We start from the raw sequence: 288,358 nt of genomic DNA, 5'->3' as shown, positions 1-288,358 counted from the left end.
GTCCATCAACAGATAGATGGATAAAGAAAATGTGGTATATACATATAATGGAATATTGTTCAGCCTTAAAAAGAAAGGAAATCCTGTCACATGCTACAACATGGATGAACACTGAGGACATTATGCTAAATGAAATAAACCAGTCACAAAAAGACAAATACCATATGATTCCTTTTATACGAGGTAGCTAAAGTAGTCAAATTCATAAGAAACAGAAAGTACAATGGTGGTTACCAGCATTAGGCGGAGGGGAAAAAAAGAGTTGCTGTTCAATGGGTACAGACTTTCAGTTTTGCAAGAAAAAGTTCTGGAGATTTGTTTCACAAAAATGTCTATATACATAACTCTACTGAACTATACAATTTAAAATGGTTAAGATGGTAAATATTATGTTATGTGTTTTTTACCATAGTAAAAGACAAAACCATAAAATAAACTAAGTGGGATTAAAAAAATTTTGATTTGTATATATCTCTTTATAGCCCCTCCCAGAACTTTATCCCTGTATCTATATACTGTAATAATAATAGTTCTAATCATTATTTGTGATACAATTAACAGTTAATACAGCCAAGATAGATTAGAACCTAGATTTGCATAACTTCACATTTTTGTACACTTTACTATGTGAAAATAATTTTTTCTTTGCTTTTAGTTTGTTTTGATTTCTTAATACACAGTTCAAATGAAAAAAAGGAGCTTCGTGAGGAGAATGTAAGTCTGAGAGAATCCTCAAAAGGTTTGTATTTTTACTTAAGGAAAAGGAAAAGGAAGAAAGTATGTCACTCTTCTGTTCCATAGAAAACCAGGGAGAAGTCCTGTGAGTAAGCAACAGATGGATAGAAAAGCAGGCAAGACAAGCAAGGAGGGGAAAAATAACAGAAGGTAACCAGAGAATCAGAAAGTCATTCTCTAGTTCCTCACTAGTACCCAAAAGTCACTATTATCTGGCTCCCCAAAGATTTTCACCTTTCTGTTATCTTCCTTCTTGGACATTCTGTGCCAAGATACTGGAGCTACCATCATGACTTGTAGCTTACAGAGTCCCTATTTCTCTCTCTAGCAGTTGGGAAGTGTGGAGAAAGTTACTCCAGCCACAGGAGAGAGACAACTGTGGCAAGTATTCAAAGTATGAGGTCTAAATGCATATTCTTGAATAAACACTATTATTCTTAGAAATTAAATTTCATAGTATTGAAAATACCCTTTGCACTTCAGGGAGCTTATGGGATGTAGAAAGTTGTTGCTGATGTCCTGCCCAGATCCATGTGAGAGGGCACCCATCCTGCAAGTACTGTGAACTGACTGGAAAGCGCTCACAACTACACCTTTCTCTCAGAATTGCCAAACAGGAACTACCTTGTATGGAAATGCCTGGAAAGTTATAACTTCCCTCTTTAGGGGTAGCCTGTGGCCACTTGTTGACTAATTCATGGGTAGAAAAGCCCAGCCCCCTTACCTAAATTTGGGACAATTGTGTGGCACATTTTTAACTCTAGAGTTCTCCAAGAGATAGGTGAATCCAGACTTTAGCTGAAGCCCATTTTCGCTTGGCTTTTTCTCTTGTCCTCTCCTGCTTCCCTCAGTTTTTCACAGGTTTTTCTTCTGAGAGCACACCCTTAATAAACAACCTTCAAAAGAATTCCAGGATCTGGCTCTGCTTCTAGGGAACAAAACCCAAGACATAGGGAAAATAGATTTTTTTATAAATTGACCTGAGAACCTAATTAGAATATAGGTTTTTATAGAAAATGCATTTCAGATTCAAATAAAGTCACTCACACATGTTTTTTGAAATAAGCCCATTATGCACCTAAGACTAAATATATATTAAAATACAGGGTTTGGGGCTTCCCTGGTGGTGCAGTGGTTGAGAGTCCACCTGCCGATGCAGGGGACATGGGTTCGTGCCCTGGTCTGGGAAGATCCCACATGCTGCAGAGCGGCTAGGCCCGTGAGCCATGGCCACTGAGCCTGGGCATCCAGAGCCTGTGCTTCTCAACGGGAGAGGCCACAACAGTGAGAGGCCCACATACAGCAAAAAAAAAAAAAAAAAACAGGTGGTTTTTTTTTTCAGATTGCTTTATAAACAAAACCAGATAAACATATATGCAGAGAAATAACTATTTTTCTGCTTCTGGGTAATCACAGAGTAAATAGTTCAGGACTACCTTCTTGCTGAGAAGAAAATTTGGAAGCTATTTTTAAAATTTTGTTTGAAAGCAACATAGAGTTAATAAGGTAGTAAAGAATGATGAGAAAAAGTCCATAGAAAGATAAAGGTTTAAGAAGGTGATCTAGAATTTAGGACCACTTTTCCCCTGCAGGAATTTGCAAATTCTGTGCAGGTGAAGATAAAGTGATGACACACCAGGAGATAAGATAACATGAATAAACCAGCAGAAACAACATACAGTAGAAATAGACCCACAAAAACTCCAGATATTGGAGTTACCTCAGAGGTGCTTTAAACCAACAATACTCATTAGGTTCAAGGCAATGATGAAATTAAAAATTTTAGCAGGGAATTGGAAATGAAATATATATATATATATAATAGATTAGAACTCAGTATAGCAGCAGGTGAAAAAGAGTGAGGAGATAATTACTGAACTGAAAGATAAAAATCATAAATCCATAATGAAGCATGAAGAGACAAATGGGTGGAAAACCTAAAAGAGAAAGTAAAACAATTAACAACACTTGTGTTTGAAGTCCCAGAGAGAGAGGGAGAGAGAAAAGAAAATGATCAAAAGCGATGTTTGAAGAGATAATGGCTGAGAGCATCTCAAAATTAATAAAACCACAGATTCTAGAATCCCTTACCTATTCAACAAGAGAAGTAATATATCAACTTTCCAAGGATAAATTTGTGAAATGTAAACATATTTTTGGAAATATTATCTGTAGAACTGAAGTAATATCACTTCACAGGATTATTGTAGGATCAAATGTGGTAACATATATAGTTATTTCAATGATTTTATCTTAATGATAATTCTAAATTCTTTCTTTCATTTACTGAGCTAAAATCCTCTAAATACTTTTATTTCATACAAGTCATGAAAACATTAGGTTAAAAACCCATATAATTTATAGATTTGACTCATGTAACAACACTTGTTACAATATGTGAGTTATAACGTTAACTATAGTAAGTCCCCTACATACGAACCTTCAATTTGCGAACTTTCAAAGGTGCAAACGTGTGTTCCATCAACATCAGGCGTGAGTGAAATTGCAGCTTGCCCTCCGTCTCCTATTGCTGACGATCCTTCCATCCTACCATCTCCCACCTCCCACCTCCTCTCCCTTCTCCAGTCAGTAACTCTTCCTGCCTGTTCACTTGATGCCAGCCCCTGTATGCCAGCTGTTGTACTGTACTACTGTACTTTCCAAGGTACCATACCGTAAGATTTTAAATGTTTTCTTTACTTTTTGTATTTGTTTGTTTTTTATGTATTATTTGGGTGAAAAGTATTATGAACCTGTTACAGTACAGTAACTATATAGCCGATTGTGTTAGTTGGGTACCTAGGCTAACTTTGTTGGACTTACGAACAAATTGGACTTACGAACGCACTCTCAGAAAGGAACTTGTTCGTATGTAGGGGACTTACTGTATTCTCCCTCTTAGCCTTTATAAGTTTTAAGTGTAATATTTATCAGTCTTAAAAAGTTGCTGGAATGATTTGGAAGTACTAGAGCCAAGTGGGGTTTTTCTGGCATTAAGGAAGGAACGTGGAAGAAAACCAGCAAAGTAAACCAACAACTGAAATTAAATAGTCCTCCAATGACTGTGGTATGGGATCAATATTTATTTATATGCTTGTGAAGATAAAGATCATGAAAATTCCAGGGTTTGTTTGATGTCCAAGTACATTTTTTTTTAAAATCCTTATCCAATTCTTAAAAGCCACTATTAGATAATTACTAAACATTGATAATGCCAGGAAGTTGGGAAAGCAGAAAACTTGAAACTAGCTCATAAACATTTTAGTGACCTAATAAGAGTTATTTTCACCTACAGATATTGATCAAACTCCAGAAGAAGAGAGATCTTTCAGCCAACTTTACTGTCCTCACATGACCTATCTTGGCTGTTTATCTTTTTTGTCCTCTCTTGAGGTTCAAATCAAGACTTTCATGTTATAAAAGAAGGATAATTTACGGAGTGAATTAAAGGAACTGACTTCCAGAGCCAAATGAACAAGGAAGCTTTACAAACGTTTGGTTTTTTTCTGGGATGTTTACTCTCAAAATCATAAATGTATGTACTCTAATAAATTATTTAACCAGTAGAAAATAGTCTGCCCAGAGTTTCACTGTCATAACAGCTTCTATTCAATACAGTAAGACACACTTTTCTTTCCACATCAGATTTCATGACAATGTTTTCAGTTGGGGCCAGATTTTCAAAGAGGAAGTACAACAACCAGGAAAGCATACAACTATAACTACAGAAAATTAATAAACTTTAATTGGAGTCAAATGAATTTTGAATTAATTTGTGTACTAAATATGTATTCAGTGATCAACGATAGAGAGACAAGGACCAGAGGCAAAAAGATGAGAAGATATAGAGCTAACTTGAAGGAGGTTGTACTCTAGAGGTGGGCACCCATGCGATCCACAATTGCAGAGCTGTTCAATAACTTAGATGCAAAAAAGTTTGCATGAGATATTATGGAACCATAGATACAGGTATTTCTAAGTATTCTTGGGGAAATCCAAAGAGGCTTCAGAGAGGTCTGCCAAAAAGTTGAGAGAGAAGAAAAGGGGCAGCATTCTAGTCTGTAAGAATAGTCTGTGCAAGTGAATTACATTAAATGCTGAAGCATAAAACAACAAGGGAGAAGTAGGGAATGAGATTATTTAGATAGACAGGGACTAGGCAATGAAGGAGTTGAGACTTCCACCAACAGGCCGGTTGTTTTTAAAAGAAACCAGTGGGTCCCCAAACTCCCCTGATGGGGTCCAAGGGAAGACTGAGTAGATGGGGCTGCAGGCCAGGCCTCTGGGAGTAAAATGGTGCCATTTGGTATACAGCAAATTCAAGCAACATTTTGATTGAGAGTCACTGCTGAAAGTAATGGGCTCTACAAAGGAATGTTATTCAGGTTTTCTCAAGAGATGAATTAATCAGAATATATTTCACAAAATTAGCTTTAGTATATTCCTATTTTGAAAGCCACATCATCCATTTTTAAAAGACCAGGAAAAATGACAAGAAACAGAGACAGGGACCCAGAAGATGACTGAGGGCAGCAGCTGAAGTCTAATAACTGTATTTTGCTGTGTTAGATCATCTTTAAGTGATTGGCAGCATACTTGATATGGCATGCAGCATACTTGATATGGCATGCAGCATACTTGATATGGCATGCATCATCTGTTCCATTGAAAGTTGCCATGTCTTGTTTGACAATTACAGATATAAATGATAGTTCTGTTTAATGATGATATCTTTACATCTCACAGTTCTTCAATATCCTTCAACATATAGGAAGAATAAAGAAGTTATTAGCAGCAGAGTGTCCTACCTTTGGGAATAGGATACAATAATTCTGAATTCCAAAGATCGTGTAAAACGGATCGGCATGACCTTTAACGACACTGGATTCTCACTTAAACAACAGAAGCTCCATTACTTGGGGGTATCCCAGGCGTTAATCATTAAACAGAATCAATAGGGAGAGATAGCAAATGCTCATCCCCAGATAAGCAGTAGTTGGTAAAAAGTAGCTGGTATGAAAGTGACTCTTGAAACCCTTCAAACCAAATAGAGTATCTCCCAAGTGTTCTCTGTTATAGAACATGGTTGCCAGAATGTTTCTCACTTGGTGATTTCAAGAAGCTGTGATTTGTTTTAAAAATCTGCCTATAAATCTCAAAATTCATTCTGTTATTATTGATGAAAATATGGAAACAAGAACAACCACACCACATGGAAGTGTCTAGACAAGGATGTTGGGGATTATGACTGAAATAAATTATGATTTGCTGAGAGCCAACAGTATGCTTGGCATTAAGCAAGGCAGCCAGAGAGCAGGACCCCAGCCTTTGGACGCACAGTTTAAGCCAGACACACAAACAACCAAATCATAAATCACAACAGCTAAAAAAAAAATATGGTGTAAATTTCACAGGCGTGAATTTTGGTGCTGATTTACTTTCTTGGCAATAATAAATTAAGAGATACCAGAAATAATCATCATAAAGACTGTCAATGAATGTTATTAATCCAGTCCCCTAATTAGCTACCTGACTGAATTTTAAAAGCAGAATTTTGACATTTAGCAAACATGGGAATGCATAATTTTTGCAGCAGCACTTGTAAAACATTTTATTGTATGATGTTATGAAAAGCAAGTCATGCTTCATGTCGTTAACTTCTTCTTGTGTGTACATTCACGAATTTCCACTTTGCAATCTTTCTTGCCTTCGTGATCCCTGGTCTTATTTGATGATGAATAGGAATAGTAAGCCAATGAGAGTAATTTTTCCCTGCTTTTTTTCCTCTTAGGGTATATTTTCATATGCAGTCATATGTATATAAATGTCACTCTGGCTCAGGACATCAGAAAAGCAAGAACCTCAAATATTTTTCCTGTTGTCACCTTTCCAAAGAGTGCCAAAGGTCTTGATAAATAGTCAGCTTTGAGGTTAGAAACCTATACTCGGTACAATTCACAAATTTTCTGTCTTTACCCTGCTGTAGAAATTAGGTGGTATTTAGGTTTTGACTAACATAGAACATCTATGGACCTCTGTTTCCTCACCTGTAAAATGGGGGTAACATGCAAAAAACAGAAGCCCTTAGTAACACTCAGTAACAGTGAGTATTAGTATTATTTAACACCATATTTATTTAAATAATTATTGTTTCTACATCGTCCAAGTTTATCACGGTAGAAAAATATAATTTTAAAAAGAGCTAACAGATGACATATTTTAGAATTATCTATACTGAAACCCCAAGGAAAGGAACGTATTTGCTTTTTTAATGTTTTTGGAGAGATAAAGCATGAGAATTGGGGGAACTCCATGACAGGTAATTCTTCCATTTAGGAGCCACTCAAAAAGAATGGCCTAGCTGTTGTATAGGGGTGGATGCAGGTTTTGTGAGTCTTGAAGTTTATACAATTTGAGATCCTTTTTAAGGTCATATACATATTTAATACAAAATTCAGTATTGTGGTTTTGATGGGGTCCATGTACGTAAGGATCACAGAAACTTAAATTTTATTAGCTTCCTGGTGGATCTGCCCCTCAGGGTGAGATAAGGTGGGCTTCAGATCCTTCCAATACCAGAGGGTAGAAATGAGAAATAGGAAGAACGTTAGTGCTTTGAAATTTGTCGAAACCAATGAACATGAAATCTTATTTACCTAGGTCAGTGCAGGAACCAAGAAGGCCCATCTTTATATCCAGAGAGTGTAATGTGGATACACTCACATGGTTAGAATAAGGTCTTGCTGAGCTCATATTCTATAGAAAGTGCTATTCACCTGGTTCCACCCACCAAAGGACCCAGTGTCAGAACTACGGTCAAAGTAGGAGGTACGTAGTCCAGATACACAGAATGATCCCTACGCAGGCTGTTAAACATTGAAGTTTGTGTGGGTGACAAAGGGGTTTGTTTGGAGTATATTCTTTCATTCAGCAAATCCTTTGGGGGGGATTTACTACGTGCCAGGCTCTCTCCTAGGCAGCAGGGATGCAATAGTAAGAAAACCGATTTTTTAGAAATAGGGCAAAAAAATCCATTTCCATGCCTACCTTCTATTCAGAGAGTACAGAAGATAAACAACACACAAAAGTCAATCTCATAGGGTATTTGAAGGCGGTGTGTGCTGTGGAATATGAAGTAGGGAAGAGGGAGGAGGGCTGGGGAGGGGAGAGGTACGATTGAAAAGATCTAGGCCAGGAAAGGCTCCCTGTGAAAGTGATATTTGAGTAAAAGACTTGAAGGAGGAAAGCCTAAAAGCAGCAAGTCGTGTGGTTATCTGAGGAACAGGGCTTCCAGGACAAGGGAACAGCAAGTCCACATTGCCTAGAACAGTGCCTGGCACACAGCAGGGGTTCAACAACATGTATTCCATAAAAAGGAAAAGTGTGTTAGGCTCATCAAGATGAGTTTGGGGAGGTGATGCAGGAAGCAGAGCCATTTTTTTTTTCCTTTTGGCAACAGGGACCCTCAACAAAGGACAGCAGAGCAGATGCCTCTGCTGTGGAGGTTGCGTGGTTCCGTGGCACCTGGTGTCACCATGGCCACTCAAGACCACTGTAGCATTTACTTGAGATGGCTCCCCCTCAGTCCTGTCCTGCCCACTTAGCATGGCTTTAATTTTGTCCTCTTTGGTACCAAACTCTGGGCCTCAGCAAGGCACTCCATTACTTCCCTGACTCTTAGCATCTCTCCTGTCAGCCATTTTGTTTCGATCTGTTGCAGGTACCTCAACTTACATCACTTCACATGACTAGTTGGAGATCCACAGTAATGGCACTGCTATCTTATTGTGGCTATTGGCACAGATCAATCTACATTACCAGTCTACTACCAGGACAAAAACAGCATTTCTTTTTTCATAATGCCAAGCAAAATCATAATGTAGACTCTACCGTCAGTTACGTGAATTGAATCAGGAGGAGAAAGTTGTTTATAATCATCTAAAAATCACCTTCTGTATTTCACAAGGAATAGAACAGAATTCAGAGAAAAATCCAATGCACATTACAATAATGCACTAAATCTCTTCTACTTACATTTCCCGACTTAAACAGTTCATTTTCATTAGCTCATATAAACACTCAAGTCTGTAAAAGTTAGCAGTGTGACGAGTGCCAGGTTAAAAAGTTAGAATTAGGGCTTCCCTGGTGGCGCAGTGGTTGGGAGTCCGCCTGCCGATGCAGGGGACGCGGGTTCCTGCCCCGGTCCGGGAAGATCCCACGTGCCGTGGAGCGGCTGGGCCCGTGAGCCATGGCCACTGAGCCTGCGCGTCCGGAGCCTGTGCTCCGCAACGGGAGAGGCCACAACAGTGAAAGGCCCGCGTACAACAACAACAACAACAAAAATGTAGACTGGAAAGAATTTGCTTATATACCCAACTATAATAAGTTGAGAAACTGTAGTGAGCTATGTCTTAGCCTCTCATTTATTCCTGCATCCCACCATAACCATTTCCTGCAGCCATTCTGGAGAGATTCATTCTTTTGCTTCCCTGGGACAGATCTCAGCAACTAAAACTCCAGGTATCTCATTTATTGAGCACTCACTCTGGGCCAGGCCCTGACACAAGGGGGCCACATACAGTGCCTCTTTTAAAATCACCAGTACCCTGGGTAAGAAGGTATAAAAAGTTTAAGCTCAGATCAGGCAAGTAACTTGATCAAGGTCACACAGTTTATGAGAGCCTAAACCTGGATTAAATCAGAGAGCTGGAGGATGCTAGAGCTTGAGATTTTAACTATATTCTCCACACTCTCAAGTGTTAATCCTGATAGGAGAGCAGGATCAGGCAGAGAGAAGATAGTATCTTCCTGACAGTAATAAACGGCTTCCCAAGATACCTCCCTGAGGCCGACATTGTTACTTGTCTATTTTTCCCCTCGGTCATGGAAGCCTGATTTTGTCTGGGGTGGGAAACAGTAAGCAAAAAAGTAGCTAAATACTTTTTCATCTTCCTTGCAACTAGAGCTGGCCGCATGACACACGGCCAATAATATGTAAATTAAATTCTGCTAGGCAGTTCTGGGAAAGATTGTGTTTCCAACCTTTCCCAGAAGGAAACAAAGAACAAGCTTTACCAGAATCTTCCCTCCTCCTTTCTTCCGGCAGTTGCCATCTCAAAACTATAAGGGAAAATCTAAAACAAAACAAAACAAAGACAAAAAAACTCATGGAGATGTTAGCAATGAAATTGGAAGATGGGAACCTACATCAGACTACCTCCTCCCAGACAACTTGCTATAAAAGGAAAAGATATTCTTCACTTCCTCTATCATTGGCTGGGTGTTCTGTTACTTGTAGGTAGACACTGGTAGCTGACACAGGCCGTTAGAGACCAGAGTAACCCTGGGTCAGTGCTTCTCTGTGTTACTCTTCCACCCCAAACACATACCACCAACCAAAGATTTAAATGTTGTACAAGCTATAGAATCAAGTTGAGCTATGTACTTTGAGGTCAGCTATTTCCTTATTCCGCATAGATGTAATGTTCTTCCTTTCTATCATCTTTTTTTGTTCACTCTTTTGTTCTCTGTGCAAAAAAAAGTACACATAAGGGCTTCCCTGGTGGCGTAGTGGTTGAGAATCCGCCTGCCGATGCAGGGGACACGGGTTCGTGCCCCGGTCTGGGAAGATCCCACATGCCGCGGAGCAACTAAGCCCGTGAGCCATGGCCGCTAGGCCTGCGCGTCCGGAGCCTGTGCTCCGCAACGGGAGAGGCCACAACAGTGAGACACCCGTGTACCACACACACAAAAAAAGTACACATAAGAGTTATGTGAAATACTAGTCAGTGTTATCAAGTGGCAGACTAATATTAGAAAGCATGTGATGATCTCGTCTCTGTCTTCCTTTGATTTTTGTGTAATGAACTGAACTGAGAAATATGTTGTGATTTGGCTTTATTTGTATTTATTTGGTTTAACTCAAAGAAGGACCATGCCCTGATGCAATTTTTTCAGGATGGCCACGGTACAGGACAAATCCAATCTACTGAAAGAGACATTCTTTCCCAAAGTTACTAGAGCTGCCTTTCTGAAATTCATCTACATCTGCTCTGTGATATCAATAGAGAAATAAAATCCGAAAGTGAGAACGGTCTTCAGAGGTGAGTTGTGTTATAGCTTAAAACCGTGGTACTCCGACCAGCAACATCAGCATGATCTAGGAACTTGTTAGAAATTAAAATTCTCAAACTCCAGAAATCTTGTGGGGTTTGTTTATTTGTTTGTTTGTTTATTTACTTTTGGCTGTGTTGGGTCTTTGTTTTTGTGCGAGGGCTTCCTCTAGTTGTGGCAAGCAGGGGCCACTCGTCATCATGGTGTGCGGGCCTCTCACTATCGCGGCCTCTCTTGTTGGGGAGCGCAGGCTCCAGACGCGCAGGCTCAGTAGTTGTGGCTCACGGGCCCAGTTGCTCCGCGGCATGTGGGATCTTCCCAGATCAGGGCTCGAACCCGTGTCCCCTGCATTGGTAGGCAGATTCTCAACCACTGCGCCACCAGGGAAGCCCCGAGAAATCTGTGTTATAACCAGCCCTCTAGGTGATTGTGGTAATGCTAAAGTTTGAAAACCACTACTTTTTTTTTTCTAGATTAATAATAAGAGAAGGAAATAATTGAAGTGCCTGGGAAGAATTTGGAAGGAGAAAAAGAAGTGAGGAAGAGGGAGAGAGAAAAAGGTTAGCATGATGGCTGATTGCTGTGGGACACGTTTTCATAATTATCCCCCATACTACCTTAGCAAATGTTTTTGGTAAAAGCTATAAAACATATGACAATGGCTTTCTTGGGAAACTGATGTGATTGCATGTGTTCGTACATGTAGAAACTGGTTAAGGTGGAGGCTGAGTTTCGGGGATATGTTGACATGGGGGGATAAAGAGAAATTGCACAATCAAACAGAAGGGACAGGGGAGGCCCCACTGGCATCTGAATTACACGTGGAATTTCCCTGAAGAAGTTCTCCTGATGACATTTGACACAGAATCTACATTTGTTGCAAACGCTTCCCTTCCTGTCCTTCTTCCATCCTGGCACCCCTGCATACGTGCTCCACCACCCTACACCCTACACATAAACACACAGACCTTCCTAGATCGAGGAAAATATCCGTATTGCTTCAGCACTTTTTTAATTGGACACTTTTATCAACTTTTATCAACTCCTTGCTATCAAGTCTTGACGTAACATCCTGATATTGTTTTTCCTCCCTACTCACTCATTGGATTCAAGGTTCTTCCTGGAAGTGGATTTCCTGTTATCTTTAGGGAATCTTTGGAGGAAAACATCCTCTTAAAAACAGTTGCAGAAATCTTTCTTTGAAAGTTTTGTCATTTATTTGGAATTTTAACCTTCCACGTATACGTAATTTTCACTCTACCATTGACTTGTGACCCCCTGCATCTAGCCTGTGAACTCCTTTATTTCTGGGACTTGGTGTTATTCATCTTTGTGTTCCCAATGACTAGTAACAGTGCCTGACACATAGTGAATACTCAGTAAATGTTTGATGAATAAATGAATGATGTTATCAATAGATGCTAAACTTGTTAAGGCCTCAGCTTTTCCCATTGGACTCCTATGCTCCATACCTGCCCTCTACCCCCTCCACTCTCTTGTACTCTGATGCCTTGATGGTTTTGGCCAGTGGAGAGACATGACAGGAGATTGGAGGGAGAGAGGAGACTGAGGTCATAGTATACATTCCCCTGCTGTCTCCTTCCCTGTGGAGCCACCTTGAATTGGTTCTGTCCCTTGACCTAAGGGCACTGCTCCTTTCAAGGTAGCCTTCTCCATGCTCTTCTTCCCCATTCTAGTAACTTCTTCCTGTCACTCCTTTGGGATAAAGAATGGTAATAGCTCTCCTGGCCCTAACCAGGTCGACTGGCTTTTGTGGTTCCTCTATACCCTGCCCGCATTCCTGTAAATAGACCCATTATTAAACCATCCTCAAATTATCCTGTTCTGAATGAGCCATCTGTTTACTGTTGGAACACTGATTCATATAACTGTCAAATATAAAAATATTGGAAAACCTTCCATATCTTTAAATATTCACCAACAACTGGGTTGTTCTCAATACATGTTGTTTCTGCATAAATATGCTATTTTAGATATTTCATAAGTATAGTACACTGGGGGGGTTAGAAAACTTACGCCCCCTCTAGTCTCCTGTAGAGGCAGGGAGAGGGGCCCTGAGCCAAGCTGGATCTGTCTGTAAAATACTCTAGCAGAGCCAGGATTCCTGCAAATAACTTCACGCAAGCAAAGGATTTCAGAGAATGCATAAATATACATGTAAAAGATATTCCATTTGGTTTTCACATGCATAATACAAGTTTTCCTGTGGGTATAATATCTTTGATTTATTACTTTTGCTTTTTGATTTGTTAGGATATTTACATCTTAAACCTTCTTTGCAGCAACAAAATCACTTATGAAACTTGAAAAAATGTACTTTGAAATCTATACTTCAAAATTTTTTAAACTTCTAAAAGCCCATCAGCTGGTTCTGATTGGAACCCAAGGTAGAACCCCAGTATATATTATAGTGGTACAGGGTTGGTATTAAATATTTTACCTCTGATTTTTTAATATCCTTTTGTAAATGTAGTGCCACAGTATGGGATTGCAGATGACCCACATTCTTGTGTTTGCATCCAAGAGAAATGAAGGAGGAAGTATCTGGGGAATCAGAGGTCCTCGCTTGGACTACTACATAGCTGCTATGAACACGTCATTAATTTCTCTGCACTTTGCTCCTCTCACTTATAAAATAGAAGAGTTGCAGTAAATGATCTCTAGCATCATTTCCAAATCTGTAGATTTTTATCCTGATGTCTTTAGGAAAAAAGGGAATATGTTCCTTTTCAAAACTCAATCTTCATAGCTGTGTCCTAGCTGGATAGAACCCCAAATGACTTGAAGCCCTATATCCGTCATTTTCCAATGAAGAAAAATTCAACTATGCTGCTCAACAAATTCTTGAAATTCTTCCTGCTCATAACTTCTGCTTCATTCACTGTCATTACTACAGCTAATTTAATCGTTTCATATAACTATTGGAACAACACCTTCCCCAAATCTCACCCTCCAGCACTCCTGACCTCATACCATCTTTTTGGAGAATGAACACAACGGCCCATACCACCTCTGTGTGCCTTACTTGGTCTATGATACCCAGATATGTTCCTTAAAATCTTGTGATCAAAGTACTCCACCAGGTCTCTCCCCACAGCTTCCCTTCTTTTGTGATTTAAATTTACAGAAGACCTTCCTTGATCTATTCAATCTAGTCCTCTTGAAAACCTTTATGTTTCTTATTTTGAACTTCTGTATCCGAAAACGTACCCAAGGTTAGCGCATGTTCCTGTGATTGCTGCTTCCTCCATGAAGCCTCCCTGGGCCGGAAGACCAATGAACTCCTCACTGTCACCTTCAGTGACAGCAGGACCTCAGCAACTCCGCCCTCTTCCTCATCCAACAATCGTGTCGAGCACCTCTTCAGTGGGAGTGCTCCGTACATCACCCACAAATGCTTGATGTCCTCTCACACATGAATATGAAATCTTGTCTATTTCACCACCATTCATTGCTCAAATGGATAAGTATCTGCTTGTGCTAGCTTGCATCAGCATAAAGCTGTGTGAATAAGGAGCCACATCTGCTCACTGCAGTATAGTCATGGCACCAGTGGTCAGGGTCACACTGCTGAAGGCATTCCAGGCTTTGGGAACCCTCCAGGCCCAGGCTCTAGTGAACACCAAGGTATGCTGCTCAGATCCTCTAGCTGCAATGACGAACTTACTACCCCAGGAACGCTGCCTGCAGACAGCCCCTAGGGTCAGCTCCCTTCCAATATTGCCTCAACTGTCCAATTTTTGTCCAAGTCAGTTTCTCTTTGAAGATGGCCTATATCTAAAAACTGTTTGGCCTGGGACTAGAAAAGTCCATCTCTCTCCTCTCAACTCAGGGTGGCTGTGAAGTGTCCTTTAGAACTTCCCATAGGGCTGGCTGAGGCTTCTGCTGAAACTGCCTTGAAGGTTGACTTTTTCTTCCACCCCGTTCTGCTTCCTTACCTTCTCTTTCACAAGCATTGATCCTCAGAGCCCTCTGTAAAGTCCCTCCTGCATCCTGATCTCTGTCTTAGAGTTTATTTCTCAGGGACTTCAGCCTGCAACACACATAATAGATGAGAAAAATTTCCCACCCCTAGAGGAGTAGGAATTTAGATGGAGAGCCCACCTACAGCAGATAAGGTCTCAGTTTCCCACCTTCATTTTAGCTTTTTTAAAAAAGAATGAGATGTGGAGACCATATGTTAAATAAACTGATTCAGCAAAATGCCTGTACTTTTCAGGTCATGATAAGTCCTAAATTTAGTGAGTAGAAATAAACGTTTAGTAAGTAGAAATAAACGTTTAGTGAGAAACTATTTTTTTCCTCATAAAGTATTTTATATGCATTTAAGTAGTAAGACTTAAAAATGTATAACCACCTGAACATTGTTATATCCCCAAAATAACAATAATATCTTAGATATTCTAATGCCCACTCTATATTCAAATGTCCCCAGTTGTCTCAAATTTTTCTTTTGCAGTTGATCTGTTCAGATAATAAGAATCCATAAAGTTCATTAACTGCATGGTTGCAATATCTCTTAACTACTTTATTTATTTATTTGTTGCTTTTTTAAAACATCTTTATTGGAGTAAAATTGCTTTACAATGGTATGTTAATTTCTGCTTTATAACAAAGTGAATCAGCTATACATATACATATATACCCATATCTCCTCCCTCCTGCATTTCCCTCCCACCCTTTCTATCCCACCCCGCTATGTGGTCACAAAGCACCGAGCTGATCTCCCTGTGCTATGCGGCTGCTTCCCACTAGCTATCTATTTTATGTTTGGTAGTGTATATATGTCCATGCCACTCTCTCACTTTGTCACAGCTTACCCTTCCCCCTCCACATATCCTCAAGTCCATTCTCTAGTAGGTCTGTGTCTTTATTGCCATCTTACCCCTAGGTTCTTCATGACATTTTTTTCCCTTAGATTCCATATATATGTGTTAGCATACAGTATTTGTCTTTCTCTTTCTGACTTACTTCACTCTGTATGACAAACTCTAGGTCCATCCACCTCACTACAAATAACTCAATTTCATTTCTTTTTATGGCTGAGTAATATTCCATTGTATATATGTGCCACATCTTCTTTATCCATTCATCTGATGATGGACACTTAGGATTGTAGAGTTTTTGATGATGGCCATTCTGACCAGTGTGAGATGATATCTCATTTTGATTTGCATTTCTCTAATGATTAATGATGTTGAGCATTCTTTCATGGGTTTGTTGGCCATCTGTATATCTTCCTTAGAGAAATGTCTACTAGAGCTAATCAATGAATTTGGTAAAGTAGGAGGATACAAAATTAATGCACAGAAATCTCTTGCATTCCTATACACTAATGATGAAAAATATGAAAGTGAAATTAAGAAAACACTCCCATTTACCATTGCAAAAAAAGAATAAAATACCTAGGAATAAACCTACCTAAGGAGACAAAAGACCTGTATGAAGAAAATTATAAGACACTGATGAAAGAAATTAAAGGTGATACAAATAGATGGAGAAAAATACCATGTTCTTGGATTGGAAGAATCAACATTGTGAAAATGACTATACTACCCAAAGCAATCTACAGATTCAATGCAATCCTCATCAAACTACCACTGGCATTTTTCACAGAACTAGAACAAAACATTTCACAGTTCCTATGGAAACAGAAAAGACCCTGAATAGCCAAAGCAATCTTGAGGAAGAAAAACGGAGCTGGAGGAATCAGGCTCCCTGACTTCAGACTATGCTACAAAGCGACAGTAATCAAGACAGTATGATACTGGCACAGAAACAGAAATATAGATCAATGGAGCAGGATAGAAAGCCCAGAGATAAACCCACACACATATGGTCACCTTATCTTTGATAAAGGAGGCAAGAATATACAGTGGAGAAAAGACAGCCTCTTCGATAAGTGGTGCTGGGAAAACTGGACAGCTACATGTAAAAGTATGAAATTAGAACACTCCCTAACACCATACACAAAAAAACTCAAAATGGATTAAAGACCTAAATATAAGGGCAGACACTATAAAACTCTTAGAGGAAAACATAGGCAGAACACTCTATGACATAAATCACAGCAAGATCCTTTTTGACCCACCTCCCAGAAAAATGGAAATAAAAACAAAAATAAACAAATGGGACCTAATGAAACTTCAAAGCTTTTGCACAGCAAAGGAGACCATAAACAAGACGAAAAGACAACCCTCAGAATGGGAGAAAATATTTGCAAATGAAGCAACTGACAAAGGATTAATCTCCAAAATTTACAAGCAGCTCATGCAGCTCAATATCAAGAAAACAACCCAATCCAAGAATGGGCAGAAGATCTCTTAACTACTTTAGTCTATGTAGTTCCCCCTCCCTCCTCATGCTATTGAATATGCTGGAGAAATCAGATTCCTTTATAGAATTATACTCTATAATTGTAAATATTCTAAAATTGTATGATTGTTTTTCTGTGATGTTTTTAATCAATATTTTTCATTGGAGTTTAGTTGATTTACAATGTTGTCTTAAATTTCTGCTGTACAACAAAGTGATTCAGTTATACCTATACATACAATTTTTTATATTCTATTCCATTATGGTTTATCATAGGATATTGAATATAGTTCTCTGTGCTATACAGTAGGACCTTGTTGTTTATCCATTCTATATATAAAAGCTACATCTGCTAACCCCAACCTCCCACTCCATCCCTCCCCTAACACCCTCCCCCCTTGGCAACCACAAGTCTGTTCTCTATGTCCGTGATCCTGTTTCTGTTTCATACATAGGTTAATTTATGTCATATTTTAGATTCCACATACAAGTGATATCATATGGTATTTGTCTTTCTCTTTCTGACTTTCTTCACTTAGTATGATAATCTCTAGTTGCATCCATGTTGCTGCAAGTGGCATTATTTCATTCTTTATTATGGCTGAGTAGTATTCCATTGTGTATATACACCACATCTTTTTTATCCATTCATCTGTCGATGGACATTTAGGTTGTTTCCATGTCTTGGCTATTGTAAATAGTGCTACTATGAACACAGGGGTTCATGTATCTTTTTGAATTATAGTTTTGTCTAGATATATGCCCATGATATATGATTGCTGGATCATATGGTAATTCTATTTTTAGTTTTCTGAGGAACCTCCACACTCTTTTCCACAGTGGCTGCACCAAGTTACATTCCTACAGTGTGAGAAGGTTCCCTTTTCTCCACACCCTCTCCAGCATTTGTTATTTGTAGATTTTTTAATGATGGCCATTCTGACCAATGTGAAGTGGTACCTCACTGTAGTTGTGATTTGCATTTCAGTAAGAAACTATTAAGTTTCTTAATATGTAGGCATTTTACCTACATTAGTTCATTCAGTCTTTATGGTTACTCCAAAAAGGATAACATGCTCAAAGAGTTAAGGTAATTTGCCAGATATCACACCATTAATAAGTTAGTTAAAAACAATAGGACTCGGGCTTCCCTGGTGGCGCAGTGGTTGAGAATCCGCCTGCCGATGCAGGGGTCACGGGTTCGTGCCCTGGTCCGGGAAGATCCCACATGCCGCGGAGCAACTAAGCCCGTGAGCCATGGCCGCTAGGCCTGCGCGTCCGGAGCCTGTGCTCCGCAACGGGAGAGGCCACAGCAGTGAGAGGCCCGCATACCGCAAAAAAAAAAAAAAAAAAAAAAAAAAAAAACAATAGGACTTTCAACACTGCAAAAGATAAATGGACGTAAGTTTTCAGCTCTTAAAAAAAGAGGCACTAACTTAGATGTCTCCTTTCTGCCTGGCTCTTTAATACATGGTTTTAAAAAGATTTATACTCTGATTAAAGTGGAGACCACGTTGCTGAGTTTGCCTTTCAAAGTGCCACGTTGGAAACTTCCGCCAACTTGGTTAGATGTAGAGGAAAAGGAACCCGTCTTGTTCTTTGTCATCTATATACTCAACAGAACAAGAGCTTTACAATTCAGCATTATCACTTTCTGATGATGGCAATACATTAATCTACCAAGAACACGCTAGTGTTTGTACATATCAAGTACTTTTGTGAAATACAAGGTTTGGGGAATTTAAGAAGAAAATAAAAGGCATTAAATTATACTTTCCCCCAGATCAACATCTCCCTTCTCTGGTTTTTTTTGTCAAAGACCATCCCCCAAATGAGCTATTTAAACTCCTGGGAGGGCCTGTTTATTTTATGGCCCAGCGAAACGTGTTAAGTATTAGAGAATTGTGCTGAGAGACTGCTTAACGGGGTTTTTGTTAACTGACCTGAAATTTTCTGGGCCTTTTACAAGACTCGAAAATTTCAAACTGGATTTACGCATGTTTAGAATAGCCAGAAAAATCAAAGTGAAAGGGACCAAAGAGACCTCTGGAGTGAAGGTCTCTTTCTCATGTAGACAGTTTAATAGTTGCGTGTGAAATAACAGCATGCTGTTAAAGATACTTTGGGAGGGCCGGTCTCACCCATAAAGCAGTGGATTTCCTGCGAGCATTGCAGAATGTTGCCATTGGCTCCTCACTGCTGGAAGGCTGCTCTTGGAATCCTCCAAAACTGGCTCTCCGTGATTCTTCTTGAGCAAAGATCACATTCAGCAAATCGTAAGAAGGGACAATAGGTCACTGGCTCTTGAAAAAAAACAACAACACTACCATTTCCCTAGATAGGTCTCTAACCTAGTGGTGTTCATGTATTAAATAACTTTGAGCCCTTAAGGAAAAATCCACCTTGTCAGTTTTCTTCAACTTCCTGCCAGGCTCTTTATCAAAAGAAATTAAATACCTGTCCTTGCAATCTTTATGTCCTGAGTAAACAGTGTCAGGAAAATTGTCTGAAATACCAATTTTTCTGATATTAGGAATTTTTATATTTTTTCACACATGACTATTTTTGCATTTCAGCGTTTTTTTAATTGAAGTATTGTTGTTTTACAACATTGTGTTAATTTCTGCTATACAGCAAAGTGACTCAGTGTTTTATATACATATATATATATATATATATATATATATATATATATACTCTTATTTATTTATTTAATTTTTGGCTGCGTTGGGTCTTCATTGTTGTGCTTAGGCTTTCTCCAGTTGCAGCGAGCGGGGGCTACTCTGTTGTGGTGCGCGGGCTTCTCATTGTGGTGGCTTCTCTTGTTGTGGAGCACGGGCTCGAGGCACATGGGCTTCAGTAGTTGCAACACGTGGGCTCAGTAGTTGTGGCTCATGGGCTCTAGAGAGCAGGCTCAGTAGTTGTGGTGCACAGGCTTTGTTGTTCTGCAGAATGTGGGATCTTCCCGGACCAGGGCTTGAACCCATGTCCCCTTCATTGGCAGGCAGATTCTTAACCACTGCGCCACCAGGGAAGCCCTTTACTCTTTTTCATGTTCTTTTCCATTATGGTTTGTCACAGGATATTGAATATAGTTCCCTGTGCTATACAATAGAACCTTGTTCTTTATCCAGTCTATATGCAATAGTTTGCCTCTGCTAACCCCAAACTCCCACTCCATCCCTCTCCCTCCCTCCCTCCCCCTTGGCAACCACAAGTCTATTCTCTATGTCACACATTACTTTTAATTCTTCTAATAGTAATATTGACTTGTAAAACAGTAAAGGGTCCTGGTTAAAGTGGCTATAAATGATGAATATGGATAGTGACCATTTATTAAACACATACTAATCCTCACTATGGGCCAGGTACTAATTATGCAATGGGGACACACATAATCTCAACAGGCCTCAAAGAAGAGTTAAAGAGGTTAGATAAAAAGCAATACAATAAAACTCAGTCCCATATATGACTCACTCCAGATTGTGATTCTAAACCACTGAACTGTGCAGCATCTCCAAAGTGAAGCTAGAAAACAAAGGGTGACCTCTTTCCTCCTTCCCTTCTCCAGAAATACTATTTACAATCCTCTCACAAGGCAAAAGAAGATAGGAGCTTGATGCAGTCATATTTTATCATACAGTGACTTTGAGTGAAGAGTAATGAAACTTACTTCAGCCCCTGGCAAAATTCTTGCACATACCAAGCATATTGCTTGCTGTCTTTTGATCTTATTTGATAGTTAGACAGATAGATAAATAAATACACACATATATTACAAATTATGTATAACATATAAAGTATACATGAAAAAGTATAAAAAAAAATTCTATAATGAAGGAACATTACATAAACATTTATGGAGAAGATACAAAAATGTTTTCAATGGAGGAAATTATATTTATTAAGGGAACCCTGCCAAGGACATTCATGTTCTATCAATAGTTGAAAGGTATATATTTTGATTCCATTTTATAAATGAGTCACCTGAGGATAAAGTTTGTGGCACAAGGTCACATGGATATTAAAGCTAATCACCTAAAGCACCCTCTCAAATTGTCAACTTTCTTATCGTAATAACCTCACCATTTCCGGCTGATTTCCAACAGCTGTTTCTGTTATTGTTCTCGATGTTGTTTTCATTTCCTGCTCCCCATTTTCGTAGAGATATTTTCAGAATAAAACTGCCTTTCAGCCAAGATCAATTTGTCCTACTTTAATTCTCACCAAATGATGTAACCTAAGGTTGACTCTATTGTAGTAGTTGCCAAATTTTGCTGACATTGAAATAATCTAGGAATCTGGAAAGACACACTCGTATTGTATGCCTATCTGCAGACATTCTGATGTAACTAGTATGGCTTTTGCCACTGGGGAATCTGGGTGTTTTAAAGCAGTGGTCCTCAACCTTTTTGTCACCAGGGACTGGTTTCGCGGAAGACAGTTTTTCCACGGACAGGGGTGTGGGTTGGGGGATGGTTCAGGCAGTCATGTGAGTGATGGGGAGCGGTGGGGAGCTGCAGATGAAGCTTCGTTTGCTTGCCCGCCTCTCACCTCCCGCTGTGCGGCCCGGTTCCTAACAGGCTGTGGACTGGTACCAGTCCCTGGCCCGGGGGTTGGGGACCCCTGTTTTAAAGCTCCCCAATGTAACTGGTGCATCCACTATGGAAAACAGTATGGAGCTTCCTCAAAGAACTAAAAATAGAGTTGCCATATGATCCAGCAATCCCACTCTTGGGCATATATTTGGACAAAACTATAATTCGAAAAGATACATGCACCCCAATGCTCACAGCAGCACTATTTACAATAGTTTAAGACATGGAATCAAGCTAAATCTCTATCAAAAGATGAATGGTTAAAGAAGATGTGTTACATATATAAAATGGGATATTACTCAGCCATGAAAAAGAATGAAATGAAATAATGCCATTTGCAGCAACATGAATGGACCTAGAGATGATCATACTAAGTGAAGTAAATCAAAAAGAGAAAGACAGGGCTTCCCTGGTGGCACAGTGGTTGAGAGTCCGCCTGCCGATGCAGGGGACACGGGTCCGTGCCCCGGTCCGGGAAGATCCCACATGCCGCGGAGCGGCTGGGCCCGTGAGCCGTGGCTGCTGGGCCTGCACGTCCGGAGCCTGTGCTCCGCAACGGGAGAGGCCACAACAGTGAGAGGCCCACGTACCGCAAAAAAAATAAAATAAAATAATAAAATAAAATAAAATACGACACAAATGAACATATCTGTGAAACAGAAGCAGACTCAAGACATAGAGAACAGATTCGTGGTTGCCAAGAGGGAGGAGGGTGGAGGAGGGATGGATTGGGAGTTTGGGATTAGCAGATGCAAACTATTATATTTAGAATGGGTAAACAACAAGGTCCTACTGTATAGCACAGGGAATTACATTCAATATCCCGTAGTAAACTGTATCGGAAAAGAAAAAAATACGGCATAGGGAATTTTCACCATATATTGTAAAGCAAACAAAGTTTACAAAATAATATATTAAAAATATTCAGCTTAATCATAAAAAATAAAGCTCCCCAAGTGATTATAATGTGCAGCAAAATTTGAGAACCTTGTTCTTTGAGTTATTTTAGTCTTCTCGGGCTGAATCGCCAAAACTCCCAGCTAATGCCATTGAGCTATATTACTCGCTCTCCCTGTGTATTCCAGTCATCTGTGGACCTCCAGGACCCTCCCTTTATTCCTTGAAGATATTAGCAGTGGTCACTCCAAAACAATTACTGCCATAATTTTTGGTGGTTTCCATACCCAGGTAGACCGTCCTTCCACTATCTTGTCCTTTCAGATTCTTGCCTCCTTCCTTGAATTGTGGTTGTCCTTAACACTGCCTAAGTCACCTCTGGCACAATCATACCCTCCTTATGCTTTGCCGATGATTGCATCATTCCCCAAGCTCAATTTCAAACCACCACACTCTACCTTTCAGTGTTTGAGACAGTACATCACTCCTTCCATCGTCAACCATCTTCTCCACTCGGCTTCCAGAACTCCCCATTCTTTTGGTTCCCTTCCTACCTTTCCAGTTGCACCTTCTCAGTATCATTATTGCTTCCTCATCACCATCTTACACATGAAATTTGGGAATCCTTGGATTTTGACACTATTTTTCTTTCTCTTCATACACTTATTCCCAGGTCATCTCAATCAGTCTCATGGTTTATAATCTCTGTGGCAAAATGATTTGCAAATTTTTTGTCTCCAGCTTGGGCTACTTCCCTGAACTCATCTCAGATATCTCACTGCTGATTCAACACAATCACTTGGATGCTCACAGTTGGATGCTAATATTCATCTCAGAATTTGTGTGTTCAAAAACAAACTCTTGGCAGCTGTGGGTGTATGCCCATGAGGCCCACCTTGCTGCACCTGGACTCAGAAGGGGAAGGGACAGAAGAAGTGGAAGCATTGGGCTAAAATGAAAGAGATAAAGGATGAGCTAGAGATGCAAGTAAAGTGTCTCAAAACTGACTAGAAACCATGGAGTGAGATATGAGTTAATTGTCAGCCTCTGCTCTAGGAATTGCTTCTGATGTCTTCACCTATTCAGAGGGTTTTTTCCCTCTTTTTTTTTTTTTTTTTTTTTGGTAAATCTCTATTCTTGATTTATTAAACTAAAAATAAAAGCTATGAAAAGATAATCAATCAATCAATCAATGTTGATTCCTTCCAACACCACCTACTCTTCCTCTAGTCCCATCTCAGTAACTTGCATCTTATTTCTTTTGGTTGCTTGGAACCAAAACGTTAGAGTCATTCTTGTCTGTCTTTTTCTCCCACGCATCACATAAAGTCCATCAGCAAGTTCTGTTGGCTACTCTTTTAATATGTATTTTAAATCCAAATACGTATTACTTCCTCTATCACCCCCAGACTGGTCTAAGCTGCCATGGAGTGCTGCCATTAGCCTCCTAACTGAGCTTACTGCTCCCACCACTTTTCCCTTCCAGTTTAGTCTCCTCCTGTGTATGGAGGTCTCCTTTAAAAATAGAAGACACATCATGTCACTCCTCAGCGCTGCATCACCTAGTGATTCAGTCTCACTTAGAATCATGCTGGGTGAGCTAAGATGTGGCACAAATGAACTTATCTATGAAGCAGAGGCAGACTTGCAGATATGGAGAGTGGACTTGTGGTTACTAGCGGGGAGTAGGGGTTGGGGGACAGATGGATTGGGAGTTTGGGATTAGCAGATGCAAACGTGATGTATAGGATAGATGGACAACAGTGTCCTGCTGTATAGCACAGGGAACTATATTCATTATCTTGTGATGGGCCATGGTGGAAAAGAATATGAAGAAGAATATATATATGTGTGTGTGTGTGTGTGTGTGTGTGTGTATGGCTGACTCACTTTGCTTTACAGCAGAAATTGATACAACATTGTTAATCAACTATACTTCAATAAAATTTTTAAAAATAAAAAAGCAAGGTCACTATAGGGATGGACAGGCCCTCTATTATCTGCCCCTTTGTGATCTCTGACACCCCTCTTATCACTCTCCCCCTCCCCCAATACACTCCAGCCTCCCTGGCCTCCTTGCTGTTCCTCAGATGTGACAAGTACTCTCCCACTTCGTTTCACTTCCTCTTCTCTTTGTCTGGATTCTTTTCTCTCAAACCTGCAGGGCTTTCTTCCTCACTGTCTTCCAGTCTACTCAGATGTTACCTCCTTGGAAAACACTTCCCTGATTATTCGACATGAAAATTTACCCTGCCTTTTAAAAATCACTTATGGTCACCAACACATTACACCAGAAGTCAACCAATTTTTCTGTAAGAGCCAGCTTGTAAATATTTTAGGCTTTGGGAACCAAAGTTCTCAAGTCTGCCATAACTACTTAACTTTGCTATTGTAGTGCAAAAGCAGCCATAGATAATATGCAAAGGAATGGGCATTGCTGTATTCTAATGAAATGATAATTACACAAATAGGTGGTGGGCCAAATTTGGTCTATGAGCCATAATTTGTCAACACCTGCCTTATATAGTACCTGTTTCTTACCTACACTCACCTTTTAGAATGTAAACTCTTTGTTGGCAAAGACTTCTCCATTTAATAGTAGATGGTCAATTAACATTTTAAAATAAATATCGAATGTTGCATAAATCTACTTTTTTTTTTGTAATTGTTGCATCTCTTTCTGTGATATTCTGCCATGGGTTGATCAGTACCGAAGGACAATATTTTCATCATTCAAGAAGTAACGGTGGGGCTTCCCTGGTGGCACAGTGGTTGAGAATCCGCCTGCCAATGCAGGGGACACGGGTTCGTGCCCCGGTCCGGGAAGATCCCACATGCCACGGAGCGGCTGGGCCCGTGAGCCGTGGCCGCTGAGCCTGCGCGTCCAGAGCCTGTGCTCCGCAACGGGAGAGGCCACAACAGTGAGAGGCCGGGTACCGCAAAAAAAAAAAAAAAAAAAAAAGAAGTAACGGTGTATGTTTGGGCAGAAATTTTGACAGTTTCTACCATGGAAATGTACTGTTCAAAAAAGAAAAATCCAGTTAGTGTTCATTGGTAGATTTTTTTTTTTTAACATCTTCATTGGAGTAAAATTGCTTTACAATGTTGTGTTAGTTTCTGCTGTGTAACAAGGTGCATCAGCTATATGTACACATATATCCCCATATCTCCTCCCTCTTGGGCCTCCCTCCCACCCCTCTAGGTGGTCGCAAAGCAATTGGTAGATTATTTAATGAAAATATAAAATCAATGATTTGCATGTTCTGTGGTTAAGCACTCTATTATTGTTTGGCATCTTTGAACTGCATTTTCTTAAAAAACAAAAATTGAATTGAATCTGAATCAAATTGGATAAAGACCTAATCTATGTTTAATGTTTTAAAATAATGTAAAATTATAATTAAATATTTGCAATAGAATCTTTTTTTCTGAGAAAAGTTTTCCCTCTAAGGAAAATGGTCATTATTTTCAGTTTCACAAACCACAGAAGACATACAAGCTCAGACTGTCAAATATACATTGTGCCTGGAAATCCACATCAATCCTTATATAGATGTTTCCAATGGAAGATTGCTCCAAATACCATCAGAATCCCACTGCCATGAAATACCAAGTTGTTAATTCAAAAACAGAGTAAAAGCTTATGATTCTCAGCAATCCATCCTACTGGCTTGTTTCTGTGATAACTGTTTGATGGTCAGGATTGCTTCCAAAGATATGTTCAGACTAAAGTATCAGTGTCTATAATTTACTCAAGTTGAATTTTTCACTAACATAAAAATTTTCAATTTTGCACCTTGTCCTGAAACTAAAGCAAAATGTTTTCTTCCTGAAGTTATTTGATCTTATCTCCTATGTGTTCCTAAATTATGTCTTAAAAGCATCCTCCTGGTGTTCCTGACAGAAGCTGTTATGAGAAAATGTCAAGATTTCTTATTTCCCTGATTGTCAGAGAAAATGCGAGAAATTTTCAGACTATGAGTTCCCGAAACACAAAATGCTTCTGCACTTAATACTTTCCAAGTATCCGCAGCGATCAGATATTTTTGATTTGCTACTAGATCATTATTCTGATAAGAACATAAAATAAGAATTAAGAAAAAGTATCCTTTTTGATAATAAGCTGTCTTTGCTTCAAAATTGTTGCTCAAAAGTGAAATAAATAAATACATAGAAGTATCCACACTAATTGAATTGCTTTCTCATCTCAAGATGCTGTTCCTTACAGTCAGTTTTGGAAGATAAGGCAACTCCTCTTGCACTGACTCTGAGAATTAAAATTTTCTGTCTATCTAGGCCTTGAATTATCACCTTACACTTTTCTAAAAACAGAAGTCCACTCACTCAGTTTATAATACATATTTCTAAAGGAAAATAAACACATTTCACTCAGATGTTTGTGAAACCAAACACGGACACTGTCATCCAAAGAGCAGAATTTATGGGAAAAAAAAAAGAGAAAAGATGGTCCTGGGATCATTCAAATCCCAAAGGAAGAGAAAGACACATATCACTTAGCAAAAATTCCCACCAGAAACAAGTACACATGTATTTGAGACAACGAAAAGCTGAATGGAACCCAAAAACAATAGACAGATAAGGAGGTTTAGATGAGTGAAAACTACTTTTTGTTGTTTATATTACAGTGTTACAACTAGATCCAGGGGTAATTTTCCAGTGATAAATTTTTAAACCTTATCCAAATATGAAAGTTGTTTAAGATATTTACTTTAATATTTTAGTAAATGTTGGCTTAATGGGGGCCACCAATGTGTTAAAAAGTCTCAGGATTAAAATATTTGCTTGAAGTTTTTTTGTTGTTTTTTGGGGGGTTTTTTGCTTGAGATTTATTGATGAAAAAACACTCAAGTAAGTATTCTAATGAAAGATAGCAGATGAATAAAATAGGGGCTGGGAGAACTACCTTGGAAAGTCTCTTGTTAAAGTGTTCTTTGTAAATGTAAGTCACCACCAGTTGGACAAGAAACTTCTTGCACCATTGGACTAGGGTGCAGCCTGGCAGTCCAGCAGGCAAGGAGTGTTAGTCTAGCTTGAAAGAAAGAACATACTGAATGTTTACAAACATTTTGTTGGTGCATCTCAAATAAACTTAAAGCTTAGTGCAATTCTATGCAAAATTCTAAACAAATACTTTTAACTTGGCAAATAATTCTAAACTTCTGTAAAGCTGAAATGGGCAAAAAAAAAAAAATGAATTTTTGTAAAGAACAGAATAGTAACATGAGGAATTTATCTTAGCAAGTGTTAAAATTTACTATAAAGCTATACAATCAAAACTGTGGAGCTAGAACAAGGATGGACAGATCAGTGAAATACAATAGAGAGCCCAAGAATACACATAATTATATAAAAAATTGGTGTATGATATATGTATGATGAGTAAGAAAATATGTGATCAGTAAAACAAAAATGCAATAGATAAGAAAACGTAGGACAAGTAGGAAAAAAAGATTATTCAATAAATGATTCTGGAAAATTGATCAATGATTTGAGAGAAAAAAATAAATAATTCTAAGTGCATTATAAAGTTAAATAATAAAATTCCAAAGCATAAAAATCAAAGGAGAAAATGTAAATACATATTTTTAATGCTTTATATGGAAAATCTCACGAAGAAAAAATTATTAAATTCAGTTATTTACAAGTATCAATACTATCAAAAATTTACAAGTATGGATTCAGGCAATGACCTTAATATATAATGAGTTCTTATGAACCTGACAGCAACACATCACACACCAAATTAAAATAGAGAAGAATCACAAATGGGCAGTTTACAAAAGAAAGAATTTAAATGTCTATTAAACATAGGAAATCGATATTCTCTCTAATAAGCAAAGAATGTAATTAAAAATAATAAGAAAACCTTTGCCTATAAAAATTTTTAAATATGTATGTATACTCAGTGACAATACCCAGAGCTGCAAAAATGGAGTGAAAGAGCACTGGTAAGTTTTTGGAATTATAAGTTGGTAAATATTTTCTGAAAGAAGGATACACAGATAAAATATTTTTTAAAATAAAATCAAAACTGATATAAATGTCCAGCAAAAGGTAAATGGTTAAATAAACAATGGTTAGCAAGATTGTGCATTTGAATAATATTTCATAACAGAATATTCATGATGGGTTATTAAAAAAACAAGTATCAAAGTCATATATAATATGATCCCAATTTGTTAACACACATTTTCACAGAAAAAAACAGAAAAATAGATAAAAAATATTACTTACAATTTTTTGATCATTTCAGATTTGCCTTATTATCTTGATATTTCCCAGACTACCCCAAAGGGATATGTATTGTTGTTTTTAGAAATTACTATGTAAAGTAACATGTGTTTGCAGCCACCAGGTATCTGTCTGAAATTTAGTTGTATTATATGAGATGGTCCCTGTCCTTAAGGTGCTTACAGTTTCACTCCACACAAGCTCATTCATAAAAGAAAATTCAACTATATATGACAGGGTATGTTCAAATATCAAAATAGGAGAAATTCAGAGGCTTTGTGGATTTCAGTGGCCATGGAAGGGTGTCAGGGCTGGGTCTTGAAGGAAGATAATAATTTGTCAAATGAGAAAAGATAGGTTATAAAGACTTGAGAAGGGACAGTCAGGACAGGATGTGATTTTTCTAAGGGATGAAGTTAGAACATGCCTGACAATATACTGTACTTCATATTCTCTATCTTTTCCACAGTCATTTAAAAGTTGTAAGGTATCTGGAAAGCTAACATAAATATGCTACTAACGTATCAAATACAGCATTTGAAAAGTTTCATTTTTTTAACAGAGATTCTAGAATAGCCTGTCTTTTTTGAGAAAGAGGAAAAACTCACGTTAAAAATGGACAATAACAGAAAGAGGAAGACAAATACCGTATGATATCACTTATATGTGGAATCTAAAATATGGCACAAATGAACTTATCTACAGAGACAGAAAACAGACTCACAGACATAGAGAACAGACTTGTGGTTACCAAGTGGGGGGTGGGAAGGGATGGGTTAGGAGTTTGGGGTTAGCAGATGTCAACTGGTGTATAAAGAATGGATAAACAGCAAGGTCTTACTGTATAGCACAGGGGACTATATTCAATATCCTGTGATAAACCGTAATGGAAAAGAATATAAAAAAGAATTTTAAAAGACAACAAATGAAATATTTAAATGTGAGCGTTGTAAAAATTTTTTCACAATTACAGGCAGGCAACAAGTTAGGCATTGTGACTCCATCTAAATTCCTTAGAGGCACATGGAACTATCCATTACTAACAAGTGGCTGTGGTGAGCAAGACTCGTAGATGTGCTATGTAGGAAAGAGAGAACTTTCCCATGACCTAAAGAGACTCTGCAAAGTGACCACAGATGGTTTATACCAGAAAAGTTGGAAAAATTATATGAAGTCCTGTGAAAAATCTTAGCTTGGAAAAATATAAGAGGGAACAAATAAATAAGAGGTCACCAGCAACCTCCAAATTAAAGGAGGTCTCTCTGAATCTGCCTCTCTGAAATTTTAACATATGGACTTTCTAAATCACAAAGGTCTGGAGAGAGGAGAACCAAAGTGAGTTCCAAATCCCTGAGTTTTATTATCCCATTGTTACACACTAGGGAGATTTATGGGAGCCTCTTCCATAAATGTTCTGACTGTGGCAAAGAAATGACTCGTTCTCACTAGACCTTTTTATAAAGAAGCGATACATTAGGCCAGGAAGAGTACTGAGTAAATGGTGGGTGACCAAAACTCTAGCTGTCCTGATATTCATCATAGGGAAATGCCGTCGAATACTTGACCTCACAGGGTTTTCACTTTCAGAACCTGCACTTTAGGGCTTCCCTGGTGGCGCAGCGGTTGAGAGTCCGCCTGCCGATGCAGGGGACGCAGGTTCGTGCCCCGGTCCGGGAGGATCTCACATGCCGCGGAGCGGCTGGGCCCGTGAGCCACGGCCGCTGAGCCTGCGCGTCCGGAGCCTGTGCTCCGCCACGGGAGAGGCCACGACAGTGAGAGGCCCGCGTACCGCAAAGAAACAAAACAAAAACCCTGCAGTTTGAAGACAGTGTTTGAAACTGGAATAACACAACCAGTCCTAAGCAGGCTGTGAAGATCTTGTTCAGTAGTTATAAGTCAGAATGTTCAAAAGTAGGAGATTCCAGTTGAATTCATAAAAATCTGGATAGTGGGAAATAGCCTAATAGACCACCAGGAAAAACCGAATAGTCTCTGGGGTCATAGAAACCTCCTGGCCTGCCCCCTTTATTTTATAATAACAATACCAGCCTTGGATCGAATGCAATCTAAGGTCAGGCTTGACGTAAAGAGTAGTTTATTTATAAGGTAAATAATAATTTGAGGTAAATGATATCTCTATGAGATATATAATATTTTCCAGATGAAAAAACTTGAGGCATAAGAGAAACTAAAAGTTGCTTGTCAGAGATGAGACATCTATGTGTCAGAGCTGGGAGCCTTGCTCTTAGAAGGCTGTGCCCCGCCTCCTATCAGAAAGAGCTGGGACCCAGTTGGGGCAAAGAACAAGCAAGCACCTTCCAAATAAATGCTGGAAAGATCTATCCAATGTCATAAAAATAAAGAATAAGTACATTGAATTGCCCCTCAGAAAGAATGGGAACTGAGACATAACCAAGTAACAACTTATTAGAAAAATCTACATTTCGAAATTACTTTAGAATTCCATGGAGATGTTTTGTGTAATTGAAGATACAACCTCAAGATTTCAATGTTTGTTCCTTTTATGCTAAATGTTGGTGTGGAAACAATGCCACAATTTTCTTCACTCCCTGTTAATGAAAAAACAATTTAAAAAATGTTTTGCATACAGGAAGATTTTGAGAGGTTGTGGTCGAGAGCATACTCTGCAGTGAGCTGGGCTGCGTTGAATCTTGGTCCCAAGACTTACTGTCTATTACAAGTTATCTTAGTCATTGCTGTATCCTGAATGCCTAGAAAAGGGGCTGACACCTAATAAACTGGTAATAAAGATTTATTGAATTTTTAGCATTTAATTCATTTTTTCCAGAAAATGGGAATTTGGTCCCTCTCTCTCTCTCTCTCTCTCTCTCTCTCTCTCTCTCTCTCTCACACACACACACACACACACACACACAATCAAGACTTTCTTTTAAGTATAGTGCAGCATACCATTTCTGTTCTTTTCTTTCTCTTTCTAGGTCATTTTTGAGAATAACCGCTTCTCCTGGAACAGTGGTATTTGTAGAACAACATTAAAGCTATGTTGTGAATATTTTAACCATAGGTTCAATGGGCACAGATGAGAAGTTCATATTTTGAAGTCTAAAGTAACAGCTTTGTCTACTTTGATCCCATTAAATGAAACACATATTTCACTCCTGTCTGATTAAAAGGTCTTTAACTAACATTTATTTTTCTGAAAAAAAGCAAAAGAAGTTGAGGGGCTACTTGGAAGACATCTCAGACTACCTAAGAAACTCACAGTTCCTTAGCCAAGCTCTGATATTGCTCCTCTGAGAACTTGCAGCAATGAATAAAAATTTTTAAATCATACAAAGAAACTAAATATTTCAAAGTATCCATAACCACCAAAATGAATACCTAATATAATGCCCCACTGGTATGGAAGACAGGAAATGGAGAACAAAGTGGAAAGTTCTATTTAGTGGAACATACATTACCCTTAAGGCTTTTGACTGCTTATTTAAATTTGCATTTTCTTTTGATTGTAATTCCAATTGTAATTAGACTCATCAATTCCCCTTAGACAATAAGACTAAGAGACTTCGCTTCTATCCTCACTTTATTACTAATGAGCTGAACAACTTAGCACAAATAATTTGATCTTTCTCAACCTTACTTTCTTCATATTTAACTAAGACAGTTGGAATAGAATATTCCTAAAGGCCTTTTTAGTTCTAAAACACTGAATTTTCAGGTTAATGACAAAAATGAGATCTAGAAGATGAACGGTGTTATAAATACTCATTCAATGTTTTAATTTGTTTATTCAGTAATGACGGTCAATATGTATTGAGCCAAGCACTTTTCTAACGCTTCACGTGTATAAACACTTCTAATCCTTCCAGCATCCCCATGAGATAAGCACTGTTATTATCGCAATTTTATAAACGAAAAAAGAAAAGCACAGTGATCACCATGCTACTGGTCAGGCAATGTAGCTGGGATTCAAACCCAGGCCAGCTGGCTCAGACCCCAGGTGTTGAAGCACTCTGCAATTCTGCTAGAGCAAATTTCAAAACACTCATCCTGATCCGGGGGGGGAAATACCCCACCCCTGACCATCCCAGCAGTTGGTAAGGATTCCATTAATGCAGAATATCATGGCTTCTGAAAAACGTTGTTCTCGGTAGAGAAAAGTAGTTTTAAGGTTAAAGTTGATTTTTCCCCCAGAGAGTTATGTACATATCTCTAGCCCCTCCGACATTTTAAATATTTTTCTCTAGTTTTTAAATTACATAGTCTGATTGCTGGGATTGAAAAGTAATGCTAAGATAACAATAATTTGTTGTGTCAAGACGTGTAGAAATGAGTGTCACAAAATTACCTCAATACTACAAAGACACCTTTAGGAGATGCATTTGAAAATATGAGTATTGGTTTCTCGAAATGTAATTGCTATTTGTTCTGGCCAAGGCTATTATAAAATATGGAATAGATGAAGGAGAAAAATTGTGCAAACAGTAACTTGGGTATGCCTGTAAGTGTTGTATGATTGTGTACATGTGCATGTTTATAAATATGAATTACTAAAGATAGCAGAAGTCAGCTAAAGTTACAGCCTATTATTAGCAAGTCCTAAAGAAAAAATAGATAAGTTAAGATTTTAGGTATATATGTATGTTGGCAAACTTGTATGTACTTACTAAGGCAGGTTCATAAGGTCTAATTAAGACTAAGTCAGAAATATATGTTGAACTTACAAAGTTAATAAACTCTATTTGGGAATAAACGTAATACAAAGCTATGGTAACTCATACTGAATATTGGTGCAGTCCTAAATAAATAGGCCAGTAGAGCAGTACAGTAAGATCTCACATATACAAATGAATTATGAGAGAATGTGATTGCATATCAGAGGAGAAAGTGTAGACTTTCAATAAATGATGTAAGGACAATAAATTTGTATCATTACTAGTCAGATAACCAAAGGACAGACAAAATTACTTTGTAAAAGAAGAATAAAGTTAGAGGACTAAACCACCTGACTTCAAGACTTACTTAAAGCTACAATAATCAAGAGCATGTTGTATTGGTGTCGAGATAGACAAATAAATCAATGGAACAAAATGGAGTTCAGAAATAGATGCACACACATCTATGGTCAATTGATTTATAACAAAGCTACAAAGGCATTTAATGGAGAAAGGCCAAAGGGTCTTTTCAACAAAGGGTGCAGGAACAATAGGATTTCCATATGTAAAAAAAGGATGAACTTCCATCCATAATTTTGCATCATAAACAAAAATTAACTCAAAATGGATAATAGACCTAAATTTTAAACCTACTTGAAACTATAAAACTTCTAGAAAAAAAATTGTAGCAGAGAACATTTGTGACCTTGGGTTAGGCTATAATTTATTAGCTATGACACCAAATGCACAGTACATAGGACAAAATGACACATTGGACTTCATCAAAATTAAAAATGCCTTCTTTGAAAGAGTCTCTTAACAGAATGAAAAGACAAGCCATGGACTAAGAGAAAATATTTGCAAATCACATAAAATACTTGTATCCAGACATTTACAATTCTCAAAACTCGATAATAAGAATATAAATATCCCAGTTAAAAAGGTGAACAGAAATTTGAACAGACACTTTATGAAATAAGATATACAGATGACACATTAAAGGATGCTCAACATTACTGTCCATTAGGGATGTGGAGATTAGAGATGTAGCGATACCAATACACATCTATTAAAATATTTTTTAAAATCTTAAAACTGACTATGTCAAGTGTTGACAAAGTTGTGGAGCAACTGGAACTCTCATATACTACTGCTGTGAATGTAAAGTGACACAACCACTTAGGAAAAGAGCTTAGCATTTTTTTTAAAAAAAAGTTAAAAACATATCTATCATATGATCAAAGCATTCCACTCCTAGGTATTTATCCAAGAGAAATAAAAGCATATATCCAAACAAAAATGTATATACAAATGTTCATAGTATCTTTATATGTAATAGCTAAAACCTAGAAACAACTCAAAAGTTCATCAACTGTTGAATGAATGAATAAATTGTAGTAAATACATACAATTGAATATTACTCTGCCAAAGAAAGGAATGAACTTGTTATACACAATAACATAGATAAATCTCAAAATAATTATGCTAAATGAAACAAGCTAAACATAAAAGAGTATATGGTGTATGGTTCCATCTTTATAAAAGCCTAGAAAATACAAATTACTCTACACTGACAGAAAGCAGTTCAGTGCTTGCCTAGGAATAGGGGAGGTTGGGATGGGATGGGAGGGGTAGAATTAAAAAGGGCACAAGGGAATTTAAGGGGGTTCTAAGTATGTTTATTATCTTGATTTTGTTTATGATTTCCCATTTGTGCATATGTTAAAACTTATCAATTTGTACTCTGTGTTAGTTTTCTATTGCTGCATAATAAATTATCACAAACTTAGTGGCTTAAAACAACGTAAGTTTATTATACCACTATTTCTGTGGGTCAGGAGTCCTAGTCAAATTATGGTTTACCTGGGTCAGGATCTCATCAGGCTGAAATCAAGTTGTCAGCCATAGCTTTATCTCATTGGAAAATCAAGGTCTCAGAATTCAGTGCCTTGTGGTTATAGGATTAAGATCCCTGTTTTCTTACTAGATGTCAACCAGGGATTCTCTTAGCTCCTAGAAGCTGAGGGTTCTAGTCATATGGCCCTTTCACAACATAGGGCTTACTTCTTCAAAGCAATCAGGAGAATCTCCCTCCAGTCTGTCCTGATGTTTTCTTCCATAACATAACCTAATCACAGAGTTATGATCTCATGGTTTTCACAGGTCCCATCCAAACTCAAGGGAGGTTATCCTAGTCAGATGAGCTGCCATAACTAAATGCCATGGATGTGATGGCTTAAACCACAGAAATTTATCTTCTCATAGTTCCAGAGGCTGGGAAGTCCAAGATCAAGGCTGATTTGGTTCCTGGTGAGCTTTCTTCCTGGCTTGCTGATAGCTTTTTCACTATGTCCTCTCTTAACTTTCCTTCTCTCTCTCTCTCTCTCTCTCTCTTCCTTTTCTTATAAGGCCACTAATCCCATCATGAGTGCCCCATCCTTATGACCTAATTGAATCTTAATTACTCCCAAAGGCCCCATCTCCAATTTAGGGGTTAGAACTTCAACATATGAATTTTGTGGGGACATGTTCAGGCCATAATGGAGGGGATTATATAGGGTGTGTACAATAAGAGGTGGAAATCTTGAAGCCATCAGAGAGGGCTGCCTACCACCTATACTTTAAACATGTGCAGTTTATTTTATGTTAACAGAAAACATCAACACAAAAGAAGAGGAAATGATAAAAGGGAAAGAAATTAGGTTATTGTCAGACCTTTTGAAGTAATAAAAAAAATAGAGTAATATTTTAGATACTGAAAGAAAGATTATGTGAGCCATTGATTTTATATCCAATAAAACTCATTTTTAAATATAAAGGGCACAGGAAAATTCAGGAAATGTTGTTTCTATTTTCTTCATTAGGAATCTACTACAGAATGTACTTTAGACAACCAAAATGAGTAGAGAATTATCAGCATGAGAACAGATGATGAATATTAAACATATAGTTACTTGTAGAACTGACACTAAATGAGGAATAAAAGAAGACAGTAAAATATATAATGTCTTTATTTTATTTTTTATTATTTATTTATTTGCGTTATGTGGGCCTCTCACTGTTGTGGCCTCTCCCGTTGTGGAGCACAGGCTCCAGACGCGCAGGCTCAGCGGCCATGGCTCATGGGCCCAGCCACTCCACGGCATGTGGGATCTTCCCAGACTGGGGCACGAACCCATGTCCCCTGCATCGTCAGGCAGACTCTCAACCACTGCACCACCAGGGAAGCCCTATAATGTCTTTATTTTTAAGCATAGTAGTGAAGTTATAAAAGTTGGGTTTAATGTACAGAACATATTCAAAAAATAGTTTTAAAGTCCTCAGAAATTTTTAATTACGGTGGTTTTAGTATGATTATTTTAAGACTAACCTGTTTGTAACATGGGATAAAGTCATAGAGCAATTATGGGAAATTCTAACTATACTCTCTCCTGTATTCATGAGAACTGGGATTCTTGATGTGGAAGAAAGTGGTTACAGTTAAGTAAAAACAAAAATAACCCGCACTTATATGGTCAATCAATTTATGACAAAGGGGCCAAGAATATGCAATGGGAAAAAATAGTCTCTTCAATAAATGGTGTTGGGAAAACTGGACATCACTGGACATCACTATCTTACACTAAACACAAAAATCAACTCAAAACGGATTAAAGACTTGAACATAAGACCTGTAATCATAAGACTCCTAGAAGAAAATGTAGTGGGTAAGCTCTTTGACATGGGTCTTGGTAATAATTTTTTCAATCTGATTTTGATACCAAAAACAAAGGTAACAAAAGAACAAATAGACAAATGGGACTACATCAAGTTAACAAGCTTCTGCATGCAGCAAAAACCCATCAACATGAAAGGGAACCTACAGAATGGGAGAAAATATTTGCAAATCACATATCTGACAAGGGGTTAACATCTAAAACATCAAAAGAACTCATACAACTCTATAGAAAAATTTAAAAACTAATTCAAAAATGAGTGGAGGATCTGAATAGACATTTTCCCAAAGAAGACATACAGATGGACAAAAGGACATGAAAGTATGTTCAAAATCACTACTTGTCAAGGAAATGCAAAAAGCAATGATAAATCACCTCACACCTGTTATCAAAAAAGACAAGAAATAACCAGTGTTGGTGAAGATGTGGAGAAAAGGGAGAAAATCCTTGCACACTGTTGGTGGGAATGTAAGGTACCGCCACTATGGAAAAGAGTATGGAGTTTCCTCAAAAAATTAAAAATAAAAACTACATATGATCCAGCAATTACACTTTTGGGCATGTATTGGAAGGAAATGAAAACATACTTGAAAAGATATCTGCATTCCCATGTTCACTGCAGCATAATTTATAATAGCCAAGACATGGAGACAACCTAAGTGTCTATCTTTGAATGAATGGATTTTTTTTAAAAGTGTGGTGTATACATACAATGGAATGTTACTCAGCCATATAAAAAGAAGGAAACCCTGCCATTTGCAACAATATGATTTGAACTTGAGGACATTATGCTAAGTGAAATAAGTCAGAGAAAGACAAACACTGTATGATGTCACTTACATTGGAATTTAAAAAACAAAATCAAATAAACAAAGGAAAAAAAAAACTCAACTCAGATACTGAAAACAGATGGGTGGTTGCCAGAGAAGGGGTGTGGTGGGTGTGTGAAATGGGTGAAGATGGTCAAAAGGTGCAAACTTCCAGTTATAAAATAAATAAGTCCTGGGGATGTAATATACAGCATGGTGACTATAGTTAATAATACTGTAGTGTATATTTGAAAGTTGATAAGAGAGTAAATCTTAAAAGTCTTCATCACAAGAAAAAAATTGGGGGTAACTATTTACGAAAAAAGATGCTCCCTAGACATTACAGCGATCATTTCACGGTATATACAAATATTGAATCATTACATTTTATACCTGAAATTCATATAATATTATGTCGATTATATCTCAATAAAAATACATTTAAAAGGTAAATATAGGGCTTCCCTGGTGGCGCAGTTGTTGAGAGTCCGCCTGCCGATGCAGGGGATATGGGTTCGTGCCCCAGTCTGGGAAGATTCCACATGCCATGGAGCGGCTGGGCCCGTGAGCCACGGCCGCTGAGCCTGCGCGTCCGGAGCCTGTGCTCCGCAACGGGAGAGGTCACGACAGTGAGAGGCCCGTGTACCACCAAAAAAAAGAAGGTAAGTATAAATAAATCCATTGTGTCAGTTAGTGTATGGGCTAAGCTGCTATAACAAGAAGACCCCCAAATGCAAAGTCCTAAACAAGAGACGTTATTTTTTTTTCATGGTAATAGTGGAGGTAGGGAGTCAAGGGCTGTTGCAGTGGTTCTGCCATCCCCAAGCATCTGGTTTCTGTTTCTAGGTCTAAGGACATTGCTCCAATCTTCCTAAACTCCTAGCCTGGAGGAAAGGAAAGGACCAGAGGAGGGCATGTACCTTTTTTTAAAGGCATGGTCTAGAATAGAATTTCTCAACCTTGACACTGTTGACATTTGGGACCAGATAATTCTTTGTTGGGGGCAAGGGGCTGTTTCGTGCATTGTAGGATATTTAGCAGCATCCCTGGCCTCTACCCACTAGATGCCAGTAATACCACCAAGTTCTGACAACCAGAAATTTCTAAAGGGAGGGGAGAGGCAAGAATCACTCTCATCGAGGAATCACTGATCTAGAAAAAGCACACATTACTTCTGATGTTTTCCTATTGCCTAGAACTTAGCTATATGGTCATAACGAGCTGGGCAGCCATACCCATCTAAAACTTGGGAGTTCTATTATTTAAAAAAGAGAGAGAGAGAGAGAGAGAGAGAGAAAATGAATGTTTGGGGATGACTAGTAGTCTTTGTATCCATTTCAGGCATGTGGACGGCCAAATTTCTGAAGTTCCACCTCAAGTCTGAGATACCTGCCCAGAATACACAATGAGGCTGGCTGTGGAGGGGAGGGAACAAAGGTGGTCAACAGGAGGAACTTCTAGGGTCCTTGACAAGAACTCTAAAAATATATATAATGTATGGTTTAAAACAGAGGAAAGAAAAAAGAGAAAGCTGGTTACAGATCTGAGGGAATCTAGGAAAAGGGGAAAATCCCAGTTTCCCACTAATAGCCCAACCCTTGGAGTGAAGAATTAGATCAGTTTTGTACAAGAATTTGTAAAAAATCAAACTGCAGCAAAGCTGGCCTGGCTTCTCTTTGAGCCTCCAGGAACAAAAATGAAACAAAAACAGAAACAGCACACCCTCACACCCCCCAATACTAGAATTTTAATTGGAAATATACTGATATGATCTTACAAACTATTATATGTGTGTGTGCGTGCACACATGTGTATATGCATATATGTGTATATGCATATGTGTATATACACTCATATACAAAGATTTCCTCCCTTTTCCACTCCTTTCCACAGGGGTCTTCTGGCTACATGGTCCTGTCAAGACAATCACAAGAGTCAACTGTACATAATTTCTTGTGAAGGACAGATATTCAGGTCCCTTTCCGCTAAGCTCAGTTATCTCCTCATATGAAGTGACAATTAGGCTCTACATCCCTCAGTGATCACACAGTCTTGGCTTCACATCTCCTGTAAGGAAATTCTTGGGGGCAAAAGCATCTATACACCTCCTTAAAACAGTATTTCTCAAGCTTGAGGCAGTCTAAATCTAAATTTAGACAGAATAGAATTCTAACTTTGCAAAGACGGAATTCAGCCAATACATACAATTTCTATTCCTAAAGAAAATGCTTAACACCTCAATCTGAAAGGTACTGCATTTTGGCTCCCTCACTGGATTTCAGAGCTTCTCTAAGAGTAAAGGTAGGTGATTGATCATCCTTTATCTGCATGGAGAAGAGCTGCCACACAGGCAAATTCCTGCATCACCACTGGGAGATGAACAAGAATCACTACTCCCCAAATGGAAAGTTTTCCCACCACCACGTTGAGGTCCAGAAGCTATCGAGCACTCAACATTTTAGAATAAGGCAACAAAGTCTTCTATCAAACAAATACAGTTTGGTCACATAGGTTTGCCAAAATGCCATGTGGTTTTTTATTTCCTAATACCTCAAATGTCCCCAAGCAAATTTTTAAACACACAAGTTATTCCTTCAAAATGCCAAGATTCCATGGGAACATTGTACTTTGTTTTAAAAATAAAGTTTAAGGCTATTTGAGAATAAAGTATTAATCAGTCAATGCTGAGTAGCCAGATTCACGGCACACAGAAATATGTGATATGGATTGAAGCTCTTCAGTGGAGACAGATATTAGAGACCCCTAGAAGACATAGGCTTTTAGAAAACCTTCTATATGAAAGCATGCCCCTAAGTCTCTTTGTCCTTTTAACAGAACAGAACATTTCAAAGCACTGAATTACCTTATTTAATCATCACTAAATTGTTCCAATTGTAACCAAGCAGGATACTATGGGGCATTCATGGACAGACCCCTCCCCCCACGTCATCTGCCTGCCTCTTGTTTGTAGAAAAGCTGTAGTCGCTCAGCCCTCCCCCGAGTCACAAAAGCCTGGCTCAAGAATTAATGATTAAAAGGAGGTGAACATGTAATGACAAAAAAAGGAGTTGGGCCAGGAGAACTAGTAACAATTTAAACAGTAAATGAGCCATATGGCAGTCACAGAATCTTTAGTTCCTCCCTGAAATACATAGATAACAGTATCTGGTGCACATTCCTGAGTTGTTTTACAGATACTAAAGCCTCCACCAAATGGAAGAAGTTGACTACATGATGACCTTGGACACATAGCCCCCAGACCTACTGGAGCCTGAGAATTAATAATGTTAACCCTTGTGACACTATCCAGTTACCTCACCATCAACCAGTCAAAGAACTGTGCATGAGCTGATCACATACCCTGCAACTCCCCTCCCTCACCTTGCCTTTAAAAATGCTACCCTGAAACCTATCAGAGAGAGCTTGGGCTTTATAAGCATTAGCTGCCCCTTGCTCCTTATATGGCACCTGCAATAAATGCTGCACTTTCTTTCACCACAACCTGGTGTCAGTAGATTGGCTTTACTTTCTGCTTCCAGCCCGTGGACCCAAGTTTGGTTGGGTAATGACTAAATTATTCAATTGAGTAGCACTGTTTTTTGTTCAAAGGAAAAAAATATAATTTCTTTAGTCCTGTTTGCTTCTCCTTTTCCCTCCTCCTGCCTCACAAATTCAGGCCATTTCTGGCACTCATGGAGGTATTTCAAAATGCTGAAATAGGCATAAGAACTACATGCATCTGTCCAGTTTTCCCAGCACCACTTATTATTTCTCCATTGTATATTCTTGCCTCCTTTGTCAAAGATAAGGAGACCATATGTGCACGGGTTTATTTCTGGGCTTTCTATCCTGTTCCATTTATCTATATTTCTGTTTTTGTGCCAGTACCATACTGTCTTGATTACTGTAGGTTTGTAGTATAGTCTGAAGTCAGGGAGCCTGATTCCTCCAGCTACATGTAAAAGAATGAAATTAAAACACTTCCTAGCATGATACACAAAAATAAAATCAAAATGGATTAAAGACCTAAATGTAAGGCCAGACACTGTAAAACTGTTAGAGGAAAACATAGGCAGAACACTCTATGACATAAATCACATCAAGATCCTTTTAGACCCACCTCCTAGAGTAATGAAGAAAACCAAAAATGAACAAATGAGACCTAATGAAACTTAAAATCTTTTGCACAGCAAAGGAAACCATAAACAAGACGAAAAGACAACCCTCAGAATGAGAGAAAATATTTGCAAATGAAGCAACTGACAAAGGATTAATCTCCAAAATATACAAGCAGCTCATGAGCTTAATATCAAAAAAAAAACCAATCCAAAAATGGGCAGAAGACTTAAATAGACATTTCTCCAAAGAAAACATACAGATGGCCAACAAACACATGAAAAGATGCTCAACATTGCTAATCATTAGAGAACTGCAAATCAAAACCATAATAAGGTATCACCTCACACTGGTCAGAATGGCCATCATTAAAAAATCTAGAAACAATAAATGCTGGAGAGGGTGTGGAGAAAAGGGAACTTTCCTGCACTGTTGGTGGGAATGTAAATTGATAGAGCCACTATGGAGAACAGTATGGAGAGTCCTTAAAAAACTAAAACTAAAACTACCATATGACCCAGCAATCTCACTACTGGGTATACACCCAGAAAAAAACATAATTCAAAAAGAGTCATGGGGGCTGAGTTCTGAGGAGAGCTGCTGTTTCACTTCCACTCTGAAGTCATGTGGCTGACAGTGTGTTGGTGCTCCACCCAGGTGTCAGGCCTGTGCCTCTGAGGTGGGAGAGCTGAATTCAGGACACTGGTCCACCAGAGACCTCCCGGCTCCACGTAATATCAAATGGCAAAAACTCTCCCAGAGATCTCCATCTCAATGCTGAGACCAAGCTCCACTAAACGACCAGCAAGCTACAGTGCTGGACACCCTATGCCAAACAACTAGCAAGACAGGAACAAAAACCTACCTATTAGCAGAGAGGCTATGTAAAATAATAATAAACTCAGAGGCAACCCTGAACACCCCACCAGACTCAGTCCTGCCCCCCAGAAATACAAGATCCAGGCTCATCCACCAGAACACAGGCACTAGTCCCATCCACCAGGAAGCCTACACAACCCACTGAACCTACCTTAGCCACTGGGGGCTGATACCAAAAAAAAACAGGAACTGCAAACCTGCAGCCTACAAAAAGGAGACCCCAAACACAGTAAGTTAAGCAAAATAAGAAGACAGAAAAACACGCAACAGATGCAGGAGCAAGGTAAAAAACCACCAGACCAAACAAATGAAGAGGAAATAGGTAGTCTACCTGAAAAAGAATTCAGAGTAATGATAGTAAAGATGGTCCAAAATCTTGGAAATAGAATGGAGAAAATACAAGAAACGTTTTACAAGGACGTAGGAGAACTAAAGAGCAAACAGACAATGATGAACAACACAATAAATGAAATTTAAAATTCCCTAGAAGGAATCAACAGCAGAATAACTGAGGCAGAAGAATGGATAAGTGACCTGGAAGATAAAATAGTAGAAATAACTACAACAGAGCAGAATAAAGAAAAAAGAATGAAAAGAATTGAGGGCAGTCTTAGAGACCTCTGGGACAACATTAAATGCATCAACATTTGAATTATAAGGGTCCCAGAAGAAAAAGAGAAAAAGAAAGGAACTGAGAATATATTTGAAGAGACTATAGATGAAAACTTCCCTAACATGTGAAAGGAAATAGTCAATCAAGTCCAGGAAGCTCAGAGAGCCCCATACAGGATAAATCCAAGGAGAAACATGCCAAGACACATATTAATCAAACTATCAAAAATTAAATACAGGGCTTCCCTGGTGGCACAGTGGTTAAGAATCTGCCTGCCAGTGCAAGGGACACTTCTCTGGCCTGGGAAGATCCCACATGCCAAGGAGCAACTAAGCCTCGTGTACCACATCTACTGAGCCTGCACTCTAGAGCCCACAAGCCACAACTACTGAGCCCACGTGCCACAACAACGGAAGCCTGTGCACCTAGAGTCCATGCTTCACAACAAGAGAAGCCACAAAAATGAGAAGCCCACGCACCAAAACAAAGAGTAGCCCCCACTCACTGCAACTAGAGAAAGCCCATGCACAGCAACAAAGACCCAACAAGCCAAAAATTAATTAATTAATTAATTAATTAATTTTAAAAATGACTAAATACAAAGAAAAAATATTCAAAGCAGCAAGGGAAAAACAACAAATAACATACAAGGGAATCCCCATAAGTTTAACAGCTGATCTTTCAGCAGAAACTCTGCAAGCCAGAAGGGAGTGGCAGGACATATTTAAAGTGATGAAAGGGAAAAACCTACAACCAAGATTACTCTACCCAGCAAGGGTCTTATTCAGATTAGACAGAGAAATTAAAAACTTTACAGACAAGCAAAAGCTAAGAGAATTCAGCTCCACCAAACCAGTTTTACAACAAATGCTAAAGGAACTTCTCTAGGCAGGAAAAAGAAGAGGAGGAAAAGACCTACAATAACAAACCCAAAACAATTAAGAAAATGGTAATAGGAACATACATATAGATAATTACCTTAGCTCCCACCAAAAGACATAGATCAGCTGAATGGATGCAAAAACAATACCCACATATATGCTGTCTATGAGAGACCCACTTCAGACCTAGGGAAACATACAGACTGAAAGTAAAAGGATGGAAAAAGATATTCCATGCAAATGGAAATCAAAAGAAAGCTGGAGTAGCAATTCTCATAAAAGACAAAACAGACTTTGAAATAAAGACTATTACAAGAGACAAAGAAGGACACTACATAATGATCAAGGGATCAATTCAAGAAGAAGATATAACAATTGTAATTATTTAGGCACCCAACACAGGAGCACCTCAATACATAAGGCAAATGCTAACAGCCATAAAAGGGAAAATCGAAAGTAACACAATCATAGTAGGGGACTTTAACACCCCACTTTCACCAATGGACAGATCATCCAAAATGAAAATAAATAAGGAAACACAAGCTTTAAATGATACATTATACAAGATGGACTTAATTGATATTTATAGGACATTCCATCCAAAAACAACAGAATACACATTCTTCTCAAGTGCTCATGGACCATTCTCCAGGATAGATCATATCTTGGGTCACAAATCAAGCCTTAGTAAATTTAAGAAAATTGAAATCGTATCAAGTATCTTTTCTGACCACAATGCTATGAGACTAGATATTAATTACAGTAAAAGATCTTTAAAAAATACAAACATATGGAGGCTAAACAATACACTACTTAATAACCAAGAGATCACTGAAGAAATCAAAGAGGAAATCAAAAAATACCGAGAAATAAATGACAATGAAAACATGACGACCCAAATCCTATAGAATGCAGCAAAAGCAGTTCTAAGAGGGAAGTTTATAGCATACAATCCTACCTCAAGAAACAAGAAATATCTCAAGTAAATAACTTAACCTTATACCTAAAGCAATTAGAGAAAGAAGAACAAAAAAAACCCAAAGTTAGGAGAAGGAAAGAAATCATAAACATCAGATCAGAAATAAATGAAAAAGAAATGAAGGAAACAGTAGCAAAGACTAATAAAACTAAAGGCTGGTTGTTTGAGAGGATAAACAAAATTGATAAACCATTAGCCAGACTCATCAAGAAAAAAAGAGAGAAGACTCAAATTAATAGAATTAGAAATGAAAAAAAAGAGGTAACAACTGACACTGCAGAAATACAAAGGATCATGAGAGATTACTACAAGCAACTATATACCAATAAAATGGACAACCTGGAAGAAATGGACAAGTGCTTAGAAAAGCATAACCTTCTGAGACTAAACCAGGAAGAAATAGAAAATATAAACAGACAAATCACAAGCACTGAAATTGAGACTATGATTAAAAATCTTCCAACAAACAAAAGCCCAGGACCAGATGGCTTCACAGGTGAATTCTATCAAACATTTAGAGAACAGATAACACCTCTCCTTCTCAAAATCTTCCAAAATACAGCAGACGGAGGAATACTCCCAAACTCATTCTATGAGGCCACCATCATCCTGATTTCAAAACCAGACAAAGACGTCACAATGAAAGAAAACTACAGGCCAATATCACTGATGAACAGAGATGCAAAAATCCTCAACAAAATACCAGCAAACAGAATCCAACAGCACATTAAAAGGATCATGCACCATGATCAAATGGGGTTTATTCCAGGAATGCAAGGATTCTTCAATATACGCAAATCAATCAATGTGATACACCATATTAACAAACTGAAGGAGAAAAACCATATGATAATCTCAATAGATGCAGAAAAAGCTTTTGACAAAATTCAACACCTATTTATGATAAAAACTCTCCAGAAAGTAGGCATAGAGGGAACTTTCCTCAACATAAAAAGGCCATATATGACAAACCGACAGCCAACATTGTTCTCAGTGGTGAAAAACTGAAACCATTTCCAGTAAGATCAGGAACAAGACAAGGTTGTCCACTCTCACCACTATTTTTCAACATAGTTTTGGAAGTTTTAACAACAGCAATCAAAGATGAAAAAGAAATAAAAGGAATCCAAATCAGAAAAGAAGAAGTAAAGCTATCACTGTTTGCAAATGACATTATACTATACATAGAGAATCCTAAAGATGCTACCAGAAAACTACTAGAGCTAATCAATGAATTTGGTAAAGTAGCTATAGATACAAAACTAATGCACAGAAATCTCTTGCATTCCTATACACTAATGATGAAAAATCTGAAAGAGAAATTAAGGAAACACTCCCATTTACCATTGCAACAAAAAGAATAAAATACCTAGGAATAAACCTACATAAGGAGACAAAAGACCTGTATGCAGAAAATTATAAGACACTGATGAAAGAAATTAAAGATGATACAAACAGATGGAAATATATACCATGTTTCTTGGATTGGACGAATCAACACTGTGAAAATGACTCTACTACCCAAAGCAATCTACAGATTCAATGAAATCCCTATCAAACTACCACTGGCATTTTTCACAGAACTAGAACAAAAAAATACACAATTTGTATGGAAACACAAAAGACCCCAAATAGCCAAAGCAATCTTAAGAAAGAAAAGTGGAGCTGGAGGAATCAGGCTCCCTGACTTCAGACTATACTACGAAGCTACAATAATCAAGACATTATGGTATTGGCACAAAAACAGAAATATAGACCAATGGAACAGGATAGAAAGCCCAGAGATAAACCCACGCACATATGGTCACCTTATTTTTGATAAAGGAGGCAAAAATATACAATGGAGAAAACATAGTCTCTTCAATAAGTGGTGTTGGGATAACTGGACAGTTACATGTAGAAGAATGAAAGTAGAACATTCCCAACACCATACCCCAAAATAAACTCAAAATAGATTAAAGACCTAAATGTAAGGCCAGACACTGTAAAACTCTTAGGAAAACATAGGCAGAACACTCTATGACATAAATCACAGCAAGATCCTTTTCGACCCACATCTTAGAGAAATGGAAATAAAAACAAAAATAAACAAATGGGACCTAATGAAACTTAAAAGCTTTTGCACAGCAAAGGAAACCATAAACAAGATGAAAAGACAACCCTCAGGATGGGAGAAAATATTTGCAAGTGAAGCAACTGACAAAGAATTAATCTCCAAAATTTACAAGCAGCTCATGCAGCTCAATATCAAAAAAACAAACAACCCAATCCAAAAATGGGCAGAAGACCTAAATAGACGTTTATCCAAAGAAGATATACAGATTGCCAACAAACACATGAAAGGATGCTCAACACCATTAATCATTAGAGAAATGCAAATCAAAACTACAATGAGGTATCACCTCACACAGGTCAGAATCGCCATCATCAAAAAACTCTAGAAACAATAAATGCTGGAGAGGGTGTGGAGAAAAGGGAACCCTCTTGCACTGTTGGTGGGAATGTAAGTTGATACAGCCGCTATGGAGAACAGTATGGAGGTTCCTTAAAAAACTAAAACTAGAACTACCATACGACCCAGCAATCCCACTACTGGGCATATACCCTGAGAAAACCATAATTCAGAAAGAGTCATGTACCGCATTGTTCACTGCAGCTCTATTTACAATAGCCAGGACATGGAAGCAACCTAAGTGTCCATCAACAGACGAATGGCTAAAGAAGATGTGGCACATATATACAATGGAATATTACTCAGCCATAAAAAGAAACGAAATTGAGTTATTTGTAGTGAGGTGGATGGACCTAGAGTCTGTCATACAGAGTGAAGTAAGTCAGAAAGAGAAAAATACCATATGCTAACACATATATATGGAATCTAGGAAATCTGATGAACCTAGTGGTAGGGCAGGAATACACAGTCCGTAGAGAACGGACTTGAGGACACAGAGGGGGCGGGGCGGAGAGGGGAAGCTGGGACGAAGTGAGAGAGTAGCACTGACATATATATATATATATACACTGCCAAATATAAAATAGATAGCTAGTCGGAAGCAGCCGCATAGCACAGGGAGATCAGATCGGTGCTTTGTGACCACCTACAGGGGTGGGATAGGGAGGGTGGGAGGGAGACGCATGAAGGAGGGGATATGGGGATATGTGTATACATATAGCTGATTCACTTTGTTGTACAGCAGAAACTAAAGTAAAGCAATTGTACTCCAATAAAGATGTATATTTTAAAAAATAACTAAAAATTATTTTCCCCAGTAGATGCCATTAGGAAGATTCCAAACCAAAGGGAGACAGGGAAGTGAATGTTTATAGAGTGCAACCAGTGTGGAAGATAGAGCTTTGCTCCTTTGTAAATTAAGTTAGAATCAGCCTACTTTTCTCCTGGGCGTAAGTTGAGAAAGAGAGAAAGTGAACTCCCCTTTGTTTGAATATCGTCTGCATGGCTGCACTTCCTAGGCTGTGTCTCAGTGAATCCCCATGTGGGCATCATTACCCCGATTTTATATACGAGGATAGAAACATGCTCACATCTGTGTATCTGACATGCAAAAGTGCACAAATCACACCCAGGCCTATGGATTGTAATTGTAGAGATAATTGTATCTGACTGATAAAACTTGTGTTCCCTGGTCTGTAGCCACATCCTCGGTAGCAGAAGAAGCCCTGAAAATTACCCTCTCTGCTGAAGCTAAAATCAGATCAACTCATCACTCCAAGCTATTGAAAATGGTCCAGGTAAACCTCACAATCTAAAAATACAATGGACAAAAACCCCCACCGATTTCTAGCTCTTTTTCCATGTCTCTTGAATTTTGAGTGTGAATGTTCGGTTTAAAAACACTTCATCAAGCCAAGTTTAAAGAAGAATGTCCAAGCAGCCTTTTGGTTCAGCACAATTATAGGGTGTTTTTGTTCAATCGTTAGAAGGTTTTCATAGATATTTTTAAGAAATGGGAAAAAAACCAAGTTACACACAAAAAGTTTGCTTCCCAAGCTGAAACATGGACTTGTGAATCCAGGATAGTTGAACAAGAAAATTATTCTTGGAGAAAATATCTGGGAAAGAAAATATGCCATATTAAGGCAAACTGAGTAAGGAAGGTGATGATTAACTGCAATAGAGACCAGGGTCATGTCAGGTCCCACTTCACCTTTGGATAACTTCACTCCCTCGTACTTAAGGGGGTCGCGCCTAGGATGTGACAAGGATTGCTTATGACAGGTAATTCTTTTTTTTTTCTTCACATCTTTATTGGAGTATAATTGCTTTACAATGTTGTGTTAGTTTCTGCTGTATAACAAAGTGGATCAGCTATACATATACACATATCCCCATATCCCCTCCCTCTTGCTTCTCCCTCCCACCCTCCCTATCCCACCCCTCTAGGTGGTCACAAAGCACCGATCTGATCTCCCTGTGCTATGCGACTGCTTCCCACTAGCTATCTATTTTACATTTGGTAGTGTATATATGTCCATGCCACTTTCTCACTACATCCCAGCTTACCCTTCTCCCGCTGTATCCTCAAGTCCGTTCTTTACGTCTGCGTCTCTATTTCTGCACTGCCACTAGGTTCATAAGTACCATTTTTTTAGATTCCATATATATGACTTAGCATGTGGCATTTTTTTTCTCTTTCTGACTTACTTCACTCGACAGGTGATTCTTGAAGTCACATATATGCAACCACAAACCCCAAAGAGACTTCCCCCACGCCCAATACATGGTTTTACATACACTTTTATGCATAGAATCCAAGATAATATTTTATTGTTTATTAAAGGCATTTCTTACTTAAGGGATTTCCAGCTCCCGCCCGCGTAAGGTCACTTTATTTCCTGCGCTTGCCACAATGCACATATTTCCACACTTTTTTTTTGCACCGGGAAACTGACTCTAGCATGCTGACTTGTCATAGGAAACCCAGTGGGAACTTTTAGCCATCAGTTTTAACTGACAGCTGTTGATTCCTTTGTAGAATAACATCAAGCAGGAGAACAGTAACAAAGTTCCCCGGGGGGTCGGGGGTGGGGGTGGGAGGTGGGTCGAAATGGATGGATGGGTTATTACCGCCATCTGGTGGCAAGGATGCAAAACTACAGGCAATACATTGGCGAGTTCAGAATGACTCATTCATCTGGGAAATGCATTGTTTTACAAACTGTTAAGAAAATATTTAATTCCAAGTTGATTACCAGATGTTTTGTTTCACTTACTTGATCCAGACAAGTTGGAATTTCAACTTTTCTAACTCACTTTTTTTCTCAATATCCAGGAACATAAAGGTGTTGTGAGTTTTCAGGCCTGAAGACCACAGAAAAGATTTAATGATCGTTCCATCCATTTCACCTTTCTGTGGAATTCAGCCTCCAAAGCTTTTAATCGAAAACCGAAAGTTGACAGACATTCTATTAAGGGGGTGTAGCTTTCAAATGAGGACACCTCATCATTTGTTTGCATCTATCAGGTTCTTATGCTATGTTTCCTAGGCAGTTGTCAACATGATAAAATCAGGTAAAATTCAGGATGCCACTGCTTCAACAGGGCAGACTTGTAAAGTGTCTGATTATGACTGTGCAGGGGAATTCCACTCCTACGATATCGAGACGTCCTTTTATGCCAAAGCCTCTATCATACGCTAAGCAATATCATCCCCAACTACGCATCATGTAATTTCTGTACAGGAAACCAAGCCTTCTTTCACTGCACACTTGCACAACTTGTTTGTTTCTGCCTTCAAGTCTTCACACTTTCTTTTCTTTCCACCTCTATTTCCTTCCACACTCTCCTAGACAACTACCTGGGTCTTGGCCAAACTTCAAAATGGACCAAAGATCCAAAATGCTTCAAGGATTATCTGCATGTAGTTCTGGTCATTACAATTATCATTGGGGGAGATGCTTGCTATGGGTTAGGCACTCTTTTAAACACGTTACAAATATATTATTTACAAACTGTCAGAAAAACTTGAGGAATTATTATCCCTATTTAAGAGTTGACAAATCTTGGCTCAGAGCAGTCAAGAACTGACCCACGCCTACAGAGGGAGTGGGTTAGAGAAAGAGTAGAAAAACCAGGTTTGGAAGCAAAGCTCAGTTTAGTTTAGAGAGTTAACTCATTCCTTCCCTCATAATCACACTATCAGCTCTTCAGCATGCATACACGCGCACACGCACGCGCACACACAAACGTGCATACGCGCACAGAGTTTGGTATAACTGCTACAATATACATTTGCATATAATACTAACAGTACATATATATTCTCATTATCACTTGCCCGTGCAATTGCATCCATTTACCTCAACAGAGTCTGAATGGTCTGAAATTAGAAATAATACCTGACATTTCTTTTTAGCAGCTCCAGAGAGACCACATTAGCAAGTCATATGGTCTTTTGATTCAGAGCGTGGATTCTGAAGTCAGACTACATTCTACCACCATCTGTACCATCTGGATGGGATTGAAAAATGTGCTTTCAGGGAACTCTACTCATTACTCCGTAATGGCCTATATGGGGCAAGAATCTAAAAAAGAGTGGATATATGTATATGTGTAACTGATTCACTTCACTGTACAGCAGAAACTAACACAACATTGTAAATCAACTCTACTCCAATAAATTTTTTTTTTTAAAAAGAGAAAGGTGCTTGACATCAAACACTAGGTTTGGTAACTTTGAAATATTCATAAGGCTTTTTGAAAATTAGATGAGATAATCCAGGAAAAGAGTTTAACTAACATAATGCTTGTTACATATCTCTCATATATGAAGGGTGAGTTTTTATTTTTGCCCCTTCTACACACTGGCTATTCCGTTCATATGGTTGATTAACTGTTTTTAGTGATACAGCCAGGCTTTCACAACAGAAAAAGAAAAGAGCTCTTATACAATATTGGATGACTTGAATGGTAACGCTGGAATAACAAGACAAGGCTCCTTGTATGGGCTGTAAATACTGTAAGGTCTGGAGAGAGCATCTTTAGATATTGGAAAAAGCAGAGGGTACCAGACTCCTGAATTATTTAGCCTGGCAGTGGCCTTATGGAAAATTCTAAATGTGAAAATGACAGCTTTGTCACTTTTCTCCTAGAGGCATTCCAAAGACTGTCATCCTCCCTGTTCATCTCCAATAAAACATAGTGACTAATACAGCTCCTCTAAATTTTGCCTTTTTCTAGGACTTTTCCCTAATATACAAACACAAAAAGGAATTGCAGCACAAAAACTGTTAAACTACGTAAATCCCAGAAATTATATTTGAAATAAACTTTATACTTTCTGCTTTCTAGTTTTGTAAGGGAAGTAAAATAGCAATCACTGGGAGAGAATTTTTATATTCCTGGGAAAATAATTTAAAGTGTTACTTTTAAGGAAAAGCGCGATCATCTCTCATCCTAGAAAATGAGAAGAATTTTTTTCAAATTACTGTTTAAAGGGTGGCAGTTTTACAAAAGTTGTATGTAGTGGCGTGTGTGTGTGTGTGTGAACATGTATATATCATGTATTTATATTCTAAGTTCATATCATTTCTTAAACCACTGTCCCACTGCCATGGGCACCGATGCCTTAAGAATCCCCGTTTCTGCCATGATCGTGGCAAGTGTTATACACCTCAGGGACCATCCATTAAGATGAGAAAAAAAGTACAAAATCCTTTAGCCTTTATCCAGCAAACCACTTCTAAGAATCAATCCCAACCATACACTAGCAAGATCAAAAAATACATTTGCTCAAGATTATTCATTGCAAAAACAAAAAACAAAGAGAACAAACAAAAAAAGAAAGAAAGGGACTTCCTTGGTGGCCCAGTGGTTAAGAATCTGCCTTCCAACGCAGGGGACTCGGGTTCAATCCCTGGTGGGGGAACTAAGATCCCACGTGCCGTGGGGCAACTGAGCCCTCACGCCACAACTACTGAGCTCACCAGCCACAACTAGAGAGAGAAGCTGGCGCGCCGCAAGGAAGGGCCCTCGTGCTGCAACTAAGACCCAACACAGCCAAAAATATAAATAGAAAAATAAATAGAAAAAAAGAAAGAAAAAAGATTATTCATTGCAGCATTATTTACCATATCAAAAGACTAAAAACAACTCAGATGCCCATCAAAATGGGACTAGTTAGTTAAATAATACATCTTTATGCAATCAAATACTCTGCAGAGTTTAAAAAGAGATGAGAACTATCTCCATGCATTTCTGTGGGTTATGAGGGATATTTTATTAAGTAAGAACAATCAAAGTAGAGAAAACCTTTTATAGTATGCTGTTATTTATCAAAAAACAGGAGCTATTGTGTTTATTTACACACATACATACTTTTTAATTTTTTTATTGACGTATTTACAATGTTGTGTTAGTTTCAGGTGTACGTAAAGTGATTCGGTTATACATATATATGTATGTATTCTTCTTCAGATTCCTTTCCTTATAGGTTATTACAAAATATTGAGTAGAGTTCCCTGTGCTGTACAGTAGGCCCTTGTTGGTTAGCTATTTTATATATAGTCATGCATATATATTACACACATCTATATATACACATATAAAACATCAATAGGACAAATCACAGAAATTTTTAAATATTTACCAATAGGCTAAGAGGGAATATAGAGTGGAAGAAAAGAGATAGAAGCTAGTCTTCTTTAAATATAGCTTGTTTTATAAATTTGAGTTGGAAACCATGTGAATTTTTAAATTTGAATATGTTATCATACGTAAAAAGTTTCTATATTAGTTATGTACAAGTATATTAGTTATGTACAAGTAACTCTCAAACGGTCATCCTTCTTCACATCCTTAATGGCATATAGTCTAAGGACCAAAAAAAAACCTTTAAAAAAACACTTCGTTTCAGTAATTTGTATTTTTGGTGATAGTGATGCTATTGTCATTCTGATACTGTTGAGTGACTCACGTAGGATAAAGTAAGTGAATAAGTATGTCTGTATCACTGACAAACAGGAATTTTAGCGTGAAAGAGGGAAAATACAATGGTAAGGTTAAAGAAATGAAATTGAAGTCTGTCTTCTTGAGTATTAATTGAAAATATCAGTGTGAACTCATGAGGAATTTTATCTTTAAAAAAAAAAAAAAGGATTTGAAGGATTGCCTAACTCTGCCCTCTGAAAAGATCTAGAAATAATGACTAGCCCAGTAGTAAATGTACCCTGCGTGCCTAGATTGTGGTCTCTAAATATTTTTTATTTTCCACTTAGATGGAACCTGGGCTTCTTGAAGAAAGCTTGAACTTTCTTGTTGGGTCAAAAAGCAAGAAACACTGCCCAGATCATTTCCAAAGGACTCATGGTTCAACCCGAAAAGATTCCCACCATCCCAAAGTTAGACAATTAGAACACCAATAAGAGTAATAAATGCAATCACATAAAATATGTATAGCCCATGGTTTGTAATAATTTCAAGCAAGCAAACAAGCAAACTCATTGGCCATCCTTGGAAAATGATAGGGAACATAGTCATTTTGAAAACTAATAAATAAAAGGAAAGAATCAAACTTTATCCTGCTTTTTCTATATAAATTATACTTCAGAGTAATTCAGTGGTTAATGAGGCTAGAGTTCTCTATTTAGAAATATTCCAGCTAATAAAAATGGGAATTGTAGAATAGTGATATTCTAATGCATATTGCTCTTTTGCAAACTCTAATGAGTTATAGATTTTGACAATGATCATTAACAACTTCAAAAATCACACAAAGAGAATCAACTAGGCAATAGGTGCCTCTCGATATAAGTTCACTATCAACTATTCTTGCCCAAAAAATTAAACCTAAATTTTATCAAGACTAAATCTAACTACCAGTTTACTGAAATTACATAAACATATAAAATGATACCACAGATGCAGTCGACAGAATCCAGTTTCTTCAACAAAAAAATGACAAGTGGGAAAAATAAAATGATGGAGAGATGCCCTCTGGACTAAAACATATTTGAGAGACAGATTAGCCAATTGCAGTTCATGAGTCTTATTTAGAACCTTAATTAAACAAAAACGAACTTGGACTAAATTGAGACAATGGGGAAAATTGAACACTGACGGGATACTTAATGTTATTGAGGAATAATTGTTAATATTTGTGTTGTGACAATGGTACTGTGGTTATGCTCAAAAGAGTTCCTATCTTTCAATGATATAGAAATATTTATAAAGAAAACTGTGTCTGGATGTTGCTATAAAATGATCTGGTGTGTCAGGGGAGGTAAGTAGGGACATAAAGAAAAAGCATTTGAGCTTGAATTGGTAATTGTTTGAAACTAGCAATGAGTATATGGGAGATAGTTACACAATTCTCTCTAGTTTTGTATATACTTGAAATTGTCCGTAATAGAAAAGTAAAAATAAAAGCTGGATTCTTACCATTAGCCAACAAGGACTTGCATAACCTGATCCATGCTCACCTTTCCAATCCCCTCTCGCTCATTTTGTGTCAGCGACTCCAACCTTATTTCTTTTCTGTGACCACATCCAGCTCTTTGTCTAGAGAGAATGGAGAAGTATTTGAAGAGATAACAACAGGAAATTTCCCCCAAATTACGAAAGACATTAAACATACACACAAGAAACTAAAGGAAGCAATAAGTTTATATCTACTTGTCCTTTTTCTACTAATTCTAGTATTCTTAGCCGGTTAACAGACTTTCTATTCTATGGATATCTTGCACCCCAAAGCCATCCTAAATCCACCATTGACCACCTAGGTGGGTTTCAACTGAGAAAATCTAGGTTCCATTCTTATTGATATCTGCATCCTCTGAATGACCCAGATACCAATATTAACAAGCCTCGCGGTTGAGGCTTACAGCGATTATAGATTCCATGCGATGCCTTTAAAGCCAAGGTGTACCAGGAGGGAGGAAGAATAATAGCTCTTTCTCATTTAATTTGATGCAGTAATGAAAAGGGAATAGAATGCTATCAACACAATTTTTGAGGTCTTCTGAAAGCACTGTCTCCCCCGACAGTTATTAGGGCAAGGAAACTGATCTAAGGTAGATTGAAGGAGGAGGCTGGCTTCAGAAACAGGGACTAAACAGTGGGAGATCTGAGATAAATCAGGGCAAAGGACTAGAAAATGGGGTTGGAGGAGAAAGCAACTGCAAATGTGGGATGTTGTTTGACCCCGAGGATGTCTTTAGAATGACACAAAACAAATTCTGCTTTCGTGTTTAGGGCCAGTTGTAGAAATCTGGTCATAAAAGAAACAGGAGAAGACAAAGGGCATATTGCAGCAGGAAGATGGACGAATGCAGATGGTTACGTAATTTTGCAGCAGCTCCACACCCCTTGGCAAGAGGTGATGGTTCCAAACCCCAAGAATAGCTCCCCATGTGATCTCAGACTAACTGGGAACGAGGAAGTACCTGGCATGGCAAGGGGAGAGCTCTCCCAGAAAAGTGATGAGTGAGGAAATCATTTTCCCTGATAGACTTAGGTCAGCAACCTCAGAGAGAAGAGATTCGAAGATTCAGAAGCCAACGATGGCCACCATTGTGCTGTTTTTAAAGAGGCAGGAGGCTGTTAACACCATATGCCATTCATCTCATTTATCCCCCAAATGACATTCTTTGAACATACGCTGTTTGCCAAGTCCTGAACTAGACCTGGGGAATGCAACGCTGAGCAAAGCAGGCCTGGTGTCTGAAGATAGATTGTGTATCACGTCCTTGTGTATCAGGAAGTCGGTTGACCAGGGACATTCAGTGAGAAGCCAGGCAAAGGGCTTTCCTAGGCTCACCCCTCTTGGCTTCTTTTGCCAATAATCCTTCCCTTCAAACCCCCGTGAGCCCCATTTTAAAGTTGACAGAGTCCATAAGAGATTAGTACACGGAACAAAGGATAGGAGACAAAGACCTCCAGAGGCCAGAACTCTTTGCAGAATTTTTGCTGTACAGCAATGAAAAAAACAAAATCCTCAAAAATTTAGTTGTCTAAAAAGGACAAAATAGCTCAATAAAACTACACCCACTTCACCATCACTATTGTAGGCACTTTGTATAGACAAGTCAAGGTTGGCCTTGCCTGTTTCTATTTTGTCTGGTGTAGTAGATAATTCATATTATGACAAATGGCAGCATCGAAGAAGAACTGAATGGAGTCTGCTTTATTCCATACATAGAAATTAATGCATCTAAAGTAAGTTGGCTTATAGAAACTGAAAAGCTTTGATCTGTGCAAAAGTGGCATCAAAATTAAAGGAACTTAGGGACTTCCCTGGTGGTGCAGTGGATAAGAATCCCTGCTCGCAATGCAGAGGACCCGGGTTCGATCCCTGGTCAGGGAAATGGATCGTATGCTGCAACTAAGTGTTCACATGCCACAACTAAGGAGCCCACATACCACAACTAAGGAGTCCACGAACCGCAGCTAAGGAGCCTGCCTGCCACAACTAAGACCTGGTGTAGCCAAATGAATAAATAAATATTTTAAAAGATGAAAGGAACTTAGACAAAATGGCCCCACTTAAAAGCAAAGGAACAGGGGGAGCGAGAAGATGGCGGAAGAGTAAGACGCGGGGATCACCTTCCTCCTCACAGATACATCAGAAATACATCTACACATGGAACTTCTCCTATAGAACACCCACCGAACGCTGGCAGAAGACCTCAGACCTCCCAAAAGGCATGAAACTCCCCACGTAGCTGGGTACGGCAAAAGAAAAAAGAATAAACAGAGACAAAGAACAGGGACGGGACCTGCACCAGTGGGAGGGAGCCGTGAAGGAGGAAAGGTTCCCACACACTAGAAGCCACTTCGCGGGCGGAGACTGCGGGTGGCGGAGGGGGGAAGCTTCGGAGCCGCGGAGGAGAGCGCAGTAACAGGGGTGCGGAGGGCAAAGCGGAGAGATTCCCGCAGAGGACCGCTGCCGACCGGCACTCACCAGTCCGAGAGGCTTGTCTGCTCACCCGCCGGGGCAGGTGGGGTCTGGGAGCTGAGCCTCGGGCTTCAGTCGGATCCCAGGGAAAGGTCTGGAGTTGGCAGAGTGAAAACAGCCTGAAGGGGTTAGTGCGCCACGGCTGGCCGGGAGGGAGTTCGGTTGAAGTCCGGAGCTGCCGAAGAGGCAAGAGACCTTTTCTTCCCTCTTTGCTTCCTGGGCGCGAGGAGAGGCGTTTAAGCGCGCCGCTTAAAGGAGCTCCAGAAACGGGCGCGAGCCGCGGCTGTCGGCACGGACAACAGAGACGGCTGTGAGACGCTAGGGTTGCTACTGCCGCCACCAAGAGGCCTGTGTGCGAGCGCAGGTCGCTCTCCAAACCGCCCCTCCCGGGAGCCCGTGCAGCCCGCCACTGCCAGGGTCCCGGGATCCAGGGACAGCTTCCCCGAGAGAACGAGACGCGCGCCTCGGGCCGGTGCAGCGTCACGCCGGCCTCTGACGTCGCAGGCTCGCCCCGCCTCCGTGCCCCTCCCTCCCCCCTCCCCCGGCCTGTGCCAGAGCCCCCGAATCAGCTGCTCCTTTAACCCCTTCCTGTCTGAGCGAAGGGCAGACGCCCTCGGAAGACCTACATGCAGAGACGGGGCCAAGTCGAAAACTGAACCCCAGGAGCTGTGCGAACAAAGAGGAGAGGGGGAGGTCTCTCCCAGCAGGCTCAGAAGCAGCGGATTAAAGCTCCACAGTCAACTTGAAGTGCCCTGCATCTGTGGAAAACCTGAATAGACAGCAAATCATCCCAAGTTGAGGAGGTGGACTTTGGGAGCAAGATATACTATTATTTTCCCCCTTTTTTTTTTGCTAGTGTGTATGCGTGTGCTGCTGTGTGAGATTTTGTCTGTATAGCTTTGTTTTCACCATTTGTCCTAGTGTTAGACCGACCCGTTTTTTTTTTCTTTAATAGAAATTTTTCTTCTTAATAATTATTATTATTATTTTTTTTTTTGCGGTATGCGGGCCTCTCACTGTTGTGGCCTCTCCCGTTGCGGAGCACAGGCTCCGGACGCACAGGCCCAGCGGCCATGGCTCACGGGCTTAGTCGCTCCGCGGCATGTGGGATCTTCCCGGACCAGGGCACGAACCCATGTCTCCTGCATCGGCAGGCGGACTCTCAACCACTGCGCCACCAGGGAAGCCCAATAATTATTTTTTATTTTAATAACTATATTTTATCCTACTTTATTTTGTCTTCTCCCTTTCTTTCTTCCTTTCTTCCCTCCTTTCCTCCTTTCTTTCCTACATCCCTCCTTCCTCCCTTCCTTCCTTTCTTCCTTCCTCCCTTCCTGTCTTCCTCCCTCCCTTCCTTTCTTCCTTCCTTCCTTCCCTCCCTCCCTCCTTCCTTCCTCTTTCCTTTCTATTTTTTTCTCCCTTTTATTTTGAGCTGTGTGGATTAAAGGCTCTTGACGCTCCAGCCAGGTGTCAAGGCTGTGTCTCTGAGGTGGGAGAACCAACCTCAGGACACTGGTCCACAAGAGACCTCCCAGCTCCACGTAATATCAAATGGCGAAAATCTCCCAGAGATCTCCATCTCAACACCAAGACCCAGCTTCACTCAAGGACCAGCAACAACCCTATGCCCAACAAAGAGCAAGACAGGTCTACAGCCCCATCCATTAGCAGAGAGGCTGCCTAAAATCATAATAAGGCTACCAACATCCCCATACACATCACCAGACGTGGACCTGCCCACCAGAAAGACAAGATCCAGCCTCATCCACCAGAACAGAGACACTAGTCCCCCCAACCAGGAAACCTGCTCAACCCACTGAACCAACCTCAGCCACTGGAGACAGCCACCAAAAACAGAGGGAACTACGAACCTGCAGCCTGCGAAAAGGAGACCCCAAACACAGTAAGATAAGCAAAATGAAAAAACAGAAAAACACACAGCAGATGAAGGAGCAAGATAAAAACACACCAGACCTAACAAATGAAGAGGTAATAGGCAGTCTACCTGAAAAAAATTCAGATAGTAAAGATTCAGATAGTAAAGATGATTTAGAATAGACAAATTGCAAGAAACAGTTAACAAGGACCTAGAAGAAATAAAGAGGAAGCAAGCAACGATGAGCAACACAATAAATGAAATGAAAAATAATCTAGATGGAATCAATAGCAGAATAACTGAGGCAGAAGGATGGATAAGTGACCTGGAAGATAAAATAGTGGAAATAACTACTGCAGAGCAGAATAAAGAAAAAAGAATGAAAAGAACTGAGGACAGTCTCAGAGACCTCTGGGACAACATTAAACGCACCAACATTCGAATTATAGGGGTCCCAGAAGAAGAAGAGAAAAAGAAAGGGACTGAGAAAATATTTGAAGAGATTATAATTGAAAACTTCCCTAATATAGGAAAGGAAATAGTCAATCAAGTCCAGGAAGTACAGAGAGTCCCATACAGGATAAACACACCAAGACACATAATAATCAAACTGTCAAAAATTAAATACAAAGAAAACATATTAAAAGCAGCAAGGGAAAAACAACAAATAACACACAAGGGAATCCCCATATGGTTAACATCTGATCTTTCAGCAGAAACTCTACAAGCCAGAAGGGAGTGGCAGGACATATTTAAAGTGATGAAGGAAAAAAACCTACAACCAAGATTACTCTACCCAGCAAGGATCTCATTCAGATTTGATGGAGAAGTTAAAACCTTTACAGACAAGCAAAAGCTGAGAGAGTTCAACACCACCAAACCAGCTTTACAACAAATGCTAAAGGAACTTCTCTAAGCAAGAAACACAAGAGAAGGAAAAGACCTACAAGAACAACCCGAAACAATTAAGTAAATGGTAATAGGAACACACATATCAATAATTACTTTAAATGTACATGGATTAAATGCTCCCACCAAAAGACACAGACTGGCTGAATGGATACAAAAACAGGACCCATATATATGCTGTCTACAAGAGACCCACTTCAGACCTAGGGACACTTACAGACTGAAAGGAGGGGATGGAAAAAGATATTCCATGCAAATGGAAATCAGAAGAAAGCTGGAGTAGCAATTCTCATATCAGACAAAATAGACTTTTTTTTTTTTTTTTTTGCAGTACACGGGCCTCTCACTGTTGTGGCCTCTCCCGTTGCGGAGCACAGGCTCCGGATGTGCAGGCTCAGCGGCCATGGCTCACGGGCCCAGCCGCTCCGCAGCATGTGGGATCTTCCCGGACCGGGGCACGAACCCACGTCCCCTGCATCGGCAGGCGGATTCTCAACCACTGCGCCACCAGGGAAGCCCCCAAATAGACTTTAAAATAAAGACTATTACAAGAGACAAAGAAGGACACTACATAATGATCAAGGGATCGATCCATGAAGAAAATATAACAATTGTAAATATTTATGCACCCAACATAGGAGCACCTCAAAACATAAGGCAAATGCTAACAGCCATAAAAGGGGAAATCGACAGTAACACAATCATAGCAGGGGACTTTAACACCCCACTGTCACCAATGGACAGATCATCCAAAATGAAAATAAATAAGGAAACACAAGCTTTAAATGATACATTACACAGGATGGATTTACTTGATATTTGTAGGACATTCCATCCAAAAACAACAGAATACACATTTTTCTCAAGTGCTCATGGAATATTCTCCAGGATAGATCATATCTTGGGTCACAAATCTAGCCTTGGCAAATTTAAGAAAATTGAAATCGTATCAAGTATCTTTTCTGACCACAATGCTATGAGACTAGATATCAATTACAGGAAAGATCTGTAAAAACTACAAACACATGGAGGCTAAACAATACACTACTTAATAACGAAGTGATCACTGAAGAAATCAAAGAGGAAATTAAAAACTACTTAGAAACAAATGACAATGGAGACACGACGACCTAAAACCTATGGGATACAGCAAAAGCAGTTCTAAGAGGGAAGTTTATAGCAATACAATCATACCTTAAGCAACAGGAAACATCTTGAATAAACAACCTAACTTTGCACCTAAAGTAATTAGAGAAAGAAGAACAAAAAAACCCCAAATTTAGCAGAAGAAAGAAATCATAAAGATCAGATCAGAAATAAATGAAAAAGAAATGAAGGAAACAATAACAAAGATCAACAAAAGTAAAAGCTGGTTCTTTGAGAAGATAAATAAAATTGATAAACCATTAGCCAAACTCATCAAGAGAAAACAGGAGAACACTCAAATCAATAGAATTAGAAATGATAAAGGAGATGTAACAACTGACACTGCAGAAATACAAAAGATTATTAGAGTTTACTACAAGCAACTCTATGCCAATAAAATGGACATCCTGGAAGAAATGGACAAATTCTTAGAAATGCACAAGCTGCCAAGACTGAACCAGGAAGAAATAGAAAATATGAACAGACCAATCACAAGCACTGAAATTGAAACTGTGATTAAAAATCTTCCAACAAACAAAAGCCCAGGACCAGATGGCTTCACAGGCAAATTCTATCAAACATTTAGAGAAGAGCTAACACCTATCCTTCTCAAACTCTTCCAAAATATAGCAGAGGGAGGAACACTCCCAAACTCATTTTATGAGGCCACCATCACCCTGATACCAAAAACAGACAAAGACGTCACAATGAAAGAAAACTACAGGCCAGTATCACTGATGAACATAGATGCAAAAATCCTCAACAAAATACTAGCAAACAGAATCCAACAGCACATTAAAAGGATCATACAACATGATCAAGTGGGATTTATTCCAGGAATGCAAGGATTCTTCAATATATGCAAATCGATCAACGTGATACACCATATCAACAAACTGAAGGAGAAAAACCATATGATCATCTCAATAGATGCAGAAAAAGCTTTTGACAAAATTCAACACCCATTTATGATAAAAACCCTGCAGAAAGTAGGCATAGAGGGAACTTTCCTCAACATAATAAAGCCCATATATAACAAACCCACAGCCAGCATTGTTCTCAATGGTGAAAAACTGAAACCATTTCCACTAAGATCAGGAACAAGACAAGTTTGCCCACTCTCACCACTCTTATTCAACCTAGTTTTGGAAGTTCTCGCCACAGCAATCAGAGAAAAAAAAGAAATAAAAGGAGTCCAAATAGGAAAAGAAGAAGTAAAGCTGTCACTGTTTGCAGATGACATGATACTGTACATAGAGAATACTAAGGATGCTACCAGAAAACTACTAGAGCTAATCAATGAATTTGGTAAAGAAGCAGGATACAAAATTAATGCACAGAAATCTCTGGCATTCTTATACACTAATGATGAAAAATCTGAGAGTGAAATTAAGAAAACACTCCCATTTACCATTGCAACATAAAGAATAAAATATCTAGGAATAAACCTACTTAAGGAGACAAAAGACTTTTATGCAGAAAACTATAAGACACTGATGAAAGAAATTAAAGATGATACAAATAGGTGGAGAAATATACCATGTTCTTGGATTGGAAGAATCACCATTGTGAAAATGACTCTATTACCCAAAGCAATCTACAGATTCAATGCAATCCCTATCAAATTACCACTGGCATTTTTTACAGAACTAGAACAAAAAATTTCACAATTTGTATGGAAACACAAAAGACCCCGAATAGCCAAAGCAATCTTGAGAAGGAAAAATGGAGCTGGAGGAATCAGGCTCCCTGACTTCAGACTATACTACAAGGCTACAGTAATCAGGACAGTATGATACTGGCACAAAAACAAATATAGATCAATGGAACAGGATAGAAAGCCCAGAGATAAACCCACACACATATGGTCACTTTATCTTTGATAAAGGAGGGAAGGATATACAGTGGAGAAAAGACAGCCTCTTCAATAAGTGGTGCTGGGAAAACTGGACAGCTACCTGTAAAAGTGTGAAATTAGAACACTCCCTAACACCACACATAAAAATAAACTCAAAATGGGTTAAAGACCTAAGTGTAAGGCCAGACACTATCAAACTCTTAGAGGAAAACATAGGCAGAACACTCTATGACATAAATCAAAGCAAGATCCTTTTTGACCCATCTCCTAGAGAAATGGAAATAAAAACAAAAATAAACAAATGGGATCTAATGAAACTTAAAAGCTTTTGCACAGCAAAGGATACCATAAACAAGACGAAAAGACAACCCTCAGAATGGGAGAAAATATTTGCAAAGGAAGCAACTGACAAATGATTAATATCCAAAATTTATAAGCAACTCAGGCAGCTCAATAACAAAAAAACAAACAACCCAATCCAAAAATGGGCAGAAGAACTAAATAGACATTTCTCCAAAGAAGATATACAGATTGCCAACAAACACATGAAAGAATGCTCAACATCATTAATCATTAGAGAAATGCAAATCAAAACTACAATGAGATATCATCTCACACCGGTCAGATTGGCCATCATCAAAAACTCTAGAAACAATAAATGCTGGAGAGGGTGTGGAGAAAAGGGAACACTCTTGCACTGCTGGTGGGAATGTAAATTGATACAGCCACTATGGAGAACAGTATGGAGGTTCCTTAAAAAACTACAAATAGAACTACCATATGACCCCGCAATCCCACTACTAGGCATATACCCTGAGAAAACCATAATTCAAAAAGAGTCATGTACCAAAATGTTCATTGCAGCTCTATTTACAATAGCCAGGACATGGAAACAACCTAAGTGTCCATCAAGAGATGAATGGATAAAGAAGATGTGGTACATATATACAATGGAATATTACTCAGCCATAAAAAGAAATGAAACTGAGTTATTTGTAATGAGGAGGATAGACCTGGAGTCTGTCATACAGAGTGAAGTAAGTCAGAAGGAGAAAAACAAATACCGTATGCTAACACATATATATGGAATCTAAGAAAAAAAATGTCATGAAGAGATTAGTGGTAGGACGGGAATAAAACACAGACCTACTAGAGCATGGACTTGAGGATATGGGGAGGGGGAAGGGTAAGCTGTGACGAAGTGAGAGAGTGGCAGGGACATATACACACTACCAAATGTAAATTAGATAGCTAGTGGGAAGCAGCTGCATAGCACAGGGAGTTCACCTCTGTACTTTGTGACCACCTAGAGGGGTGGGATAGGGAGGGTGATGCAAAAGGGAAGAGATATGGGAACATATGTATATGTATAACAGATTCACTTTGTTGTAAAGGAGAAACTAACACACTATTGTAAAACAGTTATACTCAAAATAAAGAAAAATAAAAAAAATAAAAAATAAAATAAAATTAAATTAAAAAATAAATAAATAAAAAATTTTTTAAAGAAAAGAAACATATACAGGTGCCATAAAATGATCAGATTAGGAATATTATATCAGAACACTTATAAAACTCCTCATCTTTTTAAAATTCATGAGTAATTAAAATACTAAAATAAATGGAAAAGAGACTTAAAATATCATTTTAATTCTTCTGTCATAAAAACACTTTCTTGTATAAGGTAACAATTTTAATTCCTTTTTGAATAGGTAACAAATGTTTTTGGTTAAAAAACAGTAAACAGTAAGAAAGTGGGTCTCCTTTCCACTCCTTGTCACCTAGGTCTCACTCCCAGAGGAAACCACTGGAACCAGCTGCTTGAGTGTCCTTGGGAAATAAGCAGTGCACGGACAGGTATTGGACAGGTAGTGCTGGTATCAGCGTATGTATTCATATTCCTGCTCTATTGGCTGTTTAAGGCCAACCCCTGTTCTGATTGGTCAGTCAGCATCCCCCTGAGTACAAACATGTGCAGTACGAGTATAACCTTGTTCTACAAATGTAGCACACTGTTGTATCAATTACTCTGTTTATTTAATTTATGTGTGATTTTCCACATGCATTCATATAGAGAGCTATTGATACCTTGTCCTTTCAATGTATTAGCTCTAATCTTCAGAATGTTCTAATTTATAGATGAGTAAACCGCAGTTTAGAAAGATTAAGCAATTTACCTAAAACCACAAAATTGGCAAGTGGTAGAGTCCTGGTTGAACCAGATCTCTCTCAGTCCAAAAACTCTTATCAACTCTTCCAATTTTAAATTCACTAAGAACAAAAATAAAGAAAACATAAGTTAACAGAAAAATACAAGTTGTCAGCATTCCTTCTGCATTTTCCTGTTCCCTTAGCTTCTAGTCATGATTGACTTGATGAGAATGTCAGAAAGAGATGACTGAGGTCAGACTGCAATATACAAAATGTTGGGAATTCACGCAGCAGTTCTAGCAATCTTCCACTAGGTGGCAGTATTTAAAAATATTACTGAAAGCCACAATGACTGCAGCTAATTGCTGCAATGAGATTGGATGTCAAACAAAAAAGTCTTTAAACTTTGGGCCACCCTTGCATTTCCAGTTTTGTTTCTTTTTTTTTCGTTGTCCTTGGAAAAGTTCAGGAGCTGAAGCTTTACCATTTCCAGTAAATCTGTCTAATTTGGGGTTCACCCTTTGCCGCCAGCCGCGGTGGGTCCTCAAAGTGCAGCAACAATCGACGAGAGGGGGTACGGAACTGAACGCACCAAGGTATGGGATCAGAAGGGCACAAGCAACTGATGGTTGCAAGGCAAGTTTAATAACAAAGCATAGCCATATCTATACCCCTAAAGCAGGGAATTTGCTTAGTCATCATCTTATCGGCATCAGCTGGTTGATTGGCTTCTCGGCTTAGTCACGCCTTATCGGCATCAGCTGGTTGATTGGCTTCTCGGCTTCTCCCTCAAAGGCACCAATTTCCCCTCCAGGGTTGCTTTTCCTAGCTTTAGGGAACAACCAGGGACTCCCAGGAACTGAGCAGGTCCCTGGAGCGATTTGGCCAAAGGCCATCTCCTTTTTTACGGTCATACCATAAAGTCCAGGATGCATACCAAGGAGAGTACAATCGGGCCCTGAGGCTTATGAGGGTCTTAATGGTGCCTTCCTCAGAGGGCAATGCTCGCCACAACCCTTCAACTTGCTAATATAGAACTTCAGCTTTAATAAATTACAGTAAATTTGTTTAACCTTATTTTGGGAATTCTGTGTAAGGTCCTTGAAATTGTTCCAAATACCAATTCCAATTTTGTGGGCTATGCTACAGAGTGGAATTTAAATGGCTGTTCATCTTTATCGAGTTTCAAATGTCTGGGCAATGTGTGAAGTACAAGGTCAGGAACTGCTGACATGGCATAGGAATCCGGAAAGAACTCTTCCTGGAAATAAGACTAATATTTCCCTAACAGTTAACGTCTTTTACAAATCACTCCACATTTGACATTTCTCATCACTTTGCAACACTGGACCTTCAATCCAGTCTAACAAACCATTTGCCTTCCTGTGTACACCTCTCTTGTTCCCACCTCCATACTTTACACACACTCTCCCTGTTAAAAAAATGCCTTGCTGGGACTTCCCTGGCAGTCCCAGTGGTTAAGACTCCACACTTCCATTGACAAGGGCGCGGTTTTGATCCCGGGTGAGGGAACTAAGATCCTGCAAGCCGCATGGCATGGCCAAAAAAAAAAAAAATCTTGCTTCATTCTTTCTCAATCCAGGTACTCACCGAGAGGGGAAAAAAAAAATTGTCTCCATCAAGCCATCAGGCTCTGCAGCCCACCTCCCCCACTCTGTGCACCCTGAGGGGAATTCAGGTTGGACAAAAGAAGGATACTGGCCCTAGGTAGTTAAGATGCATATCTAAGGAATCATTTCAATGAGCCCAGACTTTTGTCTCTTCCCATATATAGTAAAGCACTAAGATCATTAATTTGAGATTTCTGGGTTTTGCAATTAGCAGTAATCTTTCGAGGTTCAACTACATGTTTTTGTTTTGTTTTGTTTTGTTTTTTCAGCAAAAACTCCTGTGTATCGTGGCTCTCCTGTTACCTCTTCAGAACAGTTCCTCAGAGCTATCTGAGAGGCTGTCAACCAGGTTATAGCCCTCAGGAAGGTCCCCAAATAAAGCATAACTCACAACTTTTAGGTTGTACATTTTTCTTCAGTCAACACTACCTGGCTTCAAAAAGTCTCTTCAAAAAACATACTCTAGGCGTTTTCTTGACTAATTTTATGTTCCTCTTTTGCATCTTCGCTCAGAACTTATGAAACCAATTTTCCATAATAACTTACATTTTCATATATGTTTATCCTACACTTTTTCAAGTCAACCTTTATTTCATATACGTTAAAAGCTGTTCTGAGGTTTTTAAACTTCCAAAGAGTCATCTGTGGCCAATTTGATTTCTCATATTAAATATTTTTAGAATACACATTCCTTCAGAGTTGGGGTTTCTTCCCAAGAGAGGAATTTATGTTTGCAAGGCACTTTGAATCAAATGTGCATAATATTCACATTTTCCTTTTTTCTTCCTTTGCTATTTTTTTGTGCAAATTATTACTGCAGTATAATATACATACAGAAACGTGTGTAAATCACAGGCATACAGATGATAAGTTCTCAAAGTAAACATACCTACATAGCAAAATTTAAATCTAGAGGCTGAACATTCTCAGAACCAGAAGCTCCATCAAGGCCTAGTGGACAAAATATGTCACCTGCCACATCAGTAAACAGAGAATGTTGGCAGCTGTCAAGCTATCCGCCACTGCAGCCATTCCCACTGTGTGCTCTGAGGGGACTCAGGAAGGAGAAAAGCAGGACACTGGCCCTAGATAGTCAAGGTGCATGTCAAAGGAATGATTTCAAGGAACCTAGAGTCTTGCATCTTCCTATGCATAGAAAAGGGCTAAATTCATTAACTCGAGATGTCTGATTTTCTTTAATTAACAGTAATCTTTTGATGTTTGAGTATCTGGGCTTTTTTGCAAAAACAGCTGTATGTCCTGGCTCCTCTTTTACCTCTTTGAAACAGTCCCTCAGAGCTGTCTGAGAGCCTGTCTCCTGGGTTTAAGTCCTCAGTATGTCCGCCAAATAAAGCATAATTTTCAACTTTTAAGTTGTGCACTTTTTTTTTAGTCGACAGCGTCTTGCAGTCACAACTCTCTCTAACCATTATCCTGACTTCTAACACCATAAATTCACATCTAACTTTAGGAAGCATAAATAATCTGGCACACTTGTAAAAGGTGGAATAAATATAACTAACTAGTGGTTGTACTTCATCTCCATTTATTTATGTCATCCTCACAATAACCCTATGAGTTATGTCCTCCCTTTTTTGTAATTTTCAGATAAAGAAACTAAATATTAGAGCAAAAACAGCATTTTCTTAAGGTTACCCAGCCAGTTAATGGCAAAATTGTGATTCAAAATATGCTTTTTCCTACTCCAGAGATCCCATTCTTAATCACAGTGCTCTACTTTCCACGTATAAGAAAATACATTTCAAAAACAAATATAACCAATGACATGATCATTTACTCTTGGAGTGTTTCAGAAGAGGAAAGAAAAATAAATTGATAATAAGGTACATATCATAAATACAGGCAAGCAGGGAGGGAAAGAAGTTTCTACCAAAGAGAAAGTGTCGATTCATTAAGATAAAGTCCATTTATATACTCCCTTCCTTATGGTATCTTTTAAAATTAAATCCTTCCGTTGTATTATTTCCTTTCTGTCAATTTCGTTTCAGATAAGTAGAGTCATGGTAAACCTGACGTGCTCAGACCTGATTGATTAGCTGAGTAAAGGGAAAAAAAAATAAGAATTAATTAATTTAGGAAATGACCATCCTTACTATTTCTCTCCCATAATGCACTTGTATCTCATATACATTCTTCTCTTCTTTGCCCTTCCCTCTAGATGCACCATCACCATGTCAGGCAGAAAAATCCAATCTTCTGTTAGAAAGGGTCAGTAACTATTTTCAAACAAACAAAAAGACCTTTAAAAAATATCATTGAGGGCTTCCCTGGTGGCGCAGTGGTTGGAAGTCCGCCTGCCGATGCAGGAGACACGGGTTCGTGCCCTGGTCCGGGAAGATCCCACATGCCGCAGAGCAACTAAGCCCGTGAGCCATGGCCGCTAGGCCTGTGCGTCCGGAGCCTGTGCTCCGCAACGGGAGAGGCCACAACAGTGAGAGGCCCGCATACCGCAAAAAAAAAAAAAAATCATTGAAAGAAACTGAGTGTGGTCTAGGCAGGAAAAAATACATTTCTGACCTAATTCATATAGTACAGTTTTCCCCAAGATCATCTATTTACTCTTAAATACATGCTAACAGGCTGAGTGTGTACAGAGCACATATAACGAAGCGTGAAATAGTTACATAGGAAACTCCCAGGCAGCTGGGAAGACTTGTGACCCAGTAAAAATGAAAGAGGTGCTCCATGGAACTGTATAGCTCTACACCCTAAACACCTTTAGATTTAAGAGTTTACGTGGATTTGTGTAGTGGCTGCTAGGTACAAAAAGAGTATAGTCTGTGCACCCTGGAAGTCCTAATCACCCAATATGGAGCCACCAGAAATTTACTTGGCTGGAGACTTCAGATGAGTGAAGTGGTTTTCACTCATTGACAGTGGGTTTCCCAACGTTTGGGAATTGCTGGAATAAATGTCCCAGAGATCCTTTAACCCTTTCAGAGTTATCTGCATTTTGAAAGTTTATAACTAAAGAAATATCCATCCACATTTTAAGTACTGAGAGACAGAGAGAGAGAGAGACCTTTTTGGAAACTGCTGATGAAGATATCTGGATTGTCTCCCTTAGAAAAATGCACATGTGCTTATATAGACAATTTTATATAAAAATTCAAAGCCCTGATGCTTTTACTGAAAGGTTAGGAAGAATTCCATCTATAGATATGATTTTTTTTTTTTTTTTTTTTTTGTGGTACGTGGGCCTCTCACTGTTGTGGCCTCTCCCGTTGCGGGTCACAGGCTCCGGACGCGCAGGCTCAGCGGCCATGGCTCACGGGCCCAGCCGCTCCGCGGCATGTGGGATCTTCCCGGACAGGGGCACGAACCCGTGTCCCCTGAATCGGCAGGCGGATTCTCAACCACTGCGCCACCAGGGAAGCCCTAGATATGATTTTAAGCAGTGTAAAAAGGTAAACTAAAACTTTTCAGGAAATATGGAACTTTAGGAACAGAGGACATTCCCTGGTTTAAACACACAAGCAGCCTGGGTTTCTGGGTTAAAGAAGATGTGTCTTTTGAGTTTTCCTCGGCTCCCTTGCACTTCATGCTCCGGCAATTCAAAATCTCCCGTCACCCCCCAGCTTACAGTCCACCCCACGTCTCAGTGCCTCTGCTCTCGTTTGCCCCTCCTTCTCTCCTCTCTTCTTCTCCTCTCCTAAGCTCCATCTTAGGAGTGAGTACGAACCTCCATTTTCCAGGAAGGCTTCCCTGACTTGCCTAAGCCCTCTGTGCTCATAGGCTAAACCAGATGCCACAAGGATCTCCTGCTCGTGAACACATCATTTCATACCATCTCTGAATCTAAGCAATTTGAGTGCAGGAACTCTGAGTGATTTAACTTTGTGTCCTCAGGTCTTAACACGGTGCCTGGAACTTAGAAATGTTTCTGAATGAACGAATAAGTGCATATATACAGATGATACGTACACTCAGTGTTTGCATCCAGGTGGCTGAAAGTTCAGACTCCTTTGAACCTATTTTCAGAACTTGAAACAATATCAATATCACTGCCTTTGGGGCTTCCCTGGTGGCACAGTGTTTGGGGGTCCGCCTGCCGATGCAGGGGACACGGGTTTGTGCCCCGGTCCGGGAGGATCCCACATGCCGTAGAGCGGCTGGGCCCGTGAGCCATGGCCGCTGAGCCCGCGCGTCCGGAGCCTGTGCTCCGCAGCGGGAGAGGCCACAACAGTGAGAGGCCGGCGTACCACAAAAAAAGAAAAAAAAAAAAAAAAATCACTGCCTTTGAATGGACTTGCTTAAAAGGACTATGTACTCATTAATAAATAATCCCATCTTCTCTCTCGAGGTCAGCAAAGCAGCTCCTTCTGACGAGTTCCTGAGTGATCAGCGTTTGATAAATAAATTTTTACAGCAAACATTTCCCATTTCCTTTTCTTACACTTTTCATTATTATTGTTTAAATCGATATACATGTGTATGGTATAAAATGTAAAAAGCTACCAAAAGATATACAGTGAAATGTAAATTTCTTCCCAACACACTCCCAGTTCCTCAATTCCCTCCCCCAAAGCAACCACCATTAGCAGTATTCATCGTCTAGGCGTATGACAATATTTTTCATTACATTTTTGGATGTACGTTCAAGAGAAGGAATTTGCTTATGGCCCAAATATTCTCGATCTTGGACAGCCGCTGAAAGGACCAGCATGCTCTAGAGCTGCTTCCTCATCGGCAGGCTGTAAGGGTTCCAGGCAAATCTATCCAGGAAATAGCTAGAAATATAGGTCTGAGGCTTAGAGAGAGTTCTGAGCAGGAGGTAGAAATCACTAGTAAGAAATTGTTGATACCATTGGGATGATGCCATATCCCAAGAAGCATAGAGAAAGGGGAGAGCCTGGCATCACACCAGAATCAAGGACTGGTCCAATACTGAGGACAGATGCAAGATGAGCTAATAGTCAAACCCAGGCAGGATCAGATAAGGATTGTCTTAGTTTGAGCTGCTACAACAGAATGCCATAGACTGGGTGGCTAAAGTTTTTTTCTCACAGTTCTGGAGTCTGGGAAGTCCAAGATCAGACTGCCTGCAGATCCAGTGCCTGGCGAGAGCCCACTTCCTGGTTAATACATGGCTGCCATCTTCTCTGTGAGTCCTCACACAGCAGAAGGGGCAGGGAGCTCTCTGGGGTGTCTTTTATAAGACACAAATCTGGGCTTCTCTGGTGGTGCAGTGGTTGAGAATCCGCCTGCCGATGCAGGGGACACGGGTTCGTGCCCCGGTCCGGGAAGATCCCACATACCGCGGAGCGGCTGGGCCCGTGAGCCATGGCCGCTGAGCCTGTGCGTCCGGAGCCTGCGCTCCGCAATGGGAGAGGCCACAACAGTGAGAGGCCCGCGTACCACACACACACACACAAAAGACACAAATCCCATTCATGAGGGGTTCCGCACTCAGGCTCGTCATTTTTCAATGGCCCTCTTTCCAAATACCATCACACTGGGGGTTAAGTTTCAACACGAATTTTGGAGGGACTCAAACATTCAGTCTATAAGAGGGGTGAATTAATAATGATCGTTTTTGAAACATTAAAGTAAGAGCAAATTTTGTACTCTGGCCACTTTAAATTACACTGAGAGGCACTATCAAATGCTGAAAGGTCAGCACTGTAGGATACTGAAAACAGAGGGAGTCAAAGTGGTAGTAGCACAAGGAGAGATGTGAACAAATTTTATCCATCAAATATTTATTGAATGGTTACCATGCACCAGGAGTGTGGGAATGCAACAACGAACAGTACAGGTTTTTGTTCTGTCCTCTTGCAGGTTCGCGTCTTGGTGCAACTGTAACTCTGAGAGAATGCCCTAAGATAACCTTCCCTCCTCACGCTGGTGGAATATTTAAAGTAGAGACACTAGTCTCAGGTTGCCCTGATACACATAAATCATCCACTTGAGTTTAAGAGGATTTTGAAAGCCTTGTAAACATTCATCACCCAACCTGCTCGAAACCTGTGCCTAGAAGGAGAAGTTAGGACGACAATAGGGAAGGTATGTTAAAGCACATCAAAGAAAAAGACAGAGACAAAGATGAAAATGAAGGAGGACAAGGTAGAGGAGAAAAAAAGTACTAGCGAGAACAGCAAAAGTGTCTGAGGCTTCCATGTTTTCATATAATCTTCATTCATCCAACCATTTAAAAGTAAAAATAAATCATTAAATGATTTTTTTACCATATGCCTTACATTGTTTTAGCACTGAAAATGCAGAGATTCAAGATAAGCTTCTAGAAGTTTGCGTTCACAGATAAATTAACAGACTCCTCGAATGTTGGTGAGTCACTATAGAGCATCACACCTTTTCAGAAAGCCTTTCCACAGGCTCAGATACACCAATGTTGCGGCCATATGGATATATGTACAAGGTGCAAAGGAAGCAGTAAGAGAGATGCTCCCCCCCTGTTGGGGTTAAGAAAAGATTCCTGGAATTTCAGACCAGGAATTATTAGTTCTCTCTTGGTTGCAGTTTTCGGGCATATCCTGCACATATTTTATCTACTTTGAGCTTCACCAACAAGCCAATGCCATTCTTGTGCCCATTTTACAGATGAGAAGTGTTCAGAAAGATTACCTCGTCCAATCACTTTGACATAGCTAACAGTTGGAAAGCCTGGATTCAAGCCCAGAGTGTCTAGTTGAGAATGTACATTTGTGATCACCACCCTCAGTGCCTCCTTTATTTGCTTATCACCTTGATCCAAGTATTTGGCATGGAACTATATATGCCTTCTTTCAGGAGTGGGGTAAAGGAGATGAGATTAGGGAGTCAAAGGTAAGTGTTTAGACTCTTTGGAGGTTTAGAACAGTTTTCCACAAAATGTGTGTTTTGGAAACTTGTATCAGAGTCACATGGGTATTTATGAAATACACAGACTCTTGAACTCTACCCCTTACCCACTGAAATGGAATTTTCCTGTATGGGACGTTTGAAAAACATTGGCTTCAAGTGTGACACTGGAATGCTTTAAATATTCCCACTACTATAATTCCAAAATGATGAATGTGGTACAGTTTTAAAGGAAAATTCAAAATCCTCCAAAATCCTTCTAAATATATGATGCCAGGAATGTCAGCCTGGATCTTAACCATTTGAAGCACCTATTTTATTCTGACATAGTAGAAAATTGAGAATTTTCCTCAATGCTTGCTTATGAAAAGAGGATCTCAAGCCACAGTAGAGTAAATGATACTGACAAGACTTGCAAATGTAAATAACTGGAAACTAACCAAAATAGGAGAAACGACAGTTTTTAGACATTGAAAAGCAGGCATGACAAGACCATGATCCCTGAAAAAAAAAAAAGAAAGAAAAGAAGAAAAGAAGATGAGCCTTATAGTTGACATTACTTTCTTCCTGGAAGCATCTTTTGGATCACAGTGTTAGTAGAAGGAGTCCAAGCAGAGCATTAACATCTCACTGGGTTGAAGAGACAGGGATTGGTATTCCAGAAAGTCAAGGCAGCTGGAATATGTGGGACACACATAAGATATGAAGTCAGCAAAGAACAACTGCCAAGAAATGTAACTGGGTGACTCCCAGAACCCAGGTGAGATTTGGTGATATTCAAATTCTAATCAGCCATTGTGTAGAAATCTTGTTGAAGACCCAGGGTCTCAGTACATACCCTATAAGTCTAACACCTTGTTAAGACATGTAAACCAGCCATAGAGTAAAACTACTCTAGAACTGCTCTAACAGAGCTTAAAACAAGCCTCGGTAGGATCAAGCTGATCCACAAGTAACTTAAATGCCCTCTAAACAGACTTCAACACCCTTTGTAGAACGCAGCAAAATCTAGAGTCTTTAACATGGTAGCATTCACAATGACAACATCCAGCATCCAATAAAAAATTGCTTGATATGGGAAGAAGCAGGGAAAAACTCAGTCAGTACAAACAGAAAGCATAAATGACAAAATGGTTGAATTTTACACACACCTACACACACATGCACACACTCAAAGACATAAAGGAAAATATGAATATAAATAAAAGAGCAATTGAAACTATGAAAAGAACCAAATGGAATTTCCCAAGATGAATATATAATTTCTAAAATTTAAAATATACTGGATGGACTTGAAGCAGATTAGAAACTACAGAAGAAAATTTCAGTGAACTGGAAAAAGTAACTATACAACACTACAAACTGAGGCATAAAGAGAACAAAAAAGCTGACTTGTGGGCCTGTATCAAGCAGACTAACACAGATGATTTCATGACCTCCTGGGCTTAATTCTTACCATCACCATATGTACATTTTGGGCCAATTGATTTGACCTCTCTGTGCCCCAAATTCCCCCAACTTTCAAACAGGGAGAGTAATAGCACCTGGATTAAAGGGTTTTCATGAGGATTAAACATGCTGATATATGTTAATATAGGTAAGGTAATCACACAGTAACAATTTTGATTAAATTCCAAAATAAGAAGAGAAAAAAATTGATCATGGGAAGTTATTCCTAAATGGTGATCTAAGGTTTTCAAAATCTGAAACTAAAAGATATAATTTGCCAAAAATAAAACAATTATTATGAAAGAAAAATAATTTACTTCTGAAAAGGAATAGGATTTATTGGAATCTTATTGAATATTAACAAAGTTTTAACTATTGCTTAATTTTAAGATGTGGAGACAGAAAGGATGTACAATAAATGGTTAACAGTGATTACTTCTAAGGAGAAGAATTGGGAGATGGGGAAACTAAGGACTTTGGCTTTCTCCTTTGTACATTTTTACACATTTTCAATTCTTTTTAAAATCATGGAGTATTTATAGAATAAAGTTAGAAGAATTGAAATGAGATGACCTGATAGTATGTTATCAATTAGCCAGAAATTAGCTGATGTGTTTTCTTCCGCCTCTGGCTTTACTATGATTCTGTTGCCTCCTAAGATTGTCACCCTTTTTCATTAAATACTATTAGACAATTGTCTCAAGGTCAATAGCATCAGTACACTATTGGCTATATTGCCAAGATTATATTGGGCCATTCAAAGCACTCAGTATTGCCTCTAACACATAGCAAGTCTCAATAAATACTAGTTCCCTTATGTCACACTCCCAAATCACACTCATTTTTTTCATTTAATGAGCAACATCAAGATTCTGGATTTTAGAGATTGCTTTTGGTACACCTACTTTTCTGTAATCTTTTTTTTTCAGTTGAGTTTTGTTTGTTGTTTTCCTTCTTTTCTTTCTTTTTTTCCCTATCCGCTAAGATCAGAGAAAACAAAATGAGACAATTTTTTTAAAGACTTTTTAATTTAAAGGCAGATGAGAAAAGTATTTTTTATCCTATTTTTGCTAAAGAAGTATCAGTGAGCATTTGGAGTGGAGGGTAAACACAGCTGCAGGGAAATTGCTTTCAGAAACCCATTAAGCGAAACGATTTCAGCCACTAGGGATGGATGAGTGGTAGAAATAATTTCCTTTGTGGTGCACAAGAGCACTGCAGAAAGTTGCATTTTAACCTGCCTTAAATAATCAGCAAGACATAATACCTAACTTAAATACTCAGTCTACAGCCAAAATGCCTGAGGCATATGTTCTTTGCAACATTTCTACTCTAAAAGTGAAAGAATATTCCTTGAGTCTATCGACGCTGCCTAAAAACCTGGGTAATGCTTGATATATTTTAAAGTTTTTATGTTTATTTTCTAGTTAAATTATCTGTGGACATTGCACAAATTGTTCAATATAAATAAATGTATATTTTATAAAAGCACTCAGATGCATATAAAAAGCGGAGAAACCTGAATGAGGTCCATAGTTTAATTTATGGTAGTGTACCAATCTCAATGTCTTGGTTTAAATAATATGCAAAAGTTAAATAAGATGTTACTTTGGAGGAAGCTGAGTGATGGATACATAGGAACTTTCCAAATGATTTTGTAACTTTTTGTGAGTCTAAAATAATTTCAAAATAAGAAGGTTTTAAAAATCACCTATACTTTTAATATTTTGGTGTTGAAACAAATAAGGTCAGCATGCTTTTAAAATGGACAAAAGAATGTGTCAGTGAGAACCCTGCCTTTGGTCCGTGATTTGTTTACCTGAAAAATTCCAGGGAAGGGGTTCAAATGCCATCACCTGGTTTTTCTCTTGTCTGCTGTCCCCCAATTCTTATTTCCCTTAGTTGGTTCCAGTAACCGGACAGAAAACTCTGGACTGGTTTCACAAGGTGAATAGTTGCTAAGTGGAAAAAAACAAAACACATATCCACTGCAGCAGATGAGCAGAGATATGGAAAGTTTAAAAACAAAATAAAACAAAAAATGAACCAAACCCTTAAAGAAACCATCTGTTCCGTAAATATTCAAAAGATATATATCTTTACCAATAATCAAAATTACATAAATTTAGAACAAAATTCCATTTTCATCTGACAAACTGGAAAAACTAAAACATTAAGTAGGACATACAGAGGCTGGGAAGCATGAGAAGGTACAAGCCTTCTAGAAAACAATTTGTTCACATCCTTTGGCCCAGTAATTTCACTTTCAGTGATTCTAAGGAAGGAATTAAAAATACAGATAATGACTATGTACAGGGATATTTATGCAATTTGTTTTATCATAGTGAAAAGCATAATGTCTCAAAATTTGGGGATAATTGAATAAACATAGTGTTTCTGAATGACTGAATATTTGTAAACTTCCGGATTTCTTGTAATATTTAAAGTAATATTTTTAAGAAGGAAACAAATATGTATAAATCCATATTTTAAGAATTATTCTCAAATTTTAAACCAGTTTTCTTACTAGCTGTGTGGCCTTGGGCAGAATATTAACCTTCTGTGTCTCAGTCTCCTCATCTGTAGAATGCGGATAATTAGAGTGACTTATAGGCTTGAAATGAGGATGAAATGAGTTACCACAAGTAAAATAAATATTGCATGTTGTTAACTCATGTAATTGCATATATTACATGCTTTTTGATGTATTATATGCCTGGCATATAGTATTACTTTTTACAATAAATGAAAGCTTTTTTATTATATAAACCAAATTCTTTGGTGTGTATTGCTTTATAAAACTCTTAGAAAACTTTAGTGAAGTAGACCGCAGGATTTTCCAGTTAAAAATCTCAGTGATAACACTCTCCACATTACAAACAGACATGCTTTAAAGGACTACGTACTCATCCATAGTTTAAATGAGTACAAGGAAAGAAGGGAAAGAGCAGGTGAGCTTCAGAGGAATTCAAGAATTGAGGAAGAAGAGGCAATTGCATCCAGACTGGGTGTGAGAGGGAAGGGGCAGGGGGCCATTTATTTTATCACAAACATTTTCATTCTATTTAATTCTTTATTTTTATTTGCTAAGAATAAAAAAAATAATATTTTGAAATGTGTAGGGCCAGAACACAGAAAAACTACTCATCTTCTTCAGGGTCTCTAAAATAAGAAAAGAAACTATAGAAGAAAACCCTTGGCAGCACAAAGAGTAAGAGGCCATGATTCCAGGAATGGGAAATGTCGATGGAGAACTTCACACAATGAAGACCTTGGCAATGCCCTGAGGGGGTGTAGGATGAACTCTTCCCAGAAAGCATCACCCAGGGAACTCAAGGGCACCTCCTTGGAAGCAGTAGGAAAGTTCTGCTTTCTGACTGGCTCTGCTGGAGCTGGCCAGCCTAAAAGATCACCTTCAGGCAAAAATTGTGAGCTCTAATTTGGTGTATAATTCACTCTTCGTGAATATTTTCTTCTCAATATCACCTTAACTGGAGCAAACTCTTACCAAGGCAAAAGTTACCAGAGGTGCTTTTCAAGATTTATCCCCTCTCCCAGCAGAGGAGCATTTTTCCATGAGTGGGACATGGTTCGTCAAAGAGTTCTCCACTGATATTTTTCAGACACCCAGAGAAAACAACCTCCAAGGACAAGAGAAGTAAAGATGCATGCATGCTCTTTGGTTGGAACCCAGGAGTCTGTTACCAACAACATCACTTCTAAACATCTGTCATTCAGGGACTTCCCTGGTGGCATAGTGGTTAACAATCTGCCTGCCAATGCAGGGGACACAGGTTCGATCCCTGGTCCCGGAAGATCCCACATGCCACGGAGCCACTAAGCCCGTGCCCCACCACCCCTGAAGCATGCGCACCCTAGAGCCTGCGCTCCACAACTACTGAGCCCATGCGCCTCAATTACTGAAGCCCGTGTGCCCTAGGGCCCGTGTATCACAATTACTGAACCTGCATGCCACAACTACTGAAGCCTGCACACCTAGAGCCCGTGCTCCGCAACAAAGAGAAGCCACCGCAATGAGAAGCCCGCGCACCACAATGAAAAATAACCCCTGCTCACCGCAACTAGAGAAAGCCTGCGCGCAGCAATGAAGACCCAACACAGGCAAAAATAAATAATAAAAACAAAATGAAACATCTATCATTCAGGTACACTAAGGGGCCCCATGCTTCTTAGGACAAACTAGTCCATACCCAACTAGATTCCAACATAGGTCATTTCAAAACTACTTGTATAACTCAGAATACCATTACCTCCCTTTGAAAAGGAACAGCTGATATGTACACAGACAAGGCACTCCAAGTTACAACTATCCAGTGAATGCCTGGACAATTAAACCTTCCATTTTCTTCTTTCCCCACTGTCATGGTGTCTCTCCCTGGCCACATTTGTTTCTTGTAGTTAGAGATACCCACCGACATCGGTTCTTCATTTTATAAGCAAATATTGCTATTATAGTATCAACTTGAGTGACAACCCACCAAGCAGAAACTCAGCTTCAAGGAGCCTAACTATCTTAAACATGCCTAAGAATTGGGAAATAAAGAAGCATGGCAAAAATCATATATATACATATATGTATATATATATATATATATATATATATATATATATATATATGCCTGTGTGTGTGTGTGTAAAAGAGTCTGAATCCAGGGATGTTCCTTAAATCCTTGCTCATATTGTGCCCCACGGTTAATAAATATCTAGCTGAGAGAAACACAAGTATCTTGTCAGATACTATGTTACTTGGAGATAAAAAGATGAATAAAATACTCTAAAGGAATTTATAGTTCTAATAAGATTAATCTGGTTTCATGAACACAGAAGAACAAAAGCAGAAAAATAGAATTAAAAGAATTCCCACAGGCAGACGCACAGATAGCAGCAAGACCAAAGCTGTTTCTGGTTCTATTCTTAACTCACAGAGTAATTTGAGGCCAGTCACTCAAACTCTGGGTATTCATTTGGGTTAGATTATGTCAAAACTCCTATTCCATTCTAACATTCTATGAATTTGGTTTTTAAAATAGTCGATAGTCTGACAACAGGAGTGTTTTTTTTTTTTTTTTAAGGCACAAGATGTGAACAAAACAAAACAAAACAGCAGTTTGGGGTGATTTACTATAGAAGCAAAGCACTCTACCCTCAGAAGCAGGCTTTATCATGGCACATAAATCATTCACAAAGGTCCACAGGCAGGAAAAGTCCAGATAAAGCAATTGTATATTAATGGGCTTATATTCTTTATCCTATTATTTTTTATTAACTTGTTTATTATCTATGATCTTGTCCATGCCTGTCATATATTTGTTTCAATAAATATTTTTGAAAGAAATAATCATAATTTTTGAATTATATGTGTTTCAATAAATATTTTTTGAAAGAAATAATCTCTTTTGATGATTTTTTTACTCACATTCAGTTTTGTAACCAGATTTCTGGCAATTTTTAAGCTGTATCTCTAAATGGACTGGTTTAGCATTCACTGCCTGTAAGGCTTTTGCCATGACACCAAGCAGTTCTTCAATTTTCAGGCTGCAGTGACTGGGTGTCCCAAAAATTTAACACAGTTCTCAGACTGTCTACCTGGAGATAGCATCAGATCCCATGGGTTAAGGGCTCAGTCCCACAAGACTACCGCACTTCAGACACCAACCCACAAGTCCAGGTTGCTACTGTGCTTCTGACTGACTGGCTAAAGATCAGTGGTTTCTACAACCCCCTTCTTGGGTTGGATTAATTTGCTAGAGCGGCTCACAGAACTCAGAGAAAACACTTACACATATTCCAGTTTATCATAAAAGATATTATGAACAATACAGATGAATGGGGGAGGTTTGGAAGGGTCCTGAGCACACAAGCTTCTGTTCTAGTGGAACTCGGGTGTCCCACCCTCCAAGGCATATTTACCAACCCAGAATGATTTCTTAAAGAATGGAATGCTATAGGGTGTAAGGAAGAAAACACTTTTTCTCCATCCTTTAAGGGTCCCTGGCTGGGTCTGAAAAGCAAACTGACAAAGACAGATTAACAAGAGAAAAGCGTACAAATTTTATTAAACTTTTATATGTATATGGGAGCCCTCACAAAAGAATGAAGCCCTAAAGAAGTGACCAGAGGAGGGAACTTTTATATCTTTTAGACAAAGAAACAATAAATTTGTGAAGAATTTGACAGGACGGGGGTGGGGGTGGGGGTTGGGGCTAGGGGTAGTAAATGGTAAAGAAGTAGCTGGAAAGATAAAGGTTATTTTTATTTTTATTTTTTTTTGTGGTACGCGGGCCTCTCACTGTTGTGGCCTCTCCCGTTGCGGAGCGCAGGCTCCGGACGCACAGGCTCAGCGGCCATGGCTCACGGGCCCAGCCGCTCCGTGGCATGTGGGATCTTCCCGGACCGGGGCACGAACCCGTATCCCCTGCATCGGCAGGCGGACTCTCAACCACTGCGCCACCAGGGAAGCCCGATAAAGGTTATTTTTAACAAAGTTTGCTTATACAGACTTCCCTTCCTCCTGGTACAGGGAGGGTACATTTCACATGGGAAATTTATCTCCTGCTCTCAGGGAAGAAGGGTGAAGTAGGGGGAAGGGAGATCAGAATAAGCTTCCTGCTCCTGCTGTTTCCTCAAACCCCTTCAGCTTAAGATATTCAATATGCCAAGGTACCATATTTTGGGGTAGCATGTCATGAACCCCATCAGGGGAGTATATTGTATGAATCGTATATAAAATTGTCTTTCACACTTCATACTGAAAAAAATAACTCCCCTGGTTATACAATTCTCAAAAATCTTTGAGGCAAGTAGTACGTGCTGTCCTGGCATCCAGAGCTGCAGGTGGAGAACTCAGTTCGATCAATCAGATTAGTAACTGACTGTGGAGTGGATGGAAATGAGGGTGGAGGAAAGAAATATTTTTTCTTCTTTTATTTTCCTGTCCTCTCTCCCTCCCAAAGATACACAGTAGCAGGGGTGGCAAGAAGGAAAAACTGCAGAGACATTTAGAAGTCTACAGGAGATGTAGAGTGATTGTTTTGGAAAGCAGGTGAGAAAGATCTAGGGTGGCTTCTACATTTCTTGCTAGAGTGACTTGCTCATCTTGCTTCGAACTTGGATTCAAGATGAATGTAATAATACATTTGAGGTTATCCACCAAGCCCTTCCTCCCCCGATCATCATGTTTCAATTTGTAACTAGACTGTGCCTTTAGGGTCATTGAAGTCCCCACTAACTGGCTTCTGTAATTCTGGAGTTTGAGGTTTATCAATTCCTCTAGACACCCCTTTTCTCAGTGGCTGTCACTCCCCTTTTTTTTTGGCTGTGTTGGGTCTTTGTTGCTGCACGCGGGCTTTCTCTAGTTGTGGTGAGTGGGGGCTGCTCTTTGTTGCAGTGCGCGGGCTTCTCATTGCAGTGGCTTCTCTTGTTGCAGAGCACAGGCTGTAGGCGTGCGGGCTTCAGTAGTTGTGGCTCACGGGCTCAGTTGCTTCGGCATGTGGGATCTTCCTGGACCAGGGATCGAACCATGTTCGCTGCATTGGCAGGTGGATTCTTAACCACTGCACCACCAGGGAAGTCCAGTGGCTGTTCTCTTTGAAATTTTATTGTATTTTAGCCAAATCTCTGTTACCAGATCACATTGTATTGTAATTGAAAGAGTTTGCCTGCTTGTCTATCTCCTAGGGACTGGGAGCATCTCAATAGACATAAGTGATATATCCATTTTTTGTACCTTCCATGCTTGACACTGAGATGAAATTAAGGCATAGGATTGATGGCCATTTACCAAAAATAAATAAATAAATACACTAGCAAAAAAAATCCCTTTCAAATACAGGGGGGTTGTGAGATTGCTATACCTGAAAGCATTTTAATAAAGACACACACAACTGAAGCAGAATCTTTAAGATACCTTCACCTGCTTAGTCATTCATTCATCATTCATTTATTCATTCACTCATTCATCGACACCGTATTGAGGTACGAGGCACGGGGCTGGGTGCTGGAGACACAGAGACAAATGGCAACATGCAGCTTTGGAGTCGCTCAGGGACTAAAAGAGAAACTGCATTTTACTGGTGGCCCCATTATCTGCCCCTGAGACCGTACAGATTGGTAGAGAACTTCTGAAGGCAGGCCCTAGACCTCACTGGTAGGTAGTTGTTGCATATTTGCTGAGTTAAGGTGGGAAAAATGCTTGCATCAAATAAACCTTATATCGAAGATGACAAGAAATGAAAATCTAATTTTATTTTTAAAAAACATCCAGAAGCAGCAGTTTTATTCCAGGGGAACGAACACACACCACCAGCATCTCAGCTCAGAACAGTGGTCCCCTGAAGTTGATGTGGAATGCAAAACAGAAATTTACTTCTATTGGGACTAAACTTATCCAAACTAGAGCGTAAGAGTCCGAAGGGTCAAAGGTGGTCACGGTTTAGAAATAACGCAGCCTCTGTGTGGAAAAGTCTGTAAGCCGCCGTGAGACTGGCTGACAGCGAGGCCGCCTTAGCCGCCAGAAGGTGACCCTCTCAATTGGGCCGAGGGAGGGCGTGGGCACATTTGAGCCCTTGTCCTTGAAGGGCACTGAGCGAGTCGAGGGGAGGGGTGGGCGGGGCTCGGGTTTCCAATCACAATAGAGGAAGCTCAGAGGCGGCCGAGGGGCGGGCCCCGCCTCCTCCTCCCTCCTTGCGGATCCTGCGCTGAAGGAGACGCACGCTGCCGACTTTGTCTTCTCCGTGCGACCCTTACCGCCGTCTCGAGAACTTTCTCTCCCCTGGTAGGTTTCTGCTCGGGACCCTGAATCCTGGCTCTCGAGCAGACCGGGTGGGACGTGGAAGGGAATCCTTGTGTAGCAAGACTGGGGGAAGGGCCAGGAAGGACATCTGCGCTCCCGGGCCTGTAGCCCTGAGCATCCGGACTCGGGTTGGGGCGGGGGCCGTGCCCTGGGCTGGGGAGCAGGGCGGGGCGGAGGGGCTGCGACCGAGCGCCCGGGCTTTGTCCGCCACGCTTCGGGGCTCGCCGCCAGCCCGTGCTCCCCCGGGGGACAGACTTGTTGCATCTGCAGGTAATCCCGGGCCCTGCGTGTCCTTGATGGGTTCATGGCCGCCGCATCACCCTCGGTGCCTGCTGGCGGGAGCCCGGACACGTGCTTGAGGAGCTGGGGGAGGGAGAAGGGGCCAGGTGACCCGTGAGGCTGGCGGATCGTGAGCCTGGGAATTGGCGTCCATTACCACGGGAATGGAGAAATGCCCGGCTTTTCGGGGTTGAGGGTGAAGGACGATCTTGGCCCTGCCCTCCAGCCTCTCCCAGGCTGCGGCACACGCAGCCCTTCCCGGAGCGATGGGCCGGCTCGTTTCTGGCCTCTTTTCTTGGTGCTTCGGGTGCTTTGTTTATTTGCCCGCTTTGGGTGTTGAGCGTGAGGAAGGCCTAGACTTTTCGCCCTAGAAACCTTGTCCGGGGAGATCCGTGGTTGCTGCCTCCCCTTGTGACCTGCGCTCTGCGCTGCGGGCGACAAGAGGAAGAGGTGGCCCGTGGGTGGCCTGCACAGCCGCTGCAGCTGGGGCCTGAGGGGGTAGGAGGAGGGGAAGAGCCAGCACTTACTAGTGAAGGTATCGCACGGCAAAACTGGGCTCTTTAAAAGGTTAGTCTGCAAAGTGGAGCTTTGTCGCTGAACTTAAGGCCCGGGTTCATTGCTAATGATTTATATCTACAGAAGGGGTCAGGAGCGTGGGGATGTAAAGGACCAAACATCGGAGGTAATTTTTACCCTGTTTATCATTCTTTTCCCTTACAAGCCACCACTCTGATCTTGAGGCAGGCCTGTGTATAATATAAAACATTTTCTTCTAATTTCTTACAACTCCTGTTAGAACCCCTGTTAAGCGGGGAAAAAAGAAAATTAAATCACTTTTTCTCTAGAAAGATCTGAGAGAAAATCTGTACTTTTCAAGCTTATACACTGTCATTTCTGAAATTCCCCAAATAGCTTAAAAGGTCTTTCTGGACATCTAATCTGTATTTCTATAGCAGTCTTTCTGGATTTTTGTTTTCCACTGCTTTACTGGATCCTCTGTATACCTAAAGGATCTTAAACAAACCAACTAGTGAAAATAACATAATAAAGAAAATCTGTGCGTTTGTATCTGTTCACCAAGAGAGGCGGCATTCTTCTGATTCTGCGCAATATGCAGGACATGTGTGAGCTTCATTGTTAAGGTCATCTATTTGTGGAGACAGTTGTACATCATTGTATATTTCTTTTTTCTCTAGCATCCAGGAGAAAACTGCAAATAGGCTTTGTAAAGGCAAAATAATCTTTGAGTTTAGTCCCTCATGTTTGGGGGAAAATAGTTTTTGGGGAAAAAAATAGCTATAGAATGAAAGAGTTGTTAAACAGTTATCTCCAAATCAAGTACTTTATTCCAACTTGGAGCCTTACCAACTCTTACTTAACATATACAATTACTAAACTAGGTTTTGTTACTTAGTCCTTTGCAGAGGAGAAACAAAAAACGGGACGGAAGCAGGGGTACAGTTTGAAACAGGGACATTGTCCTATAAGTTAACAGCATTAAAAGTAAAAGGCAAACACAAATACTAGACATTATAACGGGTTACAATTATAAATGATACTTAATTCCGAAGAAAGGGCTTTTCAAATGATCTGTACCCTCTTTGTTTAAGAAAGCAGGTTGATACAATAAATTTTGCCTTTTGTTTTAGTTATCCAGAACACTCAGCTGATAATCTGATGGCACAGATAAAATTGGTGCTACTGTATAAATGTTCTCTAACAGTTGACATTTTTTTAACAACTTTTTTGGCTTTTTCTTTAATGGCTGGAAGGAAACTCACTCAAAGGCTGATATTCTCCTAATGTCCATGCCACTCTCTCATTTCGTCCCAGCTTACCCTTCCCCCTCCCTGTGTCCTCAAGTCCATTCTCTACATCTGCGTCTTTATTCCTGTCCTGCCCCTAGGTTCTTTAAAATCTTTTTTTTTTTTTTTTTTTTTAGATTTCCATATATATATATATATATATATATATGTTAGCATATGGTATTTGTTTTTCTCTGACTTACTTCACCTCACTACAAATAACTCAGTTTTGTTTCTTTTTATGGCTGAGTAATATTCCATTGTATATATGTGCCACATCTTTATCCATTCATCTGTTGATGGACACTTAGGTTGCTTCCATATCCTGGCTATTGTAAATAGAGCTGCAGTGAACATTGTGGTACATGACACTTTTTGAATTATGGTTTTCTCAGGGTATATGCCCAGTAGTGGGATTGCTGGGTCGTTTGGTAGTTCCATTTTTAGTTTTTTAAGGAACCTACATACTGTTCTCCATAGTGGCTGTATCAATTTACATTCCCACCAGCAGTGCAAGAGTGTTCCCTTTTCTCCACACCCACTCCAACATTATTGTTTCTAGAGTTTTTGATGATGGCCAATCTGACCAGTGTGAGATGATATCTCATTGTAGTTTTGATTTGCATTTCTCTAATGATTAATGATGTTGAGCATTCTTTCATGTGTTTGTTGGCAATCTGTATATCTTCTTTGGAGAAATGTCTATTTAGTTCTTCTGCCCATTTTTGGATTGGGTTGTTTGTTTTTTTGTTATTGAGCTGCCTGAGTTGCTTATAAATTTTGGATATTAATCCTTTGTCAGTTGCTTCCTTTGCAAATATTTTCTCCCATTCTGAGGGTTGTCTTTTCGTCTTGTTTATGGTTTCCTTTGCTGTACAAAAGCTTTTAAGTTTCATTAGGTCCCATTTGTTTATTTTTGTTTTTATTTCCATTTCTCTAGGAGGTGGGTCAAAAAGGAACTTGCTGTGATTTATGTCATAGAGTGTTCTGCCTATGTTTTCCTCTAAGAGTTTTATAGTGTCTGGGCTTACATTTAGGGCTTTAATCCATTTTGAGTTTATTTTTGTGTATGTTGTTACAGAGTGTTCTAATTTCATTCTTTTACATGTGGCTGTCCAGTTTTCCCAGCACCACTTATTGAAGAGGCTGTCTTTTCTCCATTTTATATTCTTGCCTCCTTTATCAAAAATAAGGTGACCATATGTGTGTGGGTTTATCTCTGGGCTTTCTATCCTGTTCCATTGATCTATATTTCTGTTTTTGTTCCAGTACCATACTGTCTTGATTACTGTAGCTTTGTAGTATAGTCTGAAGTCAGGGAGCCTGATTCCTCCAGCTCCATTTTTCTTTCTCAAGATTGCTTTGGCTATATTTGGGGTGTTTTGTGTTTCCATACAATTTGTGAATTTTTTTGTGCTAGTTCTGTGAAAAATGCCATTGGTAGTTTGATAGGGATTGCATTGAATCTGTAGATTGCTTTGGGTAGTATAGTCGTTTTCACAATGTTGATTCTTCCAATCCAATAACATGGTATATCTCTCCACCTATTTATATCATTTTTAATTTCTTTCATCAGTGTCTTATAGTTTTCTGCATACAGGTCTTTTGTCTCCCTAGGTAGGTTTATTCCTAGGTATTTTATTCTTTTTGTTTCAGTGGCAAATGGGAGTGTTTCCTTAATTTCTCTTTCAGATTTTTCATCATCAGAGTATAGGTATGCAAGAAATTTCTGTGCATTAATTTTGTGTCTTGCTACTTTCCCACATTCATTGATTAGCTCTAGTAGTTTTCTGGTAGCATGTTTAGGATTCTCTATGTATAGTATCATGTCATCTGCAAACAGTGACAGCTTTACTTCTTTTCTGTTTTGGATTCCTTTTATTTTGTTTTCTTCTCTGATTGCTGTGGCTAAAACTTCCAAAACTATGTTGAATAGTAGTGGTGAGGGTGGACAACCTTGTCTTGTTCCTGATCTTAGAGGAAACGGTTTCATTTTTTCACCATTGAGAACGATTTTGGCTGTGTGTTTGTCTTATATGGCCCTTATTATGTTGAGGTAAGTTCTCTCTATGCCTACTTTCTTGAGGGTTTTTATCATAAATGGGTGTTGAATTTTGTTGAAACCTTTTTCTGCATCTATTGAGATTATCATATGGTTTTTCTCCTTCAATTTGTTAATATGGTTTATCACATTGTTTTTTTAAAATATATTCTGTGCTCTAGAATACCATTATGCTCCTTTTAAAATGTATTTTAGTTCAAACTTGCAACAGTAACATTACACATTCCCACGCAGGTTTCTCATGTGGACACATGTATAATATTTTGATTATTTTCTTTCAGGGCACAATGGCAACTCTTAAAGAAAAACTGATTGCACCAGTTGCGGAAGAAGAGGCAATGGTCCCAAACAATAAAATCACTGTAGTGGGTGTTGGACAAGTTGGTATGGCATGTGCCATCAGCATTCTGGGAAAGGTACGTACTTTCAAGAACACCATACATACTAATGAGAACCTATTGTGTATAGCACAGGGAACTGTACTCAGTGCTCTGTGGTGACCTAAATGGGAAGGAAATCCAAAAAAGAGGGGATATATGTATAGCTGATTCACTTTGTTGTACAGCAGAAACTAACAACATTGTAAAGCAACTATACTCCAATAAAAATTAATTAAAAAACAAAAAGAAAAAAACACCATACATGATAGATAATTTCAGCATGTGTATACAGTCTCTTTAGGTATCTGAGAATTTGATTGTATCTTTAAAAGATTTTTTTTTCCTGAATAATTTGAAATAAGTTGTAGTCATCGTGATACTTCACCTTTAAACACATTAGCATGTATTTGCTGAGAGAATGACATTCTTCCTATCTGACACAACAGAGTTACTGTGCTCAGGAAATTTAATACTGATAAAATGCTATTATCTAATATACAGTACCCAGATTAAAAGTTCTCCAACTATCAAAATCCTGCCTTTTCTCCCCTAATTCAAGGTCATATTTTTGTATACTTGTCATGTCTCTTTCTTCTTTAATCTGGAACTGAGTCTTTCTTTGTCTGTCATGTCATTGATATGTTTGTAGAATCCCCATCGGTTCTGTCTGTAGGATGCCCCCCAATTTATGTTGGTCTGATGTTTCCTTGTAATTGGGTTCAGGTTAGATTTGGGAGGTGGGGTGGTGGCACGTCCTTCACAATGCATCACAATTTTGTCTCATGACTGGTGGTGCCCGAGAGTCCTCTGGTTGAAGTGGTAACTGTCAGATTTCTCCACTGCAAAGGTCCCTTAACCCTCTATAGGTAATAAATAATCTTCACAGTCACTTTTTGAGGTCATGGAAATATCCTATTACTCCCCTCAGACCCCCACCCAGTATTTTATTTTGAAATAATTTCAAGTTTACAGAAAAATTTGCAAGAATATAAAAAAAATAAAACTTCCATATTCACTTCACCCATGTTTACCAATTCTTGACATATTTGTGTGTGTGTGTGTGTGTAGGTGTGGGTGCACGCACGTGCGCACACTTGTATGGACTTTTTTCTGAACCATTAGAGAATAAATGCAAACGTGCCCTTCCTTTCCTTCTGTCTGTCAGAGTACGTTTCCTCAAAATAGGACATATTCTCACATAGTTCAATTATCAACATCAGATTTAACACTGACAACATGCTACTAGCACCCTCTACTCCTCCAGATTATATTTTCCCCAGATACCTCCTTAGACTTTTAGTTTGCTTCCTGTATTCTTACTTACCTCATTGAATTGATCCTTGTTCTTTCTGAAGGCTGTCGTAAATGTTTTTTAGGGGAACCCCTCCCCGCAATGCTGCCTGGCCTTCCGTAGAGAACACTGTCCATTTGTATTGTATGTGAAGGCTGCTTGAATAACTCCTAGCCAAGCATATTTCTATTTACAAAAGTTAAATTCTAAAGCAACAAATTCTGAATCTTCACTGAGGAAAAAGTCATCAAAGAAATCAACTAAAAATATGTAGTGCACACCAATGAAAGTTTTGTTCTTTTGCATTTTTTTCTTGCTAGTTTTCATTGGCTAGGTTCCCCTGATTTAGGAGAGCTGCTTCCCAAATTACAGGGAATTTAAATAATCACAATTTAGTGTTCATCCTTCATACCGGTAAAAATGAAAAGTATTCCAGCTTACCTTTCTTTTAAAATATATGCCATGTTTGAAGTGGTTTGACTAAAATGCTTCATTTTAAACAACAATCTCAAGCAATGTGAAGTGTTCATATCCTGTTTCCAGATGAGGTAGCTGAGGCTTCAGTAAGTGGCCTGCCTGTTGTCACACAGCTGGTAATGGTAGAGCTGTATTTTGAGCCCAGGGCTCTGAACTCTTAACCATAGTGACTCTGCAGTTTCTTTTCATTCTGTGCTAGTATGGGGCAATTAAAGAAGGGTATTTTTTTTTTAATTGAAGTATAGTTGATTTACAGTGTTGTGTTAGTTTCAAGTGTACAGCAAAGTGATTCAGTTATATCTTTTTCAGATTCTTTTCCATTATAGGTTATTACAAAACATTGAGTATAGTTCCCTGTATAATACAGTAGGTCCGGGGCTTCCCTGGTGGCGCAGTGGTTGAGAGTCCGCCTGCCGATGCAGGGGACACGGGTTCGTGCCCCGGTCCGGGAGGATCCCACGTGCCGCGGAGCGGCTGGGCCCGTGAGCCATGGCCGCTGAGCCTGCGCGTCCGGAGCCTGTGCTCCGCAACAGGAGACGCCACAACAGTGAGAGGCCCACGTACCACAGGGAAAAAAAAAAAAAATACAGTAGGTCCTTGTTTACCTATTTTATATATAGTAGTGTGTATACGTTAATCCCAAGCTCCTATTTTCTCTCTCCCATCCCCCCAGACATAAATGTATTACTAACACACTAGCTAAAGATTTTTCATTCCTCCTGCTAATCTCAAAATTTGGATTTTCAGGAAACCATATCTGAGCTGTCATGATTCTACAAGGAGTACCTCGCTGATTGTTTTTTTTTTTTTTTTTTTAATTTTTTTATTTTTTTATTTTTTTATTTTTTATTTTTTATTTTTTTTAACATCTTTATTGGAGTATAATTGTTTTACAATAGTGTGTTAGTTTTTCCTTTACAACAAACTGAATCAGTTATACATATACATATGTTCCCATATCTCTTCCCTCTTGCATCACCCTCTCTCCCACCCTCCCTATCGCTGATTGTTTTAACTGTAAATTTAAAATCCTCTTGGGTAAATAATTTAGTTGAGGCTCTCCTCTCTGCAGTTATATAATACTTTGGCCCAATTCTAGTGCTGGAGAGAACAGACTGGGCCCCTAACACAGCAGGGATCTTCCAACGGAGCTGCTGGGAAGGAAGGGCTGCCTTGTTGAAAGACCATTTTATTACTCAAGTGTTGAAATCTTCTTTTAATGGGGAAGAATTAGAGTCAAGGTCATTACTCTTTTGTAAGGATTATAAACCCCACTGGTTTAATAAGAAAGGGAACTAACAGTGCTGTTTTGTCAGGTGTCTGCATGTTACCTTATTCCTCTAGAAAAGTTCTAGGGGATATTGTCATCTCTATATTACCGTTGGCAAAGGACAGACTCAGAAAGAGTAAGCCCCTTGATTAAGATCTCAGAGATCCTGAGTGCCAGATCCAGTCTCTGAGTCCATCACCAGTGTGCTTTTCAGAGGACACACGCTGCTCTGGCCCAGAAAGTGAGCAAAGCTGGGGCACCAGGGACAGAGGTTGAGAAGGCCCCCGCCTTAAGCGGGCCCGTGGAGGCAGCCGAGGCTCCTGAGTACAACGTCCGCCACCTACAAAGACACCGGTGTTTTCTGCTTCTCTTGACCACTCTCCCCAGCCTCAGTGCCAACATGGAAACCATAGTGAGCTTCTATAAAAACAGCTTCCCTACTTAGAACTTTCTGATAGTGTAACAGTGCACGTCAGCTACACGCATACATCGTATGCAATGAGGCGTCAAGGATCTTTCCCTGCCTGTCTCTCAGAGCAAGGCGGGGTGCACACCTCCAGGGGGCACCATTCAGAGGGTCAGGAGTGCCTTTCCAGTGCAATGTGGTACTGACTCCGACTTCATCTCTTACCTTCTGCCCTCTTTCTTCAGAACACCAGGCTCATGGCTGCTTAAACCCTTTCAGTACTTGATTTCCCTTCCCCTGGAATGAATGTCTCCCTCCCATCATTCACGGCACGCTTTTTGGGCAGGCCTTCCCTGACTGTCCAATAGCAAGTAAGCGTCCTTCCCTAACCTTTAACTTCACCCTGCCTTGCACTGTTTATAGCACTTCCATTATCAGAGTCACCTTAAAGTGTTTGCTTCACTCTCCTGTTCCCTTCCTGGTACATTCCACGAGGGCAGGAACCTTTGCCAGATTTGTTCATTACTGTGTTCCTCATTAGTAGAATAACGCCTGGCACATTCAGTAGGAAATATCTATTAAATAAATGGATATTCCCGCTATTACGAAGAAACCGCACTTAACATCTGGTCAGATTTTGATCATAGCTTTTCCTTTTTCATGGCTTCTCCTGCCACCCCCACCAATCACAAGCTCTGTTTTGGCTTCCAAGATCCCATCATGTTGTCAAGGTCATACAGAGGTTCCATTCAGTTATTCCACCCTTAGCCTCTGTGCAGCTGTTTTTGGTTTGAGTGTCTGTTCTTGATTCAGTCAACTGTAGCTACCTTCTCGTGGTACAAACCCAGCATAAGGAGTCTCTTAGAAGGAGCAATGTAATTACATACTGCAAAGTACTTTTTGCAGTGCAAGACTTGGCCTAAAAGTGAGACTTAATTAGAATTTGGTGTCTGTACAAGAATAGACAGGTTAATGTAACAGACTCAAAGCCCAGAAACAGGACCAAAGAGTATTTAATGAAAAGTGGGATTCCAGAGGAGAAGAAAAACAAATTATTGAATAAATGGTGCTTGTCCATTTAGCTAATTATTTGGAAAAAGTTATACCTTTTCCTCCCACAAAATGTCATGCAAACTGAACACTCGAATATAAAAATGCAGCCATCAAATATTAAGCCACTGGCAGCAATAATTTACTAGCTAAGAGGGCCAAGAGGTAGACTATGGCTGTGTCTTGTCCACATGGAACTTTAGATTCATCTAAAGAGACAGTTTTTGTAGTATGTTAACAAGGTTTCAGCGGCAACGTCCTTGGCCTCTAACTGATCTTGTTCCTTAATAAGTTACTGCTTTTGCGATGAATCCAACCGTTGAGGTATCAAACATTTTAAAATATATTTACAGCGTAAGTGGAATATACATATGGCTAATATACACTGTGTGAATGCAGAAGATTTCTTTAAGCCAAAGTGTCAGTACTTAGTCACACATCTTCTATTTGCCTGCCTCCCACTGGGAGGATATTTAGTCCCACTGATGCAGCTAAATTCAGCGCTGCAGTTATTTTCTCAAAGTGTTGGATCTCTTCCTTCCTTGCCAGCTGACTATGCACTTCGCAGACAATTCTCTACCCACTGATACAAAACACAGGATCTGAGATCCTGTGACATCCTTTTCCACTTCAGCCCCAAATTGTTGTGCCCCTTTGACTTTCACAGCGCCCATGTGATGTTCCCAAAATAAGAGTGACGTTTGTGGGCCTCGGGACCTTGACGGCACGGTTATTACGTTCTCTTGTATGGTTTTAGGGCTTCAGAAACACAAATGAGGGTTTTGTGTGGTCTTGTCGGAGGCTGCAGAGGCACGAAACCATTTTTACAGTGTTGAAACATGAGTTTAAGTGAAAATGGGTGAACATTAATGCCAGTATTTGACATACATGGAAATGAGAAAATATTTACCAAGTACCTCCCAGCTCATAAAAGGGTCATTTCAGAAGCTTGCAAGTGAATCAACTGCTTGGAACTAAGAACACATTCAGTCACAGGGAGGCTTGAGTCTCAGGGGAACCCTCACAAGCAGGCCTGTTGTGGCTCACTGCTTGAGGCCAGCTGCCACTGGCCTTCTAGAAACGGGGCAGTGTTCATTCCTTGGCTCCTACGGGGAGCGGGACCTGCTTCGTTGGCAGCTTAACTGGGCCCAGTTTTCTTCCTGGCTGCTCACCTCTGCTTTCCCTCCGCTGCTGAATGCCTTACCGACCCCTCCAGTTCCACCCTGGATTCTTCTATTGTAGCCTTCAAAGTGCTTCCTGAACCCCAGTTACTTAACGCTTTTTTCCCCATCAGCACCCTTTACCCTTTACCTAGCTGATCTCACTATCCTTCAAAGAGGTATTTGCATTGTTAAGTGTGATATAGCATATTAAGCTAATTATTTTGCTAACAGCCCATTTTTTTTGCTAAAACCAGTAAAGGCCAGGATTCGGGTGATGTTTCAATGGGAAGGATAACGACTGTGAATTATGTATGAGTTTTCGCAAGACAACCAGCTTTAAAAGCTGAAAAGTTATTTAGATGCAATTAGATTGATACCCTCCCCCCTTCATTTTTCTGAGAGGAAAAGGTTGACTTGCTGAAGAATGGACATGATTATTGATTTACGGTTTTTTTTTTTTTTTTTTTTTTTTTTTTTGCGTTACTTGGGCCTCTCACTGTTGTGGCCTTTCCCGTAGCGGAGCACAGGCTCCGGACGCGCAGGCTCAACGGCCATGGCTCACGGGCCCAGCCGCTCCGTGACATGTGGGACCTTCCCGGACCGGGGCACGAACCCGCGTCCTCTGCATCGGCAGGCGGACTCTCAACCACTGCGCCACCAGGGAAGCCCTGATTTACGGTTTTGCTTCAGATGGATGGCACAGGTGACGGTTGGAATAGAAAATAAGAGAACTCTTGAGACTGGGCAAGTTTGGGTTGATCATGCATAGAGAATTCACTAGCCCTGGACCCCTGTGTCCACGACTCCTTCCTTTCCCCACCAGGATATTCGAGTTGGGCAGAGCCCACCTGAGGATTCCTAGCTTCAACCAGGGCTTCAAAGCCAGCTCTAAAGTGAACTCAACCTCTTGATGGTTTTAAACTAAATCTGCCCTCTCCAAAACCCCTCCAAACTGGGGGGTGACCTTCGGGATGGACACACTGCCCCAGGTTGTTTCTATGTCTTTGTCTCTTTTTTCACCACCAACCCCCATGAATATGAAGACTTGTGCACCCTGAGGCCACTGTTGAGCCACGTTGGTTTCATGTCTGCAGATTCTTAAAGCAGTTGGTATCATGCTCATCGAATGCCGGTTGGGTACCAGAAGGTGAAATTCTGAAAAATTGGTATCTTAAATAGTAATAGTTTGTTATTTAAGGCATTTTATCATGAAATTGTTTAAAGAGCACACCTAACTCCATGGTAAAATTCTTCTCTAGGTTTTTAGACATTGGTTACTTTGCCCTTTCAACAGTCTCTGGCGTGTACTGACAGCTGAGGTATCCTGCAGTGGCTTCGGGTCCTAACAGCTGTTTTTTGTGTTTGTAGTCTCTGACTGATGAGCTTGCTCTTGTGGATGTTTTGGAAGATAAACTCAAAGGAGAAATGATGGACCTGCAGCATGGGAGCTTATTCCTTCAGACACCAAAAATTGTGGCAGACAAAGGTAGCCTCATTTCATGCCCAAAGTGAGCAAATAATAAATTGATATCCTCACTCCTTTATAGAAGATCGGCTTTCCCATCCTGGTGAATCTAGTGTTGTTGGTTTCTCCTTTCCTTCTGGGTCCAATTCATCTTCAAAAACAACCATAATTGTTACCTCTGTCGTCCCTCCCCCACTGCCTTCCACACATCTGGTACATGACATTTTAGGAAATTGGATCCTAATGCTTGTTTACACGTACCTGAGAACAGGGATGTTTTCGATCTGAAAAAAATATTGCACAAAGTAATTTGAGTGCCTTGAGGAAACTAACTAAATTCATATTCTAGCCATCTTTGTCCTGGATTAATGGGTTTATGCTGTGACACTGTCACCACAGCACAGCTGTGCCTACAGATGTAGAAATGTGGGCCCCAAATAATTCCTAGCAATACTACTAATAACAGCTGTTATTCATTGAATTATTAGCGTTCTGGGTATGCTAATGTGAAACTCTGCATATCTCATCTTCACAGCAACCCTATGAGACATGGATACTATTACCTCCATTTTACGGAAGAGGAAGCTGATAAAGTATTAGTAACTAAAAAGTCACATAGGGACATGGTTTAATTATATGAATCATCCACAGCTATTGAATCTAATGACCACATCAAATCAAAATGTCTATAATTTGGGAAAAGGGTGCACTTCCTTGAGGAAAAAAATAAAATATTTTCTAGAGAGACTCACTGCTAAAAATGAATAAGCTTCTTTAAAATATTGAGTATTAGAAATTAAATTCTAGCCAAGAACACTGGCGTGCCTTCCTTCCCTTCATAGATTGAATTAACATTACGAGTCTGCAGTTACCTTTAAATTGCTTTTTTGTTGGAGGGCTGCCTGTTGAACTTTGGACTCACTGTGTTTATGCTTTGTATTATTAACTGACAATCCAATCTTCTCTAAAACCAATAGCATTTTGCATTTGTTAGCCGGAAACATAATTTAGGGCCATGTTTACTTCCTGGGTCCATTTTCTGAGTCAGTGTTATGGTTGGAATGTTTCCACATCACTCAAGGAGGAAAAAGCCACAGAACATTGGTGTTGCAACTCGACACCTTATACAGAAAATGTAATTCTCACGTACGTTCTGGGAGCTTATGTATAGATTCCTAGAGCATATTATACGACATGTTTTGATGAAGAGTTGTGTGTAAAGTACTTTTTCCCCCTCTCCTTCAAGATTACTCTGTGACCGCCAATTCCAAGATCGTGGTGGTAACTGCAGGAGTTCGCCAACAAGAGGGAGAAAGTCGCCTGAATCTGGTGCAGAGGAATGTTAATGTCTTCAAGTTCATCATTCCTCAGATCGTCAAGTACAGTCCTGACTGCATCATAATTGTGGTTTCTAACCCAGGTATTACTATGATGCCTTAAGGTTCAGTTCTGTTAAATTCAATGTTTTGGATTTTTTTTTTTTTTTTTTAACTTAAAAAAGTCTGTTCTGGTGTCTGCTGGCAGGAGCAATTCATGTGTCTTCTGTCTTTGGCCACAAAAGAGTGGTGTTTGCAAAACCAATGACACCGTCCCAGGCCACATGCTTAAGAATGTGAGAAGAGTTTTATGTAAAGCAATTTCGTCTGCTTGTTTTATCTGGCTTTGTTTTAAAGTCTAAAAGCTTTTAAACTTTTCTATCAAGATTACCCTGGGATGTGTAATGAAGCATTTGAATGTGACTCCAATTTGGATGAAATATTTTAGCATATTTGACCTTCTGTTTTCCAGAAAATGCTTTCTAGTCTTCTTCTTTATTTCTAAAATTCTTGAAAATTGAGTTGATTGAATTTGAAGAGTTTAAGCAAGCCATTAATTAGTCTAGGTTAAAAATAGAAATAGACTGTATTGATGGACAGATACATGCTTAACATTAAATGTTGTAACTTGAAAACTTCTGGTTAGAAAGAATTGCATTTTTTTCAACCCAAACAGTCAAAATTCACTCTCTGTTTCACACTTCTTTTGCCTATAATTTGTCATCAAGCTTACTATTTACTGGTGAGCACAGTAGATACAGTGATAAAATGGTAAAGCTAATTATCTCTCACACTTCACATTGAGAAAGATTGTGAATAAGAGCCAAGAAAATCCTTATAATTTATGGGGGTTTTGTTGTTGTTTGTTTGTTTGTTTTAGCCGCACCGTGTGGCTTGTGGTATCTTAGTCCCAGACCAGGGATTGAACCCCGGCCCTCAGCAATGAAAGCACAGAGTCCTAGCCATTGGACCACCAGGGAATTCCCTAATTTATGGGATATTGAGAGTTGGGAGGCAGCAAGACCAGATATTATTTTAGTATTATTCTCTGTAATCCTGGATTAAGAGTTTCCTAAATAGTTCAACCTTGCGTCTAAAACTTCTCATAAATAGAGGGCGGCAGATAGATGTAGAACATGAATGACAAACAGGAGGCACATATGAAGTTGTACCACATCCTGTGCTTAAGGCACACAGTATTAACTGGTTATACAGCTTTTCCAGGTATAGCTTCAAAGTCTTAACCCTCCAGGGAGTCACTCCTACTGAGTCAAAGTTGCCAAGGAAGAGTTTATAATATCCAGGCCAAAATGAACCTTAAAATATCTCAGCCGGTGTCTATATATGAGAGTGGAGGTGGAGACTTGCCTTCCTGTGTGCACGTTTTCCTGCTTTTTACAGCTTAGGCTGTAAGTGCTGTGATCTTCTCTAGCCCAGCAGGTTTTAGCTTTGCAGTCTCTGTGCCACACAAGAATAAAGGTTGTGTCATAGAATTCCTTTCATTAAATAGTAGAAAATGTTAATACCCTGTATTATCACAGTTGTTTACTGAATAGTATCTTGTTCCCAGGGAAATTTATAGCAGCATGCCTTGGTAGTTTAGTCACTGATAGCTTTTGGTTTCTGATGACAGTTGTTATAATCATGGAATGTTAGCATTGGAAGAAACTTAAGTGATGAACTAACTCAACCCCTTTTCTCTTTCTTTCCATATATAGTAAATTAATCTGCAAGACTCTTACGTATTCTTGTTTCAAGTAATAATGTAAATAAAAACCGCAATATTGCATTTCCCATGTTTTACAATCTCTCTTACTATAAAACTTAAGTTTTTTTCCTGTCTTTCTAACTCCCATTATCTCTCATTATGAAAAGTCAAGTATTTATATCTTTCTGGCCACATCTTACTTGGAGGATGGGGCAGTGTGAGAGGAGTAAACCAGGGAACCCATTAATTGACATAGCAGTTGAAATCAGTTTTGATGTACTTACGTATATTATATTTTAAATTTTTAGTGGACATTCTCACATATGTTACCTGGAAACTAAGTGGATTACCCAAGCACCGTGTGATTGGAAGTGGATGTAATCTGGATTCTGCTAGATTTCGCTATCTTATGGCTGAAAAACTTGGCATTCATCCCAGCAGCTGCCATGGATGGATTTTGGGAGAACATGGCGACTCAAGTGGTAAAAAAAAAAAAAAAGACAATATTTACTGTGTACTTATGTGGTGTTCTTGCCATTCTGACTGTTTTGTTTGTTTTTACATTATATTTTCTATATTTTCACGTACTTCACATTACTAATAAGTAATTGTGGGAGGTTACTTTGATACTGACTAGGTAAATACCTGATTCCTCATCAACTTTTTGCCTGCTAAGTTTAGTATCCACTTATGATTCTTGCCTAAATACATTATGATGGTTGTCAAACATGATATTCTAATTCCAACATTTTGTCTTAAACATTGAATTGTATACATTTAATGGGCTTATGGTATAAAATTGTCATAATCCAAAGCATAATGATAATCTTTGTTTTACTAAATTCACTTTTGCCTGATACGCAAGGGGCTGTTTTCTCCCTAAAAGGTTAAGGTGTAAATTTTCCTTTGAATTTAGTGAGAGTTAGTAATGTGATTTTGGTAGAGTTTACTTTGGGTACTGTAAGAATTTGGTCTTAAAATGATTGCATTGGTGCTTTCTTATATGATGGTGCTGACTTTTTTTTTTTCTGGCACATTGTACCACTTCATTCACGAGTTTCTCATGTCCAAGGATTTTCCTGAATTTATATGCTGTATAAAGTAGTACAATGTCTGGTGTACAGTAAAAACTCAGTGCTAGTTATCACAATTGCTAGAAACAGATCTGGAAGTGACCTTACATGTTGAAGATCCTTTAGCTGGCTAGTGGCATAACTGCAGCTAGAATCATGTCTTCTGATTCCTATCCAATGTTTTATTTACTCATTACTGTGTCATTTTTTCCAAAACATCTCCCCCCCATTTCCGTATTGATCTATACTGTGTACATAAAATGAAAGAGAATTAAAGTATGACCACTTAGGCATGATTATGTAGATTTCAGTCTTCAACAAAAACCAGGAAAATGCTGTAGTTTCTCAACAGTTACCCTGAATTAGCAAAAGTTGTGGACTGAAACATGGTCTTGTTTGGCCATGGGCAGCTTTGCCCTTCACAGTTGATTCTAGCCTTTGCCTCAGGGCTCTGATCTTATTTTCTGAATCTAAGTGTTTTCCTTCAAAGGTCCCTAAGGAACACATACCTACTTTTCAAGGTCCGGTTCAAAGGCATATTTTTTTGTAGTGCTTTCTGACATTTGATTTTCCCCTACATTAAGTAGACCCTTATTTATGTTTTATTACACTTTCTTCATCCCTCGGTAAGAGCATATCCCATTGCTTTAGTGTCCTTTACTAACTGTTTCTCCTAGTAAATTCTAAACTTGTCCATGGTACAGAGCATATTTTAATCCATCTTTATTTGCCTAGATCTTCAAAATATACTTTTGCATGGGCAAGAGGTGTTCAGAATAGGTAACAGGCTTGGTGCATCAAAGCCTCCAAAAGATATAGTCAATGATAACACCTTTGTCTGCTATGCCTTTGGGGGCATTCCTGGAAGGAAATATTTGGTGCAATTAAGACCAGAGCAATTCATTGTGGTTACATGGAGTTTCTTTCCAGAAATGGACTGAACTTAGAGCATGATAAGATAAAATTAGACGATACTTGGGTTTTTCTCCAAGAATTCTTTTGTTTTTTACTTCACTCTAGGAATAAAGGGGGCTTTTATTTGAAAAATAAGCAGGCAAAAAGTTAAGAATTCCTCAAACCCAAAGTTTAGAATTGTCCCAAACTAGAATCCCTTAGGATTTCACAAACCTTGGGAAAGGCAAGAATTTCATAATGTCTTTAAGCTTTACCCAGCAATTCTGTTTGCACCAAAATGGTTGAAAGTTAAAAGGTCAGATTTGAAGGCAAATGTCGGCCTTTGCAGGGAAGTATATTGGAGTCAGTTGTCATTGGAGCAGTAAGTGGGTAACTTGCAACAGGGGTGAAATCTGAACTAAGAGAAGAAAAGATTTTTAAAAAATTAGGTCAGAGATAGATAAAATGTTTGTGTATTTATTTTTTCCCCCACAGTGGCTGTGTGGAGTGGGGTGAATGTGGCAGGTGTTTCTCTCCAGGAACTGAATCCAGAAATGGGAACGGACAATGATAGTGAAAATTGGAAGGAAGTGCACAAGATGGTGGTTGAAAGGTACGCAGGAGGGAGCTTGACAATTAGTATCATGTTAGACAAAATTGTGAACACTTCCCATGGCTGCCTGTTCAGATAAACTTAAAAGTTTTTTTTGTTGTTGTTGCTTTTTTTCCCGTTTTTTTCTTTTTTAAAATTACTCTTTGTTTGGGGGGGGGGTTCTTCTTTTTATTATTTTTTCTTTCTTTCTATTTTTTGTTATATTTTTCTTTCTATTTTTTCTTATCTTTTAGATAAACTCAATATATAATAGTAAATATGTGGCTATTATCTTCTGAAACAGGCAAGGCTAACTTATACTGGTCAAATTTGCTATGCTGGTCCCCCTAGGGAAAGCAAATATTTTTCTAGAGAAATTCTATTGCAGGAGTAACAGGAGTGGGACATGGAATTAACAAGTGAGAAAGGCTTTCAAAATACCGACTGTTGACACGTAAGGTTGGCTTATTTAGAAAAGTAAACCTAGACGCTATGAGTGTCATAATTGCGTTAAATAATACTTATGATTGATTGCTGATAGTGTTTAAGCTGTGCTGTATTTATCTTTCCACACCCAACCAAGGATGTCCTCCTCTCTCTCTTTGAAATTGCCTTTTGTTACTGTCTTCTCTTTCTATGACCTTCATGTTTATCCTAAAATAAGGTGTCATTTTGGACCAGAGTAAAGAAGGTGGGCTTAGATTGAAATTATAGCACTGACACTAACTGTATAGTCTTGGGAAGCCATTTAACCCCTAAGCTGAATCTCAGTTTTCTCCTCTGTAAAGTCATAAGGCATATAAATTATTGTAACAATTGAGTTAAATCACATATACTTATCATTGATAAGCATTCAAGAAACGTTAGCTTCTATTTTCAGAGAATTGTTATAAGACTAACTAACGTCTCAAATATGGAATCATTTTGTTTAGTTCAACTTTATTTTATTTTATTTTTGGCTGTGTTGGGTCTTCGTTGCTGTGTGCAGGCTTTCTCTGTTTGTGGTGAGCAGGGGCTACTCTTCGTTGCGGTGTGCAGGCTTCTCACTGTGGTGTCTTCTCTTGTTGTGGAGCTCAGGCTCTAGGCTCGCGGGCTTCAGTAGCTGTGGCTCATGGGCTCTAGAGCGCAGGCTCAGTATTTGCGGCACACGGGCTTAGTTACTTCGTGGCATATGGGATCTTCTCGGACCAGGGCTCGAACCCATGTCCCCTGCATTGGCAGGTGGATTCTTAACCACTGCGCCACCAGGGAAGTCCAACCCTTTATTTTATAAACGAGAAAACTAGGGCTCACCCAGGTAATATAACTTGCCCAGGTTCTTTTAATTGGTGATAGATTGCATTAAATCCCAATTTTTTTTAATACCCAGTTAACTCCTGCTACCTAATTCTCAAGTACAAGTGCCTTTGTGGGTTTCAAAGGGTATAATTTGTGCTCAGAAAGTTGCCGGGCAAGGTGTTGCCACTACTTTTCTCTTAAGTTAGTTGGTCATAGTATTTTATTTTATTTTTTTATTTTATTTTATTTTTTTTTGCGTCATGCGGGCCTCTCACTGTTGTGGCCTCTCCCGTTGCGGAGCACAGGCTCCGGACGCGCAGGCTCAGCAGCCATGGCTCACAGGCCCAGCCGCTCCGCGGCATGTGGGATCTTCCCGGACCGGGGCACGAACCCGTGTCCCCTGCATCGGCAGGCGGATTCTCAACCACTGCGCCACCAGGGAAGCCCCCGGTCATAGTATTTTAGGTGACAATGGTTAGTGGCCTCAAATGGACCTGAAAATCAAAGTATATTTTGTCCTTTGAATGTGAAGCCTCTTTTACTTTCATTGTTCCCTGATTTCATTAATATCTTTGGAAATATTGATGTTTATGAATAAGAAGATTGGTTGGAAAATGTATATTTTACCTCTGTGACTTTATAGTCATTTATACAATAAACTACTTAAATTTGTCAAAGCGTTTACATAGCACCTACCATGTAGTTTTAAAATTTTAAACATTTTACATATATATTAACTCATTTAACAAACTTATGAAGTAGATACCACTGTTATCCTTATTTTACAGAAGCGGACACTGAGACGGGTAGATTAATTTACTCAAGATTACACAGTTAAGAGACAGTAGGAGTCAAACCCAAAGAGTCTGGTGTCAATTATCTCTTTTATGAATTTTTTTTTTCCCTTAGTGCCTATGAAGTCATCAAGCTAAAAGGATACACCAACTGGGCTATTGGATTAAGTGTGGCTGATCTTATTGAATCTATGTTGAAAAATCTATCCAGGATTCACCCAGTGTCAACAATGGTGAAGGTAAACTGTTATAAAATATTATGATTTCTAGTCGAGTATTCTATACGTAGATTCATTTTAAGGATGAGATAATGTCTCAGTCCACAGTTATTTTTTCATCTCAAAGATTTATGGAAACCTTTCTCCTTTCCAACAGAAGTTTAGGACAATAAGAGCAAAAATTTGTAGAGACATTGAATGCATTTTTACATTTCTCCCTTATATGATGTGGCAAATTAAATATTAACTCTGAATCTTATTCAGCATATTCTCAGATGATCATTTGAATAAGTTTAATAGTTTCATTTCAAGTTGGTATATTAAACTATAGATTAGCGTTGATGTATGTAGCATTTGATACCTTAACAAATTTAGTTTAATTCAAAAGCTATGGAACAGTTAAATAGAAATTGATTATTTTTAAATAAAACTAAAATTGTATTAAAACATTGTCTAAGATAATGGACTCATTTTCTACAAGTCAACAGCAGGGGTGAAAAAGTAAGGGGGGAACTGCAGTAGATTCAAAGAAACTAAGAGGTAAATATAGAAATGTTGGGGGGATAGAACACAGTGTCAGATGTTTGGGGGGTTTTTTGATACTATGGCAAAAAAGTTAAAAGCAAGTATGGCAAAAATTGGATAATTGCTGAGTCTTAGAGTGCATATATATAGGAGTTTGTTTATTCCCTACACTTTGGTGTATATACAAAAACTTTTGAAGTTAATTTAAAAAAATATTAAACTGACTTGATGAATATACTAAAATAGTTTAATTAATTATGTAGTTAAATTGACCCTCTGAGTAATTTACTTAATATAAACTGGTAAAGTGTTTTGGGAATTGTATGATTTTTTTTTTTTCAGCAACTCTTGGGTGTTGCAAGAATCTTGCCTCTGAATGGCATCCAACTACTTTCCTGGACCTTGTAGGTTGGCTACTACCTGAAATTCTCTCCTTAACTAAAGAATTTTAAGAAACTTAAAATTTATGAAAAGAAGCCCAGTGAGAACCACATTTGAATGTAATTTGAATTTGAAGACATAATCAAATTCTATTAAAGTGTATTGAAGCAGAGAGGTATCAATAAGCTCAATAAAATACATAAAATTCTAGTTTTATCATAGTGTGTATTTGTATATTCTGTATATAAAATCTAATTAGAAACACAAGTATTAGGGATATATAGGCCTGTAAGTGATAAAAACTGAAGAATGAGTTTATGCTTATCAAATTTCCTACAGTTCTTCCTGTTCAAACTTCGTACCTGTGATCATTCTTAACCTGTGGTTTCATTTCCTCATCTCATTGCTTTTCTTGTTCTGGCAGGGGATGTATGGCATTGAGAATGAAGTCTTCTTGAGCCTTCCATGTATCCTGAATGCTCGGGGGTTAACCAGTGTTATCAGCCAGAAGCTGAAGGATGATGAGGTTGCACAGCTCAAGAAAAGTGCAGACACCCTCTGGGACATCCAGAAGGACCTGAAGGACCTGTGACTTCTGGCTGCTAGGCTCTAGAAACTTAAAACTACAGTGTGATTAACCACGAGCCTTTAGTTTTCATCCCTGTACGTGGAACACAGTCTGCTCTTATCTTCCCAAGTATGTGAATCTGGGCTCCCAGAATCAAAGCCCAAGCTTGGTTTAATGCTTGCAAGATGAGTCCTTGAACAAATAAAATTAATTATCGTAGTGTGCTTCTGTCTCTGGAATTCCTTCTTTAATGGTTTCTGAAAGATTTCAGTCTGTTTTTCAAATAATTCTTCCCCCCCTACATCATAAATTTCCCTAAATTCTATCATCTACATTCCATCGTCTACTTCTTTCGCCAAACAGCACTACAATTCTTTGTCACAACATGTACTATGATTTTGTTGTTGTTCTGAGAATATGGTTACCATTTTTTTTTTTTGAGGACTTTATTTTTGGGGGAGCAGGTTTAGTTTCACAGCCAAATTGAGAGGAAGGTACAGAGATTTCCCATAAACACTTGCTTCCATACATGCAGAGTTACCTGATATCGACATCACTCACTGGAGTGGTATGTTTGTTATAGTCAATGAACCAACATTGACACGACATCGTCCAAAGCCCGTCATTTACTTTACAGTTCACTCTTGGTGTTGTGCATCCTATGGGCTTGGACAAACATGTATCCATTGTTAAAATATCACGGTGTTTTCACTGCCCTAAAAATCCTAAGGTTACCATGTTAAGGTTATCACTGAAGAAAGAACTAGAACCAATGGATGACATTTACAAGGAAGTCCATTTCATTTGTCTAAAAGGAAGAACCTCTAAAACAGCTTTATAAAGTAGGATTAACTTTGTTAGGGTTGGTTCTATTTGATAAGGAAGAAAAACGAAAGTTTGGACTGAATTATCTAGATCCAGGCTACTGGGAGACAGCATAATGGGAGGTTAAGAGGGGGACTTACAGCAGACTTCCTTTAACAAAGAGTTTCTACTTTACGTGTAACATCTAAGGGTCAGTTTTTTAGGTAGTGTAAAAAACATGGACTTTGTTATCACGTAAACCTGGATTTCATTGATTAACTGCAATTTGGGGCAAGTTACACATGGACTTTGTTATCACGTAAACCTGGATTTCATTGATTAACTGCAATTTGGGGCAAGTTACGTACTTAAGCACGCCTAAGCCTCAATTTTCTTAACCTATGCAGTAGTGGTAATAATGGTACCTCTTCAATATGGTGTATGAATTAAATGAGAAAATGTAAAAACTCAGCACAAGGCTTGGTTCTAATAGTAAGCAGGTAGTGCTTACTGTTCTAAGTGATTTACATATACATTAACTCATCTAAGTCATCCTAACTATAAGGTAGTGTTTCTCCACCTCGGCACTGTTATTTGGGGCTGGAACATTCTGTGCTGTGGGGACTGCATGGCCAGTCACATCCCTCTCCCCAGCTGTGTCAACCCCAAATTGCGTCCTGGGGAGCAAAATCACCCCTGGTTGAGAATCACTGCTCTATAAGGTATTTGAATCCTCACTTTGCAGATGAAACTGAAACACACAGAGGTCACACACCTACTAAGTAGCAGATTTGGGGTTCAACCCAAGCACTGTAGCTCCTTAACCTGTGCTCTGAAGCACAGTGTGCTACTATTGCTGTAAATATGAGTTATCGTTACATTTCTGTATCTTTAGCATTTATAAAATAATATCAAAATCATTCTCTCATTTAATGCTCCAGCATATTATGAGGATATTATTGTATTACAGAAAGGGAGACTAAAGCAGAAATACTAAATACGTTTCTCAGGACACATTTCCAAAATGACTCAATCTTACCTACTGCATAGCACAGAGAACTATACTCAATATTTTGTAATATCCTATATGGGAAAGAATCTGAAAAAGAATATATACCTGAATCACTGTGTTATATATTGGGTTGGTCAAAAAGTTTGTTCGGGTTTTTCTGTAAGATCTTATGGAAAACCCAAACGAAGTTTTTGGCCAACCCAATACATGAAACTAACAATACTGTAAATCAATTATACTTCAATTTTAAAAAATGACAATCTGGGCTTCCCTGGTGAAGCAGTGGTTGAGAGTCTGCCTGCCGATGCAGGAGACGCCGGTTCGTGCCCCGGTCCGGGAAGATCCCACGTGCCGCGGAGCGGCTGGGTCCGTGAGCCATGGCCACTGAGCCTGCGCGTCCGGAGCCTGTGCTCCGCAACGGGAGACGCCACAACAGTGAGGCCCGCGTACCGCCAAAAAAAAAAAAAAAAAAAAAGACAGTCTTTTGGGATGATAATCATACATCTAGCTAGATGTAAGGAGAAAGGTTATTTTAATTTATGTCTGTAATTCATTGTTCTAATTTATTTGTGAATACTGAATTTACAACAAGCCAGTGATTTCCAAGCTTGAATTTCATACACCAGTTTAAAATTTTTTAAACTTTGTCAGGGATAGGGAATGAGTCCTTGTGTGGAAAGAGGTAGGGGGCCTCAACATAGCCTTGCCATCTTTTAATTTTGCCAAACAAAGACATGGAGGGAAAAAAGAACATATATTCTTACCATTATACAGAAGAACAGATATTTTAATGCCAAAAGGAGGAGAACACCATAATTTCAAATTTATCAGCTGTCCTGGACCAAGAGCAGAACAGCTCTCCCTTGTTCTGGAAGAGCCAAGAGCTGGAAGCAGTCTGGGTTCTTGGTTTTCATGGAGCTGCTCTCCCAGCTGCCTACGTTCAAGCTGCTTTTGCATCAGGAGGAAATAAATGCCTATTGCTGTTATTGTGGGTATGTGTCTCAGCAGCCAAATTTAGTAACATATTCTGTAAGACTTTATTGGGAAAACCAACCATAAGGCAAAACACCTGTTAGCAAAGCACTTTTCATCTAATCAAGGAGACAGACATGAACGCTAAATCGCAAAATAAGGTGCTGTAAAATCAAGAAAAAAAAGAAAACTGAGTCTTCACATATTCAGTTGGAGCATGTCGGTTGTCTTTTTGTTCTCTGGGGAAACATGAAAAATGGAACTGCTAAGATTCCCTAGGAATAGAGGAGATGACCAGTAACACCTAACTAGTTAATACATGGATTCAGATATTCCATAGATCAGTATCCAAAATACAACACTCATGGACTGTTTGGGACTGACATAGATAGTTTATCCATAAAGCTAATTTTGTCTCATATAATTTTAACGTTGAAAATGACCTCGGCTCAAGCTATTCTACGAAAGAGCCACTAAGACCTAAGTGCTAATCTGATTTACCTAAATGCAACCAAGCTAGTTTACGGAGCTGATCTATTGGTTAGTAGTCCTTCAAATTAGCTAAAACAAAACAAAAAGGAGGGAGGATTTATTGGTGCACCTAACTGAAAAGCCTAGAAGTGGAACTGACATTAAGCAAGATTGTATTCAGGAACAAAAAATGTTACCAGAATTATCAAGATTTTCTCCAACTCTCTAACTTTTCTCTCCTTAGTATATTTATTTGATTTTCAGGTTCTGTGTGGTGGTAAAACTCCACTCTCACATCCTCTCATACTCAGGTCTAGTAGAAAACTGCCTTCCACTTTCCTAGAAACTCCAGAAAATATCTCATTGCATCCTATGGGCTCTCACTGAGTCAAAGGCACATCCATGGACCTATCTCCATGGTCTGGGAGACACTGTGCTCACATTGGCTGACTTGGTTTTTCTGGAGCCAAAACCCGTGAACTGAGAGTGGTTAGAGGGATGTGTCTCAGAAGAAATTTAAGGTATTCTTATCAAATGTTGGGGAAAAATAGACAGCAGGTGATAAAAACAATAGATGTCCTCAAATCTCAACACCCAATCTGTGACCCTTTCCATCACCCCATTTTACTGCCTGGTATTACTCTCCCCCAATAGATAATGTAATAAATGCTTTCAGTTATATCTAGATTCCACCTTAGTGAAGGTTTTGTTTTTTTATTTTTGTTTTTGTTTGGGTCAAATGCAGATCTTATAAGGGGAAACCATTACATTTTCCATTGTAATGTCTGACTCACCTTGGTTCCTGTTATTATTGGAGCTCCCACATAGAAACACTAGTCATTACTTTAGAAAACTGAGAGATCAAACAAAAGTAGGAATCCTGTATCCAGTTTTTTTTAATATAGATCTTTATTGGAGTATAATTGCTTCACAATACCGTTAGTTTCTGTTGTACAACAAAGTGAATCAACCACATGCATACACATGTCCCCATATCCCCTCCCTGTTGAGTCTCCCTCCCATCCTCCCTATCCCACCCCTCTAGGTCATCTCAAAGTACCGAGCTGATCTCCCTGTGCTATGTGGCTGCTTTCCACTAGCTATCTACTTTACACTTTGTAGTGTACATATGTCACTGCTACCCTCACTTCACCTCACTTTCCCTCTCGCCCCCCGTGTCTTCAAGTCCATTCTTTATGTCTACGTCTTTTTCCTGCCCTGCCACTGGGTTTATCAGTACCATTTTTTCTATTGGATTCCATATCTATGCATTAGCATACAGTATTTGTTTTTCTCTTTCTGACTTACTTCACTCTGTATGACAGACTCTAGGTCCATCCACCTCACTACAAATAACTCAATTTTGTTTCTTTTTATGGCTAAGTAATATTCCATTGTATATATGTGCCACAACTTCTTTATCCATTCATCTGTTGATGGACATTTAGGTTGCTTCCATGTCCTGGCTATTGTAAATAGAGCTGCAATGAACATTGTGGTACATGACTCTTTTTGAATTATGGTTTTCTCAGGGTATATGCCCAGTAGTGGGATTGCTGGGCCATATGGTAGTTCTATTTTTAGTTTTTAAAGGAACTTACATACTGTTCTCCATTGTGGCTGTGTCAATTTACATTCCCACCAGCAATGCAAGAGGGTTCCCTTTGCTCCACACCCTCTCCAGCATTTATTGTTTGTAGATTTTTTGATGGTGGCCATTCTGACTGGTGTGAGGTGATACTTCATTGTAGTTTTGATTTGCATTTCTCTTATAATTAGTGATGTTGAGCAGCTTTCCTGTGCTTCTTGGACATCCGTATGTCCTCTTTGGAGAAAGGTCTATTTAGGTCTTCTGCCCATTTTTTTTTTTTTTTTTTTTTTTTGCGGTATGCTGGCCTCTCACTGCTGTGGCCTCTCCCTTTGTGGAGCACAGGCTCCGGACGCGCAGGCTCAGAAGCCACGGCTCACGGGCCCAACCGCTCCGCGGCATGTGGGATCTTCCCGGACCGGGGCACGAACCCATGTCCCCTGCATCGGCAGGTGGATTCTCAACCACTGCGCCACCAGGGAAGCCCTCATTTGAATTTTAATAATAAAAGTGTGGACTTCTCTGGCAGTCCAGTGGTTTAGACTCCACACTTCCAATGCAGGGGGTACGAGTTCGATACCTGGTTAGGAACTAAGATCCCACATGCTGTGCAGTGTGGCCAAAAATTTTTAAAAAAAATAATGATAATAAAAATATATTTGGTTATCCTAAGCCCATTTAAAGATTAAAAACGAGGGCTTCCCTGGTGGTACAGTGGTTGAGAGTCCGCCTGCCGATGCAGGGGACGCGGATTCGCGCCCCGGTCCGGGAAGATCCCACATGCCGCCTAGCGGCTGGGCCCGTGAGCCACGGTCGCTGCGCCTGCGCGTCTGGAGCCTGTGCTCCTCAACGGGAGAGGCCGCGGCAGTGAGAGGCCCGCGTACCGCAAAGAAAAAAAAAAAAAAAGGTGGTGAGTTTAGGGTTTTCCCTGGTGGCCCAGTGGTTGAGAGTCCGCCTGCCAATACAGGGGACGCGGGTTCGTGCCCCGTTCCGGGAAGATCCCACATGCCGCCTAGCGGCTGGGCCCGTGAGCCACGGTCGCTGCGCCTGCGCGTCCGGAGCCTGTGCTCCGCAGCGGGAGAGGCCGCAGCAGTGAGAGGCCCGCGTACCGCAAAGAAAAAAAAAAAGTGAGTTTAGGGTTTTCCCTGGTGGCCCAGTGGTTGAGAGTCCGCCTGCCAATGCAGGGGACGCGGGTTCGTGCCCCGTTCCGGGAAGATTCCACGTGCCGCGGAGCGGCTGGGCCCGTGAGCCACGGTCGCTGAGCCTGCGCGTCTGGAGCCTGTGCTCCGCAACGGGAGAGGCCACAGCAGTGAGAGGCCCGCGTACCGCAAAGAAAAAAAAAAAAAAGGTGAGTTTAGGGGCTTCCCTGGTGGCGCAGGGGTTGAGAGACCGCCTGCCAGTGCAGGGGACGCGGTTTCGTGCCCCGGTCCGGGAAGATCCCACATGCCGCGGAGCGGCTGGGCCCGTGAGCCATGGCCGCTGAGCCTGCGCGTCCGGAGCCTGTGCTCCGCGACGGGAGAGGCCACAGCAGTGAGAGGCCCGCGTACCACACACACAAAAAAACAAAACAAAAAATGAAATCTCCTGAGAAGTTGATTTTGGTTTTTATTTTGTGAGCATCAAGAATGGAATAAGAGAGATGATATCTTGTTGTGTGTGGATAGATTTGAGGGTAATTTATACTATAAGGAATTTTGCCTATGATGGTGTCCAGTTTTAACTTTATTCCTGAATATCTTTTATCCCCATTCTTGTTTTTTTTTTAATCCTACTTCAAGATTGTGCTACCTTCACACTATTACATGGATCATTGTAAGCCATGTGAAATATTGTCTAAAAAATGTATACTTTTAAGTAACTGAAACTATACAAGAAGAGTAACAAGCTAAATCTTCAGAGTTTTATTGACTGTCATGTTCCAGACATTGTGGTAGGGGCTGAGATTCAAAGGTGAAGACAACATAATTCCACCTTCAATAGCCTTATAGAGAAGAAATAGCGGCAAAAAGAAAATTACTCTGAAATAGAATATGACAAAAGTAGCCAGGGATACACAGAGGGCATTAAAGAAAACTTCCTTAAGAAGGAATATCGAAGGTAACCTTGGGAGCGTGGAGCTTAAGAACACCTTGGTCCAGGTGTCACTTAGGGGAGCTGGCCCGGGGCTCAGAATGAGAAGCCTGCAGACTGTTCCTGGCAAAGGGGACAATGACTGCCCAGGAAGAGAATCAGGTCACAGCACTGTGTGGGAGATTTGAAATGCAGCCTGATGGCCCTGGAGCATCAAATTCCTGGTTCTGCGTGTTAGATGGTGAGGCTGGGGCAGGTGGAGGGCCTATTCCACAGCGATTCCACTAGAGAAAGTGGCCACAAAATACAGGGTATCACTGAATCAGCAGTGGTGTCGACACTATTTAGACTCTTCGAATAATTGTTGACTTTCAGGGTTATCGTGTTTATGAATAATGTACCCATTAAACACTAAATAAAAATATTCATTGACTTACATGTATTTTATAAAAGAAAAATGATCTCTTTCCTCATCTTCCTCCATTCCTTAATCTGAGCATGGATTGCTAGTATGCATGGAGACTCCAGACTCAAGCAAGAAACGCATCATTTCCAAAGAAGCATTTTCCCTGGGAAAGCAGAACTCCTGGTCCTCACCAAGTACTTCCAATTCACTTGCATGCTAGCTGTGGCTAGAAAAGCTGGGGTGTATCTCTGCATTGTCCTTTTTTCCCCTCTTTTTTCTGTTTTTTTTTTTTTTTTTTTGCAGTACGCGGGCCTCTCACTGTTGTGGCCTCTCCCGTTGCGGAGCACAGGCTCCGGACGCACAGGCTCAGCGGCCATGGCTCACAGGCCCAGCCGCTCCGCGGCACGTGGGATCTTCCCGGACCGGGGCACGAACCCGTGTCCCCTGCATCGGCAGGCGGACTCTCAACCACTGCGCCACCAGGGAAGCCCTCCCCTCTTTTTCTTGTTCCCTTAATCCATTCCACATCTTCTATCTTTTCCCTATTATTTTTTAAACTGTGCTATTTCAACATTTTACTCATACTTGATAACTGAAACTTTCCTGATTTTGCTTTTAGAAAGTGCCTAAATATGAAGAAATATGCCTGTGCCTCCAGAAACAGATTTATACATTCATGAATCTAGCCATGAATTTTGACTGAGTACCAGGCAATGTGATAGGCCCGGAAAAAAGAGTGGAAAGCCACAGATGTGAGCCTAGTGGGGAAAAAGACACCGATCAAATACTTACACAACTATATATATATATATAATTACAAACTGTAATAAGTATTATGAGAAAAATGTCCCTATTTCAGGGAACCATAGAGGGCTTCCGTCTGGGACAGTTACACTTGATCTGAAGGGGAAAGATTTGAGGAGCATTTTAGTCAGAGAGCACAGCATGTACAAAGGCTCTGGGGCAGAAAGAACCATGGCCTATTTAAGAAACTGAAAGAAAGCCAGTGGGGTCAGGGCTCAGAGGGAAAAAAAAAAAAGAGAGAGTGTTAAAGAAAGAAGAAGCTAAGAAGTACGCAGGAACTGGATTCTGCAACATCTTGTAAGCCAGGTTTCGAATTTGAATCCTTAGCCTAAGAATTTGAAGGCAATTGAGTGTTCTGAATTTCAGTATGACTTGATCCAATTTGCATTTTTCATTAAAAAAACACACTTTAGTTGTCAAGTGGCAAGAGTGAATCCTAGAAACCACTACAAGAGATGAATGTAATTTAGACTAGGGTGATCATGGCAGAGAAATAGAGAAGCTGGGGAATTCTGGAAATATTTATGAGGCTCCAATGACAAGGGCTTAAAAGAAGCAAGCAGGGGCAATGCCACAGTCATTAGCAGAGCAGATTCTAAAGCCAGACCTCCTGATGTAATCATGGCTCTGACATGTGTTAGCTGGGTGACATCGAACCAATCCATTAACCTTGGCCTCATTTTCCATATCTGTAAAATGGGCAAACTATTGGTCCTTCCCACCCAGGGCTGTTGTGAGAACTAAATACTTAAGAGACATAAAGCACCTAGTCCATTGCTTGGCACGAGTGCTCTAGAAATGTGTGATGCTCTCAGCCTGGTTACAGAGAATGTCGATGGAGAAGAAATAGGTGCTGAGGAGGATGGTCAGAAATGCATTCATTGCACTCAAACATGACTTCGGTTGGGTTAGGAGGAATCACGTAGGAACATGAAATTGTTAAGCTCTGAACTGGTAACCACCTGTAAGAAATGATTGTGCTTTTGCTCAACGAGAGAATCTTTTCTTCAGGTCAGACCCCAAAGAGGAAGTTACTCCCCCTTCTAAAAGTGATTTAAAACAAAAGAACACCATTTTTGCCCAGGAATGCTGAACACCAAAGAGAAAAATCACAAGTGGGTGCCCAGATATCACAGAGCACTAATATTAAACTGAAATAGAAGTTGTTCCTCGGGCAATAAGGAATTAGCAGCAACTTCCTTAGGAAGCTATTGATACACTCAATCATCCACCCTTTCAGCAAATACTTCCGGAGTGTGTATAACATGTCAGGCAATTTGATAGGTGCAGGATACAAAGGTGACCACAACAGACAGGGTTCCCGACTGCCTAAAGATTAGTGTGGAAGCATTAAGCAAACCCAAGAAATTATTTTAAATAAAACTCTATATCTGAAATTAACAAATTAAAAAAGGAAATAAAATCGATAAAGGAAAAATAAGAAAAGTTACTAAACATGATAAGGGCTATATTTCAGAGTTCAAGAGCAAACATTCTATTAAAATATTAACACTAAAAGCAGTCTCATAAGTGTCACTTGTAGACACATTATTATTTGGCAATGTTTAGTATATTCTAGCTCTTGCAATCAAATAAAAATGAGACGTGCTATAAATATTAGGAAAGAATTACTCTCTTTAGATGATTGCCTACCTAAAAAAAATCGAAGAAACACCATTAAAATCCTATCAGTGCTAATAAGACAGTGTAATATGACAGATACAAGAGAACCGTAAACATCAACCACTTTCCTTTATACTAGAAGAAATTTAAACTTGAAATGGAAAACCTATCTCATTTCACATATCGCACTAATGATAAAGGATTTAAAATACCTTGAATAAATTAAAGTAAAATGAAGTAAAATCTTACATGAAGAAAATTACAAAACAACTAATGATAAATCATAAAATAATTTTATATATTATGAAATTTACTAACAAAAGCATTTATATACAGAGATATTTTAATTTCTGAGTGGGAAAACAATATCATAAAGATATACATTCTTCCCAATATAAAATTACTTGAATTCCAAGCAGAATCCGAATGAATTGATGCTTTTGTTTTTGACTGTTTTGGTGGTGGTGGATTTATCCAAGTGCAATGGAATCAGATGAGATATTTAAAGTATGATAGTAATATGGTCATAGTTTTATATTTAAATGCTCACTCTAACTGCTGCATGGAAAATGGACTATTTGTGTCTGTGGCGGGAAGGAGAGCTAAGGAAATGTGGAGAGCCTAGTTAGCAGGAGTAAGGAGGCTACGGCAGTTACAGGGTTACAGCTGAGGGCGACCTGGACCATGGTGGTGGCAGAGGCAGAGGAGAGAAATGGACTCCTTTGAGATATAATTAAGAGAAAAAAAAGTGATAGGACTCAGGGCTTAAACTATGAACATTTCCAGTTGCAGAGTGAAAAATTTGGAAGTATTAATAAGGACCCTGACATGAGATAGTGATTTCTAGTAGGGAGTGACAGGAAACAGACAGATTGCTAGGAAGTATTAGGGAAAGCTTCAAGAAACCCTGGGGCATCTCAAAAAGAAGATTCAGAAATGATGAGAAGAAAGACTTTGCTCTCATGCACATCTAGCTAAAAGCTTTCAGCAGCTCCTTGCAAAGAAGAAACTAGAAGTTAGTGTCGGAATTTTCATTTGTGTTTTGCTGCATAGATTACACTTAAGTGTTTAAACATTGTTCCTGTTACACATGACATAATGTGAGTTCAGTCATGCTTACCTAACCCTATGTCTTCATAAAATCCTAAATAATGAAATCCTCCAGAAACCGATATGCATTAAATATCTCAACCAGGTGAATGCTACCTGAATTGCACTTAAGCTTCTGCTATCCAGAGTAAGGAAACTAGGTGAGCGGTATTTCTCATAGAGTTTTATTTTATCAGGTCCAACTTCTGTATGCTGTATTGACTCCAGAGAAGGAATTATTTGCCCCAGAGGAGGATCAATCCCTTTCTCCTGACTTCTCAGGCAGGTTTAAGGAGGTGATTCTCCATGAGGATGTTTTTCAAAAGTATCATTTTGGCAAATAATTACCATCACTAAGGAGAGTAAAATCCCCATAACAATCTTCTGAATCTCTAAAAAAAAAAAAAAAAAATCAAAGGAGAAAGAAATTGATGCTTAGAAGAGATAATAACTTTCTCTTCCTGTTATTCTGCAAACAGCTCTGGCTCCTTACTGAAAGAGACAAAATTTTCATTTTAAATGATGTATTTCCATAGAGGTGAATTTCTAAAATTTTACACAATTAAGATAAAAATTCTTAATTTCATATGTACACTCACAGACTGGTACACATGTCCCAGCCTGTCCCAAAAGCTCCTGTGAGGTGATGAACTATGCCAGTTATGAAGCAATAGTTCACACAAACTTAAAAAGCCATTCTTTGTTATTTGTAGGATTCACTCAGTTTTCAAACATAGATTTTGTTCTCTTCTAGAAGTATTTGGATATCTTACAGTTCCTAATTAAGACTTGTATGATTTGAGATGAAACAAACTTTAATAACAACTTTCAAGGTCTTTTTCTATTTTTCCACAAGTGACCTTGTGAAAGTTGTATGCTGTATTCCCGAATCAAGGCCTAAATTTAAGGAGGTGCAAAGGTGAGATAATAAATGCTTTCTGAACAAACAGTATCTTTGGACTTCCATCCAGAAGTTGATTTGGTCTAAGATTGAAGGACTCAACATCAGTTTTTAATAGCAAACCTCTAACCTAGGGTCCCCATTTATTTACCCATCTCTCCCCTGAAGGTAAGAACTGCTAGGCTAATAGCCAAAGAGACCATAAATTGCTTTTAATTTTAACTCTTCCTTGGTTATTTTAGAAGACATTGCATGCTTATATTCTGATTATTCATTTTCTGAACCTACCTGAGCAGTATCTGTTTGTACTGCAGTTAGTTTATCTTCTCTGACTGGTTCACCCTCAGAAGTATGCAGTCCCTTACAAAAGAAGTACTATTTAGCTAATTATGATGTTATATGATATATTTCCAAGAATAAATATTTTCATGAATTATGGGATTTTCTGAAGTCAGGGGCATAAATCAATTCTGTTCACATTCGTTTGGTGGAAAATTAGTTCCATGTCTACATCTGGTCTCCAGAAAACTGGGAAATGTGTTTCAACCAGGTGGCCATATACCCAAGATGAATGGGAAAACCAGTTTGGTACACAATCTAAAAAGTAAGCATGCTTAAAGTTTTCTTTTATCCAAGAAATAAACATTTGGTTTTGCAAACCAAGCTAAAGTTCCAAGCTAAAGCTAGGTATTGTCTCAAAAAAAAAGAAAGAAAAAGAAAGAAAGAAAGAAAGAAAGATAGGAAGAAAGAAATAAAGAGAGAAAGAAAGAAAGAAAGAAAGAAAGAGGGAAAGGCTTTTAAAAAAAATCATAATAATGTTAACATGTCCTATGGATAGTACAGAGAGCATCATTATCTTTATCATTCACTTTCTTATTCATCTTTGATTTATTTATTCATGTGTGGTTTTAACTAGGCAGCTATACACATGTTTGGTGAAATACTGACTTCATTTAAAACACTTGCCTGGGATCACACATCCAAGAAAAGAACAACACCAAGAGCCAAGCCCATGCTCTTAATCACTAACAAATCAATATACTGAAGTATATATTTGCCTCCTACAATACTTACCTTCATTGCACTGTGTTAGAAAGACCTCTGAAAACAAATAACAGGACATATTTGCCTTGCATTGGCCAGCACATGGACTTAGAAAAAAAATCTCTTGGCATTTTCTTATACCGCTTTCCTCTTAACCTTCCAATCTAAATCAACACTAAAGAGTATTATCATATCAAGAGAGCAATTCCACAGTATTCCTTGGGAGCCATTCCCATGTTACAAGAACAACTTGTTTTCTAGTCCAAGTGCACATGGAATTGCCAGTCACATAAAGTAATACGACTTCTCCTCCAAGTGCAGTAATTGAGAAATAGCCTGGCACTGATCTTGGGAGAAATATGATGAAAAAGATACCTTTCAATATGAATATAATCTAACATTAAATTTTAAAATCCGATTTTCCTACAAAATTGCGTTTAAATAGGGCTGAGTGATGTCTATGACGGTGATGACTTTTCCTTATGATCTGAGACCACGGCCCCAGGATTTGTGTTTAATGAGAGCTTGTTTTTATGCCTGCTGCCCACAAAAATGGAGATTTATTAGGTTGACGAATATAGGTAAACCCAAAAATATGTGTTCTCAAGGGGACATCTGGTGAAACTTCTTGGTGTTAGAGTTAATTGGGGTCCCATGTGTGGCTGGTCTCATCAAGGTTGGGTGGGACTGATTCCCTGCTTCACCTAACTGCCCTGAGCATTGACTTAGAAGGTAAAATAGGCAACTACCGACAGCCACCCCTCCTGGCAGAAATCACTGTAGTACAACGGCCGTACTCATGTCCTTTTATTCAACAAAGAAATAAATATGACTACATCGACTGTTTTCATAACACTGTTTTGGAAGAAAATTAGTTTAACATCACATATGTAACTTGTTCTCCTTGTATAGATATGTATTTTATAAGTGTCTGCATATATATATATATATATATATATATATAAATAACTATACATACATATATATTTAGTATAAAATCACTGTGTAAAAAGATTTGGCCACATCTTACATCCTGATTTTGTTGGAGAATGTCATAAAAGTAAGCCTGTAACTCGATATTTCTAACCTCCACACCAGTGTCCCTTCATCCAAGTAGAGCTCTGAGAAAAGGGAGTCTCGGTGGCAACGAACCAATGGTTTCCTGAGTGGAGACCAGGGCAGAGGCGGATTCATAGCTCGAGCTGGCCTGACACGAGTCAACTTCATGCATCCTGATTGCAATCCCTGGAGTCGGAGCCAAATCAGGATTTGGCAGACACTGTACCAGGGACGTGCATGCATTCTCTTAACCAATCCTCGCAACAACCTCATGAGATCAGGATTATCACCCCCGTGTCACAGGCTAGTGAGTAGTTCAATTCTAACTGAGCCTGGCTCCAAAGCCCTTTTCTGAAACAATTTCACTATGCTACCTCTCCAGCAGTCTGCTAAACACACAGTATCATCAGGCTTTGGCTTCTGCTCTTGGCAGATTTTGTTCTCAACTCCACACACCTTTGCTCTGGATTCTGATTATTTTTTTAAATGATACGTTTTTTAAAAGTGGTCATATTGATTCTATTGAAGTATTTTTTTAAAATAAATTTATTTATTTATTTATTTATTTTTGGCTGTGCTGGGTCTTCGTTGCTGTGCGAGGGCTTTCTCCAGTTGCGGCGAGCGGGGGCCACTCTCCATCGCGGTGCGCGGGCCTCTCTTGTTGCGGAGCGCAGGCTCAGTAGTTGTGGCTCATGGGCTTAGTTGCTCCGCAGCACGTGGGACCTTCCCAGACCAGGGCTCGAACCCATGTCCCCTGCATTGGCAGGCAGATTCCCAACCACTGCGCCACCAGGGAAGCCCCTATTGAAGTTTTAATGAGAAAAAGGAGGAGGAGTATACATTGACGAAAGCATCACACAATTTGATTGAACTTCTCAGAGTGACTTCCTCTCTCCCCAGAGAGATATCATCTCTCTGCCTTCTCTCTTCCCCCAAATCCCATTCTTTCAGCTCTTCATCCACAGGGGCTAAAGCTACTCTTTTTAAAATAAAGCCAGGGAAGAGAGCGCAGCAAAACAGAAGCTCTATTCCAAAAACAAGTCCTGGGTGTCTGAGCAAGACTCCATTTATGCTGCCACTAAAATAATCTCAATGGTCAAAGTCAAAAATCTTCCTCATTATCATCAATGCAATGGGTGGGACTTGTCAACTTAGCTTACAAGGTTAATTTTAGAATAACTACTTCTTTCTTTGGCCATTTCCTGATCAGGAACTCCAAATGTGCACAGTAAAAAATTAAATCAGAAGCTTAAGATTCCTGTGTTTTTAGGGAGTCATTTACAGTTAACCTAAATGAGTAAAATAGCCCTGCAGAGAGTAAGGTAACTATGGTGACTGTTAAGAAGACAGATTTCTCCAGCTTCAGCTGATTGTTATTGTGAAGGTATGCAAATAGGATCTAGATTTTTCAGGAAAAAATAGAAACCCAAAGTTTTATATGAAATCTCCCTTTTTTGAGAAATCATTGCACCTCTTGTAAATATTAAGCACTATATGTACCAAGTAAAATTCAGCTGACCATATTGTGACCTCTGCTATCAAAGCTGAATTTTCTGGAGCTCTGTTTCTGCACCCTGCACTCCCTCTTCTTGGGAATCTTACTACTCCTGTGGCCTCAGTTACCAGCTATGTCTCAGATCTCTCCTCTGAGGTTCTGAGTAGGGAGAATATCTAACCTTCTACTGGACATCTGGCTGGTATCTCAAACTCACCATGTCTAAAATTGATGTTGTTACCTAACCTCTCAAGTAAATCTATTCTTCCACGCAGTGTTTCTGATTTTAGTACACTGCATGAACATCTGCCTAGGTGCCCAAACTAGGTACCAAACTACTCTTCTCCACACCCAATCAACTCCAAATTCTCCACACCCAATCAACTCCAGGTCCTGTAAAGTCTTTTTTTTTGCCAATTGTATTTATTTATTTATTTATATTGAAGTATAGTTGATTTGCAATGTTGTGTTAGTTTCTGGTATACAACACAGTGATTCAGTTATATATATATGTATATATTCTTTCCCAGATTCTTTTCCTCTATATATTATTACAAAATATTAATTATACAATACAATAGGTCCTTGTTGGTTATCTATTTTACATATAGTAGTATGTATATGTTAATCCCAAACTCCCAATTTATCCCTCCCCCAACTTTTCCCCCACTTTCCCCTTTGGTAACGGTATATTTGTTTTCTATGTCTGTGGGTCTGTTTCTGTTTTGTAAATAAATTCATTTGTATCTTTTTGTTTTTTTAGATTCCATATATAAGCCATATCATATGATATCTGTCTCTCTCTCTCTGGCTTACTTCACTTAGTGTGATAATCTCCAGTTTTATCCATATTGCTGTAAACGGCATTATTTCATTCTTTTTTATGGATGAGTAATACTCCATTGTATATATGTACCACATCTTCTTTGTCAACTCTTAAACACGTCTCACTACCCACTTCTCTCTAATCCCATTGCTATCACTCTAATGCAAATTGACACCATCTCTTGCATAGATTACATCAGAGTCACTTTTTTTTTTTTAACTGAGGTTGGGTTTTATAGCCAGCATGTAAGTGGAAAAATCTTGGTCAAAATGTATGTGTCAACCCTCAGGCACATTCACAGTGAGATACTCAGACTATGGAAAGACCAATTGTAGAAAATGCAGTCCTCTAGTTCCTTCTCATTCTAAGGCATCCTCTCTTCTCACTGAGTGGATCCTCTCAAGCTATTTAAATTGTTCTCTCTTGTTCTAGCTTCTCTTTGTCTAGCAGATATAATTTAATTTTCAGAACTTAAATGTTCATATGAGGCATATCCAAAAACTGTAAACACATCATCTTTAGTCTCATCCCTTCTTTCTCATGGTTGAGTAATATTCCATTGGGCCTATGTATACCACATTTTCTTTATCTATTCATCCATCAGTGGATACTAAGGTTGTTTCCACAACTTGGCTCTTGTAAATAATGTTCCAATGAACATGGAGGTACAGTTATCTTTTCCATTTAGCATTGCTATTTCCTTCAGATAAATACCCAGAAGTGCAATTGCTGAATCATATGGTAGTTTTATTTTTAACTTTTTAGATTGTTTTCCATAGTGACTGCATCAATTTAGTGTACAAAGATTCTCTTTTCTCCACATCCTCACCAACACTGGTTATCACCACTTGTTTATTTTTGCTTTTGCTGCTTTTGCTTTTGTTGTTAAATCCAAAAAAAAACGTTGCCAAGACTGATGTCAAGAAGTTTGTTTCCTATATTTTCTTCTAGGAGTTTTATGGTTTCAGATCTTACGTTTAATCTTTAATCCTTTTTGAGTTAATTTTTGTGTATGATATGAGAGTGGCTTCGTTTCATTCTTTTGCATGTGGCTGTCCAGTTTTCTCAACACAATTCATTAACAAAACTGTCCTATCCCCATTGTATATTCTTGGTTTCTTTGTCATAAATTAATTGACCATATCAGTGTGCATTTATTTCTGGGCTCTCTATTCTGTTCCATTGATCTATGTGTCTGTTTTATGCCAATACCATACGTTTTTATTACTATAGCTTTGTAACATAGTTTGAAATCAAAACGTGTGAGCCTCCTGGTTTGCTCTTTCTCAAGATTTCTTTGGCTGTTTGGGGTCTTTTGTGGTTCCATTCAAATTTTAGGATTGTTTGTTCTATTTCTGTGAAAATGCCATTAGAGTTTTGATAGGGATTACATTGAATCTGTAGATTGCTTTGGATAGTATGGACATTTTAACAATTTTAATTCTTCCAATCCATGAACACAGACTATTTTTCCATTTCTTTGCATCTTCTTCAATTTCTTTCATTAATATCTTACAGTTTTCAGTGTATATGTCTCTTACCTCCTTGGTTAAATTGGTTCCTAGTATTTTATTCTTTATATTGATTTTTTTATCCTTTAGCTTTACTGAATTCATTTATTAGTTCTAACAGTCTTTTGGTGGGGATTTTAGGATTTTCTATATATAATGTCATGTCATCTGCAAATAGTGACAGTTTTACTTCTTTTCTGATTTCCTCTTATTTCTTTTTCTTGGGAGATCATTCTCTATATCTAGTTGTGTTAATTCTATCATTACATGTATTTAATTCATCACTCTCAAAGTCCTGTACTTACTTGTTTCATAGTGACTTTCCCTGCTAGAATGTAAACTTCACGAAGTCAAGAATTCTGATCACAGTACCTGACATACTGCATTTAATTCTCCATTTTAATCTTGTTTCTGTAGTCACAACAACAACCCATGCATAATACACTACAGACAATGGACAAGTGAGAGCATAGAAATGAACTATATAGGGAAAGGCATTCTCTTTACCTTAAGAAGAAAAAGATCAAATGTTAATAACATGTTCATTGCTGCTCTTATGGCATTGAGAAGAAAACCAGAGATTATCTATGGAAGGGATAAAGTCTTACATTCTAGAATTTGTGACTGATAGGCAGGCTTCAAAACCTCAGATTCCATTCCTCCTCTCTTGCCCTTCTCAATATTCCATTTTCCATAGAACAAACTGAGAAATCTTTTCAGAGCATAAATAAGGTCACATGACTACCCTGCATAAACCCATTCAATGACTTTCCAATGTAACCAGGATAAAATGCAAGTTCTCAAACAGCTTTTCTATGATTTGTTCTCTGCTTTTGTCTCTGACTTTCTCCCCTCCAGACTTCTTATTCATTTTGCTCTGGGCCCTAAGCACATTGGTCTTTCTGTTCCTGTGTGAGTTAAAGGCATTTCTCTCTCCTCTCCCAGATCTTCAAGTGTTGCCTCTTTTTCATTATTTCTGTCTCAGTTCAAATAATACTTCCTCAGAGTCATCTTTCTTACCCTCCCCAGCTAAAGCACCCATTTCTGTCAAGTAGCTTTCTCTACCAATGTGGTTTTTCTTCTTCAGAAACTTAGCTGCTCCGGAAATAATATAATTTTGTTTATTGGCTTACATGGTTAATGTCTACCTGTTCACACAAGGGCAGCAACTTGTCTACTGATTATTGAAAATAACTTCACCTCCTATAATGATAGTACACAGTAGGTGCTCCATATATATGTTAACAGAATCTTTCTGGATATGCAGGTGCAGGCTAATCAAGCCTTTGAAATCCTAAAGACCTCCAAGAAGATTGCCAAATAGTAAAGCAAATATGTGGTTTTCTAAATGTATCTGGTGACCTCTGCTGGAATATTTACCAAGGAAAACAAATATGAATTTTCATTTTTTTCTTAATTGCCCTCTCACTATTTTTTTTATTATACTCACAGTTATGGCTTATTACAGGAAAAAGATAGAGGTTAAAATCTGCCAAGAAAAGAAGAGCATAAGGCAGAGTCCAGGAAAAGTACTAAATACAGAGCTCCCATTGTCCTCTCCCCACGGAGTCTTGTATGTGTTTTTTTCCTGGGATCCGTGTACAACACAGGGAGTATTGTCTCTAGGGAAGCCCACCTGAACCTTGTGGTTCAGAGTTCTTTTTTTTTAAACCATTTTTTAAATCAAAGTATAGTTAATTTACAATGTTTTGTTAGTTTCAGGTGAATGGCAAAGTGATTCAGTTTTATATATATACATATATATATGAATATATATATTCTTCTTCAGATTCTTTTCCATTATAGGTTATTACAAGATACAGAATATAGTTCTCTGTGCTATACAATAGGCTTTTGTTGTTTATCTATTTTATAGATAGCAGCGTGCATATGTTAATCCCAAACTCCTAATATATCTCCCCTCGCTTCCATCCTGCTATCTCCTCTGGTAACCATAAGTTTGTTTTCCATGTCTGTGAGTCTATTTTTTTTTGTAAATAAGTTCATTTATATCATTTTTTAGATCCCACATATAAGTGATATCATATGATATTTGTCTTTGTCTGACTTACTTCACTTAATATTATATTCTTTAGGTCCATCCATGTTGCTGCAAATGGCATTATTTCATTCTTTTTTAGGGCTGAGTAATATTCCACTGTGTATATATCCTACATCTTCTTTATCCATTCATCTAGCAATGGACACTTAGGTTGCTTCCATGTCTTGGCTATTGTAAATAGTGTTGCTATGAACATGGGGGTGCATGTATCTTTTTTGAATTAGAGTTTTCTCAGGATATATGCCCAGGGGAGGAATTACAGAATCTTATGGTAACTCTATTTTTAGTTTTTAAAGGAACCTCCATACTGTTCTCCACAGTGGCTGCACCAATTTACATTCCCACCAACAGTGTAGGAGGGTTCCTTTTTCTCCACACCCTCTCCAGCATTTGTTATTTGTAGACTTTTTAATGATGGCCATTCTGACTGGTGTGAGGTGATACTTCATTGTAGTTTTGATTTACATTTCTCTAATAATTAGCGGCAGAACATTCTTTTCATGTGTCTGTTGGCCGTCTGTACATCTTCTTTGGAGAAATGTCTATTTAGATCTTCTGCTCATTTTCTGATTGGGTTGTTTGTTTTTTAGATATTAAGGTATATGTTACTTCTTTTTACTGAATGTTAAAATGTTGGTGTGAGTGTAAAATTAGAGCTCAGGGCCTTCTGAGAGTCTTTCTCCCATCTTGGAGAGAAACCCCACACCCCCTTCTGTCTAGATAACTGTTCTCTTTCGTCTCCCAGCTAATCAATTTGTGCTTTTAGCATAAATCTTAAAGGACAGTATTCAGGGATATAGGAAATAGAGAACATTCTCTGATTCCCTTCCAAATCTTATTGCATAAATGTCTGTCCTTCTTTGCACATATATCTGAAGGAAGCAGATTCATCCAGGTAATATGGATCGATAAACATATATCCCATGGACATCTTTCAAATGGTTCCATTATTTCACTTCTGTTGACTCAGGGAGCAGTATTGAAAAAGGGATTAACTGCTAAAAAGCAAAGAATTGGCAAAATATGTTCTCATGTCAGGAATGATAGGTTCAAGAGTTATATTCATCTACTTTGAGGGGTCATTAGGAGATAATGTGTTGTTGAGAGTGCTTGTCCTTGAGGCAAAAACCCAGGTGAGAGCCAAGAATTTCAGAAATTCAAAGTAATGAGAGTGGGAATGAGTGAAACAATCAAGAGGTGATCTGATGACACTTTAAGAAACTGTTTACTTGTCCTGTGTATGGTATGACTATATGTACACGTTTATAGCAGAAAATTTGTGGAACACAAATAAACAGAAAGATCACATAAATATTCATCTTAATCACTACAACCTAAAGAAAACCATTGTAAGAAATTTGTTTATATCTATTCCAGTCTTCTGTTTGTATATACTTCATGAGTAGAAGTGTATGTATACTTTTTTTTACAAATCGAATCAGTCATACTATTTTATTTATGACTAGTCATACTGTTTACATACTATTTATTTTTATTTAATATGTCATGAAATATTTTCATTGATCTAAGTTCATCCCCCCAAATTTTTATGTAATTAATTATTTGAACAGATAATATATGCATGTGGCACAATGTTTTAAAAATTCAAGAAAAGTAAGCTTCCTTTTTACTCCTCTTCTCTCTAATAGTAACCACTGCTATTAGGGGAAGCTTTTAGTTGACCACTATATGTCTTATAAATAGGCTGGAAGTTATTAAAGAGGTCAGTATAGTGCCAGACACTATACTAAGTCCCTTACACAAATGATCTCATCCTCACTTTAGTAAGAAATCAAAACTTATTTAAGCAATTGGCTTGAGGTTACATAGCTGATAAGTGGCAGATTGGACTTGCCCTCACAAGTGATGAACTTACAACCAAGCACGTGATACCTGGCACATACTATGAATGAATAAATTCTCACAGTGTAATTTGGATAATGTGGATCAGCTATCCTGGGGCTTGTTCAATCCTGGAAGAACCAATCTCAGGGTTGCTGAGACTAGACACTGCAAACTTCAAGCTCTATCACAACCCTGTCACCCTGTTCTCACTTCTTGTCAACATGTCCTTCTGTTTGGTTTTATTGGAATTTTTATTTGCAGGACTCACAGGGGTTATGTCAACACAAGCAAGTCATTTTGTGAAGTAGAAAGTCATTTTTGATAATTTGGGCTCCTATTTTTATTATTCTAGTACTTGAATTTTTTGATTAGCCGTTTAACTTTTTTTCCACTACTTGAATGAATGGATAATAAACTATATACTTTAATTTACAGACAAAGATAAGAATCAAATACGTCACTGAATCATGGAAGAGATTTTTAATCTACTTGATTCACATTGATTTATTAATATCAGATAATGAAATATGGTTTTCTCTATCTTGAGTCATTAAAATATGCTTAAGTAGGTAAGGCCACCTGTACAGAAAATGGCTAAAGACATAATTAAAGATTCTAACCTTTCTAACTAAAAAGTTAGAATATTTCATTAGGTTTTAGTACTAAGAAGTAACAAATAAGATTAGTTATAATAAATAGTAAAAAATTAAAATAGTAAAAGTACTAACAAGTAACAAACTATCCTATGAGAATTCTGCTCATAATTCTAACATGAAGGATATTTTGTGTGAATTTCAATTCTGCTGCTCTATGGAATAATAATGTAAACATATTTATTGTAGGCTAAAACTGTAAAGTAAGAGGTTTCAAAACATTCATTTTGTGAATGTCTTTACTCCCTTTAGGAACAATATAGAGTGTAGCTGTGTGTGTAAATAAATTAGCACATACATGCTTATATACATACAAACACATGGGAAAAAATATATAGTTATAGCATTTATTGACAGGCTGATCCTGATCATATTTCAGAACCTAATGTCTTTTGCAATTTTCTTCCCATATTTGAATACTTTTACATCCATTGAATTATTTTTTTATCAACTTGATAATATTTAAGGTAATTGTACAAATATGACTAAAATTAATTTCTACAACCTCATTAAAATGATGGTCTGATGATCATGGGTCAGTCAAAATTACATTCTTTGTATGTTATACTCAAAGACATCCTGGCATTTTCATAGGGAAATTTTTAAGAAAAGTAATTAAGGAAAGGGGAACCAAGATCAATGCCTATCATCAAAATTAGATTTGTCAATGTAGAATAAAAGAAGTAGAAATAATTTTTCTTAGTGATCTAGAAATGGGAGTCAAGAGAAAAAAGTAATACTTACTTAGGAAATCTAAAGGGATTTAGAGCTTAGAAATACATCCCAGCCAATTCTACGTGTAATGTACAATGGTCTGCAAAATTTATAAGGGGAACTGCTACTCCTGGATCACTTTGGAGGTGATGAAATAAGTACTGGTGACTGTGTGAGTCTAGGAGTTTGGCCAAGAGGACAAGGGCTAAATGTCCGGACTCATGTCATGATCAGCCTGTAAAGATTCCATTATCCCGAGGGGTGCTTACCTAAGCCCCAAATTGGAGGGTTTACTTGTGATTGCTCTGGGTTGTTTGGGTAGATATTGATCGGAGATAGTGTCCTCACTGGACCTTCCCAGAAAGACTGTGAAAGGAGCTGAGAATTCTGCCTTCCACTGGAAATTCTCTGGGAAGGCCATGAGATTTCTTTCTGCTGGTTTATTCCTATGAGAAGCTACCAAAGGCTGTGATCTACCAGCTCTGAACCTCTGAGTCCCTAACGTGCACCACTCCTAGGATTACAGTTCATTGAAAGAGGGATTCAAAAGTGCCAGAGAACTGAAGGAAGAATGCTCCGAGGCCGATCCCTATCTGTGACATCCCTGGGTGGGCTTCCTCGGTGGGAAGCCGGCCTCCCTGTGGAGGATTTACTGCTCTTTGAAGTCGCTTGGGAAGTGACCAATAAAGGTTTGTACTGCCCCTGAGGTGTTTATTTGCCAGATTGCCGAAGAATGTAGATTAGGATTTCACAGAATGCTCTGTAGTAAGAATGAATCGCCAGTGAGTGAGGAAAGTATTCAAACCGAATACGTTTAGATTACGTTTAACCTTGTCTATTTCGACAAGGTTGAAATGAAAGGCAATGAAAACTTAAACTGGTGTATGTGTTGAAGGAAGAGAAAATTGAAAATATTAGTCATGGCCAGAGAATGTGCATTTAAATTAAAATTTGAAATCCGTGTTATGACAAAACAGGAATATAGAGTTAATATTTACCTTTCTGGTCTTACGATTTTTCTCAGCAAAGAAAAGCACAATTTTGTACTTTATTTTAGGAAGAACTGTGCCTGATCAGGACCAATTAGAAACTTTAACCTCACACTCCATTAGCGATTATATGAAATATTTAACAGCATTTCTAATAATTCAAGATTAGCTTGGAATTAAAGTTTTAACTTAGAACCAGTTCAGACGGCATAATATTGAGCTCCTATTAAGAAGAATGCACGTAATTTTTTCTTCAATACTATATAAACATAGAAATTATAAAATAAGAAAGAAAATCAAATTGCCAAAACTAAAACAATTTCCTAATAAGGTATAGTATCACTTATGCTGGATTGGAGATGGCAAGGCAGAGGACTGTGACCTAAATGATTTTTATGATAAAGGTATCTGTAAAATTATTAAAAAACAATTCCTCGTGGATTGATATTGTCTAGCTTAAGAGTGTCAAGACTATTACCACTAATATTGAAGGAATATTGGTAAAGAAAAAGGAACCGTTCTGAAGGTTGAGTTCTTCAAGGTCATGAAAAACCAGGCCCAAAGATTGATGGGTAAGGCAGTGATAACTTGTGGACTTGAAAGGATCTGAAATGATAACATGTGATGTGATCTATTACATGTTCTTTTTTTGAAATTTATTTTTTTTGTCTTTATTTTTTATGACATGTTTATTTCAGTAGTCTAAAGGATCTGAAATAAACATGCATGTGATACATTACTTCTTCCTTTTAGCTAATCAGAGCCAGCAAAACCATAAAATCAGAGAAATTGTATTTAGAATCTGATTTTTACCTTATGCTCAAAGCTCCCATGTGTATGCATCCATAAAATTCATAAACTCATAAAATAAAAATTAAAAATGAATTCTTTCTATTTAGAAATGCACGGAATGAATGTCAGAGAACAAATCACAGTCTTCCTCTTTGTAGTTTAGTGAGGAAGAAGGAAAGGGGACAGAAACCTTAGGAAGTGTGAAGTATTATACCAATAGCCGTTCCTAATGTCCTTTTTTCAGTCCAAGGTTTTTAAATATGCGCAAAGCTCCTGGGAACAGAGCCATCTCTACTGCATATAAATCCCAGACCGTGACTTGAAATAGAGGTTGTTTTCTACCGAGTAGGCAGGAACTCAAGGATATATATAGCTTATTGGTGGAAAAAACTGGGGGGCACTCTTTTGCACCAAGAATCAGTTCAGAAGACCTCTGTGTGGGTTCTCCTGAGCAGAGCCCCTCTCCTTCCTTCTAGCAAACATTGCTGGGGCATTGTCTCCCGATGCTGGGCACACACCGGTGAAACTGTTTATCCCACAGGTCTTATATCCTGACTACATGCATGCAGCTCTCAGGGCCTAAAACAGTGCCTGGCGCATAGGAAATTCTCAATGGGTTTCTTTCTTTTGTATGAAGGAATGAATACATTTCTTTTTCAACCTCTTAGTTGCCTTCGATACTTATTTTCTTTCATTTCCCATGCAAGAGGAAGGGAATTTTCTTGTCAAGATGGGACCCACAGAGTGATTAACACAAATCGATATCACTTCCAACATACCTTTAATATTTATCATTGTCATATTTTTAAGAAATTTTTATACAAATGGACAATTAGTGTGTCCATCCCTGACAAGACATTGACACTACAGTTTCTTTGAAACAATTTCCTTTGAACTTTTACTTCCCTGCAGTTCATAGCAGTGATGGGAGGCATCTCTGACATCGTGACTCCAACTCCTCCTCCACTTCAGAGATGAAAAGGATGCCTACCAGGCATGAAATGATCAAGCAAATGGCAGGGCTGGGACTAGCATTTAGGTCTCCTCCGAGTCCACTTCTCTTTTTTATTACCACACAAGCATTAAAAATTAAAATGTCCAGTTTCGAAGGAAGCGCCCTGTCGGTGAAAGGACACAGGACTTTAGTCAAAAAGGTCAGGGTTTTCTAAGACTTAGAAAAAAAGCCCTTAAACTATCTGAATATCAGTTTCTTGATGATAAAATGAATGTAGTATGCTCCAGCCATCTTACAATGTTTTGTGGAAACAAGAAAATGTATTCATATCCAAGAAGACAAAAGATGTCTTAGGGGAAAAAAATTCCTTACTGCCAGAATTTTGCCCATGAACAATGGAAATGTGTAAAATATAACAAACAAGAGAGTCATAGTTAAATTATTGGGTGTTAATTCTCAGACGTCAAAATAACCTTTTCTCCTTGTTCACATTAACCTTGAAATTTATTGCTCTTATTCAATAAAGCTTCATCAAGTGTCTATGGGGTATCAGACACTGGAAAATAAGGGGCTTCGAATTTAAGAATACAGAATTCATTCCCGATCTTCCAGAATTCACGAACTTGTAGGAAGATGGACATTGAACATGCAATTGTAGTCAAATGTAATGAGTGTAAGAATGAGAACAGGTGCTCTAGGACTATAGAGGCAGACCTCATTTTATTGCTTCGCCTTATTGTACCTAGCCAATGTTGCATTTTTTCTTACAAATTGAAGGTTTGTGGCACCCCTGCATCAAACTTGGTGTCTCTGTGTCACAGTCTAATAATCCTCACAATATATCAAACTTTTTCATTATTAATGTATTTGTTATGGTGATCAGTGGTCTTTGATGTTATTACTGCAAAAAGATTACAACTCGCTGAAGGCTGAGATGATAGGCAGCCCTTTTTAGCAATAAGATATTTTTTAATTAAGGTATGTACATTGTTGTATTAGACAAATGCTATTGCACGCTTAACAGATTGTCGTATAGTGTAAACATACCTTTTATAGGCACTGGGAAACCCCCAAATTCATGATTCTCTTTATTGCACTGCTCGCTCTATTGGAGTGGTCTGGAGCACAGCCTACAATTATCTCTGAGGTCTGTCTGTAATTTGGTGGGGATCGGGGAGGTTTTTACCTAGTTGGAGGCTTGGGAAGAACCTCTGACGAAAAGACATTTGAGCTGACACCTGAAGGATGAAGAGCTGTTGGGTAGAGATGAGGAGGTGGTGATAAAGAGGGGACAGAGTTCTATGCATGGGAACTGTACATGCCAAGGTGCAGAGGTGAGGAAGTATACTCTGTTCAATGATCTGAGGGAAGCTCAGAGGCGGAAAAGGAGTGAAGCATGAGAGGAGACAAGAGAGACCAGCAAGGGCTGGACTGTGGAGTGTATGGTGAGTTAATAGCCTTAAGGAGTTACATTTCCAATCCACGAAGGGTGGGAAACCATTGAAGTTCTAGATAATGGAAAGTGTTAAGGAGTCAGATGTGGTTTCTTTAAATTTTTTTTTTTTTTTTTTTTTTTTTTTACTGAATGAAAAATTCTTTAAATTCTATAGTGCTTTACAGTTTGCAAATTTCACACACATGATTTCATATAATCCTATAATAGCTTTCCCCCCCCACCCCTACATTGCTCCTCCTCCCTTCCATCTCCCCACTGGTAACCACTAATTTGTCCTCTATGTCTGTGAGTCTGCTTCTTTTTGGTTTTATTCACTAGTTTGTTGTATTTTTTAGATTCCACACATAAGTGATATCATACAGTATTTGTCTATCCCTCTCTGACGAATTTCACTTAACATAATGCCTTCCAAGTCTATCCATGTTGCTGCAAATGGCAAACATTTCATTCTTTTTTCATGGTTGAGTAGCATTCCATCGTATATATACACCACAAAAAGCACTATTATGAGCGTGGGACAGGCTAGCAGGAAGGTAACTGTGCCGTGGTCTAAGATGGAGAGTCTTGTCCCAATATTGCAAATAAGCTTTACTTTCAACTTCTTTGCTGCAATCATCTCTTCTATACAAACTTGCCCAAATCATTGTAGATTGTGGACCAATGACCATGTTGAGGATATTTAGGGTCATTAAAGAGAGTTTAATGAATGTTGTAAAAAATAATGTATGTTAATCTAATAAATGTGAACACTTCTGAAATTTAGTCACTAAATGGATGCTTCCCTCTAAAAGTTGACTAAAAACAATTTGTTTTAGCACCAAGCCAGTGTCAACTGAAAAAAAAGATTGCACAACCTAAAAGTTGAGAACTGTGTTTTCTTCAGCAGACTTTCTGAGGACTATAGCCTCTCAGTTCACTCTGAGGGACTGTTCCAAAGAGGTAAGGCAAGAGCCAGGATATATAGCAACTTCTGCTGAAGAAAAAAATAAAAAACGTGAACATGTAGTCAGACATCAAAAGGTTACTGCTAATTACAAAGACAGACATCTCAAGTTAATGACTTTAAGTATTTTCTATGTTTGGAAAGATGCAAAAGTCTGGGCTCATTGAAATCATTCCTTTGATATGCTTCTTAACTACCTAGGGCCAGGATCCTGTTTTTCTCCATCCTGAATTCCCCTCAGGGTGTACCATTGGGGCAGGTGCAGTGGCTGATGACTTTATGCACAAAACATCCTTTGTTTACTGAAATGGCAGGTGACATTCTTTGTCCACACCAGCTTATTACCTGACATAATATTTCTCCATGCTCCCTCCCTGGGTTACATGGTACAAAAGGCACATAGAATAACTCAGAAAACTACAGTCCAAAAGATGTGGTAGAAACTGATTAGGATCAAGTCCACTACTGCAATCTGAGGCAGGAGTTCTAAAGGTGGAGACCTTGATGAAAGTGAACTTCCTGGAATTTGCAAACCTTCCAAAATGGTATGTGAAAATTGTGTGCTCATACATGTACGTGCTTTGTCAGAGAAAAGGACTGGATGATTTCATCAGATTTCCAAAGGCCCCTATGATTGATGTGAGAACCACGGCTCTGAAGTTCCCTTCACCTTGGGTTCCTTTTTATTAACCCAGAATGTTTAGAGCCCAAATAAAAAAGCTATTTCCGCTAAGTGCTGTTTTCCAAATGGCCTTTCTCTAGAGCAGAGTAGAAAGGATTCCACCCTCCCCAAGACTTAAAGATGCTTATCTTCATGCAATTCCGCTCACTTTCTTCCTCTGCCCCTCCCACCACCATTTTCAAAGATTCATCAGTATGTTGTTCCATAGAGTTACAGTCGGCCATCCATATCCACCGTTCCACACCTGCGGACTCAACCAACTCTGGATGAAAAATTGTTGAAATTGGGCTTCCCTGGTGGCGCAGTGGTTGAGAGTCCGCCTGCCGATGCGGGGGACGCGGGTTCGTGCCCCGGTCCGGGAGGATCCCACGTGCCGCGGAGCGGCTGGGCCCGTGAGCCATGGCCGCTGAGCCTTATCACACACATACCTTCAAGATGAGCACTGGTCTCTCCACTTCCCTTTCATCCAGCTTGCCCTGACTAAGCCCTTCCTGTATAAAATATTCAGAGCTGCCGTTGTGGGTGTAATCGGGGCAGGGGGGCGAGCTTGTGGGCATCCTTTTAGTGTATCATCTCCCACTGCCCTGGACTGCGGCTGCTTTGATTGGAACCACAGACCCAGCTGACTGCTAGGCACACAAACATTTGGTGGCAGTCGTCACCAGTAGCATTTAATCTCTTTCCTACCAAGACCTGCTGCCTCAGAGAATGATGTCTAACTGTGCAATGACTATCCCTGCTTCTGTAACTATGTCTTGGGACAGGAGGGTCAGATTAGTAGCTATGCACTCTGAAATCATAGACTTCTAAATTCTCTGACTTTTAACCATTTAAAAATAGTGAAGAGTCTATATATATATATACTTATATTTATATATTATAACATATATCTCCTTTTTTTTGGCTGGTGCCCACCTTCCATACTGCCTTGGAATTCTGCTTTTAACAATATCAGCAGTGTTTCTAGATAAAAACTTGAGGTTTTAGCTACTTCATTGACATATATGCTATGATAGCTCATCTTTTCTTTCTGATGAAAGGCTTGATACTTTGCCCTCACACTAAAGACAGCTTCTATGTTGTTTCAGGAAAGTATAGATCAATAAAAGACAAAGTACATGTTTGAAAGTGAAGGGTAAGTCCAAATTCAATGACCTACGCTGTGGTAAAACAATAATTCATTAAAAAATATGTGTTGGTGAACCTTTGGTTTGTACTCCAGATCTGAAAACAGGAGTGACCCTGTTTCTCAGCTATCATACTCATCTTTAATGAGCATGCCGAGAGAGGAGTTTGGGGTATAAGGTGGTAAATAGAGTGAAAATTAAGGACAGTCGTTGGCATATAAATCTGGGAAGGACAGAGAGGGCCTGAAATGGAGCTTGAACATGTGAAATAGCAGTAAGAGGACCTCCCCACAGAAAGACTGTATGGGGAGAAGCCTGGGGTTGTGGGGGGGAAGATTTATTTACAATCAAGCCTCAACCAATATGGGATGAAATTTTAAAAAATTTTATGTTTTTATTCCTAATAGACTGAAAGAACATAGCCATAGTATTTGTAAACACTCTAAGGCTATTTGGGGACTATTTTTCTCAAGGTTGAAGGCCTCAAATGGGAAAAAGAAGCAGCAAATTAATTGTGTTTATCTTTGCATTTCAATTCTCAAATCTAACCATTTATTTTTTTTGAAATAAATAATTTCTCTTCTCCCTTACATCCTTTAGCAAATCAAAATGTGTTTGCATTAACCCGAGTGTATTTTAATTTGCAACACATAATCTAACAAACAAGGATGTTCGAAGGTCTCTGGGCAAGGTACACAGTTGCAAATAAAAGAGTTTTCAAGACTAGAAATGTGAATAAGACGTTTAATGAGTGTATGCCATCAGAACCCGATAACATAGTCCCCTGGATAATATAAAGATGAAGGAAAATAGTCTACAAAGAGGAGGAATTATTTGGAGATTTTCAATTTTTATTGACAGTGCGCTTGAATAAAGCTTATATAAATATATATACTTATTTTATATATGTTGCTAAGATGTGACTCCAAGACTTTAGAGAAAAGTTCTTCCTTTTAGCTGCTCTTGCAAACTATTTCTCTAATTTTTTTTCCTCAACAAGTGTTTTTATTTTTTTTTTTATTTTTATTTTTATTTTTTTTTATTTATTTATTTATTTATTTATTTTTTTTTGCGGTATGCGGGCCTCTCACTGTTGTGGCCTCTCCCATCGCGGAGCACAGGCTCCGGACGCGCAGGCTCAGCGGCCATGGCTCACGGGCCCAGCTGCTCCGCGGCACGTGGGATCTTCCCGGACCAGGGCACGAACCCGTGTCCCCTGCATCGGCAGGCGGATTCTCAACCACTGCGCCACCAGGGAAGCCCCTCAACAAGTGTTTTTGATGGTTCCTAAATTTTTCTGGAAGTTGGGGAAATATTTAGGCATCCTTGATGTTGGCATCAATTTATGTAGACTCAGATTTGTGGTTGAATGGTTAAGTGAATCCACCTGAGCTGAGATTGATAGTGTCCTTATTATCAGATTCTGCTCAAGTGACAGTTTAAATTTCTTGTAGGTATGGTCAAAAAGTTTTTTCTTAAAGATCAAGTTTCTAAGGACAATTAAATTTATGTAGGCTTATACGAAAATTACATGTAATATTTACATTTTGGGAGTTACATTAGCTCTTTTCTTTTATAAATTAATGAACCCGGTTGTATCATGTAATAGTATTAACATTTGCCTTTTGTGTCTCACCTCTCAAAAGGCAATTTGCCAAAATGTGTATCTTGAGTGATTCAGACTTTAAAAAAAATATGCAAATGGCAATTCTACCTTTTGGCTCTCAGTTATGACTATCAGTAAGATTTATTATTTAAGGTCTAATTCATTGAAATAAGAAATTTGAGAGATGCAGTAGCTATCAAACCCTACATCCTGAAGATTTGAAACACCTTACGAAAAACCATGATGAAAAATAAGACTTTTTCTTCTTAATATACAAGTAACAAAATTGTCCTTGGAAGTGGGGTTGATGATTGGTGCCAGAATCTGTATTGGCTTGGGAATTTTATACAGGATTTCTTGAGTCTTTCCTTTGCCCGTGGTTTGTGGACAAAGTATCGCTCAAGAAATTGATTCACATTATTTTCATATTCTCATACGAGGTGATTGCTTTGAGCTGGCACGGGAAACAGCCTGTCCAGTTTACTGAAGGTCTTTTTCTCCTTGGTCCTCTCTATTCCTCCTACCTGTTTACTGAACCCCTCCTTCTGAATGCCTAGGACTCTCTGCTTGTACCCTCTGCTCCCAAAATACAGCCTTGGCTCTGACTGTTCTTTCTGCCTAAAAAATTCTTCCCCATGATATCCACTTGCCTGATTTCCTTACCCTTTTAAGTACTTACTCCAAATATCACCTTTTCGATGAGGCCTAATTTTCAATACTGCTGCTCCAACCCTCCCTTCCTCCCCAAGTGATGTACTGTTTTAGCCCCCTTGAACAGGTGAGCTAATTGAGCCTTAGACAGGTTACGTGAGTTAACTAGTTCAATTTAAGTTGGTTACAATTTTTCACCACCATAATTCTTTAATAAATATCCTTATACACACATCTTCTTATTTTTCCCCCAGGACAGTTTTCCAGATGTAACCATGCTGGGTATAACAGTATGCATATTTTCCAAGAGTATACATATATTTTTGGCTTTGTGTTTTAATAGTGGTAGCAGCAATGCCAGAGAGGCAAAATGAAATACCATATGAAAACTTGTATTTGTGTCATTGGGTTTGACATGAGGATTGGGCCAAGCATCCCCCCTCAAAATCCATCAGCTTCTCCTTTTCAAAAGGTACTTGCTTGGTCCCTAGAAGGGAAGAGGCTTTTTATCCTGGGAGACTTATAATTTGAGCAATGGCTGTTACTTGGCCATATTTGATCCCCTTGGACCACTGTTGGAGAAGGGGTAAAGGCGGTTCCTACTGCTGAGGGCATGTGTCATGACAATAGCTGTTTGTCTCACCTTTGACACTTCCATGTGGATAGAGGTTTAAGCCAAGTACTGCTTTATTCCAATTGTCTCTTCAGATTTCCTTGAAATATTTGTACTTCTCTGCTGCTGCCAACCTGCTGCTTTCTGACAAGCACCCAGCATGAAACTGAACAAAATAGTAACTCTTTGATAGTGTCCCTCAAAAAATTTCTTTTAGAAAGTTAAATAAACCCTTGTGCTTGATGGATCCCAAATGCTAACTTAAAAATGAGTACTAGCCCAATATTGTATATCAACTATGCTTCAATAAAAAAATGTTAGCTTAAGTAACATAGAAAAAAATGAAGACTCATGTCCATCCCTTCATCACTGAAAATGAACTACTAACCTGAATGATAATGGGACCTTTTCTTTTCAACAGTTGGTGGCATCTATACTGTGATTCAGACAAAGGCCAAAACAACAGCAGATGAATGGGGAGACAATTACTTTCTGCTTGGTCCATATTTTGAGCATAATATGAAGACTCAGGTGGAACAATGTGAACCTGTAAATGCTGCTGTGAGAAGAGCAGTGGACGCGATGAACAAACATGGATGCCAGGTAAAGGATACTGTCCGACACTTCATTAAGCAAGCCTTAGTAAACTGTTGTGGGAAAACACCACAATTTACATGAACTCACAAGAAAAGACCACTCATCTTCTTAGGGGAAAGGAGTCGGTTTAGAGAAAGATGATGAGCTTGATTTTAAATAGGTTACATTTGAGGCACTTTGTGAAAACCATAATATATCCATCTAGAAGTATACTAGATTGGGAACTCAGCAGAGGGTATAGAATAGAGATGTTTGGGGAAAAGTGATTTGTGCCTAAGTTGTGGTTGACATTATGGGTGTTGATAACATTTTTCAGTGGAAGATCATAGACTAAGAGCAAAGGTTTTGAGCCAAATCTTGGGCAATGTGAACATGTTAGAATATCTACACAAAAAGAAGTCAGAGACCGCAAAAGTAGAAGTTCGGCTGGTGATTAGAACCAAGGATGTCCAAGCGTTAATCCTCAGAACCTGTGAATATGTTACCTTATAAAGCAGAAGGACTTTGTAGTTGTGACTATGTTAAGGTTCTTGAGATGGGGAGATTATCCTGGATTATCTGGGTGGGTCCAATGTAATTACAAGGGTCCTTATACGAAGGAAGAAGTAGAATTAGAATCAGAGATGAGATGTGACAATGGAAGCAGAAATTGGAGTTATGATAGCTTTGAGACGGAGGAAGGAAGGGGCTACAAGCCAAGGAATGCCGGTGGCCTATAGAAGTTGGGAAGGGCTAGAGAACAGGCTCTCCCCTAGGAACTGCAAGTGGAATGCAACTCTGCTGACATGTAGGTTTTAACCCATAAGACCCATTTCAGAGGACTTGCTCTGTCAGATAACAGATTTGCGTTGTTTTAAACTACTAGGAAGGCAGTAGTTTGTTGCCATCACAACAGGAATAGAGATGTCAAGACAAAGAAGGAGAGAGTTTCAAGTACAGAGGAGGGACTGAATCAACAAAGGATTGAACCAGGGTCAGCTTGGTTTAGCAATATTCAGGCCATTTGTGGTCAGCTTGCTAACTACAGCTTCGGGGGAAAAGGAGGGTTAAATCAGATTGCAGTAGCTTGAGGAATGAATGAGTGGTGAGATAAAGGTTACAGAAATGTGGCTATGAGATTTTTCTCTGAAGAGGAAAGATAATTAAGTTGTTTCAGAGTGACATGGTTTTGAGAATTGGTATTTTCTTAAATATGAGTGAGCACATTTATATGACAAAAGGAAATATCTAGGGGGGGCAGAGAGAAACTGAAAGTTCAGGAGGAATGGATGATTGAAGAGAGTAAGGTCACTGAGGACAGGAGAGGAAACGAGATCCAAAGCACTGCTAAAAGGATGTTTTTCACTCCTCTCACTCAAACTGGAAACAAAGGTTGAATGCAAACAGGGATAAACTGATGAAGAATTGAGGATGGTCTCACTCAGTGTTTCTGATGATCTTAAGAGCTAAAGGTCATCTTCTGAGAGTCAGGAGGCAAGTGTTAAAATAAGAGAATATGACAGAAAACGTTCAGAAAGTGTTCAAGGAATAGGGAAAAGAATTTCTGGACATTTTTAAGGTACAGTCGTGACTTTTTAATGGCACAAATATACACGACTGTGACTTTCTCCAGCAGCTAGAGTGAAAGTGAAGGAAGTAAAACAGTTGGAGATTTGGTGTTGTTTAATTTCAGCAGTTGTGCAACGGGGCAAGGTGGCACAAGTCTTACTGTATGATTGACTGACTTAATTGTTGAGTTGATGAATTGTTAGGTCTGAAATGGATAGGAAAGGAAGGATGAAAGGAGAAAGATGGGGATGATGTAGGAGAAAATGGAAGGTTCCAGAAACTGAACGTCTTGAAGGGAGGCATACACTGGGAGAAATATAGTGAGAGAAGTAGAAGTATGGTAGTTGTGGTCAAGGGATACAATGCTAAGGCTGAACATTTCAGAAGAGGGACAGTTTGGATTTTGACAAGGATAAGATTGCCACGAAGTTCTTTGAAGTCAGCAACATCAAACAGCTATGCTGTAAGTGTGTAGGATACAATCCTGGATTTTAAAGTTGCCCAGAACAAGGTAGAAAAGTAACCAAGAGATTTGTAGAACAAGGAAAGTAACATATTTGCATAACGAAAATTTCAGAGATGTCTTTATATACGAATAACGAATAAGGTTTTATAAGTATCAGTGTAATTTAAAAAATCCTAACTTTCCTTCCTACTCACCCCAGGAATATAGTTTCTGGGGGTGAAGAAATGAGAAGTTCTTACTGAGATGTCCATGTGAGTGGTGATGTCTAGGAGATATAAACAAGGTTTAAGGTGCAGAATATTTAGTTTAAAAGGGAACTTGAGGTCCCAGAGGGCATCATGGAGAGAGTAAGTGTCACCATGAGAGTAACATCAAGAATTAGGAGAGTAGGGAAGGTTGCATGTTGTACTGTTGGGATGAAATGAGTGAGATGTTAGAAGGGGTTCGCATCTGAAACACTTGCAAAAGAAGAGGGAGGTGAAAGCCGTGGTGGAACTGACTGGTCTCAAGATTCTAAATGGATTTCTGATGTAAGGATGTTTCCATGTCAGGGCTGAGAATGCACTGTAAGTCAAGACAAGCTAGCTTACATTCTCTGTTCAGCACTTCACTTTGTCTTAGCTCACTGTATCATATGTCACATATTAGGCAGCCAGTAGCTATTTGTTAACTGAATACATAAATCAATGAGTGTCCCAAAGAGAAAACTATTGAAAGGTTGTTTGGGGCTCAGGAAAACTCAATCTGAAAGAGTGATAAATACTGAATTACAGTGGAAGCTACTGACACATAATGAGGGTCTTTCAATGTTGACTGAGGCATGGATGGGAAAGAGACATCACTATACATTCCTGAGTCCCAAGCAAGGGACTGATGATCAAAGAGGCTTTCACACTCTGTAAAATTCAGCCTTGGGTGGAGTCATAATGTCAATGTAAGCAGTGTAGACACATTCAGTTTACTAGAGGGGTCTGGATACCCAATGAGAGAAGCTCTTAGCTTCTGCCAACTTCAAAAAGGGTTTGAAGTGATTTATGGAATTGCCTTGCATGTAATAGGAGAATAAACATAAAATAAAGAGCATGAGTAAATTACTATAGAAAGATAGAGACCAAAGGGGAAGTTAAAACTTGGATACACACGTGACAAATAATTACAATTGGAAAAAATTTGAAATAGCTACTGCATTAAAACTTGCACAAGGTAAAACATTTAGGAACAAAAGAATCAATTTGATGAATGTAATAGAATTAGACCCTGAGCTGCTAGATTAAAGAGAAAATGCATCTTGGGCAATACATTTAGCTATGACCTCTGGCAGCAGCCATATTGGGAAACACTTGGTGTCACATTTGCTTCGATAGGAGGAATAAGGGAAATTATACACTTTTGTCCAGAGAAACAACATTTTTTTCTGGCAGGAAATATTGTAAGTCCTGTTGCGTAAAGGAAAATAAGTGACATGGTAGACATATCCAACTACAGGTTGTTAAAGATACAGAGCAGTTCACCTTATGACTCTATCATAAAAACATACACCATAATATTAAATCCTAAAACTATGGGCTCAGGCTCACAGGAGGATAATGAGGGACAGAAGAACAGAGATTACATGATCTAAATACTTCATTTTAAAATAACCAAATTTAATGAAGAGCAGGAAGTTGGAGATTCTAGATGAATGGGTGGCAGTCCATTCCCTCTTCGGGCTCAAACATCGGATGCTCTGTGTTACCACTAGGGTTTCCTGTATGGCTTGTGTAATCTGCCTTTGAGTTCTAAATACAGTTTATAGCTTCTAAACCCAAATCCATTGTTATCCCTTGCATTGCCTAATATTACTCCATGGCTGTGTGTTCTCTTATGGCAGGTGTACTTTGGAAGATGGCTGATAGAAGGGAGTCCTTACGTGGTGCTCTTTGACATAGGCTATTCGGCTTGGAACCTGGACAAGTGGAAAGGTGACCTCTGGGAAGCATGCAATGTTGGTATCCCTTATCACGACCAGGAAGCCAATGAAATGCTGATATTTGGATCGTTAACTGCCTGGTTCCTGAAAGAGGTACTGTTTACCGTAGAGTCGTACAACAGAGGAGAAGCACAGTTGCTCTCTGTGCCCAGCAACGATCCTCTAAACTTTAAGCCAATTTTGAGATGATGCTATTATTAATTGTCCTAAATCATTTCAAAGGAATCTGAGAAAACACTTAACCTTCCCGTAACTAAATACCAGCTTTTGGAACAGGGTGATAATAATGCTTATTAATATTTACCTCATGTCAGGTTCACCTAGAATGATGTGGATAAAACATCCAATTATATTCCCTGTTACATAGATAATATTCAACATATATGCAAGAAAAAACAGTATACATCATGCACTATGTACTTGAGTTCTAGGATCATGGGAGTAGAAAATGGCCTGAAATCTTTGATTTTGTTTATGTGTGAGTGCTTGTGTGTGACTTCAGTGGCTCTTAGATCTTTTAATCATTTGCTAAAGGCTGAAGTGATCTCAGCAGTTGCTAAGGAGTCCAGAGCAGTGAAATAGTCCATAGATGTTAAAAAAAAAAAAAAAAACCAAGAGCATTGGAAATCAGTCCTTGTTAAATGAGCCAAGACTGTACTCAATTCCTGAAAGCATGGCGGTAGGATTTCTTCATATTCCTTTCATTACCTCAAGATGATTATGCCTCACTTAAAAATCGGAGAATGAAGAGCATCCCTAGCAGAGTGGGACTTTGGTCTAAGGACAAATCACAGAACTGTATGTTGGGAGTGTGTCCCCTTGACCAGTACAACTTCTTTCTGATGAAGTCAGTCCAACAGCCATAAAGGGCTGCTTTGAGGTGAAGGGGAAGTTAAGGGGTGGTCCGATTGCTTTGTCTTGGTGACACCATAGGAGAAGAAGAGTGGGGCTGCTGACAGTATCTGGCCTAATGACAGAGAGATGCAAGCTTGTTTAGCATCAGTTGCTGAAACCAACTCTTCCTCTGCCACCTGCTCCAGGGCTGAGGCCAGCCTCCACGAGCACCCACACATGCGTGCATGTCAAGCCTTCCAGGTGATTCTGTTGTACCCTAGGTATGAGAACTGCTGTCTTAGTTTAACTCTCCAGACTTCCCAATTCTCTGGGCAGACTCCTTGAGCACAGGTGTTTTTCATTATCGATGCTACTCCCCCACTAGGGAAACAGTCATTAAGGGGAGTGGAATATAAATATTAATTTTTTGTAAGGGTGAAACAGAGTAACATTTTTTATTGAAGTGCAGTTGATTTAAATATTGTGTTAGTTTCAGGTGTACAGCAAAGTGATTCAGTTACATATATATATATTTTTTTCCATTATAGGTTATTATATGATACTAATATAGTTCCCTGTGCTACACAGTAAATCCTTGTTGTTTATGCATTTTATATATGGTAGTGTGTATCTGTTAATTCCATACTCCTAATTTATCCCTCCTTCCAACACTTTGGTTAGCATAAGTTTGTTTTCTATGTCTATGAGTCTTTTTCTGTTTTGTAAATAAATTCATTTGTATTATTTCTCAGATTCCACTATAAGTGATATATAATATTTGTCTTTCTCTCTTTGACTTACTTCACTTAGTATGATATTCTCTAGGTCCATCCATGTTGCTGCAAATGGAAATATTTCATTCTTTTTTTATAACTGAGTAATATTCCATTGTATATGTATACCACATCTTCTTTATCCATTCCTCTGTCGATGGACGTTTAGATTGCTTCCATGTCTTGGCTACTGTAAATAGTGCTGCAATGAACATTGGGGTGCGTGTATCTTTTTGAATTATGGTTTTCTCTGGATATATGCCCAGGAGTGGGATTGCTGGATCATATAGTAGCTATATTTTTAGTGAAACAAAATAACTTTAACGTTAAGAAACTGGTGCCCTGCCTAGTGTTAGAATTAGACCTGGAATTATACCTGGGTCCTCAGTGTGTTATTAAATTTCTATTTGATTCTAAGCAAGTTATTAATCTCTTTCCCTAGTTCCAAATTCTTAAAATAATAATATATCATTTAAAATGTTTTTGGCTTCAAGGAACAGAAAGTCCAAATGAGACTGGCTTAAAACATGAAGTCATTTATTATTAAAAAGAGGCTTGTAAGTGGGTGGCCCCAACTAATTCAGCAGCTCAGTGAATCTTCAAGGATAATATTGCTATTATTCATTCATCCATTTAATGAATATTTATTGAGTGCCTACTGTGCATTTATTCAGGAGTCCCCTCTGTGGATACAAACATAAATTTGATCCATATTGGGCTTCCCTGGTGGTGCAGTGGTTGAGAATCCGCCTGCCGATGCAGGGGACACGGGTTCGTGCCCCGGTGCAGGAAGATCCCACATGCCGCGGAGCGGCTGGGCCGGTGAGCCATGGCTGCTGAGCCTGCGTGTCCGGAGCCCATGCTCCGCAACGGGAGAGGCCCAAGTACCATAAAAAAAAAAAAAAAAAAAAAAAAAAAAAAAAAAAAGATTGATCCATATTGAAAGAGAGGATTATGCCATAAACATATATGGGGCTTCATGAACATGCAGGTAAATTCTATAAAACCGTTATATTTGCTAAATCTGCCTGCTTTATCTTTAGATCCCTTTAAATTGTGCTAAAATTTACAGGCATGATAACTTTCCTTATGCTGTGGGCCATGAGCAAGATCAAGCTACACCACCAACTTTTCTAAAAGCTTCTTTTCTGGTGTAGGTGACAGATCATGCCGATGGGAAACACGTCATTGTCCAGTTCCATGAATGGCAGGCTGGGACTGGACTGATTCTTTCTCGAGCTCGGAAACTTCCGATCGCTACAGTCTTTACCACTCACGCCACACTGCTTGGGAGGTATCTCTGTGCGGCAAACATCGATTTCTACAACCATCTTGATAAGGTAATTAGTCCTTCCACCTTCCCCCCTCACCACCTTTCTTTCTGATCCTTGAAGCTGAAGGATGGGAAATATTGACCTTCCTCTTTCATCTGTCATCCAGGTGGCAGAAATGCCCTTTTAACCAATCAATATTCTTGACAAAGCCTTCCCTGTGGTGACTGAGAGCTCATATAGTTTAACTGTGTTCAGAGTACAGTAGAGTGTAGCAGGGAGAGGCCAGATGGCTGTCCACTTTGGAGCAATAGACCCAAGATCCAAAGGGATCTGGTGGGAGTCAGACACTGAGGATGTGAGGTCGGGCTGCTGTCTACTCTGAAGCTTGGGAAATGCTGTGAGGACCCTGGATCCGCACGCGGATCTAAGTGGCAGGTGCATGGCAGGGAATCTAGCCATCAACTTGTACTGTGAGCCTTACTTCTTCCACCCTTCAAGTGAGCAAAGGTCAGATTTCTGCTGTGACTCTGTTATAGGTGGAGCTTTGTGGGGGTCTAGTAAAACAGAGTTATCAAAGACAGGGATGTGGGTCTTCCTTGGTGGCGCCGTGGTTAAGAATCTGCCTGCCAATGCAGGCGGCACAGGTTCGAGCCCTGGTCTGGGAAGATCCCACATGCCGCGGAGCAACTAAGCCCATGCGCCACAACTACTGAGCCTGCGTGCTACAACTACTGAAGCCTGCTGGCCTAGAGCCCGTGCCCCGCAACAAGCGAAGCCACCGCAATAAGTCCGCACACCGCAACAAAGTGTACCCCCGCTTGCCGCAACTAGAGAAAGCCCGCGCGCAGCAACAAAGACCCAACACAGCCAAAAATAAATAAACAAATTAATTAAAAAAAATTTTTTTTAAAAGAAAATAAAAGAGTAAAATGAAACAAAATAAATTCGGAGAGTATTAAGATGAAATTAGTACAAGATAATGAAAAAAGATGAATGAAAGGATCTACGAGTAAGAAATATATCTCTCAAGAAAAGAAAAAACAGGGATGTGGATCCTTGGTGACTAAACAGTTGGGTTTGCTTGTCTTAGAAGACTGCCTTATTCTATGACCCAAAGTCATTCAGTTTTGACTTCTTTCTTCTATTTTCCATCAGTTCAATCAGATTAATAAAAATATGTTTCTCACATCATCCTGTCAGTCAGTAATAGTGATCAAGCATTTGAGTACCATAAAGTCAGGAGTTTTGCAGATTTGTTATCTATGTTGCCAATTATGTCAATTTAGTATTTTAGAGTTCTAAGGAACATTAGGAAGTTGGAAAGTTGATTTCTAAAGACTTCCCCAGTTTAAGAAAGTTCTAGAATTCTATGAAACAGAATGTATGCTTCTGTGAGTGTGTGTATGTGTGTGTGTGTGTTTGTAACATATGAATAATACTACTCAGATAATGAGAGCAGAAAATTATACTACCATCTCAGAGACATTTTGAGCGCAGGAAAGTTCTTTCAGACAAACTTTAACATTTGCAAAGCAATGAATGGTCCTAAGAAGAGCTTGCCTATAAAAAGGTCAGCTGAACCTGAAGGTCAAATTGTAAACATTAGATGTATATTTAAAATAAAGTCACCAAGGAATTCAAAAAGTCAGGAGATCAGGGAGATTTCTTAATGGTAGACTAATAAGGGCAAACCAGTGATCTGTGATAAAGATCTTTCCAACCAGTGATCTGTGATAAACTCAACCACCAAGTTTCCTGGAGAAGAGCAGACTTTGATTTTTGTGAAAGAGAAAATATTACAGAGGCATATCAAATATTTCAGGCATATCAAATATTTCACAACAGAATACTTAAGAGCATTGTACAATTAATAAAAACAACTAATAATATTCATCAGATTTTATTCATCATTTTTAAGGAACCATTTTAAGGAACCATTATAATATATAGTTATATATTATAACTGTATCTGTTCAGTAAAAGGTCAGTGTTTATATCACACTATCTTCAAATATGATTATATATCTCCCTAGCTTAAACCCCTCACTTGTTGAAATATGGAAGCTTAGTCAGACCCCAGCCCATCTCTCTAGTAAAAAGTCCTGCTCAGCAGAGTGATTAGTAAATAAATAACAAGTAATTAAGAACTAGGTTTTAAGTTCAAAACTCATAATCATTATTCACAGGAAAGGCCCCCATATCAATTTCCACAGCAGACCTTCCAATGCTCACAGTAGGCTTAGAAATTCAGTGAAACAGCAAAACACCAAATTATATATATGAAAAGTTTTTAAAAGTTCAACATAAGAAATGAGTCATAAATTAGTCTTTGGTACAGGATCCACCGTCAGTTTCAGTGAGCTCTGATTCAGGCAAGTAGACATCGGGGGAAAATGAGAACAAGGAAAAAAGCATTTAACTTTGATAAAAGCAGAAAGATTAGAACTATTTTACTCAAAGACATTAACTGAAAACATTTTTGGTTAATAGCCGATTCATAAGGACCTTGATGTTTGTTTATGTTTTGGCTTAAATGTATTAGTTAAAATAGCATTGCAACTATTTTCAGCCAGCATATAAATTTTCTGAGACTCTCCATGAAGATGTTTCAAAATTCATTCTTATCGGTCCTGCCATTGGTCGATCGTCTCCTCAATGATAATGACTAGATACCTAATGCTTTAAATAAAAGGGGGATGGGCATTAGTTTTCTTACGTTTAGACCTCGCTTTTCTTGATAGCAATGGGATTTCCTAGATGGGAATGTGAGGACAGGCCTGTTTGGGATTAGAAAATGGTGAAGGAAGCCATAGACAATTGTTGGTGGATTTTAACTCTTTCCTCTGACCAAGTTTTGAGCTGGTCACCTTCAATTATAGGGGATCGCAAGGCCTCTGCTCTCCTCTCCCTGTATTTTTGCATACTTGGTTTCCTCATTTAGGAATCCTATCTTCTCTCCTCTAAATAGTACTCAAATGTTACGTGCTACCCCTATGTGAAATCTTAACTATTCTCTACAATAACAACAACACTATTACTAAATAATAACAATAGCTGAAATTATTGAGCCCTTTCCATATGCCAGATACTTTTCTAAACATTCGATATGTGTTAGCTCATTTAATTTTCCCAAAACTTAATGAAATAGGAAACATTTCATTCCAGAGTTATTTTTCTCAAACATAGACTATGTCTTTACCATACCTCCAACTGAGTCCTTTCAGTGCTTTGCCATCGTATTCAGGACAAAGGCTGAATTTCTAGCCTTGTCTTCAGGGACTTCTGGGATCTGGTCCTCTTACCAGGATGTCTCTCTATTACGTGTCCTACATTCTACACCCAATGCTATAGTCACATCAGATGTCCTACTATTTTCTGCACATACAGTTTGACTTTATATATTTGTTCTTTGGGGCAACTAAATTTTTTAGTCCAAAATAACCTTTCCCCAAATTAAACTTTCATGCCTCAGTCCAAATGTCATTTTATTTATCTAATCAACTTAGAAATACAAAGATTAATAAGTCATGTTCCTTGCCCTTGAAAATCGTACATTCTAGAGGTGATACTGACATTATGAACACTTGCATAAATACGAGATACTTTTCTCTCTCCTCAGCCAGGATGAATCAGACCCTCTCTGATCCTGTACCTTACTCAGACACTTACTCATTTCTGCCCAATTTTTACCTGCTTTCTCATTCATAAGCTCTTTGAAAGCAACAAAAGTATGTAAATTACTAAACAAATGTAGGCTGAATGAGAGACTTGGTTGAATGAATGAGACCAGCCATATAGAGATGATCTAAGCATGCCATATAGAGCCTTGATTCAGGTATTTTCAGAGAGATGGTTCCAAATATTACAGTCAAGAAAGAATGCTCTAGGAATGTCCCTGTTGCAATCTCTAGAATAATCTAATGAGTCTCTTTTAGTGCATTCCTCTATATGGTGCAGTCGTTATTGGGATTGCCATGTTGATTGAGCTGGGATCTACTTGATATAAAAGCAGACAGAGGGCTTCCCTGGTGGCGCAGTGGTTGGGAGTCCGCCTGCTGATGCAGGGGACATGGGTTCGTGCCCCGGTCTGGGAAGATCCCACATGCCGCAGAGCGGCTGGGCCCGTGAGCCATGGCCGCTGAGCCTGTGCGTCCGGAGCCTGCGCTCCGTCCACGGGAGAGGCCACAACAGTGAGAGGCCCGCGTACCACAAAAAAAAAAAAAAAAAAAAAAGCAGACAGGAGCCCAGGTGTGGAGTCAAACTGATTTGGGATCAATTTAGGGCTCTGCTAAGTTACTTAATAGGAATGTGACCCTGGGCCAGTTTCTTAGCCCCGAAAAGTTTCAATTTCCCCCTCCGTAAGATGAAGACAAAAAATGTGCCTCTGGTTTATGAGGATTAAATATGATATCTCTCTTAGAAGTGTCTGATACATAGACTTGAGCTTCTAATAATCTTTATTACAAAAAGCACCCCACTAATACAATGCCAGAAACTTTATATACTTTTTTGTCTTAGACACTGCTAGTTTCATATGCAGCTATAGAGACATAACATTCAGTAACTAAGCAAAATGGCAAAAGCCCGCAACGGTTGCTAACTGTGTTAAGTAACTGTTGGGGGTTTGGCTTTTTTTTCCAGGTTAAGATACCCAGAATAATGTATGATTACACAATCTAACACATCATCTAATGAAAGTAACTGTACACTCCTTGAAGTTTCACGGTGTTGGGAGTTATACAGCATGGAAAAGCATTTGTCTTTTCTCTTTGTCAGGTTTCCTTTAGTGAATAGGAAGGATAATACTTATCGTTACTTTCAGCATCAAGTTTAATGTCAGCCTTGTTTCATTGTTTATGGAAAAAATATGATAAAGCCCTTGGGGAAAGGAATTAGCTCAACATTTATAAAATAAGTAAAAGGATAATTCAAATGCCAAAAAAATCAAGAATTCTCTATGATTGTAGCAAAGGGGAAATATCATTTACATAGGGGGTTGAATGGCAGCTTAGAAGCACAGATGAAGTAAACAGCACTTTTCGTAGGCATAAGTAGCTGTGTGCGTTAGTAATGGGTTTAATAGAAATTTATCATTATTTCTTTTGTGGTCATAAAATTTCACACAGCCTTGAGGAAAAACAATATGAGAAAGATGTGATGTTGTTTTGCTCGTGTAGAAGGATCGGTGTAAGCAAATGTGTATGTGAGTGTGTTTTGTTTTGTGTTCACAGTTTAACATAGACAAAGAGGCCGGGGAAAGGCAGATTTATCACCGGTATTGCATGGAGCGTGCCTCAGTCCACTGTGCTCATGTATTCACCACTGTTTCTGAAATAACAGCAATAGAGGCAGAACACATGCTGAAGAGGAAGCCTGGTAATTATTGTCCCTGAGTTTGTCACCGATCTACGAGAATTTTGTTTGAAACAAATATGCGTAAAATAATAATAAGAGGAAAAATTGCATTCACTATTACCACTCAAATCTTTACACATATTTTAATTCTCATTTTCAGTAGCTTTGTTGAACACTAAGCTATATCTGGAACATACTAGTGTACAATCTGTGCTTGTCGAATAGTCTATGCTTAAAATGCCCTAGTTCTGAACTGGGTTGTCATAATGACTTCCTGTGTGTAAGCAAGCTGAGTTGATTTTTCTATTTTAAGAAGATGAAAGTCCAGAAAAATATCAGAAATGTGAGTGATACTACCCTAGTCCTACATCTTAGAACATCTCCTCATTGGTCCTGTTTAGTAGAAACCTGTTGTTTTACTTCTCCCAAGAATTTCTTGTAAGTTTTTCTGGGAACTATCCCCAGACCCATCCAGAGGTTGCAATGCCAAGAGGCATGTTCATAAAACATGACACTGTCACCTGACCACAGCTGATTGGTCCAGAGGTAGACCTCTGACATAAGCTGGACCAATCAGAACGCTCTCATAAGAAGGAGTCTAAACAGATGAGTCTGTTTGAATGCACTCTTGTATAACAGAAATGTCACCTTGGGGGCTGTTAGCAGTGTCCATTTTCCCACTATGTTTCATGAGATGCAAAGAAAGTTACACTACAGTGAAGTACAATAAGAAACAGAAAGAGTTTGAGAGAGAGAGAACTCTATACTTTCCACAGTGATTTAGACCATGGCTTAAACTAATTCCTGAGGCCCAGCTAAGTCTTTGCTATGAGACACTCCAGCATCTTATTAATAAATCCCTCCTTCTTATACTTAGTGTTAGTAGGTTTCTCTTACTTGAAACCAAACAGTCCTAATTAATACATCCTCCTTGCTTGATTGCTGTGGTCTCGTCTCTAGTTGTCTTTCTTTCAGATACCAGTTGAATATCAGAGAAAGCATTTCAAAGTTCTAGATAATTAAAAAAGAAGAATCCAAGTAATCTGAATAGTGGCAGCCTTAAGATCCTATGCTATTCTTTTTTCTTTCCAAGTGTTCTCTTGGATTCACTTGGGTTCTCACTTCCATGTCTCTTACAGGAGTTTGCTACATCAGTATGCTCACTTGTTTCTTGGATTGTCCTTTTCACCCCTATCATCAGTATCCTTTTCTGTGCTTACAAAAATGCTTTGTTTTTTCCTATTCTAAAAGAAAAATTTCTCTTGAAGCCACTACTCTGTCAGATGTCTACACAATCTCATCCTCCCTCCTTTTGTTAAACATTTTAGAAAAATAATCCATAGTTCTTCCACTTACTCACAGCCCCTTCAACTCTAATTTCCAACCTCCAACACTTGGTCTAAAATTGTTTTTTCAAAAGTCACCAAGTTCAGAATTCTGTAATCTTCTTTATGTTCCTTGACATTCTTTAGCAGTTAAAGGTGGCAGATACCTCTATCATTCCTTACTTTTCATGACATTACATATTCTAAGTTTTCTCAAATATGATTCTTTTCTAGTGTCTCTAATAGTTTCTCTACTATCTTCCATCTTTTAAAAGCAGACATTCTCCATGATCAGATTCTGGATCTTGTTTTCTCTATATACAGTTTTCTTAACTTCCTGTTTTCTTAAGGAGATTGCTGTAGGATAGGGGTGAAAACTGTGGACTTGTTGCCAAGCAGCCTGAATTCAGTATCAAAATGACTTTGTGTTGAATATATGTCACTAGCTGTATGACACTGAAAGTTGCTTAAGCTCTCTTTGCCCTAACTGCATAATGGTGATGATAATACTATCTCTTATCTAGAATTGCTGCAATGATTAAATAAGTTACTACACGGGAAGAACTCAGATCACTGCCTGGTTCATTGTGAAGGTTCAGAAAATGACGATTATTATTTTGTATGGATCAGACTTTTCCGAGGCTCTCATCTCTGTTTCTGCTAACCTCACTTGGAGGTTCTACTAGAACTATCAACCCCATAAGCTACTCCATTTCTGACTAGTAAAAGAATCACGCGGTGGCTCTGATTGAAATGGTGAGATGCTTTGTGGTTCAAGAAGGTCCACAGACTTTTAATGGATTATTAAACACAAAATTTTTCCCAAGAGCATTCTGAGAAAAAGCATCATACACACATCATGACATTGTATTTTTTAGTTTTCCTTGACGTCTTCCCCAGTTAAAAGTATAACCACAGCTGAAAGGTGGGGACGTAGCTCCAGAGCAAGAGGGAAATGTTGGCTGGATCAAAAGCCTATATAGGGCCAGATATTTTAAATAATATTATCATATGCTAATTGGCAAAGACTTATTTATTGCTGCATTATTATATTTTGACCATAAATTCCACTCAAAATAATTTCTGATGTTGGAAAGATGATTTTTTAAAAATATTGGAGAGAGGGCAACATTATAAATTTACTAATTACAAATATGCAATTGAATACATCTGCTTTGAAACTTGAAAATAATGTACATAAAAATGATTGCCCTCATGGATTATATATTGAAAAGTTTTTATTCTATGTTGAAGCAAAAAAATCCCAAATGAATTATCTCCAGTTGAAGAATGCCAATACATCTGACAGCTCATGCATTCCTGCATTTACTATAAAATCACTCATTGTCCTCTTTCACCTAACATTTGGTAGTTTGGATTTGTGAAAAACTCGAAGGCACAGTTCTATTCAAAACCTTCTGGGCTTCCCTGGTGGCACAGTGGTTGAGAGTCCTCCTGCCGATGCAGGGGATACGGGTTCGTGCCCCGGTCCGGGAAGATCCCACATGCCGTGGAGCGGCTGAGCCCGTGCGTCCGGAGCCTGTGCTCTGCAACGGGAGAGGCCACAGCAGTGAGAGGCCCGCGTACCGCAAAAACAAACAAAACCCATCCGATTTTGTTCAGAGATGTAAATTTTACAAAGAGAATCAACTGTCCCTGTAAGATTTTTTTGATTTTGTTGTAGAACTGTACCATCTGTCTGAACTTCACAATTTGGGTATTTCTTAGAAAATGTAGGGTTTGTGGTGTCATCTTAAAGAGGTGTCGTATTTGACGTTGTAATGTCAACAAAACAAAATACTCTAGCCAGTGAGTGATTTCATGCCATTTTGCCAGAAAGGTCATTGGGGTCCAAAGCTCCTGTAGACTTTTTTCAAACACACTAAGCACAGCTCTATACCCCAACCCAGTGTATAGATGTCAGGCTGCAGAGAGGGTGTTTTGCAAGAATATTCATCTTGAACTGGTATGACTCTCAAAATCTATTATATGGAGTTTAGGGAATTTCTAGCAGTTCCCTTATGTGATGTGCGATGATGTGAATTATTCACAAGACAATGAATCCCAGGAGTGTCTACTGCATTCAAAACATTCAGTAAAATGGTTCAAAATTCTGTAGAATATTTTGACAGTGCATCTGTATAATATCATATGGACAAGGCAGGTATGGAGTGTTCAGTTATGATATAATCACATTTTTCAGGTGGCCGTTGGCCAAGGTTGTTAGAATAATATTCCTTATTCATGATTATAGTGAGTCATCACATATGTGATATCACTGAAAGCTATATTCTGAATTGCTTCTCTCAAAGTCACTTCCACTTATCAAAGCAAAGAATGATCCAAAATCCCCTTGGTAAGGAGTCCCAGTAGCCCTCAAACCAGTAGAATAAACTTGCAACAAGAAACAGACTTCACATGGTGATCTCTCAGAAATTAAAAAAGTACAAAGAAGCATCAGTGTCAGCTCTTTTGGATTTAATCATTGCTGCAATATACTTCCAGCTTAGAACTAAGACCTGAGCCCTTCCTAAGGAAAACAATTGGAAGAAAAGTATGAGCAAATACTCCTTAAACTAGCACATCTGTAATGAGGTGTACATGTTGTGCCAATACTAAAACCTGATGATAAAACAGGATACAGTACTGTAATGACAACATATGCACTCTAAATAAGACACCGAGGCAGCATTCAATTCCTTTTTGGTGGCAAGCTCTTAAGGGTTTTTTTGGTTGTTGTTTTTTGTTTGTTTTGTTTTGTTTTTGTGCTGTCAACAACTGGTAGCCAATAACACTATTTTATTTTTTCATGATAAATAATATTCATTGAATGCTTGTTATGTGTCAGACCCCATTCTAGTATTTTGTTCACATGAATAATCTCATTTCATCATCACAGTAGCCTAATGATACAAGAACTATTATTATCCCTCCTTGCTAGGGATGAGGAACTCAAGGCACAGAGAAGTCAAGTGACTATTCCAAAGCCAAACAGCTTGTAAGTGCTGCCATCTGGATGCTGCCCAGCCAGACCTGTTATTTTTTTTAATGTAGTTTATTGAAGTATAGTTGATTTACAATGTTGTGTTAATTTCTGCTGTATAGCCAAGTGATTCAGTTATACATATATACTTTCTTTTTCATATTCTTTTCCATTATGTTTTATCACAGAATATTGAATATAGTTCCCTGTGCCGTGCAATAGGACCTTGTTGTTTCAATAGTACTATTTTAGATGCCCAAGGAATTATAACTCACCCTTGGTTCAGAATTCCTGAGCAATTAGACTTTCAAACTGATGGAGATTCTGTTTCCTAAAATTCTAAATATGGAGCAACATTTCAATAAAGTAATATGGAAATTATTCATTCATCCAACAATTAATTATTAAACACTGCTTCAAGCAATAGGAAAGTGTAAGTGGATAAACGCACGTACCTACCCTTCATAGAGCTTACATTCTGAAGGGAGGAGACGGGCAATAGACCAGATTATCAAATAAATGCACGATATGTTTGGGATAATAAGTGCCATGGAGAAAAGTAAATCAGGTAAGGGAATAGGGAGTGGAGGTGGAGGTGGTGGGCATGTTTTGTTTTTGTTTTTTTCTTTATGTAGCATTTCAGATAAGTCCTCTTTGATTAGGTAAAATTTAAGGGAACAACAGATAAGACTCAAGGCTTCATCTATACAGGAGATGTCTATATACCCAAGAGGGTAAAAAAAGAATGAAATAAGAAGTTACTTTCTTGGACTGTTACAACAATTCTGTGAGCTCTGTGCATAGCCAAGATAAGTTGCTTGCAATCTAATATTTTGCCTGCTCCAAAAACCAAGCAAGATATTTTATTTATTTTTATACTTTTAATATTTTAAAAAATTTTATATAATTTTTAAAGGTTACTTTCCACTTACAGTTATTACAAAATATTAGCTATATTCCTCATATTGTACAACACATCCTTGAGCCTCTCTTACACCCAAGAGTTTGTACCTCCCAATCCCCCACCCCTATACTGCCCTCCCACCTCCCCACTGGTAACCACTAATTTGATCTCTACATCTGTGAGTCCAAGCAAGAATTTTAGACTAGAGTAGTTCTGGTTTCCACAATGCAGTTGTTCTTCAGTTTCTACAATGTTTTTCACTTACAAAATCCTTTTTTTACTCAGTTGCTTTACTACCTAGAGAAAAAAGAGAGGGTCCAGGGAGCTGGATTAGCTATATGTAATTAAGAATATCAAATTTCTTTTCTTTTTCCTTTTTTCAAAGGCATCCATGTGGTAAGAGATTTTTTGCCCACCCAAATTCTGAATTTATTCTGTTTTTTTAAAAATATAGTATGGTCTTAGTGGAAGGTAAGACTCTACTTTCCACCACAAAAGTCAAGGAGGAAAAAATGTGATTTTTCCCCCTTGTTTCTGAGCAGATAGGAAGCAAACGAGAGATTAAGGATCAGTCAGTCAGATGCTTCTGCCAGGATTTTGAATAAGGAAAAAACAGTGCAAAGAGGCCAGGGAAGTTGGAGAATATACATTTTCTTCAGTGGCAGGGAGAAACCCAACACAAAAATAGGATCCACACATTCTTACCAACAATGACTTTCTTACTTTTTTAGTCTTTGCCAATTAGATATGTAAAAAATAGTATGGCATATCTATTTGTCTTTGAATACTGAGTTTTAACATTTTTTACTAGTTTGTTTGACATTGCTATTTAATCTTCTATTTATCTATGAGGTTTTTTTTTTCTATCAGGATGTCTCTTTTTTCCTAATGATTTTTAAGAATTGTACACATTCATACACACACATCTATGCCTTAAATGTCACGTGTTTTCAATTTGTCACTTGCGATTCAATATGGTTATTAATAGTGTTGAAGTTATTGACTTTTGAGTCCATGCTAATGCCTTAACATGAACTCTAACCACCATGTTTTGGTCAACAATTTCCCTGTGTGTTGGCATTACCTACCCTCAGAAAGATGGATGACACTGACGTTATCTTCTACTTGGGGACACTAGTGAGAAATTAGGAATCAATGTTGCTACCTGAGGGAGAGAGAAAAATTAGGGGACAGAAGAAGAAGGGAGATTTTTCAAAGTATATATTTTGAGTTTTTGAAACTTGAATGATGTGTTTATTGCTTATATAAACAAATTAATCATATTTTTATAGCTAATTTAATTAATGAAAACACTGAATTCAGAGCAATACCAACTCTAGAGTGGAACTGCTCACAAACTGAAGATAGCCTTACTAATATAGTAAACACTGAAAGGATCATTTTAAACATTATTTGTAATAATTAGATTCAGATAAATATTTTTACTCTAGAGACAAAGCTACAATTCTAATTATGTAATTACATGTGTCCATATGATTCCATATCTATCAATGAAACATAAAAACATTTTTTAAAACTTATGTCGTAAGCCGCGTAGGCAGTGGGGTGCTGGAACCAGCTCATCCTGGCTCACAAGAACCAATTATTAAATTTCAGGAAATTTGTGAGCTGGTTGCTAAACAGACATTATTAAAAATTAAATTATGCAGAACAGAGCAACAGCCAGCTCTACCCACCACCCGTCCTTCAAATCAGGAAACTTGCAAAAGCCTCATAGATAGCCTCATCCACCAAAGGGCAGACAGCAGAAACAAGAAGAAATACAATCCTGCAGCCTGTGGAACAATAACCACATTCACAGAAAGAAAGACAAGATGAAAAGGCAGAGGGCTATGTACCAGATGAAGGAACAAGATAAAACCCCAGAAAAATAACTAAATGAAGTGAAGATAGGCAACCTTCCAGAAAAAAAAAATTCAGAATAGTGATAGTGAAGATGATCCAGGACCTCTGAAAAAGAATGGAAGCAAAGATCGAGAAGATGCAAGAAATGTTTAACAAAGATCTAGTAGAATTAAAGAACAAACAGAGATGAACAATACAATAACTGAAAGGAAAACTACGCTAGAAGGAATCAATAGCAGAATAACTGAGGCAGAGGAACGGATAAGTGACCTGGAAGACAGAATGGTGGAATTCACTGCTGCAGAACAGAATAAAGAAAAAGAATGAAAAGAAATGAAGACAGCCTAAGAGACCTCTGGGACAACATTAAACGCAACAACATTTGCATTATAGGGGTCCCAGAAGGAGAAGAGAGAGAGAAAGGACCCAAGACAATATTTGAAGAGATTATAGTCGAAAACTTCCCTAACATGAGAAAGGAAATAGCCACCCAAGTCCAGGAAGCAGAGAGTTCCATACAGGATAAACCCAAGGAGAAACATGCTGAGACACATAGTAATCAAATGGGCAAAAATTAAAGACAAAGAAAAATTACTGAAAGCAGCAAGGGAAAAATGACAGATAACATACAAGGGAACTCCCATAAGGTTAACAGCTGATTTCTCAACAGAAACTCTACTAGCCAGAAGGGAGTGACATGATATACTTAAAGTGATGAAAGGGAAGAACCTACAACCAAGATTACTCTACCCGGCAAGGATCTCATTCAGATTCGATGGAGAAATCAAAAGCTTTACAGACAAGCAAAAGCTAAGAGAATTCAGCACCACTAAACCAGCTCTACAACAAATGCCAAAGGAACTTCTCTAAGTGGGAAACACAAGAGAAGAAAAGGACCTACAAAAACAAACACAAAACAATTAAGAAAATGGTCATAGGAACATACATATCGATAATTACCTTAAAAGTGAATGGATTAAATGCTCCAACAAAAAGACACAGGCTTGCTGAATGGATACAAAAACAAGACCCGTATATATGCTCTCTACAAGAGACCACTTCAGACTTAGGGACACATACAGACTGAAAGTGAGGGGATGGAAAAAGATACTCCATGTAAATGGAAATCAAAAGAAAGCTGGGGTAGCAATACCATATCAGATAAAATAAACTTTAAAATAAAGAATGTTACAAGAGATAAGGAAGGACACTACATAATGAACAAGGGATCAATCCAAGAAGAAGATATTACAATTATAAATATATATGCACCCAACAGAGGGGCACATCAATACATAAGGCAGCTGCTAACAGCTATAAAAGAGGAAATCGACAGTAACACAATAATAGTGGGGGGCTTTAACACCTCACTTTCACCAATGGACAGATCATCCAAACAGAAAATTAATAAGGAAACACAAGCTTTAAATGACACAATAGACCAGATAGATTTAATTGATATTTATAGGACATTCCATCCAAAACCAGCAGATTACACTTTCTTCTCAAGTGTGCACAGAACATTCTCCAGAATAGATCACATCTCGGGTCACAAATCAAACCTCAGTAAATTTAAGAAAATTGAAATCATATCAAGCATCTTTTCTGACCAAAATGCTATGAGATTAGAAATCAATTACAGGGAAAAAATGTAAAAAACAGAAACACATGGAGGCTAAACCGTACCTTACTAAATAACCAATAGATCACTGAAGAAATCAAAGAGGATATCAAACAATACCTAGAGACAAATGACAATGGAAACATAACCATCTAAAACCTATGGGATGTAGCAAAAGCAGTTCTAAGAGGGAAGTTTATAGCTATACAAGCTTACCTCAAGAAACAAGAAAAATCTCAAATAAACAATCTAACCTTACACCTAAAGGAACTAGAGAAAGAAGAAAAAACAAAACCCAAAGTTAGCAGAAGGAAAGAAATCATAAAGATCAGAGCAGAAATAAATGAAATAGAAACAAAGAAAACAAGAGCAAAGATCAATAAAACCAAAACCTGGTTCTTTGAGAAGATAAAAAAATTGATAAACCATTAGCCAGGCTAATCAAGAAAAAGAGGAAAAGGACTCAAATCAATAAAATTAGAAATGAAAAAGGAGAGATTACAACAGACACCGCAGAAATACACAGCATCCTAAGAGACTACTACAAGGAACTCTATGCCAATAAATTGGACAACCTGGAAGAAATGGACAAATTCTTAGAAAGGTATAACCTTCCAAGACTGAACTAGGAAGAAATAGAAAGTATGAACAGGCTGATCACAAGTAATGAAATTGGAACTGTGATTAAAAATCTTCCAACAAACAAAAGCCTAAGACCAGATGGCTTCACAGGTGAATTCTAGCAAACATCTAGAGAAGAGCTAACACCCATCCTTCTCAAACTCTTGCAAAAAATTGCAGAGGAAGGACCACTCCCAAACCCATTCTATGAGGCCACCATCACCCTGATACCAAAACCAGACAAAGATACTACAAAAAAAAAGAAAATTACAGACCAATATCACTCATGAATATAGATGCAAAAATCCTCAACAAAATACTAACAAACAGAATCCAACAAAACATTAAAAGGATCATACAACATGATCAAGTGGGATTTATCCCTGGGATGCAAGGATTCTTCAATATACGCAAATCAGTCAATGTGATACACCATATTAACAAATTGAAGAATAAACACCATATGATCATCTAAATAGATGCAGAGAAAGCTTTTGACAAAATTCAACATCCATTTATGATAAAAACTCTCCAGAAAGTGCGCATAGAGGGAAACTACCTCAACATAATAAAGGCCATATATGACAAACCCACAGCAAACATCATTCTCAATGGTGAAAAACTGAAAGCATTTCCTTTAAGATCAGAAACAAGACAAGGATGTCCACTCTCACCACTATTATTCAACATAGTTTTGGAAGTCCTGGCCATGGCAATCAGAGAATAAAAAGAAATAAAAGGAATACAAATTGGAAAAGAAGAAGTAAAACTGTTGCTCTTTGCAGATGACATGATATTATACATAGAGAATCCTAAAGTTGCCACCAGAAAACTACAAGAGCTAATCAATGAATTTGGTAAATTTGTGGGATACAAAATTAATGCACAGAAATCGCTCGCATTCCTATACACTAATGATGCAAAATCTGAAAGGGAAATTAAGGAAACACTCCCATTTACCATTGCAACAAAAAGAATAAAATACCTAGAAATAAACCTACCTAGGGAGACAAAAGACCTTTATGCCGAAAACTATGACACTGATAAAAGAAATTAAAGATGATACCAACAGATGGAGAGATATACTATGATCTTGGATTGGAATAATCAGTATTGTGAAAATGACTATACTACCCAAAGCAATCTACAGATTCAATGCAATCCTATCAAATTACCAAAGGCATTTTTTACAGAACTAGAACAAAAAATCTTAAAATTTGTATGGAGACACAAAAGACCCCAAATAGCCAAAGCAGTCTTGAAGTAAAAAAACGGAGCTGGAGGAATCAGACTGGTACTGTCAGTGGTACTGCCACTGGTACTGGCACAAAAACAGAAATATAGATCAATGGAACAAGATAGAAAGCTCAGAGATAACCCACGCACCTATGGTCAACTAATCTATGACAAAGGATGCAAGGATATACAATGGAGAAAAGACGATCTCTTCAATAAGTGGTGCTGGGAAAACTGGACAGCTACATCTAAAAGAATGAAATTGTAACTCTCCCTAACACCATATACAAAAATAAACTCAAAATGGATTAGAGACCTAAATGTAAGACTGGACGCTATAAAACTCTTAGAGGAAAACATAGGAAGAGCACACTTTGTTATAAATCACAGCAAGATCTTTTTTGATCCACCTCCTAGAGTAATGGAAATAAAAACAAAAATAAACAAATGGGACCTAATGAAATTTCAAATCTTTTGCAAAGCAAAGGAAACTACAAACAAGGTGAAAAGACAATCCTCAGAATGGGAGAAAATATTTGCAAACAAATCAATGGACAAAAGATGAATCTCCAAAATATGTAAACAGCCTATGCAGCTCAATATTAAAAAAACAAACAACCTAATCGAAAAATGGGCAGAAGACATCAATAGACTTTTCTCCAAAGAAGACATACAGATGGCCCAGAAGCACATGAAAAGCTGCTCAACATCACTAATTAGTAGAGAAATGCAAATCAAAACTACAAAGAGGTATCACGTCACACTAGTCCGAATGGGCATCATCAGAAAATCTACAAACAACAAATGCTGCAGAGGGTGTGGAGAAAAGGGAACCCTCTTGTACTGTTGGTGGGAATGTAAATTGATACAGTCACTATGGAGAACAGTATGGAGGTTCCTTAAAAAACTAAAAATAGAATACCATATTATCCATTAATCCCACTACTGGGCATATACCCAGAGAAAACCATAATTCAAAAAGATACATGCACCCCAATGTTCAGTGCAATGTTCATGGCTATTTACAATAGCCAGGTCATGGAAGCAACCTAAATGCCCATCGACAGACGAATGGATAAAGGAGATGTGGTACATATATATAATGGAATATTACTCAGCCTTGAAAAGGAACGAAATTGGGTCATTTGTAGATACGTGGGTGGATCTAGAGAGTGTCATGCAGAGTGAAGTAAGTCAGAAAGGGGAAAACAAATATCGTATATTAACGCATATATGTGGAACCTAGAAAAATGGTACAGATGAACCGGTTTGCAGGGCAGAAACAGGGGCACAGATGTAGAGAACAAATGTATGGACACCAAGGGGCGAAGGTGGCGGGGGGGTGGTGGTGGTGGTGAGATGAATTGGGAGATTGGGATTGACATGTATCCATGATGTGGATAAAATGGATGACTAACAAGAACCTGCTGTATTAAAAAAAAATAAAATAAAAGAATTAAATTATGTAAACTTACAATTAAATATCATACTAAAAACAAAATTAATACTCAAAAGACATCAATTCCTACTTATTTTACTACATTTTACCATGATCAATACTCTTGTTTATGTCTATTGCACTTGTACTGGTGGAAATAGTATGTAACGGTGTTACTTTGTATCTCTTTCCGATTCTGTATTCACATTAGTAGCTTGAAATCAGTCATGGTGGGAGTATTCACGCCATGGAGATGTGCAAATACTACTAATAAAACATCTTTCTCTCTCTTTTTCCTGGAGTGCTGGATACCACTGCATGTAGGCTTCTATGTGGGAGGTTATTATTCTGCACTAGAAATACAGATGTTAAAAGACCTCACTGACCTAATTCTTTAGGCTAATAAACTGAGACAATTAATTTCAAGACACATCTTTTTTTAAAAACTTATTTTCTTGAAGTATAGTTGTTAGTTTCTGCTGTATGGCAAAGTTATTCAGATATATATATGTATATCTTCTTTTTCACAGTCTTTTCCCTTGTGGTGTCTTATAGGATATTGGATATAGTTCCCTGTGCTGTACAGTAGGAGCTTGTTGTTTATCCATTCCATATATAATAGCTTGCATCTGCTAATCCCAAACTCCCAATCCATCCTTCCCCCACCCTCCACTCCCTTGGCAACCACAATTCTGTTCTCTATGTCTGTGAGTCTGTTTCTGTTTCGTGGATGAGTTCATTTATGTCATATTTTACATTCCACATATAAGTGATATCACAATATTTGTCAAGACACATCTTTTATTTTTAATTGTTTGTGAAGCAGTAAGAAAATTCCAGAGGAATTAAAGTCATAATAATGTGGTATTCATATACAGTCTTGCCTTCTCCATCTTTGTGGACAGTACAGCTGCCTGACATAGAGGATAAGGATGTAGACACCGGAGCTAGGCTGCCTTGGTTTTAAATCCTACTTCTGTTACTCTGTACTTACTTGACCTTGGCAGATAACCTCTGCGCAGGCCAGTTTCTTCATCTGCAAAATGGGGACAGTGAAAAGAACTTACTTCATGTGGTTTAATGAAAATTGAATTAATAGGGTCTACAATAAAGTCTGGCTCAAAGTAAGCCTGAGATAAATGTTATAGAAAGAGATACATTGTAAGAGGGGTTTGTCCGCTATCCTGATCAGTAGCAAATGCCCAATTACTTAGTAAAAAATCATAAGAACAGTAGTTCTTTTTAAATTTTTTTTTCACAACAAATGACCAAGAAGCCTGGGTTGATTTTGTGGAAGCATTTCAAGGGAATAGCCTGTTAACTGTAAAATATCCTTCAAAATGATAGCATACTTATACTACTTCTAGCTCAAATCTCCACTGCAAAAATCTTCATTGCCATGTGCTAATTTTTTTATTCCTTTTGTTTTTACTGCTACTAAATACAATAACCCATGAATTCAACTCAGTAGGTGATTTCCACCATATACTCTGAGCAGTGTCTCTCTTCCTTATCACAGACTAATATTCTGGAAAACGAAAAATGTCTCCCTGCCCAAGCAACAAAATCTTCTAGGTAGAAAGACTCAGTTACATATTAGACCTAAAGGGCTACTTTTCCAATGTTCCATATGGACAGAACACTTCCCACACATTTGACCAAAATAAAATGACAAGAGGTAGTTTAGTGCACAGCACAGTTAAAGCTACAACAGGTGAAAGAGACAGCACGGACGATACTGGTCCTCCTGACACGTGTGCTCTGGAACAGATTCTGTTGACAACTCTGCCTCAGTTTCTGCCTCTGAAAATGCAGATAGGCACCCTGGCTTTATTGGCTGTTGCAGGGATTAGATGAGTTACTTGCAAGGTGTTTAGAACAGTGCCTGGTATACAGCAAGTGATCAATAAATGAAAACTCTAACAATGACTATTTTTGCTATTCGTGTATTTCATAATACCCATCACTCAATGTTATTTCAGTCAGATAGTCCTGATTTTCTATGTCAGCAAGTGATTATAAACTTTTATGAATTTTCAATTCTATGATAGTCAGAGACTAGAAATGTTAATAGACACCTAACCTGATAAATTTAAAAATACTGTTTTTTTTTTTTTTTTTTTTTACAATGCTACCCTCTCTCAAAAGAGCTTTTTCGTGATGATCTTACGTTGCTTTTCCAGATGTAATTACTCCAAATGGCTTGAATGTTAAGAAATTTTCAGCAGTACATGAGTTTCAAAATCTCCATGCCATGTACAAGGCCAGGATCCAAGATTTTGTTCGAGGTCATTTCTATGGGTATGCTTTTCTTCACTGAAATAAAATTAGCATGTGATGTTAGGGACCTGGGGTATAGAGAAAACAGGGTTACTAAAGTAAATGTTTATCTTTCCTAGTCCCCTTTGTACTTTAACAAAACTCGTGTACATTTTGTTGCTGTTGCTTTATTTCATTGGAACCTGTTTTGTTTTGTTTTAGTCATCTGGACTTTGATCTCGAAAAAACGTTGTTCCTCTTCATTGCTGGGAGGTATGAGTTTTCAAACAAAGGAGCTGACATCTTCCTAGAATCCTTGTCCAGACTAAATTTCCTGCTGAGGGTAAGAATGATCTAGAACGCCATATAGTATTTTTTTATAGGAGGACTTTCTTCTGTGGGAAGTAAAAAACTTTCTGGCTTCTTAAATAGATTTCAAAAGAATATACAATTTTGAAGACTTAAAATGACAGCTTTAGTCTAAAAGTGACTTTGGTCTTTCAATTAACATATTAGGATTGCCACACTGTTCGCTTGTGTATTTATCTATGATGTCAGGTATTTTTTAAAGAGACCCACAAGCTTATCACATATGTGCTATTCTTTTTTTCAAGAATCATAAGAACAAAATTTTATTGGAAATGCTTCTAAAAGAATATTTTTATGTTAATTTTAACTTTTTCAATTTTTATTGAAATATAGTTGATTACAGTGTTTCAGGTATACAGCAAAGTGATTCAGTTATACACATATATAAATATATATATATATACTTTTTTACATTCTCTTCCATTATAGGTTATATATGTGTTATTTTTAAGATGACCATATAGCACCCCTTTTCCCACCTGTCCCCAAAGAATTTGTAAACAATTGAAAGATAAATATAGAGAAATCAAGCAAACAGAGAACAAAGAGAACAAAACTTCACTTTTTTTTTTTTTTTTTTTTTGCGGTACGCGGGCCTCTCACTGTTGTGGCTTCTCCCGTTGCGGAGCACAGGCTCCGGACGCGCAGGCTCAGCGGCCACGGCTCACGGGCCCAGCAGCTCCGCGGCACGTGGGATCTTCCCGGACCGGGGCACGAACCCGTGTCCCCTGCATCGGCAGGCGGACTCTCAACCACTGCGCCACCAGGGAAGCCCCCTCACCTTTTTTAAAACCAATAAAAACTATAATGGAAGATATGGCTTGGGTGTATGGCAGCAGTAGGGTTCCTAATATTGGACCTTGGTATTAAACTTCTTGGTATTAGACATCCAATCACAGGCAGCTCTGGCCATTGCCATCCTCCCCAACCAGAGCATGTCTTCAGAAGAACACGGGCAACACGGCTGACAGCCAAGCAGTTTTCCTCTGTAGAATGGGGAAGACACTCACAAAATCTATTCCTCTCCCAACTCACTTGCCATGCCTCTTCCTTGAGATTGAAAGTCTTGAACTGTGAAACTAGGAGAGGTCCCACCACAAAGAAACATGAAGGAGGGAAAGGAGGTTCCCATCCCAACAAGGTGGAATCATTTTTTGCTCAGGTGGGTGGGGCTTTATAGGTTGCAAACTAACCCAGCAATAAAACCTGTGCAAATAGAAGTACCGTGTCATAGCTGCTGATGAAAGTTAATTGGCTTAGATTCGAATCCCATCACATAAAAATATAGTATAAGTAACAGGAAAATAGGGGAGACTAGTGTAGAAGTCCAATCTTATTGAGACACTGAGACAATCTAAACTTTCCTGAGCTCCGTACTGCTCTCCAGTTCAGTTTTTATTTCTTGGACATAGATTTAGCCTTGCCTTAGAGCAGACATTGTACCAAGTATGCTAAAACATTTACTAAAACCACATTAGTAAAAACCCAAGCCTGTAAAATAGGATTGAAGGTCAGAAAGATTATTCAAGAATAAACTGCAATAATCTTATTTCACGGTATTTCCTGATACATATCTATTCAACAAGCTTTACAGATGGACTCACAACTATATCAAATATGTATTGTGTTTAGAGACATTATTAATCAATTTATCCATACCTTTATTAATTATTCACTTTATTCTTAGATGTCAAGAAAAAGCCAGTTTCTCTTTTTCTAGACATCAAAGACAATTACAGTCTTTGGAGAAATTAAAAGAAGGCATTCTCTTTCCATATAGTACATTTATTCTTTAATGGCACATTGGCTACTTGTGGGGTGAGTTTCCTATTCTATGGCTCCTGTAAATGTTCAAATAGAATATCAGGTCCTAGAGGGCAGAGACCACAGATTAGACGGTAAAGTGTCCCACATTCAGGAGTGAGTCATTTCAGAATACAAAAGCATTCATCTGTTCACAGTTTTAAGTTTATGCTTTCATTCCCACAGCTGTTTGGCAGGACATTTCCTTCTGAGAAATTCCAGGTCAATGATATTTATTGGAATAGGAAAAGTAAGCAGATTGTAGAGTCAAAAAAACACCGATTGACTCCCAGTTTTGCCAATAACCTCTGATAGGAGCTCAGACAAAATTTTCAAACTCTTGTGCCTCTCTTTTAAAATTAATGAGAAGCGTGATAGCTATTGTGAAGTTATGACCAGGCTTGGGTTAAGTTATGCATTTAAAGCACCCAGCACAGTTCCTGCCACACCAAAAGTTCTGAGCACATGATCGTTCCCTTACTTTAGGACTAAAATATCCAAAATGCAACATCATGAGAATCAAGACATTTAACAGAAAAATGTAAATAATCTATTTGTGCAAATCCATGTAAATTAGCTATAAGAAATAGAATAAACCCAAACAAAATCCTCATCAACTTTCTAACCTGAAAGTTTAAAGAATATGAGCTCACATTTATGTTATTTTTTTAACCACAGAAAAGCACAGTGATATCAATAGCAATTGCTCTATATTTTAGATGATCGATGTCATGAAAATATTCTATGTGTGGATTTTTAAATTGTTAATTGACAAATCTTGATTGAATGCCGTATTTAAATTAAAATTTCTGAAAAAGCCTCAAGACAGTGGGTGTAATTTTTTTGTCAATCATAAATAAGTATTCTTTTTCTCTCAAGATATTCAAAGCACTTTTTTTCACAGTTTAAGGTCCATCTGTCACATGGTTTATTTTATCTTTGATAGTTGACTCTGTTGTGTTTTCTAATCCTTCATTAGATACATAAAAGTGACGTCACCGTGGTGGTGTTTTTCATTATGCCTGCCAAGACAAATAATTTCAATGTGGAAACCCTGAAAGGCCAGGCAGTGCGAAAACAGCTATGGTAACCTCACCTCACATCTTGTACATGTTCTCAAGCAATAGACCTAAAGGGATATTTTTAAGTGCATGATTTCTGATCTATTTCCTTAACCTGTTTTTTTTTTTTTTCATTAAGATTATTATAGCACACATACCACTTGGTTCTCTTCTCATTGGGCTACTGAATGTTAGATTATGTCATGCCTATAAAACTGTGTTAATATAGAAACATTGGACTGAGCTACCATGGAAGGATAAGGCCTCTATAGCTATTTTTAAAGATGGGTTGAATTTAAAGCAAAATTTTATTATGGAAATGTTAAAACATATGCCAAAGTAAAGAGATTAGTATAATGCTCCTCTACCTGCCCACAGCCCAGATTCAACAATCGTCAGTGTATTCCCCATATTACATCGATACCTCCATCCACTCCCCTTCCCTTCCCCCCCTCCTCCTGATTATCATCAAGCAAAAAAATGTTACATTCTCTGCACTGGTAAGGGTGTTCAGCTGCCTCAGCTCTGGAGGTTTTAACTCAGGCTAAGCTGGCAAATAGGAAAAGAACAGAAGAGGTGATACAAGAGAGACCTGTAATTTCAAAGACTGCACTGACAGAACAACAGCACTGTCATGGCAAAGAAAGACTTCAAATGGTGACATTGTTTAAGTTGTGAATCTTTCTGCTCATACAGGGACACTGCACATTCTGTGAAGGAAAAGTTTGGAAAGAAACTGTATGATGCATTATTAAGGTAGGTGCTTGGAACACTGAACACTTCAAACATTTAGGGCTTCACTATTCAGACTTAATCATTTAGGCATTGTATTTATTTTGTTCCAACTATAAAGGAATTAATAGCCTTTGAAGATGTTTTACATCATGTGAGCAGATTTTGTTTAATCCTTCATCTGACAAGTATTTGTAAACAGTTTGCACAAATGAGAACATATTTATATATACAGATAGGTTCTAGGTCAATGGAAATCTGATTAAGGGTTAATATGTCAGTCTGAAGCTGAGGGAGATTTCATGAGGGTTTTTTTAAAAATAATTTATTTATTTATGTTTGGCTGCGTTGGGTCTTCGTTGCTGAGCCACGCCTTTCTCTAGTTGCGGCGAGCAGGGGCTACTCTTCGTTGTGGTGCGCGGGCTTCTCATTGCGGTGGCTTCTCTTGTTGCGGAGCACGGGCTCTAGGCGCGTGGGGTTCAGTAGTTGTGGCGCACGAGCTTAGTTGCTCTGCGGTATGTGGATCTTCCCAGACCAGGGCTCGAACCCGTGTCCCCTGAATTTGCATGCGGATTCTTAAATACAGAGCCACCAGGGAAGTCCTTCATGAGATTTTTAAGTCAAAAAAGATATTGACTTCATGTATATTAAATATATATTTACTTATATATTAGATGAACATATATTAATTAATTAACATATTAATTAATGTTAACTAACATTTACTTAATAAGTAATATATAGTATTTAAATAAATAATAAATAAAATATATAAAATGTATAAGTAAAGTAAAATCTAAATAAAAAATCAAATTAAAATGTATTATAAAATAATAATATGTACAAAATATATGGATTTTGTTACAATATGAAGGGAAAGCTGTGTTGTCTCCTGATGCCTGGTGGCAGGTGTGCATCATTTCTTGTTACCAGTAAAAATATCAACTTATAGGTGGACAAGTTATGGCCACTGTAGAACACAGTACTTAGGGGTGGGCAAAATGCAATGAGAATGTCCTCCTGATCCTCAACATGAATGCTTTAAAAATTAATTTCAGTTTTCTTTGATGCTAGCAAAGGTGTTCTTTTATCACACTTTAGGAATTTGTGAGCTTCATCAGGAAACTTTGTTTGCTTTACATTTATTTTTAAATTGCTTGAAACGGTGTCTAACATAGGAAGCACTCAATTAGTGCCAGCTGTTTTTATTTTTATTATTACAACTTTTCCCCACAGAGGAGAAATTCCTGACATGAACAATATTTTGGATCGAGACGATCTGACAGTTATGAAAAGAGCCATCTTTTCAACTCAGGTAATAAAGGAAAAAGTGCCCATTACTTCGCAAAGTTGTTAACGTCCATTTAGATCAATATCTTAATGCATTGGAGTGGGCTGATTTGGGAAATTTTTAAACCCGAGAGCTAGAAAAGTCATTCTTAGGTATTTACCTAAATGACACCTTTGTAAGTTCTCTTTCTTCAGTGTATTTTCAGTGATCCTTTAAAAAAATCTCATGGAACTTGTCTTTGTATCTATTTAAAAAATTCATTCGGAACCAATATGTCCAATTGAAAAACGATGTATATTGCAATGACACCAAAAATACCTCCTAAAGTTTTCAAAAAGCATAGAATTCGGAGTTACTATAGAGAAAAGGTGAATGTTTCTCAGTCGAGTGGAATTATTATAAAAAAGGAAAGATAAGTGTGTTAGGCTTCTACGGGAATCTGGTCAATAACAGCGAGGCATCAGAGGACCGCCCCCTAGTGGGAACCCGCAGAGTAGCTCATCTGGAGTCAAGCTTCCAGGACACTTACTCCAAATAAGTCCCAGGAGCGCTCAAGAAGTCTAGGCTTTTCATAGAGTGGCTGCAGGTGAAAAACACAAGTACCGTGTGTTCACAGTATGGGAAGGAAGTTCTTTACCCTGTAATCCTCCTCTTAGTGGCATGAAAGACCAGGCGGCATGGATGTCATGTCGCCAATGACTTATTGTTGAAATTAGTCACATTTGTTAATTCTTTTCACAACTGACATTTTCTTCTCTCTGTTCCTTCAGCGGCAATCTTTGCCCCCTGTGACGACTCACAACATGATTGACGACTCCACCGATCCCATCCTCAGCACCATTAGAAGGATTGGGCTTTTCAACAGCCGAACAGACAGAGTCAAGGTACAACTAATTGTTTACGTGGGGCACTTCAAAATCATACAAAATAGATTTTTGAGAATTTATTAGAAGCATCCCTTTTTGGTTGTAACATCTATCAGAAATATTGTAAATCATATTTTGTTTCCTGTCTTGAGCAATTCAAGAATGACTATTTTGGTATCATTCTTAAAAATTGAAGACTATTTATGGCTTTGAGTTGTAATTTAGCTTTCATTTTCGTTGTAGAATACTGTCAGTAAGCATCAGGAAATGGCCTCAGTTTTAATGAAACACATATAATCTAAGAATTGCTTTAATGAATGAATTTCTGAGATTAACATGAACTATCTTTGTTCCTTCTTGATAAAGTTCAACTTAAAAGCAGAGTATGAGGACCTTCCAGTTTCAGAGAATGTGGCTAATGATGGCTTTATGTAATTTTCTACTGACCAATTCATTCTTTTGACTCTTGAGTTTCTATGATGACGAGGGACAGGGTTAGGTACATGAATAAGACTTGGTTTCTGCCACCGTGGAGCTTAATCTCTGTGATGTTTACTGAGGGCGTGCCATGTTCTAGGCATGGTGCTAGGCATGGGAGACAGAGGGTGAACGTGTCAACAGATAATTGCTTATCCTTACTCACTTCCATTCACCAGCATTCAAGATCAAGTTGTCACAAGCTTTTACCAATCTTTTCAAAGGGAAAGGTCTCACTGTCCCTTCTTTCTTTCACCTTCAGCAGATCGTATGAGTCCCTTCATACTGGCCTCGAATATCGATTTTGACCCATTCTTACTTCTTTTCCTTCAGATTCTAAGGGTTTTTCTAGGATCTTATTTCCTCCCACATTCTGAGGAAATGGGCCCTGTTTACCCTTCTTCATACTGTAGGCTTACTAGCTCCTTCCCTTGCTGTCTACAAATATTTCTTAAATTTTTCCACATGAAAAAACAAACTGGGGGCTTCCCTGGTGGCGCAGTGGTTGAGAATCCGCCTGCCGATGCAGGGGACACGGGTTCGTGCCCTGGTCCGGGAAGATCCCACATGCCGTGGAGCGGCTGGGCCCGTGAGCCATGGCCGCTGAGCCTGCTCGTCCGGAGCCTGTGCTCCGCAATGGGTGAGGCCACAACAGTGAGAGGCCCGCCTAGCACCAAAAAAAAAAAAAAAAAAAAAAAAAAAAAAAAAAAAAAAAAAAAAAAACCAAACTGTGCCTTAACCCTGTCTCCTCTTGATGTTTCTAAATGTTTTTCTACTCCTCTCTGCAAAGTTTCTTGGGAAAATATAGTCTATTCTTAAATGTATTTCTCATCCTGCACTCACTCATTAATGTAGGTATGAGTGGATATAATGGAGACAAATTAAGAACCTACTGCAACAGTACAGGTGAGGGATGCTGAGGGCCTCTTCCAAAGGCCTTATCAGAAGTGCTGGAGAGAATGGAATGATGGGAGAAATGGTTGCCTGCAGAACGGACCATACTTCAGTGACCAGTGGACACTGATAATGAGAAAGAGGGAGAAGGCAAGGCTTCAGTATGTAACCCATACTTTCTAAAAACTAAGGAGAGGCTTCAAAAGAAGTTGGTTTGACGGTCATGTCACGAATGGAGTTCAGTTTTTGATAGATTGAGTTACGTGTGAGATATTCAAGTTGAGATGCTTAATACGTACTTAGAAATCATAGGTCTGGGGTTTATAAGGACAGTTGTGAGGGGAGCTATTGGCGTGTGGGCAGTAGTGGAGACCAAGGAATGACGACCCTGCCATGCTAGGAGACCAGGTGGAATGAATGAAGAGAAGTGTTGACCCAAGGAAACCTCAAGAGTTAAGAGGGGGGACTTCCCTGGTAGTGCAATGGTTAAGAATCCACCTGCCAATGCAGGGGACACGAGTTCGATCCCACTTACTGCGGGGCAGCTAAGCCCATGTGCCACAACTACTGAAGCCCGTGCACCTAGGGCCTGTGCTCCATAACAAGAGAAGCTACCACAAGGAGAAGCCTGCGCACCTCAACGAAGAGCAGCCCACGCTTGCTGCAACTAGAGAGAGTCCACGCGCAGCAACAAAGACCCAATGCAGCCAAAAATAAATAAAATTTTTTAAAAAAAGAGTTAAGAGGAGATTAAAAAATGAAGGTTCAGGAAAAGAAAGAATGGGAAAAATATCTCAGAAATCAAGGCAGGAGAAATTTTCATAATAGTAGGAAGAGCTCATAATACAGCATTAAGTGATACAAGCTGTTTATAAAATGTTCCATATTGTGTTAACACTTTATTTCAAACATATTCTACACACCCACCCACCCACATATTGTGTATACTGTCCTGTGCCATAGAATTACGGGTGATTTTTGTTTCTCATTTGTGTTTGTGAATTTCCAGATTTTCAACCCCTAGTGCAGCTATAATAGTCAGGCTGCACATTTTCCCCTGGAAATGCAGGACCGTACTGCCAAGGATGCAGATTGTTATACCACCCTTTATGTTTTTCAGCAGGATTGGATCCAAATCAGGCACAATTTAAGTATCAAAATCAATAAAAATAGCAATGAATTAGAATACATTGAATAACACAAGGAACCATGAATCCAATACAAGTATAAGTTTATTGAGGAATGGGATATTTATATAGATTCAAAATAACTCCCCCCAAATACTTACTAATAACAAAGGAGAAACAGAAGAAGATTTTACAGTGGAGAAGCCAAAAAGACATGACTTTAATCAAGAGATCAAAGTAAACATCAGAAGTAATAAGTAAATTGTAATTCCTCTGCCCTCTGATGAAATGCAATGAGAAACAGAGTATCACCTCTGTGCTATATCTACCAAAGATGTATAACTTACTCTAACCATGAGGAAGCACAGGACAAGCCCAAACTGAAGATCAAATTTCAAAATAACTAGACTGTAGTCTTCAAAAGTGTTCAGGTCATGAAAGCCCAAGAAAGTCCTCGAACTCTTCCAAACTAAAGGAGACTAGAGAGAAGTGACGACTAAATGTGACATGTGACTGTGAACAGGGTCCTTTGGTTTAAAGGACAGTATTTGAACCACTGGAGAAAGTTGAATGGGGTTTAAGGATTAGATGGTAGTGATGTATCAATGTTAATTTTCTGATTTTGATGCTCATAGTGTGGCTATGTAAGAGAATGTTCTTTTTTTAATTGAAGTATAGTTAATTTACAATGTTGTGTTAGTTTCATCTGTATAGCAAAGTGATTCAGTTTTATATATATATATATACATATATATATTATTTTTGGATTCTTTTTAGGTTATTATAGGTTATTACAAGATATTGAGTCTAGTTCCCTGTGCTATACAGTAGGTCCTTGTTGTTTATTTATTTTCTATATGGTAGTGTGTGTATGTTAATCCTAAACTCCTAATTTATCTTTCTTCCCCCCACCACTATCCCCTTTGGTAACCATAAATTTGCTTTCTATGTCTATGAGTCTATTTCTATTTTGTAAATAAGGTCATTTGTATCATTTTTTTAGACTCCACACATAAGTGATATCATGTTTGTCTTTATCTGACTTACTTCACTTAATATGATAATCTCTAGGTCCATTCATGTTGCTGCAAATGGCATTATTTCATTCTTTTTTATGGCTGAATAATATTCCATTATATGTGAGTGTGTATGTACATATATATTAATATATATATATATATCTTCTTTATCCATTCATCTGTTGATGAACATTTAGGTTGCTTCCATGTCTTGTCTATTGTAAATAGTGCTGCTATGAACATTGGGGTGCTTTTCAAATTATCTTTTCAAATCAGAGTTTTCTCCAGATATATGCCCAGGAGTGGAATTGCAGGATCATATAGTAACTCTATTTTTAGTTTTTTAAGGGGAAATGTTCTTGTTTGTAGAAAATACATGTTAAGTATTTGTGGATGATGGGCATCCAGTCAGCAATTGATACACAGATGGTTCTTGAAAAAATATTAATTCTCTTCACATTGTACTTGCAACTTTTCTGTAAATTTGGGATTTTTTCAAATTATATATATGCATATATACATGTATTTATATATAATTATATATATAATTCATATAAAATTAAATTTTAGTATAATTTTTAAAATATATAATTTATACATAAACATATATATAATTCTCCTATTTCCCCATTTTATGAAAGTTCTCACCAAACCAGTTTTCTGTTATCTGTCAGCCTCCCCCCATAGCTAAGTAAGTTATTAAAAATAATTTCTAATAAATTTTCAAAATCAGATTTTAAAGTACTGGGATAATAATATAATTTATATATTATAATTATATTATAATTTATAATTCATCATTTTAATAAATAGGAGAAATAGAACTCATTTATCTAGGTGACCAGTTAAGTAGCTATTCTATTCACAACTTTCCAAGTATAGCTGGCTGTCTCTGGTCTCCACCTTTGCAGAAAATTACAGGCTGTGCAGTCCAGGAAAGGACTCATACCAGTGCATGAGAGCCAATTGCTGAATTTTCAGAAATGCTGTAAGCCAGTTTTAAACACAACCATTGTGTAAAATTAAATTACATAAACTTAAAAAAATCAATTATGCTAAAACGAAAGGTAATGCTCAAAACTCATTGCATCCTAGTTGTTTACTGCATTTTCCTATTACCTATGCTCTTGAGGTTATTTATGACTATTGTACTCACATGGTGGAAATATTCTATAAGGAGGTACTGCTGCTCTTCCCATGTCCAGTTCAGTGACATCACATTGGTAGCTTGCAATTAGCCCTTAGTTCCATTTCACTTGGCTAACTTATGCCTGGAGCATATAAGGGTAGCTCCCCTTTTTCCTGATCAAGGTGGGAATAAATTGAGAAACAAGACAAGGGCTAGCAGTCAGAGAACCAAGTAAAATCTTTATTGTCAGTAAAGTCTGTGTTGGAAGAATGAGAACAAAAAAAGCATGAGAACAAAAATGGATACAATAACTCCCTATCCTCTAATGTAGGCCTGGGAACCTGAGGGAAAGTTAGTACTCAGAATAGATATTTACAGAGAATGGAGAGAGGAGTAAAAAACACCCGGACATTTTCCTTTTTCTTATCTCTCTCTTTCTTTCCCCAGAATCTAGAACACAAGGATTCTATAGTATAGAAATATTGAAATAACAAAACTGTAGGAGATTTGTTGCTTTAATTTCTTCTTTCTTTTCTCTTTCTTCTCATTAGAATTTTTCTTTTTCAGGTGATTTTGCACCCAGAGTTCCTATCCTCCACCAGCCCCTTGTTACCCATGGATTATGAAGAGTTTGTCCGAGGTTGTCATCTTGGAGTATTTCCATCATACTATGAACCTTGGGGTTATACTCCAGGTATGTGACATGTATAGATTGTGAAGTGTTTTAGATTTTTTTAGTATATTATTTTATGCACATGTATGTAATATTCTAAGTTGATATGTCATTTCTAAATGATATGTCATTTAAAACTACAAAATCAAAACCTTAGTAGAAATGGTTGGATCTATCCCAGGCGTCCATTTTATGTTTTGTAGCTCCTGACCTAAGAGTAAGGACATAATACATAATCTTTTATGTAAGTATAGGAGATTGTGGTTGGGCATATTTTAGGGAGTATCTGAATTGTTGCCTCATTGCATTCCAAAGAAAAAGAATGTTTTATAAGATTATATCTTCACCAGTCCTATCCATTAATATGAAGGAGAAATTAACTGCAAGGAGGTTAATATGAGAAACAATTTTTGTTTCTAAAATTGTTCTAAAATTTATTTCAGAATTCTTTTTTTAAATGAAAGGATATATGTATCTTTGAATTAGATAACACATTCATATGGTTTTAGACACACATAATATAAAGAGATGTACAGTGAGAAGTCATCTTCACACCCTTGTCTCTCAAAAACGAAGTACTTTTAACATAGAATGCCGGTTCAGTGGTAGGTATTTATTCCCAATGACATAGTTCAATTCAGACCCTCCACCTGCCCCCCTTTCTGTTTGGATGGTGGATTCGCAGATCCACTATCTATTTTTCTTTTCTGGTCCCTGCTAGCATGGTTGCCATTAGCATCAAGAGCCATCAATTTGTATTTGTACTGAATGCCTAATTAGAAAAGAAACAAGTACTTTAAATATATGCCAACACAAAGAAGACAATGATGGCTTTTCCATCTTCTTGGTAAACAGCGATTTTCCTCCTAGATAGATATAATTCCATTTATAATTGTAAAAGAAAAGGCTCAGAAAACATATTTATTTATAATGAATACATTTTGCCTTCTGCATCTCAATGTCATTATAGGCCAAGTAAAGGGCAGCAGCAGTCAGGGTTAGAGAGGTCATAGACTGAATTATGAAGAGGCTATTTTTCTAATCTTTACATTTTGATCCCAGAATTTTCGTATAGAATTTAAAATTCTGTATAAATAGGATACTATAATCTTTACAATAGGCGTAACATGAAGGCTCTTCATCTTTTGACATAGGTCCTATTCTATTGTTCTAGGCTCCACCAAGAATAATTTGCCAGCAGCTGTAAACCCATTAGAACTTTTGGGAGAAGATTGAAAAAGAATTATCCATTCTTGAAACATGACAGAGAAAAGTTATTGCTCTAACTCCTCCAGCTTCCTCTCTTGTAGTTCTAAAAATTGTTCTCGGCACAAATTCCACTTTTGTGAGGGCAGCATCTTCTTACCTATGAAATGCCCGCATAGTTATCTTAAATTGCTTATAATAGAGTATCTACCTTTGAGATACACTAAAACAATTCACTTGATGAACTTAAAACTTTGTTATAGGCTCTTATTCCTATTATTTCTAGGAAGTAACATAATTTACGATTGGAAATATTGAGAGCAAAGAAGTACAAAACCAAAGCATGAGTGACCAAGGGAATGTGGGAAGTCATTTATATTGGGTAAAGAGAATGTTATCTAACTTACAGCAGCCTTTCTGCCAGAATATCATTTTATAGGACAAAGTTAAACTTAACATGAAATGATAGAGGAAATATATTTAGTGTGTTAAGATAAAGGCCAGCAAATGTGTTATGAAAAATAAGTAGATGGAAAAAGGGGTGTGAGAAATATGTACCCTATAGTGAATGAGTCATTCTCTGTTTTAAATTAACCAAAGGGGAATTCCCTGGTGGTCCAGTGGTTAGGGCTCCATGCTCTCACTGGTTTGATTGCTGGTTGGGGAACTAAAAATCCCACAAGCTGCATGGTGTGGCCAAAATAAATAAATAAATAATAAATTAACCAAAAAAAGTTGGTCCCTCATTTATAGAAACAGCAAAACCTCTGGTGGCATACATTTGGCATTAGCATGTTAGATACCTCTCTAACTTTTTTCACATAATTGTTTTGTGCTGTACTAACTCTCACTCCAGAAAGTGTTAAAATCTGTGTTTTGTGTTTTGAGAAGACCCAGTGAAGATAAACGCTGACTTCATTAAATTCACTCAGTGAACGTATACTGAGCTTACATGGATCCCTGGCATTTTATTATATGGGTGTCAATGAGTATTTCATAGAAATAAGGATCTGTGAAGTTCCATAGAATTGTAGGCAAAATTTTTCTGGGGAGGAGTTCCAGAGTTTTCATCTGATTCTCAAATGGGTCAATAATCCCTGTCCCACATTCCTCTCCTCTACCATCTTCCCCCAAATTCGGAAACCACTGTTCTCTCGAGCTAAACCAAGAGGAAATACTTGCAGAACAGGAGTACATGGGTCATGAGGAAATCTCTTTTTATCTACCCATCCCCACTAGCCAACCAAGAGAAATTCCATAATAAAAATATAAATTTCATGTTAACAATTCAAACATCCTTGAGTGTGTTAACATGTCTTAAGACGCATCTGATATTGTCTAAAAATAAGGTTTTGACTAAAAGGTGGTAGAGGATTGAAAGAAACCATGGGTTCACTGAGCACCCGAGCAAGTGGAAGGGGTTGGTGGCAAGAGAGGTGAATATGCTGGAGGAGCTAGTTCTTTCCAAAACATATTTACTTATCCCATAAACTTGCCAAATACTTAGTGACACAAGCTTAGAACAGAGCAAAAAACAAAGCCAGCTGGAATGAGAGAGGCAGTGTAGGGTAGCAGTTCTGAGCAAGGGCTCTGGAGCTGGGCGCCTGGCTTCAAATCCCAGCTCTACCACGTTGCCTGGCTTGGTGAAGCTGGGAAAGCTATTTAACCTCTCTGTGCCTCAATGTCTTCGTCTGTAAGATGGGGATAATGGTAGCCTCACTTCATAGGGTGGTTGAGAAGATTAAATTAGTTCATGCATGTAAGGGGCTTAGTACCGTGCCTGGCATAAAATAAATGTTGCTATTACTAGGTGGACTGGGGCTTTTCCTTCTGTGCGTGTGTCAGAGGATGTTGTTGCTGGTTTGAAGCCAAGCCTTTGTCTATTTCCCCTGGCAGCCGAATGCACTGTGATGGGTATCCCCAGTGTGACCACCAACCTCTCCGGCTTTGGCTGTTTCATGCAGGAGCATGTGGCTGACCCCACCGCATATGGTGAGGCTTTTCATCGTGAACCCCACTGGGGGGGAAGGGACCTCTAACCACACAAAGCACAGGGTCTTTACAGAGCCCGACTCTAACGCTATCCTGATGATTAAACTTTTTATACTTCTTGTTTAATTAAAAGTAGATTTCATTATGTGGTCCATGGAAAAGATTAGAATGATATGAATATTGAACATATAGCTCAAAAGGCAAACTAAAAGGGAGTGCTAAACTTGGACAAACATTGCCTTTTCACCTTTGTATTTTTCTGAACTGATTTGGTCCTCTATTACCTAGAAGTGATCATCACAATAGCCATGGCTTTAGAGTACACGTATTGATCAGCATAATTATTTTATAAGTTCCATGCCAAGTTATCAAAATTCACACTGAAGATGGCAGATGGTACCGCCATCTATAAGTCCATGCTGCCTAGCAGCAAGAAAAGTTAGAATGGGCTGGATGCTCTGCCTGGACATTGCCGATTCTCTGGTCTTTTAGAATTGCATTGTCACTGTTGTCTTTGCTTGGTTGACAGCTCTGGTCCTCACCTGTGTCTGCACAGTGGGGACACTGGGGAACCTAAAAAGCACTGAGACCCAGGTCTCACCCTGGAGATTCTGGTTAAGGACCATCACTGATCCGAGGTATCCCTGTATTGCCAGATTTTCTTTAGCAAGATCTGTTTTGTTGGCTGTGTGTTGGTGGCAGTTGTGAGCCATTAGAAGGAAATCACAGGAGAAATACAGCCTCAGGAGGGAAAAGATAAAGCAGAGGCAGTAGGGTTGCCAGGGAGTGGATAATCACGCCGTTCGTGATAGACCTAAGGACCAGGAGTAGAAGTGCTTTAAGGTCAGCCTTATCTTGACTTGTGCTCTGGCTTTTGTGCCCCTCAGGTATTTACATCGTTGACAGGAGATTCCGCTCGCCAGATGATTCTTGCAATCAGCTGACTCAGTTTCTCTATGGATTTTGCAAGCAGTCACGCCGCCAGAGGATTATTCAGAGGAACCGAACCGAGAGGCTTTCAGACCTTCTGGATTGGAGATACTTAGGCAGAGTAAGCAAGTTTATGATACATACAGAGGACCCCTTTAAAAATCCCACTGGAGGATAAAAGAATTGATTCGAGTTGTAATCTGCAAGGTCAAGTCCGTATCATCGTTAAGATCTCAGTGACGTTTTCACGTCCGTAATATGAGTACCTTTGAGCTTGATATGAATTCGCAAAGTCCCAACCTCAATTTTTCATATTTAGTTTGAGACCAGAACAGCCAGTCCAGCCGCATCTAGCCATGATCTTACTAATTATTCTATCACCAGGGCTTAACTTGATGCTTTACAGGTTTCATGAAGATGAGGAAGTCAAGAGAAAAGTCCCTATTTTGTTTCACTCTAAGAGATAATATGATCACATTCCTCGACTACAGTGGGGAGTGGAAATAATCTTGTTTCTCAAAATGCAGGTACAGGAAATACCTCCTTTCCATCCTGCCATTAGCTTAGAAATACTCAGACGTTCATATATCTTAGCAGTGGATGATTTAATGAAAACTAAATTGACGTTGCCTTCACATAATGTATCTGCTTAGATACTGCTCAACTCTGGCTGACAAATGACAGATACGGCCATCAGCTGAGTATCTGCACACGCTCATTTCCATCCAGGAAGATTCATTTTGCTGTCTTCATTTTATAATGAAAGCAGGATGATAAGCCCCTTAGAAGCTCTGTTTCTTACGTAAGGTCGGAAGCAGGATTTAAAGCCAGTGCGTCTGATGATTCAGGCCCCATCTTTTTCTCCATGCCATCCTGCTTCTCTATAGAGTAAAACCAGTGTTTTTCAGCTGCCTTAGTGCTCAATTCAGAGTTCAGTAAAGCCGGTATGTCCTTCCCCTCCAATTTTTGATAGTATTTCTTTTTTTTTTTTTTTTTTTTTTTTTGCAGTACGTGGGCCTTTCACCGTTGCGGCCTCTCCCGCTGCGGAGCACAGGCTCCGGACGCGCAGGCGCAGCGGCCATGGCTCACGGGCCCAGCCGCTCTGCGGCACGTGGGATCTTCCCGGACCGGGGCAGGAACCCGTGTCGCCTGCATCGGCAGGCGGACTCCCAACCACTGTGCCACCAGGGAAGCCCCATCGATAGTATTTCTTTACTGATTCCCTGAAAAATGATTAAGCTATAAACTGTCATATTTTTTCTGCTTCTTAAATTTAGGATGAATAAAATCTGTCACTTTAAAATATATATATATATATATATATATATATATATATATATATATATATATTTATAAGTAGGAGAACAAGATTTTATATAACAGCTTGGTTATTGAGATATAAATATATAAATATACATCTTTTTTAACCCATGGATTGGTTTTCTATCATAGTATTACCAGCATGCCAGGCACCTGACATTAAGCAGAGCTTTTCCGGATAAATTCCACACAGAAACCACATCGCCACCAATGGTAAATATTTTATGTATTGTTTATTTGTTTTGAAAGCTAAATGTCTTACCTATGGTAAGTCCTAACAGTACCTTTTATTTGGAAGTAGCTAAATTCACAAACTATTTTACTTTTTCATAGTGTTGCTACAAAGCAAATAGAGAAAACTGACAAATCAGACCAACTCTAAGCCCTCAGTTCAGAGTTAGCTTATACGCTGGATGAGCAGTCAGCTAATTCATGTCACTGGAGGAGGACTTTCCTATGAAAACTCTCCTTGCCTTAGTGCCTGAAACCTCTCTTAGACATCCATTCTTTTGAGGGTTGTCGAAAAATAAACTGGCCTGCTCTCATTGCAAGTGGATTTTCTATCCAAGGAGATGTTTAAATGTCGGGTGACAACTTGGCAAGAGTAATAGCGAATTCAAGCACCACAGGAGAAATTGGACTAGATGCGCATTTACGCATGGAAATTCAGCAGTGCCCACTAGGAGTCTTCCCCGAATATTCCCTTAGACATTTATATTCTTGAGGTTAGAGCAGATTACTTGTCATCACATTCACTTAGAAGGAAACACAGCTTGAAGTAGGGCAGTATCAGGCACTTGTCTTCAGTGGAATTAGTCCTTACAGCAGTCTACACAGCGGTCCAAGAGCTCAACTTCTCTGTTCCCTACCCACCAGGTGAAAACTTAGGTGTAGAAGATGAAACCCATATCACTGACTATGAGATCCATTTTAGCTTAGTAGTTCCACACCCCACAGGACCCAACATCTCATGTAAATCCTCACAGATCAGCTTCTATGGTCTCCACAAGGAATGTGAGCAATTACAAGAGTCATCCAATTCAAGGATTTCCAACTACTCGAGACCCTCATCAAGTACTTATAGATCCTCCAAAAGCAGATGTAATTTTCCAATCAGGAGTCACTTTCACTATAAACAATTTTGCCTAATACCTTATATTCCACCTCGATTTGGTGTCTGGGGACCAGATCTAGAAAGTTAACCCAAGGGAAAATTTGCTCATAGAGAAAGTGAAAGAGTTTTGTAAATCCCTCAGTATACAAATCCCACTTCCCATGTCCATGATTCTAACAGAGTGACTTGCTTAGCTTATTTAGAGGTGGTCACTGCCCTTGATGATAATTCAGCTATATTCATTCATTTATTCAACTAATTCAGATAATAAGTATTGAACTCTTATGCTCCCTAAGTGTAGGACGCAGCTCTTTTTTTTTTTTTTTTTTTTTGGTATTGCTTTCAAGTAAAGTATCTGAGCCTTGAAATGAGTGTACATGTATGACATAATAATGTCTAAAAATAGTTGAAATTCAGAGTGATAAGTGCTGTAACACTTTTATACATTTGTCTTCCTGATTGATGAAGCATCTGCACTCCTAGAGAGCAGGGATCATGTGTTTCATCTTTGTTTCCTCCTGCCCCATAGGTGGTACTTAGTATGTGTTTATCAAATGAGTTATCTCAGAGCATCTTAGGTAGAAGGGCAATTGATTAAAACCTAGTGATGTTTGCTCACTAACTGAAATAATAGGAACTGGTGGAATTTTAAGGTCAGTGAAGTGGCCTGACTTCCAGGAATCTTTCTAGTGGGTGTTGTCCATGGAATATCCAGGCTGCTCATGTTCTGGAATTTGATTGAGCAAATCTGAAGGATGACATAGAGACTGATGATCTCAACAGTGTATCATGGCAGTTGATATTAAAGGCTCTGGGATGATCACAGCCCTGGAACCACTCTTTGCTCTACCACTTACATGCCGTATGACCTTGGGCAAATCATTGGCCTCTTGGACCCTCAATTTTCTTCTGTCAGCGGAAAGAACAAATTAGTCAGAGATTAAATAAGATCACATGTATATGGCCCCTGGCACATTTCAGTGCTTGATAAAAGAAATCTATTTATTTAAGGAGTCTCTCTTGAGCTTGTTTGGACCAGAATCAAGATAAATCAAAGTTAATAGCCCCTGAACAGACCAAAAAACCCAACTGTGTGTTTTATTAAATGCACATGCCAAGTGTGTACATCACTGAAAAATCAAAAAGCCATTCTAATGTTTTGTGTCTTACTTTTTTGTCTTTGGCAGACAGAACGGTTTAAATATCCCAGGCCTTCCTCAGTACCACCTTCTCCTTCGGGATCTCAGGTCTCTAGTCCTCAGAGCAGCGATGTGGAGGATGAGAATGAGGGTGAAAGATACGATGAGGAAGAGGAGGCTGAAAGGGATCGGTTAAATATCAAGTCACCATTGTCTCTGAATCACGTTCCTTGTGGGAAGAAGAAGGTGCATGGCGAATACAAGAACTGAATTCCACTCTGGTCGAACAGGCTAATTCAGTGAGAACACGGTAAGAATGATTATTGAAAGAAATGAAAATGCCACGTGTTTCATTCTCTTCTTCTCAGTATAACAATGGGATTTATTCTCTGCCTAAAAAGTGGAGGAGATTAAGTGAATGGCAATTTTGTAATTTGTAATAAAATCCAACTCCTTTTGCCCCTGTCAGTTCAGGCTCTAGGAAGAGTGTTAGTTAAAGGAGGAAGACTGGAAGTGTTTTTAAAATGGTTATTTTAAGCAATAAGAATTTGCATTTCCTAATGCTGATTTTTTTAGTCATTATCACCATAATCCTTGGCTTAGTGTTTATACAGCTTCTATACCTGCTAAACCAATCTGCCATTTCCCCCACAAAGGATCCTGATCTTAGCTATGAATGTGTTCTACCTTTATATTTCAGGTAATTTGGTCTTTAGTGATTATTTTTATTTTTCACATGAGGCAGAACCATGAATTTATACCTTGCTTTGCAGACAATCAAAATCCATAGGACAGTAGCTATCCTAAATCCAGATGTTGATACATATTAATGCATATGTACAAGGTCACTTCTCAAGTTAATGATCGGGAGATGTTACCATCTGTACTGTACCACCTGACTGTAACAGTCTTTTTCTATTGTTTAATAGAAACATAGAAACATTTCCTATTGTTTAAAAGGAAAGCCTTTTTGAAAACTTGGTCAGTCTTCCATAGGTGATAAATTGTTAAATCCATATGAATAAATACATCAATATTTAAAGATTTAACTGCATTGATAATGTTTAAAATTCTTTTAGACATTTAAATAAGATAATATGTGCAAAAACACCTACTATAAAATAGTGTCTTATGAAGGATAACATTTAAAACTATCTTTTAAAAAATTAGCAAAAAGAAAATAGAGAGTCTGCTTAATTATAATAAGGACAATGTCTCTGAGACATTGTTGAATGATTGTAGTTAAACATATTAATGTTTTAAATGTAGTTAAACATAAGTCAGCAAAAAAACCCGAAACAACAAAAAAAACCGAAACCCCACATTCACTCATGGATTGTTTTTTCCACAACTGAATGTTGTTACATTTGGATCACAGTGAACACCTTGGCTGGCATATTGGTTGGCCCAGGTCTGTAGGGGCTCTAAACAAATGTAGGTCTTCTCAGGGCTGGGTTGTTGATGGCAGTAAGGGAAGAGAAACAATGACAGTGTGTCAGATGGTGCAAGACTGGCGGAAAACTGCACTCCAGCTCTATCACCCCATTGGTAGGGGAGAGTAGAAGAGCAGCAGATCCAAGCAACAACTCAGGTAAAAATGGAAGATCGTTGCAAACTCCCCTAATTTAGAGGTTTGTAAGGAAGGAAAATAAATTACCGAAAGCCTAGTCCTTAAAAAATGCCCAATGGATACCAATTAACCCAACTCTTCAAGCTCTGCAGAGGAGATCAGGAAAAAATATGAAATAGATTTGTATTACAATCCAAATACTCATTTGCTGAAGTGCCAGAAAGATCTCATGACAAAATGGGTTTCACTTTTGCAATAACCATGAAAATATATCCCTAATAAAGTGGTGCAGTGTGTGTATTCAAGTGATACTCTTGATTGGTAACTGGTTGATCTATGGCTACTGAAAGCATGAGCTATACAGAAGCTATAACTTCTTAATAAAAAAACTTTAAAATTCAAGTTTTTTTTTTAAACAAAAGAATAGTTCTCTGATTAGAAATGAGTACAAATGGTATAGGACACATGGAAATGACTGATTTGCAAACACCTGGCTTCGAGTGGCATGTGTAAGAATCAGTTTCTACCCTGCACTTGGTCCTCTATTCAGACAGCTGCTGCCACCTGACTCCAACCCCTCACTCCAGTCACTTAGTTGTCCTTTCCCCAAGACTGACAAAGCCTGGTGTCTAGTTGTTCTTTCCCCAATATTGACAAAGCTTGGTGAGGAACAACCAATAGGATTGTGTGTTTCTAGCACAGCACCTTATACACAGTAGTTGCATAAATAAATGGTTTTATTGGGAGAAACATAGATACAAAAATTGATGCTCTTAAAGTATGTATAAAAAAAAGAAAAAATAATAAATAAAGAATATATGTATCCATAAATTGGAGGACAGGAACTATGGAAAATTGTGTGTGCCTGACCAGCTGACAGCAAGACTTTTTTAATGCATTGTACCACCCTTCCTTCCATGGTAAGGGCTAGAGTGAACAGAGCTGGCTTTACATATACAGATGGGAATATAAAATATTACAAGTGCTATACTAGTAGCTTTCCAGGACACAAGGAGGTCTCAGAAGAGGGATTGGTTAAGTGTACGTGAGGAGATTGAAAGCGACTTCCTAGGATGATTCTAAATTTCTATGAAGTAATGTGGGAGATACAACTGCCCACTTCACATTGTGGTTGTAAGGATAAAATCAAATTAGACGTGAACGTTTCCTTAAGGGATTTATAGTCCAGTAGGAGGAGACCAACAGGTTACATTCCCAACTCCTCTATCTCCTGAGGCCAAGGTAAAATAATGTAACTCAGGGTTGGTAGGATATTAGACTTTTATTTCTCATCAGCAGGTAAAGAAGAAATGCTAGTTGGAGGCTGATTTTAACCTCTCACCCTCTCTCCTTGCTTAGGATCACTATGGTGGGAGAGAGGAGTCATCCACTGGGGAAAACCAGGGGAACAGAGAGTAATTGAGAGCCCACCCTGGAGGCCACGTAGCCACAGGGGAAGAAGGCTATAGAGGCAAAGAGGGGAAGAGCAACTGGAATGGGGTGAAAGTAGCTGCAAGTCCTATCTGGAGGTGGGGTATTCTAGTACATGGACATGCACAGGAGGCAGATATTTTCCAATTTTAAAAGACAAGTCATACAATGTGAAAAGTTTTGACCACTGATCACTTATTCATTTCAGTTTTGAACAAGATAGAAATAAAGAGAATTGCAAAGACACCCCCGGAGAGATAGAAAGTTATAGCAAACCGGGCATATGCAACTACTGGGTTAATGGTCAGGAAATTCAAGTACTTGTAATATTGTAGCTGATATTAAAACAGCTGTTGGTCATTTAGACAGCTTTTACAAACTCTGTTTTAGTGGGAAATACTTGAGATTGTTCTAGTTGTGGAAGAATTACTTTGTAAGATAGACTTTAAATGTATTCTGGGACTAGACATAGTATTTAAGTAGTCTATATGTACAAGTCTATGTCAGGTGAGTACATAATTCTCAATAAACTGGACATATACACTGTCTAGAAAATCCACTTTAAAATCAAATAATAATTAATGACAGGCACCTATTATAATGCCACATAGATTTTTTTTTATTGCTAGCATATTATTTTTTGGCAGACTTCAATGTTACATTAACTTGAATACAGTTTCATTATTCAATTATGAAATGAGATACAGACAAATCTTATAAGCAGGGTTTTGATTACTCAACACAGTAAAATTGTAATTCCAAGTTACAGAGACATTCACATAATGATATTCTTTAGCTACTGACTAATAGCTATATACTGATGACAATAAGAATGGACAATACTTTCCACTTGTCACGTTTATCAATAACAACTCTCAAGTAATTAAGTCAAAAATAATGAACATGATGGTCGTATTGTAATTCCAAATAAATATACTATATGATTGCTGTATGTACGTATTTTATTTTCCAGATAGTAGTGAACCCTAGTTGAGTTTAAAAAATGAATAAATTAGGCATATTACCATGCAGTTTGTATCAGGGTGCCTTTATGTTATGTTTTTATGTCAAATAAATCCTAGAGTTCTAGTCAATTATAGTAAGTAGTGTTTGAGTCTGTTTAGCCATGGAAAATGGGTTACCTCTAAAAAACTGGTTTGTTTCTTTTGTACAAGAGCAGCGTGTGTTTCCATCTGCTTATTTCCTAGTAACTTTTAGATCCTTGTTCCTAAACTGAATTTGGGGAGATCCCCAGAGAGCACAGGGGGGAGCTTCCAGGTGTAGAACCTTCCGCTGGCTCCAGTCTCACCAAGGGCCCCCTCTTTCAGCAACCACACTGCAGTGTCTGATCACAGGGCTTCTTCCCAGTCATCCCTTCCCACTTCCCTTCCTGACACCTTACCTCTCCTGGATACTAAAAGAATCACACTCTACTCTTTCCCATCTTGCCATGTTTCCCTGCCTCACCCTCCTTGGAGGTGAGAAAAGCGGGAAAAGGAGAGGAGATTCTCTGCTGAGTGATAAGACAGTGCAAGTGGGTAACAGAATGAAGAAAAGCAACTAAGAATGATTAGATCAAGATGGGTATTTGTTGTCACAAAACGAAAGAACACTCTAAAGAGTCTTCAACCTAATAATTATAAATGGGCTAAAAAATTCAAGAGTAAGACACAAGGCGAGCTAAACAGGACCTGAAGCAATTGAAGAAAGCAACGATGTTCTAAGAACTCAACATCACTTTAGCTTCTGAACGAATAAAACTGGCTGCACATGTTCCTAAGATTACAAATGAACATAAAAAGGGTCCACAGGCTTTATTCACATGGTTCATGTTTTCAACAAGAATAGAAGTATAATTGAATGGAATCTGGTATATTTTCACCAGTTTAACAGACTGTCTTTAAGAATCTGGTTTGATCAAAGTTTTCTTCTCCAGCTGTAAGGAAAAAATATATATATAACATAAACATGTACCCTGTGTTTTATAAGAAGAAAATATAAGATGAAGAGAACCTCAGGAGATAAACATTTGCCCCCCTACATTATGTCAACTCAGGCACTCTGCTATGGAAACCACCCCCAAATTGGATTTTGATTGATTTTGTTTCAAAAATTTCCCCCTCAGCTTGGTATGCATTGAGGAATTCACATCTGACATGTGAATCTCTACAGTGAATTTAACTCTTACATGGTGTGGTTGGTAGAAATCTGAAAAGGCCATATGTCTTGCTCTAAATATGCCTTGTGTCTAAAATACCCACCAGTAGAACCATTCACTTGCATCAAGGTATTGTTTCTGTAGTTCCTGTTAAAATGAATTTTAGCTGGGAACGATGACAGAGGAACACATTTGCACATATTCTCTTACAAGTTGAACTAGACATCTGGGGTGGAAGTAAGACAAAACGAAGGGACACTTGTTAGCTGGGCAGGATTGCAAAACTTCAGAGCAGGAGGAATCACCTCTGGGGTGGGGACAGCGGACTGAGATGACAGCAGGTTCCTGGGACTAAAAATGGGTTGAAGGGCTGAAACTGAGGATGGGGAAACGAGAGGAAACTGAGGATGGAGAAGGGAGAGGAAGCTGCCAGAGGCAGAATTCCACTCCTCATTTTATGTAAGGTCATCTCTAGAGAATACCACTTTCCCCTAGTTAGTTACAATATGGTTGGAATACCTGAGTTAACAGTTTAACCTGAATTGGTAGCAAACTTCAAAATATTGCAGATAATCAGCTACTCTATTTAAAAATTTTTTTTTATTTTTCTATTTTTAAAAATCTTTATTGGAGTATAGTTGATTTACAATGTTGTGTTAGTTTCTACTGTACAGCAAAGTGAATCAGTTATACATATACAGATATCCACTCTTTTTTAGATTCTTTTCACATATAGGTCATTTCAGAGTATTGAGTAGAGTTCCCTGTGCTATACAGTAGCTCCTTATTAGTTATCTATTTTAAATATGCTAGTATGTATTTAAAGGAAAGGAAAAAAAAAGAGAAAGGAATCATCCCTGTATATCCTCCATTAAGATAACAATCCACTACTTAAAATAATAATCCACTACATAAAATAAGTCTAAATAATACCTAGGGACTTCAGAATAAAAATATTAAAGGTGATTAGTGATTAATCTATCATATGGGAATCCAAAACTTTCCCATCCATTTAGACTAATAAAATTTTGTTTCCTCATTTCATCATCAGAGACAAGCCACTTTGGAAACTTCAATAATTAAAAACTTGAATTTATTCTCCAACAAAGACTTGAAATGGAGACCTACAGTCACATTCTTCTGTAAAGTTTCTAATGAAGATCCCTCTCCTCCTCTTTAAAATTAGCTCTACCTTCTCCATTCCAGCTCACTTTCCTTTCTGGCTCTGCACATCTTCCCAGCAATTAAGTCTCAGACTTCACTAACAATCCATCTCCAACCTCACTGTCCTCCTACTGACTTCAAAAATCAGTAAGAGGGACTTCCCTGGCATTCCAGTGGTTAAGACTCTACCCTTCCACTGCAGGGGGCATGGGTTCCATCCCAGGTCAGGGAGCTAAGATCCCGCATGCCTCACTGCGCAGCCGGAAAAAAAAAAAAAAAATCAGTAAGAGTGCCAAATGCCGAATTTAGAAAAGATCACCTTGGATGTAGCATCTTCTACCCATGATTCAACTCTTTCTCACCTTTTCATCACAAGAATTCAGAAAGCCGTGCCAGCAAGCATCCACTTAATCTCTTAACTCTGCAGTTTACCTTCTTTTTTTTTTTTTTTTTTTTTTTTTTGCGGTACACGGGCCTCTCACTGCTGTGGCCTCTCCCGCTGCGGAGCACAGGCTCCAGACGCGCAGGCCCAGCGGCCACGGCTCACGGGCCCAGCCGCTCCGCGGCACGTGGGATCTTCCCGGACCGGGGCACGAACCCGTGTCCCCTGCATCGGCAGGCGGACTCTCAACCACTGCGCCACCAGGGAAGCCCTGCAGTTTACCTTCTTTTCCTAAATTCCCTCGAAACAAGGTTTCAGAACGGGCAAGGCAGCAGCAAATCATACCACTGGGCAGGGGCTGAGGAGAAGACTTGTGAACCGTGATTTAACGACCCTTCCTACCCAATACAGTCTTCCTTCCCCTTTGATTTCTGTCCACTTCCTAAGCATTCTGCTATATTTGATGCTTCTCATCACTCCTTTCTTGAAACTTTCTTTCCTCAACTTTTTAGATTCTCTGTTATTCTGGCTTTCCTCTTACCTTTCTGCCTGCTCCTTTTGAAGTCCCTTCACTGATATGATTTCCCCCCTTTCCCTTGATCTCTGGGTATTCTTCAGGGCAATCTTTTATTATCTGCCCTTTTCCCACTACATCTGAGGCCTAGGAGAGAGTTCCATTTTCATGCTTCCAACCTTTATTAACTGGCTGTGAATTTCCAGTTGTTCCCAAACCTGACATCATCAGAATAATGTGAGTGAACTTCTTAAGGATACAGATTCTGGGGCCTCACTCAAGTCGTATGGAATCAGACTCTCTGGACCTAAGGCCAAGAAATCTGTATTTTCAGCAAGTTCTCCAGACAGAGAACTTTGATGGAACCAGTCCACATATGGAGAGCAGAGAACCAGTGACCTATACATCTTTATCCACTGGAATGGCTCCATCGCCTCAAACTGAACCTTAATTATATCCACAGGAATTTTCATTTGTCAGTATCACCATTTTAAACTGACACAAACACTTTCAAAATGTGCTTGACTCTGGATTCTCTCTTTTGTTTTAAAATTGTATTGAAGTATAGTTGATTTACAGTGTTGTGTTAATTTCTTCTGTACAGCAAAGTGACTCAGTTATACATATATTTTTTTCATATCCTTTTCCATTATGATTTATTACACGGTATTAAATATAGTTCCCTGTGCTATATGCTAGGACCTTGATTTTTTTTTTTTTTTTTTTTTTTTTGCAGTACGCGGGCCTCTCACTGTTGTGGCCTCTCCCGTTGCGGAGCACAGGCTCCGGACGCGCAGGCTCAGTGGCCATGGCTCACGGGCCCAGCCGCTCCGCGGCACGTGGGATCTTCCCGGACCGGGGCACGAACCCGTGTCCCCTGCATCGGCAGGCGGACTCTCCACCACTGCGCCACCAGGGAAGCCCTAGGACCTTGATTTTTATCTGCTCTTCCTTCCGGTATGCCTCAGGGTTGAGCCCCATTCCCACTGACCTCATCACTCCACTCCTGAATGACTGCCTTAGTTTCTCACGGACCTCATGACTCTGGCCTTTCCTCTTCAACACCACCCATCTGAGAGGTGGCAGGGCATGGCTGAAAGAGCTACAGCATCCCACAGCCCTGAGTTAAACTCCCCATATCACTTCTTGCTGTGTAAACTCCCCATATCACTTCCACTCTATGTGGACCTTAGGAAAGTATACACAGCTCAGGAAGGGTCAGTTTTCTGAGCTATAAGGATTAGCATTAATATCTGACACACAGTAGATGTTCCCATATTGCAGCTATTGTAACTGCTCTTATGGTTACCCTATAAGCAATAAGCAGTTTCATCTTCCTTCACCATGTCCTCTTTCTGATAAAAATCCATGGACCAGGGCTTCCCTGGTGGCACAGTGGTTGAGAATCCGCCTGCCGATGCAGGAGACACGGGTTCGTGCCCTGGTCCGGGAAGATCCCACATGCCGCGGAGCGGCTGGGCCCGTGAGCCATGGCCGCTGAGCCTGCGCGTCCGGAGCCTGTGCTCCGCAACGGGAGAGGCCACAACAGTGAGAGGCCCGCATACCGCAAAAAAAAAAAAAAAAAAAAAAAAAAAAAAAAAAAAAAAATCCATGGACCATCTGACCGATTCTCAGATAAAGTTACCCCCGTTCTTCATCCCAGTACTAGTATGTACCTGCTATGTGGTAGTGGGCAAGCTACTCAATCTTTCTGTGCTTCTATTTCCTCATCTGTAAAGTGTAGATAATGACAGTGGGTAATCCTAGGAGGTAATTCATTTGTTACGGATTAATGAATTATTAATAAATGTATTAATCCGTATCAAGTGCTTGGAACCGTGCCCGACCCACTGCATTATAGTAAAACCCTCAATAATTATTAGCTAGAGGGAGTAGTAACAGTAGTTGTACTCATAGCTATAGTATGGCCATGACTCTCACAGTCTACTGTCCTACTGACTTCACCCTGCCTTTTCACTGCAAACGCCATTCTCATTCTTGCTTTTGTTCAATCCATTTTCCTCTCTACCTGCCACAGTGCCTGGCCCCTAGCAGGCATAAATGCAGATTTGCTGAATTCAGTATTATAATCCCCTCCACTCAACCAAGTCAGCCGCGGACTTTCTCTGATTTCAAAAGACCTCGTTATCCCACTCTCTTCCATTTGCTTCTCATAGGTTTTTGTTTGTTTGTTTGTGTTTTCACAACAAAGCCATAAGCTAGAAGCCAGAAAGAGCCCCCTGCTCTCTTCCCCTCCTTGACGGGGCCCGTCCAGTAACAGGCAGGGAGCACATAGGCTTTCTCCGCTAGCGCAAGTGTCAGAGCCCAAGGCCAGCAGCCTGTGCTTTGACCACCAGACTACTCACTGTATTTTGTTAAATACATTTTAACATTTAAATTATGTCATAAATATGGCATCATTACAATTTTTGAGAGGGAAAAATCTAGATCTTTTGAATACGCTTTGATGACCTCTATTGTTAATGCTAATAGAAAGTACGTACTTTGTTTCATTTGGCTCTTAGAGCAACCTGCCCATGGATTCATTATTCCGTTTTACCCATAATGACACTAAGGCTCAGGGGCACCCAGCTAGTAAAGCAACAAGGCCAAGATTTGAACGCAGTCCTGTTATACTCCAAAGCCCTGGCTAATGTGCAACAAGATACCTTAATGCAATTAGTGGTTTTAATGCTACACGGACAGAGAGCCTCTCTATTTGAAGAACACACCTAATCCTGGTATGGAAGAAGCTTATATAGTATAGTGCAAATCACACAGCCTTAGAATCAGAACTAGCCCAATCTCTTAGGGTGAACCATAAGAAACTGCTGTTTGTCAGTAAAAAATGAGTGATTTTCAGCTATTTCATTTGGTTCAAACTTTAATAGCGAGTAACTGGATTTGCAATTATTTAAACCTCTTTTGGCCTCAGTTTTTGTAAATATAAAATAATGAAGTTGGACTTTCTGGAGTTCTAACAGAAATAAAAGCTCCAATAGGCTATGGATTATGGAATTAACATGAAATCCCCCAGTCTCATCAAGGAAATGTTTTTACATTCTTGGGAAACACTTTAATGAGCAGCATACTAGTCTTAAAATAATAAACGTCTCTGTGAATTTCTGGTGGTGTGGGCAACCGTTAATTATTTTTTTTTAATCTGAATAAATAAAAGCAACTTTGTGGTACTCAACACAGAATGCCCAAAGCACTCAAAGCTTCCCTGTCCTGCAGTTAAAAGAGGTCACTATAATGATACCTTCTTGCGGTTTCGGCAAGGAACCCAATAGCACAGCTGCTGCCTCTGGAAGAGTTAGTAGTTGGGGATTTGGGCTTCGTCTTTCTGGAGAAATGAAAAAATAAATACAGATTCTATTAGCATTTAAATATTCATAGAGATAAATCCTATTCCAGTATGCTATAATACTAGAAAATCTCTGTGAAATACCTCTGTGATCCCTCAGCAAAGAGCCCCTTACACAGAATGATTTTTACAAGTTGCAACATTTCACACTTCCCTTAGACATTGCTTACAACTGGTTATGTTGTGTATTACAGGGAATGGAAGAAAATTTAAACTCTATACTACAGAGAATTTCATGAAAGCAAGGAGGATTAAGATAAAGAACCCATGAGAAATGTCCCCCTCAGAGCTTAAAATGGGATGTCTGGGCTGAAAGGTCTAGATGGGACCCAGCCTGGAGCCTGGACTATCTTCTCTCTTGTTCCTTCCAAAGCAGTTTGAGAAAATAATCTACATTCTTGGCCACATGTAAGTCAATTATTTGACTGAAGCAGAATCTGCAAAATATTCAAAACTATTTCAAATCTAAGTTGACAGAAGACAAACCATCCTGATTCAACACAAACCATGATTTTTCATTTGGGAGCTGCTGAAGTGGGAAAACAAAACTTAGCCTCCTACGGTAAAAAAAGGTTAATTACACTGCAGGCTTGAAGAAGGTAAACAAAAATTTGATAAGCACCTATGTGATCAACACAGTGTTTGGTATTTTTCAAAATGAGTCTACTTGGTTTTGGTTTTTTTTTGTTTGTTTTTGCAGTACGCGGGCCTCTCACTGTTGTGGCCTCTCCCGGTGCGGAGCACAGGCTCCGGACGCGCAGGCTCAGCGGCCATGGCTCACGGGCCCAGCCGTTCGGCGGCACGTGGGATCTTCCCGGACCGGGGCACGAACCCGTGTCCCCTGCATCGGCAGACGGACTCTCAACCACTGCGCCACCAGGGAAGTCCTACTTGGTATTTTTAACAATCTTGAACGTTTATCAAAATGAATGGTATTGTTATTTTTTAATCCCAATGGCATGGAAAGGTTTATCACGAAACATAGTCTCTGGCTCCAACCTTAAAGGCCCCAACTTCTTCACTATTTCTGGTTTTGAACCTTTTGATAGTTCTTTTTAGTAATATAATACAGCTGTTTGAAGTTTTTAGGCAAATCCCTATTTTAATAATGATGATGATGATGATACCAACATTGGCAACAACAACAGCGTTTAAGGGAAATCTTGTAAAGATCATGCCCTAAACGGGAGGCCCATTTCTCGGGCGGGGCAGGCGCACAGCTCTCATATCCATCCTGACGCCCGGGAGGGGGAAGGGGAACCCCGGCCCCCGCCGCCCATCTCCATCCTGGCGGGGCGTTGCGATCCCCAGCTCCGCCGCTGCCAGCGGGGCCGGGCGGGGCCGGGCGGGGCCGGGCGGGGCCGGCCCTCCCCCGGAAAGGCCCACGGGCCAGCCTTCTCGGAGGCGGAGCGCCCCCCTCCGGTCCTGCGCGGTCCTCTGTAGCCCGCGACCCCCTCACCCCCGCGCACTCACCGGTCGGCGGCCGGTCGGCGAGGTCCTTCCTCCGGTTCTGGTGCGAGATGAAGCGGCGCCCCTCTGCCAAGGCGAGACACGGGCTCAGCGCCCTCCCGGCCCGATCGATCGGGGTTCCGGAGCCGGGAGCGGGCGGGGTCGGGTGCCCCCGGTCCGGTGCGCGCGGGACTGCCGGGGTTGGGGCCCCCGCGCGGATGAGGGAGGAGGAGACCACGGGTGAAGCCCGCACGCCCCCCGCCCCCGGGCCCCCGAGTGCGCTTCGGAGGGGGCGGCGATCTCGCTCACCAGCCAGGGCGGGGCGGTGTGTCCCCGGAAATCCCAGTCTCCCTTTGGGCAAGAGCCAGCAACCCTCCGGTTTAGGGTGGAGGATTTCTGTTAATCCTCCCCCCACCCCCCGACCTTTCTCCTTGATTAACTGAGACCAGGATGACCTCGATTATTTATGGGAACAAACTCGATAGGAGCTCTACATCTATCCCACGGGTGCCTGCACCCCTACGGATCTCCCTCTATTGCTGTCGGAAGAGCAAAGTATTTGGGACGTACGTGCACCCTTCAGGTAGAGCATAGCTTGAGGAGTCCAGTTCCTCCTCTCAAAGAGTCTCTATAACCCGGGGAGAAGAGGAAAGCAGTTAGTAAGGCGTTGCTGCCCAGCCTACTATTAGGAGAAAAAAGAAGGGAGGGGAGGGAAAGAAAGAAAGGGAAGGGAAGGAAGGAGGGAGAAGAGAGAAGGAAAAGACAGGAAGAAATAGAAAGAGAGGGAGGAAGAAATAGAAAGAGAGGGTGGAAGGAAGGCAGGCAGGCAGGCAGGCACCCAGCTCACGAAGGAGCCCCAATTTTTGCGTTTGATTACCTGCGGAGCACTGTTGGAATTTCCCATGAAAGAAAACACCAGGAAAAGAGCTAAGGTTGTTACCACCAGACTTCTGAATCCCTGTATGAAAAGATCAAAGAAAGTCGTTTCTGTGCCTCTATAGGGTTTTCTGCTTCCTTCCCTGGCGCCTGGACAAATTACAAATCCCTTACTTTTTGCTATGTTCTGTTTTAGTGCTCAGAGGGTGGGGCAGAAGGGGGTTCCCCAGTTTATCGTCTAGTTAATCCACAAAGAGCTCTTTTTAAAAAAAAATTAATTAGAAATATATTACTTTTATTATTTAACCCAAATCCTCATTTGGGTGAATTAGTGAAACTTTTTCTTTGTAAAATCAGATGATTCTGATATTTTAAAGGCATAACGTTTAACTATCCTTTAGCTTCTGAAACACTTATTAAACATAAAAGAGGCAAAAAGCTATACAGCTTTTTTATAAAATAGCTAAAAAATCTCAAGTATATAAAACCTTTACTTACCTTCATGTTCTATACCTTTCCAGAAGCTGCAATAACTATAACTTAACCTCTGAGTTTTCTAATTTTGTTCTGAAGGTGGGGCTTTTAAATCTCAGTGTCAAGGATCCCTTCTGATTTTGCATAGAGCTAGTGTCCACAGGGACTTCCTGTCAGTCTTCAAGATGGAGAAGATCTGATGACTCCTCCAGGGAGAGTCAGTTGCAGGAAGTAGAGGAATGATTAATGGGTGAATATCATTTACTGTCCACATCAGCCAGGAGATATTCTGAAAATATCAGCATCAGGACCTTTGATTCTCCTAGTAGCTTCCCAAGGCAGTATTATTAATATTATTATTGAAAATGATTAATAACCCCAGGCAGAATCAAAAGTAAATGAACAAAGTAAGAAAACTTGTCTTAGGTAACTAACTAGCTATCAAGCTAACACTGGTGAGTAAAGATGAATCATTTGGGTAGAAGTGAAAAGGTTAGGGAATCTCAATGGAATTTGTCATCAGTCATTCACTTAATTATCCATTCAATTATTTAACAAATATTTATGGAATGCCTACTATGTAACAGACATCCTTCCTTTTAGTTCAAGGGACACAGCCATGTATTAAAAAGACAAGTCTCTGCTTTGATCATGCTTATCTTCTAGTCAGGGGGGAAACACTCCAAACCGGTAAATAAGGTAATTACAGAATTTTAAAATGCTTTATAAAGGAAAAGTAAGCAAAATGATGTGATAAGGTAAGTGGTGGGCTACTTTAGGGAAGGTAAGAATAAAAGGGGGTCTGGAAAGGTGGAGTCAGACATGGGATAAACTGGGGTGGGAATCAGTATTGCTGACATTCTCAGGCAGAAGAAAAATACAAAATCTTGGGATGGCAAGGAGCTTGGCTTGTTTGAAGAACAGGAAGGAGACCAATGGAGCCAAAGCTGTGTGGGTGTCAGGGGAGGACACTGTAAATTGAGGTTGGAGAGTAAGAAATGGCAACTTGGTTATAAGCAAAAGATGATGATGGCTTAGACTAGGGGAGTCCTTGCAAGGAATGGAGAGCTGTAATGAATCTGGGAGGCAGAAAACATGGACTTGCGGATAAACTGTATATGAGAGTTTAAGAAAAACAAATCAAGGATGACTCTTAGATTTTTGGTTTAATCACTGGGTGAATGATGAAACTCTTTATTGAAATTGGAGAGACTTCATAAAGAAGCAGTTAAGAGAGGGAAATAAAGAGTTGTCTTTGGACATATTAAAATGTATATTAGACATCCAAGGAGAAATGTGAAGTAGGCAGTTGCAGATGCAAAACTCTAGAGCTCAGCAAACAGGTCACCAGCCTATAGATTTTTTCCTAAAGGCAGGAATTATCAGATTTAAGAATCTTGAGAATTTTAAGGCAGGAAAAAATTGGGATTGAAAAAATACTTAGGGAGTGAATGGAGTTAAAAAGAGGAAGAGATAGAGCTCTGAAAACAAACCTACAGAGATTGAGCAGAGGGAAAGTCAGCAAAGGAAGCTGAACTGAAGCAGTCGGAAAGAAAGAAATTCCAGGAGAATGAGGCCATGGGAGCTGGGAGACTATCCAATAACATTGAAAGGTTAAACTGATGTGAGCTAAGAAGTATCTGCTGGATTTGAGAATATGATGGCTTTTGAGGACAGAAGCTAGACTGGGGTGGGCTGAATAGGATATGAGGAAATAAGGACAAGTGTGGACCTTTTTTAGAAATTTCACCAGAAGGGGGAAAGGGAAATGAACTTTTTAAAAAGATATGTGAGTGTGGTGGAAGTGGGCTATTTTTTTTTTTTTTTTTTTTTTTTAGCCTCTTAGCAAATCTGAATCCTTTCAGTTTTAGGGAAATTCCCAGCCTCCCTATCGGGTAGAGGGTGGGCATGAGGCGGGAGGCTTCACCAATCAGAGGTACCCACTCCTCTGGAGCTGGGGAGGGAAGAAAGTGGGGGGCAGGAAAACACTTTCTGGTGCAGCACTGGTTGTAGGATGCTTGAGTTTGTGGGGGCAATACTGGCTACAATGCTAGTGACAGACACCAGCATCCAGTGCTAGAGGAATGGTGATACTAACCACACTGTCCTTTTAACAAAGTCCTCTTTTGCTTAAATCAGCCAGGTTTGCTGGTTTCTTTTGATGACCATTTGCAGAACATGTATGCTGATGGAGATGATCAGCAGAGAAGGAGAAATTCACGATGTGGAAGAGAACTGCAAAACAAGGGAGTTTGTGGAAGGCAAGAAGAATAGGACCCAAATTTGTCAATATCCAGTTGGAACAGTTCTATACACAGGCAGACAGTGAACAAGGGCCAGAGTGGCCACCATATGCTAAAATAAAGTACCATGGATGAGAGAGATGGTCACTTTCTTCAGCATGTTAGAGCAGTGCTCTGCAGGTATTAATGCACTTTTGAATCACCTGGGAATCTTGTTAAAAATGCACATTCTGATTCATTACAGCTCGGGTGGGACCTGAGAGTCTGCATTTGTAATAAACTCCCAAGTGATGCTAATGGATGCTAGTCTACTAATCCTTGGACATTTTGAGTAGTAAAGCTTACAGGATATAAAAAGTGATAAAAAAAAAACAAAACCAAACAACTAACGCTTAGAGTCTACATGGCTGGGAGAATGGTTAACAATAGAAACATCAGGGATAATGGAGAGGGACTAGATGAGTTTAGTTTGGGACTGAAGTTTGAGGGGTGATACTATCTACCAGTAAATACTTTTCTAAGAAAGACTGGGGTTTGGGCATTTGATGTTTGGAAACTGAGATCTGGTTAGTAAATGAGAAAGAAATATAGCAAGTAGTTTGTGGGTAGAAACTTGAGGAATATTTACTCCCCTTAAAGAATAAGTAGAGCAAGAAGGAGCCAGAACCATGAATGTAGTGTTTTCCACTGTTTTAGGAGAGGAGGAAGATAAAAACTAAGGACTAAAAGGTTATCACCGTATCTAAAGAAAATCAACATTCCCTTAAATATTAGGTTTTAGGATTTTAGAATTTAATTTCAAAGGATTGTAACAACTTCCAAAAAAAAAAGCAACAGAAGAAAGATTATGCATGTGTTTATATTTTAAAAGAATTCATAAGTGAAACCCAGTTATTAGGTTCCCCTAACAAACAACTAAAATGTCTTTTCCCTCTCTCCATACCAAAAACACACAAAGGTTTTAGAAAGAGGGACAGGAATATAAATTGCCAGTCAAACTGTGATTTGCATTTACAATCTTAAGGAAAATGTAATTAACGTGGTTTGTCTATAACAGTTTCGCTAATGAATTCACAAACAGATGTTTTACGTCAAAGCTGCCATTTCCAGCATAATACGCACAAGTGAGCAGAATGGCTTTGACATGTTATCAATATTGTAGTCTTATTAAAAGTAACATGCCAGAATGTGTTTGTTCTAAAAGGGCATTGACTCCCAATCAAATGTTTTTGTTAAATTCACAATATTTTAAGATTTTTACAGGTCTAAACCTAGAGATGGGCTAAGAAAAGTTACTTATTTGAGAAAAAAACAGTTGTTGCATAAAACCAGTAAATTTTATTCTGCCGATATGATAACCCGGCAGTGGGTACTGTACAAATTGGATCCAAAACCTTTTTTAAAGGCATATTTAATGGAGATCATTTTGCCTGCATCACTGATGTTATCTAATTCTTCTAGTTGACTGGAACGTGCCCAAGCCCCATTTAAAAAACACTGTCACAGTTTAAACTGCATTCTTACAAGGTCAGTGATTATTGTGTTCACACAGAAAACAGCTTTTAAAAAATTATTATTATTATATATATATATATATTTTTTGTGGTACGCAGGCCTCTCCCGTTGCAGAGCACAGGCTCTGGACGCACAGGCTCAGCGGCCACGGCTCAGGGGCCCAGCCGCTCCGCGGCATGTGGGATCTTCCCGGACCGGGGCACGAACCTGTGTCCCCTGCAACGGCAGGCGGACTCTCAACCACTGCGCCACCAGGGAAGCCCAGAAAACGGCTATCTTTTAAAAAAATTATTTTAAAACTTTATTTATACATTTTAAAATCGAAGTATAGTTGATTTGAAATGTTGTGTTAGTTTCAGGTACACAGCAAAATATTTCAGTTATATATATATAAAACTTTTTTTCAGATTCTTTTCCATTATATGTTATTTCAAGATATTGACTATAGTTCCCTGTGCTATACAGTAGGTCTTTGTTGTTTATCTATTTTATACATAGTAGTGTGTATCTGTTAATCCAAAATTCCTAATTTACCTACCCCCCCACTTCTGCTTTGGTAACCGTGTTTGTTTTCAATGTCTGTTGAGTCTATTTCTGTTTTAAGTTTGTATCAGTTTTTTAGAAATCACACGTAAGTGCTACTTTTCGTGATATTTGTCTTTCTCAAACAGCTCCTGTCTTGGGTAAGATTACCTGGACAATATGGCTATTGAGATACTCAAGTATCCAAATTACTCTCTGATAACAGAATAGCGGGTTTTGGTACAGGATGATGAGGTCATTGGGTTCAAGTCCTACTTTGGCTTTGTTCTCTGAAGGCCAGTCAGCCCCATAGGCCAGTTGTGTCACAAAGGCGTGGAAGAAGTAATTTCCCCAAAGGGCTCCCGGTTTTAGGAGGAGATGTAGGGACACTGAGAAGGCCTGCTATCCAAAATGAAACTCCCCACTCATTGGCCAGTGCCTTTACCATCCTTTACTAAAGGCTTTGAACTTCGAGAATGTCTTTTCGCAAACCATGTAAATACCACAGAACAACTGGCAGGTTCTAGGAGAGGACAAGGAAGGGCCAGCTGTTTTGGCCTAGTCAGTCAAACAGGGTGACCTTTTAATAGGTCTTAGAGCTGGTAAAGGTAAGACCATGATAAAGTGTCAGTCGATGAAGGATTTGGGGATGCCATTTCTATGTCCAACCTCCTATATGGATACAAGTAGCAGAAGAGCAGAAGTTGGAACCTTTCAGCCCAGAGGACACGGTTAGAAAGATGCGCTGGACACTGTATTTAACAACAGATTCACCAGACAATAGTCAAGACTTGTAGTTTAATGATTGGATTCAACAAATACTTATTGAGTACCTTAACTGGTAGATTTGGCCAGTGGTTTTCAGCCTTACTAAAGTATAAGACCAAAACATTGCAGACATTAAGTGATTTTATTTAAGTCACAAATACTTAAGTATTATATATTCCTTCCATGTAGAGAAAAAAAAAAATTAAGCATTTCTCCACTAATTTCTAAATTCACTGCTCACTTTTTCACCTGAAGTCTATTTCTATTCATGATTACATTTAAACAGTTTGGATATGGAAGATGTGATCATTATATAAAAAAGAAAACTGCCTATAAGGCTAATTTAAAAAACACGAGGTTATGACCCAGCAATCCCACTACTGGGCATATACCCTGAGAAAACCATAATTCAAAGAGTCATGTACCACAATGTTCATTGTAGCTCTATTTACAATAGCCAGGACATGGAAGCAACCCAAGTGTCCATCTACAGATGAATGGATAAAGATGTGGCACATGTATACAATGGAATATTACTCAGCCATACAAAGAAATGAAATTGAGTTATCTGTAGTGAGATGGATGGACCTAGAGACTGTCAAACAGAGTGAAGTCAGAAAGAGAAAAACAAATACCATATGCTAACACATATATATGGAATCTAAAAAAAAAAAAAGGCTCTGAAGAACCTAGGGGCAGGACAGGAAGAAAGACGCAGACGCAGAGAATGGACCTGAGGACACGGGGAGGGGGAAGGGTAAGCTGGGACGAAGTGAGAGAGTGGCAGGGACATATACACACTACCAAACGTAAAATAGCTAGTGGGAAGCAGCCGCATAGCACAGGGAGATGAGCTCGGTGCTATGTGACCACCTAGAGGGGTGGGAGAGGGAGGGTGGGAGGGAGACGCAAGAAGGAGGAGATATGGGGATATATGTATAGGTATAGTTGGTTCACTTTGTTATACAGCAGGAACTAACACACCATTGTAAAGCAATTATACTTCAATAAAGATGTTAAAAGAAAACAAAACACGAGGTGGGTTATTGTGCAATGCTAAAGTTTTAGAATTTCTTAATAAAAATACATCTGACCATTGTTATGGATTGAATGTGTTCTCTCCAAATTCTTATGTTGAAACCCTAACCCCCAACATCATGGTGTTTAGGGGTGGGCCTTTGGGAGGTAATTAGGTTTAGATGAGGTTATCGAGATGGGGCTCCTCATTAAGGGATCAGTGTCCTTATTAGGAGAGAAATGAGAACTTGTTCCTTCTCTTTTTCTCTGCCATATGAGGACACAGTGAGAAGGCAGTTGTCTGCAAGCCAGGAAGAGGACCCTGTCCAGGAACTGAATCTGCCAGCACCTTCATTTTGGACTTCCCAGGATTGAGAACCATGAGAAATAAACATCTGTTGTGTAAGCCAGTCTATGGAATTCTGTTATAGAAGTCCAAGTTGAGACAACTACCAGTTAATAGAAAAGTACCCTTTTATTGAGAAGACAAGTATATTTACAATATTCAATTGTTAGATCATATAATCTGTGAGACTTTTAAAAGCAGCAGTATTCCAGGAATTAAAATTTATAAGGGGAAAAGGAAAACATTCCAAATAGGTTTCTGTTACAGAAAATACATTTGAACAATGCCAGAAACACTTAAGGCTAAGTAGTATTAGACCTTCTCCTCCATCTTTATAGCAATAATCAGAGTATGTTTTTTGTCACAAAGACAGAAGACTAATTTTGGAAAGGAAGAAACAATATGATGTACAGTCCTTTCTGTAAGACAAGTATGTTTAAAAATAGAGGCTTATCAATGGTTCTGAATAAGAAACATACAATGCTGCCAAGCAGTCCCAAACTCACATTTGAGATAAACTGTGGACTCATTTAAAACTGAAAACTGCTCCAAGCCTCTCACTCTTACTAAGGACTGGGAGATTATCACATCCTTTACACATTTCTAATAATGCTTTCTGAAATAAGATTGCTGAAAGAGAGATCTCTGTTACAGTGCAAAGAACATTTTGATAGAAATTCATGTCTACAAAGGAGCTAAATAATACAGATATTCCATACATTAACAGATACTGTTCTTGCTTTAAAAAGGTAGAATTATCTAGCCACTGTAAATAATATGGGTCAGTCAAAAATATGTATAACAGAGTCCTATAGGGCAACTTGTATAAGTCAATCCCCCAAATATGTATATATTTGACACTCTCCAAGTGAGGATATTAATTTTTTGAAGAACATTAGACACAACACTAGGTTTCTTATTATTCCATAAACTATTGAGGTAGGAGTCTCATTTTGTCAATATCATCTGTTTTCAAAGATTATAAGTCAAATGCCAGTACCAAAAAGACAGTAATCCACAAGGCTGAACCATTAGACTATCTACCAAGTCCTTCCTTCTTTAGATGAGCAAGGTTGGAACTTCTCTGTGCATCAAGAGATTTAACTAAAAATAACATAGGTTGTAATATATTTTGTAGACACATTTGTCAATAAAAATCACAAATTTCAATTTTGATTTTATACATTAAAAAGCTTTGCAACTGTTAAAAAAAAAAGAGTAAATAGTATAATCATTAGTGGTAAAACAAATAGTACTTACTATGACTCTTGAAATGTCTTCCTACATCTACCAAAAGGGTGCCACCTTGGAAAACTACTACTGAAGAAACAACTACTGTTTCCTACTGCCTGTCAAGCAGCAACAGTAGAGAAGACAACACATCATTTCTGTAGTGTCATGTTTTTCAGAACTATAGCCATTTTAATGACAGTAAAATAATTTAGTATGTGAACTCAGATATTCTCTCCATGAACTCAAATGAAGAGTGATCATATGAAACACACATTATGCATACTGATTTTTATGTTATGAAAAAGCTGAAAATAAGGGAAAACTTGGCTTATGTAAACAGCCCTTAAAAAACAGCTGTAAGTTTAACCTTTTAACACGGTACATCTTAAAGTAAATATTACCAGTAGTTATTTTATGAAAAGCAAAATAATAAGTCATCACTAAAATTTAAAAAAGAAAAGAAAAAGAAAAACTGGATCACAACATGGAAATATCCATTTGGGTTGCGTCATGGAGTATATTAAATAACAAACTATTCAATGAAATGAGCTATGTAACAGACTCCTTCATCACCAAGAATGCTTTTTTTGTTAAATGCTTACATGTCATGAAAGATACAGATGCTCACGTGAGAGTCTCAGGAAGTATGAGGACTTCCAGAATGCGTTCCTGAAAGAAAAAGTGCTGAGTCAGCTATAACTTAGAAACTACAAGCTAGTAAAGAATGACCTTTGCATATTCCAACAAAGAATATCTGGTTCAGATTTTCATCTGGCTTTAAAATATTAAGATTCAGAAGAACCACAAAAGTTTAATTTTAACCATACGTTTACAAAAAAATAAAAAAGAAAAAAAGTGATTCATACGTCGACACTGGGTTTTCCTGGGTTTAATATATCACGATGACATAATCCAATCTAACTCATGCATCACTTTCAGAGACACAGTGCAACTGGAAATATTTTCGCTGTTGCAGAGGACATTACAGTTCTAAAAAGCAAATGCCTATGGGTATGCTTGCATCTTCAAAATAAAAGGAAAAGAAACAGGTACTACAGTTCTCTTAAGGATGGCTGTGTTTCACACATTGTGGAAAAACAGTAAAAATCCCCTGCAAGAGTTTCAATATGCATTGGAACATAGATTTCATCTCCTTCGGTTTGCTTGCTGACTTCTTAGATGACTTGGTTAGAAGTCTGTTTTCACTGCTTCTTTGTTAACTGCTGTTGCTACTCTGTAGGCTATACATTTTAAACTTCTGTAAGGAACATTACAAGCTATTTCATGTAATTTAATTTTGTGCTGAATATTCTTCAAAGGATTTTATAAATAATACAATATTTTAAATGAGTCTTCAATTCACTTGTTGTTATACCATATTGTTGCTTTCTCCGACTTTATCTACAAACTGCAAGAAGAAAAACAGATAATTAAATGAAAGCCTAGAGCACTATAAAATATTACATCAACACTTCAAATGTTGATTAAAAAACCCAGCTTTATAAGATTTGTGGAAATTTAAGGTATGACTGACAATGATTAATCCAGTACTACTCACCACCATCTTCTGACACATAATACATTATAAAAAAATTTTTTTTTCTGTAAGTTGTTTCTGCATGACATGTTACACATACGACTTTAAGGGTGCAATACAAGAAACACAACGCAATGAATAAAAAAATTGGATAAGATGAAGTTAACGCTGCTAGCTCAACCAAAAAAAAAGTAAAAAAATAAAAAGGTGAAATGTCAGCCATTCATGCATTAATGAACCCAATAAGATATTTCAACTGACCATTATTGTGGATCTCTTCTGGGCCTATGTAGTCTTTGAACAAACAGATTTAGCTCCATTAAGTTCAATAATTAACAACAGCTACTGACTAAAAATACTTTAAATGTGTATTCTGGACTTCAGACTGAAAGTGGCAATGACATTAAAAAGAGACTTAATGATGCAAGCATAAATCGGTAATTATGGAACATAAGTTTTAACACACATTAATGTAAGTGGTTATTTACTTTGGTTACTCCACCCCAAATATAAAGCAATTGGGCTTTCTTCAGCATTCCAGATGGTGATGCAAACAGATGTTGAAACAAAGTAATTAGTGAAGATATTAAAAGTTACATAACCCAAGTGACTACATAACACTATCAAAATCTAGCAACCACCTAACCCTTCCTTTCATTTCATTATTCACATTTTTACTTAAGCATTTATTATAATGAAGTAATAATAGGAAACATAATTTATAGTATTGGATGTCCATTTATGCAAATACTGAAGAATCCTTAAATTAAGGACACGATTAATGATTACAGCTCCGTATCTAGGAGTTTTAGTACATTCAAAAGACGTTCTCAGTATAAACAACACTGACTGCTGTGTGAGTTTGGGGAGTAATGAACATGCGATCAGGAGACACACCCCTTTAAGCCTAGGTCCTAGCGTTTTATATTATTGCAAATAGGCAACTGGCACACTGAAACTAAAAGTTGCTCTCAAAGCACTCATGGATTCATTAGAATTTTATGGTAAATTTAGGTGGAGAGAAAGCACATTTTCTCTCCAAAGGTAACTTCAAAAAATGTCTAGGTTATCTGGGCTGCAAGGTTCTGATTTGAGGATGGAAATGAGATTAGGCTTATAGTGGTACCTATTTTTAGTGGGTAAGCCATCCTTTAGCTCTTTGAGAATTCAATAAATGCTATGAACTACCTCTCTAGAAGCATCTACAAAAGTCTGCAAACAACTTTAAGAAGCTGACTGCCCGCCCTGGAGAAAGAGATTTGACAAGACTGTTCTAACTGTGGACAGAGTTAGGAACGGAATTTTATCATCTGACTCCCAGTATCACAGTGCTTTATTTAATTGTCTTAAAGCACTCCGTTTGGTGATACAGTCTAAGAGAGAAAATATTTGTAAGAAATAATGGTGTCCTTTTAATATTATCGCTTCTAAAATTAGAGATCATATAAAAGTTAATTGAAAAGTGCTTTGAACTCTCAAAGAGAAAGGCAGCATAGCATATCAATCCAAGTTACATGAAAAAAGAGAACATTAAAAATGGATACAGTGAAACCAAATTTCAGGTTCTATAGGTTTAGCAATGATTATTTTCTCTGGTATTCATGGTAACCATGATCTATGCAATGCAACCATTTATATCATAATAAAAAGCGTATCAATCATGTATCAATTCCTCAAATTTCTAAAAAGAGCATCAGAGAGCATTTATTTATCTTTAAAAATTTTTATTTTATTTAAAAAGCTTTTAAAAATTATTGAATTATAGTTGATTTACAATGTTGTATTAATTTTTGCTATACAGCAAAGTGATTCAGTTATACATATATGTGTGTGTGTGTGTGTGTGTGTGTGTGTGTATACACACACACACATACACATTCTTTTTTATACTCTTTTCCATTATGGTTTATTACAGGATATTGAATATAATTCCCCGTGCTCTACAGTAGGATATTGTTGTTTACTCATTCTATATATAATAGCTTGCATCTGCTAACCCCAAACTCCCAAGCCATCCCTCCTCCCAGAGAGCATTTATTTTAATGGTTTAAAAAACATATTGTTAAATGCATGATTACTTACTGATCTAATTCCAGGTAAATTCAAGAGTGATCCAAGGACTGGCACTCTCCGAATAAATCCAACAACCACAGGAAAGAAGCCCCTGGGAGAGGCGAAAACAGCGCTTAGAAAGAACACGTTCTCTACTACCAGAATGAGCCGTTGGCCATGTAGAAAGAAGGGATCCTGTTAAAGCTCTGAATGTTTTAAGAGACTTCAAAATTCAGTTATTTCTTACCTCTCCCTGGATTCGATCCCCTCCTTAGTTGTGCTCATAACGTTTTGCATAAACATCTATAATGGCATTACTATTACATCCTACTGGCAGCTTTACAGTCTATTTCCCATGTTAGAAATGAGAGAGATTCTCTAAAGCAGATTTGGCACTTAATAATGTTTGCTTCCTGTGGGCAATATGGTGCTTGGCAGATAGAAGACAAATGATACACCTTTCTTGAATAAATAATTAAACCAACTTACTTGAAGGTATTTTCTCACATTGCGTACTATTATTTACCGGGTAAGTGGCATTTGTAAAATATTAACTGATCAAAACCTCCCATAATGTATTTGGTCCAAAATTTTCTAATATCTACATGCACTAAAGAAAGTGTCATCAAGTGACAGTAACTGTACAGCATCAGGTCTACATATTAAAATGCTGGATCTGTCTGTCTATCTACCTGTCTGTCTATCTATCTATCTATCTATCTATCTATCTATCTATCTATCTATCTATCATTGTCTGGTTGATGAAAATACCAAACATAAACTGAGTGCCATAAAATGCCAACAAAATAAATTTCATTGCACTGAAAACACTTTATAAAATAATTTATACCCTGACATAAGCAATCATCTGCATCTGATAAACACATCTGGGCTTCTGTAATAATTATTTGACATTATGGTTTACTGAAAGAGAAACAATAAAATAAAATGGTTGCCTTACCTGAACAAGAGAAAGAATCCATAAATTTCGAAGATCATGCCTATCAACGGCCAACCAATCAGGACTACAAATACACCACCCAGGAAAAATCCTGTAGCTTTCATTTTATGTTTTTGGAAGAAGAATCTGAACGTTCTCTCTAAACCAATTACAAAAGCCAAGCCAGCCACAAATAAAACCTAGAAGAGGAGGAAAACGTAACACAGAAGAAGCAGTTAAATGCACTACATGTCTGAAGGAGTAAGGTCAAAGCTAAATATGATAAAAAAGACATGTGGCTTTTAATGTGATCAACTGGCCAGAGAAAACGACAATGCACACCAAGAGGCAGAACCACGTTAAAGCTGTAGTTGTATCCCTCTCTGTTCAGTCCTCTTCTATCTTGATTAGATGAAGAAAAGAGAAACAAAGAAAGATTAGGTGTCACCCAGCGGCATCTGCATCTGCAGTGGTTTCCCCAGCTTTAGCTAGATGGCAATGGCTTAGTCAAGCAGATGAGCAGCAAGGCAAGGAGGGAAGGTGCCCGTAAATATGTCAACCAAAGGTATTCCTGGTTCTGAAAACTTGATCAGGGGTGACAGGAGTTCCTATGGATGGGAGAAAACCTGACATGGCGCAGTTGGTAGTAGAAGAAACCACGCAAAGCCAGCAAGAAGATCCTAGTTTTATTAATTCCGGAAATCTGGGAGCAGGAGAAATGAAATTCAGCCATGCATTCTCAAATATACTTATAGTTTGTATGTTTTCAGACAATGGACAAGAGATGGTGATTGACTAAAAGCCTGCGTTTTCCCAGGTTTTATTCCCAAATACTTGCCTTTCTTCATAACCATTCTTCAGTGAAAAATATTTCACAAAAATATTTATTAAGCCTAATGGTTCAGCTTCACATTCTGAGATACCAATGCTGTTTATACTATTGTTTATTAAAACATTAATTTTGAACAATTGTTACCCTTTATATTTTCCAATGTTCAATTAAAAGCCCAATGTTAACATACACTTCAAAAATATTTTATCGTTATTCAGTGACTTTATTGCCCTCTTGGAAGGGTTATTATTTATTTCTAGAACTCTTGCACAGCCTTCACACATGGACAACAGAGTACACATTCCAAATAAACAATATACACACCTTTCTTAGCAGGTCAATTATTAATATAGATATATTTTTTAAAGGTTTAAGTGGTTTTAAAAAATCTGTTCATTTTATGCTATTTAAGCAAATGTTAAATCTCAGATGTGTAAAGTCAAAACATTAACAAATTTACCAAGACATGGGGCTATCAAGTCATCTATTTTGAACTATTTGAGGCAGTCCTGATTTCATCTATTGTAAATCACATATCAAACACTTAACAGAGCAGTTATGGAATTAGAAAACTTCATTTAGCATTTATCTTTTATTTAAACAGAAAGCTGACAGGTTTCACACTTGATGAAATCAGAGAATGTAACAAGAGTCTTCACATGAGTAACAGTGAATTATTTCCCCCCCAATTTCATAGCAGGCAATAATTCATTAGTAGTTAAAATTTCCTTATGAATTTAGTTAAAATATATATTGAAAAACTCACATTTCCAATAGCCAGTAGTGCTTTGTCAAAAAAGAGAATCATTCCAAAGAACAGGAAAAACACTCCAAATCCTGTTAATCCCATTCCAATTTCTGCAATGTAAGTTATATGGTTAAGGGTGGAGCAAAAGTAAAGTTACATTAAGATCCTCATAAACTAAGCAAGAAAAAATTTTCAGTTTTTCTTCTGACTGATATAGGGAAATAGGACCCCAACATTGCAGGCTGACATAATGACATTCGTTAAGATCCAGAACAAATTAAATTAACAACAGAAAATTACTCCCAAAATTTAAAATATGAATGGGAATTTCTAATCCTTATATGAGAGAGAACATTTCTCACAAACATACCCATAATAGAGAAAGACAAGTCAGGAATCTAATCCTTTGGTTATATTATTTTTTCCCTCCCAAGAGCCCTTCTGGCATCAGACGTAAGTATGTGGGTTCACTTTTGTCTCCTTTTCTCCTTTCATATTCCATGACGAGTATTTGTATGCACAATATCTACAGTTCCTTCTTTCCCTTCTGAAAATGAATTCCTTCCTTAACCCACTGGAAATGCTATGGGAGGTCAACACAGGCTGCTTCTCACAATGACAACAGCAGAGATTTTGAGAGTCAAGCCCTCTCCTCCAAAGTTAATTTTCAGACTTTTAACTTCTTGATGGCTTATTATGGATTTATCTTCTACAAGTCTCTCTCAACTATGCATCCATTCACATATTTAGTCTAAGAGTCCTAAAATCACAAAATCTCCAACATTTCAAAGAACACTGTTTTACCTAATATTAATATTCTGGGTTTTTACTTTTTCATTCAAAAACAAAGAATTGTTGATCAACTCCTAAATGCCAGCAACTGTTCTAGGTACTGAGTATAGAGTGATGGACAAAGTATAAGCTTTTACGTCTATGGTTACTCTTTATATAAAACTAATATTTTATTGTCTTTACACTCCCTAGACTTATCTTTATGTCTGAAGAGTCTTAACTTTCTAAGGTTGCAGTTGTACTATTCTGTTAACGTTACAAAGCACAATCCACGAAATTAGTTCCTTGATCATTTCAGTTTTGTTTTCAGGAAACAGTCACCAATCCTTATTTTACCTAGCAGCACTATCTGCATAAAATAATAAATCAGACCAAAACTGCCATATTTTGGGAAACACAATTTTAAATACACAATAGTGATTTCTGATCTGTTACTTAACTTTTTTGCCTCGGCTCCAGAGAGCTAAAATCTAAGTCACAGCTACTTAAAAATTTAAGCCATGTAAAATGCTATGATGAGTTGAAAATTTATATCCTATGCCTTTTTCGACATCCTTCACCTCAATTTACAGTTAACTCCTGCCTCCCGTTCCAGCTTCCTTGTTCTCCAAAAGTTAGTCTAAAATAATTCGGGTACCTGTCCATAAATACACTGGTAAGTGTATTCCACGGACATAAATTCTCATGAAAACTGGAGGCTCATACCTTCGTGCTTAAATGCTTTAGGAGAATTTAACCAAATAACTGTTTAGGTGTCAGACATAATTTCCTACAGGAAAATATGGACAAAAGAGCAAGGAAAATTCCATTAAATAACTATTTAGTAGTTAGGATTTAGTCACTGGCAGCTGAGTTATTTAAATACAACTCATTTCTATCTTTTCACAAATTGTCCTAATGATTATGTACACATTTTGAGATTTGTTCATCAGAAAGGAAACTATATGGCAATATGCCTACTATGTATTGAGAATTTACCGTGAATTGCCCATTACGAGGTGCTTTACGTATCTTACAGAACTTAATCGTCCCCATACTACTGCAAGATAGGCATCATTACATTATTCGAGAGACTTTTTTTCGCCAGGTTAAATATGTTTGATTAAATGAAATTCAAGGGCACTGGAGTAGGCCGAACTCCTGGGAGAAGCATCTTTAGGTTTAATATAATTAGCTTGTTACTAACATAACTAAGGTGAGGTCAGTATAAAATTGACTGCAGTGAAAAAGGACAATGTCTGTACATGGTTTTACATTTAATGAGATGTTTATACAAATATGTCATCATTCCTTTAGCAAAACTGGGGGGTTAAAAAGTAGCACCAGCCCCATGTTTCATGTGGGCAACTGAAGACTCATACTAATAATTCACCCTTGATCACAGAGTCAGCAAATGTGCGTGTGGAGGGGGACAGGTGCGGGGAGGGATGGGGCTGTGGTGTGGAGTCTGGCTGGAATTCAAATCCAGTCTTCAGGCTCCACACCTTACAACTATAACAGGGGAAACCAAAACATTCCCACTACTTTATCCAGTGTTGCACAGAAAGAGAGGGTTGCCTGTAACATTTTTGCCAAAATGGACACTAGCATGTTATTGCCCAATAGTCCCTGATCTGAATGGGTCAAAAGTCTCAAACTGACCTCGCTGTGTTATTTTCTCCCCTCCAGAATTCCATTCTTGCCTATGCCTATGTATTCACAAGCCCTCTGGTTATTAAAGCCCTACTTGGAGCTGCTCTCTCACCACCAGAATCATACCCAGTAAAATAAACTTATCTTCCTCTGTGCACTACCAAACCTTCATTCCCGCTCAGGCATGCACACACACGTGCGTGTTTTTAAAGCATAATCTGATAAAAGCAGTCTAATAAAACAAATGTATCTAAAATCAAAAGCTTATTGTAGAAATCTGATAGGGAGAGATATTCTTAATCCAATGACAATCACTGTTAGCATTTTGATATCTTATTTCAGACATTTTAAGGCAGCATTGTCTTTCTTACTATGCCCATTCCTTTCAAAATGTCACAATAAAGAACTCAATTGAACACCATGGTAGAATTTCAGGCAATGTGACATGATGAAGTAAAGATTTAGAGGCAGCATAGGAACTGCCCCACTCCAGCCCCCTCAATAAATCTTGTGGGTTTCTTGGGGGGTGGGGTGAGGTAGGGGGTGCTACTATAGAATCCCTTAAAACAATTATGAATTGCTGAATTGCTATTTACTATGATCAGTACTTGGTCTGGTACTTCTCTTCCAGAATCAGGATCCCAGAATAATTTTGGCAAGTCACTTGAATGATGGCTGATTCCTACAGGTAAACACACACACAAACACCATTTGAAATCCAAAGAGCTTTTGGTTCACTAATCATTTTGTGTCCTGATCCACTGTCTTATCTAAAACACTTGGCAAATGAGCAGCAAAGAGTATAATTTCATCCTCCTCATCAATTTAATGAAGTGAGGAGAATGCTTCCTATTCTGTCCACCTTCTAACCCAACCCCCTTGTTCTGGTTTTTGGAAGGATGTAAATCAGGCACTTGTCCCTATAAGACTTCAGTAGAAAAGAATCTCTACACACAGGATAAGTAGTTCATATATTTACCTATGTAATAATCACAGACTAAGATAGGAAAGTTAGATAGGAAAACTATGTAGAGATTAAGTACTTCCTCTGAGTAATTAGTAGTATTAGAAATAAATCCTAGCAATTTATGTATACAATTCCGTTAAATTCTGGGTTTCAATTGAGAGCAACAGAGCTCTGCATCATAAAGAAAATAGGCTCTGAATATTCTACACAGTCCCTCAAAAAAAGGATCAATGCATAATTCTAAAGGATAAATATCTACTGTTGAAACTCTTTTTGCTATGGAACAATTTCATCATTCTAAGATAGCTTTCAAATAAGCTTTATAGCAAGTCTTCTTAGATGCCAGTAGGGTACCGTGAAAAGAACAAAGGTTTTTGAGCCAGCAGACTTGGGATCAAGTCTTGTTTCTGTCACTTTCCTCATGATTATACACTGAATTTCTTTTGAGCCTCCTTTAATTTATAAAAGAGACATATTCCTCTTTGCTCTACAGGGCTCTTATAAGAATTAAGGATAACGATTTATATAAAAGCCCATGGTAAAATGAAATAAGATGCTTTGGCTACTTTTATTATAACAGTAAACCAAAACATCCCACAAAAAACAAACAAAAACCCCAAGCAAAAAAGGACTATACTTATATTTTCTCTGATCAGAACAGGCATACCAAAATGGGCATCCAAGGTGCAGACCCAGTCCAATTTGAGGAAGGGAGGGAGCCTGATTGGGGTGGCAGTGTGTGCACGAGTTATTAGCAGCTCGGTGAAGTTCAAGTTAGCCAAGACTTGAATCCAAACCTTACGACTCCACTTTAAAACAGGGCATTTTTAATGGAAGTTCTATTTTTATTTCAACAGACTGTTTAGTTCTTAAAATCTTTAAAATTCAAGTAAGTTATTTAGAATAAGAAAAACAAAGGCGTGGCAGATAAAACAAAGTGAGATAACAAGTCTATCACGACCATCAAAAGATAGGAAGCACTGGCAGAAATGTAAATACAAAATTATTAAGATTGACAAAAAGGGATAAAAAAGTGGAAATTTTATATTTATAGAAAAAGAAAACAGACAGCAATGTTAATCTTAGAGATAAGATAGGCCTGGAGAACTCTGTGGCAGGCAGCAAGATGCTAAAATAATTAAAACACGCCACACCAAAGCCCAATATACAATATTAACGAACAAAATCGTTTAACTTAACACAGAGTTTACTATTGGGGAGACAGTAGCCGGTAGAAAAGTGAAGTTGTTTCAAGGGACTTTTAAAAGGTTGCTTCCAGTAGTGGCAAAAGGCAAATACTCAAAATATTTAAGCGTAAGCACATTTTCAAAAACAGCCTATCATAGGTGACATTTAAAACTCGGCCTCCCAAACAACCAGCAGTAACTTGTAGAGGACCCCAAGCATGTCACGTGCAGAAATGTCCCCAGGAGTGGGCCGCCGGCACAGCGCATCAAACTTTCGTGGCCACCCGCGGGAACAAAGCGCCCATCTCCCTGCAAGTGAGAGCTGCGCTACCCCGGTGCGAGACAGACGCTCGGCGAAAGCTCCCCCTCCCCAGCTAGGGCGTCTCCCCAGACCCCACCGACTCTCCCCCCAGGCCAGGTCCGCCACCGCGAGACCAGCCCTGGGTTCCTCCAGGCAGCCCTCCAGACGCCCGCAGCCGTAGCTGCGTCTCGCAGGCCGCCGCCCCCATTTCGGAGCTTCATTCATTGACCCGGGCGGCGGAGGGGCGGGCGGGCGAGACCCAGCCCAAGGAAGGGGTGTTCGGGGCTCGAGGCGGGGCCTCGGAGCAGGTACTTACTCTGGGTGTCCGTTAAGGAGATCATGGCTGCAGGGGTGAGGACAGCGTCGATAGCACCTCGGAGCGGCCAGGGTGTGAAGCAAAGTCGAGAGAACGAAGCCGGGAAACAGCCCAGGAAAAAGCCGCCACGTCTTCCGGAAACACGCAGCCGCCCCCACCCCAATTCAAAGCCGTTTCCCATTGGCTAAGCCTGCTCCCAACAGCAACCAATCATCTGTGGCTTTGTTCAGTGACGCAAATGGTGGCCACACCCCTTGACCAATAAGAGAAGGGTATTACTTGCAATTGGTTGAAAGGAGCGACCCGGAAGGGTGGATGCTCCAGGCTGGAAAGAAAGGAAAACCTGGTGGCGGGAAGTTTTCGTTGGAGCGCGTCTGAAAGCGGTGCGTAGCGGACCTGAGGCAGGGGCGTTTTGGGGTCGGAGACCGAGGAGGGGAGGATGTTCCTTAACCCCCTGGGGAGACGTTCTGGGGTAACTCCCTTTACCGCTTTGAAAGCGGCTGATGGGGAGGCCGACTCACTTCCTTCCACCAGTACATTGGCGGGGGAGAAACAGGGGCCCTCGCCCTTCTAATGGAACTCTCTATCATCGCTCAGCTCTCATGGAACTCGGTCCTTTAGGGGCACGTTCCACTGCCGACCGGTCTTTTCTTTATCACCAGCCTTTTCCATGCAGGAGGCTTGGGTACCACAGCCTGGTTATTTGCAACCACTGTTTATTGAGAAACGCCACTGGGAACGCCTAAGCGTAAGGGAGGGTATTATTAAATTGCTGTTGCGTCTAAACGCAGGGGGCGAGGAGTTGGAGGTGTGTGTGTGTGATTTAGCCTCTGGTACTTGGTGTGAAGCATTCATGACTGCCTGAGACCCTGTAAAATATTTCCTGAGGATGCTTGCAAAAGTTCAGATACAGCAAGTAAAACCACTGAATCATGGAAGTAGTAAAAGTTCATTGTGTACACACCAAAAAGACAGTTTGCCAACCGGGAGCACTCAAATCGAAACATGGAATTAGGCTCAGGGCTATATTGTTATAAAGCAGCTTGTTTAGTAAGAACTGTTTATTCTTCACACTGATTGGTTATAATATTAACATTTTCTTAAAGGATAGGGAATTGATTAGTGGTTACCTCATAGCAAACTTGGGAAACAGTTGGAGTTTTGCTTCTGATTTCCAGAGGCAGAAACAAAAATGCCCCAGGTCAAGTTAGTCTTTCAAAATAAGCTTTGTTTGTATGTCTGTGCTGGTTTTGTCTGCCCAGAAAATTTTCAAGACTGGTCTCCGTTTGTTTTGGATTTTAACAGTGCCTAGGTATGCTTCTGACACACATGCTATAGATAGCTCCTTAATTTTTGAACGTATTTTATGTTCACATAGATTTTGCTATTAAATCACATCCTTTGGGGAAGGAGTTTATGAGCAGTTTTTTAACAGTATAATCAAAGGAGTCGTTTAAAATAGTGGGGCAAAATGGTTGTAGATTACATCCTTTCATAAGTATAGAAGAAGCCTCTGCTTTCAATCTCAGCAAACCTGAGCCTGCACTATATGCAAGGCACTGTGCTAGGCTATGTGGATACAGATGTGAAGAGACTCAATCCCTGCCCCCTGGAGAAACTTACAGTCTAGAAAAGGAGAATTATATTTCCACAAAGTGGTGAAGACATATTCATATTGATAAAGAATTAGAAGTCCTTGGTTTACTCCCCTCCTTCAGTCTTTTAGTGGTGTGGCCCTTCCAAACTTCTTAGCAAGGTAAAGAAGACCCTACTTATTTTTCCAGCCTAGTGGTGACTACAGAATTCTACATGAGGAAGGGCATAAGGTCAGCAGTTTCAGTAAGGGTAGGGTGATGCTGAAGCTTTGGAGAACATTCTAAGTTAGTTTTGGAAAATATTGGTTTTCCATATCAGAGTTGGGGGAGGTGTTCCTGTAGATTATGGACAATCTAAATAAAGTTCCTACCTTCAACCTCACCTCCTTCCACTTGCTCGTGTGTACTCTTTTAAGTTTTAGTCATTCAGAAATATTTTGAGTTCCTTAATACAAACCAGGCTTTTTCCCCACTTCTGACCTTTTCATGTTCTCTCCCTCTGAAATCGCACCCCTCTGTAGGATACCAATTCCTCTTTTAAGATTGAGGCTAAATTGTAACCCTTTAAAGCAAATATTCAGTAAAATGTTAAATGATTAATTTGAATATTATGTTGATGGGTTTTGCTTCATCTGGGATATTTGAATCTATCCAACTTGTTATTTGTAGAATAGCTTCCACCATCCCAATTTTAGAGACAGGGAAAGGGGCTGAGACGAACAAGTTGCTTAGCTTTGCTAGGATCACACAGTAATTTAGTGGTAAAGCTGTTTAACCTCAAAGCTTTGCTCTTTTTTTTGTGACATCGCTTTGTGTCTGGTGGATATTTGTTCCGTGTTCTTGACGTCATAGTTGTTATTATATGTTTATGTAACTTTGGACACTTCTCTGAAATCTAGAGAATTTTCCATAAAAAAATAGAGTGGGAAGAAGCATGTAGTCCTTATTGGAAGGTCACTGCAGTATATAGTTTACTTTCTAATATTTTTTGTGCTTAGTAATGACAGATTATCATTGAGCATTATCAACAGTACTGTTTTTAAAAAGTTGTTGCTCTGATGTTTCTTTCACTTTTAGAAAGAAATTTGGCTCTCCAATTCAACTTTAGAATGGCATCCATTTCAGGTTAGTGGAGATGATTACATTTTGTAGTTTATTCTCTTCTCTTTCTAATTGCATGTTTTTCTCTGTACCTTCCCCTCAATTTTGCTGTGAACCTTAAACTGCTCTAAAAGTGTCTTAATAGAAATTAATAAAAATAAATTTTAAAAATACTTGTTTTAAAAATTCTGATCATAGAAGTGATTTTTTTCAGTTTTTTTTTTTTTCGTTGTGGGAAAATGTGTTTAATGAAATTTACCATTTTAACTGCTTGTAAGCATACAGTTCAGTGGCACTACGTGCATGGCATTACGTGCATTTGCACGTAATGTGCAAATTGTGCGGTCATCACTATTATCCATCTCCAGAACTTTTTCATCACTCCAAACTGAAACTCGGTACCAGTTAAACCCAGTCCTCCCTTCCCTGCGGCCCCTGGTAACACTATTCTGCTTTCTGTCTCTGTGAATTTGACCATTCTAGGTACCTTATTTAAATGGAATCATACAATATTTGTCCTTTTGTGTCTGGCTTATTTCACTTAAGCATGTCTCTGAGGTTCATCTGTTTTGTAACATGTATCTTTTTAAGGCTGAATCATAGTCCATTGTATGTATATACCACCTTCTCTTTATCCATTTGTCTGTCAGTGGACATTGGGTTATTTCACTTTTTGGCTTTTGTGAATAATGCTGCTACAAACATTGTGTACAAATATCCATTTGAGCCCCTGCTTCCAGTTTTGGGGGGTATATACCTACAAGTGGAATTGCTGGTTAACATGGTATTTCTGTGTTTAATGTTTTGAGGAGCTACCGTACTGTTTTCCATCGTGGCTATACCATTTTCCGTTCCCAAAAAGCAATACATAAGAGTTCCAAGGAATGATATGTTTCTTGATAGCATTCTGGGAACTTAAGAAATTATCAATAGACAATGTAAATCATTTATAAGCTCACTAGTCAGGTTGATACTGTAACATTTAGATGTATTGTTTTTCAACAAAATTTTTAACATTTTGTACATAATGTTTGGTAATGTGATTTTTAAAAGCATAATGTAGATATAGAGTATAGACATATTGTTAAGTAAATTCTATGTTGTAAATATTCTGTTTTTAATACTGTTCAGTATTTTATTGTTTTGAAGTGACATTAAACAATTAACACTTTTAGTGTTAATTGGTGTTGAAGTTTTAGTCTGTCTCCATTTTTAAAATGTAAAAAAGGTTGCATTGAACATCTTTGAATCCAAAGCTTTGTGTGCGTCTCCGATTATTTCCTTAAGTTCCTGTAAGTGGAGCTATTTGAAACGTTTTTAAAGTATAAAAGAAAAACTTCCATTTGAACTTTTCCAGGCAGCTACTCTTGGTATTTTGGTACATTTCCATCCATTGCTTGTTTCTATAAACTTGGCTAGATTCTATTGTACTTATTAGTGAGGTCTTGCTGACTATTCAGTAAAGAAGTGGATGGCAGGAGTGAGGAACTTATTCTATGGTTATTTTGCTGTCCTTTGTAGGATATAGTGAATATGGCCTTTGCTACATACTAGCACTAACAGTGGGGTAACAAGATTAGGTTCTTTTCAAACTTTAAAGAAATGGTTTTCCTAAGTATGGCATCCTTCCATCCACCCCTCAAAACTTTACAATTTATTTAAATATAAATATGAGAAAAATAGTGACATAGATTTTGGCTTTGTCTCATGACTCATTCTCACAGCTTAAGGGTTAATAATAAATAGTAACAATTTAAGTTTTTTTTTTTTTTTTTTTTTTTTTTTTTGCGGTATGCGGGCCTCTCACTGTTGTGGCCTCTCCCGTTGCGGAGCACAGGCTCCGGACGCACAGGCTCAGCGGCCATGGCTCACGGGCTTAGTTGCTCCGCGGCATGTGGGATCTTCCCGGACCAGGGCACGAACCCGTGTCTCCTGCATCGGCAGGCGGATTCTCAACCACTGCGCCACCAGGGAAGCCCTTAAGTTATATTAAATGCTAATACAATTGTTCTTTACTAAGAGGCAAAGGTGAGGGTTTCAGAGATGTTATGGAACCTTGCCTCAGTTCGGTATAGTTATTTTTGGAATGCATAAATGAGTTATTCTACTTAACAAGACTTTAAGCTTTCTCAGTAGGCTGTGATTTCAAAATAACTGAGTAATGACATAGATAAATTTTATTTAAGAGGAGATGCTTATTTTGAATCATTGCCTTTATAATATTGTGCCCCTTTCAAATAACCCACCTCTTCTATTGTTCTACCCACTTGTCGAACTATATTTGAAATGCCTCTGAAGTTGCCTTCACACAGTTTATTGATTTGGATTTGATGGCTTCCCTTGTGGCAAATCACTTTCCTTTCGTTGTTCATTTCAGTATGGGATATTGCTAGAAAATGTGTTGTTTCTGAAGACTGGTACCTCCCTTGCATCAGCTGTAAGCTTAGGAACTCTGGAGTGTGATCCCTGCTCAATACTATGTGCTCTTGAGATATATTATAGTAATAAGCCCTCTTTGTTGTGGATTATTGAAATCTTTCACTTTTCAATCTCATCTCCAATAATACAAGTCATGTGTTGTCCGTGCTGGCAATAGAGGTGATATAATTTTGAACAAAAACATTAAAAGACCCTGATTTATTACAACTGTCTGTATTTTCTTACACTCTTAGTCAATCAGGACTTTATCTAAGGTACGATGATACTGACTTTGTAGCATAGTTTGACATTAACATCTCTGTTACGTAGGATTTGATCAGGAAGCAGAGCCACTATGAGAGGTATAAGGGACTAACTGTAGGGATTCTACTTGGTGTGACTATGGGAAGTGGTTAAGCTCTTTCTTTCTGTCTGTGGCCTGCGGGTCTGGAGCTGGGCCCCAAGCTGGCGGAGCCAGCAGTTAGGAAGAGGAGATGCATATGCAGTGGGGATGCCCAAACAAACTGCTCCCCACGAAGATGAATCTTACCCGAACCTAGATCAGTCTCTTATTGCCTCAAAGCCTCCAGTGTAGGTGATGCAGGACCTGTCAGAATGCTCACGTCCTTCCCCGTGGAGTTGCATATGACCTGGCTGAGTGTGCAGAGAAGCCAAGGGAGGAGAACCAACAGGCTAGAGGAGCTGCAGGCCCTGCTGCTTCCCTAAGGATATCTAGCAGCGGCTGGAATCATGGACCCAGTTGCTGCCCCATGCCAGTGAGGTCACCAGGCCTGACCTTGCCCTGACCTTCTTAAATACGGGAAATATGGCGACGGCTTCACTTCCACCTTCTAAATCTCTGGCTCCCCAACATGATACAGCTGCCCCTGGTCCAACCAAATGTACACCGATCCTCTCCTCCGAAGAGGACAGGAATTCTTTTTATTCATCTTTGGGTGATGCTCAGTCCTCTTCTTGCTGAATCACATCCTTCTTGACAATCTTCTAACTTAAATCCTGAGAATACGAGGTTAGCCACTATTAACACTTTTTACTTTAGAATTTAGGGGAATGGGAGCAGGAACATCAATCAACCCATCCATCCATCCATCAACCAACCAACCACCAACAAGAAAAACCCCAATTTGGCTTATATAAGAATATCAAAATAAGGGAGAAATGCTTAATAGCTATTACAGTTCTTGGTTCTCACCTGATCATGTGGTCATAGCTATTATTTTATAACTGCCTTTTCACCTTCTCGTTCCAGATCCTTTTTTTCTCAGCAAGCACCTCACCTGGTCATGGGGCCTCGCCTGGTGGGATTTGCCTTAGCAGTTAAGTTGTAATGAGTTTTTGTAGTTTTCCATTAACTCTAATCAGAGGACATGGGAGTACCAAAAGACAGCCTAGAGGATCCCCTCCATTCCAGACACGCTTCTCCTTACCTCTGCAGTGTCATAGCAATGCAATTCCCTTTAATAGCCAGGATCACTCACCCAGCCAGCCCAGTAACCCCCTTCTTTACCTGTTGATTTCCTGTCATGAGGAACGCAAACTGGCCAAGTGGTGGTCACCTTCCAGTTAAATGGAACCGTTGCTGTTTCTCCTGGTAGAGGAGTTCTTCCTTGCTAACTAAGACCTCTAGACCAGCAGAGTCCAAAGTTTCAGGGATGGGAAGCAAACATTTCACTAGTGGATCCCGGCCGTGGGAAGAGCGCTATTCACTGTTTTGATAGGTAAGCACACTTCTCTGCCTTCCCCTCGGTCTTTCCTACCGTAATAGTCCTTACTCTTGGGTCAGGAGACCTATGTGTGAACTCAGCCAGTTGCGGAATGTATCTGTTCTAACTATGCCTGCTGGAACTGGGGAAGTAACCACAGAGTACGTTGGAGGACCTCCTAGCGCACTGTATGATGCACCCAAGCAAAACTGCCTTGATCGTCGGCTTTGCTTAAGTCCAGGTCCCTACTCTGACTGGTGGGTCACCATGGCGTTTTAGTTCCCCAGGAGTTAGCAGTTTAGAGTTGATGTCTGGTAATTTCTGAGAAGCTACTTTCCTTTTCCCAACACACAATTACCTTGATAAGTTTCTCTGGAGAAGGATAGTGGAAAGATTTGCCACATAAACTTTTAGCTGTGTAGGAGAGTCCTTTTTCAAAGGGCCCCGACTTCCACTTTATACAAGGGACTCCAGGTCTATAAACTGGCCATTTCTGGGAACTGGTTGAAGGACTATGACTCCGTTGCGGTGATTCAAATCAGTCTTGTGTTTACCAGAATCAGGCCTTTGTATTCTGCCTGTACAGATCAAGTCAGCTATTTCCATTTCAGACATCACGATCAGCTAGCTGCTACTGCCAAAGATCTCTGTGGATCAGACTGTTCTACCCTATTGCCCGGAATGGCAGCCACATCTACCTTTCCTCTGGTCGTGAACTGAATTGCCAGCACTTAGCCCCCATGTCTTAGAATCCATCACGCTCGTTGATTCAGGTAGTCTGGTTCAAAGGCAGTACTTCCCATGGTCATTCCTGGCTTACAGAGAACAGCCACTCCAGCCCTTTTTCCGGATGCTGGGGCTCCCCTCATGAATGCATTTCTTTCAGACTTGGTGAAGGGAGGATCCTCTGGGTCCTCCTGGGGGACCGGACCACAGGAGAGTGGACCATCAACCCACCTGATGATCCACTCTAGCACTCCCATCTCCCTAAGCCTCAGGTCTCCCTCCTTCAGAGCACACCCAGGAAGTCCTAGCCTTTCCACTTCATGGGTACCTACACCTGTGTCATTCCACCCCAACTTTCTGATATTCACCTTTGGGACCCGCTAAGTAAATTATTAGAGCCACTCCTGGCCACTATATTTAGCACACTAAATCTAGAATTTCTTTCTTTCTTTTTTTTTTTTTAAATTTTGTTGTTGGACTATGTCCTGTCTTTTTTTTTTTTTTTTTTTTTAAATACATGTATTTATTTATTTTTGGCTGCGTTGGGTCTTCGTTGCTGCCCGGGCTTTCTCTAGTTGCAGCAAGCGGGGTCTACTGTTCATTGCAGTGCGCGGGCTTCTCACTGCGGTGGTTTCTAGCTCTAGGCATGCGGGCTTCAGTAGTTGTGGCACACGGACTGAGTAGTTGTGGCTCGCGGGCTCTAGAGCTCAGGCTCAGTAGTTGTGTAGCACGGGCTTAGTTGCCCTGTGGCCTGTGGGATCTTCCCGGACCAGGTCTCGAACCCGTGTCCCCCGCATCGGCAGGCGGATTCTCAACCACTGCGCCACCAGGCAAGTCCCTAAATCCAGAATTTCTTATTGAGTCCACGCCAGTAAATTTGGCTTCATTCAATATTGTATGCTGTCCACCTTGATGTAGTAGCCTTAGGACCTATTCCCACATATACTCTCTAGTTTCTGGTGATAGGTATTGGCAAATGCAACTCTTTGGGTGTGTTTCATGTTTTCTCACGGTTCACATTTTTGTACCTCATCCTCTGGGGCCTCGTGGGTCTTGTAGCACTGGAAGGTGGTGGGGGCAGATCCTTCGAGTGATTGGCAAAACTCTTGCAGGGCATCTACCTCAGGAAAGACCATAACAGGCAGGAGGAGGCTGTTTCAGAAAGGGGAGGGTGGGCAAAAAAGACTTGGCAGAATTAGTGGCTCAAGGTCCCCGCTTCGTTGGAATCTGCCCGTATGTTCCCATCCCAATTTCAGGGTCTCACTCCTTCCAAATCAGTGTCCTAATTTTAACAGAGGAGTCCCTGCGAGGTTGGGAATTCAGTTTGTATCATAATTCAGCCACCTGCAGAATTTAAACTTGTTCGTATTCAGTAATCTCAGCACTGTAGCTCCAGGAGATAAGGGTTTTGTTTAGGACAGTCATAGAAACTTTAAGGTCCCTCTATGGACACCCTGCATTTCTCTCATCAAGTGCTCCAGCATACGCGGAAGCAACCAACCAACTCCATTATTCTTACAAAAATGTCCTGTGACAGCAAACACTTGGTCACCCAGAGCATTGCCTTCTATAGATACTTAATTACTGATGTCTGTAGATGATAATTTAACTTCGTCTACTGCACGCTGTGGAGTACCATTATCGCTTCTCCCACTGCAAAGAGGGGTCGTGAATGCCCTTAAATCTAATCGGATCAGAGACTCAATTCCAGGTGGCCCAGGAGTGATTCAGAGAACCCATTGAGGTTCTGATCCTCTGGGACAACATTTGGCATTGGTTAGGGTTCCATCAGAGAAGCTGAATCATTATGAGTGATATAAGGGATTTATGCCCGGGATTAGCCTCTACATGCCCATGGGACCTGGTGAAGAAGTGCATTGCTGGTCTGGAAGACACAAGAGCCAGCAGTAGGGTCAGGAAGATGGATGTGGCATGTGGGAGGATAAGGAAGAGGTGAAACTCACTAGGGCCAAGTGGAACCTGTGTGTCATTGGGACTCACGTGGTGTGTCACTGTCCCCAAGGCTCTGACCTCCAGGATGCTGGTGCGCTTGCCGCAGAAAGTTGCATGTGAACCCAGCCAAGGATTCGAAGAAGCTGAAGAATCTGGGGGTAAACCTGCCGCTCCAGGGAGATTTAGCAGGAGGTAGAGGAATTGGCTTCTGCCCCCTGTCAACGAGGTGAGCCAGCGGATCAGCGACACTGGGAGTGAGCTGTAGCAACGCCTGACCTTATGCCAGCCTCCTGACTGTGAACCTGGCTGCTGTTTCATTTCTACAGACTTCCCTGGTGGCCATCCCTAACCAAGAATCACGCGGGCAGTTGGTACAATACAAAGCCACCGGAGCATCCTGTTCTAAATCGTAACTGTAAGATTTCATCTCATGAAAAGGCACTAAGACTGGACACTGATTGGGAATTCCCTGGTGGTCCGGTGGTTAGGACTCTGTGCTTTCACTGCCGAGGGCCAGGGTTCAATCCCTAGTCAAGGAACTAAGATCCCACGAGCCATGCAGCATGGCCAAGAAAAAAACAAACAAAAAAAAACAAAACAAAAACTGGACACTGATTAATGCAGGCAGATGTTTTAGAAAACACCAATCTATAAAATTTTTCTAGCTTCTACTGATGTGATGTCAAAAGAAATCTCACTTTGACTTTAATATTTGGACTGATTAGAGTCATATGTTAAGGCTTCTTTATAAGTTAGCATGCTGCCCTTGTAATGCCAGTTCCAGTAGCACGCTTGATTTCTCTCTTTACTGTTACATCATTGTGTTTATAATCACCGACTCCTTACCATGTCACAGTATGAACCCAAATATGAATGTTTTTGTAAAATGATAGCTAACTGGTTAGGGTATGACTTTTAAATAATTTCCTCTTGCTTCAAAGTCTGGTCACTCTACTGAAATGATTTAGGCGATGGTTGGACCACTGCCTTACAACATAATAAAAAAAATTATTATTGATTAAATGCTTAACTGTGTGCCAGGTACTGTGTTAAGAACTTTCAATATGCTATCTCATTTAATTTGTTATAGCAGTTCTATGAAAGCTAGGTATTAATATTATCCTCATTTTACAGATAGGGAAATTGAGGCTCAGTTAAGTATAAGGTACTTAGCCTGAGGTCACTCAGCCAGTAAGAGGAAGACCCAAGATTTAACTCGGGGCTGTGTGGCTCCAAAACACATGCTCTTAACCACTCTGCTCTACTACGATAAGTATATAATTTTGATGGTGAAGAATACCCAAAAATCAATAATAAGGAAACCTAAAGTTGTGATTAACTCTGTCTGGTCATTATATCTTTTTTCCTCCCTCATAGCTCTAAGTGAGGAGCTGGATTCTATAACCAGTGAGCTACATGCAGTAGACATTCAAATTCAAGAACTTCTGGAAAGGCAACAGGAGCTTATTCAGAAAAAAAATGTCCTAACAAAGAGAATAAAGCAGTGTTTAGAGAATTCGGACGCTGGGGAGAGCAGCGAATGTGATTCTTCACCTGCCTCTTGGAATAAAGAAGGTTTGCTCTTTTTTTGTTGTTTTTCGTTTTTTCCTTGCCAGTTTTGTTTCTTCTCAGTTCTGTGAACTGGAATTAAATCACTGTGCTTGGGTCAGTGCTTTCTAGTAGCTTAAGAGTTGAAACTGGCCATTCCTTAAGTGGCAGGGGAACTTGGAGGCAGACCGTTCTTTACCCATGTTCTTTTTAAATGAAGCCTTTATTATTCAGAATGTATTATTTTGTCCAAATATGGTTTCAGCAACATTAATCAGTGCTTGGAAAAATGAGATATTTATTTAACTCAGTTTTCTAAGTTTTAACTAGGAAAAATTAAACAATTGAGAAAAAAATTCAGACTCGTTAAAGGGTAGTTCATTCTCCTGCCCTAGTGAACAAACCTTTCTTGATTCAGGATCTTGCCAATATCTTGTTTATCATTAATTGTGGAATACTATAACTCTCGAAAGAATTGAATTGCTTTTGTGGGCCTTTTTTTCCAGTGTTCATTTTTAAACAAGATATTTACACCAAAAATTTCAGGTAATCGTTAACTTTGTTCATGATAGTTGAGTTTTCTATGATGCTATGAATTTCCTGATGGACATGCAGACTGTTTTTCAAATACCTGACCAAGCACCTTTCTCCTCTGTAAGTTATTTATCACCGGCAAATGTTGTCATTTTTTTCTGATGTACTTTTTCTTATGATATATCATTAAATTTGATTTTGCTTAGCATCGTGAATTAAACAGATCTCAAAATTATTGTAAAAGTTAAATTGTCCATAGTATTAAAAGTCATATATTGATCTGATTCTTCTCTATTATAAAAGCGGCCATTCACATATATGTCTCATGCATAATCCTGAATAGTTCTAATCTATCTGGTTTGTTTTTCTCTTTCTAGATTTTCCATGGTCTGGTAAAGTTAAAGATGTTCTGCAAAATGTCTTTAAACTGCAGAAGTTCAGGTCACTTCAGCTGGAAACGATTAATGTAACAATGTCTGGAAAGGAGGTATTTCTCGTTATGCCTACAGGTGGGGGAAAGAGCTTATGCTACCAGTTACCAGCGTTATGTTCAGATGGTGGGTATTAATCAACATTAATTTAACGTGAAGAAACATCGTTTCCCTGAATATATCTTTAAGTCTTTAAAAAAAATGTCTAGCCCTATATTTGCCAAAATCAAGTGCATTTTTGTTTGATTTATCTCTCCACTAATAGACATTTAAAGGATTCACCTAGAGAGGGAATGTTAAAGACTCTGAGTAATTCATTCTTTTATCTGGTTCCTAAAACATCATTAAAAAACATGTTGTAGGAGAAAAAGCACTAGAAAAGGAGTCAGTAGGCCTGGAGTCGAGCCCCAGGTCTTTGTGGAGTGTCTGCTGTGGTGTTAGGCCCTGGAGATACCGGAGTCAGCAAATGTACGTGGTCCTTGTTTTCACAGAGCTCAGTGGCCAGCAGTGCTTTCTCAAACTTTAATGTGCATAGAGTCAGCTGCTAATCTGATCAACATGCAGATTCTAATTTAGTGTGAGACCCAAGAGCTTGCATTTCTGACAGGCTCTCAGATGACACTGATGCTGCTGTCTGGGGGCTACCAGGGGTATAGAGCAGGGTCAACAGACTTCCTCGAGGAGCCAGTCAGTAAATGGGAGAGGCTCTGCGGTCCGTGAGGTCTGTGCCGACTGCTCAGCTGCCAGTGTAGCAGGAAAGCAGCCACAGACGATAGGTAAAGGGATGGCTGTGGCTGTGTTCCAGGAAAACCTTATTTACAAAAACAAGCAACTGGCCCTTAGTTTGTTGACCCCTGGTCTAGAGAATACAGCTTAATTGCAAGCAATTGCATTAAGGGTTTTGTGATAAAGGTTTTAATAGGGAATTAAGTCAGTGCAAAGATCTGGTCTGGAGGCTATTAGGGAAAGCCTGAGGAAGTGGCTTTTTTTAATTTTAATTTTTTTTTCATTGAAGTATAGTTGATTTACAGTGCTGTGTTCCAGGTGTACAGCAAAGTGATTCAATTATACATATATATGTATATCTATATTTTCAGATTCTTTTCCCTTATAGGTTATTACAAAATATTCAGTAGAGTTTCCTGTGCTCTACAGCAGGTCCTTGTTGGTTATCTGTTTTATATATAGTAGTGTGTATATGTTAATCCCAAACTCCTAATTTATCCCTCCCTTCCCCTTTCCCCTTTGGTAACTATAAGTTTGTTTTCTGTGTCTGTGGGTCTGTTTCTGTTTTGTAAATAAGTTCATTTGTATCTTCTTCAAAAAATTTTTTTAAGATTCCACATATAAGTGATATATGATATTTGTCTTTCTCTGTCTGGCTTAGTTCACTTAGTATGATAATCTCTAGGTCCATCCATGTTGCTGCAAATGGCATTATTTCATTCTTTTTTATGGCCGAGTAATATTCCATAGTGTGTTTTTGTGTGTGTGTGTGTGTGTGTGTGTGTGTGTGCCTAAAAGTGAGAGAACATGCATGGTGTGGGGTATTCAATAACCTGGAATCATTTTAGTGTGGCAGGCAGTGAAGGGCAAGACGTGTGGAAAGGGTCTTTAAAGGTATTTTTAAAACTTTTCCTTAGATCAGTGGAAAGCTATTGAAGGGTCTTAAACAGGTAAGAGACTTGTCAGATTTGTGGTTTAGAAGGATAATTCCAGCAGGTGGAGGAATTCCAGAAATATTTAGGAGGTAGGTTCAGTAGGCCTTGGTATTCACTGGATACAGGACTAGGAGAAGAGATAGTCCAGCTGCCCAGATTTGAGGCTGGGACAGATGGTGAAGTTGTTCACTGAAACAGGGTCCATTGGAGAAAGAACTTATTTGGGAAGGGAGAGGGAAAGTGATGGATTTAATTTGGGGCCTGTTGAATTTATGATGCCTGCAAGATATCCAGGTAGAATTGTCCTCTGAGCAGGAGGATGTTTGAGTGGAAAGCTTGGGTCTGAGAGATCTGAGGTTGCTGGGCTGGAGGCTGTTAATATGCAGATGGCCATTGAAGCGAATATATCATCCCGAGCAGAGTGAGAAGAGCGCCCAGAACAGAAACCAGAACACCAAGAGTTTAGGGATAAACAGAGAAAGAGGGCCTTACAGAGAAGGCTAAGTTAGAGTAGCAAAGTGCAGAAGGGTAGTCAGGAGAGTATGGTGTTATCAGAAGCCTGGAGAAGGGAGTATTTCAAGCAGGGAGTAGTTAATAGTGATGACTGTTGGCAGAAGGTCAAATAAAACAAGGACATGGAAGTTCCAGTGGACTTAGTGACAAGGGACTCAAATATGACCTTGGCTAGAGCAGCTTGAGTAAAATGGTTGGGTGGAAAGCAAAGAGCAATTGTTTGGGAGAGAGTAGGAGTGAGAAAGTGGAACAAGTGAAAGGGACACTCCTGGGAAAGAATTGCTATGCAGGAAAAAAGACAGGGGGCCCTGAATTAGGTGTTCAGGGTTTCCTCAAATTTGAGAGAGACTTGACCGTGTTTAAACGTCATGAGGGACTTCCCTGGTGGTCCAGTGGTTAAGATTCCGCACTTGCACTGCAGGGGGCACGGGTTTGATCCGCGGTCGGGGAACTAAGGTCCTACATGCCATATAGGGTGGCCAAAAAGTAAAATAAAATAAGGTAAGATGATAAGATAAAATAAAATAGTAATGAGAAGGTGACAGTAATGAGGGAGAAAGTGAAAATACAGGAGAGAGGACTAATTGAGAGGGTAAAATCCTTGATAAGGTCTTAATCTTGAGTATATTTTTTAAACTGGTCTGCTTTCTGCCCTAGGTTCTTTTAAGGAACAAACTACAGAAACATAAGAATGTAGGGAGGATTTTAACAATGTAGAATAGCTTTTGTAGCTGCTGCAAACAATTTCAGTTCTCAGAGAAAGGGGATATACTACGAGAACTTGAGTCAGTCAATGAACACTTCACTTATTTCTGATCCGACTAAATCTGGTGCAGTAAGTGAATGGATACTCATGTAACTCATTCTAGATGATACAAGTTGCTATGTTTTCTTTGGAAAGCTAACTGGATGGTATTTGACTTGATTTATATCATTTTACTGAGATTACAAATACTGAATGTTAAAAGTGATAGTAAATTCAAAATGATAACATCTATCTATATATATATTTTTTGTTGTTGATTTTTGTTGGGTCTTTTTGCGGTACATGGGCCTCTCACTGTTGTGGCCTCTCCCGTTGCGGAGCACAGGCTCCGGACGCGCAGGCTCAGCGGCCATGGCTCACGGGCCCAGCCGCTCCATGGCATGTGAGATCTTCCCGGACCGGGGTACGAACCCGTGTCCCCTGCATTGGCAGGCGGACTCTCAACCACTGCGCCACCAGGGAAGCCCTATCTATATTTTTATAAGACTGATAGGGTGAGAGATTTCTGTTTATCTTATAACTGTTTATTTGGCTTATTGTTTATTTGTATCTAACTCCTTTATTAATGAGGGTAAGAAATAGGTGGTATATTGCTAAGGCTGCATTGAAAATCAGTCCAAATTGATAGGCAGGGCCACAAGTTACAGTAAAGAAGGTAAACTCATCCTGGTGGTGATGTAAAATTTAAAGTAGATTTCTTTCTCTTTTAGGTTTTACACTCGTGATTTGCCCATTGATCTCCCTTATGGAAGACCAATTAATGGTTTTGAAACAATTAGGAATTTCAGCTACCATGTTAAATGCTTCTAGTTCTAAGGTATGCATCTGTGGCTTTTATTATATTTTATTTTTAATTTACACTCTTCATTGAAGTAGGAACCTTAGCTACAATTGAGTTGCTTATAAAATTAAAAAACTGATAACTGTTTACGTTGGAGTCGAAAATTACTGCTCATAGGTCAATTCTAGCCCACTGCCTATTGTGTGTGGTCTGTGAAGTAAGATTAGTTTTTATATTTTTAAATGGTCAAAAAAATCAAAAGAAGAATAGTATTTTGTGAAGTGTGAAAGTTACATGAAATTCAAATTTCAGTGGCCATAAATAATGTTCCGTTGAAACAGAATCATGCTGGTTCTTTTTTTTGGCGGTACGCGGGCCTCTCACTGTTGTGGTCTCTCCCGTTGCGGAGCACAGGCTCCGGACATGCAGGCTCAGCGGCCATGGCTCACGGGCCCAGCCGCTCCGCGGCATGTGGGATCTTCCCAGACCGGGGCACGAACCCGTGTCCCCTGCATCGGCGCGCGGACTCTCAACCACCCTGCTACCAGGGAAGCCCCATGCTGGTTCTTTTATGTGTAGTCTGTGACTGTTTTCATGCTGTAATGGCAGAGTTGAGTAGCTGTGATATGGACTACAACACCTAATATTTTTTTTTTTTTTTTTTTTTTCGGTACGTGGGCCTCTCACTGTTGTGGCCTCTCCCGTTGCGGGGCACAGGCTCCGGACGCGCAGGCTCAGTGGCCATGGCTCACGGGCCCAGCCGCTCCGCGGCATGTGGGATCTTCCCGGACCGGGGCACGAACCCGTATCCCCTGCATCGGCAGGCGGATTCTCAACCACTGCGCCACCAGGGAAGCCCAACACCTAATATTTTTTATCTGGCACTTTGCAGGAAATATTTGCTGACTGTTTTACAGTATCCATTCTAAAATAGTGAGCAAGAATTTCTTATTATGCGATATAATTAAATACAAAAAATGAATTAGTAACAAGATACCCAACCCCTTGGGAATGGATTCTCTTACCTTTATCTGTAGAATAAAGCATTTCCAAGGTGTTTGTTTTTTAAAAAGCATATTATTGAAAAATTTAAAAATATACAAAAGTAGAGAGAATAGTATAAAAACTGCCATGTATCCGTTAAGTACCTTTAACAGTTATCAGCATATGACCAATTTTTTTCATCTATATACCCCCAATTTCCCTTCCTGCCCACCCTTGGTTTATTTATTTGGGACAAGTCCAAGACATCATATCATTTCAGTTGTAGCTGCTTCTTCAGTGTGTATCTCTAACATTTTAAAAAGGTAACTACAATGCCATTATCACATCTAAAAAATTTAGTATTAGTTCCTTAAAACCATGAAATAAAAAGATTCAGATTTCTGTCTCATCAAATGTTGTTATTTTTTTAAATCATGGTCCAGATAAGGTTCAGGCATTATGTTGTATTGGTTGGTATATCCATAGGTTTCCCTTATTTCTTGTTTGTTTCCCACGCAAATTATTGTTTAGGTTGGTTTTTTTGTTTGTTTTTTTGTCCTATACTTTCCTATATTTTGTCTCTTCTTTATTGTATTCTTGTGATGTTGTTTCACTTGTTCCTTTTAGTTAGATCTAAAAGCTTGACTGTATTTGGGCTTTCTTTTCTTTTCTTTTTTTGGGCAAGAGTATACTTTCCCCTGGTATCTCTCAGGAGGTATGTAATACCCAGTTATATTTTTGTGACATCAGCTTGATCAGTGGGTTCAGCTTATGTCTGCCTGCTCTATAATTATCAAGTTCTCTATCACCTTTTCATCTAATGGTTTTTTAGCAGCCACCAATGATTATTGCCTACCTTAGAGCATTATTTAATTAGGGGGTTACAAGATGGTGATTTCTAATTCTCACTTTTTCTTATATTAGCTAGACTTTTTCTGTAAAAAAGAACTTTTTCCGTATTAACTCTTTTGCAGATGGAAAGTTCTTTCCCTTTCTTTACCAATTTTCAGAAAGAGTTGGTTTTCCAGTATTCTCCGAAGGTGGTCAATAAGTTTTTTTTTTTTTTTCCAAGTATCATTGTAAATTTAACGGATTTTTAACATGCTTGATGTCTTTTGATCCATAGTTATTATTCTTTTTTTATGGTGAAATAGTCCCATCTTTGAGTAGTGAGAGTCTATCTAAGGTGGCTCCTAAATCTAGCTCATCGCTTTTAAGTCTTTGCTTTCTTTTATAAGATACTCTGTGCTCACTTTATATATTTCCTCCCAGCCCTAAAGTCAGCTATGTCTTCAGGAAGCCCTGGTTCTCCTAGTCTTTCCCATATAATTTTGTTTTATTTAAACTCTTGTGTCATTATAACTGCTTTCTCATTCACCAAAATGAATCTGTGGAGAACACTGCCTTCTCATGTTGCACTTCTTTAAAACTGAGAAAGAGAGTAATAATAATGGAAAGTACAGTTGACCTTTAAACAACATGAGGGTTGGGGGCCCCTAACCATACACACAGTCAGAAACCTGTGGGTGACTTGTAGTCAGCTCTCCTCATTTCAGGGGTTCAACCAACTGGAGATCGTGTAGTACTGTAGTGTTTACTACTGAAAAAAGTCTGCATATAAATGGACCATGCAATTCAAATTTGAGTTGTTCCAGGGTCGGCTGTAGTTCGAAAGGTGCGATAATTACAAGTTCAGGCCATGTCACTACTGCTTGAAGAGTTGCTGAGGAAATAGCCTTATGTTTGCTCCTCTAAGATATCTGGGACATTTAGGACCAGCTGAAATATTTAATACACTTCGGCCATTTCTTAACAAAACTAGGAATATCTCGAGTTAACAAACTGCTTTTCTGGGATGATTGAAAGTATTTTGACTTTCTATCGCATTCACCACTTCTTTTGGTCCTAATTAGGTTAGAAGGAAAAAAATACAACATCCAGTGTTCTAAATATTATAGAAAATAGCAACACCACTAAGAACCTACTAGCTGTTAATTCTTAAGATTTATTCTTATTACATATGTCAGTGGTCCCCGACCTTTTTGGCATCAGGGACCAGTTTAGTGGAAGACAGTTTTTCCACGGACAGGGGTTGGGGGGGGGTTTCAGGATGACTCAAGTGCATTACATTTATTGTGCACTTTATTTCTATTATTATTACATTGTAATATAGAATGAACTAATTACACAGCTCACCATAGTGCTGACAGGAGATGAGCTCGGGCAGTGATGTGAGTGACGGGGAGTGGCTGTAAATACAGATGAAGCTTTGCTCACTCGCCGCTCATCTCCTGCTGTGCTGCCCGGTTCCTAACAGGCCACGGACAGGCAGTGTTCTGTGGCCCGGGGCTTGGGGACCGCTGATATATATAATACATAAATATATGTATTTTATATTATAAAAATTTAATGAATAAGATACTTCATAAAACCTAAATAGATTATAAGTAGATTTGATAACATCATTCAAATAGCTAGTTCACACATGCATGAAATGATTTCAAATATAATGTTAAAAGTTAATAAAACCCACCTTTATCACCATACCTATTGCATTGAGCTTACATTTTGGCATTTATTGTGAAAAATTTATAATTATGCCTTTATGGAGTAAATGCTTATTGGAGTGTCTTCACATTCATTTTTTTGTTCTCTCTTTTGTCAAATGAGATTATTCTTTTATCAGCAGTCTGGATGTAAGTAAGTAACTGAAATGCTGTTTGCACAGCTGCCATGAAGTTTAGTACTGGGACATTACTTTGATTTTAATGAAGTAAACATCTGTTGCTAAAACAGCCCCAAGGCTGTTGCTTCTGAGTAATGAATGTCTTCATTTACCACTGAGTATTGCAGTCTGCTAGCTTAGCTCTACTATCATTGTGTCTGTGTTTCCTTTCAATAGGAGCATGTGAAATGGGTTCATGCTGAAATGGTAAATAAAAACTCCAAGCTAAAGCTAATTTATGTGACTCCAGAGAAAATTGCGAAAAGCAAAATGTTTATGTCAAGACTAGAAAAAGCCTATGAAGCAAGGAGATTTACCCGAATTGCTGTAGATGAAGTTCATTGCTGTAGTCAATGGGGACATGATTTCAGACCTGGTATGTACGTTGTATCTAGAAAACCCCTTGATGCTAGGGACTTTTTTCTTACTCAGCTTTACATGATGGAAATCCCTGCTTCCATTAAAATTATCTTCTTAGGTAGTTATTACTCATTTTTTTCTTGCCCTAATATAAGGGGAATCAAGAGGCAGAATCTTTGATCTCTTTACCCCTCACCCCCATGGTAGTGTTTATTAGTCTAATTGCCTTTATCGTTTGAAATGTGTGCTCATTAGTAAATATTATACCTTGCCATTTTTAGCCATAAAGGTTTACTGACCTCCGGATTCTCCTTCACATCTGTTGAGGAATTTGCATCTGCTTCAAATTTGTCTCTTTTAGTCATCATTCTGGGTATCTTTAGCACCCACTTCAGGATCTACACCCAACTAACTCCTCAGTGTTATCGTTCTGTGGTATATTTTAGTAATCTTATTCTTTGCTTCTCCAACAGAATCCTAACAGTCGTAGCCTGAATCAGATTACTCAGACGTGTTCTATGCAAAATCTGAAAAATAATTAAATTGTTTGGGGTGTTTGGCTATTGAGTTTTATGAGCTCTTTATATATTTTGTATATTAACTAACCTCTTATCAGGTATATGATTTGCAAATATTTTCTTCCATTCCATAGGTTGCCTTTCATTATGTTAATGGTTTCCTTTGCTATACAGAAGCTTTTTAATTTGAGGCAACCCCCCTTTTTTTGTGTGTGTGAGTTTTTTTGCTTTTGTTGCTATTGCTTTTGGCCTCAGATTCAAAAAATCATTGCCAAGATTGATGTCAAGGGGCTTATCTCATGTTTTCATCTAGGAGTTTTATGGTTCCAGATATTACGTTCAAGTCTTTAATTCATTTTGAGTTGACTTTTTTAATGTGGTGTAGGATAAGTGTCCAGTTTTATTCTTTTGCATGTGGCCGTCCAGTGTTCCCAACACCATTTATTGAAGAAACTATCATTTCCCCATTATATGTTCTTGGCTCCTTTGTAGTAACATTATTGACTGTATATGCATGGGTTTATTTCTGGGCTCTCTATTCTGCCCCGTTACTTTAGCTATAGCTTTTATTTGTATGTTCTTATATTTTTATTACTGTAGCTTTGTAATATAATTTGAAATCAGGAAGCGTAATACCTCTGGCTTTGTTCTTTCTCAGGATTGCTTTGGCTATTTGGGGTCTTTGTGGTCCATACAAACTTTAGGGTGGCTTTTCCTATTTCTGTGAAAAATGCCATTGGACTTTTGATAGGAATTGCACTGAATCTGTAGATTGCGCTGGGTAGTTTGGACATTTTAACAATATTAATTTTTCTAGTTCATGAGCACAGAATATCTTTCCATTTGTTTGTGTCTTCTTCACTTTCATTCATCAGTGTCTTTTAGTTTTCAGTGTATAGGCATTTCACCTTCTTGGTTAAATTTATTCCTGGGGATTTTATTCTCTTTTGATCTAGTTTAATTTCTCTTTCTGATAGTTGTTATTAGTGTATAGAAACACAACTGATTTTTGTATTTTGATTTTGTATCCTGCAACTTTGCTGAATTTGTTTATAAGTTCTACAGGTTTTTGGTGGAGTCTTCAGGGTTTTCTATGTATAATATTATGTCATCTGCAAATAGTGAATTTTACTTCTTTCGTTCTGATTTGGATGCCTTCTATTTTGTTTTCTTACCTAATTATTGACTAGGACTTCCAATCTATGTTGAATAAAAGTGGTGAGAGGAGGCATCCTTGTCTTGTTCCTGATCTTAGAGGAAAAGTTTTCAGCTTTTCACCATTGAGTATGTTAGCTGTGGGCTTGTCACATATGGCCTTTATTATGGTGAGATTTGTCCCCTCTAAACCTACTTTGTTGAGAGTTTTTATCATGAATGCATGTTGAATTTTGCTTTTTCTGCATCTACTGAGATGATCATGTGATTTTTAGCTTTCATTTTGTTACTGTGGTATATGTCACATTGATTGATTTGCAGATGTTGAACCATCCTTGCAATCCTGGAATAAATCTCACTTCATCATGGTGTATGATCCTTTTAATGTATCGCTGAATTCAGTTTGTTAATATTTTGTTGAGGATTTTTGTATCTATGTTTGTCATGGATATTGGCCCATAACTTTTCTTGTAGTGTTCTTTCCTGGTTTTGGTATCAGGATAATGCTAGCCTTGTAGAATGAGTTTGGAAGTGTTCCCTTCTCTTCTATGTTTTATAAGAGTTTGAGAAAGACTAGTGTTAATTCTTCTTTAAATTTTTGGTAGAGTTCACCAGTGTAGCCATCTGGTCCTGGACTTTTGTTTGTTGGGAGGTTTTTGATTACTGATTCAATCTCCTTACTAGTGGTTTGTCTGTTCAGATTTTCTATTTCTTAATGATTTAGTTTTGATAGGTTTTAGGTTTCTAGGAATTTATCTGTTTCTTCTGAGTTGTCGAATTTGGTGGTATATAATTGTTTACAATAGTGTCTTATAATTGTATTTTCATAGTATCAGTTGTTATGTCTCCATTTTCATTTCTGATTTTATTTATGAGTCTTCTCTCTTTTTTCTTGTTAAGTATGGCTAACAAGTTGGTCTATTTTGTTTATCTCTTCAAAAAACCAGCTCTTAGTTTCATTGATCTTTTTTGTTGTCTTTTTAGTCTCTATTTCTTTTATTTCCACTCTGATCTTTGTTACTTTCTTCCTTCTGCTAACTTTGGGCCTAGTTCGTTCTTCCTATTTTAGTTCCTTGAGGTGTAAAGCTAGGTTGCTTATTTGAGATCTTTCTTGTTTCTTAATGGAGATGTTTTTTGCTGTGAACTTCCCTCTTAGAACTGCTCTTGCTGCTTCTTGTAAGTTTTGGTATGTTGTGTTTCCACTTTCACTTGTCCCAAGACATTGTAAAATTTCTCTTTCTTCATGTGTATCTCAATTAGCATGACTACAACTAAATGCCTCCCAAAAGGCCTGTTCTTTTTCCTTCTATCTTGTAACTGGGAATCACTATTTGTCCTGTTGCTGTGCTAGATCAAAAACTTTTTTTTCTTGATCAAAAACTTTTGATTTGCTTCCCTTCTCCTTGTCTTTCCCTCTTCCTCCCCGTTCTCCCAAGCAGTTTCCCCTTCAGTCTTCCCTATCTTAGAAAATCACTTAACCACTCATACATTTACTCAAGCCAGAGTTTTAGCAGATCTATTTAGTCAGGGTCTAGTCAGAAGACAAAAGCCATACCAGTTATTTGAACACAGAGAATTTACATTACATTATGTAAAGAATTGTTAACTAAGTAAAAAGTGATTATAAGCAGCTAACTGAAAAAAGAAAAAGAAAACTCTAACGTATCATGGAGGTAAAAGCTAGAAGAAGCAACTACCATCCCTAGGGCTGGGGGAACAGGAAGAAAAGGTTGGGATTGATGAGATTTAGAAACCTAGAAGAGGGGCCTTGTGGAGCTGACGCTCAGACCTATGGGAGGCCCAGCTCCCTGGTGCTGGTGTCTGTGGAGACAGAGATAGAGTGGACCTGTGATGAAGTCAGTTCTCCAAAGCTTAGAAAACTGCCAGCTGTATTCAGCTGCTGCTAAGTGGTGGATAAACCTTGCTGGGGCGACATTCTCGAGAACACCAGCAAACACACAGGAGGCAAAGTGGAAGGAGCGACACTCTTCTTCCTCCCCCAGCCTTGCACTTTGTACTTCTAGGGCCAGCTGGCAAAGCAGAGATTCCCCACTCCAACACCACAAAGCAGAGTCTAGAAGGGTGGAGTTGGAGCTGAGAATGAATAACTTCATGGTGGCGCATTGTCCTTGACTTATCCTACCTCTGCAGATCCGGTCCACCACCAAGTCCTGCCAACTCCACCTCTAAGTTGAATCTCAAGCTTGTCCACTTCTCTTTGTCTGTACTGCTATATCTTAAGTCCAGCTGGGCTCCTTTCCACCAGTCTACTACAATAGCTCCCTAGCTGGTCTCTGTTCCAGTCTTACCCTTTTACAGTTCATCCTCCACCCAGTAACCAAATCAAATCATGTTACTTCCCTCCCTAAACTACCCAGCAGATTCTCTTTGTACTTAGAATAAAACCTATATTCTTAACTGGGGTCCCTAAGACCATATGTGATCTGTCCCCTGTTTGTCTCTGCCCAGTTTCCCCTCACATGTTGACCACTTAACCATGCCCTGATAATCAGATACTTATTGGTTTACTCCTTGCATTGTCTGATTTCTTTGCTTGAATTGTAGTTCCATTTGCATAGCATCTTTGTCTTGTTCTCACTTTATGTCTGGTGCCTAGGTCTCTAGGTGCTTGGCACATAATTAAAAGTGTTCAACATATGCCAGGTGATGAATCTTGGACTCCCCCCGCCCCCACCATATCCCAATAGTCACTAGGATCTATGGGGTTCCAGTTCATGTATTTCAGTCTTTTCTTTCTGATTAATCCTCAGTGTCATGCCTTATTTCATATTCACTATTTTTTGTTTTCCAGTCTGTCATTGCCACCTTTTAACTCATCTCCCTTTCTTCAGCCTTTTGCATTACTCCAGCCCATCCTTCACACTTCCACCAAAAGATGATTCCTGAAACATAGACTGTGTCCTTTATCTAATTGAAAAGTCACACGACTCCTCATTTCCTATAGGACAAAGTTCTAGCTCCTTAGAATCAACCAACTGTTCAGTTCATAGTCTTACTTGAACCTGCCTTTTTATACTCTTTGGAGTAACAGTATCAGTCAGGGTTTGGGCAGGGAAGCCGAGCTCTTATGAATGTTAAGGGATAAGGGATTTATTTTAGGAAGCAGACCTTGCACAGTTGTGAGAGGAGCTGGGGCAGGGAAGGTCTGGAGGGGGGAGTTGGAGGGTCAGAGAAAAGTCACTGACTAGTCCTGGAGCACTGGTGTGGGAGGACCAACCGAAGCTTGTAGGGAAATCTGCAAGTGACATGGCCATTGCCAAAGGGGCCGCACAGGGGAGCTCAGGCGGGGTCTCTGGTTAGTTTCCTCTGAGTAGCTGTCACCTCCATGGGTCTGCTGCCCGGCATCTAGGGGGCCAGTGTTGATCAGCGAAGCCTACAGTTGGGAAGAAGAGCTGAAGGAGGACTGGGGAAGAACTGGGACAGGCTGGCACTGGCTGGGCATTTGTCCAGCATCCTATCTGCCGGGAAGGCCCTTCAGAGAGTGTAGCAGCTGCTTCCCTCCTGCCTCCCAGGCCTTACGCAGGTCCCTCTTCTGGTCCAGCTGTAACTTGGAACCATCCAGGGAATAGAATAGAGCGCCCAGCCAACTGGGGTTGACAGTAGGTCCATCTAGCACAGCACCCTGTGATCTAGCCCCTCTGAACTGCTCGCTGATACCTGAACCTACCGAGTGATTTCATGCCAGTGTGTTTGCCGCATGTGTGTATGCTGCTTCCTCTGCCTGATGTTTTCTTCTTCTTCCCTTCCTCTCGAACTTCTGCTGGATTCTTCCAGACCCAACTCCCATGTTATCTCCCTTGAAGCTTTCACAACTTCCCAAGCAGTTACTTTCTGTTCCCTGTTCTCATAGGAGTCTTCTACCTTAGCATTGAGCCATTTCTCCCACATTTCTTTTTCACTTTTCTCCAAATAGTTTAAGTACTCAAGGGTGTACTCATAGACAACTTATCTAGTGTCTAGATGTGTCTGATAAATACGAGCCCAGAACGGCTTTCCTGAAGTGGGTTATATAAAAACCAATGCCCTCACCAAGCGTTTTCTGTTCTGAGTTTGTCACTCTTGGATGATACCTGTGGTAGAAGGGTTTCGACTGATGGCCTTTTTATCTCTCGTCAGTTGCCGTAGATTCAAACACTATGGCTTCTCCCACTCTGCCTCTCGAATCCACTGTTCAGCAGGTATAGACCAGTGCTCAGCTGATTGGAAATGTTGTGGTATTGCCTACTGAAGACACCTATGGCCAAGAAGTGTTTCTGAAGAACCAGTTAAAAGTAGAGTAAAGCCTGTCTATCACCAAGGCTAGGCAGCAACCACAGCTTAGATATAGATGGCTGTGGAAGTAAAATTGCAGTCATCTTGATGATTTGCAGAATGTTAGAAGATGTAATTTACTCCTTGAAGGATAGGAAGAGGGCTACTTTGTATTTTTTTTTTTTCCAGATTATAAGGCCCTTGGTATTTTGAAGCGGCAGTTCCCCAATGCATCGCTAATCGGGCTGACTGCAACTGCGACCAGTCATGTTTTGAAGGATGCTCAGAAAATACTGTGTGTTGAAAAGTGTTTTACTTTTACAGCTTCTTTTAATCGGCCAAATCTCTATTACGAGGTATGTAACTTTTATGTCAATTTATTTTGTGAAGGGTTTCAGAAGAAAGGTCACTTTTTCATTATGTCTGTTTACATGAGTCACAGTTAATTATGTTTAAAAGTTTTAAAAAAAACAAGTGAGTATAAGCAGGCTTATTAAAGAATGCTTTCTTCGTATATCTCCTGTGCTATTTAATTCTTTGCTTGGTTAAGTAGAAAACACTGCCTCATTAAATTTGCGTACATGCTTTCTTATGCAAGGATGGAGAGAAAGCATGTATTGATACTAAGGACCCTAATGACATCTCTATAGAAATTAATTATGAAATGCAAAAATTAATATACCATTAAAGATTTGCTAATACTCCCTACTTAGATTTTATTTGATATACAACCTTGAAAGGTAAATAACCTCAGCTGTTTTTACTTTCCATTCCTTAAGGATAGAGTTAATATTTTTCTGAGCTCTTACTGATTAGTTGTTTCTGCCATGGTTTATGTTTTCACAAAAGTAGCATCAGAAAATTTAAAAAGTCTCTGTCTTTACAAGTTATTCACTGCTTCTGTGCCTCCTCATCTCTGGTAAATTCAAAAATAAGGATCAAGAAGAGTCTGGGAGGTGATAGGGTCAGATGGGCGAGTGAAGGAGTAATAGAAAAAAACACCATGCCCAAGAAAGAGTGGCGCCTTCAAAGTTGTAAGTAAACGACCGCATGAATGGTACTCATTCATTTACTTTTTAATAAGTTCACTTTTTTTTTAGGTTCGGCAGAAGCCCTCAAACACTGAAGATTTTATTGAGGATATTGTAAAGCTCATTAATGGAAGATACAAGGGGCAATCAGGTAATATAGAAACAAACCAAGTTTGAAGACTTAGAGAGAACTTTCCAAAAGTAGCAAATATTATTTACACTAATACACTGAGACAACGATTAGCACCAGAAATATTAATGCATGGCAGAAGATACTGGAAAATATGATGATAAAATTAATTTGCTTGGTGATCTTAGAAATCAGGTGTGGCATTTGCTAATTACACAGATTATAAGAGTCATAAAACTGATTTATTTTTGCTTATTTGCACTTTAATTGCATTAGCGTGGACATAATGACATAATGTTAATTATCAACAGCACATATTTAGTAAGTATCCACTGTGTATAAGATTGAAGGTTAAGCAGTGATTTTCTAAAGGAACATTAAAACAGTTCCTTATAGTAAAGGATACATTAAAGAAATAAACAGTACCTACTGAATGAGCTAAGTATAGATGGAGTTGAGAGGTGCATATAGCATGTGTTCCAGGATTAATGTAGAGACAGGTGTTACTAAAGCAAAGAGTTGGTATAAAAGTAGCATTTCAAAACTATTCTGTAGATTTTCAGGAGATATTAATAGGGGCCATAGGTAAAAGGAGCTCCAGGGTCAAATAAGTTTGAGAAAGGCTGCAGCTGTTTATTCCTTCTGCAGAGTCACAGGGTGTATCAGCACCTTAGAAGTTCTGACCAGCCCTGCAAACAAAGAGACACACGTGTTTGTCTTTGTTAACCTTCCCAAACTTATTTGCACACGAAATTCTTTTCTCATGGCATGCTTGTTAGTATCTTGTGGAGCTGTGAGGCATCAGTTTGAGAAAGACTATGTAGTGGGAGATAAAGTTGGAGAGAGAACTGAGATAACGGGAACCCAAACTGGTGGCTCCAGGCTTGTTACTGCTCTGGAGTAAGTTGGTGACCAGACCTTGAATTACACTGAAAAATCAGTATGTGTTCAGGGCCTTGGAATTTTTCATAATTCTTATTTTCCCCCCATGCATTGTAATTATCAGCCTCTTCAGTGTGTGAGTTAAAAATTTTCTAGGAATGTACTATATATATATCTAACCATTTCTTTTACTACAGGAATAATATATTGCTTTTCTCAGAAAGACTCTGAGCAAGTTACAGTTAGTTTACAGAAATTGGGGATTCCTGCAGGGGCATACCATGCCAATATGGAACCAGAAGATAAGACCAAGGTTCACAGAAGATGGTCAGCTAATGAAATTCAGGTTAAGTAATAGATCTTCCATAGAAGCCTAATTCACCTTTGAATATATTTTAACTTGACTTAATATATAAAATGTTAACACATTTTAGGTAGTAGTGGCAACAGTTGCATTTGGTATGGGAATTGATAAACCAGATGTGAGGTTTGTTATTCATCATTCAATGAGTAAATCCATGGAAAATTATTACCAAGAGAGTGGACGTGCAGGTATGTGTAACTCACATCCAGAAATAATTTTTTTTTTAATGTTTATTTATTTATTTGGCTGTGTCAGGTCTTAGTTGCAGTGTGTGGGCTCTCTCGTGGCGCGCAGACTTCTCTCTAGTTGTGGCACGTGGGCTCCAGAGTGCACGGGCTCAGTAGTTGCAGCTCGTGGGCTTAGTTGCTCCACAGCATGTGGGATCTTAGTTACCCGACCAGGGATTGAACCTGCGTCCCCTGCATTGGAAGGCAGATTCTTAACCACTGGACCACCAGGGAAGTCCCCTAGAAATAATTTTTAAAGAGCTTTCAAAACACTATAAATGATGTTTAATAATACTGTATTTTTAACCTTCTTTATTGGCTAGTATTATTATAACAAACAATGAAATCTTTTTTGTAGTTTTATATTTGCCTATGGAGAAATTTTATTTATGTTCTATTGGAGTGTCATGAATTATTTCTTCTCATATTTGCTAAAATAATTTGATGTCCATCTTTGCCTCCTGAGTTTTTAATTACTGGTTTCAAGTCTATAATTTAAATAACTGGATTACTTATGGACACATTTTTAAGCTAGTAAGGCTGATTATTGATAGATCTCTTTAGTCATTTTTTAAAAAATTTGAGGGCAGCTGTTACAAATTAACTTTCACAGCTCTGTCTGAAATTTCTAGATATATGTTTAGACTACTATTTTTGCATTTTTGACTTTTTAAAATAATTATGCAATCTCAAGATTCTTCCCACTGCAGGTCGAGATGACATGAAAGCAGACTGTATTTTGTATTATGGCTTTGGAGATATATTCAGAATAAGTTCAATGGTGGTGATGGAAAATGTGGGACAACAGAAGCTCTATGAGATGGTGTCATACTGCCAAAACATAAGCAAGTAAGCACACACCTGTTTGTCACTTTTGTCAATTAAAGACAAGCACAATATGAAAGCATATGACATTACTTTGAGTCCTTACTTGAGTAAATATATTAGTGAAACATCAAGTGCAAACCAGTAAAAGCACATGTCTGAAGGGTGGGAACCAGTACACGAAACTGCAGGATGCCTGAATCTAAGAAAATATATTCTCAGGTATAGAGAACAAAGTAGTGGTTACCAGTGGGGAGAGTCAGGGAGGAGCAATATAGGGGTGGGGGTGTGGGAGGTACTGCAACACAGGGAATATAGCTAATATTTTGTAATAACTGTAAATGGAAAGTAACCTTTAAAAATTGTATAATAGGAAAAAAATAAATAGTATCTTAAGTCTAAAAAAAAGAAAAAAGGCATTATCTGTTTGGGAAGGATAGCTATTAACGTTTTTCTAAATGTTTGGTAGAATTCACCTGTGAAGCATCTAGTGCTGGTCTTTTGTTTCTTGGGAGTTTTAAAATTACTGATTCAATTTCATTACTGGTAATTGGTCTGTTCATATTTTTTATTTCTTCCTAGTTCAGTCTTGGGAGATTATACATTTCTAGGAATTTGTCCCTCTAGGTTGTCCATTTTATTGGCAAATAGTTGTTCATAGTAGTCTCTTTGATCTTTTGTATTTCTGTAGTATTGGTTGTAACTTCTTTTTCATTTCTGATTTTACTGATTTGGGCTCTCTCTTTTTTTCTTGATGAGTCTGGCTAAAAGTTTATCAATTCTGTTTATCTTTTCAAAGAACCAGCTCTTAGTTTCATTGATCTTTTCCATTGTTTTTTTTAGTTTCTAGTTCATTTATTTCTGCTCTGATCTTTATGATTTCTTTCCTTTCACTATCTTTGGGTTTTGTTTGTCTTTTTCTAGTTCCTTTAAGTGTAAGTTTAGGCTGTTTATCTGAGATTTTTCTTGTTTCCCGGGGTAAGATTATATCACTATAAATTTCCCTCTTAGAAAGCTTTTGCTCCATTCCATAGATTATGAGTCATTGTGTTTTAGTTTTCATTTGTCTCCAGGTATTTTTGCATTTCTTCTTTGATTTCTTCAGTGATTCATTGGTTGTTTAGTAGCATAGTGTTTAGCCCCTGCATGTTTTGTGTTTTTTGCAGTTTTTTTCTTATAGTTGACTTCTAGTCTCATAGTGTTGTGGTTGGAAAAGATGATTGATATTATTTACTTTTCTTAAATTTACCAAGGCTTGTTTTGTGGCCTACCATGTGATCTATCCTGGAGAATGTTCCATGTGCACGTGAAAAGAATATGTATTCTGCTGCTTTTGGATAGAATGTTTTATATATATCTATTGAATCAGTCTGCTCTAGTGTGTCATTTAAGGCCAGTGCTTCCTTATTGATTTTCTGTCTGAATCATCTGTCCATTGATGTAAGTGGGGTATTACAGTCCCTTTCTATTACTGTGTTACTGTCAGTTTCTCCCTTTTTGTCTGTTAATATTTGCTTTATGTATTTAGGTGGTCCTACGTTGGGTGTATATATATTAACAATTGTTATATCTTCTTGGATTGACTCCTTGATCATTATGTAATGTCCTTCTTGAGTCTTGTAACAGTTTTCCTTTTTTTTTTTTTTTTTTTTTTTTTTTTTTGCGGTATGCGGGCCTCTCACTGCTGTGGCCTCTCCCGTTGCGGAGCACAGGCTCCGGACACGCAGGCCTAGCGGCCATGGCTCACGGGCTTAGTTGCTCCGCGGCATGTGGGATCTTCCCGGACCAGGGCACGAACCCGTGTCTCCTGCATCAGCAGGCGGATTCTCAACCACTGCGCCACCAGGGAAGCCCACAGTTTTCCTTTTAAAGTCTGTTTTGTCTTATATGAATATTGTTACCCCCACTTTCTTTTGATTTCCATTTGCATGGAATAACTTTTTCCATCCCCTCACTTTCATTCTTTGGGTATCTTTAGAGCTGAGGTGAATCTGTTGTGGGTAGCATATGTATGCAGGTCTTGATTTTGTATCCATTCAGCCACTCTGTGTCTTTTGATTGGAACATTTAGTCTATTTACAGTTAATGGAATTATTGATAGGTATGTACTTATTGCCATTTTGCTAATTGTTTTGGGGTGGTTTTGTAGGTCTTTTTTGTTCCTTTTGCTCTCTTGTGATTTGATGACTATCTTTAGTATATGTTTGAATTCCTTTTTCTTTATTGTGTGTTTATCTATAATAGATTTTTGGTTTGTGGTTACCATGAGGTTTATATATGGCAGTTTCTCTCTATATATACATGATTGTTTTAAGTTGCTGGTCTCTTAATTTCAAATGCATTTTAACAATCCTGCATTTGTACTCCTCTCCCCCACAATTACTATTTTTAGTCTCAGTCATCTTTGTAGATTTTTATATGACTCATCTTTGAGTCATATAAAAATGACTCAAATTTTTTGAAATAAGCAGCCATTAGACCGTGATAGAAAATGGCATTTCTTTCCTATGGACGCCACAATAATCTTGTTTAAAAAATGAGAAAACGAAAATTTCCTTAAAATATCCAATATCCAGTAGTCCCCATGAAGCATATTTTGGGGTTTAGACTCAAACTGATACTGTAAAATATAAGAAACTATCAGGAAGAGTCTCTTAATACAGGCATACCTTGGAGATATTGCAGTTTCAGTTTGAGACCACTGCATAAACTGAATATTGCAGTAAAGCAAGTCACATGAATCTTTTGGTTTCCCAGTGCATATATGTTATTTTTACACTATACTATAATCTGTTAAGTGTGCAATAGGATTATGTCTATAAAAATAAGCTACATACCTTAATTTAAAAATCATTACTAATAAATGCCAACCATCATCTGTGCCTTCAGCAAATTGTAGTAACTCAGACTACTGATCACAGCTCACCATAACAATATAATAATATTGGAAAAGTTTGAAACGTTGCAAGTACTATGAAATTGTGACACAGAGAGATGAAGTGAGCAAATGCTGTTAGAAAAATGGTGCCAATGGACTCGCTCAATGCAGGGTTGCCACAAACCTTCAATTTGTAAAAAACAACAGTGTCTGCAGAGCACAGTAAAGCAAATTGCAGTAAAACGAGGTATGCCTGTCATTGTGAAATACTGAATCTCAGACAGTTTTTTTTTTTTTTTTTAATTTTTTTTGCGGTACGCGGGCCTCTCACCGCTGCGGCCTCTCCTGTTGCGGAGCACAGGCTCCGGACGCGCAGGCCCAGCGGCCATGGCTCACGGGCCCAGCCGCTCCGCGGCACGTGGGATCCCCCCAGACCGGGGCACGAACCCGCGTCCCCCGCATCGGCAGGCGGACTCCCAACCACTGCGCCACCAGGGAACCCCTCTCAGACAGTTTTTTAAAAGCACTGTCTATTAACAGCATGGAAAAAATTATTATACGTGGTGGGCACAATAACGGTCACCCAAAGATGTCCACATCTGAATCCTGGAGCCTGTGAGTGTGCCACTTTACATGGCAAACGGGAATTAAGCTTGCAGTCAGCCGATCTTAAAATAGGGAGATAATCCTGAATTGTTTAGGTGGACCCACTACAATCACCAGGGTTCTTAAATGTGGAAGGAGGCATAAGATATCAGAGGGATGTGAAGACTTAACCCACTGTTGTTGGCTTTGAAGATAGAGGAAAGGGGCCCATGAGCCCAGGAATGCAGGCAGTCTCTAGAGTCTGGAAAGAGCAAGGAAATGGATTCTCCCCAAGAGCCTCCAGGAGAAATCCAACCCTGCTGACACGTTGATTTTAATCCAGTGAGACCCGTGTCAGCCTTCTAACCTACAGACATGTAAGATAATAAATTTGTGTTGTTTTAAGCCACCAAGTTTGTGGTAATGTTATGGCAGCAATAGGAAATTAATACAGTATATAACTATTTTAAAATAGGGATTCTTAAAACTCTATTAATTATTTGATAATTTGTATCTCTGTTGTGTTTGCAGCTGTCGCCGTGTGTTGATAGCTCAACATTTTGATGAAGTATGGAGCCCAGAAACATGCAACAAAATGTGTGATAACTGCTGTAAAGAGATTTGTGAGTTTTTTAAATCCTTATAGGCTGATATTTATATGTAGGAATACATGAGGGCAATATTAGACACCCAAAATGGATTTAAAAGAATAAGCAAGGTGTGAATAGAATTTCCCAGATTCAAGAGTGACAACACGAAGTTTTGAAACAGAGGCAAAATTAAAAGCCATATGTGTATGCACTTATTTTATGTTGCTACACGGAGGACATGTTAAATTTTTAAGAAATGAAGGGAAAAGTTTAAAAACCTTCTGAATAGAAATACTATTTTAAGTAAGAGAACGCTAACCTCTTGTGATAATGTCTAATGCTTTACAGTTACTGATTGGAAAGAGAAATTTAGTGCAAAATAGAGACTATAGCATATCATTTTGGATCCAGATAATGGCTAACCACTCCTACGACACTAATTTAGCAGTGCGCTGGTGCTGTCTTTTCACTTTGTAAAATCCTGTGTGTATGTGTATTATTGGAAGAGCTGGACGGTTTTAACCCGTTCCTCGTTGAGTTCTGATGCCTTGGTCGGTGAAGGTCACAATTTTAACTTTGCAGCTAGAGAAAATGGTTTGTGTTTATTAGATTATTTTATACGGCCCAAATTAACAAGAGCCTGATACATACATCAGAGTGTTAGTATCCGTAATTGGGAATAACTGTCTATGACATCCTTGTCATGAAATTAGAGTGCCTAAGAAGCCATACTGGTTGTCAGAATATTGCTTGATGAGCACGCGCCGCCTCAGGTCACAGGAAGACCAGGCCGACTTGCCTGCGAACAGCGCCAAGTATGTCACAATCATGTTTGGCTGACACCCTTTGGTTCCTAGAGCCCAAAGGCCTTCTGGTAACCAGGTTATTTTCTCTACAGCGCTTAAATCTCAGTGTCTCACAGAGACTACAGCTTAATCTAGTGATAAGAGACTTGAGCAGTAGTCTTAGTTCAGAACAGAGAAACAAATCAGTGTTCAGGGTGGCTTACATTGGGTGAAGACTTACTTTTTAAACCAGTCTAACCACTTAGGTGGGACAGCCTATCCTTGCCCTAATTTTGAAATCCCATTCACCTGTAACCATGCCTCTTTCATTACAGCATTTGAAAGAAAGGATGTAACAGCGTACTGCAGGGATCTGATCAAGATCCTGAAGCAGGCAGAGGAACTGAAAGAAAAGCTCACTCCACTGAAACTGATGGACTCTTGGATGGGAAAGGGTGCAGCGAAACTGAGAGCAGCAGGTGTTGCTCCTCCCGCACTTCCCCGTGAAGACCTGGAGAAAATTATTGCACACTTTCTTATACGGCAGTATCTCAAGTATATACAAACCCATTTCTTGCCCTTTCATGTTGTCTTTATGATTCTCATTTTTATAACTGCAGCAGAACAAATGGTTTTGTGGTTGTTTCATAAGAACTTTTAAACGCTGTGCAAAATTTACCTAGTAAACAAATTCAAACTTTGATTACTGTATGTCAAAAAAGCACAAAACTAAAATACTTTCTATAAAGATAAACTGCATTTTTATACTAAAAGTTTTATATTTCATATCAGTGTTACTTAAAGTTATTGCATTTTTTTAAAAAATGAATTTCAGTTGGTTGTCTGCAACTTGTCAAAACCTGATTGTTGGCCTTTATCTTCTGCAGAGAAGACTACAGTTTTACAGCTTATGCTACCATCTCATATCTGAAAATAGGACCTAAAGCTAATCTTCTGAACAGTGAGGAACATGTTATTACCATGCAAGTAAAGAAGCCCATGCAGAGCTGTTTCAGGGTAGTTATTAATTTTTAATCTTTATATATTTGAAAAAGACATTAAAGCCTATGGGATGCTTTTCTTTTACTAGTACTCTCCTGGGTCCAGTGGAGCGTAAGAAGAGATTAAGTCAGTTTTCTTCCTGGAATCTGAGTATAGAAGAGAGAAAACCTACTTTTGTGTTCTGTAGAGGGATTAGGTAGAAGAATTTAGACTAGCTTTTTAATAGACTAGGGGTTTCCAACCTTTTGGGATGTGAAGACTCCATTTAATGTCTGATTAAATGGAGGCACCCTGCCCTTGCTTGTGGTCACTATTGGCTGAGAAGTCTGCCTGCGCAGCAGAGGCTGAAAGGCACTGTCACAAACTAACTGCTCTCAGGCCTGCAAAAGCACACCAGGCACCAGTGTGTCTAAGGACACGTCAGGTGTTCTTTACGGTCTTGACAGCACAGCCCCTTCTATTTATGATGGGGCGCATATAGGAAGAAATTTGAAGATAAAAAACAAGACCACTGGGCACTTAATTCAAGAGGTGATATAGAAGGACTATTGAGATTATTAATCTCCTGAGAAAATGGAATAGCTGAATTTTTATCAGTGTTTGTCTTGCTGTTGTTTTGTAGGCTGAATCACCTCAAAGTTGTCATTCTGAAGGAGCTGATAAAAAGAGGGAAGAAAAAACTCCAAGTAACTTCCAGAAGAAGTCAGTGAACATGCTTCAGCAACCTGATTGTAAGATTACAGGGGCTAAGAAAAGAAAAATTGATAATGCATGAGATGAGTGCTTCTAAATTTTCTAAAATAGTTTATGCATGTATACACCATTAGTTTTGTAGTTAATCAAAAGTTTAATTTCAAGACAATTTCATTAATATTTTATTCATATGGAGCTGTATTTTCAGAATTTATTTCTTAAGTATTGAAGACTTGAGAATTTGAGACCTTTTGAAATTTTGAGATCATGAATTGTATAAATTTACAGTGTGAAACAAGGGAAAAATAAATCATTTTAATGTAAAACCCTTTAAATGTAAAATACTTAAGAGAATAAGTTCATGTAACTATCTTAAGCTCTTTATGCCTTGCCATAACTAGTTGTATTTTTTCTTTTGACACAACTGTCTTTTGATAACAATATTATTATACTGAGTATTTTACTAAATAAGGAATAAGGTATCCATACAAATAATATTAGCAAGTATGCTTCACCTCTATTTAAGTAAAATAAAACTGTAAGCTTCTTGAAACCACAGCCCTACTTTGACATTTCACAGAGAACGGCTCTGGTATATTAACCGACCACACTGTTGACTAAGTAGGTAACAACATAGTTAAATTTGCTCCAAATCTAAATCACAAATGAATGTGTCTAAGTTTAAAACACAGAAATGAATACTTAAGACTTAAGTGGTCAGTTTTGTGTTAGGAAAAAAATATATCTATAAATAAATGATTGAAACCGTTTCATCTTTAGAATTTTATTTATTTTTAAAATCTTCGTATTTTTAACTTCAGGTGGTCATCTTTAAATCAGTGCAGTCAATTTACATTATTGGCATGTGACTTTTTTGTCTTATTTGGAACTTGATGTAGCCCTGGAAATGCCCTTTTTAGTCAAAATAATCTTCTATATCAATGTTTGGATCTAGTAGATCTTCTCCATATGCTGAAAGATTCATCTGGTTTAAAATTAAGTTTTCAAATGTTTCTTCTAAATCAGTTTCACCAATTAAGACTGCTCCCATCATTCGCCCGTTCTGCAGGACGGCTTTGATGTACTCTTGTCCTTTGGTACACCTCAGTATTAATTCGTGATCTAAACCTAAGCCCTGTGCATTGTATTTTCCCAGCAATACAACCTATATAGAGAAAGACAAAAATTATTTTAGTGAGTATGAAAAAGAAACATAATATGCAGTTATTTTGTGTTTTCCTAGAATGGCAAATCTAGTCACAAAAATGTACACCTAAAAGTGCCATTCAGAGGAGCCCGAAGAAAACACTTGCATGGCATGCATTTACTCTACAGATGACACTACCATACAACCTGTATGAACGTTAAAAATACCTAAGGAAAATACAAATATGTAGCATGTAGACTACAGTAGCCTTGAGTCACGATTTAAAGATTTAGGAAGAAGCTGAATTTGATCTTTCATGGGCAAATTGTTTAGTCTCCCTGAACCGTATGTATATATCTTTATGTGTTTCTCCCTATCGGTAAATTAGAAGGAAAAATCCTGCCTCGGAGTGATGTAAAGAGGATTAAATAAGATAATATGTAGGGGGAAGTACCTGCTCATTCTTGAGTATGAACAGCTGTTAGTTCCCTTCACAAAGGAGGAGTGAATTGCAACTAAAACTCAGAAATGCACCAACAGGGAACAAATCTGGAAGAGATTCCCCCCCGCAATCCCCCAAACTATAAAATAATATAGTGAGAAGGTAGGTAATGATTATCAGATGATTAGAGATTAAGCCCAGCAATAATAACCAGGTATAGATTTGCAAGAAATGAGGAAATTGGTCATTTTGTGTAAAGTGATTAAAGCCATATAAGTTCTTATTCATGTGAGAAAATCAGATGACCATAATTAGTTATAAAACTAACAAGCAGAAAAGGCACCAATTTGCATATCTATCTTACCTTGTAGTTAAAAAATTTTGTTACATGAGCGAAAAGTTCAAAGCTGAAATCCATGTCAATTGACTCTCCTACACTAGCTGCGGCCATGCACTTTGCTGCATACCATCCCATCTGTCTAGCCTGGGTCCACAGCCTCATCTGAAATAAAAAAAAGGTTATGCAATTTAACTTTTTATTATCATTATTTGAAAAATGTTATCACCTTAACCTAGTCAAATTCCTTAAAGGGGTTCAGTGCTTGACAGTCCTCGAGAACATTAGATCTAGCTAGTTAGGTAATCGATCGAATCATCTTTGCCACAGAAGCAGTCAGCAATCCACACTCACCAACTGATGCTGGTGTCCGATCATTCTTATACCTCGTGTGTGGTAAGTAACGTCTTTTTGTGTGCGAAGAATAATGACCATAGTCATGGGTATGAGCTTTAAGCATTTCTGGTAGAAGTGATAGGTTTTCAAAAAAAAATTCAGTCTCCTCTCTAAACAAGGTAGGGTCTGATGAAGAAAGAGGCCGCCTACGGTAAGGGAGCAGAGTCAGCTGAGCACGGTAACAACTGGAGGACGGCCCACAGCAGCGGCCTGCGGTATCACGCTGCCGCACTGTCACCTAATGAAGTCCAGCCTCCCAGTCCCTGTAGTTTGTGTCTCGGACTATATAAAACAAATGAGTTAGTGCACTTACTGCTTCTGCAAATTAAGAGATGAAGTTTATTAGATTCACTCAAAGTAAGAAACCCCTGTTTATTTTTGGACTTTCCTGTATCAGAGTGTGAGGCACATGAAGGATATAATAATATACACATTCCCTAGATTCAACCCTTAGAGGGCTGAGATGTTAAAAACAAACAAACAAACAAATCCCACGAACTCCAGTTCCGAACTGAGTTTGGGACAGATATGCCATAAAAACAACATTGGATGTCACTGTAGAGAAAACGAAAAAACAAGCTAGTTTGAAGCATTTTAGAATTATGGCTGAAATCACTCTCTTGTTGATGCTATCTCTGATGTATGTTAAAACATACTAAATAATAAAGCTGCTTCTTAGAATACACCTGGTTCTTCCACTACTTCACACTCCACAGTTAATCTGAATAAATATCCCTACCTGTGGAGCTGGTCTTTCACCCAGATAAGTGTTGACTGGTCCTCTCCTCTGTCAGCATCCACCTCTGCCTCTACTCCTACTAAAACCACCCCGCCTCTGGCCGCTGCGTACCTTCCTCCAGTACTTCTGCTCCACCGTTACACGGCAGGCCAAGGCCACACTGTCAGGGCAGGAGGGAGTCTAGATCCAGTGAGAAGGGGTTGCTAGGCCGAGGGGTTCTGCTTACTCTGGGAATATTCTTTCAGTAATAATTCCCATGGGAATAAGATCATCAGAAACGGAATGGATGGCTTATAATCTCAGTTTGCTTCTTTTTAATCCAAAGCTGTGCTGTCCCAAATCATAGTCACTAGCCACATGGCTACTTAATTAAAAGTGAAATTAGAATTCAGTTCCTCAGTCACATTAGCCACATTTCAAACACTCAGTACACGCATCGCTAGTGGCCACCTGACTGCACACTGCGGAAATATAGAGCATTTCTGTCATCACAGAAAGTTCCACTGGACCCCGCTGATAAGCATCTGAGCACGAAAAACAAGGTAACAATCATAATTCTTTTTAAATGAAAAGACATCCCAGTCTATTCCATCACTAATAACTTACCAAAAGGGAAAAACTCTAGTGTTCTTTTTGTGACAAAAAACCTCTATGATAGCTTCCCATTTAAAGTAGAAAAGTTGGAAAACCAGAAGGCCGGATATGCTGGTAGCAGTTCCTTTATTTTCAGACGGAATCTCTGATAAAAACCTGTGACCACCGATGCCAGCTTACCTGCTGCCACACTGGGCTGAGCTGCCAGGAGGCCGTGCAGATGTCGCCTGCAGCATAGATGTCAGGAAGGGACGTGTGCATGTGATCATCCACCTTCAGGCCACCGTCTTTTCCTACATCAAACTAAACAATGTTCCTCATAAGCATATGGGGTAAGAAAAAGGAAATGTGACTTTTTCATTCTAAAGTAAAAGAACAAGTCAAATTCTACACATTGATATGCTGATCTTTAATGAGAAAAGTTGGCTAAACTGCAAAGTTTAGACAACTAAGCTGAATTTCCAGGCACTCAAATTCCTACTAAGACGAACCCATAAAATTCGTAGAACATCAAAAATTGCCAATAACCGTAAGATGACCCCACCCATAGTTACAAAAATATTCCTTCGTTTTTGTAAACTTCAAATGCTAAAAAGCAAAAAATACAAGCTGGCTTCTCTAAAAGAATCACTTTTAAGAATTCATAGGAGGTATCAGTTTCTTACCAACATTTAGATAAATTGTTAATTATGTCGCCTTAATAATGACACTTAGGCTGGGATGTTAACTGCTTAAGGACTTGAAGCAGTTAAAAAAAGTATTGCAAATCAAGACATGAATATAAACTAAACTGTTTTCAGTCATCTTAAATTACAGTTCTGTGCCAAAACAATGAACAATTATTCATGCTTGAGAATTACAGATCTTCATAAATAATACTTTAAAAATGTTCACAGTGGGACAAAAATGTTCCCCTTACATTGTTGCCATAGAGAAAAGGTTCTGTATTTGGTGTAACTCCTGTAGCACTGACAATGAAATCGCAGCCATATATCTTTTCATTGGTCAATTCCACATATACAGGCCATAGCTCTTAAAATAAAAAAAAAAAAAATTATTCTCAAGTGTAATCACCACCGTCTATAACATTATGTGAATACAATGACTAGAAGAAAGAAAGAAAGAAAGAAAAAGGCAGGAGCTGACTTTAAAACAACACCTCTTAATATTTATAGGTACATCTGCTAAAACAATTTTTAATGTCATCAGTGCCATCATCTTATTTTGGGTATAACTGCAAAACCATGGCAGGCATTCTAAACATTTTTCCTTCAAATTTAGACACAGAAATTCTAACAAAGTAAATTTACATTGATAATACTTTAGAAGTTATTTCTTTAAAAATCTTTATTAATAGATTATACTCCATTGAGAGTTTAGTCCAACTAGGTTACTCACTTTTCAATGTTTTCCCTTATTATTCACATTCAAACTCTAACACTCTCTTTTCCTATGAAAAAATTCAAAGAATTCAGAGCAATGGGATATCCCATACAGTAGGTTCGGGTTTGTGTATTTCTGAGTAGTTCTCACAGGAGTGTGGAATAGGAATTTTAAGAGATCTGTGCCTTAGTTTCAAATTTATAGATTTCATTCTGTTTGATTTTGAGGATGTCACTTCACCTTTGAGAGTATCAGATTCTTTTTAGTTTTTGTTTTGTCTTGATTCACAAGATATTCTGATTAACTCACTGCGTTATGATGGTCAAAACATAATCAGCCCTACGTAAGATGTTACGCTTTCTACAATTTAATTTATTAGGAAATGTAAAGAGTAGGTAGTGAAAACAAAAAGATTTATGTTATTAAATTATGGTTTTATTTTTACTTTTCACATTTAAATTTTATATGGAAATATGAAGCTGTTTTCTAAATATAATAATAAAGCAAGATTAAGTTGTCTTCTTTTAAAATAAGTGTTTATTTTTTTCTTATTTCATCACTTACCTTTGTCAGCTATAACTAAATGATTATGACGGTCTCTTGGAAAAGACAAGGACTTTTTCTTAGAAATTCTAAATTCTTCCTGAAGATAGATTTTCTTTACTTCACACATAGTTTCAATGTGAATTTTATGAGAAAACTAAAATAAAAGAAGTACTGGTCACCATAATACTTCAAGAAAGAATGATCTGGGTTACTGATGATGAAGAAAAAATTTATAATACACTTATAAAAACATATAGAAAAAATAATTCTTATAGTATAAAAGAAAACACACTGAATGCCCACAAGCATGCCTCTCAATTTCTGTTTGAAAGAAATAAGCAGAAACTCAGTCAGTACTTATTTAAAGAGATCTAGTAGTTGAACTGGCAGGTAGCACCAAGGGCATACTTTTTACTATGAGCCTCCCTGATAATTACACGTATATTTCTTTTAAATTACAACTGTTACAGACTAAAAAGAAAAGCTGATATATCCCAGATTGTTATATTCCAGAATCTTAGTAAAATGCCAGTTAGGTAGGAGATACTCAATAAATGTTCACTGAACTAAAGTGAAGTTCCCAGGTTAAGAATACCATTAATCTTAGGACCTGAAGGTGCAGGGATAAATTACTTTGTGTAATTTCCATCACAAAAATTAGATACGCTGTGAAGCCAGCCCCCTTCCAACCTACTGAAGGCTGAAAAGGTATCATACACAGTAATAAGGACTGCATGTTTCTTACAATATTTAAATATCATAGCCTTTTAACAACTATTAAAAAACTAAAATAGTAAATAAAATGAGTAAACGCAAGTCATCTGCTTATGCAAGTAGGATATTAAATGTGTATTTTATTTAGAATCTATCTAATAACCTTTAAAATATTATACTACATCTAAAGTGACCTTTGAGAAAAGATTAATTTAAAATAGGACAGGTGTATTCACTGAAGTCTCTGTATGGAGAGCTCTGCCTCTGGAGAGTTCAACGGGGCCAAGTGGCACGGAAGCCCTTTCCTAGCACCGTGGATTTCAAGGAAAGTGACCTAGCAATTCTTTGACTATATGCTTATAACCAATCTTTAACAAACAGTTCAAGAATTTAAAGTTGCATTTAGATACATTTAAACAGTATATGAAAACAGACCTCTTTTGTTCCTTTAAGATCCAACCCTTCATGCCAATCGGGTCCCAAGGCACTGCCTATATTACCAGCATTAGCTTTGGTTTGTGCTTCCTTTTTCCTTCCTGAAGGGATAAACTCAATTTAAAATCCAAATGATATAAAAACTGCCAGGCAGAGAATTACGTTTGTGTTCAGAAGTTTTTAGGCAATGTAATAATTTTCACACATACATTCATACAGCAGGACTGAACTTAACCTATGTTAATCATTTTAATCATAATTTTAATATTTTGTGATGTAGAACTATAAAATGGGTAATCTTTCAATCAAGTGTTGGGTATAAACACTCAAAAGTGTTTTATGGATGTTATATACACTGGTTAACATGAAAGGTAAGAAAATTAGACATCAAATTTTGAAAATTTTGTCAATTTTTAGTACCCTCAAAACTTACAAAATTCTTGCTCAATTTTATAAGCCAAAAGTTTAAAAAAATAAAAAAGCTCTTTTAAACTAAAAAACTGTATTTGTTTTTAAACTCACTGCATTTTTAATAAAATTACCTTAGGTATTGTCCAACTGGAGCATATGTCCGCAAAGATGCAGATGGGCTGGTTTATTTAATTTACTTTATATTGCCAGTTTTAGTTATACATATTTTTCATATAAAATACATCATACACATATATACACATATATAAATATATTTATCTTATAAATATTTCATACATATATATAAAATCTTAAAACATCACCTAAGGAAATAGAAATAAATATCTATATTCCTATCCCCAAATAAAATATTTTTGCTAAATTTTCTTATAGCCTTTTTCTATATGGTTAAAAAAATAAAGTTTCATCCGTGAATGAATGAGCTAGATGCTATATTTACCTTCAGTTGTATATCTGGTTCTTCTTTGTGCAATTTTAGCCTCTGGTTTTTCATCAATGAGCTTTGAAGTCAAAAATTCAGCTGCTCCTGCATCGAAGAAAGTATTCCCAATAACTTTATCTTTAATGGCCCAAATTACCTCACAGCCTTCAATTTCATACCTAAAGGAATATGAAAGATAACAAAAACAGTTATCTCTTAAGGCAAATGTAAACAAAATATTTTAAGGCAAACTGAGAAAGAATGATCATAAAGAGGAATGTAACACTTTTTCAGGATAATACATGCTAAGTAGAATAAATAATACAAAAATTTAACCAGTTTACTGAAAAAACATGTGACAAATATATGTACTGAATATCAGGTAAAATTTCATTACAATGAATATCACTTCAAAATGTTCAATTTCTACAAGATCGTTATATGAATGTCCGCCAGGGTTCCCAGGAGTGAGCAGTGCCTTGCTTATTACCTAGCTATAGAGTAATCAGTAATGAATGGATAGATGTTATAGATGTTATACAGCTACAATACTGAGAACAGTTGACTTCTCTGCTGACAAATATTTTATGTATTCAAAGCATATTATGGAAGGACACAGAAAAAGGAGCAAATGAGAGATACAAACTAAAATCTTAACTTTGTTATAACAGAATAATTACCCTGCAATGAATTCCCTTCACCTCAGAAATTTCCAAGCCATCTAGCCAAAGAAAGATCCAGTTCACAGAAAAATGAAGGATCTTAGAAGAAGAAAGGAAAGGCCAAGGAAGCCACCTTCCATTACCGTTCAGGAGGTAGCCAGAGCTCCTGAGCACCTGCAGTTTCATCTCTAGGTTTGGACACGGAGAATGTAATTTTCTTAATATTCATTCCACAAAGTCCCTGAAGTTCATTATAATTTATCTGCTATTACTACTTGTTTTGGTACAAATGAATTGGGACAATCCTGGACACACAGTATATATGGTCATCCCAACTACACTAGGATTTTATTTGAATTTGCAATAGTAATAAGAGTGTATTAATGTTATTAATTTTTAACATTTATTTATGGTAAAAAGTACTGCCGTCTTTCTATCTCAGACTGATGTAAGTTAGGTTATATGACTTTTCGAGGCTGATCAATAAGCAGGTGATAAAAGAAAGAAGGTTTAGGACATCTGACTTCAGATCACCTGATGTTCATGCTTTCTGGCATATGGTAAAGGAGTCTCTTGCTTTCTGCAATGGGCCTTTATTTTTCCTTCTCTCCTATGCCAGCAGAGAGTATTTATACTTACTACATACCAGATTATCTGGAGAACATTTTATCGTAACACTGCTCAGGTCATACAGCGTTGCTGATGAGCAGAAAGCAGAATACACACACACTTGGTAATAAATTTTATACGTCAATTTACATACAGGCACACAGTTACCATGAAATGATTTCCTTAATTTTTATAAACTAGAAATTTCTGTAATTACCATTATTTTGTACTTTAAAGTAGTACAGCAACATAACACATATCAGAATAGCTTAAAATACTGATGCTAGACCAGCAAGCCATATTTACGGCAAGTAGTCACCATAAGTAACTCCTGGATGTGCTGTACCTCACAAGACACCCTCTAATCCTCTTACCCTATGAACTTGTCCTCAGATGCATAAGCATGAAGGTATCATCACCCACAGGGGACATACTCCTTTTATTTTTTAAAACCACTCTTAAAAAAGAAGTATTAAATTTTGTGAAATTATGAAAAACCATGTCTGTTTGAAAAAGAAAGGATTAACTGACATTTGGAAAGAAGAAAAGAGATAATAACTGAAATGAAAGTATACTGAAGAAAATCAACATTAGCCTCAGTGGGACACGGGGGCTATTAAAAAGCAGAAAGAGTGTGGATATGTCATTTTTCATCAAGAGAAGACAAAGGCCTAATCATTCAGTAAACCTGAACCGAGAGAATAGCACTATATGGGAGCTTTCTTAAACTACCAGAGTTTACTGAATATAAAATTATGTGTTTTATATCCAAGTATGTGGTCTTTAATCTCCAACCAAAAGAAAGTGAGGAATAGGATTAAATGTTGTGACTCTGAACATTTTTTTGAATGAGAAAGCTTTTCAATGTGAATAATAGTAATAATAAAAGTATTAAGTTATACTTTTGGTGATAACTGATAGAGAAAATCTGTCATGTGTACATAAGGATTTGAAGCCCCTCTTACAATAAATCTATGCCTCCCTCCTCTTGGCCCAGTTTGGCCTTGACTCCCTAGTTTTCTCTCTGCATTTTTCCATACAATGCGGCAAACTTCATAATTAAAATAATGACTGCCACACCTAGTACTCAGGCAATCCAACAACTCTTACAGGTCTCCACTGGGATTCACCATCCTCTCAAAAGATGGGGCAAAAACCTAGTCTCAGAGTTGGAATGAATGAAAGTGAGAAGAGACAGGGCTTTGGCAGATTCCTTATTTTGACACAAATTTGTCCTCTTTGTAGTCAGACCCAACTTTCTGGCCTGAAAAATATCTAGACTATTCCATGTCAGCCATCGGCTGAAAGATAAAATCACAAAGAAAGTGCATCAATGCTCTGTAGGCCACAGCAGGTCCTCCATGTTTTCCAAACTTGAAATACCATCTTAAGATGACAGTATTTCACGTGAAGGTGTTCACAATCCCCAACTTGCAAAAACCAAGAGCTAGGAGTACCACACACCCTGAAATAGAACTCACAAACTGCGTTTCATCGGCCACACAGGTACCATACATGAGTGAAGCAGGATGGGTATAAGCAATAAAAAGTAGCGGGGACTATATCACCAGAAACCTCTAAAGGTGTACACATTTTAAATTGTTTTTCAGTATAGAACATGCTTATAAGAACACATGTATAGGTCAAATCTAGACAGTCATCAGTGTCTGACCCTTTGAGACCTAAAGCATTCCCGAAATTCCTATGTTTTATAAGGTCAATTTTGCAACTATGAATGCATGAAAGCTAAAAAAATAAAGTGGATTTTCCCCTTGAAAATGTATGAAAAACCATTATATTTGTCTTTGATTTTAGCATAACAAGATGTCTTCTAGTCTGTCAATAATCACATGAATCACAGAGCAATTCTTACATAATATTCAAATATATGTACTTACACTAATTCAAGTGCAATACCACCGTTCCCTATGATCATTATTCTCTTAGCTTTTGTAAGCTGTTTCTGAAATTCCTGTATCAAAAAGAAAATGAAAAGAGTGTTTTGTAATAGTGGGCAGTGCCTGGAGCAAGAGGCTTCACTGATAATAAACCTCACTTTCCCACTCTGCCAGGATACACCATCCCAATTAATATAATAAATGCACCCTCCGTGTTTCATCCCAAACTGCCTTTATAGCAAGGCCTCTTCCTGACTTTCCTTGCCTTTTATGTCACTACATTCAGAATTGCAGCAAGAGCTTCTGTCTTTAGTTTACCACATTCGCAACTATTTGACCAAATCAATTACCAACATGACATTGATCTAGACCCTGGAAACAGGATTCTTCCTTTCCTTCTAGTCCCTCAATAGACACTTTCCTTGCAGTTACTCAGCACTTGGAACTTGCAGGAACGAGAAGCACAGCAGCACAGTGGTTACGAGCACAGATCTAGAGTCCCTGGCTCTAGCAGTTACTAACCAGGTGACCTTGGGCAAACTGCTTAACCTCTCTGCACCTCAGGTTCCCCAACTATAAATGGAAATAAGAGGTGAGTATATCTCAAGGTTTCTGTAAGTATTAAGATGATAGAGATAAAGTTGTTGGGAGCAGGAGGCATGTAACGTCTAGTATTTATTTTAAAATGTTATTACGTTATAAGACAGCTAACTGATGCCTCCACCTCCCATCCCTCCCTCCCTCCCCCCTCCCCCCCAAAAAGATCACAATGAACTTGGAGAGAAAAAAAAAAATACCAGGAGTCATTCTTATGGTACTTTCTAAAGTAGAGAATAGTCCCATTGCTTCAAGATGACATTTGAATAGCTAAATTCCACCTCCTACTATGTCACGTCACCATTTCTATTAATGGACCCCCAAACTTATTGTAATGTACAATACATAACCACTAAATTGACTTCTTTAAATTCTGTAAGAGAAAACCTGAAGTTAATTCTACTTTGTCCTTCACTGAACGCAGTAGGTCATTAAAGACCTGTAAAGAGCAGTGGACAGGGAGATGAATGTCATGAGTTTAGATTATACTTCTGATAAACTTAATAACTACTTTAGCTAAATTTCCTAGTCTCTCCATCTCAGGTGCCTCTTTGTAGAGTGGGAGTAATGACCGTCACGCAGGATTACCATGAGGACTCAGTGAGTTCATATATGTAGAGGGCCTTGCGGTAACACGGTTATGAACTCAATCTTTGATAATATGAACCGAAAATGTTTACAAGAACATAATCCAGTTCTTCTAGTATTGCCTAAATTCCTAATCATTTAAGAATAAACTGAAGAAAATACTATCAGTTTTCAAGACTATAAAACCTTACCATGTAAATGTACAGTTACCACTTCATGGGACAGAACAACAATGAGCTTGAGGAAAGACAACAGTATTGTGACTAGAAAACAAGAAGGTTTTGGCAATAAGGGTCAATGGACCCTGAAATAAATTACCAAAAGAAGATAGAATTTCACCTTATTGGGATAGTTTATCACTGTTCTTGAGCAGAACAACCAACAAAGTGTCTTTCTCAGTTCTAGGATTCTGTCATGATTCTGTATGACAAAGATCTTCTGAATACTAATTTCTTTGCTGACAAGTAAATTTTGGACATGCTTTATCTTTTGAGAAAAAGATCATTACGTCATTTAGGATGCAAATCTCATACTCCCGATCAGAGTAAAATAATGAATGTGTGTGCAATGTTAAGTTGTAACCTTCAGCATAGACATTATTTCTGGGATATCACATAATGGAAAGAACATGAATTAAAAAAACAAGACAAATTATCCACTAAAACTAAACTCAAATTGGCCATAATAAAACATTATAACTGCTTTCTGGTTTATGAGTCATGAAACCTTTCTTCTGCTGCTACAGTTTAGGAATTGACATTATAAGTGGAACACTTTGATTCAAATGTAGAAAAAGTCTAAGAAATCTGCATGTTTCTTTCCCATGACCCAATGTCAAAATGTTACCTGAGCACTGTCTGTATCACGGATTCCTAACACATAAGGATTTCCTTCACATATCAACTTTGGTTTAGCTCCAGCACACAAACAGAGGTTCTTATAAATATGCTGATTGCCATCTTCAGTTAAAATGCACTGTAAAACCATAGAGCAACGAAGAGGAGAGAGGAAACATTTATACATAGATACAACTGCACTTTAAACATTCAATAAGACAAAAGCAAAAAATATATGAAGGTTGCCTCTTGGTGGCACTCAATACTTTGTTACAGCAATGAGAAACTAACTAAGCATGAGAATGCATTCTCTAATCCAGTGATTCCTAATCAGTTCAGAACCATGAACCATTTAAAAAATCTGATGAAAATTAGTCCTTCTCCCGTGGAAAAAAAAGGTACGTTCCCACAAAATTTTGGATAAAACCAAGAGAATCTCATGTTTGGAAAGGTATGTTGACCTTAGATTAGAAAGGAAACATTTAGAAAATTGCAAAATTGAGCATTCTGATGAATATTTCCTTGATGAATATTCTGATCTCAATGAGAAGATACTGTAAGAAGATCTAGTGATGCTAATCATGTCAGACCTTAATGTCTGTAATGGGTACAGGGGAGTAGTGAATGGTAGAAGAGGTCACAATACATCTTCTTAATCTGAAAAATCAGAAGTGCTAAAAAACAGTATTTATATTCTTAAGTACAAATAACAATCACTTTACCAGCAAACTTCATGCTGTCTGGGGATTATATTTTCATATAAGTGAAAAACATGTTAACCTTAAATCCTAGCATGTACTGGCTTTAAAGTTAATTTATATTAATTTTGAATTAATGAATTCAGATGAATCTAAAAATACATATCAGAGATCCATTGTTTTTGTTCCTTAATACTGAATGAATATCTACACAAAAGTAGAAGCGTTTAGAAAGCAGGTATACATGAGCATGTGCTACTATGAGAGATGTCAGACTTTGCTGGAATGGTTTCGGAGGTTAACCTTTGTGCCATGTGTCTGATTTATAAAACTTGCCAAATAGCATTTACATACCCACTGAAATATTTGTTTCCCATTTTAACTCTTCAGCTACATAACAAATACATAAAACCAATAAACCAACACAGTATAATCATACAGAAATATTACACAAGTCTTCCTTTAGATAATCTGATTAGAATTTTAACTAACAGAAGTTAGTTATAGGCACTGACCAAATTTTAAAAATTATTTGCATTTAGCTACTATAAAAGAAACACAAAAACTCTTCATTGGCTACTGTTAAATTTTTTGAAGTAGAGATGAAGGTAAAACACATCGTTTCTAATTCACTAAAGAATACAAAGGATGGATGGATGACAGAATGCAGACATGTATGTTATGTAGGACACTTTTCAAATGAAACGTGTGGCACTCTGATTCATTCAAATGCCCTAATGTATAAGTTCCCTCACAATTCATTAGTGTACTTTTGAGCCTACCTCAATAAGCAGATTCACTGACATGGGTGTTTTATGGAACAAGTACTACCATTACAAATATTAGGAACTAACTGCGGTGTTTGGATTCAGATCTGTAATATTTTTCTCATAAAACTCAGTACTTTTTCTTACTTTTTTTTTTTTCCTGTCAAGTTATTTGTTTCAAATGTGCCATGTATGCTTTCTCCCTAAGGGAGAACTCAAATGTGAGCTGCTATAGAGAAACAACTACAAACCCTACTTCCTATCTTGCCTAAAGCTCATCTGAAGATACTGTTAATCATGTGACACTGAGACCTCCTGACATCTGAGACTGAGGTACTGCCTTTCCTGAGACTGTCTTGTTTGGGCCTTATATCATTTTGGACTATTACAACCACCTTCTAATTTGGTTGTTGGCTACCGGCCACTTGCTCTATCCCAGTTCATCCTTGACACTGCTGTCAGATACGTCTTCCTAAAAGAGTATTTTAGCATCCCTGGCTCCACTTAGAATCTCTTTACTATTTTTTCCACTGATTATAATATAAACTCAATTTATTAGCATGACATAAAAAGCTCTTCACAATCTTATTTGTTTATTTCTCTGGGCTAGTCGGCCAATCTCCTTTACTTATCCACACCCCAACCCCTTTGACAGTCTCACTCTTCCACATGCCCCTTTCCTTTCTCTGCGTCTCTGAACCCGTAACGTAATCTCTTCTTCCTGAATGTCCTTTTCCACCTGGAGAACTCAACTCACCCATCTTTAAAACATAGCTCAAATATTGCTCAATCTGGGAGGTCTTCCTAAATACCTACCATCAGAGCGTTGGTAATATTTCAACAACTCTTCTCTTCTATGGGCATCCATTAAACGTATGCATGGCTATACTCCCTATGACACTGAGAACTACCGGGAGTAGGTTCCTGCTATTACTGCTATTGTATCTCGGTACTTAATGCAGTGCCCAAAACACAGTGAGCACTATATAAATGTTAATGCTAATTTAAAGTGTAAAACCTAAAATGCCAGGCTAAGCTAATTCTATGACCCCCCAATACACTCACAAAAAGTGTAAGTTTTTCTAATACTAATGGAAATCAATGTCACTGAAATTTACATGCTAGAGACTTGGGCAGTGGTGGAACAGGTGGGGGTCAAAGGAAGGCAGGCAAAACCTCACCAAGGTTTAACAATGGCAAATGTCATTAAGAAAAAAACCCTCTTACATGTTCTTTGCTGTTCAGTTGCTTTACTCCAGATTCTATAACCTTAATGTTGGGAAAGCGATTTTCTAACATGGTACTTGGTTGTTCTTCAACATCAAATTCTTCCAACACTTTAGAAACCTGTATTCGATAAAATAAATAAAAATGTATACTTAAAAATTTTTTTCCTTTCAAGAATTTTAAATTAAAAAAACTTTCATTTCTTTTTATACACTATTTATTTCATATTCATAAAACAAGAAAGTCAGTAACTGCACTATATACAGTGGAAAGAGGGCCAGACTCCACATTTTAAGACCTAAATTCAAATACTAGTCCTACCACTCTTGGGCAACTCAGAAAGTCACTGAGCCTCAGTTTCCTGGACTGGAAAATTAGGGCTAACACTACTTACTTCTGTATAGTATAATCAAACAGCTTATCTATTTCTTTATCCTTGTAGCTCTCTTTCCATTCACTAGCTAACCTTACTGTGATCTAGTCTTTGGACTCTTCTCTCCTCTTCTCCAAAATCATCAGCATCCTCTTGGACTCACTTTCCATCCTATCCCACTAAGACTCCATTGTGGATCATTTATTTCAAATGATGTGCCATGGACTTGGGGAAGGATTTTCCCCAAATCCTTCCTTGCTCTCTTATCCTTAACCATTAATTACCCTGAAAACACCCAAGCACAGACCAAATTACTTGCTTTCTCTAGTCCTATACCCAGTCTGCTATAGAAGTACCACACACCTTTCAGACTGGTATTTGGCCTTAAACACTGCATGGAAATGCTACTGCATGGCTATAGCCGTTCTCAAACCTTTTGGTCTCAAGACCCCTTCACGCCCTTACCAATGATTGAGGACCCCAATGAGCTTTTGCTTTTTTGAGTTACACCTACAGCAATAGTTGCTGCATTAGGAATTAAAACTGAGAAAAATTTTTAAGTATTTCTTAATTCACTTAAAAGTAACAACAATAAAAACATGTTACACTGATATAACATACTTTTAATGAAAAATATTTTTTTCTAAAACAAAACAAATTAAGTGAGAAGAACAGCCCTGTTTTACATTTTTGCAAGTTTCTTTAATATCTGGCTTAATAGAAGATAGCTGCATATCTGCTTCTGCATTCAAACTGCTTCTACCTTTAAACCACTGAAACGTTGTTTTGGTTGAAGTATCAATACATGAAGAGAGTTCAGTCTCACACAGGTATGCAGCCCTTTCAGATAATTGTACATTCTTCTTGATGCCACATTAAAACTCAACAAAGTCAACTCAAGTGATGGTTTCTTAAAGATAGATGAAATGTAGAATTTGAAACCATATCAAGAACTTTTCATACTCTGACTGTGAAATCCATTAGTTTATCCTGCACTTTGAGTGGATCTTGGAACATCACACATCAGTCGTCTGGACAATACTGGTTCATTAAGTTAACAGAGATCTTCCAAATACTGACACATTTCGTATCAATAAATATTAAAAAAATTCATTATTATCAACAATTTCATGAGAAAGTCTAAGTACTATAAGGCTCACAGTGAAGAATGAGTTTTCCAAAAATCTAATTTTTGCTTGAAAGCTCTAATTTTGTCATATTGGCAACAAGTACCATTAGTTTTCTTAAAGTGACAGGATCACTTCATTCATTTTCCAAACATGAATAACCAGTTTGTCAGCTGTTCTTTCCAGTAAAATTGATGTTCCATGAAAACAGTAGCTAGTTCATCTTCAACTCAGCAATTGCACAACTGCTTTTCCTTGAGACACGTTGTACTCGTTGTATGCAGAAGAGCTTTATGCGTACATCGCATTGCATCATATAGGATATTAAAAGAATGTGTACTCAGGAGTCAAGATTTAATAAAACTAACATGTTTTTTACTGGCTTTTATTTTTTTCACTAACTGTGTGGCAGTGAAGAACAAAATGGCTACCAATATAAGCAGCCACCACTGCTTTTATACCATCAGTGCAAATGTCAATATAGTGAGAAAAGCAATAACATCTTAGTAACATATTCCATTCCGTCAGTGACTTTTTCAAACTTTCACCATTCTAATATTCCCTAAACTTACTCTACCCTCTTTATTCTCAGTAAATCACCTTACTTCTAGGCACAAAGAAACCACTAAGAACTCTGACTACTTCTTTGCCACTATCTAGACATTTCTTTGCTAATGTCCACCTTCCCTGACCCATTCCCACTATTTCAGAGTCAATCCATTGCTCTGTGCTCCATATCCCATCGCCTCTCACCTCCTCAGGACTCCTTCCAGGTTACGTACTCCTTGCTTTCCTTCATCTTCAGGCTTCCCCACTGGTTTCCTAATCTCAACAGGTGAACAGGCTCAAGTGTTTCCCACCGTAAAAGAATAAAACTCAACTCAACGCTAGACCTTACGTCCTCTTTTTGCCGCCACACTATCTTTTCTACCTTTGCAGCCAAATTTTTCAATAGAGAAAAGTTTATGCTAACCGTCACTTCAGAATTTCCTCCCATTAATTTCTCAAAACAGTATAAACTGTCTCAAAGTCACCAATGATTTATACTAGAAATAGCTACTTTCGAGCCATCATCTTACCTGACCATTCCACAGGATCTGGCACAAGTGACCACTCCTCTTAGTTGAAGCTTTTGCCTTCCTTGGCTTTAGGGTTACTGCTTCTTTCAGAGTTTTCCTCTTAGATCTAAGACTAAGAAGAAGGATGGCCATTTTTAAGTTCTCCTTTCTCTCTGACCTCTGCTTAGTGTTCCAAGGACACCACCACTGGGCCCATCTTCTTCTCCCAGCATGTGTCCTTCCTGGGAAAGTGCAAGCCAGGCCTGTAGCTTCAGCTGACACCGAGACAATGGTGAATACTAAATTACCGTCTCCAGCTCAGTCTTTTCACTTACTCGAAATGCTCCAGCAGTCTGGCATATCTAAATTTAGATCAAGTGCCATTTCGCATCATGGCACACAAGCCCGTCACCATCTGGCCCCTGCCTACTGGTTCAGCCTCGCACTCCTCACGCCAGCAGGGAACTGGTCCCTGTTGGGGCATGTTTCATAGCTACACACTTTCATGACCTTGGCACATGCCTACCTCCACTCGCTCTCTTACAAACACTGTAAAACCTTCTTCTAGTCTCAGTTTCAATGCAACTTCCAACATAAAGCCTTCCTTGATTCGCAAAGGCAGGCTTTGGCACTCCTTCACAATGTTTTCTATGTATAAAAATAAATATGCATGTATTGGAATATGACCTCAGTTTTTTTGCCTCTATCAGGATAATGATCATATTGTATGACAACTATTTCTTGCATATCTGTTGTCCTAATAGAAAGTAATCATTCTGAGAAATTGACCATGAGGGCCCTACAGCCAAAGTGCCTAGTTTCAAAACCTGACTTTATGCACCTCAGAAATTTACCTAACCTCACTGTGACGCATTTACCTCACCTGTAACATGGGGATAATATAACGACCTACTTCACAGGGTTAAGAATTAAATACATTAATATATTTAAAACATTTAGAAGTATAGCATAATAAGTACTCCATAAATGTGAATTATTATTATTATTAATCCTTTTTCTCCTTTAAAAATTACGCAAGTCATGAATATGTGCTCTTTTTAACACTAAACAAATAAACAATACATAATAAAGATTAAATATTAAAATCCTTCTTTACCACTCTTTAAATCTCACTTTCCCCATACCCCAGGCATAACCACTAGTGCCTTTTTGACGTATGTTCTATACTTTTAATCTCTATAGCCTGGGTGCCTAGCACACTGGTTGGTAAATAATCTAGATGCTCAATAAATGATAACAAGAACGCAACTTCTGACTTCTAAACACTAAGGATAACTGACATTTGCAATATTTATTTTAATTCACTTTCACATAGAGTAGTACATCTTAAGCTCACAACCTGTTAAGTAAGCAAGGAAGATATTATCCTAATGATGCAACTCAGGTACAGAGATTTGCCGAGGTTACACAGCCAGTAAATAACAGTTAGGCCTAGAACCCAAGTTCTTTTCCTTCTACTGTACAACACGTAAAAAAAAAAAAAAAAGATTGGCAAAAACTAAACTCAGGTCTTACAACTCTGGGATCATTACACCAAATTAAGCCTTCTGTAAAGACATTAGAAGACTCAGCTATACATCTATTATGTATGTACTCTTAGCCGTAACTGAATATATACTTTTTTCTTTTAGAAATTAAGAGCCATAATTTGTTCTCTGGTTCTCCCAATCCCATAGTTCTTTTGGCTGTACCAAAGGTTCTAGGATATCTTACATATCTCTAGGCAGGTGATAAAAAGCAACATATGGCACTAAATTACCCTTGGTCTTAGGGGCTTATGTAAATCTTAGGGGTTTATATATGAGAATGGGGTAGGTTAACTGTATATTGATCTCTTCCCTGGGACGCGCAGGCTCAGCGGCCATGGCTCACGGGCCCAGCCGCTCCGCGGCACGTGGGATCTTCCCAGACCGGGGCTCGAACGCGTGTCCCCTGCATCGGCAGGCGGACTCTCAACCACTGCGCCACCAGGGAAGCCCTATAAAGAACTTTTATAAAACATACTTCAAGGTTGGAAAGGTGTGTTTGTGGGAGATGGGTAGGGAGAAGGTTGCTTTTCCTCTTTAACATCAAGTCTCTAACCTTTATATGAATAAATAATAAATCTTAGACAAAATGCTGAAAGAAAAAAAGATACAATCTATTATCAGAGTATTATAAGGGAAAACTTCTAATGAATCAAAGACTATGTTAATAGTCTTCATTGCAGTGTGGGAAGAAAAGATTTATGTTTTTCATCTTTTTATTCATTTATTTTTTACATAGGCATTATAATATTCACAATTGTAGCACTGTAGTACATCTATATAATTTATAAATATAATAGTAAAATATGAGCTCAAAAGTTTTTAACAGGTGAGGTACAGGATCAGAAATGTTTGGAGACCACTTTTCTTTGATACTATGACCCAAATGTTCTCAGACTCCTATTATAATGTTTTAACGTGTGTAAAATAAACTCACGAACTACAAACTGTTCTGAGATGCTTATGACACATCTGAAACATTAATTATCTGCAAGTGTAAACTTGGCTCAAAAGCACTTTTCTTCTGACTCATAAACACACACACATATATACACACACATTTATAATAAAGATACACATGTATATTTGCATAAAGATACACATGTATATGTGTGTAACATCTTTCCTCAAAAGATAAATTTTCTGAAAACTAATTCTGAGTGGGGAAGAAAAAATGGGAGAGAAGACGAGAAAACTAGAAATTCAGTACCATTCCAGGTGCTTTTGGTATTCAATCGGAACAATTTCAAACCTTGAGCTATGATTTTAAAATGAGTATCAAAAGAACATTTGTCATTTTCAACAATTAAAATACTACAATTACATTAACTACTATTTTAGTGATTGCAGTTTTTAAAGAGTAATACTAAGAAAGTTATAGAAAGGTTCTTACCTGCTTGAAATTTGTGACCGCTTTAATAACAGGAGAAGCTGTGATCAGGAGAATATCTTCTGATGGAAAGTGAATCGCCAACTTGTTAAAAAAAGTAGGAAAAATATGATAAATAACTAAGCATTAGTACATATGGCATGGTGGGGTGAGACAGGGATAATGCAAGTTTAATAATGTTATTAACTTAGGAAACTAAAAACTCACTGTTCTTCCTCTAAAGGTCTTAGTCATATTTATGGGGTAGTGGTGAGTAATGACCCACTCTCATATTGATTAAAATGAAAAATACATTTACACTAAACTCAACAATTGTCATGCAGAGGATAAGAAGAAACTATCTTCTTAACAGTTAAACCAACTTCTATTTATTATAAAAGAATAATTTCAATTGCCTTTAGTAGAATGAAATTAAGCAAAGCTTCAATAAAACATTTAAAAGCTTAGCACCTTTCCCAAGTACTTCTATAATATTTGACAATATTATCACTCTCTCCATCTTGCTTTCCTCTGTATATTCTGTAATTTATTTCCCCACTTTCTGTTTCCACTATTATGCTACTAAAATCACCTTGAAGTTAGCCTTCCAGTCTCAAACTGCTTCCCCTGCTCCAAACACACTGTAACTAATCATCTTTCAAAATTTTTCATTTGATCATAGTACTACACTGCTCAAAATCATTTGACTACTTACATAAGTATCTGTCAAATTCTTAGCACGATTTATAAGATCCTTTATGATCAGGTCTCTACCAGCTTTCTGGCTTCATCTCTGGTCATCTTCCCCAAGCAGCAAAGCTAAAACCATACACTTTAAGCTTTGCTGCTTTCCAGATGGTGCCACGCTTTTCCACCTGAGATTACACTGTTGCCTCCCTTTGGAAAGTCTGTCTTTTCTTGTCTACTTGGTAATCTTTTTACTCATTCCTCTATATAGGCATAACTCAGAGATATTGTGGGTTCGGTTCCAGACCACTGCAATAAAATGAATATCTCGATAAAGCAAGTTGCATGAAACATTTGGTTTCCAAGTGCATCTAAAAGTTATGTTTAGGGACTTCCCTGGTGGTTCAGTGGTTAAGAATCCGCCTGCCAGGGCTTCCCTGGTGGCGCAGTGGCTGAGAGTCCGTCTGCCGATGCAGGGGACGCGGGTTCGTGCCCCGGTCCGGGAAGATCCCACATGCCGCGGAGCGGCTGGGCCCGTGAGCCATGGCCACTGAGCCTGCGCGTCCGGAGCCTGTGCTCGGCAATGGGAGAGGCCACAAAAGTGAGAGGCCCGCGTACCGGAAAAAAAAAAAAAAAAAAAAAAAAAAAGAATCCGCCTGCCAATGCAGTGGACACGGGTTGGCCTGGTCCGGGAAGATCCCACATGCCACGGAACAACTAAGCGCATGCAAGAGAACTACTGAGTCTGCGCTCCAGAGCCTGTGAGCCACAACTACTGAGCCCGCGCGCCTAGAACCTATGCTCCGCATCGAAGATAAGCCGCTGCAATGAGAAGACCACGCACTGCAACAACAGAGTAGCCCCAGCTCGCCGCAACTAGAGAAAGCCCGCGTGCAGCAACGAAGACCCAACGCAGCCAAAAATAAATAAATAAAAGTTATGTTTACACTATAGTTGCCAATATTAAGTGTGCAAAAAAAGTGTTCTTAAAAAATGTAATGCCTTAATTAAAAAATACTTTACTGCTAAAAAATGCTAACCATCCTCTGAGCCTTCAGCGAGTGGTAATCTTTTTTCAATAGTAACATCAAAGATCATTGATCACAGATCCCCATGACAAATATAATAATTTAAAAGTTTGAAATATTGCGAGCATTATCAAAATAGGACACAGAGACACGAAGTGAACAAATGCTGTTGGAAAAATGGTGCCGATAAGGCTTGCTAGAGAGGGTTGCCGCAAACCTTCAATTTGTAAACAATGCAATATATTCAAAGTACAATAAATCGAAGGGCAATAAAATGAGGTATGCCTGTACTACGACAAAAGGACACCTCCCTTAAGAAAGGATACTTCCTCCCTAATCCACTCCTTACCAACTCCACAGATACCCCTAAGGTAGTGAACACATCGATGAAATGATTTATTTACTTACTTTTACTTATTTACTTATTTACATGACTCACTAGGCTGTGAGTCTCTAAAAAGGAGGGACCATACTCTGTATTAGTCTGATCAGCCCTTAGTACAGTGCCTGGATTATAGGTGTTTACTCAGAGAATAAATGAAAAAGTACACATCCAAAGATTAAAAGGGAAAAAAACCTCTTCAATTTCTTATGACATCAGTGATGTCATAAGAATATAACATCTGTTTACTGTTTACCAACAGAATAATCCAGTCCCTTTTGGAATACATGTACATGTATATACGTGGTCTGATTATTCACTATAAATGAGAAAAGCACACCCTCACTGCATTTAATCCCTTGCCGGTTGTTTTAAAAAACATTACCAGAGATGATATCTCTTCTATATTGGGAGTCCAAAGTATAGGAAACTTACGTAAGGGTTTCTTTATCATTCAGTTATGATGCACTAAGGACTTGGGCAGCCGTGCGGAAGCGGGATTCAATCAGCTAATTAAGAAAGGGGGCTGAATTTTCTGACCAAGTACTTACTAGTCGTAAACCCCCTCTCCTCCCCATCGGCTTTGACATTACTAGGACCAGAGCCGGGTTCAGTCCGCCTTGCATTTCCCCTAACAACTTGCTCGCCATCGCTCCTCCCTGCGCCGGAAGAGAAGCCTGCGAGGTACTAAGGATCATCATCTGGGGCCACGACACAGTCTCTAAATCTGGGAGCAAGAAAGGAGTGAGAGGGGGAAAAGGAAGCGGCCAAAGAGCGACCTGGAAAAAAACTAGGAAAGGCGGGCGGGGAAGGAGCCTCAAGCGCCACCGCCTCCGGGATGGAGGAGAGGCGGAGCCGCCTGCGCGCCCCCCTTACCTGCTCCGCACAGGTGACACCCGCGATGCCACCCCCGACCACCACGAACTTCCCCGCCGTCGGGGGCGAGCACGCTGCCTCCATGTTCCCGGACTTCCAGCGGTTTTAGAACTACAGTGTAGAAGCCGGAAAAGTTTACAGGCCGGGAGAGGGAGCGGCGCGGCGAGGCCCTTCCGGCGCCTGCTCCTGAGAATCCGAGCTACGGATGCCCGGGAACTCACACTTAATCTCTTTGCGCTTCTCCGAGCTACGGGTACCCGGGAGCTCATACTTAGTCTCTTCGCGTATCGGCAGGGGCTGCGTTTCCTAAAGCGCAGAGGCGGCTTGGCAATTCCGGGGTTCTGCGTTACTATTGCCACAGCTGAATGTAGTTTTTCCACGAAAATTTGATAAAGATAAGACAAAAACCAAAGTAAAGGAGATGGGTTGTCAAAAGAGGCTTGGCAGGTTGTCTAAAGACAGACCAGTGTTCTGACGGAGCAGACCGTTCTTAGAATAAATGAAGTTCTCACTGTTCGTTCCTGCGGGAAATTAAACACAGCCTCAGCTCTTAAACTCTTCCTGGTAGTAGGAACATAATCCTTCCCTACCCTTAACCTAGCAAGATAAGATTTTATATTTTGGAAGCACATTCTTCATAGACACATTAATCAAGACAAAAGCAATACTACTATTGTTTTCCAAGAAGTTATTTCTATTTACAATTTTGACCTCAGCAAAAATTTCCCATAGTATATAGACTTGCTCGCCATTTTGTCAAAATAAAAGAACATTCTTCCCCAGTTTTCAGTAAATAGCAGCATGTGTAAAGGCTGAATTAAATATTACCAATCTAATTTTTAAAAACTTTTTACCATATTCATATTATTACAGTATTCACTATTTAATTGTTTTACTATTTACTATTACCTTTGCTGTCTCATATAATAGTTCCCCTGGGGGTTGTATTATAAAATTAAGAAGGTACTATTTTTCTAAATGGCTCATTCAAAAACTGGCAGTTATCAATCCCCCTTTAATTCTGTAAAACTCTGGAAATAACCAGCCTATGTAAACGAGAAAACCTGACACATCTAATTACAGATATTTACTGATAGCTCTAATAATTACTGTGTTTTGATTTACTAAGTTAAATAGTAGGCACGTTAATAAGTGATTCTAAGTCCAATTACTCTCTCAGGCAAGCAAACAAAGCATTTCTAGCAAGAGGTGATTGGACTTTAAACCCATATAGATCTAGTCTTGTTTACTTCTCTTGCTTCTTTATTTTCACACAATCTCCCTCATCTCACTGTGCTCTAGCTAGATTGAACCACACTTGCAGCTTCCAGGATATGGCATATTCTTTAGTTTCTGAGCATTTGCACATAACTCTTTCTGTAATGCTCTTTTCCAGTAATTTTCCCTAGCTAAATCCTCACTGACCTTTGGTTTAACTAGCCATCACCTCCCCTAAGAAGCTTTATCTAATGTCCTCCAGACTGAGCTGGGTAGCTCTTGACTTAAAACACTTTATTTTACCTATTACAGGTCTGATTCCCCCTCGCCACACCCCAATCATAAACTCCTTCATCTCAGGGATTACCTGTCTCTCTTTGAATCTTCAATTATTTGTGAGTGTCCATGTAAATGTGCTGAATGAATTAGTAAGTGGGTGGAGCATGAGACTTCCCTGAAGTCCCTTAAAAATGTATTAGATGCTCTGGTATATTGGGCTTCCCTGGTGGCGCAGTGGTTGAGGGTCCGCCTGCCGATGCAGGGGACACGGGTTCGTGCCCCGGTCCGGGAAGATCCCACATGCCGCGGAGCTGCTGGGCCCGTGAGCCATGGCCGCTGAGCCTGCGCGTCCAGAGCCTGTGCTCCGCAACGGGAGAGGCCACAACAGTGAGAGGCCCGCGTACCGCAAAAAACAAAACAAAAACAAAAAGTATTAGATCCTCTGGTATATTATGACAGCTATTTCCTCTTTGTGGAGGGCAAACAGAGGAACAGACTGGAACTCAAGTTCTCAAGTTCCCAGAGGAAATGGAAAGAGACCAGATGTAGATGAGAGGGAGGGTGGCCCTGGGAAAGGAAGCAAAGCAGGGGGAGGCTCCTCTCTCAAAGGAGAAATGGTGACTCTACATTTCTCCTTTTGAAAGCTGGCCTATGTCAGGAAAGGAGAGTGATAAGACCTAGCTGCCTCCTTCACTGGCTTGAATATTTAACTTTTAGAGATTCTAATGGTTAAGGAAGAGCACTAAGAAAGAGCTAGCAATGCATCCCACTTTATAGTGTTGATTGATTTAGGTAAAAATGCACTCTGGGTGTGGAATGGGTTAAATGTAAGATATAGGTACCTTTGGAACATGGATTCCTCAGGGAGGGCACGAATGGGTAGGGGTTGGAAAAGAGGTGACTGCAGAGAAAGCTGGTCTAGAAATGAGGGAGGCTTCATGCCAAGGGGTAGGAGAGCAGCAGAGAAGCCAGAACGTCAGCTCCCTTTTAACTCTTTTTGGGATGCTTAGGAGGGAGTAGCACATCAGCTTAGTGGTTGTTTTGGAGGAGTGAAAGAAAGACCAGTTTCTTGCTAGATATTCTAGTGTACGCTTAGAGGTAGAAAAGAATAGTGGGCCCCGGAGTAGACCAGGACAACTTCACAGAGGAGGTAGGGTTTATATCGAACCTCAAAGGCCCAGAGGCATTTGGATAGGTTGAAAGGAACGATCTGGCAATCCAAGTGGGAAATATCTCAAGTACCAAAAGGCTCATGGCTGAAGTGAGCATGAGAAATATAGGAGATGGTAAAAAGAAAGGGAAAAACAGTGGTTGGGGAGTTCAGGATTCATCTGGAAAAACTGAAGGAGATAAAACACTATCTCACTTCTACTTCCTTAACTTTTCTTAAAGGTCATCTCTAACTTATAAAGTAGTAAGTGAAAACCTAGCTTCCCATTTTTCACCATGCTGATTCCAAAAAATGTCTAAAATAAATTTCGATTAATTTATTGAGTTGACTGATTGGAAACTGGGAAAGAACAATGAAATTTCATGCACTAGTTAAGGACTAATGGCTTTTGAATCAGATGACCTAGGATCAAATATGGCTCTAGCATTTTCTTAATCATGGGATCATTAGGTTGTATCTCCGTGAATTTTACCTGTTTTGAAAAGAAATAAACCTCTGTTGTTTAAATAATACTGCAAATACTACAGTATCCATTCACTACATTAACCAAAGACAGATTTATATGAAGTTAAAGTAAATTTCTCCAGTCTTGAACTTATTTTTAGGTTTATATGAAACTTTAGAATTTTAGCTGTCAAAATGATCTTTAATACAATTCATACACGGTTAACAAGGATTCACATTGAACGTGCTTGCCCAAACACATCAAGCTAAAAGTGGAAAGAAATTCTCATCAGTAGACTTGGGAGATACAAGTTAACCAATGTTTGATTTGGTTCAGGCCAGGTCGCTTATTGTATGAATGACATTTTGAAGAAGAGTTGTATAAAAAAAGTTTTGTATAACACCAAAAAATCTTGTTCTTATTGTGGCTGTGAAAGGTAGCCATGGAGGGAAAAAACTTTTCTCAGGAAGATGCAGCATTTGTTTAAAGAGACGTATCAGCTGGGTGTGCTATGATTCATTTTTGTCATCTTTGAAGTAATCTAAAGTTGTATCAGTTATAGAATAGTTACAGCATCTGGTGTTTGTAGAGAATCGGACACCCGTTTATTCCCTCCTTTCTTTGACTCTAGCCATCTGCCCCAGGAACCTACAGTATCTTTTTCTGTATTTGTCAATGATTCCATTGAAAAGGAATGTTAAAGTCAATTATCAGATGGCCATGACTCATGGAATCATAACGTAACTACCTTCCTCACATTCAAAGATAGTTTAGAAATGTGTCAAAACATTTTACAAACCTAATAGTTTTGCAAAACACCCATAACTCTTTTAACAGTATTCCTAGTTTCCTTTTACGTCTCTCAGTCCTTTTCCTCTCTTTCCTGTGATGGGCCATTTTCTTTCGCCTGACCGTGAATGCACTGTTTCTGAAAGCTCCATCCTCCATGAAGTTCTCTTCCCTTTCTATCCTGCCTTTATCAGCACATCTCTTCCTGGTTGCCTTTGGAATATACATTCTTCCCTTCTTCCTTACTAACAGAAACCCAATTTTATTTGAATTGCCAGTATGCTACCTAAAAATATTTGTCCTTCCAGACTCTTTTGCAGCTAAGGTGGCCACATGATACTGTTCTGGACCATGAGTAAGTGGGAGTCATCCAAAGATTTGGGGAAAGCCTTTGTTCTCCTGATAACAGGTACTACTCGTTTCTCCTTTTCCCTTCCTCCTTCTTTCTGTCTGGAAGGTGGATGTGAGATTAGGGGTAGAGCAGCCATCTTGTAACCACAAGATGAAAAGTATGAAGATGAAGATATATTTGCTATGATATGGAAGGAAGAGATGGAAATATCCTTCTCTAAATGCTTTATTGAGCCACTTTTAAAACTCTGGCTTGCCTACCTCTAGGCCTCTTGTTACTTGAGACAAATAAATCTCTATATGTTTAAGCCACTACTGGTTGTCTGTGCCTATCGCTGAATATAATCCTCACCTAGCCCCCATTTATTTAATTACTTTAGGACAGAAACATATGATTCACTCCAATTACATCCTATCTTTAAAGCCATATTTATTCCTATTACTCATCTCTGATTTCCCTTCAATATGCTATTTGAAAGTATACAAAACTGAAGGCACCATTCTGGATCATTTGCAAAGCCAACTAAATGGCTTTTAGTTCAAGGGAGTTCACTGAGTTATTGTGCCATTTTTCACCGTGATTCATCTCCAACATTTTGCTGTAAGCATGGTGTAATTTATAATTTGGGGACCTCGCTGCCAGTTTGATTTCCATACTCCATTCCTGACCACACTGGTGTCAATTCGTGTTAATCACTCCTGCAAATCCAGTCTAATTAATCTTTTCGTAAAGTTACTTTGTGAGAGGGCATGACATATTTTATCAGACATAGATTTTGATTTGTTACCCTTTCTACACTGAGGCTCATTAGCAGTGAGCGGGAAGTAGGCCACCGTGCATGGCCATCTGATAATATTGGCTGTGTGTCTACTCTTAGATCTACACCTGCATATTTCTATTTATGCCTAGACCTGATTGGGATATCAAATAGCTATATAAATATAACTGTTTCCAAGACAGTGGCTTTGTTTTCTTCCCAATTATCATGGATTCAATTTAATGATTGAACATGGTCAATTCCTAAAGCTGAATATATTTCTTCAGTTTCATGAATTTGTATTAACTAAAATTAGTCAAATATGCTTGGTAAGCATGTTTTACTTTTATAATAAGAGATATAATCAAATGACTTAAGAGAAGTACATTTAGGTTATGCAAACGCAAATCAGTATGACCATTCTAGTGTCATTCGCAAGTTTTTAATTGTTACATGTATTCATTCAGCAAATATTTACTGAGCACCTGCTATGTGTCAGACATTGTTCTAGGCACTTGGGATATATCAGTGAATAAAACAGACAAAAATTTCTGCCCCACCAGGAAAAGACAGATAATAAAGTAAATTTTTAAAATGAATAAATAAATAAATGGAGTGTATGTTAAAAAGCACTAACCGTATGGAAAACAATTAGAACAAGAAAAGTGAGATCAAGAATATGTGCTCTTTACGTTAATTAAGGTCCATAGGTAGGTTTCATTGAAAAGATGATATTTGAGCTAAGACACGAAGGAGGTGAGAGAGTTACGTGGATGTCTGAGAGAAGAGCATCTAGGCAATAAATGTGAAGGCCCCCAAATAAGAACATATAGGGTAAAACCTAGTTCTTTCCTTCTGTGTTTCTCTCCTGTGTGTCCCCTTTATTTTCACACTTCTGCCACACTCACACAGAGTACCTCACTTCTAACACTTCTGGTCACCAAGGATGTGGCGTCTTTTTTCCCCCACACTCAGCAATTCTCTGTGACATCAGCTGGGAGCCCTACAATTTTACTGAAATCTAACACTATTTGCCTGGAGAGAGCATCAGCTGCCAATCTCAAAGAGTAGATCCCCAGGTCACCCACAACTTCTGTCCATTTGGCTACAAATCAGAGGTTCCCACGACCTCTCCTGAGGACTGAGTAATTTTCTAGAATGGCTCACAGAACTCAGGCACTTACTTACTCTTACTGGTATATTAAAGGATACGATAAAAGCCACAGATGAACAGCCAGAGCAAGAGATGCATAGGGTGAGGTCAGGGAGGGTCACCAAGTATAGGAGCTTCTGTCCCCACGGAGTTCGGGTGTCACACTTCTGGTGTGGTGTGTTCCCCAACCTGGTAGCTCTTGGGACCACTGCTCTTGGGATTTTATGGAGGGTTCCTCAGGTAGCCATGATCTGTTATTAAGTCCATTTCCAGCCCATCTCCCCACTCTGGAGGTTGAGAGGTAGGGCTGAAAATTCTGAGCTTCTCAACATGGCTTGGTATTTCCCATAATCAGTCCCTGCCCAGGAGCCATCCAAGAACCCTCCCAGAGTTGCCTCAATAGAACAAAAGAGGCTCCTGGTGTTCTTAACACTTAGGAATCTGCAAGGGTTTCGGGAGTTCTGTGCCATGAACCAGGGGCAGGACCGGTGTATATTTTTTTATTGTCTCACAAACCCACAGGCTCATCAAGGGGAAAGTAGATGACTAGTTGACTGTGGTACGTTCACCCAGTGGAGTTTTATGTAGCAATAAAAACAAATTAACTTTGATGATATAGTATGCAACAAAATGGAAGAATCATAGCAATAAGTGAAAACATTGAGTCCTCTCAAATTACATACAGCCTGAAGCTCTCTTTACAAAGTTTAAAACAATTAAACACCTACATGCAAGTATGAATGCACACACACACTCTTTATTTATTTATTTATTTTTTAAAAATTTTTTTGTGGTACGCGGGCCTCTCACTGTTGTGGCCTCTCCCATTGCGGAGCACAGGCTCCGGACGCGCAGGCTCAGCGGCCATGGCTCACGGGCCCAGCCGCTCCGCGGCACGTGGGATCCTCCCGGACCGGGGCACGAACCCGCGTCCCCTGCATCGGCAGGCAGATTCCCAACCACTGCGCCACCAGGGAAGCCCCCACACTCTTTAGAATTATACATAAATGCAAAACTATATAAAAATGAAAGACGGTAACAATCGGCAAAAGAGTCACAACGAGCGCAAGACTCAAGTGGACGGCTGTCTTGGACTGGATGAGACAGGAGGTGGGTTGGTGGGGGAAACCACATGGTCAGATGTCGTTTATTTCAAGGTTCTAGGTTTTACAAATAAGAGCTTACCACGCACGGACAATGTTGAGACCGAGTTGTGAAGCAGGGAGTATGATTAATCTAATTCTGTGTTTCAGAGGTCCACGAAATCAAACATTTTTCCAAATGAAGGATCTCCTAGAAGATCCTTTATGTTTTCTACATTTTAAAAATAGAGAGCAGAAAACAATTATGAGGGACCATGCCTGACTTATCAGTGTTCATGGTCAGGAAAGAACTTGTGCAACGGTGTGAAAAGAACACACACATTGTGTTTGATGTTCAGAGAGACATAAACTGAAGGTACAGAATCTGAGGGAAGCTTCTGTACCGTACCACTCAGAGACATAACAGTGATCTCAAAGGCTGTTTTCAGAGGCAAGGATGGTGGTGGGTCACCAGCCGCACAGGAATCCATCCCAGTACTTCACACTGCTATCTGTTTAGCTGCAGGTCCCAGTTTTCAGCAGAACTTCTGCTGACGCTACCCCAAACTGGCATTACTACTACCTGAAGCATTGTCCTATACCAGGGGTCAGCAAACTTTCTTCTGCAAGGGGCTAAATAGTAAATATTTTAAGCTCTGCTGGCTATAACTATTCAGGCTTGCCGTTGTAGTTATGAAAGCAGCCAAAGATGATATTTAAGTGATTGAGTATGGCTATGTTCCAATAAAATAAATTACAAAAAACAGGTGGCAGGCCACATTTGGCTGGCATGCATAGTTTGTTGAACCCCTGTTCTATACTATCCGTCCAATGACGAGTCTCCTTATCTCATAGTAGAGGGATATCCATTCAACATGCTTACCAGCATGGTAAGATGGTATTTGGGCCAGACCTTAGGGTTTAATGAGTTGTCTCCCAACAGCTGCCACATCTTCCAACGTGAGAAGAAACAGAAATCTGTGGTCCACACTACAGAAATCTTTACACTGGACTTATTATCAAATAACATCATCTCCATTGTTGCAAATTTGGGTTGAGGATTTGAGGGAAAGCAAGCTCTACTTTTCAGAGTTGAAAGGAGGCTTCTCAGTTTTCTCTGGGGAGTGGGACTTATCAATGCTATCAGAACCCAAGGTGCCTTTCTGGGAGTGATCTACAAATTCTGTATACATATTCTTGGCCAGTGTATTTATACATTTGAAGCTGTTTGAAAACAAAAGTAAGCTGTCTTCTACCAGCCATCCAGACACTGTTTTAGGATAGCCTTGTGGATCTTTGAGGCTCTTTGGACGTGTTTTTTTTTTTTTTTTTTTTTCATCCTATTTTTTAGAGTGCATAACAAGCTCACCTTTTGCAGTGACACAGCTCTGTCTTATCTGTAAAAAAGAAAACAAATCCCACAATAAAAGGGTAGCCAAAATATCTTCATCGCCTGCTTTCCTAATTCCTCTGCCCACCTAGAGATTTTATTTGGCAACTTAGGTGACCAATGTCTTCAGCATGATACCGACCACACTGAACTTTCACCCACAGAGAAAGGACCGGGTGACTTGCTTCGTGAACAATTTAGTGAATTGCTCTAGTGTTCTTCTCTAGTGGATTCCCCAGCAAAGTGCTGAGGAGGCCGGGGAGACCGCGCGCCCCCCGGAAGTGTGGGTACATCCTGTCATGTGGAAAGATTGTACTAAAAGTTAAGAAATCACATTCAGTATCGGGAGCCGAGCCAGGGTGATGGCGACAGCACCAAGGGCTCTGTTTCACCGCTGCTGAGGAGGGGTAATGACCTTGGGTAGATACTTACTCAAGAAAGAGATATTGTTTCTTAATTTAAAAAAACGTGGCTGATAGAGACAAGCAAAAGAAGACTATGTTTATGACCAAGGGGCAATTATTAGTGTTTTGAAAACCCTTTCTCTGTGGTTATTTAAGTCCATTTGTTGTACAATCACAGTTATTTTCGAGTCTGTTGGGCAAGATCATCTAAGTTAGGGGAAAGTTACTTTGCTTGAAAACTTACCAGAATGGGGGCTTCCCTGGTGGCGCAGTGGTTGAGAATCCGCCTGCCGATGCAGGGGACGCGGGTTCCATCCCTGGTCCGGGAAGATCCCACGTGCCGCGGAGCGGCTGGGCCCGTGAGCCATGGCCGCTGCGCCTGCGCGTCCGGAGCCCGTGCTCCGCAACCGGAGAGGCCACAACAGTGAGAGGCCCGGGTACCGCAGAAAAAACAAACAAAAAAAACTTACCAAAATGGTTAAGGTCTTGGAGAAAATCATCCTGATAAATAAATAAAGAAAGCCCTAGCTACTGGGGGTCCTTGACCAGGAGTTGTCACAGAATTTTCTAAACATTTCCCTACAGCACCTCCATCGAATCCTTCAGGCTGTCTCTCAAACATCCTGAATGTGTGTAGACCCCTCCATGGCCGCTACCACCGCCCTTATCCAAGACATTGAAGGTCTCGGGCCTGGACTGTCACCATAGCCGTCTGGCTGCGCTCTTGCTTCCTGGGCCGAGCCCTTTCTCTAGGCTGTGGACAAATCGATCTTTTCGAGACACAGATCGAGTCATTTGTCTGCTCACATCCTCCGATGGTTTCCCATCTCTGGCAGGAGACAGTCCTATCTCCCGGCTGCGCAGACTGCACTGGGTGAGGCCTGTCTCTGCTCAGCGCTCCGGCCTCCTGCCACCCACTTCTCTCCAGTGTGGTCAGAGCTCGCCCTGCTCTCACCACCTCGGTCTGCTGGCCAATCTTCAAATGCACCCTGCCCGCTCCCTTCCACCCTAGGGCTTTTGTACCTGCTGTTCCGGCGTGCCTGGAGGGCTCTGGCTGGCATCTTTACACAGTTGCTCACCTTCATCTCTGAATTTAAGCTCAAGCATTATTTCTTCAAGGGCCTTCCCAGACAATCCCCCCAAACAGAGGCCTCTGGACACTCTCAAAACCCTGTCCCTCTGTTTGCTTCTCTTCATGGCTTTTATACCCTCCAAAAATTACCTTGGGAAACCGTTCCATAACACCTTTGGATGATCCTGCCAGAAGATGGAGGAGTAAAGATGGGAGGTAGGCTGCGGGGGGGAGGGTAAGGGTGTGGTTCAGGCGGGGAAAGGGGTGTCTTGGGACATCGGCAATGGGATTATGTTTTCTTTTGAGAAAAGGGAAGATACATAAACTCTTATTAGTTTTTCAGAAGTGTAGTTCTCCAAGGCTTTGAACACTCTAGGAGAGAGTTTATACGTATTGCAACAAAAGAAGGAAAAAGGACTCGCAGTTCTCTGCAACGTTATTTTAATGCTCTGTCCCACCTGTTTGCTAACTTAGTGTCAGCTCTTGAGAGGAAGTGGAGTGCTGGGTTCTGAAGCCTGGCTGCTGGGTTTTTTGTTTTTTTCCTTTTGCGGTACGCGGGCCTCTCACTGTTGTGGCCTCTCCCATTGCGGGGCACAGGCTCCGGACGCGCAGGCTCAGCGGCCACGGCTCACGGGCCCAGCCGCTCCGCGGCATGTGGTATCTTCCCGGACCGGGGCACGAACCCGTGTCCCCTGCATCGGCAGGCGGACTCTCAACCACTGCGCCACCAGGGAAGCCCTGGCTGCTGGGTTTGAATCCCTGCTCTTCTGTCTCCCAGCCGTCTGTTCTGGAGGCCATTAAAGCCTGCCTGTGCCCCAGCGACCTGACAGATTTGTTGAGAGGATTAAATGAGTTGATACACTTCGGAGAATGGCCTGTAGCACGTAAGGGACAGTCAGTAAATGTTAACTATCATTATTACCAGACAGTAGAAAACAACCCTGCCTCTTGGGGCTTCTTAAGAGAAATGAAAGGTTGGAATTTCCATTTCCACCGTGGATGAGGTGACCAGAGGGAGAGAGCACTTCCTGCCCCACTGCCTCCCACTTTTGAAGCAGTTCCCAGATTTTGTCCACTGAGCTGCAGGATGGGCAAATATTTGTGTGTCCGTCCTTTCCTCAGACTACTTACACACTTGAAAACAA

General features: G+C 38.9%; 6 protein-coding genes and 1 long non-coding RNA gene across 11 annotated transcripts; 4 read left to right on the top strand and 3 right to left on the bottom strand.

The window, feature by feature from the left end:
* Positions 1-84,788: 84,788 nt before the first annotated feature.
* Positions 84,789-106,346, top strand: LDHB (lactate dehydrogenase B). Its single transcript, XM_059080817.2, has 8 exons — positions 84,789-85,109; positions 89,555-89,689; positions 96,679-96,796; positions 98,022-98,195; positions 100,108-100,281; positions 102,262-102,379; positions 104,546-104,669; positions 105,979-106,346. The coding sequence occupies exons 2-8, from the start codon at positions 89,561-89,563 to the stop codon at positions 106,144-106,146; spliced, it is 1,005 nt and encodes a 334-aa protein (XP_058936800.1). The 5' UTR covers positions 84,789-85,109; positions 89,555-89,560; the 3' UTR covers positions 106,147-106,346.
* A 10,818-nt stretch (positions 106,347-117,164) lies between these two features.
* GYS2 (glycogen synthase 2) lies at positions 117,165-186,142 on the top strand. Its single transcript, XM_067010613.1, has 16 exons — positions 117,165-117,243; positions 139,307-139,488; positions 143,367-143,558; positions 146,230-146,412; positions 151,578-151,722; positions 165,879-165,996; positions 166,177-166,297; positions 169,106-169,212; positions 169,884-169,943; positions 171,156-171,234; positions 171,981-172,094; positions 177,290-177,416; positions 180,498-180,593; positions 181,481-181,644; positions 182,976-183,056; positions 185,145-186,142. The coding sequence occupies exons 2-16, from the start codon at positions 139,405-139,407 to the stop codon at positions 185,364-185,366; spliced, it is 1,893 nt and encodes a 630-aa protein (XP_066866714.1). The 5' UTR covers positions 117,165-117,243; positions 139,307-139,404; the 3' UTR covers positions 185,367-186,142.
* Positions 186,143-187,977: 1,835 nt separating this feature from the next.
* Positions 187,978-200,598, bottom strand: SPX (spexin hormone). Of its 2 annotated transcripts, none has more exons than XM_067008841.1 (6): positions 200,580-200,598; positions 198,009-198,089; positions 197,702-197,759; positions 197,156-197,218; positions 195,578-195,661; positions 187,978-190,033 (listed from the first exon to the last, which is right to left on the bottom strand). In XM_067008841.1, the coding sequence occupies exons 2-6, from the start codon at positions 198,033-198,035 to the stop codon at positions 189,984-189,986; spliced, it is 282 nt and encodes a 93-aa protein (XP_066864942.1). In that variant the 5' UTR covers positions 198,036-198,089; positions 200,580-200,598; the 3' UTR covers positions 187,978-189,983. The 2 variants fall into 2 exon arrangements, with proteins under 2 accessions (XP_066864942.1, XP_058937241.1); XM_059081258.2 differs by lacking the exon at positions 200,580-200,598 and adding an exon at positions 198,506-198,687.
* LOC136792255 (uncharacterized) lies at positions 197,048-204,941 on the top strand. Its single transcript, XR_010835776.1, has 3 exons — positions 197,048-197,226; positions 200,621-200,904; positions 204,826-204,941. It is a non-coding gene; the product is annotated as an uncharacterized lncRNA (long non-coding RNA).
* Positions 204,942-205,002: 61 nt separating this feature from the next.
* Positions 205,003-217,599, bottom strand: GOLT1B (golgi transport 1B). 3 transcript variants are annotated; one of them, XM_067008840.1, is made up of 6 exons: positions 217,430-217,581; positions 212,253-212,344; positions 210,676-210,854; positions 209,745-209,826; positions 207,924-207,956; positions 205,003-207,533 (listed from the first exon to the last, which is right to left on the bottom strand). In XM_067008840.1, the coding sequence occupies exons 1-5, from the start codon at positions 217,452-217,454 to the stop codon at positions 207,948-207,950; spliced, it is 387 nt and encodes a 128-aa protein (XP_066864941.1). In that variant the 5' UTR covers positions 217,455-217,581; the 3' UTR covers positions 205,003-207,533; positions 207,924-207,947. The 3 variants fall into 3 exon arrangements, with proteins under 3 accessions (XP_066864941.1, XP_058936968.1, XP_066864940.1); XM_059080985.2 differs by lacking the exon at positions 207,924-207,956 and having other exon boundaries at positions 217,430-217,599; XM_067008839.1 differs by lacking the exons at positions 205,003-207,533; positions 207,924-207,956 and adding an exon at positions 208,068-208,189.
* A 100-nt stretch (positions 217,600-217,699) lies between these two features.
* On the top strand, positions 217,700-253,512 carry RECQL (RecQ like helicase). The gene is made up of 15 exons (XM_059080705.2): positions 217,700-217,812; positions 220,102-220,149; positions 228,324-228,521; positions 229,406-229,585; positions 233,110-233,216; positions 237,067-237,265; positions 243,384-243,550; positions 244,295-244,376; positions 245,435-245,583; positions 245,672-245,789; positions 246,539-246,677; positions 250,648-250,739; positions 251,827-252,046; positions 252,379-252,508; positions 253,116-253,512. Exons 2-15 carry the CDS (start codon positions 220,134-220,136, stop codon positions 253,266-253,268), a joined length of 1,950 nt encoding a protein of 649 aa, XP_058936688.1. The 5' UTR covers positions 217,700-217,812; positions 220,102-220,133; the 3' UTR covers positions 253,269-253,512.
* A 442-nt stretch (positions 253,513-253,954) lies between these two features.
* PYROXD1 (pyridine nucleotide-disulphide oxidoreductase domain 1) lies at positions 253,955-278,959 on the bottom strand. Of its 2 annotated transcripts, XM_059080706.2 has the most exons (13): positions 278,687-278,959; positions 277,102-277,622; positions 274,153-274,233; positions 268,655-268,774; positions 265,973-266,101; positions 263,942-264,015; positions 260,791-260,951; positions 259,920-260,020; positions 258,789-258,924; positions 257,761-257,873; positions 257,022-257,144; positions 255,140-255,277; positions 253,955-254,351 (listed from the first exon to the last, which is right to left on the bottom strand). In XM_059080706.2, the coding sequence occupies exons 2-13, from the start codon at positions 277,183-277,185 to the stop codon at positions 254,103-254,105; spliced, it is 1,509 nt and encodes a 502-aa protein (XP_058936689.1). In that variant the 5' UTR covers positions 277,186-277,622; positions 278,687-278,959; the 3' UTR covers positions 253,955-254,102. The 2 variants fall into 2 exon arrangements, with proteins under 2 accessions (XP_058936689.1, XP_066864938.1); XM_067008837.1 differs by lacking the exons at positions 277,102-277,622; positions 278,687-278,959 and adding an exon at positions 276,777-276,947.
* Positions 278,960-288,358: the final 9,399 nt, after the last annotated feature.

The sequence above is a fragment of the Kogia breviceps genome, chromosome 12, assembly GCF_026419965.1.
Source record: "Kogia breviceps isolate mKogBre1 chromosome 12, mKogBre1 haplotype 1, whole genome shotgun sequence".
In the NCBI taxonomy this organism is placed as follows: Eukaryota; Metazoa; Chordata; class Mammalia; order Artiodactyla; family Physeteridae; genus Kogia; species Kogia breviceps.
Note: the sequence above shows the minus strand (reverse complement) of the source record. Positions and strands in the feature narration are given on the sequence as shown.

Coding starts and splice junctions, on each gene's coding strand:
- LDHB (XM_059080817.2), top strand. CDS start 89,561: ATGGCAACTCTTAAAGAAAAACTGATTGCACCAGTTGCGGAAGAAGAG. Junction 98,196..100,107: donor AATTGTGGTTTCTAACCCAG/GTATTACTATGA, acceptor TTAAATTTTTAG/TGGACATTCTCACATATGTT. Junction 104,670..105,978: donor CAGTGTCAACAATGGTGAAG/GTAAACTGTTAT, acceptor TTGTTCTGGCAG/GGGATGTATGGCATTGAGAA.
- GYS2 (XM_067010613.1), top strand. CDS start 139,405: ATGAAGACTCAGGTGGAACAATGTGAACCTGTAAATGCTGCTGTGAGA. Junction 143,559..146,229: donor CTGCCTGGTTCCTGAAAGAG/GTACTGTTTACC, acceptor TTTCTGGTGTAG/GTGACAGATCATGCCGATGG. Junction 165,997..166,176: donor GTTCGAGGTCATTTCTATGG/GTATGCTTTTCT, acceptor GTTTTGTTTTAG/TCATCTGGACTTTGATCTCG.
- SPX (XM_059081258.2), bottom strand. Junction 197,760..198,008: donor ATTCCAACAGTGCTCCGCAG/GTAATCAAACGC, acceptor CCCGGGTTATAG/AGACTCTTTGAGAGGAGGAA. Junction 195,662..197,155: donor CGCCGACCGGCCGCCGACCG/GTGAGTGCGCGG, acceptor TCATTTCTCCAG/AAAGACGAAGCCCAAATCCC.
- GOLT1B (XM_067008839.1), bottom strand. CDS start 217,454: ATGATCTCCTTAACGGACACCCAGA. Junction 212,345..217,429: donor CTCCTTAACGGACACCCAGA/GTAAGTACCTGC, acceptor CTTACATTGCAG/AAATTGGAATGGGATTAACA. Junction 210,855..212,252: donor CACTACTGGCTATTGGAAAT/GTGAGTTTTTCA, acceptor CTCCTCTTCTAG/GTTTTATTTGTGGCTGGCTT.
- RECQL (XM_059080705.2), top strand. Junction 244,377..245,434: donor AAGATACAAGGGGCAATCAG/GTAATATAGAAA, acceptor CTTTTACTACAG/GAATAATATATTGCTTTTCT. Junction 250,740..251,826: donor TAACTGCTGTAAAGAGATTT/GTGAGTTTTTTA, acceptor CTTTCATTACAG/CATTTGAAAGAAAGGATGTA.
- PYROXD1 (XM_067008837.1), bottom strand. CDS start 276,926: ATGATGATCCTTAGTACCTCGCAGGCTTCTCTTCCGGCGCAGGGAGGA. Junction 260,021..260,790: donor AACCAGATATACAACTGAAG/GTAAATATAGCA, acceptor TTATCCCTTCAG/GAAGGAAAAAGGAAGCACAA. Junction 257,874..258,788: donor TTTAGTTATAGCTGACAAAG/GTAAGTGATGAA, acceptor TTTTATTTTAAG/AGCTATGGCCTGTATATGTG.